The sequence below is a fragment of the Bubalus kerabau genome, chromosome X, assembly GCF_029407905.1.
Source record: "Bubalus kerabau isolate K-KA32 ecotype Philippines breed swamp buffalo chromosome X, PCC_UOA_SB_1v2, whole genome shotgun sequence".
NCBI lineage: Eukaryota > Metazoa > Chordata > Mammalia > Artiodactyla > Bovidae > Bubalus > Bubalus kerabau.
The window spans coordinates 121,246,576-121,534,933 of record NC_073647.1 but is presented as its reverse complement, the minus strand read 5'-3'; the positions used below and the strand labels follow the sequence as shown (position 1 = coordinate 121,534,933).

The 288,358-nt window shown below is 41.5% G+C and overlaps 2 protein-coding genes, 1 long non-coding RNA gene, 1 other non-coding gene and 2 pseudogenes across 8 annotated transcripts; 1 reads left to right on the top strand and 5 right to left on the bottom strand.

Annotated features, from left to right (window-relative positions):
- Positions 1 to 26,903: 26,903 nt before the first annotated feature.
- Positions 26,904 to 28,367, bottom strand: LOC129639772 (ferritin light chain-like). Its single transcript, XM_055565008.1, has one exon. It carries the CDS (start codon positions 28,365 to 28,367, stop codon positions 27,831 to 27,833), a length of 537 nt encoding a protein of 178 aa, XP_055420983.1. The 3' UTR covers positions 26,904 to 27,830.
- A 64,233-nt stretch (positions 28,368 to 92,600) lies between these two features.
- Positions 92,601 to 98,570, bottom strand: LOC129639771 (prostaglandin E synthase 3-like; annotated as a pseudogene).
- A 111-nt stretch (positions 98,571 to 98,681) lies between these two features.
- On the bottom strand, positions 98,682 to 101,474 carry LOC129639775 (uncharacterized). Its single transcript, XR_008708595.1, has 3 exons — positions 101,336 to 101,474; positions 100,378 to 100,488; positions 98,682 to 100,021 (listed from the first exon to the last, which is right to left on the bottom strand). It is a non-coding gene; the product is annotated as an uncharacterized LOC129639775 (long non-coding RNA).
- On the top strand, positions 100,296 to 229,926 carry TSPAN7 (tetraspanin 7). 5 transcript variants are annotated; one of them, XM_055565006.1, is made up of 8 exons: positions 100,296 to 100,430; positions 205,806 to 205,994; positions 210,202 to 210,276; positions 213,063 to 213,158; positions 215,066 to 215,221; positions 220,602 to 220,685; positions 228,488 to 228,560; positions 228,811 to 229,764. In XM_055565006.1, the coding sequence occupies exons 1-7, from the start codon at positions 100,350 to 100,352 to the stop codon at positions 228,554 to 228,556; spliced, it is 750 nt and encodes a 249-aa protein (XP_055420981.1). In that variant the 5' UTR covers positions 100,296 to 100,349; the 3' UTR covers positions 228,557 to 228,560; positions 228,811 to 229,764. The 5 variants fall into 5 exon arrangements, with proteins under 5 accessions (XP_055420981.1, XP_055420978.1, XP_055420977.1 ...); XM_055565003.1 differs by lacking the exons at positions 100,296 to 100,430; positions 228,811 to 229,764 and adding exons at positions 107,785 to 107,892; positions 229,836 to 229,926; XM_055565002.1 differs by lacking the exon at positions 100,296 to 100,430 and adding an exon at positions 107,785 to 107,892.
- Positions 172,055 to 172,127, bottom strand: TRNAG-UCC (transfer RNA glycine (anticodon UCC)). The gene has a single exon. It is a non-coding gene; the product is annotated as a tRNA-Gly (tRNA).
- Positions 229,927 to 260,436: 30,510 nt separating the features above from the next.
- Positions 260,437 to 266,579, bottom strand: LOC129640160 (transcription factor AP-2 gamma-like; annotated as a pseudogene).
- Between the last annotated feature and the right edge of the window lie 21,779 nt (positions 266,580 to 288,358).

Sequence of the window (288,358 nt, the reverse complement as noted above, 5' to 3'; positions counted from 1 at the left end):
GAGTTATAGAAACAGTGTAAAATACATCTAAGAACTGTCCCCATTAGGGGGCAAGGGAGCTGGAATATTCCTTTTCTTCACTGTCAGTCGCTGGTTACAGGTTGCTCTCAGGGGATACAGATTCCCAGGCACTTGCAGATTTCCATGTCTCCAGGCAAATCAGGCTCTAGCTGCCTGAGGCTAGTCAGCCAACTAAGAGATGTAGGTGCTGGCTGTTGTGAATGAAAACCCACAGAGAGCTAAGAAGCATGGAAATGGTCAAGGGATTGGGTGGGAGGATTATGGGAGGAGCACCGGCAGCATCTGCTCTTCAATGAGTGACAACCATCTCACACGCATGGGAGGGGATGAGTACTGTCCAAAGGGACATTTACCAGGCATGATTTCAAAATCAACACCAGCGTCTATGATAAATGAGAGTGCATCACTGGCATTTTATTTACTTGATTTGACTTCAGAAATATTTTCTAATCACACATGGTAAAAGAAAATTATGGTGTATTTGCTATACCCAGTTTTCCCTAGTCACACTGTGTTGAGTCAGATGGCTCCTCTGAGGCTGACTCAGAACTTCCACAGATGCCTAAGCGAATCCCTCTGTGTGAAGTCAACACCTAGACCTGTGTTGGAATGAAAGCAGGATCCCCCTGACACTAGCATGAGGAATAAACAGAGTGTTGTTTTCTCAGCTAATGAGAGCAAACAGCTCTATCCCAAGTGACTTTCCTTAGAGGTTTTGCAACTATAAGATCATCACATGCAGGTCAGAGGTGCAGTTCAACAATCCTGAATGAGAAACTAGGAAAGGAATAGAACAAAAGGCCTTGCTTGAGACTGTGCTGTGCTGTGCTGTGCTTAGTTGTTCAGCTGCGTCCGACTCTTTGTGACCCCAAGGACTATAGCCCACCAGGCTCCTCTGTCCTTGGGATTCTCCAGACAAGAATACTGGAGTGGGTTGCCATGCCCTCCTCCAGGGGGGTCTTCCCAATCCAAGGACCGAACCCAGGTCTCCTGCATTGCAGGCATATTCTTTACCATCTCAGCCACCAGGATATGTGATTTAACCCTGTGGCCAAGCAGTACAGACAAAGCAAAAAGATTTTACCTTTTAGGCCTTTCACTCTGGACTCCATGTCTTGAGGACATAAAGGCTGTAAGAGCTCAGCATCTCAGAGAACAGAGAGCTGTTCCACATTCATTTTCTTAATGCTTAAAATTAGTGAGTGGAAACAGGCTATAAAAGGAGAGCTAACATTAGTAGACATCTGAATCTGTTTGCCAATGCAGGAGATTCGGGTGCGATCCCTAGGTTGGGAAGATCCCCTGGAGGAGGGAATGGCAACCCACTCCAGTATTCTTGCCTGGAGAATTCCGTGGACAGAGGAGTTTGGTGGGCTATAGTCCAGAGGGTTGCAAAAGAGTCAGACACAACCTAGAGACTAAAAAACAACCCAGAGTATAATTTTCTCACCTCCATATTTTTTTCTCTTCAATTCTAAAGTTGAAGTTTGGTGAATTTTAGAGTGACCAATTCATGTTGATTTGCTTGGGACTTGCTTGGCTTTAACACCAAAAGTCCTAAATCCAGGATAATTCTGCAGTCCAGGGAAAACTGAAATGCTTGGCCACCATAGCAGTATCTTGAGTAATTCTGTGCAACACTGATGGTGTAGGACAAGGCTTTTCAGGCTAAAGAGCATCCAAATTCTCTGACATTTTGTTAACATGCTGATTCTGATTCAGGAGGTCTGGGGTGGGGCCTGTGAGTCTGCATTTCTAGTTTCCAGGTGATGCTGATGTTGCTGGTACCCATGTATACCCAAGGGCAGGTATAATATCGATGCCATAGTTTTACTGCAAATCTCTGGAACTAAATTTTAGTTCATCTCTGCTTTTAACTTAAGGAAGGAAAAGTACTTGCGTGATAATATTCCCTTATGAATATTCACAATGAAAAGAAAGAGATTAATTTACTCACCAATAGTTTGTGTTTAGGAAAAACAGTTTAAAGGAAAGGTACTCAACTTACAATAAAGCAAATTTTAATTGATATAAAAATTACAGATGATGGTTATTGTTCTACTTTTTATACTGTACTCTTCACCCATTATTTAGTTTTGTTTTTTGGATTTTGAATAAATTTTGAACTTGATATTTTTAGATAATTTAAAAGTCATTAACATATCTGCACGGCCCATTTCTATCACAATTATATACAGGTAACATCTGTGTGTACAATAGGAGCTGTGTCTTTTTTAGCCTGATTTCCTTAATCTTACTTTACAGGAACATATTTATTTATAAATCTTATATATCCCATATATAAGATATGAAAGTACTTGATAAAGGTTCTTTGTAGATTTATTTCATCAATTTCTTATCTAAAACTTCATATATTTACTTTTCTTTGAGCATATTTCCCAATGACAAATCTCCTTTGAACAGCACACTTCATCAGCTCCATGAGACAGCTTTGATTTTAGGAAAGAAAAGCTGATTTTAAGTATTCTGAAATACCATAGCAAGGCTTATTTCTATTAATCTTCATTGCCACCATTAACATGATAAACTATCTAAAAACACACCATATTTTTCCAATGAATCTCTCGAAATATTTCTTGCCAGCTTTCTCAACTACAAGGTGTCCACTGTTAGCCATATTTGGTCAAGGTTCTATCTACTTTAGGAAAAATTTCATAGAAACAACAAATATTTCGCTTATTAGTCCTAACATAACTAAGGACTATTCTCTCAACTCCACCAACTTGATTGGATTTCTAAATCTCTTAATGGTTAGCAATTTTGTGTGTATGTGTATGTGTGTATAAACATATAAGTATAGTGAGGTGGAAACATACATTATTTTTGTCTACAATAAAAGAAATCCAAATACACTTATTTTGTTTTTTAAAAAAATTTATATTCTACCTTGTACTAGAAAGGATTTCACATAACTTGCATGAGTACATCTCAATATCAAGAAAAAATAATAGCAAGCATTAAAAATGGGGTGCAAAAATCAAATAAATCAGAGGATAAAGTAGAACTAAGACAAAAAAATAAAAGTAGATACAATAATATTTCCATCTAGAGTACAAGCTTCTAGAATTAGATATAATGTCCAAGAGATAAACTAGGTCAACTGATCTATATCTTGCACAGGACTAGTTCAACGTAATATTTCATCTAGTTCCAGCATCAGTGTCAAGAACAAACCGTTTATCCTAAGAAAATGAGACTCTTTAAATAAACTAAATTGCCATATTGTTTACCTACACTAAAATCAATTTAAGTGTATATTTTGATGAGCTTGGATAAATTTATAGACTTGTGTAACCATAACCACAATCAAGATGCAAAACATTTCCCAAACCTTGAAAGTTCCCTTGAACCCCATCCTAGTCAATCCTCCCTATCTCCAGCCCCAGGCAACCACTGATCTGCTTCCTGTTACTATAGATTAGATTCGCTTTTCTAAAAGTCACAGAGTATATGATCTTTTGTGTTGAGCATGATGTTGAGATTCAGCCATGTTTTTGTATCAAAAATCCATTTTTTATTATTGAATAATGTTCCCTTGTGTGGATATACCACAATTTGTCTATCCATATACCAACTGATGGGCTTCCCTGGTGGCTCAGTGGTAAAGAATCCACCTGCAATACAGGAGGCTTGGGTTCGATCCTTTACTTAGGAAGATCCCCTGGAGAAGGGAATGGCAACTCACTCCAGTATTCTTGCCTGGGAAATTCCATAGACAGAGGAGCCTGGCAGCAGTCCATGCGGTCTCAAAGAGTCAGACACGACTTAGCCACTAAACAACAACAGCAAGATACCAACTGATGGACAAATGGCTGTAAAAGAAGGAAATCAGAAACAAATAGAACTGTAAGTCACCTTGGCTTTATGAATAACAGAAGATATAAAGAGAGTGGGATTCTTGCAAAAATATTCTTTACCTCAACAACTGAATTTCTGCCTCCTTTTCTCTCTCTGGGCCTGTTGCTTTGCAAATAATTAGTAGTAATTTTATTACACAAACCTAAAATACTTTAGATTTATGTAAATTGTCAGTGGCAGAAATCAAAGGATGGCATAGTCATCACCTTTGGCTCACGTATCATCCCTGCGTGGCAGGCAGATGGCAGAACCAATTAGCCTCCCTCAAAGGAAAAGGAGACTTCTGGAAGGACACTAATATTTTGAGCTATAGCAGAAATCTTGGACTGAAATTGAGAACACAATATAGATTTCCTAAGCCCAAAGTTATTCCTCTACTCTCTTCTTGCTCCCTTATTCTGAAAGGGTACAGGTGAGGGGTAAGGACTAAACAGGCAAGCATGGCCTCCTTCCCCTCACCCCCACCCCAATCACCTCGTGTCACTTCAACCCAAGCAGCTGGTCTTCAGCTTGTTTTATCTACTGAATTTCCATCTAAGATTCCATTTGCTAAGATTGTTTTGAAGTTAAAAAAAATTGAAAACCTATGGAATCAAATCATCCCAAGAAAACAGACTCCCTCTATTGTAAAATGCAAACTTTCAGTGATATAATGATGCCTTCCACTTATATGACACTTTAACTTCTTTATAGAGCTTTCAAAGATATTTCATCTGGCCAGAAGAACAAACTTAATCAACAAAGGCAGTTAATTAAGACTATGCATTCACAAGTGTGTTAAGTTCAGTTAACATTTAATCATCCTTGTTAATGGGAAATGGACCCAGTATGTGTGTGCAAAATCCACACACCAACAGAAAACTTAATTTGAACAAGTCATTTCTAACTACTCTCCCATTAAACTTTGACAGAGGTCCTAAAAAGTATCCACAGTGGGGGAGAAAAATGCAGTGTATGTGGGTTTCCTTTCCTGTCTGTCTTGCAAGAAAGTAGTGATGCAGAAGTGATATAAGAACCTTGGGAAAGTAGATTGTTTTAAACACTCCCAAAACGACTTTCCAAAACCTGCCAAAATTTCACTGGATAAAAGCACATTTTGAAAAAGTGACTTACAAGTCTTCTAATGGGCAAATATTAAAACATCAACAACAGTATAGCTTAACTTTGGGCCATTACTGAGACCAAGAGGAGAGGCAGGCCACAGCTATAAGCAGAGTGGCAATTGGTCCCAGTTTGCCTAGACAGTTATAGTTAACAACTGTTGTCCTGGCATAATTGTTAATAGCTCCCTTATTTCACTTTCACAAATGTCCTGATTTGGATGATAAATTATATGGCTATCCTAGCTATCAGGAAACAGCAGTAAAGCACAAATGACCAAAATGAGAAAATTCTCTCCCTTTTTTTCTATTTCTCCTTCTCCTAGAGATGCTCAAACTGATATCTTTCACAATGTAAACTGTAGGTATAATGAGATTTCCACTCTCTTCTATTCATTTCAACCAATGATTTGCAACTCTGTGGGCTCATTAGAATCACTGAAAAGCTGAAAAACACTGGTTCCTGAGAAACATTTTGGAACAATTAAATCAGAGTCCCTGGAGGTGGGCCTTGTCATCGATACTGTGTCAAAGCCTCTAGGGTACTTCTAATGTGCAGTCAGGGTTGAGAACCACTGATTCTGACAGTAATCAAGTAATTATTTCTATTATAAGGCACCTGATATTCTGAGTAACATACATAACAATATCTCCTTGGGGAAGAAGGATATTCCTGTCCGCCACCCTTAACCAAGGACCATGGCATTTTCCCTTTTGCTCCATCCTCTGGGTGGCCAAAGGTCCTGCTCATTCTTGTTATCCTCTGTTCACACAAGGATAAATCATTCTACTTTTTCCTCTGAAAACTTCAATGCCTGTACTGATAATATAACAAAGCTTGAACTATAATAGTCCAAATGAAGAGCTCCTTTGTCCTGGGATAAAGGCACTTGAAGTGTTGAGTGATAAAGGCATTTGATGGGACCTTCAAGTTGCCCACTCATTATTTGATGGCAGCTCTGACGTTCTGAAAGCTTAGCAACTGAAGCTAGGTGGCAGTCCTGCTTAGGCAATTAAAGGAGACACCAGAAAGACAATTATGAAGAAGATCCACACAGAAGAAAACAAACAAAAATTACCGTTGATTTAATACAAGCATGGGAGCCACAGGGGAAAGCTAACTTGTTAGTATCATGCCTTTAAATATAGTCCTCCTTATCAAAGTTGGGGAATTCCTGTAAAATTATGGGCATGGCTTGAATTTTTGAATGCTTCTCAATATTTTCCATAGCTTCTTCATATTCCAGGTTTATAGCTATTGCCCCTGTTACCACTGTTCAGGTGACTGCCTGTAAATGGACACTGGCTAATCATTTTAATTCTATAAAATGAGAGAGTGTCAAGAGGTTATGGAGAATATTGATAAGCATCGGAAATGAAAATATGTGTTACAGATACCCAAAACAGTGACAATGTGATTCTTTCAAAAGGATAATATCTATATGTCTTAAAGGTTGTTTACCAACATATTAATAGCATTTATCTCTAAATCAGGGGATTTGTGGAGATTGTTATCTTTTCTGTTTTATGTAACTTGTTTTATAATAGACATAAGTCCCGTTATTTTAAAATTTCACTGCTTTTATGAGAGTCATAATGTCCTTCAGCTCACTAATGTCCATTAGTGACTAGACAATTAGCAGATCATGACTGTTTTCTGACATGTTTATTCTCAGCCCAAGGCCTGCTTTACTTTAATTGATGGCTCTCCTAATTAGAGCTGTTAATGGATGATGCCAGTGTGTGTTCATCCCAGACAATCAATAGAGTGTGCTTGTACATACTCTAATTTGGAAAGCTAACCAGAAGTTGATGTTTTGGTTTGTTTGCTATTATTTTGGGGGAATACCCAAGATGAGGCTAGGGTGTATTGAAATGTGTAAACTTCATGTATTCTAAAATGTTTGACAAACTATTCTTTAGAGTAGAAGTAATTTTGGAAATTATAAGGTAAATTACTATACCAGAACTAAGAATGCAGAGAGATACTACAATTCTTTTAAACATATATTCATTTAGTTAGATCTGAGTTAAACACAGTCCATTAAGAAGTTTAGTTGGGAATACAACTGACAGTAACAGTTGAGTAACCTAATAATCAAACCTTTCTCAAAAACAATGCTTTGATATGTAACCAGATGTTGAGTTGGTTTTCCTGTTGTCCTGGACTTACAGTTAAGGTCCAACACTGATAACAAAAGACTAATTACTCTAAATCTAAGTTCATCAAGCCATTTAGAGTTGGGGCTAGCCACCCCCCGGAACTGGAGAGAGGAAAAAAACGACAGTACCACCACCCACCCTAGTAGTAGCGTTAGTCACTAAGTCGTGTCCGACTCTTTGCAACCCCATGGACTATAGCCCGCTAGGCTACTCTGTCCATGGGATTCTCCAGTCAAGAATACTGGAGTGTGTTGCCATGCCCTTCTCCAGAGGATCTTCCGGACCCAGGGATCAAACATGGGTCTCCTGCATTGTAGGCAGAGTCTTTACTGTCTCAGCTATAGAGAAGTCCTTAGCACCCACCCTACTCCATCCTAGTTTTAAAGGAAGAACTAACAGAAAGCCCATGGCCCTTGTAAAGAGAGCAGTTTTAACCTGTCACCATTATCAAACATCCTTTCTCTGACTGGGTTGAAGGAGGATGCTCCCCTTTTACAAAGCCAAGATGGAGGTTTCAAGAGAATTACTCATAAAGTCATGGATGCCTACTAGTAAAGGAGATTGGACTTTCACTTTCTCATTGGATGTCTCCTTAGCCAGAGGCTTCCTGGACTGTTTCTTTACTATTGGAGGAGAGAAACAAAAATTGAAAAGAGATGACAGAGTGAGGGACTACTAAACAGAAAGGGTTCCAGAAACAAACCCCAATTAAGTTCACATTTCCTAAGAAGGACAGAAGATGAATCCCACATGAAGAGAGAGAAGATGCAACTGGGAGTCCCAATCCTACTGCACCACTGCACGGTGAGAAGAAACAGGCTTAGCCATCAGAAGAATATGTTGTAGCAGCAACAGGTGGGAGAATGAAAGGAACTTCCCTGAATGTAGCCCAGAGACAGGCGATAAAAACTATGAAGATTAAATGACCTGGAGGAAAGAAACTATTTCAAGAGATCATGAATGAGAATTTTCCAGAATAGTTGATATACACCAAATCTCATTATGAAGTCTTAAGGAATCCCAAACAGGATAACTAAAAAGAAATCCACACCTTCATAGATCCCAGTGAAATTCTGAATTAACAAAGAGAAAAAATATCAAAATTAGCCAGAGAGAAAAGACTAACAGTCAACTTATAAGGAATGGTTATTTAATCAATAGCCACAATTGAAGCCAGAAGGCCGTGGAATAGTATCTCTAATATTCTGAGATTCAACGACTGTTGGCTTAGAATTCTGTATCCTCAGAAACTACATTTCAAAAATGCAAATGAAATAAAAAACTTTTTCAGGGAAATGAAAATTAAAAGATCTCTATCAATAAATCCTTAGTAAAGTAAATTCTAAAGGATTATCATTCAAGCAGGAGAAAATAATCTCAGATGTAAGATCTGAAATGCAAGAAGGAAAGATAAAGGATAAAATCCAAATTGAGTATATAAAATAATAAAGCAAGTGAATATAAAGTCTAATATCTCAAATGAAAAATAAGATATAACTAAGATATTGGACAAACATGTAAGTATAAAGAGTGGCAATCACAGATAATATTAGGGTTCTTATATTGTTCAGGAGGAGGGTATCATCAAGATAATATAAAACTTCTAAATTTATATGTGCCAGTTCCAAAATCACCAAGGACAGTGACTGCAGCCATGAAATTAAAAGATGCTTTCTCCTTGGAAAGAAAGCTATGAGAAACCTAGACAGAGAGACATGTTGATATAGGGCAGAAACCCAAGCAATATTGTAAAGCAATTACCCTTCAATTAAAAAAAATAAATTTTAAAAAGCAGAAGCATCACTTTGCCAACAAAGGTCCATATAGTCAAAGCTATGGTTTTTTCCAATAGTTATGTACAGATGTGAGAGTTCGACCATAAAGAAGGCTGAGTGCTGAAGAATCAACGCTTTTGAACAGTGGTGCTGGAGAAGACTCTTGAGAGGGACTGTAAGGAGATCAAACCAGTCAATCCTAAAGGAAATCAACCCTGAATATTCAAGAGAAGGTCTGTTGCTGAAGCTCCAATACTCTGGCCGCCTCATAGGAAGAGCCAACTCATTGGAAAGGACCGTGATGCTGGGAAAGATTGAAGGCAGGAGGAGAAGGGGATGACAGAAGATGAAATGGTTAGATAGCATTAGTGACTCAATGGACATGAATTTAAACAAACTCTGGGAGATAGTGGAGGACAGAGGAGCCTGGTGTGCTATAGTCCATGGAGTTGCAAAGAATCAGATATGACTTACCAACTGAACAGCAACAATATATGTAAAAATATGAAACAAGGTGAAATAAATAAATCCACTACCTCAGTGGAGAAATATTAACACCTCTTTCTCAGGAATTAATAAATTAAGCAGAAAAATTAGTAAAGATATGGAAGATTTGAATATGATAATCAGTAAGCTTGGTCCAGTGGACATTTATCAAACACTACATGGCCAAACTGGAGAAAGCATATTTTTTTTCAAGAACATAGGGAATACTTAGAAAAGCTTATTATATGGTAGACCATAAGATAAGCAGAGAATACTTATCTGAGGGATAAGGATAAGAGGGGATACTCCTCAACTCATTGATGAGGCTAGCACAACCTTGACTTCAAACACAAATCAAAAATAGTATAAGAAAGGAAAGTTACAGTCTGTTCTCAATGAAGAATATAGATATAGGAACCACAATCACATACCAACAAACTGAATTTAGCAATATTTAAAAAGACTGTCATGTTTAGTTGACCCTGTAAACACAGGATTAATTTAATGTTAGAAAATTGATCAATGTAGTTTACCACATTGACAATTTAAAGGTGAAAAATCATATGGATACATAAAATCAATCTGATAACAAAGTCAATACATACTCATGATCATAACAGTCAGCAAATTAGAAATAAAAGGATCTTCTCTTACCTGATAAAAGACATCTATCACTCCTGATAGGAATTATTGCACTTAATGGTGATAAAACGAAAGGATTTCCATTAAGATCCGAAAGGTGAAGGGGCGGGGGAGACAAAGGGTCCTTCTATCAACACTTCTATTCAATTGTATGGGGCATCCTAGCTAGTACAATAAAACAAGGAAAAAAATTAATGTATGATAATCAAAAAAAAAAAAGGAAAATCTGTCATTAGAGCAGACAATGTGTTTATGTAGAAAATCTGACAAAATTTGTAATTTATGAGAGTTAAAAGTTTAGCATGTTTCCTGAATTTTAGAAAAATATCTTCTCTACTTCTTGAGTCTTATTAATAATTTTTTGGCTTATTGTCATATTTTATAACATTTGCAGTCTATCATTTTACTTGAGTGTTAGGCATATATTTAAGAGAAGTTAATGCCCATTGCCAGTGCCTATTGCCTAATGCCTATTGCCTGTTGCCAAATGTTTCCATCTTTTGAGAAAATGTTTTATTTTAGTTTCATCAAGAGTATTTCAAAGTAATATATTTCCTGAATTGTGTGTCTGAAAATATTTTTGTGTTGGCTTTATACTTGAACAACATTTTAGATAGTTATAATGTTTTAGGACTCTTTTTTTTCCCCTTAGAAGTTTATAAGCATTGGTGTATTTGCTATCTTCTAGGGTTGAATATTATTGTGTCAGAAGTCAACCTTGTTTTTTTCCTTGTAGGTAGTTTTGTCTTTGTTTTACTGCACACAGGACACTTTGTTTCTGAAGTCTGGGAACTTTACTAGAATATGTTTCCTTCTTGTTCCTTCTATCAGCCAGGGTCCTATCATTAAAACAGACATCCTGCTAGGTATTCCAACAGAGGAGATTTAATATAGGAAACTTCACATGGCTGTCAGAGGGCTGAAAGAACAAAAGGAGAACACTGAGGGAACCCAGAGTAATATCTGTGGCAAACAACTATCACTTCTAAGACTGGAAGAAATAAAGGGAAGAGGTGATCAGAACCTAGAAGTTTAGAGAGAGGGACTTCAGTTCCCGAGGATGGGGTGTTACCTGGCTGGTGTTGCTACCTTCAGAGCTTGAAGAGACCCTGCAGAATTGAAAAAACCTCAGACCTCTGAAGAGTAAGCATTTATGGCTGCTGCTGCTATCTCAAAGGGGCAGGACCAGTCAGTCATGGAAATACCAAAAGAAGCTGGAGACAGGAACTGATAAAGCACCTTTGCTGGTTCTGTGCTTATGGGGAGTATCATACAAAGAGAAGGAAGGATGTTCCCTCTGTCTGCCTTCCAATATTGGTAGAGCCGACACGACTGAGCGACTTCACTTTGACTTTTCACTTTCATGCATTGGAGAAGGAAATGACAACCCACTCCTGTGTTCTTGCCTGGAGAATCCCAGGGACGGGGGAGCCTGGTGGGCTGCCGTCTGTGGGGTCGCACAGAGTCGGACACGACTGAAGCGACTTAGCAGCAGCAGCAGCAGCAGCAAGAAACTGGGAAAGCTCCGGGAGTTGGTGATGGACAGGGAAGCCTGGTGTGCTGCAGCCCATGTGATTGCAAAGAGTCAGACACAAATGAGTGACTGAACTGAACTGAACTGCACAAGAAACCAGCTTGCAAGTGAAAAATGTAGTTTGCCCCAGAATCACCAAGTAGAATATAAAAGAAGGGTATGTTTGGAGATGAGAGATTAATAACTAGCATGTTCATTCAGTATCAAAATTTCCTAGGATATGTCAGGTCATTCCCATGTGCATATTCAAAGGTTTTTTTTTAATTTCAGCAATGTTTTCTTGATTTATGTATGTGAATTTTTTTCTTGTTGCATTGTTTCATTCTGAGGTTTTTTCCTTATGGGCTTCAGATTGGTGAAAAGAAACTGTCTCGTACACATACGATATGGCTAAATTAATTCCAAGTTTTTAACCATGGCACATATAAATTTAGCAGCAGGGAAGTAACTACAGAGTGCAGGATGGGTCTGCATGGTTTTCAGAGGTCACTAACACCACCTCTACCACTAAGCCCTTAAAAGAGGAACACAGCTGCTGCTGTCCCTGTCTGCACAAGGCAGTGCCTTGCTTCATCTCAGAAGCTTAATATCATGTTTGTAATTCAGAATGATACCGGAAAAATTGTAATAATGTCAGAGGGATAGCTTTACGTTCTTCATTCTCAGGATGACTTTAGAACCCCAAATCCCTTCTCCTAGGGTCTGAGAAAAGAAATGCAAACAACAACAAAAACATCTTGAAGATGAAAGTCATATAGTGACTGGTTTTGAGATCCTTTCAGTTTTGGTTCTATTTAGAGCCTTTGACTTGTCCCCAGATCCTTATCTTCAGTTACTGGCTACATGAAGTTCAATTGAAGGCTATTTTATCTGTGTGCTGGTGTAACCTTTAGTTAACACAGAAACCAAAAATGAGATGTGGAAATTGCATTTTGTTCTAGGGTAATTGCTCTCCTCCATAATGATGAGTGTGGTGGGTGGATTTGTGAGCTTTCCCTGCTAGTCATGCATCCGCTCTTCCTCACCCTCATATAGTCATCTTTTGTAAATTACCCTCTCAAATGGCAAGCTTCATCTGAAATTAGACACTTTACTAGAGACATGATTTGAGTAACAATTTGAAAGACTCAAAGTTTAAAGGGAATGAGATTGCGTGGGGTGGGGTGGGGGGTGAGATGACAAGCACATGAACCGCAGGAGCTGTAATGAGTTATTTATCCGAATACGCATATTCTCTTGACCTGTTTCATCTGGTGATACTTTGGATCTGACTCCATCGATCTATATTTTAACTGCTCTTGTTTTATTGTCCTTTCCCCTTGCTTACATTTTTAGCTTTATCTTGTATGAAAATGAATTAGACCCTATCTCCCACAAGCTACCAAACTCACAGCAATCAAACTTCTTGAAATAACTCTCATAACCTGTTCATTGCTTATCCCTTTGACATGTGGACTCCATTTGTGCTGCCCCACTGAGACCACTCACTAATGTTACAGATGAACTGCTAATCGTCAACCCCACTGCTGTCTCCTCCCTCTTCCTCTCCATCTCTCTCCATTTTTTCCATGTTCTTCTCTTTAAGCCTCTCTCTTCTGACTTTTATGGCACTGAAGTCTCTTTGTTCTACTTCAGACTGCTCCTTCTCTGTATTCTGCACTGATTTTCTTTATCCTCTTGTTCCTAAATGCTTTTCAAGACGGCCACTGGTCATTAGTTTTATCCCACTTTTGAACCCTGAGTTCATCAATGTCCATGCCTTCATCTGCCAAACCTGTATCTCTTAATTCAGTGACTTCCTCAAGTTCTATTCCTATGTTCACAGCTTCCTGTAGGACATCACTCCCTGCATAACCCAACAGTGTCTCAAACTCAACAGGCCCCAAGTTAAATTCATACATTCTCCCACAAATTATCACTTTTCTCAAAGGTTGGAAGCCTTTGTTCCTCATTTTATCCAATCAATTGCTAAATATGGAAGCTCTCACTTTGAGACATCTGCATCTGCCCTATTCCATTCTCACTACTCTACTCCGAATCCTTACAATCACTCATGTTGCTTTTGTAACAAGCTTCTAATTTCTCTCCCTCTACCCTTCCTTTCTTGTTCTAATCCATGACATTCAGTAAAGTCAAATTAATTTCCTAAAGCAGAGTGATGATAGCTTACTTGTCCAAAAATCTTTAATGACTCTTCACTTCCTTCTAAGTACAAATTTATTATCCCCACATTCAAGCTTCTTTGTGATCTATCCCCAACCCATTCCATGCTTGGCTTTCCCCCCCTTTATTCCTACTATACGCTATAAGACAATGGAATTACTTGCTCCTTAAATCTGTCCCCATATTCCCTATCTCCATGCCTTTGTTCATACCACCTCCCTCATCTCTGCTTGTTAAACTTTTGACCCATATTCAATATCATTTTGGATGGATGCCTTCTACCCTCTTTTGTAAACCTCTGGTTGAAAATTCTGCCAAGACCCTATCTGAAACTTCAATTATAGCAATGATTACATTAGGCATCTAATTACAGTTTTCTGTGAACTTGGTTTACCCCCCTGCTCAGACTGGAAGCTCCATTTTTCAATTGGGTGATAGGTTGGATGGTATCTGTGCTGTAACCAGATTCCTTTTGCCACTTGACTACTTAATCTGTGGCCTCCATCCACCAATGGCAGTGTTCCTGGAATTGCCAGGCCAGCACCTGTCTTTGGGCTTTTCTTTAGCGAGCTGCCCTCAGGCTACCAGAGTCGCTTTGTCCACAAGGCTAGAGGGCTACCACTCTACCCTAAAGTGGGTAGGTGTTGACCAGCGAGTATCAAGCATGAGCGTATGAAAACACAGCTACCTGACCTCAAGATGATACCACTTGGAAGGCTAACTCACACTGAGAGTTCCTCTGCAGGATCATGCTGAAGTTAACCTTTACAGGATTTTGGTTAAGGTATCACCCTGGCTTGACTGCCTCTCCTCCCCTGATCCCTAAACCCCTCGGCCTGCCTCTCAGGGTGCTGCTAGGAAACCCTAGCTAAGACAAGGAACATTTCAGAGTACCTACCTCATGCCAGGCACCATGCTAAACATGTATATAAGTGCATTATAATTAAATTTATTTATTTTTAATTGAATTATAATTGCTCTACGGTACTGTGTTGGTTTCTGCCAAACATCAACATGAATCAGCCATAGGTATACCTAGGTCATTTCATTCGAATTTAACCCTCAAAGCCACCCTGGGAGCTAAGTACTGTTATTATTCTGAATTAACAGATGGGGAAACTGAGGCTTAGAGAGTTTAAATAACTTTTTCAAGACCATATAGCTACTATATTGCAATGCCAGGAATCCAACCAAGGCTTCAGAGGCATTTCAGTCAACCAGTTTTGCTTTGCTATGCTAAATGGAAGCATCTACTCTAAGATGCTCCCCCTCCCCCACTCCACAATCACCATTTCTTAGTATTCACGCCCATCTGCTCTCCTAGAGTGTGAACTGAACCTAGTGATTCACCTCTAACAAACAGAATATGGTGATGAGATGATGCTTCCATGGTAGTTCCAAGATTTTGAATTCCTTCTTGTCAGCATACTCTCTTGCTTGTTTCAATGAAGCAACCTGCCATGTTGGTGAGATCGATGTGACAAGGGATTCCTGGTGGCTTCCAGTCAAGAGCCAGCGAACAATTGAGGCCCTCAGTCCAAACACTTGCAAGAAACTGAATCCTGCTAACAATCACATGGGTGAGCTTGGAAGTGAATCCTTCCACATTTTGACTGCAGTCTATGCGAGATCCTAAGCCAGAGGGCTCAGTTAAAAACTGTGCCTGAATTCCTGACTCACAGAAACTGGGAGATAATAAATGTGGTATTTGGGGGCTTCCCCGATGGCTCAGCGGTAAAGAATCCGCCTGTGATGCAGGAGACACAGGAGACCTGGGTTCAATCCCTAGGTCAGGAAGATCCCCTGGAGAAGGAAATGGCAACCCACTCCAGTATTCTTGCCTGGAGAATCCCACGGAGAGAGGAGCCTGGCGGGCTACAGTCCATGGGGTCACAAAGCGTTGGACACGACTGAGCACACAGCACATTAAAAAAAAAAAAAAAACAAACCCAAACCCAGCCCGACTTAAACGAAAACAACCACAACAAAAAATTGCTACCTTTAAAGCAGAGGTATACTTGTTATTCTGTGTAACACTTGCTACTTCTGGCTCAGTGACTTACCAATAAAAATTCTAACCAATAATCTATCATCTCTGGTGATTTTACAATCCAATAAACTTAGCTAGGATGGTGGCCATAAACCTCTAGAAAAGCATTAACTTTCCAGTGTGATCACTACTGGGTGCCCTTAGAACCAAGTAAACAACAAATAAATTAGGAGTGAGGATTGGGTAAGGATTTTTCTTTTTATTGCCTCTAAAATAAACTTTTGGTTTTGTGCTTATTTCAATCAATCAATCAGCCAATCAGTAAGGGACAATGCAAATCGGGTACCAGCTGGCTTATTGCACAATGATGAGTAAAGTTATGTCAGGCACCTCCCAGTCAATATCATGTTATTTAGCGTGTGCCTCTCCTGGCCCCAGTCTCCCCACCCACACGTAGCACAGTTGTCATGTAAATGGACATCAGCCAAGCATGATTTCTCCAGCACTCTATGCCTCTTGTTGCCATGGGATGACAGATTAAAACTCAGAGAAGATACAAGTAAAATTTAAAACCACGCAGCCTTTTAACTCCCACAGCAAGAAAAGGTAATAATAGAATGAATGACATTGAACCATAGTAATCCACTCTGATGGTAGGAGTAGAAAAAGTCCAGAAGACAAAAGCAATTGCATAATGAACCACAGGGAAAAGTGCACACCTTCTCCATCCTTTTCAAACAGCAGTTGGCAGCAACTGTCCTGAGTTGTCTGAGATTGTTCTCGTTTTAGCACTGAAAGTCCTGTGCCCAGGGAAACCGCTCAGTCCCTGGCAAACCAGAATGTTTGGTCACCCTAGCAACAACGATTAATTCCCAAAGGGCTCTGCTCCCATTGATGTTTGCTTTTTAATTGGAGGGTCAATAAAAAGTTATTTTCTTAAACTTTTCTTTTTGAAAGCTATAAATATCCTATTGGCAGAGCTTATTTTTCAAGGTAGCGTCATAAATTCTATTTCTTCCATTAAAAAGTGAAAAAGACATTGGAATGACTTTCCTAATCTTACTCAGATGATGTATTTAAGCTGAAAGGTGGGGGATGAAATAGGGGAGCAGTTTTGGAAGAACAAAGCTTTCAAAAATATGGACTAAAAGTACATTTAAATTTATCAGTATATTATTGATTGGGGGAATAATCATTTGGCTGAATATAAAGGTACGAGTTGGGCTTCCCTGGTGGCTCAGTGGTAAATAATCTGCCTGCCAACACAGGAGACGTGAGTTTGATCCCTGGATCGGGAAGATCCTCTGGAGAAGGCAATGGCTACTCACTCCAGTATTCTTGCCTGGAGAATTCCATGGACAGAGGACTGGCAGGCTACAGTCCATGGGGTCTCAAAGAGTCAGACACAACTTAGCGACTAAACAACAACAAATGTACAGTTAGTTATTTTTACCCCTAGCGATCTCGTCCTACAGTTTGCAAATCTTACAACCAAAAGATTACCTTGGAGGTAATCTAATTCAAACTCCTGCTCTTTAGATAGCATTCAAGGAAGCTTGAGCTTGTGTTTGCTGCCTACTACAGACCCCTGGTTTGGGGAGATCTTAATAAGTGTTATATAATAAAAGAATTTCTTAGTCACATGTTTTGGAACTATAAAGGTAAGTTTCTTAACTGAAGACATTTTCTAGGCATTTGATATGTTGACAGTGACTCTCACCCAAAAAGTACATTAGAATCACCTGGGGAACTTTTAGAACTTACAGATGACTGGGCCCCACCCAGATCTAGGGAATAAGAGAAAAATATCACTCTCTGGATAGTTCAGATATTCACTTGGTTGAGATCACTGGCTAATGTACACTGTGAATCTATAAGAGTAAGAAAAATCTGAAATATATTCCAACCTGACTTATCACATAAATGTTTTTCCTTCCCTCTCTCCCTCCTTCCTCGTCCTCATCCCTCCTTTCCTTCCCTTTTTACTCCTTCCTTCCTTCCTTCCTTTTCTTCTCTTTCTTTCCCTTTTGTTTCCTTTCCTTCTGGTTTTGGGAAATACTGATCGTATTTTTGAGGTTTAGTTTTTCTGGTCAACCATTATAAGGAGGAAAAATAAAAAAATTATAGCGATATCTGTAAATACAATTTATTTAAAAACAGGCTATTTTACACTTTCTTTATCTAACTATTTGACATGAAAATTTAGAAACATATAGGAAAGTAAGGAGAGGAGAGTAGTATGGTGAATCTCCTTACACCATCACCCAGTTCAACATATATCATCACACGGTCATCTTATTTCATCTATATCTTCAACCACTTCTCCCCTCTTTCCACCACTGGAGTTTTATGAAGCTAAACCCAGATAACCATATTATTTTATTAATAAATATTTCAAAATATATCAATAAAAGATAATTCTTTTTAATATAATTGCAATACCATTATCACATCCAAAAATAATAATTCTTTGGTATTATTCAATATTCAGTTAGAATGCAAACTAAGAAATTAAGGTGAATTGACATCTTACTAATAATACATTTTCCTAAATAGAATATGGTATGTTTTTATCCATTCATGTATATTTTTGTGTATCTCAGAAGTGTGTTACAGTTTCTCTCATATAGGTTTTGGAGTTTTTAAAAATAAGTTTCCTACTAGGTATTATATTTTACTTATTTTATTATTTGCTATTTTAAGTGGGGTCTTCCATTATATTTTCCAAATTGCTATTGCTTCTATATATAAAGTTTATTAATTTTAATCAACATTATGAAGGTATAATTTACATGCAGCAACATGTACTGTTTAATAAATGTACATATCCACTTAACCACCATCCCAATTATTGACTTTTATATGTATATACTGATTTTATAACCTACTAATTTATTAAATTCCATTTTAATACATACTTCCACAATTCTTACCAGCTTTTGGCTGTTCATTTGAAAATGTGTCACATTCCAATTTTTTTTGTTTGTTTTAGTTCTCTATCCCATCATGTCAAAAAGATTTTCCAGTCAATGCTGTTATAAGAATAGATGTATACCTGTGGCGGATTCATTTTGATATTTGGCAAAACTAATACAATTATGTAAAGTTTAAAAATAAAATAAAATTAAAAAAAAAAGAATAGATTCAATGTCAAAGACTGACTGCTCCTAGAGATTTAAATTGTTGTTACAGGCATAAAGAAAAGTGATCCTCTTTGCAACAGGTGTCATGCTAAATTCAAGTTTACTGATGCAAGCAGTTAATAATAATTGGAATGTGAGCTGACTCAAGAATAGACATCCGGCTCATTAATATTTGCTTCAGAGAAATAGGCTCAAATGTTCTTCTTGAGTCTCGGTGGGTCCATGACCTTGATGTTTAGATGAATACATTTATAGCTGATCCCAGTACTAAGGCTGTCATTACTCAGTGAATTCCAAATGACCACTCTCTGGAAAAATGTGTTTACTAAGCTCCAGCTGTTATCCTTATGAATATTTAGGAAGCTACAGTGACTGGCAATGATCTCAGTGCCCCCAAAATGTGATGGCTTTATCTGCTTTTCAGGCAGCAAATCACCTCTCTAGCAGATACCAGAATAAATGCAGCTTTGCATGGGAGTAGAAACTTGACAGACTGAATTTCCCGAGGAGCATCAACACTATGAAGATAGATTGCTAGGTATCTAGAGGCAAAGTAATGAGTGACATATGGAGCGAGGTTGTGGGGACAGAAGGGTAAGCCACACTGTTTGAAGGATACAGGGAGGACAGAATGGGTTCCTCTGGCAGTCCCAACGGCCAATAGAGACTGTAACACATAATTTAGTACTTCATCTTTGTCTTAGTTTGGGGTTCTGAAAAACCGGATCCTCAGAGTGAAGGAAGGAAGGAAAATGGATAAAATGTATATAAATGAAAGGGTTACTGTTGCAGGAAACTAGGGCTCAATCTCACTGGGCACTTTCTGAGACATTGTGTAAAATATGTTTCAGAATTGGCCTACTAAGAGCTGACAACACTAAGATGTTTATAGACTGATTTCCATTCCTTATCAGTTAAAGGTCACTGCAAGGAAGTGGCAAAAGTTAACACTCAGCACTTCTGAACTCTCCCACATGTAGACTGAACATGCTTCCCTGGCCAGAGAGCCCTCTGGCAAAGACTTGTATGGGAACTATTTATAAGCAATTTCCAGGGGGGAGGAAGAGGATGTGCGTACTATAATTCTATATTGCGTGTGTTACTCTCTGGTTGTCTCATGTGTGAGTTTCATTTCACTAACGGGAATGTAAACTTGTTGAATGCATGGGTCATAGCTTATAGTTTTTGTATTGTTTTCTCCATAAATTGTGGTGATCTCCTTGCTACTGGGAGATTAAATCCACTAAGCCCACCATGATCTGGGCCTTCCTGAGACTCACTTTCCAGAATTCTCTTTGCAGTCCACTCTCTCATTCCAAGCACTCTAGTCATTTGATTTAGAATGTCTAGAATACCTCTCTTCCCTTTGTCCAACTGGTCAATACTGATCATCTTTTGAGAATAGCTAAGTAATTTTTCTTTCATAAAAATGTTTCACGTCCCATCCAAGAAGAGTAATCCTGCCCTTCTGTGCAAGCTACTACCTGGCTCTTACTTCCACCACATAATTTACCTACTGTACTGAAGTTTATGTTTTTTTGTGTTAGTCTTGCCTACCAGGGTGTGTGCTCATTGAGAAAGCAAAATGTGTCATAAATATTTCTTCATCTGTTAGCACTTCGCTCAGTGCCTGGTATAGGGTAAATGCTTAATATTTTTTGAATGAATAAATGAACATGACCAATCAATACTTTCTGATTAGCTGAAACAAGGGGCTGAACATACCTATTCCGGGCATTTCTAATAAAACTATCAAGTATTTTTACATTGAATGGAGAATATTCCCCAGAATAGCATGCCCTTGCCCTTCAGTCAAAGACAACCTAGAACATACCTGTAGCTAAAAAAAGTTAGAATTTTACTCACTGCAGACAAAGAACACATATCATGAGGACTGTGGGGTGTCTCAGTGAGAGAATGCAGGAAGAAACTATTATAGGATTGGGGCTTTGGATAGATGATTTGGGGGAGGGACCAAGAGGCAGAGATTTGCTCTAGATTAGATGCTGTCAGATAGCAGGGACAATCCTATGACTGGATATTCTGTGAAAGGCACAGTGACTGACTTTGTCTGTGCTTAGAAAAAATTATGAACTGCCCTTGTTTTGCTTCATTTTATCATGGTCTCAGAGTAAATATGAGTTTGGTACTCTGTGAAATTGTTTAGGTCCAACAGAACAAGATGGCCTGGCTGTGAAAGTCTGACCAGCTTGTAATAATACTGAGGTCTAGTTGTGAACATCAGGTAAGTTTTAAACATCAGAGAATGTATTTTTTGAGATGATGAGCCCAAAAGAAAGGTTATAGTATGTATAAGTGCTGACAGTGTTCACAGGTATGGAGTGAGAGCTGAAAAGAATGGAATGAAAGTGAAAATCCTGCTCTATGACCTTTGCACGTTGACAGGAGTTTTAAATTCTGAAGCTCTGCATAGTATTAAAGGCATATTATGGCTGAGAGAATTTTTTTCACCATAAAAGCAAGTATTACAGATTATTCTTTGAAGATATCAACCATAAGGTCTGGAAAATTAAAATACTTAATCCAGCAGCAATATCACTTTTGTAGTGATCAAGTAATAGGATTTCCTTTTCCTTGCCTCCATGTTCTGGCTACTCTCTTTAAAAAAAAAAATATTGACATCCTTTTGGGGGATGAGGGCTAGATAAGAAACCTGAAAGTGTAGAATTTATGTTCAAGAGGGAAAAAAGAATTTGGAATTTTCTGGTAGTTAAATTGGTTATGAAGTCCTGTGACTAGAAACCTAAGTCCACAGGGCCATTGAAAGACATTACAATATTCATCCAATAAATTATTTCTGAACACTTAGTATAACTTAGTTGAAAGTCACTCAGTCATGTCCAACTCTTTGTGACCCCATGGACTGTAGCCCACCAGGCTCCTCTGTTCATGGAATTCTCCAGGCAAGAATACTGGAGTGGGTTGCCATGCCCTTTTCCGGTATAACTTAGGTACTATGCTAAATGCAGTAATTACAGGTCTAAACAATCTGGATTGACTTTGTGGGAAAACTTTTTATTTAAGCTATAAATTCAAACTTACAGGAACGTTGCCATCAATAGTTTACCCTTCTTTCAGATTCACCAGCTGTTTTTCCTAACCATTTTTGAGTAAGTTAGAGAAACTGTGCTCAGCTATACCTCTAAATGGGCTTCCCGGTGGCGCAGGGGCAAAGAATCTGCCTGCAATGCAGGAGACACAAGTTTGATCTTTGGGTAGGGAAGATCCCCTGGAGAAGGAAAGGTTACCCACTCAGTATTCTTGCCTGGGCAATCCCTTGGACAGAGGAGCCTGGCGGGTCCATGGGATCACAAAAGAGTTGGACACTACTTAGTGACTAAACACAACACAACACATACACTTAAGCACTCTGGTGTATGTTTTCTAAAACCAAGGACATTCTCCTACATATCATGAAATTATCCAAATCAGGAAATTGAACATTGATACAATACTATTATCTAATCTATCATCCATATTTAAACTTTATAAATTGTCTCAATGTCCTTTATAGATTTTTTCCCCTACACAGGTCCAATCTAAGATCATTCATTTAGTTGTCTTGTTTTTTAGTCTTTAACCTGGTATCCTTAGTGTTGCTTGTTTTTTTTTTTTTTTAAATTGAAGTATAGTTGATTTATATATAATGTTGTGTTAGTTTCAGGTGTACAGCAAAGTAAAATATATATATATATATATATATATACTCATTTATATATATTCTTTTTCTAAATCTTTATTATTATAGATATTGAATATAGTTCCCTGTGCTATACAGTTGCTACTTGTTTATCTGTTTTATACAAAGTATAAAAGTGTGTATCTGTTAATCCCAAGCTCTTGCCCTTCACACTTTTGAGAATTATAGGTTAGATATTTTGTAGAAAGTGAAAGTGAAGTTGCTCAGTCGTGTCATACTCTTTTCGACCCCATGGACTGTAGCCTACCAGGCTCCTCTGTCCATGGGATTTTCCAGGCAAGAATACTGGAGTGGGTTGCCATTTCCTTCTCCAGAGGATCTTCCGAATCCAGGGACTGAACCTGGGTCTCCCGCATTGTAGGTAGAGGCTTTACCATCTGAGCCACCAGGGAAGTCCCTGATATTTTGTAGAATGCTCTTTAATTTGGATCCATCTGATGTTTTCTCATTATTAGACTCAGGGTATGAATTTTTAGCAGGAATATATATTTGATTTAAACCCTAGAATGGCTGCCTCTACCCACATCTCCCACACTTTGACCTGACACACCTCATGCAGGTGAGGGCCCTTTGAGGTCTCCCAATGAAATCCAGGCTCTTCTCTGCTTCCTCTTATGATCCCTAATTTATCCATCAGAATTGCTAAAATCCTGAAGAGGATGTCTGCTTCCTGGGGTGTTTATATTCAGCTGAAACCTTATATTAATACAAAACTCTTTCCTAATGTGTGTCCTCTCCCACCTTCATGAATTAGCACTGGCTTCATTATTATCATGAAGAATAAATTATTCATCAAGGTGGATAAATTGCTTATGGAGATAAATAACATGACATAAATGTAGTAAAAATGCAGTCCTTTTCTAAATAAGTAGCATTTTACACCTAATCCTCTAAGACTGTACATCTTTCTGGAGAGAGTCAACCACATAGTACTCCAAAAGAGCTTTAAACAGGCTCTCCCAACAGGAAAGGAGAAGTTCAAGGCTTCAGTGATGCCTGGACTTTTGATTGTGCCTATTCAGTGCCTGTTCCCTCAAGCTGACACATCCCAGGCTACCAGAAAGTATAAGGAGGAGAATGTGTGGGTGGGAAGAGTGGGCAGAGAAGACTCCCAAGAATTGGGAACTATGTAGAGAGTAGCAGCTGGCAGCTAATTAGTTTCTGAAATGAACCCTTTGTGTGGCTTGTCCTTCCTGAGAGAGAGGTTAAGATGCTGTGATGCCTCCTTTTAGCAGTAATGGTAATTAAAACAAATAATCCCAGGTCCTAATTAAGGTGGCTCCATTCATTTGGCTAAGGAGAGCGGTCCTTCATTTTTTTCCCCTCCTGCATACTGAATGTCACATCTAAGAAATGAGCAAATTCCTACATTTCACTTCTACACATAGGGCCTGTTTAGAAGGAGGAGTGATCATTAAGGGCTTCCCTGGTGGCTTAGATGGTAAAGAATCTGCCTGTAATGCAGGAAACCTGGGTTCGATCCCCGGGTCAGGAAGATACTCTGGTGAAGGCAATGGCAATCCACTGCAGTATTCTTGCCTGGAGAATCCCATGGGCAGAGGAGCCAGACGGGCTACAGTCCATGGAGTCTCAAAGAGTCAGACACAACTGATTGACTTCCACTCTTTTCAATGATCATTAAGGGGGATTCTAGAATCGAAAGGTATCTAATTTCCTAAAACTTAGAAGCAAGCTTATTTTAAGATGTTACTATCATAGCTCTTTACTAAGCTCTACTGGGATAGACAATCAGGTGATTGAAACAGCCAACAATTATTGTGCATTTAGTATGTGCTGGGCCTTAGGGATCTTACATGGCTTATCCCATTTAGAAAGTGAAGTCACTGAGTCATGTCTGACTCTTTTGGGACCCCATGGACTGGAGCCTACCAAGTTCCTCCGTCCATGGAATTTTCCTGGCAAGAATATTGGAGTGGGTTGCCATTTCCTTCTCCAGGAGATCTTCCTGACCTAGGGATTGAACCCAGGTCTCCTGCACTGTAGGCAGACGCTTTACCATATGAGCCACCGCCCCCACCCTCCCCCCAAAAAAAGATTTGAGTTGGATAGTATCATCTTTATTTTGATCATGTCCAGATTTTCAGAGGAGGAAGATGGGACCAACAAAGGTAACAGACTAGACCAAGATGAGTTAGAGGCAGGATCTGAATACAGGCAGTCTGGGTCCAGAGCCTATTGCTCAACCATTATGCTTTCTGCCTTTCAGACTCCAACTTGCCTATAGTCTAGTGGGTACAATCAAGAGACAAAAAAGAGGAGAGGAATCTATGTCAGATGACTGGTTTGGGTTGGTCATGGAAATTTCACAGGAGGCAGACTGGAACTAGGCTGAAAAACAGACTGAGTTTGATTCAGTGAAGATGAGTATGAGGAGCTTTCCAGGTGAAGGGAACCACATGAAAATTGCTGGCATTGGGACGGCAAACTGAGCACTTCAGCTATGGCAGAGAGCTCCTGCAGTCATTTGCAGGATTCCTCAGCCTCACACTCTATAAAAAGAGGAAACTTCCACTTCAGTCTCTAACAGGGGGTTTACTAGAATGAAGGTGGAGAACTTAGAGAGCCTGGTGTTTTTTGGTGCATGCTAGCCATAGTACAGGTCACCGTAATAACAAAGCAATGGGCCTGCCACGTCCTCCCCACTTCCCTTGGGCCATCAGTACTGTCCTAGATTCCAGTCTCCATGGAGTTAGCAGAAAAAGCTGAGCCTGCCTCCAGCCAGTCCAGCCTGGTTTCTTTTCTGTTTCAGCTTCTGTTCCCAGAACTGGGTGGTTTGAGTTTAATTCAGGATGTGGCAATAGGAAGCCCTAACACAACTCCAATTTGGTTTTACCACCAATAAAGCCATCTTGATTTCCATCTGGCTTCCTGTGTCCTAATTAATTTGAACTTGGACAAAAGAAAGCAATTGGTACTCCCCAAACTTCCAATAATAGGGAAGTAGTGGAAAATTACATTTAAAAAATAGATTAGACATGGTAGAACAAGGAGAGCCTTGAAGGCTGGTATAAGGAATTTAGCCATAGCCTAAAAGAATCAGTTGTTATAATTCTGTGCAAGTACACTAACACACACACACTCACATATACATACAGTGGTTAGCAACAGAGAAAATCACTATGGGATTTGTTTCCAAGTTATCTCCATAAGTTTAATGTCATCAAATCCTCATTTTCTACAAATGTATTTTTTTTTAAGAAGCTTAAGATCATTTTTAAAAGCTAAACTAATATTTCATCCATCTGTCTTTGAATCATTTATTGTCTGACCAGCCACTTGTTTTTTAGTAATTGTTTGCCAAAGAATAATTCAGCCTATTTGGGAGACTTTAATAAAGCTTTCTCCTATAGCCCCATTCTTGATGTTAAAAGACACCCAGATAAGTAAAGGTGTGTCAAATATGCCATTATTTGGAAACAAAATTTTATATCTTTATTCCCAAATAATCTACCAAATATAGTCTTTCAATCAGTCTAATAGTTATTACGTGTTTTTTTTCTCATTCAGATTTATGAGTGAGAAGTGATTCAGTTTATGAATGAGGATGATGTTTCTCATTCAGTGGTTATATGAGTGCTAATTTGAAAATAATTTTAAATATATACTTTAAGTATGGAGATCCAAGTTTTAATCCAAAGCTGAAAATTATTAGCTGCTTCCTTATGCCTCTTAAAACTAACTAATCATCAGCAAATGGGCAAAACTCTTTTCTGTAGGAATGACTCTTCCAGTACATTCTTTTTTATCAAAAGATTTTGCACAAAAACAGGAAGATAAGGTTTTCTCCTTAACTGAGCAAAACAGCTGTCCCAATCTCTGTAAAATATTCTTTCTATGCCTCTGACCCTTCTAAGATAAAAGAAATGATAATATGCCTTTGGTCTTCCTGCTCTGGGAAGGAAAGTTGCTGTAGGAAAAGAACTGATTTTTTCCCCCCACTTCTGTGGTTTGAGAACAAGTTATAACTCCAGCATTTCAAAGTGCAAGGAAAATAATACACAATTATTAGATTGCTATTTGTGGGACACTAATGGTTTAGTAGAAAACAACTCCCCAGAAAAATAAAACACAGTTTTAAAAGAATGCTACATTTTACTGTTTCTCCTTCTCTTGGCTTCTGGAATGTGCTCCATCTGACCCATCTCCATTCTAATCATTTTGGCTCTCTTAGTGCTTCCTTAAAGCTATCTTCTCTTTTCACTAAAAACAAACACAGAGCCATTTTAAAATCTGCATTTTAACATTTACTTTATTTACCTGTTTATACATAACCTTCTTCCAGAAAGGGTTTAAGGTGGCTTGAAAGAAACCACAAAGTACACTAAGTAATTATAACAGAAGAATCAGAAATGAAACTATGCAAACTGCTTATACAGTTCTATTTGTTTGCTCTGGATGGACCACAAATTTTGGTCTAACCTTTTTAGCACGCAGTCAGAAAAGGAAACTTAATTAGTTACATCATTTAGTGTCTATAAAACAAAAACAAACCAATTACCCAAGGGAAGCACTGTTATTCCTACTATTAAGACCAGAAAGAAATTTCTCTTAAGAGGCTTCATGAAGAGGTCAGTGTATGATGTAATCAGCGTTCTCAGTAACAACCTAATGGGAGACACAAAGATGAATTTCACAGGGCTCCCTCTTCGACACAGGCATATGGCATCACAGCAACTTGAAAATCAGGAAAAACGATTTTATCACGAGTCTGGGGGTTGAGGGGGGAACACAATATAATACGGTCCAGGTACTCCATTCTTTCTGCTCGGCGAAGCCAGATACATTTTAGAACAAGAGAGTTGAACCCAGTCCCCCAGTGACTCCAGAGAAGTCCTGAAACCCCTAAAATTCTCTGCAACATTTCCAGAATAGCTGCTTCAACAATTTCTGAATCTTCTTGACAGAGAAAAACACAGGTTTTTATCAGATACTCAACGTACCCAGGTGATACACACAAGTTAGGAACCATTTCTTTAGATAATCTAGAGAATTAAGCAGACTACAAATTATACACAGCTATTCAAATACTTTTCTTACAACCTATTTCCCCGCCTCTGCAAAAAGAACCTTTTTTGTTGCCATTTGGTGCCTTGGCTCAGGTTGCGTCCGGGCTGGAGGAAGGGCTGGAGCGGAGATCTCAAGGCCAGGGGAGGCAGAGGGGTCCCACAGAGGCAGCCGGGCTTCGGAGGCTCCTAGTCGCACTGGAAGGAGAACTTTTCGAAGAGATACTCGGCCAGCCCGGCCTGCAGCCCAGCCTCAGGGCTGGTTATCTTGCGCAGGTTGGCCAGGTGGTCACCCATCTTCTTGAGGAGCATCATCTCGTCCTCCAGGAAGTGGCGCTCCAGGAACTCGCAGAGCTGGACATCAGCGCTCGCACGACCCAGGGCATGCAGATCCAGTAGCGCCTGGTTCAGGCTTTTCTCCAGGGCCACAGCGTACTCCATGGCGTCCACGCTGGCATTCCACTTCTCTGGGGACAACGTCTGTCCACTCTGGACCAGGGCGCCATTACCCCAGGACTTTCGCATCTTCAAGAGAAGCTGGGCGCCCTCCTGCTTCTTCTTAGCCAACACCCTGAAGAAGCGGCCCACACCATTCATAGCCATTCCACTGCCTTCAAAGTAAACGCTCAGGGAGACGTAGGTGGATGAGACCTCTAGGTGCAGTTTGATCAGGCGGCTGGCCGCTGCTTCCATCTCGGGAGAACTCTGCTGGATCTGGGTGCTCATGGTTAGCAGTGAGCAGGACTTCTCCACAAGCTGCTGTGAGGCTGGTCTCAGAAGTGGGGGATAAGTCCAGAAGATTGTGCCGGAAGCTGTGGTTGAAGGGGTGGGGCTAGAGGGTGGTGGGAGGCAGGAGGAGGGGGAGGCAGGAGGAGGGGGAGGCAAGGCCGGGTTGAGAGCACGCAGATTGTTCCATCCAAACGCTGGTGAAGCAAGAGACTGATCCAGGAGGCATCCAGGTTCATTGTCTCTCACTCTAGCTTTTAGGAAGAGTATCTTTCTTTCCTAGTTAGGAAAGAGTCTTTATCATTTTGACCCATTTCTTTCCATAATTCCAAGATGAGATAAGAACGTCCAAGGTAAAAACCTCAAAAAATTGATAGTGAACCTCTTCCAAATCTTCATTTGTGACTTAACACTCGTTTGTTGCTTATTTTAGAGCCTGTTTGAATAGATTTCCCCCTGCTCCTGATCCCTGATGGAGAGGGTACTTGGCCCAGAGCAGTCTTGCCGTCCTAATATAATTATTCATACTGCCCCCTAAATTAATTAATTAATTATTCAATTAAGAAATAGCATCCCCCCCTTTCATACTCAAAAGGGTCCTTGTTTGGAATATACATTACATAGCACCTTAGTGATCGAAAAGGACAAAATCCACACTATGGAATGTGAAATGGTAGCGTTTACAAGACACAGTACTAATTAATCAGACCAATAAGAATCCCATCATAAATTTTCTACTATTTAGCCTTCATTTTCATTTGTTGATCCTTTTATTCCTTCTACTAAAAGTTCTAAATACTGATTATGTGCCAGGTGTTTTTATAGGGTAAGGGCATTAGCGAGGTTCCGCAAAAGAGAGACCAGCACCTTACAGGAACAGATCACCTTTAATGAGGCGAGAAGGGGCAGCAGTCAGATTAGTGAGCTGCTCCCCTAACCCAAGAAAAGAGTATATATAGGCATATATGTGGAAATCTACTCTTAAGGGGGCCTGTTCTTCTCCAAGGTTGTTCAGAGTCGTTATCTCTTAAGGGGCTGGGGCAAGGAATACTGGAGATGGGCCAGAGGCTGTACCAGCTGGGAGCTGGGTGTAATCAACCTTAATGTCCATTTTTTTTTCCTTTGGGTGAGAGAGTTCTTTGTTTTGCATAGAATGGTGGGGAGGACTATAGGGCCGTTTTAACCCCAGGCTATTTTGAGCCCTGTAACTTTGTTTCAGTTTTCTTAGGTTCTGGTGGCTTCCTGTGATTACCCAGATATTCAACTATTAACCGAAACACGTCATGTAAATGGGCATTAAAGATGAAAATGTAGACGTATAAATTCTACCAAAATAGAAAAAAAAAATCCCATACAGGATGAGTTAGTCATTCTCAGAAGATGAGGGCAAAACTAGATGTTTTCATAAGGGCTTTTCCAGCTTTGTGATTCCATGCTTAGCATTTTATTTTCCGAAATACCACCTGCCTGGGGCTGTTGCACAATTAGAATGCTTTCCTGTGTTTTCTGTCAAACAGGAAGGCATATTCTATTCAGGGTATACAATATTTGAACCCCAGAGAAGTGAATTTTGCTCTAAACTCTGAATCTAGGTCTAAATGAAAATAAAAATCCACTGTTTTCCAGCTGCTTTCCAATTTTACTATCTCTGTTGTTGAAAACTGACATCTTAAAATTTCAAAAAGATATCTGCAGTCTCCCTTTACTGCTTAAGCTAAAATATGAATACATATCCTATATCTAAATAGAGGATATATCGTCCACTTTTTTTCATGAAATGCTGTCATCCCAAAGTGGTCTCATTGCATTTGAAATTTGCAAAAACAGTTACAATTCAAGAATAGCACATTTTTCAAACCTGGAGGGAATTCACTGGGTAAAACAGGAGTAGTTCTGCAGCCTTTCTGGCCAAAAAGAGGCTGGGGTGGAGAGGAGGGGAAAAAACAGAAATTCAAATCCAAGAACAATCCTAGCACATCCCCAAATAGGAGAGAAATTATACTAGATGCCATACCTTCCAAATAACTGCAAAGAAAATGATCATTACCTACCGTGTGCATAAACCATTAATCATCGTATTGACCTTGTAACAAGAAAATGCAAAGCCTGGAGAAAACCTCACCATATAACATACTTTATACATTGCAGGATGTCAGGCTCATTTAATATATTTCAGTTTCCCATACATTTACTTGGAAAAGAAAAATGTCTATATAAACCTTCTCAGATGGGATCATTTTCTGCCTTGTGCAAATGTTTATAAATCTTCCCCTCATCACTTCAGAGAGAGGAGAGCCAGTGTGGAAACTACTCTGGTGGATGGTTAAGCACATAGTTGTCAGAATCAGAGTAATGTGGGCTCCAATCCCAGCTTTGCCACTTGTTACAAGTATAACCCTAGGCAGGTAGCATAACCTCTCTGGGTGGGCCTCAGTTTTCTCGCCTATAAAATGTCAATGTTAACATTTCACAAGCATACCACAAGGGATCAATGACATAAAGAGATGAGAAAAAAAAAACAAAAAAACGCCCAAACAAGTAGAAAGCACCCCCAAAATAGTGCTGTGTCATCAATCAGATTTTGTAATAAGATTGTAGAGGCCCTGTCAAGCTCTATTGTATCAGAAGCATATCCCAATATGTTTTTGATCCACGTTTCCTCACTATCTTCCTCTGGTAGCTCAGTTGGTAAAGAATCTGCCTGCAGTGCAGGAGACCTGGGTTCAATCCCTGGATCAGGAAATGGCGAACTACTCCAGTGTCCTTGCCTGGAAAATCCCATGGACAGGGGAGCCCAATGGGCTGCAGTCCATGGGGTCGCAAAGAATCAGGCACAATTGAGAGACTAACACACAACACACTTTCCTCACTACAGACCTGTTTTGCTGAATCACTTGTCTTTCTGTGGCGATGTCCTTTCAATTACAAAAGCATAGAGGCACAGCTTTGGGTGTCAAGATCAAATTCATTTAAAGCATGAGCAAAGCCAGGTTCTCTGAATTCCCTGGGCTAAGTGAGATTCAGCAACACCTCCTGAGGTCCTTTGTGGCCCTGCCAGCTATGGATGCAGGGGAGCAGTGCATAGATGGTAGAGGTCTATTTCTGTTCAGTTCTCCAACTCAAGATGGTCACTACAGCAAGAAACATTTAAGGAATGCCTACTTTACAGTGTTGTAGGCATGCGTTCTGGGAAACAAACTCACTCAGAAGGACAGTGCAGATAGTAGAGTGCAGTTTATTACACCGGTGGGCCCAAGGCAGAGTCTCTTCTTAGCCAAGGCCCCCAACCAGCATTTGTGAAAATCTTTTATACCCCATGTGTACGTGTCCGAACCCACCACTCCAAATTCCTTGAGACTTACATAAACCAAGGAAAATACAATCCCAATAACCCCATCATTCACGTGCTATGTGCTCATGTGCTCAAATAGTCAAACAATTAGCCAATAATCAATAAACCCGAGGTTACACTCTGATAGATACAGAAAAATTTATGGCCTGTCTGGAGGAAGGGGTGATTAGTGTATGTTTTCTCTTAGGCAATGAGAAACCTAGATACGATCTTCAAGCTTCCTCTGTCTGGAGGGGGTCTTATCCTTCTGTTGTTGTTTTCATAGGCACTTAACACAGAGTTCAGAGTCCATTGGAAAGGTGGCCGAGCATGATCAGCATGAACAGGCCTAAGATGGAATCCAGGCCCTATGAATTCCTTCTTCAACAGGAGAGGTTAAGGTTACAGAACATCCCATGCAAATGGTAGAATTCAGCTTCTACCACTGAAATGTAGACTGTGGAATGCTTATGTCTTGGGTCAGATTCCTCAGATGCAGACCTTGAGATGAGAATTCCTATCCAAGAGATTTATTGGGAAAGTGCTCCCAGAGAGACCAAAAGACAGTGGTGCAGCAGGAAAGAGAAAGGAATCCAAGAAGCAAAGTTGCAATTTTAGGAAGTGCTCAGCTTCAGAATCATCCCACGGTGTAGCTTTGGAGCATAAATTATACCTAAAGTTTATTTCAACATGAGGCAAGGGAACTGGACTTTTATACTCCCATCCATTGGCTATGGGTGTCTCTAGGTGGATATAGATTCCAGGGTCTGTGTACAGGTTAGGCAACTTCAGTAGCCCAAAGAAACAGTGAAGAAGGTCACGGGTGCTAGTCAATAAGAGAAAAGCACACTGGGCTGAGTGTGGAGCACAGCTGAGAGGATTTGGGCAGGGATCAGACAGTATCCACCACCAACTTGTTTCCCCACTTGACCTTGGAAGGTATTGGAGTACAGCAGAAATGAGAAACCCCAACTAGTACCTTTAGCCAGGAATCCAGTGGATAAAATGAAGACTTTATCATAGTTTTTAACCCATATATATACCTCTTTGCTACTTCTATTTACAGGGAATACAGGGCTTTGGGCGCCTATACTGCAATCTCCTTTTCGTTGTTTGTTGTTTAATTGCTAGGTCATGTCCAACTCTTTTGCAACCTCACAGACTGTAGCCCGCCAGGCTCCTCTGTCCATGGGATTTTCCTGACAAGAATACTGGACCGCCATTTCCTTCTCCAGGGGATCTTTGCGACACAGGGATCAAACTTGTGTCTCCAATATATTGCACGCAGATCCTTTACCACTGAGCCACCAGGCAAGCCCAGATCTGAAAATCTGTGACACTCTTCAGGGGTCTCACTTGCATGTTTATATGTCCGGCCAAATCAGACCGAAAGCTCCAACTAAGAAAGCATTTGCATCTTTTATTGGACCCTCTACTCTCATGGACATCATTCCCCATATTGGAACTGCATATTGATTTTTTAAATAGCTGCACAAAACTACTTAAAAGTCAAAACAGCATGAGTAATCCAGACACTGAGAAGCTGTGAAATGGCTGCTTAAGGACCTGTCATCCAAAGTGAAGTCACCTGAAAACAGATGGTACACAAACAGCAAAACTGTCTTTGTGTGCTTGTCAATTTTTTAAAAAGGAATTGTAAACAGGTACAACAGTTCTGAGCTGTTCCTCTACTTTGGACAAGGGACACCTGCCACCAGGCACAGAAGGACTGGGTTCATCATTTTTCTCTCCCCAAATACACACACACACACACACACAGCCCACTTGTGCCATCTATTAAACTCTAGAGCTCACTGAGAAGTTTGGCAACAGCCTACCCTAACAGGTCTGCCTCGTAAGGCCTCTTCTCTCTGTGCTTCCTATGGACACTTCAGACAAGCAGGGGTTCTCAAGTGGATCTGAGTTTGTCTCCTAGATGACATTTGGCGATGCCTGGTGACATCTGTGGTTGTCATAACTAGGGGGAGGGTACTACTGGCGTCTAGTGGGCCAAGGATGCTGCTGAACATGCCACGGTGCACAGGAAGCACTGCTTCTCCCCCTAACAAAGAATTTTCTAGCCCCAAATGTTAGTAGTGCTCAAGTTGTGAAAGCCCATGCTAATGGGTAAATAATGTTGGTATCTTGGTTTGGGTTCCCACAAAAGCAGACCAGGAGATAAGCATTTGAGTATAACTGGCCTGAGTGATGGTCCCTGAAAGCAGCAGTAAGTGGGAGGGTAAATGAGACAAAGGGAATAAAATCAATAGAGCGTGTTAAAGGGCAAGTTCCTCCTACGGGCAACTAGGACTCAGGCCTCCCGGGGAACGCTAGGAGACTCGAGGAGGCGCACCTCAGAGTTGTTTCAAACAAGGACAAGGAAGCCCAAATATTTATCTTGCAAATCCCATCTGTTATTAGCTGAAGACTGCTCCCAAGCATGCAAAGTTTCTGGCACTTCCTGCCTACCTTTCAAGAACCAAAAGAAAGCCCCCTCAGGGGGAGAGTTTGGTGCTTGTCGCAGAATCCCATGGGCATGCATGGGAATGGTGAGTGCTGAGCACTGGGTAGGGTGCCAACAATACACGCTAGTGTTAGTCTTCCAAGCAAACGCTAACGGGATATATCCTAAGTGGCTTTCTCTGAGGAAGCTGCCCTAGTCAAAAAAGTAATTCTGATCATGACTATAGTAGATGTCCTAGAAGATAAGCAGTCATGATATATTTTAGTTCAAGAGGCCTCATTAGGAGAGGCAATTGGAAAGATTCTTAGAAATTGTGTGTTCCAGTTCTGTACCAATACATGGATCTCCTCTTAAGAATGTCTCTGACAAATGATCATCTAGTCTTTGCTTAAATCCACCCAGGTTACCAGGAACACACTAGCTCATAAGGGATACGCATTCCATTTTCAGAGTGTGATGTGGGAAAACAGAGCTGCTTGAGAACCAAATAGGTCAGAGTCGGAACCTGACTCACTTTGTGAGTGAGTGAAGTCGCTCAGTCGTGTTCGACTCTCTGCAACCCCGTGGACTGTAGCCCACCAGGCTCCTCCATCCATGGGATTCTCCAGGCAAGAGTACTGGAGTGGGTTGTCATTGCCTTCTCCAGGGGATCTTCCGGACCCAGGGATTGAACCCAGGTCTCCCACATTTCAGGCAGACGCTTTAACCTCTGAGCTACCGGGGCAGAAGTATTACTTAACCTCTCTGAATCTTACTCTCTTTAACTATAAAATACCACTAGTCATATTATCTACTTCTTAAGAATACTATAAAGATTAAATGAGATAATACAAGGAATTGAGCACAACTTCTGACATATAGTAGGTGCTAAATTAACATGAGCTGCCTTCACTGCTTTTCCTTCTCCATCCTCTCTAGTCTCATATGTCAGCTGCCTGCCTCACAATAGGCTTGATCCTTTCATTCTGATTCTAGCTTCCAGAAGAATATAAAGTAAGTCCAGCCCACCTTCCCACTGATAACAAGATTTCCCTTCTCCATCAAAACAGGCTGGCTGGCTTCCTTTACCACTGCTCTTACAGTCTGACTCTGTGGGCCTCTGTTCTCTAGTCACTCTCCAGAAGGGAGTTGAGTTCCCCCAAGGAGACAGTTTCAACTACCTCCTTACCTGGGACAACACATATCCTTTTAATTTTGATCCATGTGCATCAAAATGGGATCTGTATGGAATAGTGTTCTCTTTTAACCAAAAGAAAAATGTCGGCCTATATGGGAAAAGAATTTTAAAAAGAGTGGATGTATGTATAACTGACTCACTTTCTGTACACCCAAAACTAATGTAACATTGTAAATCAACTATACCGTAATAAAGAGAATCTGTGTAGTCAAGAAAGGAAGGCATAAAATGATTTTTTCTTTCCTTACCATGCTCCATTTTAACTCCTGCAAATGTTTCTTCCAACCTGCACTTGCCCCTTAGCCTTCCATGATGAGAAGTGCTTTCTGTTCATTTTTAAAGGGAAAAATGTAATGTTTCATAGAAAGAAACAAGATTCACATTCTGAATAGAGGTGGCCTCCTATTTCAGAAGTGCTGGCAAGCCGGCCCTTGGTGGTTGCCAAGAGATGGGTTGGACTGACACAGCTTGTGCTGGAAAGAACATCCAGCCTTGAAATTTGAAGTGGCAACTTTTGCAATGCCACTCTCCCTTTTCCTGCTTGAAGCCCCTGGATGTTCCTTCTGGTCACGCTGCCATCTTGCTGGCAAAGAGAATCACCCAGCAAGAGATGTTGCTTTTCATTGTCTGTAACATGATCTCATTTGTGTGTGTATGCATGTGTGTGTAGATGTAAAGACATATACCAAAATGTTAATGGTGGTCTGTATCTGCCTGTGACCAATTTGTTACTTTCTACCTTCCTATATTATCTAAATTACTTTGGCAATGAGCATGTATTTAAAATTACTGCCGACATGAAAATATGTTCAACATTGCTAATTATTAGAGAAATGCAAATCAGAACTACACTGAGGTACCACCTCACACCAGTCAGAATGCCCATCATTTAAAAGTCTGCAGATAACAAATGCTTGGAGAGGCTGTGGAGAAAAGGGAACCCTCTTATACTGTTGGTAGGAATGTAAGATGGTACAGCCACTATAGAGGTTCCTTAAAAAACTAAAGCTAGAATTACCTCCTGATCCAGTAATCCCACTTCTGGGAATATACCCAGACAAAACTAGAATTCAAAAAGACACATGCACCAGAATGTTCATAGGAGCACTGTTCACAATAGCCAAAACATGGAAACGACCTACATGTCCATCAACAGAGGAATGGATAAAGAAGATGTAGTGTATATATACAGTGGAATACTGCTGCTGCTGCTGCTAAGTCGCTTCAGTCATGACTGACTCTGTGCAACCCCATAGATGGCAGCCCACCAGGCTCCCCAGTCCCTGGGATTCTCCAGGCAAGAACACTGGAGTGGGTTGCCATTTCCTTCTCCAATGCATGAAAGTGAAAAGTGAAAGGGAAGTTGCTCAGTTGTGTCTGACTCTTTGCAACCCCATGGACTGCAGCCCACCAGGCTGCTCTGTCCATGGGACTTTCCAGGCAAGAGTACTGGAGAGGGGTGCCATTACTACTCAGTCATAAAAAGGATGAAATAATGCCATTTGCAGCAACGTGGATGCAACTAGAGATTATTAGACTAAGTGAAGTAAGTCAGAAAGAGAAATACCATATGAAATCATTTATAGGTGGAATCTAAAATATGGCACAAATGAACCTATCTACAAAAACAGAAGGAGACTCAAAGACATAGAGCAGAGACTTGTGGTTGCTGGTGGGGGGAGTGGGTGAGGATAGACTGAGAGTTTGGGATTGGTAGATGTAAACTATTATATTTTAAATGGATAAACAACAAGGTCCTAATCCAATCCCGTGATAAACCATAATGGAAAAAAATATAAAAAAGAATGTATATATGTGTATAACTGAGTTACTTTGCTGTACAGCAGAAATTAACACAACACCGTAAATCAACCACACTTCAGTTAAAAACATTTTTTTAAAGGTCTACAAATAACTAGCTCTGGAGAGGGTATGGAGAAAATGGAACCTTCTTATACTGTTGGTGGAAATGTAAATTGGTGTAGCACTCTGAAAAACAGTATGGAGGTTCCTCAAAAAACTAAAAAGAGAGTTGCCATATGATCCAGCAACCCCACTCCTGGGCATATACCCAGACAAAATCCTAATTCAAAAAGATAGCTGCACCCCTATGTTCATTGCAGCACTATTTACAATACTCAAGACCTGGAAACAATCTCAATGTCCATTGACAGATGAATAGATAAAGAAGATGTGGTATAAGCACAAACAATGGAATATTACTCAGCCATCAAAAGAGTAAAATCATGCCATTTGCAGCAACATAGATGGATCTAGAGATTATTATACTAAGTGAAGTAAGTCAGAAAGAGAAAGACAAATACCATATGATTTCACTTATATGTGGAATCTAAAATGTATACAAATCAATATATCTATGAAACAAAAAACAGACTCACAGATAGGGAGGACAGACTTGTGGTTGCCAAGGGGAAGGAGGGGTGAGCGAGGGAAGGATCGCGAGTTTGGGATTAGCAGAGGCAAACTACTATATACAGGATGAAAAACAACAAGGTCATACTGTATAGCACAAGGAACCATATTCAATATTCTGTGACAAAAGATAATGGAAAAGAATATGAAAAAGAACATAAACATGTATAACTGAGTCACTTTGTTGTACATAAAAAATCAACACAATGTTGTAAATCAACTCTACTTGAATAAAATTTTTTAAAAATTAAAAAAATTCCTTCCAAAAACTCAGGAATTAAAGACATGTTTCTATTTTCAAAGGAAAAAGGAAAATTTGTTCCCCCTCTTTCAAGTAGGTTATGTGCTTTTGGTCCACAACTCACTGTCCCCTGAAGCCAGAGCTGGCTTGATGAATGGCACCCTCCAGCCTTGTAAGTATCAAGCTATTGTACATTGCATTTGAGAAATTAAAATTCAAGAAAAATGAAAAATGAAGGATGTCTTTTTCCATGTCACTTCTCCTACTCCCTTGGGACTTCACTGGCAGTCCTTTTACCCCTTACTAGCCACCAGCAACCTGTGGTTCAGTCTAGGGACTGAGAAGAAAAGAGAATCCCCTCTGGGACTGAGGTGACTTGTATGGCAGGGTTGCTGCCTTATACTTCTTCCTTATTTCCTGTTGGGCCTGGCACTGTGATTGACACAAAGAGTCACACATTCTCAAGGGTAATGAAAACTCAAAGGCCACTTGATCCCAGTGTTTATCCCTATTGTCAATGCTTAGTCATTACTCCATGAACAGATTAAGTGTGACTATTGGTCACGTTGGCTGCTCAAAAAGTTTGAGCCACAGTCAGATGTCCCAGTTCACCTAGACACCATCCCCGGCCAGTCCCTTTTGCCAATGTCCAGATGAAAGGTTGTTGCTGAATGAAAAGATGGCCAGGATTCTTGGCCTCTGGAGGAGAAGAATTCAATCCGGGGCCAGAGACGAGGCTTGATCGCTCAGAGCTTTTGTGTAATAAAGTTTTATTAAAGTGTAAAGGAGACAGAGAAAGCTTCTGACATAGGCATCAGAAGGAGGCAGAAAGAGTACCCCCTTGCTAGTCTTCAGCTGGATATTATATAGTCACTCAGTTCAGTTCAGTTCAGTTCATTCGCTCAGTCGTGTCCGACTCTTTGAGACCCCATGAATCGCAGCACGCCAGGCCTCCCTGTCCATCCTAGCAGTGTGTTAATGAAAGAAAGGGATGTCTTAAAACTCAGAATGGCACCAGGCCCCTCACCCATAAGATGCATTTTGGGATAATCTTGGCACCAAATGGTTCATCCTGGGCCATAAAATGATTAACTTGAATCTTGTAGAAGGACAGATTACCATACAAAGTTTCGTTTACATAGATTAGGGGAACAATATCTGAGTATAACATACGCGTTTGTCAAGTAGGTTCTGAGCCATTAGGCGGAACAGACTTGAATACAGAGTTTGGGGTAAACGCATAGTATATTAACATAGCTTAAGACAAACATTTCCATAAGAAAAATGCATTGGTTAACTCAAGGTTTGAGAATAGTTAACTTCAGGTGAAACCAGGGGTCATTATGGCAACACAGTATTTTAAGAGAAACCTCCTTTTAAATTTGTATAGAGAAGGAGAAAAATATTGCTAGTTTGTTTCCTCCTGCCAGCTTAAGAGAGAGAAAAATGTCTGACACTTGCAGGCTATTTCCTCCATTTGTAGACCGCTGGCCTTCCTGTCTGTTACCCTCTCACAGGTATTCAAAGACATGATTCAGCATTTTATGTCTCTATGATTGAGGGAGCAGAAGAAGAGGCCACCAACACGCGATGGGACCAGCACCAACAACAGGTCCCTTTTACAGCTTCGGGGGCTGGGCATGATTGCCTGTCTGGCATGGGTACAAAGCTCCCCTCCCACATTCCCCCGGCCTCCCTCGTTGTGGTGCCTGGACATGGCTTCTGGCCAAGACACAGCACTATTCCCCAGTTCAAGATAAGGAAATATCTATCTGGGCCTGATGCTCTATATAAGCACCAGATGGCAATGATTAAAATTAAATTAAATTAATGTTTGACAGTCCATGAAGGGCATAAATTGCATGGTGTGCTGCTTGTCCAATCTGTCATCTTGTTTCCCTTGGCTCAGGTCAACAAACAACAGCCGAAAACTCGCTCTCTGGGTCAAACAGTAGCTTATTTCTCCGCTATGGAAATGGCTGCTCAGTTTATCAGGTTGAAGGCTCCTATGCTGCTCAAATCATAATTAAGATTCTTTAAAAGGGAGAGAATTGAATTCTATCTTCTTGCCACAACCTCCAGCAGCCATCACCCCAACACAGTATAACAGCAATTACTGGTTAGCATTCAGAAACTGGGAAATCGGAACCTGGCCTAGGAGCAAACCATTGCTAAAAATCACAAAGCAATTTCCAGCTCTAATGACAGCCTTCTTCATTCACATGGTTTCTAGAGCATGTGGGCAGTGCTGATGTGTTATCAAGTTGCAAAAGGATCCATGGTGCCGCATTTTTAAATCATCCATCTGCCAAGTACTCCCTTCCAGAGAACTGGCAGATTTAGGCTTTTGCTCTTTCCCTCTGTGTTATTTGGGAATCAGCATTCCAATATTTACATTGTCCTTGGAGCTACTTATATCCAAAGTAACATTTCAACCTTGGTGCTTTTGCACAGCAACTTCGATGAAATGTGCAAAATGTTTAGCATATATTCTTTGGTGATAAAGATCCATTTTTACAGGAGTTAAGCCAAACGGTAGGACAAGGAACTGAAGCACAAACAGGGTGATGTTAGCTGGGATGTGCCATCCAGATGGCGTGTGTACACATACGTGCGCTAGTCATGTCCGACTCTTTGCGATCCCATGGACTGGGATCTGTAGCCCTGCCAGGCTCCTCCATCCATGGGATTCTCCAGGCAAGAATACTGGAGTGGGTTGCCATTTCCTCCTCCAGGCGATCTTCCTGACCCAGGAATTGAACCCAAGTCTCCCACATCTCCTGCATTGCAAATAGATTCTTTACCACTGTGCCACCTGGGAAGCCCTTAAGGAATGAAACACTTATTCCCTGGGCTGCTGGGAATGCAGCTGGGAGGTGGCCTTCAACTGTCAGCCCACTTTGGGGATCGCCTCTGCTGAAGACCACTACCCTGCCCTGCCCCAGATCTCTCCTTCTGAAGATAGCCCACATCTCCCAACTCAGCACAGCTCTAAGGGGCAGGCTTTTCTCACTATTTTCTCTGCCTGGGCTTGTCTTCCAGATTACTACCTGACTCCTTCCCTGACACATCCAGGCCTCTGCTCAAATGTCACCTCATCAGAAAGGCTTTTCCTGAGTTCTTTTTCTAAAGTAGCACACACTTGCCCTTTCCCCACAGCCTACCTCCACAGCTTCCTGTGCCCTGATTCTGCTCTCATTATTTTCATAATTCTTATCACTACCTGACATGATTTAGGTATTTGTCTATCACTTAGTTGATTGAGTATCTCCCCACTAGAATATGAGTTCTGGGATAGCTGGAACATTAGCTATCTTGTTCATAGCTTTATCTCCACTACCTAGAAAAATGCCTAGCACACATATATAGAGGTACTCAGTAAATATCGGAGAAGGCGATGGCAACCCACTCCAGTACTCTTGCCTGGAAAATCCCATGGACGGAGGAGCCTGTTGGGCTGCAATCCATGGGGTCGCTAAGAGTCGGAGATGACTGAGCGACTTCACTTTCACTTTTCACTTTCATGCATTGGAGAAGGAAATGGCAACCCACTCCAGTGTTCTTGCCTGGAGAATCCCAGGGATGGGGGAGCCTGGTGGGCTGCCGTCTATGGGGTCACACACAGTCGGACACGACTGAAGTGACTTAGCAGCAGCAGCAGTAAATATCTGTGAATAAGTGAATGAATGGATGATTAGTTGCCTAATATCTTAGCTACTTCCTAGTACTTAGGCTGGTTAGGTCTCTCTCTCCATGTGCTGAGAATCTGCATCCTGCCAGGGTAGCATAATAGACATGGGCTTTGGAGTTAGGCTGAGTTATTCATTTAGTTCACGCACAACCACATAGCTCTTTAGCAATGCAATTGCTTGGTATTTTATTGACATTAATACATTTAATGCTTACAACAGCTGTAAGAGATGTTATTATTATTATTGTTCCCATTTTTAAAGATGATACTGAGCAACAGAGAGGTTAAGCAAGTTGCCCCAGGTCACATGTCTAGTAGGAGCCAGAATTCGAACCCAGGCAGTCTGTCTCCAGAATTTCTCCCACTTACCAGCCATGTGATTTTCAGTAAGTTCCTCTCTGAATTTGTTTCTTTGTCTATAAAAATGGAAATGGGGATGATAATGGCTGCAATACATTGTTGCAAGCTGGAAATGAGATGATGTACTATCAAGTGCTTAGCAGGGTCCTTGATCCACATAGTTCAGTTCAGTTCAGTTGTTCAGTTGTGTCCGATTCTTTGCAACCCCATGGACTGCAGCACACCAGGCCTCCCTGTCTATCGCCAACTCCCGGAGTTTACTCAAACTCATGTCCATTGAGTCAGTGATGCCATCCAGCCATCTCATCCTCTGTCATCCCCTTCTCCTCCTGCCTTCAATTTTCCCCAGCATCAGGGTCTTTTCAAATGAGTCAGTTCTTCGCATTAGGTGGCCAAAGGATTGGAGTTTCACCTTCAGCATCAGTCCTTCCAATGAACATTCAGCACTGATTTCCTTTAGGATGGACTGGTTGGATCTCCTTGCAGTCCAAGGGACTCTCAAGAGTCTTCTCAGTTCAAAAGCATCAGTTCTTTGGCTTTATAAAGCCACTGTTACCATTTTTGTCCCAGTGCATGACCTTCCAAGTGTTACACCCATCTGATTTTTGTTTCTTTTCTTCTTTCCTTCTTTTTAAAAAAAAATCTTTTGGCTGCACCATGTGGCACGTGGGATCTTAGTTCCCTGACCAGGGATTGAACCCAAGTCCCCTGTATTGGAAGTACTGAGTCTCAACCACTGGACCACCGGGGAAGTCCCTGTTTCATTTTGGATGTCCTATATTGATGGCTTGACTCCATTCTACCCTGTGACAGATCTTGGGCTGGATCCACAACTAATCACTTCTGCTCTTCCCTGTCAAATCTCAAAAGAAAACCATTCTTACAGGCAGAAGGAACCAAATTCAGGCTGCATGACTCGTCTTTGACAACTAGCCTTGCAGTCCTTCTGGGTTGCCATTAGCTTGGCAAATCACTCAGATAAGCCACAAGCCCAAATATGACCAGGTGTGGCGGCCACTTTCATGCACTGCCTGGTTCTTCCTTCAATGAAGTCCTTGTTGTCCCAGCTGCTAGGAGTCCTGGGGGTGACAACCCTGAGCTCTCTGCCTCTTCGGGGACTGCCTCAGGTGCAGAGAGCCACAAGACCCAAAGGCAGTGTCCCTGATGACTTTCTGAGGTGGTTCCTATCCAGGGCTCAGTGCACAAATATCCACTTCCAGCCGTTTGAGCCTAGCTGAGGACAACTCTGAAGGACCATTCCAGCTCCCAAGTTGCTTGTGGGTCAGCCGAAGCTGTTGCTGAGCCCACATCACAGCTCGGCTTCTTCTTCTGCCCATTCTTTCCCCCTTCCCCTCCTTTCCCCAGGAGTTGACCTCAAGAGCACAGCGCAAGAAGTATCCTGCCTCCATGCTCTGTCTCAGAGTCAGCTTTCCTAAAAGCCCAGCCTACAGTACACCAGGTCTAGGCAGATTCACTCACACTCTGTGTCATGATCTCCGGAGTCCTCCAGAAGCTATTAAACCCAAGACACAGAATGGCCTCCCAGAATTACAGCTCCCTGGATAACTTCCCAACTCATCCCCCATCATGTTTTACTTTTTCTCAGAGGGATAGCTAGAGAAGCTTGCCTGCTTACACAAGCATATAAATGAAGTCAGAAAAATGATCTTTCTTCCTGATGCCTACTAATCAATGTTCTGCCTACTGTACATTGCCTCAGCTTAGAGCTTTTGGTTCCTCAAGGAAGTGAGACAGATGATCACAGGGTGCATACAACACTGGTCCTTTCCTTTGACCTAATGAGTTCTAGGAGGATTTGTAAGCAAACAACCAGCTTGTGTGACTATACATCAGAAGCAGTCAGTCATTAAGGGAATATAAACGAGGTGCTTCATCCGTTTTGTAAAGCTGATGTATTTATAAGCATGCCCTAGGGCAAGGGTCAGCCTCAATGATACCTCCTTTGGGAATAACAGATCCCAAAATACGTATTTTTCATGACCATAAATGACATTTTGATCTGAGTTATCATTAAAATAGTTATACCTTTAATGGTCTGTAAAATCATAACATGCTTCCTTACATGCCAGATTTCCTAAACTACAATTGGGTAAACCTTCCATCTGGTCTTGAAGAATAGAAAAAAATAACTTCCCTATTTAAGTGTGCAGTACTGTGTGTCTGATAAGATAATGAAATCATAAAGGGTGAAAATGCAGTAGAGTATAACCGCTTATTTTCTTAAGATTTTCTGTGGAAAGATACATTATCTTATTAAGCAGATCTTTCTAATAAATCCTTTCCTCTTCCAGCATGCAGCCTAGTTCTTACAAAGGAATTAAAGGAACACTTGATAGTCTATTGGTTTCTCATATTAGTTTTTGTTGCATCATGGCCCTTTGGAAATATCATTTCATTTTTTTTTTCCTTGAAATTTTTTTTTAATTTATTTTTTTTTAATTTTATTTTTAAACTTTACATAACTGTATTAGCTTTGCCAAATATCAAAATGAATCCGCCACAGGTATACATGTGTTCCCCATAAGAGTTTGTCAAGATATCCAAAATGAAGCTGGTATTGTTAGGCAGGCTTAGGTACTGATCAGTATTCTGTCCTTTCTGTGAAAAATGCTGTAATTGATGCTGACCTGAATCTGTATGGACAATTACAACTGTAAAAACAGATGCTTCTCTCCCAGACCCATCCCAGCCATATGTTTTGATTCCTGGTGCTGGGCACTTGGCAGAGACGGGCATTTTGTGTCAGTCAGCCTCCGAGACTCCTGGACTGCCTGAAGATTATTTTTAAAACGTTATGATTCACTGCCGATGACGCTAGCTGCCTCTATTGCCTTCTAGGATTCCGTGACTCCTATGGTTCATGCTCTGAGATTGTTTTTGTGCCCTAGATAGGTATAACTACTTCATTTCAGGCTCTCATAAGGCGGTTACTGGGATCACTGGAACAGTGAATTGAAATGGCATTTAAAAAAACATCCAGTATAAAAACTATATATGGTTGTGAACATTGCTATAGGAAAAACTACTGAAGTTTAACATCTGCCCTTAGAAGCTTCAGATGTATTGAGGGAGACAAAATTAAGACAGAGTGATGTTTGCCATCATTGAAACAGGTTGGGTTGTATGACCGCTCAGAATCTCAGAGTGCATCACGAAGTTCCTTGTTAAGATGCAGTTCTCACAGATCTACTGAATACAAATATAGGCATTGGTGCTGGAATCTGCGTCTTTAACAAGCTCTCTAAGTGATTCTCATGCATGCTAAATGTTGATAACCATGGCCCTAGAGGCTGATTATTTCAGCCTGGGCATGGTTCCTGCAACGGCACCACTAGTTAGTGGTCCTCTATGTTTTGGAAAGAAATTGGGCATTCAGCAATGATCACCACCGAAATATATGATTAATCATTATAATAATGATGCTGACGCCCCCCCCAGAGCTCCTTTACCACTCTATCCCATCTCCCCAGAACCAAGATTGGCTCTATTTATTTTATGTTTAGCTGTGAGTGTTGGCTGCTAATGGCTTACAGCTGTACTCTTCTCTGGAGACGTGTTCTCTGCTGACAGAACCCACCACACTCAGAGATGCCTTGTTGTTTAGTCATTCAGTCGTGTCTGACTCTTTGTGACACCTATGGACCGTAGCTCACCAGGCTCTCTGTCCATGGGATTCTCCAGGCAAGAATACCGGAGTGGGTTGCCATGCCCTCCTCCGGGGGAATCTTCCCAACCCAGGGATCAAACCAGAATCTCTTGAGTCTCCTGCATTGGCAGGTGGATTCTTTACCACTGAGTCATCAGTGAAGCCTCAGAGATGCCTAAGAGGTCATATACCCACCAACACAGCCAATGAGTGACTGGTATTAAGGAGCACAGGGCCAGCCCCTTTGCCTCAAGGGAGACAACTCTGGTGCCATCTTGCTCTTGAGCTCTCTATGGAATCAAGGCTGATGCTAGACCTCTGCTGAAACCACTTCTTTGCTTAGCTTCTTTTCCAGCTTTTCCTGCTTCTTCCCCTTCCTTCCTTAAAGGTTTCTCCTGAGAACACTCCTTCAGTAAGAATCCTAGTCTCCTTATCTGCTTCTCCACTACCTAAGGCAATATTGCTATTCAGGAGTTGAGAGGATTTTCCAAAAAGAAAAAGTTGTAAAAATTACAAGAGAGATTCTATGAATATATAGAGAGACGTATTTGTGGCAAGATATAAAAGAAATAGGAGGTTCTGGTTTCAAGTAAAATGGGGTAACTTTGCCCTATCTCACTCAATGCAGCTGTAAAACCTGGACAGAATGCATAGGGCAGCTATTTGAGGACTCTGAAAAGTAAACTGCTTGCAGATTTGGGAAGAAGACATATCCGAATCCAAAGCACTACCAAACTGGTCCTGAGTTTATCATTTCTTTTTTCTCTGCTGCTGCTAAGTCACTTCAGTCGTGTCTGACTCTTTGCGACCCCATAGACGGCAGCCCACCAGGCTCCCCCGTCCCTGGGATTCTCCAGGCAAGAACACTGGAGTGAGTTGCCATTTCCTTCTCCAATGCAGGAAAGTGAAAAGTGAAAGTGAAGTCGCTCAGTCGTGTCCGACTCCTAGCGACCCCATGGACTTCAGCCTACCAGGCTCCTCCGTCCATGGGATTTTCCAGGCAAGAGTACTGGAGTGGGGTGCCATCGCCTTCTCCGTCTGTATAGCACAGGAAACTCTAAATACTCTGTAATAACCTATATGAAAAAAGAATCTGAGAAAGAATAGATGTACATATATGTATAACTAACTCACTTTGCTGTACACCTGAAACTAACCCAACACTGTAATCAACTATACTCCGGTATAGGATAAAAAGTAAGAATAGTTCTTTAGAAGAATAATTTTCTACCTTTTATATATCACAGCACACATAGAAAGTGATCATATTTGTAAGACATTTTGGGACACGAACAGGAGAGTGCTCCTGGCTAGAGGAGTTTTAGTTCCTCTAGGTTGCACTGAGCTAACCTGAAGGCCATGGGGAACCAATATATTTCCATACCTGTAACTCACTTGGAGAAGGAAATGGCAACCCACTCCAGTGTTCTTGCCTGGAGAATCTTCATCCCATCTTATTACCAGACCCTTATGACTTCAGTTTTCCCTTATATAATGGAGATAATATCACCTATGTGATATGGTTGTTGTGAATATTAAGACACCTTATGAAGATGCAAACTAGTACGTATAGGATGGATAAACAACAAGGTCCTACTGTATAGCAGAGGGAACTATATTCAATATCCAGTGATAAACCACAATGAAAAAGAACATATACGTATATAACTGAGTCACTTTGCTATACAGCAGAAATTAACACAACAGTGTAAATCAACTATACTTCAATTAAATTTTTAAAAAAGATACCTTATGAGATGTGCTTACCACAGTGCCTGGCCCATAGTGAGTACTCAATGAACATAGGTTGCTTCCTCTTCATTTTCATTCCCTAGAGTTATTTTTGCTAAAGAAATTGAGAGTAAGGAGATGTCATGTCAGCTTTGAAGTTCCAGGGAAGGCTTTATGGTGGGTATGTAATGATCTTGGCTTTGAGGGGAAGCCAAGACTTGACAGACAGTGAAAAAGAAGAAAGGCCTCCCAGGGCCTGGTAATAAAATGGGATGAAGATAATCTTTGAAGTCTCAGGCAACCAAAGGTAGGATTAATGAATAAAGAACACTAGATAAGGAGGAGAGATACTGATTTGAAACCTAGCCTTAAGGAAACACAATGAAAACATCTTGTGTTGGTGTGAGAGCTGACTTCAGGTTAGTCCACAACTACATGGTAAAGCAGGCAGAATTTTCCTTTGGTGATTTTCCAACATGGCATTTCTGCCACTCCTTCCCTTTCAGCATCACACCTTCCAAAGACTCCATTATACTACTTATGCTCACCTATTTGGGAAGAAAGTGGGTTACACAAGACCCAATTCATACTCAAGGGTTTTTGACCTAATGGTTTAATCCTCCTAGGTCATCATTAAAAGAGAGTCTTGGATTGACTTAGGATTAATCAAGAGAAAAGCTCTCCAGTGATTGAATTTCCAGCACTTTTCCTGAGTAGGGAAGATAGCTTTGATTACTGAGGCTACTCACTCAAATCATACCACAAAGATAACATCCCACTCCATCTATGGGTGATAAGGACCCTAATTAATAGACCTGTGCATGCACAGTCTAGACATAATCATGCTTTAATGTCAACATTTTAAATGAAGCTCTGGGAGAATTTCTCTGAATCACCCCCTATGTGAGTATCAGGGTTGAATAACAGGGAGAAGCACTGCAGGGATTCTGGGCCAAAGTAGCCCTTGGGTACAAAGAAATGGAGGCACAAGTAAGGGGGAAAAGGCCAAGACTCAAAGTAACAGTATTAAATCCAAGCTATGGCTCAGATGGTAAAGCGTCTGTCTGCAGTGCGGGAGACCTGGGTTCGATCCCTAGGTTGGGAAGATCCCCTGGAGAAGGAAATGGCAGCCCACTCCAGTACTCTTGCCTGGAAAATCCCATGGATGGAGGAGCCTGATAGTCTACAGTCCATGGGGTCACAAAGAGTTGGACACGACTGAGTGACTTCACTTCTATAAGGGTGTGAGAATCAGACCATCAAGAAAGCTGTGTGCCAAAGAATTGATGCTTTTGAACTGTGGTGCTGGAGAAGACTCTTGAGAGTCCTTTGGACTGCAGGGAGATCAAATTAGTCAATCCTAAAGGAAATCAACCCTGAATATTCATTGGAAGGACTGATGCTGAAGCTGAAGCGCCAATACTTTGGCCACCTGATGTGAAGAACTGACTCATTGGAAAAGACCCTGATGCTGGGAAAGATTGAGGGCAGGAGGAGAAGGGGGTGGCAGAGGATGAGATGGTTAGATAGCATCACTGACTCAATGGACATGAGTTTGAGCAAGCTCTGGGAAATAGTGGAGAACAGAGGAGCCTGGCATGCTGCAGTCCACAGGGTTGCAATAAGTCAAACTCGACTTAGCGACTGAACATCAACAGTTGAATCCAAAGGGCCGGATGCATGATTGCCAATTATCCTCCAAGTTTTGGGAGTTAGGGGAGGTGGGGTACAAAAATGGGAACTGGTCAGGAACAAATGTTAAGTCCAAGGGGATTGTGGTGACCAGTCCATCCATAACATCCATGGCTCACGTTTCTTATTCAATAGCTGCTAGCTGTGATTGGCCACTGGATGAGCTTAAAAGGTTAAAAGCATAATGAGTATAGAGGATGCAGCAATGGACTTGTGATGCTACGGGACAATTTTTAAATAAATATTAGAGAAGAATTAGTAGCTATTAAAATACAGAAGCTAGGAAGCTATCAGAATACAGAAGTTATGGCACATGCATCCAGAGAAGGTAGTAAAATCACTACTTAAAGACTCATTAGATGCCCATTTATTTTTAAGACAGGATTTAAGAAAAATAATGAGATCTATCTTCTGGTTGTGCTGAGATATGAGCTAAATGACCCACGAGAGGTTTCTTCAAACCCAAGAGATTCTTTTTAAACGTTAGAATCCATCTGCCAGAATGGAAATTAAATCCGATAAGCATTCTCCTCGGAAAAACATTGCTTTATATGAGCAGTGCTCTATTTGCTCTTCTCTTTCTTTCTTTTCATCCCTTCCAAATTAAAAACTGGCTCAAACCTATCTCAAAAGTAATTTTCTTGACATTAACCCCAAAGAACAGGATTCATAGCTTAATATACCAAGAATGGCAAATAGACTTCATCTTGAAAGAGGTTTCCTGAACTTTGTGTTGGGAAATATTCTGAAGCTGCATTCAGAGGGCTACATCTGATTAGCAATGCCTGCCCCATGCAGGAAGCAGGGATTAGAGCATGCTTTCCAAGTGTCTGCTACTCCTGCTTTATAACAACCCAAGCAATATTTATAATTAAAAGCAATAAAAAGGCAATATTTTAATATTCAAGGCATATACAATCTCACAGGTATCAGTGAGATTTAGTGCATGATATTAATATAATGGACCCCTTCCAAGAATATGGAAATAAGGGGCTAGTTATTGTTCAAGAGAAAAAGACCTGGCAGAAGAGGGAAAGATGGGTGCATTAAGAATAGGTAGGTAGTTTGCTTTTTTCAAATCCACTGGCCTAAGGTTTGAACCCTAAGGAAAATATTTAGGTGTGATTCAAAGGAGAGAGGAAACAGAACTGATATTGTTATGACCATAATGAACACATAGGTAATATTCTTCTAATATTGATTACAAAACCGATTTTATAAGCAAAGAGATGAACTACAAGTATCATTCACTTCCAGAGCCATCTTGTTAACCAGAACTATACTGCCTAAATCGTTGCTGCAACTCTGATCCCTAAATCAGTGGCCTGCTTCTATTTTTCTGGCTTGCTATATTTATTTTTACAAAGCCAGAAGACACTTTTCCCCCATATTCCACTCATTCATTCAAGTGTTCATTCATTTGATAAATCTTTGAGTTCCAACAATATATCAGGCAATATCCCCTCAAGTCCCCCTGTCCCAACACCCCTGTCCCATAACAATATCAACGCCTAAATCAGATGCTGCAACTCAGACAGCATCTGATGGTCATGCTTAATAACTTTTGTTTCTTTTGATAGCCAACCCTACTCAGCTGCGTAATAGCCTTTAGGGTCCAGCAGGCAAATCTTTCTGGTAAAATCACTTTTGATTTCCTGAAGAGTTCTTTCAAGGGATTCAACCCAGAATTTCACAGCCCTGGAGTCAATCCCCACTGTACCATTTTAAGTTGTGGCAATCTGTCATGTGGTCTGGTAGCTGGGGTAACATGGAAGATCCCAGCACAGTACATACATTCCTCCAGCCTTCTATCAGCTTTACCTAAAGTGAGTCAAAGGGATACATGTGTGGTAGTTGGGGGTGTTGGGACAGGGGGACTTGAGGGGATATTGCCTGATACATTGTTGAACTCAAAGATTTATCAAATGAATAAACACTTGAATAAATGAGTGGAATTTGGGGGAAAAGTGTCTTCTGGCTTTGTAAAAATAAATATAGCAAGCCAGAAAAATAGAAACAGGCCACTGTATCTAAGACCAGTGTTTTCTTATCCTGCTATCACCAAACATTCTCTTCCTAATAAAGGAAAACTAGAAATTTGCACTGAAGGCTTATCTGTCAGTGGGAGAATCCCAAGACAGGAGGTTAACCTTCCAATGAGCAAGGGGAGGTTTATGCGGGCATGATGAAATCTGGCAGCACTTAATCTTCGAGTTCTCTAGAAATAAAAGGGTCACACACAGGATCATTAAAGTGTACAGTTTGTTCTAATTTCAAATCTGGGCATGGATAAATAGACTTTTCCCTCTTTAACAATACACTGGCATGCTGGGAGATAAACAACATCTAGAAATCTGCACCCTTTAGCAACTCTATTGGTGGAAACAATTGTGCTTAGTTTTAGTAAGCAGAGATGAACTTGAAATAGTTTCTCAATAAAAACTTGATTTTTTTTTCAATTTCAATCTTTTCTGAATGCTTTATTTTGGATTTTAAGCCGTGCTTCTATTGTCACTTTTAAAGAGAGAGCGTTTGGTGATGTTTGACCATCTAAGAAAATTAGTGCATAAGGCTATAAGTTAGTGCATAGAGTTGTTTGAAATTGGTATGTTTAGGCTTCATTTTATAAATATACATATTCATATAATATATTTATTTAGTAATTAAGTGAACGTCACTCAGTCGTGTCCAACTCTTTGCAACCCCATGGACTATACAGTCCATGGAATTCTCCAAGCCAGAATACTGGAGTGGGTAGCCTTTCCCTTCTCCAGGGGATCTTTCCAACCCAGGAATCGAACCCAGGTCTCCCACATTGCAGGTGGATTCCTTACTAGCTGAGCCACAAGGGAAGCCCATAATATTTATTACATTATATATATCTATAGCACCTTTGCAGAGGATATACAGGACAATCTTGGTAAAACTGGTGCCTAGAATCCAAGTTTTATCTTGGCAAGAGCAAGTTTTGCTTTACAAGAACTTGGACAATGCTTCTACCTTTTACATTTCATTAGTTTCAGTTATTTACAAGCAAAATATTAATTATGGAGTTAAATATATAACTTAATCTCCATTTAGGTTTTCATACCATTCTAACTGAAATAACTAGCTACTTGGTGGGGGTGTATAGAAGAAAAATGCATTCTCAGCTCCAACTTACCCATTAGCATGAATTGTTGTCAATTGAGAAAACTACTTCATGCCCCCAGCTCTGTTCCACAAAGGCAACGTATTTTGAGCCTAATGCTCTCCTATATAACTTAGATTATATAGACTGCTTAATTCAATCCATTGCAACAGGTAGAAACATTTAATTTATTCTGCGCTCTTGGGCTCAAAATGGAACTGAGTTTTCTCACGAATATAGAAAACTGCTGCTGCTGCTGCTAAGTCGTTTCCGACTCTGTGCAACCCCATAGACGACAGCCCACCAGGCTCCCCCATCCCTGGGATTCTCCAGGCAAGAATACTGGAGTGGGTTGCCATTTCCTTCTCCAATGCATGAAAGTGAAAAGTGAAAGTGAAGTTGCTCAGTCGTGTCCGACTCTTAGTGACCCCATGGACTGCCACCTACCAGGCTCCTCCGTCCATGGGATTTTCCAGGCAAGAGTACTGGAGTGGGGTGCCATTGCCTTCTCCGAGTATGTACTTATGTCATTTGGAGCTGAGAATGAACTAGCACAGGATTCAGAACACTTGAATGTTCTGCAGGCAGGCTACAGGTGCTGGGAAATTAAAGTCCTCCAGGATCAGCCCCCATGCACTGACAGTGGGACTTGGTGGATAAGGATGCCAGCTCTCAAGCCTCTGAGGTGAGATACCTCGGAGGTGCTTTCTACATCATGGGTAGCAAACCACTTCTGTAAAGGGCCAGAGAGTAAACATTTTAGACTTTGCCAGCACATGATTTCTACTGCAACTATTTTTAAACATTTTTATGTATGTATTTCTGTTTATTTTTGGCTGTGCTGCATCTTCAGTGCTGCGTGGACTTTCCTCTAGTTGCAGAAAGTGGGGGACTACTCTCTAGTTGCAGCGTGCAGACTTCTTGTTGCAGCAGCTTCTCTTGCTGTGGACCACAGGCTCTAGAGTGTGCAGGCTTCAGCAGTTGTGGCTCCTGGGCTCTAGAGCACAGGCTCCATAGTTGTGGTGCATGGGCTTAGTTGTTCCATGGCATGTGGGACCTTCTGGATCAGGGATCGAACCCATGTCTCCTGCTTTGGCAGGCAGATTCTTTACCACTGAGCCACCAGGGAGGCCCCCTCTATGGTAGCTATTCAACTCTGCTCTTGTAGAGTGAAAGCAGTCATAAACAATTCGTAAATGAATGAGCATGGCTATGTTCCACTAAAACTTTATTTATGGACACAGAAATCTGAATTTCACATTATTTTATGTGTCTTCTTTTGATGCTTGTGACCATTAAAACATGTAAAAAGCCATTCGGAGATCATGGGCTGTATAAAACCAGGCTGGATTTGGCTCATGGGTTATAGAGTGCTAATCCCTGGTTCTATGGTTGTTGCAGTTTCCCTTGGGGATTCCATAGTGACATCTTTCTGGGAAATTCACCCTTTATTGCTTTCCTTATTTTCCCTGTCTCACTCCCCCATTCACTTAACAATCTTCCCAGGAATCATCTCCAAATGAGCTACTTGCATTTGGATACTTGATTTCAGGTTTGCTTCTGGGGGAAGCAAAACTAAGACAACCAGCTTGGCCGATTAATCACTGACTTGAACACTCACTGCTTTGACATCATGAAGATCCTGCAGAAAGACTCCTGGGATCCTAAGAGTAGAGTCAACAAAAGGCTCATTTCATTATATTCTCAGACTGACAGTGCAGTGGGTTAAATGTGTAAACTTTACCATTCCAGTCTTCTGACTTGCACCCGAGGTAAAATCAAGAGTGGTAACACCTGCAGTGAGTCCAAGGCAGCCATTCTGTCTCAGATCCATTGCTCTCAAACCCTCATGTATCTACAACGAGGATATCTAGACGCTTTACAGCAGCGTGTGCTGGTGAATCAGAGTCAACTGAGTAATATAACAGTGCACAGGAACCCAGAGGTGGGGGTGATGATGACCACTGAGCAATCTCTGTAGCCATGTGGATTTGTGAAATGGGTTTTATTCCCAACACTCATTGACAATAACCAAAGGACTGCATGATTTCTAGATCAAGAACAGTAGGTGGGTAGAGAGGGCGTTCGTTCTTTGGTCCCATCTTGCTCATTTTATGTAGTAATTTCTTTCTTTGCAAATTGAAAAAGCTTTCCTCACTCTGTTCCAAGCTGTCCCAGGTGGCTATACCCTCTCAACCTGGCAGGTGCCTGTATACTGGCAGTGAGGCTGTAAACTAAGTACAGCAATTTCTGATCTTCAGACACAAATGATGCAAAGTAGATTCTTTATTAATGACAAGCTTTTCTAATAGAAGGCTAGGCCCTGACATGTGGGCTACAAAGAAATTGTGTTTCCCTGTCTGGCTCCGATGTGCTAGAGTCTTATGCACTGTCTCAAAATTGATTAATAGACAGAGGGTTCTCCTAGCCCTACTTGGTATGCAACATGCAATAAAAACATAATTGTAAACGTAAAAGGGAAAAAAAAAAGCTGACATTCTAGAACTAGCTCTGGGATGTTTATAAGTTCTAACAAAATCCTTCAAAAATGTGTTTTAATTGGGTTCCTATTAGCAAGTCTGATCCATTGGGACTCCCTAATTACTAAGGTAAGTCTTAACTTGCTTTTATCATTATTTTCTTTCAGTCCAAAATAGAAAGGAAGACATTTTCTTTATTAACATGTGAATTTTAAATTGAACTTGAGTCCAGCAAAGTAAGCTATCACTGTTTTTTTCTGACCTAACCCTCTGGAGGGCTTCATTTTAAAATTCAAATACAGGGAGATTATTTATCACTGTGGTTTTTGCACTAACATAATTGCCCCTTGAAGAACACAAATTGGCTGACTTGCAAAAGAGGAAGTGATTTTTATTTATTTATTTATTTTGTACAGGAATTAAGTTCTGCAAACAAATACCTCTGGCTGCTGCTGCTGCTGCTGCTGCTAAGTTGCTCCAGTCATGTCCGACCCGGTGCGACGCCATAGACGGCAGCCCACTAGGCTCCGCCGTCCCTGGGATTCTCCAGGCAAGAACACTGGAGTGGGTTGCCATTTCCTTCTCCAATGCATGAAAGTGAAAAGTGAAAGTGAAGTCGCTCAGTCGTGTCCGACTCTTAGCGACCCCATGGACTGCAGCCCACCAGGCTCCTCCATCCCTGGGATTTTCCAGGCAAGAATACTGGAGTGAGGTGCCACTGCCTTCTCCGAAACATGTCCCTAGAGGCTGCCTTTACAGTAAATTAATGAAACAAATTAAAGAAGCACAGATATTCAAGGCATTATAATTTTAAATGGTTGTAGTAGCTGGATTTTAATAATTAAAGATTTCCCATCAGAAACCTTTCCTAAAAGATTTCAACAAAAATGAATCAATGTATCTAAAAACACTGAGCATCACACGTTCCTGAAGGGACACAGGAAGGCCTGTGTTTCTGTGATATAAGATGCAGCTAGGGTAGAGTAGAAGGAGAGCTATCTTCTTTCTGTCCATCACAGCCTCTCCATCCATATTCTGCAGGCTAAGCAGGAGGAGAGAGAGGAGCTATTTCTTACCATCCACCAGCTTCCCAGCTCTGGCCCTTTTTCATCAATTTGCATAACTGGGAACAGCAGGTATATTTCAGAAGCCTATGGACCACTGCCCCACTTCCCCATTGCACACATACCTTCACCTAGGTCTCCCTCCAGGCACACTCTATCATGTACACTCCCACCCGCTTTTTAATGCTGAAAAGTTCACAACTAGGGATCTATTCCTTGGATGTAAGGCCGTGTTTCTTAGCAATATGCATATAATCCTGGGATGTATCACTCCTTAACCCCTTAGTTTTGGAATTTAAACAAACCCAGATGCTCCTTGAAATAATCACAAAATTAAAATGAGTAAGGTCTATTAATTGCTTATATGTTACTGAATACACACACAGGGAGGATTAGGCAAAGAAGGAGACAAAAAGGGAGATTGTGTGATCTCCATCATGATCAGGTAAATGGAAATGAAAACTGCCATTGATCTATTCAACCCAACCTCTCACTGACATAAGAAAGAAGATTCTACATAGGTGTTCACTTTTTATACTTTCTAAGGTGTACTCTCTTCTGTGGATGAAATACATAATAAATATACATTAAAAAATAAAATTCTGCTCAAATCCCCTGTTTGGCAGCTAGAAATGAAATTCATTGGAAAAACTCTTCATGATTTGATTTTATCCATTTGGCCAATAGAGATATTGTTATATGGAATTTCTCCAACTCCCCAAGCTTATTTATATCACTGTGCTATCCTCATAACATCTGTGCTCTTAGGAGAGTAGGAATATACTTCCCTGAATACGTTTCTGTGTAGCTGGGAGAAGCAGCAGTAAAAATGTAGAAACCTCATAAACAGTTGGTGAGAGCATAAGTTGGAGGAGAAATCTGACCATTTCATCAAACCATCATGTGATATAATTTAATGTAGTGGTATATTTTCCAGAAAGTTATTGTATAGAAACACCCTAACAAACAAGTGAACCAAGGTATAAAATATATGTGAGAATAAGAAATATTCATTGTAACATTGTAAATGGGGCAAAGACTGCAAATATCCTGTTTGCTAGTAGGTTAAATAAACTATGGTTTATTCACATAATGGAATATTATGCAGCCAATAAAAAGTTAAGTTTATATGTACTGATATAGAAAGGTACCCAAAATATTTTAAAAGTAAACTGTACACACACACACACACACACACTCTTTGGCTACATGATGTGAAGAGCCGACTCATTGGAAAAGACCCTGATGCTGGGAAAGCTTGAAGGCAAAGGAAGAAGGGAGTGGCAAAGGATAAGATGGTTAGATAGCATCATTGACTCAATGGACATGAATTTGAGCAAACTCTGGGAGATAGTGGAGCACAGAGTAGCCTGGTGTGCTGCAGTCCGTGGGGTCACAAAAAGTCAGACATGACTTAGCAACTGAACAACAACATATATACACACACACACACACACACACACACACACACACACACACATATATACACACTATCATTATATATATGTATATATGTATACATGTATATGTGTATGTGTACATATATGTATGATTGTATATATGTATAATATATGTACATATATATATATGTACATATATATTTTAACAAGGGGAAATGGACAGACAGCTATTCATGTGATTACTTGTGAGGAGAAGGATGTTGGCAGGAGAAAATTTTACTTTACTTTTCATAGTCTTCTGAACTGTTTGCATTTCCTTTTTGAAAGTGCCCATTCATTACTTCTCTAAAACAATTACAACAATAGTGAAAATTAAAAAGGGGGGAAAAGATGAAGTGAATTGTCCTTCTGGAAGCCTATCTCAGTGTCATTTGAACCTACATTCTCTGTGTGACAGTGGCCATACTGGGGTAGAAGAGGTCAGAATTTACTTGCCATATGTAGCCTGAGTATCAGTGTTTCTACACAGGTTATAGATTTGTTACCATGAAAGAATACCTATCCTGTTTGAATAAATATAAATTGCTCATAGCACTGCTTGGGATTGACACGTTTCATAAACTCATCACTCCCACTTTACATTCCTATCATGGGTACAGAGGGGAGAGGCCTCTAAATTTAGTCCTTTGAATCTTCAAGAGCTGCTTAGAATAGGTTTGATGAATAAGTTGGTGTTCATCACTTCATGTCTCAGAAATGTATAGTTTTTGACTCTATCTCCCACTCCAGCTTGCCTTTCCAGGCAGAAGAGTAAGAAATATTTTCATTTGCCTTCAAATAGACCTTCTGTTTTTCTGGTCATTTTAGCTGTTGTTTTCTGGGCACTTTCTAGCTCCAGTATGAATTTTTTTGAGAGGTTTCAGAATCAGAATCGTAAATGGTTTACTCAGCAGGGTTGTTCAGGGATCTTTTCCAGTGTTCACTGTGTCGTTCCCACTGCTAGGGCAGCCTTCTGGAACAAGCCATCTAACTCCTTTTAGCCATTCTTCTCCCCCTGCAAGACCCCAGACCTCTAAAATGAAAATGGAAAACATTCAGATGTTTCTAAATCATAGAATCCCAGAATAGAACTCAAAGGGTCATTAGCTATAGTCTTGGCCACACCGCCCATTTCATAAATGGGGGAAACTGAGGGTCAGAGAGGTTAAGCAAGGACCCCACCTGAAATCTCCCAGTGTCGATGTCAGCCCCCTCTCCATTCCATCTGTGTGCATGAGAGATAGTAAAAAGATTTCATAGCTGTACATACTTCAGGCACCAGACTGAAAGCCCACCCAAGTGTTGGCATCGAGTCCTGAAGATGTCCTACTGTGGTGGGTGATAACCTTTTATTTGCTGCATCAATGAATGGTGTTTGGGGTTCTGGAGGGGTGGACAGAGGTGACTGGGGTGGCAGGTAGGGGGAGCTTGTGGAGCTCAGAACAGCATCTCTTCACCAACCAATATGGAAGGTTTTAAATATGTTAACAACTGGAACAGTCATCCAAGTGTGTCCCACTTGTGTAGCACTTGCATTTACACAGTTCTTTGGTCTAATTTAGATAAAACGTAGGTATAGTTCTTTTCTTTATTGGAATCCTCTGATGTGTGCAGACTCACGAGTCTCTGGCAAAGTGATATGCTTTAAATCTTTTCAAGTTTAGGCATCACGAAATGACTTCCAGGTATACTCATAATTAACCAAATTCTAGGGGTCTCACACCTCCAGTGGCATTACAGTACTTTTAATATCAGTCATAAAAATGAAATATTTAAATTGCAAAATAGATATATCGATACAGAAATGTGAGCTCTGTAAAAATGCATGAGCTGATGCTTATCCGTCTTCAAGGAAAAATGAGTCACTGTAATGTTTCCCTCTGTGCAACAGATTTTAAATTGTGATTTATGCAGTTGAAAAGCAGCTAAGTATACCTTGTCAGGAAGACTCTCACGAGGTTGTTTGATGGAGACCACTTTGTACAAATTACCTAATCAACTCAATTCCCCTTCCTAAGAGCAGAAGAGTAAAGAATATCCAACCCCAGGAATGGGTGAGGGGGGCTGTGTGTATGAAGAGGCTCTTTGTTCTCTTACTCTGTTTTTCTCCTTCGAGCTCCTCAGGAGGTAGTGCCTGAGACACAGCATACGTGAAAGCTAAACAACACAATGTACAGAAGTGTTCCTCCCCTGATCGCTAAGACCAAAACATCTCTCCTACAGCTTGAAATACCAACATTCCTTTTTGTCTTTAAGAGTCTCCAAATAAACGACATTATTGCTGATGAGCCATAAATACTTCTTTCTCTGGTAACCTTTTCCCCTACCAAAAAAAAAAAAATGGAGATCTGGGTTCTCACAAGAATTTATTTTCTCATCTATTTATTTAACAGGTCTTTCCAGAACGTCAAAAGTTTAATTATACTTAGTCATACTTTTTAAAAAATAGTCTTTGTTGAAAATAAAAAGATTAGATGAATAGAGGTGTAGAAGAGGCTCAACAGAATATCTGTTGAATGCTGGATGAGTGAAAAACTAATATGTTTGTCAATTACACCTCAATATACCATTTAAAGTTTCCCTGGTGGCCCAGATGGTAAAGAATACACCTGCAATGCAGGAGACCTGGGTTTGATCCCTGGGTTGGGAAAATCCCCTGCAGGAGGGCATGGCAAGCCACTCCAGTATTCTTGTCTGGAGAATTCCATGGACAGAGGAGCCTGGCAGGCTACAGTTCATGGGGTCGAAAAGAGTCAGACATGACCGAGTGACTAAGCACACACATACTGTTTAAAAGATCAATTCATAGGAACTTGCATGTTTGAACTGGAAACTTCTGATTTCAAATTCTGTATCATACAGGGTTCAATGAGAGAAGCAAAACCACTACACACACAAAAGGGATTTGTTACAGGGATCTGACCTTACACAATTGTGGAAGCTAGTTAAGCAGTCTCTGTAAGGATGTTGTCTTTGCTTCTGGTGCTGGAGCTTAAAGCCCACAGAGCAGGCAGTGGGGGTAGGGAAAGGGAAGATGGATATGAACTGAGGAAAAGCAAGAATGAGCTGGAACCCACAAGTACCAGCTGAAGAGCACAAGGATGGGTTGAAACTCGTTGCCTCTGACCTTGGTCGAGTGGTTGTCTTGTAGAAGCTTGGGACCCTTCATCACAGAGCTAAACCCCACACACCTAGCCAAGGAGTGGAAGCAGCTGGAGGAGGAGCTGGGGGAAGGTAGAGCAGTGGAAAACCCAGCTGCTGTCTCACTCCCATGAGGCAAGAGAACAAATGAGTGACAATATGTGTGAGCTACAAAATGGCTGCTGTTTTCTTCTCCCTCCAAGTCTCATATCAGAATCTCTCTTGTGGTCCACCATAATCAGACACGTAAAGGAAAGGAATATGCAGCTCAGCCTAGGCAAGGGGACACATTGCAAAGCCATCATTGTTGTTGTTTAGTTGCTCAGTCATGTCCAACTCTTTGTGACTCTACGGGCTGTAGTCTGCCAGGTTCCTCTGTCCATGAAGTTCTCCAGTCAAGAATCCTGGAGTGGGTTGCTACATGGAGAGGCCACCTGTAAGTGTCCAGGCCAACAACCCCTGCTGGAGATAGTTTGCTAAGAGGCTACAGGAAACTAATGACCTCAGTATGATCAACATTTGCAATCTCCATTCCTTCCATCATTTTTATCCTAGTGATTAGAAAAACAGACTAACTTAAGCTTTATCGCCATTACTTTTACTTACCTATTTTTTTGGCAAGCAGCTAATGAAAGTGTTTTTTTGAAAAAGTCAGCAAATTGCTTCAATCCCCAAAGGAGCCTCTCAAACCCAGGAAAGGGAATTAAGTGTACTCTTCATAGCAAAAACAGGTTAGAAAATCTTTGAGAACCTAAGAATTTGTATTTACTTGTTTATAAAGCTAATTATTATTATTATCATCATTACTTTAGAGATGCCAGAATACAATTTAATAAAATAGTTTGTCTTGGGCAAACTCTGTTTTTACTTGACTAATGTTCCTGAGTCTGTTGTTTTTGTTTAGTCACTAATTCGTGTCCAACTCTTTACAACTCCATGGAGTGTAGCCCTCCAGGCTCCTCTGTCCATGGCATTTCCCAGGCAAGAATACTGGAGCAGGTTGCTATTTCCTACTCCAGGGGATCTTCCCGACCCAGGGATCAAACCCACATCTCCTGCATTACAGGTGGATTCTTTATCAGTGGGCCACCTGGGAAGCCCTTAGTCTTCAAGCATGACCCCCCAAATTGATGCAGAAATGGAGCAGAGAGATGAATCTCACTCAAATTACAGATTTGAGGCAAAATAAATGTCATTATTTCAAGCCACCCATGATTGGGGGTAATTTGTTATACAGCCTTAGTGACTGAAATAGGCTCCATGCCAGACCAATAGGGGATATGATTACATTATTATATCCTAAATCCTTTTGCTAGAATATCAGATCCATCAGCTTGAAGCTAAGTTTTTAATCAGTGAAAAGTAAAAGTGTTAGTAGTTCAGTCATGTCCAACTCTTTGCAATCCCATGGACTGTAGCACACCAGACTCCTCTATGCATGGAATTCTTTAGGCAAGAATACTGGAGTGGGTAGCCATTCCCTTTCTCCAGGGGATCTTCGTGACCCAGGGATCAAACCCAGGTCTCCTGCATTGCAGGCAAACTCTTTACTATCTGAGCCACCAGAAAAGCCCCCTTTAATCAGTACTTTTGTATAAATAATGGCATGTTTTAAACTTTATCCTGAAGTAATTATAGATTTGCCTGCAATTTTAAGAAATAATACAGAGGGATCACAGATACTCTTCATCTAGTTTACCCCAATGGTGGTAACATTTTCCCTAACTAGAGTACAGTATCACAACCAGGAAATTGAGATTGATGCAACTGACTGATTTTCTTCAGGTTTCACCAGTTTTATACATAATGTGTGTATGTGTGTGTGTGTGTGTGTTTAGTTCCATGCAATTTTATCACATGTGTAGTTCCATGTGACACTCATTAGAGTCAAGATACAGAACAATTCCATCACAGAGGATCTTTTCTCCACCTTTCATAGCAACAACCACCTCCCTTCTACCCCACCACCCGACTCAGTCCCTGGCAACCATTAATCTGTTCTCCATTTCTATGATTTTTGTCATTTCAAGAATGTTATATAAATAAAATCATGTAGTATGTAAACTTTTGAGATTATCTTTTTTTCACTCAGCATAATTCCCTAGAAATCCATCCAGCTTGTTATGCATATCATTTGCTTGTTCCTTTTTGTAGCCAAGTTGTGTTTCATGGTATGGATGTCACTTTAAGTTCTTTAAGCATTCACACATTAAAGAACAATTGGGGAGATTATGTTTGGGGAGATTATAGTTCTTGAACATCCACATACAGTTTTTTTTTATGTGAACATACATTTTCATTGCTGTGGGATGAACGTACAAGAATGAAACTGGTGGGTTGTATGGTAAGCAAATGTTTAGTTTTGTAAGAGACTGTCAGATTCTTTTCTAGAGTGGCTCTATCATACATTTCCATCAGCAGTCTTTGAGTGATCCAGTTCCTTTGCATCCTCACTAGAATTTGGTGTTATCACTATTTTGAATTTTAGCTATTTAATAGATGTGATATAATGATATAACATATTTTATAATATGATCTGGCCAGATGTACATGAACTCTTGTCCTCTCCTGTTTATACCCATGTTATATGGTGGGAGAAGACTCTTTTTCTCACCACCACTTCTTCCCTCTTGATCATCCTCTCTGAAATGGACAGAACAATGAGTTACTTGGGATCTGTAGCTAATGGCTGGTTTTATTTTCTTAGAAGTCATCCAAAATACCAATGCAGAGGCAGAATTCATCACTTAAAATAAAAGATTTAAATAAACTTTCTATAACAAGATATTTTAAGTTGCTGAGGAAACTGAAAGTGAAGTCACTAAGTCACGTCTGACTCTTTTCGACCCCATGGACTGTAGCCTACCATGCTCCTCCATCCAGGGATTTTCCAGGCAAGAATACTGGAGTGGGTTGCCATTTCCTTCTCCAGGAGATCTTCCCAACCCAGGGATTGAACCTGGGTCTCCCGCATTGCAGGCAGATGCTTTACCATCTGAGCCACCAGGGAAGTTAAAGATAAAGAAAGATATGCTTGGGAAAAGATTAAATCTGGAATAAGGTTAAATATACAAAGTGCATAAGGTCTCTTGAAACTGAGTCACAGGTTTGTCTGTGCATTTACAGAGTTTAGAGGGAGATGCAGGAAGTGATCCAGTTCACAACACTCCAAAGGAATTAATAAACTGGTAGCTCAGAAGAGGTGAGCCTGGTTCTGAGACCAGGATCAAAATTCACCCATGCTTACAGAGGCCACATGGGTACTGTAAGTGAATGAAATAACTTGAGACTAAGATGAAAAGGGAGGATGATGCTGAGGCTGTGCTAAAGATGACAAGGGAGGATGGTGCTGAGGCTGTGTTAAACTGGAAAGCATGTGCTTCGTCTAAGAGGTCAGCTACTGCTCAGTTTTAGCTGATATTTGCCAAGAGGGTAAAATCCCAATGTATTCAGATTTTTCAATTTCTTAAGAGAGGCAATAAAGTCCGATTTTTCAGAGTTATCACCTCATAAAAAATTAGCAACTCTATCAGTGAAAATACTGGCTTAGCAAGCAGTTTTGCTCGTTAAAGTCAGCCCACCACTGTCAGTTGAAGACCTGTGGCCTTGATACGTAGGCAGGAGCATGTAATGTGAGATAATCTTTATAAATATGACTTTTCTTTATACCAAAGCTCAGCTTTGGCACTTTTGGGTAAACAGTGAATGTCACTGAGTTGATGGTTATGCTCTCTGACGTGGATATAGAATCACAGATTTTCTGTGTAGTCAGTCAAGTATGGTGTCACAGATTTTCATAGTCAGCCAACAACAATGACATGAACAAAAGACTTGAATAGGCGCTTCACAAAAGGTATCCAAATTGCCAACAAGCATTTGAAAAGGTTTTCAACATTATTAAACATTGGGGAAAGAGATAAAACTATATACCCTCTAGAATGGAAAAGATCAAAAATACCAAGTGTGGGTGAATATGTGGAACTGAAACTCTCAAACATTACTGAGAGAATGTAAACTTGTACATCCTAGTTTCTAATAAAATTTAGTATATTCCTTCCTCATGACCCAGCCATTCCACTTCTAAATATATATTTACTGTAAGAAAGGAATGCATACATCTATAGAAAGACTTGTACAAGAATGTTCAGAACACCTTTATTCAGACTAGCCATTAACAAAATATCCTGACAGGAAAATGAATCAGCAAAAAACTTCGTGGTATATTCATATAGTTAACAAGCAATAAAAGAATGAATTAGGATGGATCCAATAAAATGGATTAATCTCAAAAACATTAGGCTGAGTAAAAGGAGACTTAAACAAATAGCATAGATTCAAATTCTGGTTCCCCCAAGTACTACCTGGTGGTGACTCTTGCGACCTCATGGACTGTAGCCCTCCAGACCCCTCTGTTCTTGGGATTTTCTAGGCAAGAATACTGGCTGCTGCTGCTGCTAAGTCACTTCAGTCGTGTCCGACTCTGTGCGACCCCATAGACGGCCACCCACCAGGCTCCCCCGTCTCTGGGATCCTCCAGGCAAGAACACTGGAGTGGGTTGCCATTTCCTTCTCCAATGCATGAAAGTGAAAAGTCAAAGTGAAGTCGCTCAGTCGTGTCTGACTCTTAGCGACCCCATGGACTGCAGCCTACCAGGCTCCTCCATCCATGGGATTTTCCAGGCAAGAGTACTGGAGTGGTTGCCATTTCCTTCTCCAGGGGATCTTCCTGACCCAAGGATTGAACCCAGGTCTCCTGCACTGCAGGCAGATTCTTTACTGACTGAGCTACCAGGGAAGCCCAAATATTACCTATGCTATGCTATGCTAAGTCACTTCAGTCGTGTCCGACTCTGTGCGACCCCATAGACGGCAGCCCACCAGGCTCTGCCGTCCCTGGGATTCTCCAGGCAAGAACACTGGAGTGGGTTGCCATTTCCTTCTCCAATGCATGAAAGAGAAAAGTGAAAGTGAAGTCGCTCAGTTGCATCCGACTCTTAGCGACCCCGTGGACTGCAACCTACCAGGCTACTCTGTCCATGGATTTTCCAGGCAAGAGTACTGGAGTGGGGTGCCATTGCCCGTGACCTTAAATTCATTTACTGTTCTAAGCTTTCATTTCACATCTATAAAATAGGCATAATAATACCTTCTTGGAGGTGTTGTCATGGGGATTGTTTGTAAGGTGCTTACCTAGCACAATGATACACATATGGCAAAGTATTCAATAAACAGTAGCATTTCATTCTATAACTTATGGAAATCAAATGTCAGAACATCTATCCTTCAAGGCTTGTCTACTGCCTTCTCTGTAAAGATCCTTTCACCATTCTGAGTCTCTTAGGAAGAAGTAACACACTAACTCCTTAACACCTTCATGCAAATTACCTTTAGGAAGAAATGTCTTCCTCACAGACAGGCAGGGTGGGCAGGTTATAGAGTAATTCACTTGCAGTGGATTTAAGAAAAAGCATTGTTAAAGGAGGATGTGTCAGTCAGAGTTCTCTGCTGACCAGTAACCCACACAAACTCTGCTTAACTGAAGATAGAGGTTGGAAAGTCAGGTTTGGGGGTCTGTAGAAACCAGGGTTACTATAGACACAGGCCATGCATTCTATAGCCACTGACACAAAGCAAGAAGTGACTAATTTGAGTGCATGATCTCAAATTGTTTTTGTGCATCATTTGTTCAAGATTCAAGTTTAGGAGACAACATCATGTTAGCCAAGCTCAGGTCAACTTCTCTGTCCTAGCTGTTAAAGTAGGCAAGACAAGGAAGGACCGAATGCCTTTGGTTTCCAGTGAGGCAGAAACCTGGAATTATATTACACCAAGACCACCTTGGGCTTCTATGGTGGCTCAGTGCTAAATAATCCACCTGCCAGTGCAGGAGATGAGGGTTCAATTCCTGGTTTGGGAAGATCCCCTGAAGAAGGAAATGGCTACCATTCCAGAATTCTTGCCTGGGAATCACATGGACAGAGGAGCCTGGTAGGCTCGAGTCCATGGAGTCACCAAGAGTCGGACACAAGTTTAGTGGCTAAATAACAACAAAGACCACCTTAATGAGGGAGAGATATTCCCCAAAAGAAAACTGGGGAAGTCTTGCGAAGTGGCAGTGGATGCTGGGCGTTGAAAACAACAGATGTCTACCAGAGAGAACACAGGGCAGAGTAGTGAAGGGCCAGGAGAGGTCCCATTTCCCTTCTTGGCAAGTTCTTAATGACTGTATTTGGAGCTTAATGACCTTTTCAGTGATCCCATTGTTAAATTCATCTCAAGAACAGCTCTGAGCAACAGAGAGGGACCACTAATTTCTCTGATTACTGACCTGTTCAGTATCTCACTGTATTTGTTAAGAGTCTAAGTGCTTTCTGTGGAGATTAGCAAGATACCTAGAACAATGTTGAAGAGTGTCATTTTGTGGTACATATATTACACATATGAATGTTAAAAAATAGGGCAACCTCTTGCACAAATCACAGGAAAGCAACTGTACTAGTAAGACACACATTTTAGTCATCAGTAGAAAGAAATACAGAGAAATTTAATTTTCAGTTCACATACATGTCACGAATAAATGTTTTACTTCCATAGAAATATTACTTTGGTGTTGCCCACTACTTGAATGGTCTAGTGGTTATCCCTACTTTCTTCAATTTAAGTCTGAATTTGGCAGTAAGGAGTTCATGATCTGAGCCACAGTCAGCTCCCAGTCTTGTTTTTGCTGAGTGTATAGAGCTTCTCCATCTTTGGCTGCAAAGAATATAATCAATCTGATTTCGGTGTTGACCATCTGGTGATGTCCATGTGTATGTAGAGTCTTCTCTTGTGTTGTTGGAAGAGGGAGTTTGCTATGACCAGTGTGTTCTCTTGAAAAAACTATTAGCCTTTGCCCTGCTTCATTCTGTACTCCATGGCCAAATTTTCCTGTTACTCCAGGTGTTTCTTGACTTCCTACTTTTGCATTCCAGTCCCCTATAATGAAAAGGACATCTTTTGGGGGTGTTAGTTCTAGAAGGTCTTGTAGATCTTCACAGAACCATTCAACTTCAGCTTCTTCAGCATTACTGGTCAGGGCATAGACTTGGATTACTGTGATATTGAATGGCTTGCCTTGGAAACAAACAGATCATTCTGTCGTTTTTGAGATTGCATCTGAGTACTCCATTTCAGACACTTTTGTTGACTATGATGGCTACTCCATTTCTTCTAAGGGATTCTTGCCCACAGCAGTAGATATAATGGTCATCTGAGTTAAATTTACCCATTCCAGTCCATTTTAGTTCGCTGATTCCTAAAATGTCAACGTTCACTCTTGCCATCTCCTGTTTGACCACTTCCAGTTTGCCTTGATTCATGGACCTGACATTCCAGGTTCCCATGCAATATTGCTCTTTACAGCATCAGACTTTACCTCCATCACCAGTCACATCCACAGTTGGGTGTTGTTGTTGCTTTGGCTCCATCTCTTCATTCTTTCTGGAGTTATTTCTCCACTGATCTCCAGTAGCACACTGGGCACCTACCGACCTGTGAGTTCATCTTTCAGTGTTCCATCTTTTTGCCTTTTTATACTGTTCATGGGATTCTCAAGGCAAGAATACTGAAGTGGTTTGCCATTCCCTTCTTTAGTGGGCCACGTTTTGTCAACTCTCCACCATGATCCGTCCATCTTGGGTGGCCCTACATGGCATGGCTCATAGATTCATTGAGTTAGACAAGGCTGTGGTCCATGTGATTAGATTGTTTAGTTTTCTGCAATTGCTGTTTTCAGTCTGTCGGCCCTCTGATGGAGAAGAATAAGAGGCTTATGGAAGCTTCCTGATGGGAGAGATTGACTGAGGGGGAAACTGGGTCTTGTTCTAATGGGCAGGGCCATGCTCAGTAAATCTTTAATCCAATTTTCTGTTGATGGGCAGGGCTGTGTTCCCTCCCTGTTATTTCAGTTCAGTACAGTTCAGTTCAGTCACTCAGTTGTGTCCAACTCTTTGGGACCCCATGAATCACAGCATGCCAGGCCTTCCTGTCCATCACCAACTCCCGGAGTTCACTCAAACTCATGTCCATTGAGTCGGTGATGCCATCCAGCCATCTCATCCTCTGTTGTCCCCTTCTCCTCCTGCCCCCAATCCCTCCCAGCATCAGAGTCTTTTCCAATGAGTCAACTCTTCACATGAGGTGGCCAAAGTATTGGTGTTTCAGCTTCAGCATCAGTCTTTCCAATGAACACCCAGGACATCCATTCCTTTAGAATGGACTGGTTGGCTCTCCTTGCAGTCCAAGGGACTCTCAAGAGTCTTCTCCAACACCACAGTTCAAAAGCATCAATTTTTTGGTGCTCAGCTTTCTTCACAGTCCAACTCTCACATCCATACATGACCACAGGAAAAACCATAGCCTTGACTAGATGAACCTTTGTTGGCAAAGTAATGTCTTTGCTTTTGAATATGCTATCTAGGTTGGTCATAACTTTCCTTCCAAGGAGTAAGCGTCTTTTAATTTCATGGCTGCAATCACCATCTGCAGTGATTTTGGAGACCAGAAAAATAAAGTCTGACACTGTTTCCACTGTTTCCCCATCTATTTCCCATGAAGTGATGGGACCAGATGCCATGATCTTCGTTTTTTCAACGTTGAGCTTTAACCCAACTTTTTAACTCTCCACTTTCACTTTCAGCAAGAGGCTTCTTAGTTCCTCTTCACTTTCTGCCATAAGGGTGGTGTCATCTGCATATCTGAGGTTATTGATATTTCTCCCGGCAATCTTGATTCCAGCTTGTGCTTCTTCCAGCCCAGCGTTTCTCATGATGTACTCTGCACATAAGTTAAATAAGCAGGGTGACAATATACAGCCTCGACGTACTCCTTTTCCTATTTGGAACCAGTCTGTTGTTCCATGTCCAGTTCTAACTGTTGCTTCCTGACCTGCATATAGAGGCAGGTCAGGTGGTCTGGGATTCCCATCTCTTTCAGAATTTTCCACACTTTATTGTGATCCACACAGTTAAAGGCTTTGGCATAGTCAATAAAGCAGAAATAGATGTTTTTCTGGAACTCTCTTGCTTTTTTGATGATCCAGCGGATGTTGGCAATTTGATCTCTGGTTCCTCTGCCTTTTCTAAAACCAGCTTGAACATCTGAAAGTTCATAGTTCACTTATTGCTGAAGCCTGGCTTGGAGAATTTTGAGCATTGCTTTACTAGTGTGTGAGATGAGTGCAATTGTGTGGTAGTTTGAGCATTATTTGGCATTTCCTTTCTTTGGGATTGGAATGAAAACTGACCTTTTCCAGTTCTGTGGCCACTGCTGAGGTTTCCAAATTTGCTGGCATATTGAGTGCAGGACTCTCACAGCATCATCTTTCAGGATTTGAAAGAGCTCAACTGGAATTCCATCACCTCCACTAGCTTTGTTCATAGTGATGCTTTCTAAGACTTCACATTCCAGGATGTCTGGCTCTAGGTGAGTGATCACACCATCATGATTATCTGGGTTGTGAAGCTCTTTTTTGTACAGTTCTTCTGTGTATTCTTGCCACCTCTTCTTAATATCTCCTGCTTCTGTTAGGTCCATACCATTTCTGTCCTTTATCAAGCCCATCTTTGCATGAAATGTTCCCTTGGTATCTCTAATTTTCTTGAAGATATCTCTAGTCTTTCCCATTCTATTGTTTTCCTCTATTTCTTTGCATTGATCGCTGAGGAAGGCTTTCTTATCTCTCCTTGCTATTCTTTGGAACTCTGCATTCAGATGCTTATATCTTTCCTTTTCTCCATTGCTTTTTGCTTCTCTTCTTTTCACAGCTATTTGTAAGGCCTCCTCAGACAGCCATTTTGCTTTTTTGCATTTCTTTTCCATGGGGATGGTCTTGATCCCTGTCTCCTGTAGAATGTCACGAACCTCCGTCCATAGTTCATCAGGCACTCTATCAGATCTAGTCCCTTAAATCTATTTCTCACTTCCACTGTGTAATCATAAGGCTGAGAGGAGCGACCCCACGTCCAAGAAGCGGTGGCTGCGCGGGCGCCGGAGGGCTGAAAGGAGCTAATCCACCTTCAAGGTCGGGGGGTGGGGGGCGGCCGTGAGGAGGTGCCCGTCTTCCAAGGTAAGGAGCAGTGGCTGTGCTTTGTGGAGCAGCCGTGAAGAGATACCCCACGTCAGAAGTAAGAGAAACCCAAGTAAGACGGTAGGTGTTGCAAGAGGACATCAGAGGGCAAACGTACTGAAACCATAATCACAGAAAACTAGCCAATCTGATCACATGGACCACAGCCTTGTCTAACAATAAACTAAGCCATGCCGTGTGGGGCCACCCAAGACGGGAGGGTCATGGTGGAGAGGTCTGACAGTATGTGGTCCACTGGAGAAGGGAATGGCAAACCACTTCAGTATTCTTGCCTTGAAAACCCCATGAACAGTATGAAAAGGCAAAATGATAGGATACTGAAAGGGGAACTCCCTGGGCTGGTAGGTACCCAATATGCTACTGGAGGTCATTGGAGAAATAACTCCAGAAAGAATGAAGGGATGGAGCCAAAGCAAAAACAATACCCAGTTGTGGATATGACTGGTGATAGAAGCAAGGTCCGATGCTATAAAGAGCAATATTGCATAGGAACCTGGAATGTCAGGTCCATGAATCAAGGCAAATTGGAAGTGGTCAAACAGGAGATGGCAAGAGTGAACGTCGACATTCTAGGAATCAGTGAACTAAAATGGACCGGAATGGGCGAATTTAACTCAGATGAATATTATATCTACTACTGCGGGCCAGAATCCCTCAGAAGAAATGGAGTAGCCCTCATGGTCAACAAAAGAGTCCAAAATGCAGTGCTTGGATGCAATCTCAAAAACGACAGAATGATCTGTTTCTTTCCAAGGCAAGCCATTCAATATTACCGTAATCCAAGCCTATGCCCCAACCAGTAACGCTGAAGAAGCTGAAGTTGAATGGTTCTGTGAAGACCTACAAGACCTTCTAGAACTAACACCCAAAAAAGATGTCCTTTTCCTTATAGGGGACTGGAATGCAAAATTAGGAAGTCAAGAAACACCTGGAGTAACAGGCAAATTTGGCCATGGAGTACGGAATGAAGCAAGGCAAAGGCTAATAGAGTTTTGCCAAGAGAATGCACTGGTCATAGCAAACTCCCTCTTCCAACAACACAAGAGAAGGCTCTACACATGGACATCACCAGATGGTCAACACCAAAATCAGATTGATTATATTCTTTGCAGCCAAAGATGGAGAAGCTCTATACACTCAGCAAAAACAAGAGTGGGAGCTGACTGTGGCTCAGATCATGAACTCCTTACTGCCAAATTCAGACTTAAATTGAAGAAAGTGGAGAAACCCCTGTTATTTTCCTGGGGTCAAACTATAGTGGAGGTAATGAAGATAATGGTGACCTCCTTCAAATGATCCCATGCACATACTGCTACACACTCAGTGCCCCCAGCCCTGCAGCAGGCTACCGCCAACCCACGCCTCTGCTGGAGCAATGGAAACAGTGACAGACTTTATTTTGGGGGGCTCCAAAATCACTGCAGATTGTGACTGCAGCCATGAAATTAAAAGATGCATGCTTGCTCCTTGGAAGAAAAGTTATGACCATCTTAGACAGCATATTAAAAAGCAGAAACATTACTTTGTCAACAAAGGTCCATCTAGTCAAAGCTATGGTTTTTTCAGTAGTCATGTATGGATGTGAGAGTTGGACTATAAAGAAAGCTGAGCACCGAAGACTTGATGTTTTTGAACTGTGGTGTTGGAGAAGACTCTTGAGAGTCCCTTGGACTGCAAGGAGATCAAACCAGTCCATCCTAAAGGAAATCAGTCCTGAATATTCATTGGAAGGACTGATGCTGAAGCTGAAACTCCAATACTTCTGGCCACCTGATGTGAAGAATTGACTTATTGGAAAAGACCCTGATGCTGGGAAAGATTGAAGGTGGGAGGAGAAGGGGACGAGAGAGGATGAGATGGTTGGATGGCATCACCGACTCAATGGACGTGAGTTTGAGCAATCTCCAGCAGTTGGTGATGGACAAGGAGACCTGGCGTACTGTAGTCCATGGGGTCACAAAGAGTTGGACTCAACTGAGTGACTGAAATGAACTGTTGCCCACTACAACCTTCTAAGGAAAGAGGCCAAAATATCAGTTTGAAAATTGCAATATACCCAAAGTTTATTTTAATAAAATTTTACCAGTCTTTCCTATATGAATTTTCCTCAGTTTGAGAAAAACCATGTATAGCCATGCTAAAATATTTTTATATTCAGTATGAACTTAATTGCAATAGTTTTTTAGTTCAGTTAATGTGTGCATGTATAAAGCCATTGTGAATTTTGAAAACTGCCTTTGAAATTTTGAAGATTATAATATCATAGCTTTTTAGACTCAGTTTTGTGTCATTCGTGCATGTCAACCAATTCCAAGTACACTTCTGCTCCATCTTCACTTTGTAAAAATCTTTTTTCCATGACACTGAGCTTCACAAAGTGTTTTCATTCTGTATCATAAAAGAGAACTGTGTCATCAATGCTGAACTTTCTAACTGACTTTTCAATTGAATTAATAATAATGCCATATTTTCCCCTTTGACAGAATGAACTTCTAAAAACTTCACTTTGATTCCATGAACTGAGTAAAAATAAAATTCAACCATCATTGAGATTACCAGATTTTCCATTTGAAATTTCCAATATTACTGATATAAAACTGACCTCATTTAATTCTTTTTTGCAGTTCTTCTTTCTGCTAATGGTGTTAACAGAGTAGCATCTATCATTTCACTTTTAATATGTGCACATGAAAACTTGGAGTAGAAATGAATGGCATTAATTTAGTAAATGACTGATCTAAATTAAAAGTCATGCTTCACAGTGTGTATATAAATACACCTTCTGACATGATGTACATGTTAAACTGCTGACCTCAGGCTCAGGCTTCTTAAATAAATTACTAAGTTTCAAAACAAGTATCTATGTATTCCTCAGATTTATGTCTCAGGATGTTATATAATCGATTATATTATTTTGGCTCCCAGGGTGGATGGTAAATGTCACCAAATATTTTGTGCCATTTACATGTCCATGATCAACTTTCTTGAGAAGTGGAGATTCAATAGTTCATTTGCCATTAATAATCACATACTTTATTTTTTAAAGCTTATTATAACTGAAAGGATTTATTACAAAATAAAAAACATCACTAAACAAAAGAGCTGTCGATCAGCATCATAAAGAACAAAACAACTGTAGCAGTAATGTTTAGGCTATTCCTCTGCATCTGTGGACCAAATCCAGCTTACAACCTGTTTGTGAAATAAAGCTGTATTGCAACATAGACTTTCTCTTTCATTTATGAGTATCGTCTATGGTTGAAACAGAGACTATGTGATCCACAAAGCCTAAAATATTTACTACCTGGCCCACTAAAGAAAACGTTTGCCAATCTCTATGCATGATACCTGACCTGCCTCTTGAGAAACCTATATGCAGGTCAGGAAGCAACAGTTAGAACTGGACATGGAACAACAGACTTGTTCCAAATAGGAAAAGGAGTACGTCAAGGCTGTATATTGTCACCCTGTTTATTTAACTTATATGCAGAGTACCTCATGAGAAACGCTGGACTGGAAGAAACACAAGCTGGAATCAAGATTGCTGGGAGAAATATCAATAACCTCAGATATGCAGATGACACCACCCTTATGGCAGAAAGTGAAGAGGAACTAAAAAGCCTCTTGATGAAAGTGAAAGTGGAGAGTGAAAAAGTTGGCTTAAAGCTCAACATTCAGAAAACGAAGATCATGGCATCCGGTCCCATCACTTCATGGGAAATAGATGGGGAAACAGTGGAAACAGTGTCAGACTTTATTTTCCTGGGCTCCAAAATCACTGCAGATGGTGATTGCAGCCATGAAATTAAAAGACGCTTACTCCTTGGAAGGAAAGTTATGACCAACCTAGATAGCATATTCAAAAGCAGAGACATTACTTTGCCAACAAAGGTTCATCTAGTCAAGGCTATGGTTTTTCCTGTGGTCATGTATGGATGTGAGGGTTGGACTGTGAAGAAGGCTGAGTGCCGAAGAATTGATGCTTTTGAACTGTGGAGTTGGAGAAGACTCTTGAGAGTCCCTTGGACTGCAAAGAGATCCAACCAGTCCATTCTGAAGGAGATCAGCCCTGGGATTTCTTTGGAAGGAATGATGCTAAAGCTGAAACTCCAGTACTTTGGCCACCTCATGCCAAGAGTTGACTCCTTGGAAAAGACTCTGATGCTGGGAGGGATTGGGGGCAAGAGGAGAAGGGGACGACAGAGGATGAGATGGCTGGATGGCATCACTGACTCGATGGACGTGAGTCTGAGTGAACTCCGGGAGTTGGTGATGGACAGGGAGGCCTGGCGTGCTGCGATTCATGGGGTCCCAAAGAGTCGGACACAACTGAGCAACTGATCTGATCTGATCTGATAAATGACACAGCAGAGTCGGTCAGTTTCTATTTCCTGTACGTATTTTAAGTATTTGATGTTGTTTAGTCACTCAGTGGTGTCCAACTCTTTGTGATCCCTATGGACTGCAGCACGCCAGACTTCCGCCCTTCACCATCTCCTGGAGCTTGCTCAAACTCATGTCAATTGAGTCAGTGATGCCATCCAACCATTTCGTCCTCTGTCCCCTTCTCCTGCCTTCAATCTTTCCCAGCATCAGGGTATTTTCCAATGAGTCAGCTCTTCGCATCAGGTGGCCAAAGTATTGATGCTTCAGCTTCAGCATCAATCCTTCCAATGAATATTTAGGATTGATTTCCTTTAGGACTGACTGGTTTGATCTCTTTGCAGTCCAAGGGACTCTCAAGAGTCTTCTCCAACACCATAGTTCAAAAGCATTGGTGCTTTGGCACTCAGCCTTCTTTATGGTTCAACTCTCACATCCATACATGACTACTGGAAAAACCAAAGCTTTGACTGTATGGACTTTTTGTTGGCAAAGTAATGTCTCTGCTTTATATATATTCTAAGTATACCTAACCCCAAGTTTCTCAACCTTGAGACTATTGCTGTTTGTGGCTGGATGATACTTTGTTGGGGAAGTGGGGGTTGTCTTGTATGCTATGGGATATTTAGCTGCATCCTTGGTCTCCCAGGATGCCAGTAGCACCGTCCCATTTGCAGCAACCCAAAATATCTATAGACATTGCCAAATATCCTCTAGTGGGCAAAAATCACTGACCTAACCTATAATTTCCCACTGATTGGGACCTGCCAGTTTCCTGCACCTTGCAAGGTATGGCTTAACACATCCCACAACTGACTGGTACTCCTAGTGGCCACCAGGGGCAAAGCAGTTCCAAATACTTTTCCCACCACCTTCCAAGACCAGTGGGCATTAGCTGTCTACTCACTGATGAAGCACACTTCTTCAGTGTGTGAATTCTCTTATTGGAAAGGATGTGTTAGTTACTTTGTGTCTGAAAAGGGTCAGAAAAATGAGTCCTGGGTTATTGCTAATCATTTTTAAAATTTAACATTGAATGTTAAACCGAGAATATGGTGCACTCCTTATGTTTGTATGATTCAGTCCACTTCGCACACTACTGGAAGAAAATATGGCAGAAGTTCTAAGTGTAAAGTACCAAGAATGAGTGAATAGGTAATGTATAACCAATCCACTACAAAATTTCTACCTTTCTATCTTTGGATTCCTTCATCTGTAGCATACTAAGAAACTTTTAGCATCTCAGCTTCCTTTACTTGTGCGTGTGTGCTAAGTCACTTAAGTCATGTCTGACTCTTTGCGGCCCTATGGACTGCAGCCTGCCTGGCTCCTCTGTTCACGGGATTCTCCAGGCAAATACTCCAAGCACCTTAATTGAGTCCAGCTGAACAAATCACTGAATCCCCTTCCAGCATCTTAAGCTGCACAATGAAATCAGAATCTCCTCGTAAGTGCTTCTTAAATAATGAATTCAGCCTGATCTAGTGTTTGGTTCTGCTTTCCTTAGTATAGCACTCAGTGAACCTATTCCAATTTTTGCCAATATACATTAGTAAATTCGCAATTTGCCAACTGGAGCATGTCACGACTTGATTCCAGTTTAGGTGTGGCAACAGTCAGAAAGAGTGGGCTAAGATGTCAGTCAGAAGGAATTTTCTCTCCTTTTCAAACACTCTCCCAAGGCTGTTACAGACTCTTCAAGGAATGAACAGCCTCATCAACCAGGAGAGGAAAGAAAACTCTATGGAGTTTCAAGTACTGAGTTACCTGAGTCCCACCTGTTTCCATTCCAATTCTTTTTTAGATTTTTTTTTTTTAATGTGGACCATTTTTAAAGTCTTTATTGAATTTGTTACAATATTGCTTCTGTTTTATATTATGGTTTTTTGGCTTCGAGGCATATAGGATCTTAGCTCCCTGACCAGGTATTGAACTTTCACCCTCTGCATTGGAAGGCAAAATCCTAACCACGGGACTGCTAGGGAAGTCCCTCCATTCCCATTCTTGGGATCCCATTCTCTCTCAATGAAATCTACCTTTTATGTAAAATATCTGGTAAATCAATGTTTTTATACAACAGCCTGAGAATCAAAATTTGAGTTTTGTTTTAGCTATCTCAGCCCAGGGGCTACAAGTGATAAGAGATTCTTTGAATAAAATAATAGAAATTCCACAAATTTCTGCTTTTTCTTAGATATGAGCTCTCATCTTGTTTTAAACTGTGACGTTCAGGTAGAAGCAACTACCTTCCACCACAAATTTTGCATTTCTTAAGCTTTGCATATTATTCTATGACAACTGCCTCTGCATATCTTAGAACCTTACCCCAAATGAGTATGTTATCCCTAGTGAGAACAGGTAATAATTAGCTATTTGATTGATGCATGCCTTGGACTGACTCAGTTCCAGTCAAGTTTTCAGAGACATCAGCAACAACGAAAAGAGATAATCAACCTGATATTTCCCCCTACTTTCCTGAGGATCCTTTGCCTGTGACCATTTCTTGTACCATTTTCTTGATCAAGTTGATTATTAAGCAGAAAAGTCACTCATCCACAGTTCTCCCAGTTGCTTGGAGGGCTGCAGAATTGTCCAGGAAAAGAACTTTCAACTATACCTCAAAGCAGATTTGGTAAAGTACTGCCACGAATCCCTAGAGGAAGCCCTCATTACTGCTATCCTGATGCCAGATCTGTGGCAGGAACTCAATTTTGCAACCACCAAGAAACTACTGTCGTTGCCACCGCTAGAGGCTAGACACGTCTCCAGAAGAAATGGAAGCATCAGATTGCTCACTTCTAAACAGATGTCTCACATGGGTGCCTCTGACTGAGGGGGTTTAGGTCTTGTCTCTATATCCTAGATGCAAATAGGGCTGTAAACTTGAGTGTTTACTCCTATGTTGGAAAAGTTGGACTCAGATATGGTAATTTCCTCATTCTGGTTATGCCTGGGTATGTGTAAACAATCCAAAAATTCAGTGGTTTAAAGCAACAACATTTATTTTGCTCACAAATCTGCAATGTGGGTAAGGTCTGTTTGACTCAGTGTAACTGCAGGCTAGAATCATCCGATGGCTCACTCACTTACAAGTCTCTTGACTGATGATGGCTTTCAGGCTGTGACTTTACCTGGGGCACTGGCCAGACAGCTACACATCTCCTCTCCATAAAGAAACTATTTACCCCTACACAGCTTACTTTCTACATGCAACTGACTTTGCTGCTGCTGCTGCTAAGTCACTTCAGTCGTGTCTGACTCTGTGCGACCCCATAGATGGCAGCCCACCAGGCTCCCCCGTCCCTGGGATTCTCCAGGCAAGAATACTGGAGTGGGTTGCCATTTCCTTCTCCAATGCGTGAAAGTGAAAAGTGAAAGTGAAGTCACTCGGTCGTGTCTGACCATTAGTGACCCCATGGACTTCAGCCTTCCAGGCTCCTCCGTCCATGGGATTTTCCAGGCAAGAGTACTGGAGTGGGGTGCCATTGCCTTCTCCATAAACTGACTTTGCTATTCCATTGTAATTGTTAGCCTAACTTCCTGTTACCCAGGAAGATAAAAGTTGCAGACAAAATCACTGTTCTTTCTATAAAAAACTTCTTGAAAGACTTACCACTCTTCAGTGGAAGAGTTTACATGCCAAGAGTCTTTGAGCCTCTAACCTCAAAATACTCAGCTTGTGGCCACCAATCCTAAGATCCTTACCCAAACAGAATCAAGCCCCTGTATGGAAAGATCCAGTTTAAAGCCAACCTTCCAACTCTCAAGATAGCACCAGTTGTATTGTCGTCTTTCTCTGAGACTCTCTCAGACTCCATGAGATAGTGTTTTAAGCAAAATACTCAGTTTTCTCTTATCAATGTGATACATAGGAAGCTAGTATTTGATATGATGGAGCTTGGCCTTGGTTATAACATGATGATTAGGTTTCAGGTGTGAGCATCCCCAAAGAGCGAGTTATGTAGGAGTGATATAGCCTTTTATAATGTAGGTCCAAAATCACACAGCATCATTTCGGCCACATTCTAGTCATTGAGATAACTACAAATGCTCACCTAGGTTCAAGAATCAGGGGGGCAGACTCCATCTTTTGATGGGGGAGAGGAATCAAAAACTTTCAGGTAGGTTTTAAAATCATCATATTCTCCAGCTATAGAAAGACTATCCAGCCTGCATCCCTATGTTCACAGCAGCACTATTCGCAATAGCCAAGACATGGAAACAACCTAAATGTCCATCGACAGATGAATGGATAAAGAAGCTGTGGTACATACAATATATACAATAGAATACTACTTGGCCATGAAAAAGAATGAAATAATGCCATTTGCAGCAACATGGTTGGATCTAGAGATAATCATACTAAGTGAAATAAGTTGACAGAGAAAGACAAATATCATTTGGAAGTTGTACTTTGGTAGATCTTTTTTCTAAGGTTTGAAATTGAAAAGGCAGTTGTCCAATAGCTGGCAATAATTTACTTTAGAAACCTTGTAAATTACATCCTGACCACCAACTTGGATCAGGAGAAAAAGAAACAACATAAAGAGGACTAAATATATGCTGGAAAAAAACCAAATCAATACATTTAATACATGTCTTTGCCACTGGTTTAAATTCTGGTAGCATTGAATACCGGAGAAGGCGATGGCACCCCACTCCAGTACTCTTGCCTGGAAAATACCATGGACAGAGGAGCCTGGTGTGCTGCAGCCCATGGGGTTGCTGGGAGTCGGCTACGACTGAGCGACTTCACTTTCACTTTTCACTTTCATGCATTGGAGAAGGAAATGGCAACCCACTCCAGTGTTCTTGCCTGGAGAATCCCAAGGACGGGGAGCCTGGTGGGCTGCTGTCTATGGGTTTGCACAGAGTCGGACACGACTGAAGTGACTTAGCAGCAGCAGCATTGAATACTGTCTTACCTCAATTATCTAGGGATTGGCCATCAAAGTACAAGAGCATATTTTCCAAAATGATGGACAAAGGGTTTTATGAGACAAGCAATTCGTATTTCAAAGGAAGGTCATAGTTCTGGATTTTAATTTCACAACCAAAATGCAAGTCATTTTAACATTTTATCTGCATGTGGGTGATTTTATCAATGTAAAATAAAACAGGTGGCTTAATTCAGCAAACATTTACTGAGCATCTGTTAAATGAGGCCCTGTGCTAGGTGAGGCAGGGAATATAAGGACAAGAATAATTGTTCAATTGTGGTTTATTAAATAAGGTAACAGATAACCCAAGTGTTGAGACGTGCAGGAAAATTTTAGGAGTTACTACTGATAAGCTCAATTCTGTATTCTGCTAGTGAATAGTAAAATTGTATAAGAAGATATAAAAATGAAACTCTTTCTGCCTCAGTTTCGGCTGAGTCCCCAAAGGAGGAGAAAAACCAGTATATTCCAAATACTTTCCTGTGCCCAAGGACTTGCAAAGAGGATGGAACAAAAACAACATTTTTCGATCCTTAGCATATCATCTTTTTTGAAGACATATAAATACTTTGAGGGGCCCACTTGGCTTCACACTTGCCTCTGGGTTTGGGAGACTGATGTCTAACCCTCTTGGAGACAAGCTCAAATGCTGAGAAACCATTTTTTCAATTATTGGTACATTTCCTTATGCAAAGGGGAGGACTGAACATATGCATTTTATCTCTACTTTTGAGAAAGTGGGTATTCTGTTTGCTTGTTTATCCTACCAGTGTTTGAACATAAATATTAATATTTCTTCCCTTTTTACATAAAAATTAGCATATGTACTGCATTGCATCTTGACATTTGTACTTAATGATATATTTTAGAATTTGTAGCACATCAGCACATAAAAAGCGACCTCAGTCTTTTCATAATGGCATAGCATTTTACCATGTGGGTGTATCATAATTTCTTAAACCAATCCTAAATTGACAGACACTGGATGGCTTTCAAACTTTCATCTATTACCAAAATTTAAAAAATAAACACTGTAATGAACAACCTCGCATATAAATTTTCTTATATATGTGTGTGCACACATACGGTAAGTAAATGTTGACTTTGATGCCTGTAAAAATTTTCTAAGTCTCCCTAAGTCTGCTTAGAGATCCTGTATTATCTATATAATCTATTCAACTACAAAAGAAACACTTGACAGAATAAGTGACACACATGTGCACACATGTACATGCCCAGAAGAATTCCCGGGTCCAAACTGCATATGGAATTCTGATGAATACTGCCAAATTGCCTTTCATAAAAGATATACTGTTTTCCACAAGAAAGTACATGAGTGCTTATTTCTTTACAGAGAAGGCCAGAGTTTTCAATGAACTCAATTGTTTTTTTTAACTAAAAAAAATTAAAATAAAAACTAGTTTTACAGTCCCTTGGCCAGAATCAGGCTTTATTTTTTTCCCTATGTAGGCAAATTCATTCTTTTAATCTACAGAGAGGCTAACCCAAGTGAAAATAGGTTCTTTTCTAAATATAGGCTTCAAGTTATTATATTTTAAAACATCCTTTCTTCTGGTTTCTGCTAAAATTTCTGTTTACATGATCCATTTAACTGTTTCTCCTTAAAATTTTGAAATATTTGATCCATCAAGACAGAGTGGTAGCAGCTCCAAATGGAGATACAGACTCATGTTAATACAGACTATAAAGTCACTACACTTCTCTCCTCAAAGAAGAAATGTCCCTGGAGGCTAAATATCATCAAATTCTCCCTTACTGTCAGAAATATTACCAGATTGTGACATAAAATGAACTAAAACCCCTCACTTATTTATAATTTATCTTTTTATGTTTTTCCACATACCTAAAAATTATTTAAAATATTAAATCACTCATTTAGAAAAAGATCTTTTGATAATTTTCCCATAAGGCAAAATTGATTTTTTTCAGAGGAAAAAAATAAAAACAAGCTTGGTGATACTATTAATTTTAAAATAATGACATGAGGTTGATCAAAAATTCATAATGCTTTGATATATAACCCTATATGAATAAGCAGGTCCTAATAATAATATGGTCCTATTAATGTATAGTGCTAAAACAATAACCACAATGGCTCACATTTTTATGGTGCTTTATAGTTTACAAAGCACTTCCGTGTACACGACAGTAATTCCAGCTGCTGTTGATTATATGTGTGCTTATTTGCTCAGTCATGTCCGACTCTTTGTGACCGCATGGACTGTAGCTCGCCAGGCTCCTCTGTCCATGGGATTCTCCAAGCAAGAAAACTGGAGCGGGTTGCCATACCCTCCTTCAGGGGATCTTCCCAACCCAGGGATAGAAACCAGGTCTCCTGAGCTGCAGGTGGATTCTTTCCCATCTGAGCCACTAGCGAAGCCTGCTGTTGATTATATAAACCAGGTATTTTGATAAACTGTGCCCTAGAATGGGACCTCCCTAGCTTCCCAGGTGGCGCTAGAGGTAAAAAACCTGCCTGTCAATGCAGGATATGTAAGAGACGTGAGTTTGATCCCTGGGTTGGGAAGATCCCCTGGAGAAGGGCATGGCAACCAACTCTAGTATTCTTGCCTGAAGAATCCCATGGACAGAGGAGCCTGGATGGCTACAGTCCATAGCATCGCAAAGAATCAGACATGACTGAAGCGACTTAACACACACGTACACTAGAAAGTATTCTTTTCATTCAAGATGAGGGGAATGAAAATGCATTGTTTGCATTGTTTGCTCAAGGTCAAAAAGCCAATGAGTGGTAAATCTTAGAGATGGGAAGTAGAAGGGTGATTCCAAGGGGCTAGGTAGGGAGGGAGATGGGGAACTATTGTTTAATAGGCATAGAGTTTTATTTTTGCAAAGCTGTAGAGTTCTTTAGATGGATGGTGGTGATGGTTGCACAATATGAATGTGCCTAATACCACTGAGGGCTTCCCATGTGGCTCAGAAGTAAAGAATTCACCTGCCAAGGAAGGAGACGTGAATTCAATCCCTGGTTTGGAAGATCCCCTGGGAAAGGAAATGGCAACCCACTCTAGTATTCTCGCCTGGAAAATCCCATGGGCAGAGGAGCCTGGTGGCCTACAGTCCATGGGGTTGTAAAGAGTTGATCATGCCCACATGCTCATGAACTATACTTAAAATGGTTAAGGTGGTACATTGTTATGTGTATTTCATCACAATAAAAAAAAAAAAAACTGCAGGGAAAAAGCCAATGAATTGGGCTTCCCTGGTGGCTCAGAGGTTAAAGCATCTGCCTGGAATGAGGGAGAGCCAGGTTCAATCCCTGGGTCAGGAAGATCCCCTGGAGAAGGAAATGGCAACCCACTCCAGTACTCTTGCCTGGAGAATCCCATGGAGGGAGAAGCCTGGTAGGCTACAGTCCATGGGGTTGCAAAGAGTCAGACACGACTGAGCAACTTCACTTCACTTCACTTTTGTGAAGCCTGAATTTGATTTCATTTTGATCCAACCTTTTTTTACAACTCAGAGCTGTTATTACTTTCATGTTGCAGATCAGGGGACTAAAGCCCAGAAGGACTGAACTGTCTTATGTCACACAATTATCAAGTGGCAGAGTTGAAGTTCAATCCAATGGAAGTGATTTTATAGCCAGAGGGCTAAGCACAGGAATAAATAAAACTAAGGACTTATCTAACTGCTAAGGGTTGGATAATACTGGGTTAATGACTTTACCTGCTTGGGCTACAGTTTACTCAGTTGTAAAATGAAGGAATGGATATAGATCAAACTGAAAAAATTTCAACATTTTTGACTATGACTTACAGTAAGAAATGTTTTATATTGACCCATTCTGCAAACACACATATACCATGGTTTCCCAGAATCACACCTTGAGATAAGGATTTGAGTGTGAGTGATTAATCAAAGATGCTTTCGGGAGAAAGTGGTATGGGAATAGACGAGGCAGAGCAAGAAAGGTGCAGAAATCAACCAAGGGTCAGATTTCAGGTGAAGTCTCAGCCCCAGCCTAATCTCACGGGAAGCTCTGAAGCATAAAATACACCCAAGACTGACTCGCCCTGAGGCGAGAGAGCTGATTACAGGCCACCCCAGCAGGATGTAACCTCCCAGGAACTGAAGCTCATGGTACCTATGGTAGCCAGTCCTCAAAGATGGCCTCCAATGATCCCTGCCTTGTACAATTCACACCTTTGTGTAGTTTCCACCTATGCTGTCCCATGGCTGGTCACTGCAACCAATGAAATACAGCAGAAGTAATGGTATGTCACTTCTCAGATTAAAATATGAACGACTGTGGCCTCCATCTTGGACTCTCTCTTCCCTGTCTCTGGGGGAAGCAAGGTCTCATTTTATGAGCAATCCTATAAAGAGGCCCATGAGATGGACTCTTAATAACAAGGACCTCAGGCCTTTAACTGACAGCCAGCAAGGAACTGAGGCCTGCCAACAAGCACAAGAGTGAATCTGAAGGCAGATCCTGCAGCCCTAGCTATCAACTTAACTTAAATCTTATGAAACTCCCTGAGCCAGAATGACCTAGATAAGTTACGTCCGGATTCCTGACCCTCAGAGATCGTGTAACATAATGAATGCTGTCATTTTAAGTCACTAGGTTTTTGAAAAACTTGCTATGTGGCAACAGACAGACAATGCAAATACATTAGGCTATGGTATTTCCACAGGAAACAGCCTTGACTAGACGTAAGACTATGGTTTTTCCTGTGGTCATGTATGGATGTGAGAGTTGGACTGTAAAGAAGGCTGAGGGCCGAAGAATTGATGCTTTTGAACTGTGGTGTTGGAGAAGACTCTTGAGAGTCCCTTGGACTGCAAGGAGATCCAACCAGTCCATTCTGAAGGAGATCAGCCCTGGGATTTCTTTGGAAGGAATGATGCTAAAGCTGAAACTCCAGTACTTTGGCCACCTCATGCGAAGAGTTGACTCATTGGAAAAGACTCTGATGCTGGGAGGGATTGGGGGCAAGAGGAGAAGGGGACGACAGAGGATGAGATGGCTGGATGGCATCACTGACTCGATGGACGTGAGTCTGAGTGAACTCCGGGAGTTGGTGATGGACAGGGAGGCCTGGCGTGCTGCGATTCATGGGGTCGCAAAGAGTTGGACATGACTGAGCGACTGAACTGAACTGAACTGCTGGTGTTTCCAGTAGCTGAAGGGAAGTTTTATGAAAAACTACAGGGAAGATTCTTTAGGAGAGAAGCACAAAGACACTGGAGGATGGGCAGAACCAGCAAGAGACCTGAGGTGATGTGAGCAGGGGATCAATCATGTCTGCTCTCTCTCCAAAACAAATGTTTCATGAAACAATACTTACTACAGGCAATGCACTTTGATAATTTCTATTTGATTATACTCTTATTTGGTTTATGAAGTGCTGGAAGTGAGCCCTTAAATTGATTTCACAATTCACTAACAAGTTGTGACCTGCAGTTGAAAAATAGTGAACTTAATCATATTTGAGGTCCCTTTTAGATCAAAACTTTTGTAACTAGGAGACTGCACAGTGTTATTACAATGGCAACTAACATTTACTGAACACCCACTATGCCATAACTACTCCAAATAAGTTAGTAACTATTGATAGTCCCATTTCACAGATGTGAAGACTGGTAAGTGGCAGAGGCCAGGAGGAAACCCAGGCAGTCTGACTTCAAAACCAGTTGTCAAGAGTGCAGGCTCCTAAGTGAGACTGGGTTCAAATCCTGATGCCAGTGCTTGATCAATAATTACTTGTAATGATGATCACAATATACTGCAATCATTGGCAGCCATCAGCTCAGTGATGGGGGCAGTTCTAACAAAAGGAAGTTTAGGATCAAGGTCATGTATATTGACTGAATTTAGAAGTTAGTCATTGATAATCAGCTCAATATTCTGCTCTGTTTCAGCCATGCTGGCCCAGTCTTCATCTTAAATTTAGCCACTTATACCAGATGGGGCTCTGGCCTGGGTTATATAACATCTGCATGCTTGAATGTCTAGAGTTTATTTCCCTGTAATAGGAGGAATTTCAACATACTCATTTTTATGTATTGTTTTATTAAAGTACTCCTCTAATAAATGAATCTAACAAAAACACATTAGTTACCATTATGTAGAGGATACTCTTACTGAAGTCAGTGTACAGTAATCAATCTCTGGATGTTAAGAATAGGGTCATTAAACGTCATGATATAAATGACTAAAATGGTAAAAAAAAAAAAAAAAAAAAAAAAAAAAACTGCACAGAATCTGGATACCTAGAACTATTATCTTTTTGGCTGAATTCCTCTGAGCCATGTCTCCATCAATCATATCTTTCATGTCACAGGATAAATACAGCATTTATCACAGGTAGCGAAGTCAGTATAGAAGCGTAGCATCCTTTTAATAAAAGATTATCAGTGATCAAAGATTTATACACCTGCTGAGTGAATTATCTAGAGCTGGACACATGTAGAGGATACATGTCAGGAAGATATTTCAGCAGCTGCTTTGTTGTCAGATGACTTGAAGGATTTAAAAAGAAAGAAGAAAGAAAAATTGGTTTATGCTCCAATTCATATGCTACTGTGTGATGAGAAATTACAGGGCAATAACAGTGACTGCAACCTAGCTTGGGATACTGTTAGCAGATATAAAACACTGTTCTCCTGCCACCTATTTTTTTTAAAGTCATTTTGTATATATTGCTCAAGAGAGAGTTACATAAAACACCATGGTTCCCCCAAACCAAATATCAATCCAGATGTCCTTTAAATTAACAATTTAAGATTATTTCTGGACAGAAGACCTAAATAGATGTTTCTTCAAAGAAAACATACAGATAACCAACAGGCACATGAAAGGATGCTCAACATTGCTAATTATTAGAGAAATGCAAATCAAGTGCCATGAGGTATGACCTCACACCAGTCAGAATGGTCATCATTAAAAAATCTACAAATAAAAAATACTGGAGAGGGTGTGGAGAAAAAAGAACCCTCCTACACTGTTGGTGGGGTCACTGTGGAAAACAGTATGGAGGTATCTCAAAAAACTAAAAATACAGTTGCCATATGAACCAGCAATCCCAATCATGGGACTCTACCCAGACAAAACTACAATTTGAAAAGGTAAATGCACTCCAATGTTCATAGCAGGACTATTTACAACAGCCAAGACAAGGAAACAACCTAAATGTCCACTTACAGAGGAATGGATAAAGAAGATGTAGTCCTTATATATAATGGAATACTACTGAACCATCAAAAGAATGAAATAATGCCATTTGCGGCAACGTGGATGCAATTAGAGATTATCATACTAAGTGAAGTAAGTCAGAAAGAGGCAGATATCATATACTGTCATTTCTATGTGGAATCTAAAATATGGCACAAATGAATCTGTCTACAAAAACAGAAGGAGACCCACAGACATAGAGCGGAGACTTGTGGTTGCTGGTGCAGGGGGAGTGGGAGAGGGATGGACTGAGAGTTTGGGATTGGTAGATGCAAACTATTACATTTAGAATGGATAAACAACAAGGTCCTAATCCATAGCACAGGGAACTATATGGAGTATCCTGTGATAAATCATAATGGAAAAAATACAAAAAAGAATGTATATATGTGCGTAACTGAGTTACTTTGCTATACAGCAAATTAACACAACATTGTATATCGAGTATACTTCAATTAACATTTTTAAAAAATGTCTACAAATAACCAACACTGGCGAGGCTATGGAGAAAAGGGAACCCTCTCACACTCTTGGTAGCAATGTAAATTGGTGCAGCCACTGTGAAAACCAGTATGGAGGTTCCTCAAAAAACTAAAAATAGAGTTGCTTTTTATACTAAGCAAAGCAAGTCAGAAAGAGAAAGACAAATATCATATGATGTCACTTATATGTGGACTCTAAAATAGGACACAAAGGAATCTATTTATGAAACAGAAACAGTCTGACAAACATGGAGAACAGACTTGTGGTTGTCAAAGGGGTGGGGATGCAGTGGAGGTTTGGGATTAGCAGATGCAGACTAGTAGATTTAGATGCAGAAACAGCAAGGTCCTACTGTACAGCACAGGGAGCTATATTTAATACCCTGTGATAAACCATAATGGAAAAGAATAGGAAAAAGAACACACATATATATAACTGAATCACTTTGCTATACAGCAGAAATTAACACAACATTGTAAATCAACTATATTTCAATAATGGAAATTAAAATGAAATTTTTTTCTAATTATAAAGGAAACACACGCTTTTATAAAACATTTAGTAAATGCAGAAAATGTAAGAGTAAAGGGAAAGAAATCACAAAATGATCAGATATCAGATCACATGTAATAATTATCACTATTAATATGTGATATGTTATCTTTACATTAGCATACTATATGTACTTTTTATAATTTCATATTTTCACTTAAAAACATACTACAGGAATTTTCCTGTGTCAACATATTCTACTTGAACATTACTCTGATGACTGCACAGAATTCCATTCTATGGACATAGCATTTTAATAGTCAGTATCCAGCAGGCAAACAGAAACCACTCTATACATTTAATACAGAAACAGACTTAATGCTAATATTTTGCTATAAAGTTATAAAAAGTGCTGAAGAAAAAAGGAGAAAGGTGTGTCTTAGTGAGCTATCACTGTGTGACAAACCACTTCAAACTTACTTGTGTAAAACCAGAATTTAAGAAAAATTCTGTGGCTAACAATTTAGGCTGGGTTCATCTCAGCACTTCTGTAGTCTCAGTTGAGGGCTCTCATGCATCTATGGTTGGCTGTGGGCTGGCTTTGCTGATCTTGGCTGGGCTCCTTTGCATGTTTGGGGATTTCAGCCGGCACAAGGTGACTGGCGAGGCTCAGACCCACATGGTTTGTCATTCTCTGGCAGGCCAGCGTGGGCTTATTCCATGGCAGTCAAGGGGCTCCAAGAGAAAGAGCAGAAGCCAGAGGGTCCTTTTGGGGCCTAGGCTTGGGACTACCACAGTGCCTTTTTCTCTGCCATCTACTATTCTAAGGAACAAGGCCAACCCAGATTCAAAGAGTAGAGAAATAGATTCTGCTTTTTATGTGGAAAGTTGCAAAGTCGCATTGCACAAGGGCATGGAAACAGGGAGAGAAAGAGTTCTGGCTAGTTTTGCAAATGACTGATGACAGTGTGTCTTACCTAGGAAACCTGAAGGCTGCCACCTGAAACCTGAAACGCAGCCTGGGGCTGGAGCCCATACGTGGGTGATGGCACTTGTGGCACTTAATATTGATCTGTGAGAGGTACTGCTGCTGCCTCATCTGGAGGTACTGCCATCACTGAGTAGAAACCTAGGAGTCTAAAACCTTATGCATCTGTTAAAAGTGCCACAGATGTTTTGGGAACACATAGTTGCCTGTAATCATTGTTGCTGCCTCTAGAGGACCCCTTGAGACAGACTAAAAGGCTATTCTCTTTTCCACCTTATAGTCTCCCCACCAGTGCCTCCCAGTAGCAAGCCTAACGGGATGCAAGCTGAAAGGGACCCTGCAAAATGGAGTTTACTGGTCTAACCACCTGTGATACAGAGAAGAGCATCAAAAGTATAGCTGAGACTCAAGTGAAAAGTGACTGTACAATAATATCATTCATTTAACAAATCCCCCATTGCTGGATATTTAGATTATTTCTTTGGAAATACAACATAAACATGGAAAGCAAAGCCATCAATGGGATAGTTTTTGAACCCAATGGACAATGATATTTAATTTCTAAGAAAGGCATTTAAGAAGGGATGTATCCTCCTCGAGCTCAGCAATAAACAAATGATACATAAAACAGAATGGCTCAGAGTAGCTCTGCTCTGTCCCTCCAAGGGTCGATTTAGGTCTTCGAGACAGGATGAACACCAGAGTTCTGTCCATGTGGAGCTATCATCACATAGTTTACGTCCAAAATTACTTCCTTCACATTGCATTCCTATTTGGTTGAAGTGTAAAGGAAATATTCTGAAGTTATGATTATAATTTTTGTATCCAAAAAACACCATTGTATGCAAAAGCTTTAGCTGCATTTCCCTATGTCCAATAGCCACAGGGTAAACATAAAATCCCAATGGCAATGTTACAAACAGCATTTCTAAGGTTTAGCCTCTGTACGCAGTGTTTCATTTTACTAACTTATTTTTTTATTATAAATGTAATACTGCTTGTAAAAAAATCAAACAAGCGTTTTCAGGGGTGAAATTCCATCCTAATAGCATTCAAAGATTTATCATGTATATTTCATCTTGAGTTTTTCCTGTGAACTCTAATACATTTTATTATTATAGTCACAGGTTACAATTCTCTTCTATAACTTGCCTTTGTAAGTAAAAGATTAGATATTATGTATTATATTTTGATGAACCTTTTGTTTTAATACAGTTAAACATACATAATATATAAAAACCATATAATAGCATTCTATAGGATGGATATGCTAAAATTCATGTTATTGTTCATTTTCCTTAGTAGAGTACAAGCTCCCTGAGGACAGGAGCCTGGTTTGGTCACTGAATGTCTAATGCTTAGACAAGCACCTGGCAAATAACAGATGTTTCAAAATTGTGTAGAATGCATGACTAAACGGCAAAACACTACAGGTGAATATTCGTATTGTTCTCCATCTTTCACTATTCCAATAATGAATTTGGCAATTATCAATCTTATAAATATATGTTGAATGCATTGCCAAGACCAAAACAAACAAACACAAAAACTGAAGCACTTCAACCCCTCTCAAATTTATCCCAATATTTTCAGGAAGTTCCCAGTGAGAAGGGAGATGGCACTTGTATTTACAAATCTGGTCTTTCTAGCTATTACTTAGACCTGCCAGAACAGTTTCACAGATGTAGTCCTGTTACAAAGTAGCATGGGCCTTTTCCTTCTTTTTAGTGTGTGTTGCTTGGGGAAGTTGTCTGAGTCTCTTATGTTTCTACCCCATGTTTGAGACATCCGGCTGTCATTCTGTGGAAATGAGAACAGTACCCTTTGTCCTTGCAATTTTTTGTTAAGCAGGCTATACTGGCTGTAAAACTTTGTGCTCTCAATATCTCTATGAAAATTTTTTCTTATCTAGTTTTTATTTTTTTTTATTTTTGGAACATCTGCTTTCCCCCAAGGCTCAGGGGTAAATTCCCAATGAGGAAATATAAGGGCTTGCCTCATTCATCGGAGAAGGCAATGGCACCCCACTCCAGTACTCTTGCCTGGAAAATCCCATGGACAGAGGAGCCTAGTAGGCTGCAGTCCATGGGGTCACTAAGAGTCCGACACGAATGAGTGACTTCACTTTCACTTTTCACTTTCATGCATTGGAGAAGGAAATGGCAACCCACTCCAGTATTCTTGCCTGGAGAATCCCAGGGACGAGGGAGCCTGGTGGGCTGCCATCTATGGGGTCACACAGAGTCGGACACGACTGAAGTGACTTAGCAGCAGCAGCAGCCTCATTCATTCCATGTATAATATATATTGAGCTGTCCTCAGAACAACCCTCTGATGCTCACATTAAAGCTCCTTAGACTAAATTTACAAACCTTAGTTCTCTCCTCTCTTTGGTTGAGTGCTTTCCTGAGTGACTTTCGCAGACATACCTTTAGCAGATCCAGTCTCTGTCCTGTAGACGTTTCTGAATCCCAGGGTAAAAGTCATTTGTGGTGTTCAGGTGGGAACACCTGAAACACACAGATATATTAACAAATACAGAAATTTAGATGAATGGACAAATGCTCAACATTCACTTCAGCAAATTCTCAAAACAGTTAAGGTTTCCCCCCTCTAAGCCCTAAAATTTTTAATACTTTAACCTTTAATGTAGAGGGCTTCCTTTATAAAAATATCTTTTTATGATAATTGTTATATATGATCATTTAGAAATTTGAGGAAAAGAAGTAAATACAAAACATAGGACATAAAATCACCTATAACCCCCACCCCCAGAGCTACCAGTGTGAAAATTTTATACATATTTTCTTCCAATTTCTTGTTTATATGTTCTTACCTGGTTCAGATCATAGTACATACATATTTTTCTACTTTTATACTTTTCCTTAATATTATAACAAAAATGTCCCTTTGTGACTAAAAAAAGTTCATCTACATACCTGCTAACAACCATAAACAAGTCCCTTGTTTGGATGTACCATTTATTGAGATTATATGGTATTTTAAAAGCCGTCTTCCGAGTTTACTCACACTAGAAGTCAGTCATATTCAATTCCTCCTTTTCCTTCATTACCCAAACCACTTAGTCTTGACGGCCAACTATTCTATTTCTGAACAATTTCTTTTACCTGTCCCAGTGGTTTCAATCCCAGCTAGAACATATAGGGATTTTAATTTTTAATGTTTAATTTTTTAAACATTATTTAAAAAATAATGATTGCTGGGGCCCCACCAAAGACTGAGCTAATCAGAATCTCTGGGGGATGGAGACCAGGTATCCACAAGTCTAAAAGCTACCCAGTGAATTTTTAGAGGAGGACAACACATTTAGTTTTATTTCAATCAAATCACGTTTTCTTTTCCAACTGTTGCAAAGCGTATCTACAATTTTCTATTACAGATTCACTTTTAAAAGGTTTTCTGTGACATTACAGCAAGCTTTTCTTTTTCAGAGGAATATTCTCAAATTCTTCCTCAAGTAAAAATAAAAACTCCATTCTAGTAAATGGCAATACATGAAATTACAGTAAACCAGACACTTGAAAGGATAGCCAAGAAGTCTTCCAACAGTTTATTAGAAAGAATGTAGACATTAAAAAAAAAATTTCCCCACTGCCATGAACATATATTGAGGTTTTCAGCCCAGGTACAAGCTGAATCAAAAAAAAAAAAAAAAAAGAAAAAGGAATGAAAAAAATCCAGTAGTGCTTTAACATTTTTCCCACTCATTTGTCATAATGACAGTGCAAATACAAATTTGGTCTATTAAATGTACAGACTCTAAAGCAACAATGTACATCCTTTCTTCATCCTCTGTGCTAAGAAATGTAGAAGTTTAAGTATCAAGCAATACCAAACCACAGGCTTCAAAACCATCAAGTTACAGCATTCGCTAGTTTTAGCCAAGATACATCTGGAACACTGACAAATGATCACTTATGCACAATAATGTGAAGCAAATTTTTTGAAAAATAAAACTTTAGTGGAATAATTCTGAAAGATATACCAGAGGAACAACATGTTACTAGGTTAAAGTATCAACCAATTGTTTCAGCCACTTTGAGTCCATGTTCTAAAATCTAAAATTTAGTTCCTTTCCCTAAGCTAAGTGCTTCCTATCATGTCAGTATCTAGGTTGTGAAGTAAAGGAGACTTTGGTGAAACGTTTTTATTTATCACAACTGCTTTATCAATTGCCTAGGACCTCAACAGCATCATGAAAAAACTGGTGGTGGCGGTTTAGTCACTCAGTTGTGTCTGACTCTTTCGACCTCATGGACTGCTGCCAGGATCTTCTGTCCATGGGATTCTCCAGGCAAGAATACTGGAGTGGGTTCCCACATCCTCCTCCAGGGGATCTTCCTGATCCAGGGATCGAACCCCGGTCTCCTGCATTGCAGGCAGATGCTTCACCAACTGAGTCACCACGGATGCCCCAAAATTGCCCAGTACAATGTTACATATCAACCCTTAGTGAAGCCTTTAAAAAAGCAAACAGGTTGAAAAATGGGTTCTAGGAGGCAAATATAGTATCTGCCTTTAGAGCTATCAACACAGGAATTCTCTCAATTACAGAATCTTGCAGAGAAGTTATTTTTCTTTCTCAAAATCCAGTGATGACAACATTCCTTACTCCAGATCTGGCATTTTTTTTCATCACTGTCTTGTGAATCATCACCTGCTCCATCTACTTCTGGTAAATCTACATTCTCATCACCACCCATGTTGTTCATCATCTCAGAGAAACGATTAAAATTAGACATGTCTGCAACTGAATCACCTTCCCAGTCTTTTCAATTACTAAAGTTCACACTAAACCAATTAAGCTTTGCCCTCTCTTTTGTTAACCTTGGCCATGACTGGCCAGATTCTCCTTTTCATAAACAATATAAAATTGATCTGTCTGTTCTTTTATGCTTGGAATTATTTGGATCAATACAGTGAAGAAGATCAATTTCATTTAAATGTTTAAAATGATCAATTCCTCCAAGACAACTGAATGTAAGTTTGGAGTTCTCAAAATTTACATTAACATCTTGACTATCTTCAACACCAAATTCAGTGAAGACATAGTTCCTTTGATCGTACCACTTTGGAGAAGCAGGCTGTATCGTGAACAGGGCAGGGGCACTGACGAATGGGTGGGTGAGCCTCTCCAGCGGCCTGGAAGTGGAGGTTTTTTCCTCAGTGAATTTTAACACAGCCAGAGTTGAGATGCACTGCCCCAGCCCCTCCTCCAGCCCCATGCCACTTCCCAAGGCCCAGCCCTGATCAACTCCCAATCAGGTTATTGCAGTTACCTCCTAACTCTTTTCTTGTTTCTGTTTTGTACATAATTTTCTTTATTTATCTAGGCTGTGTGGGTCTTCATCGCTGTGCAGGCTTTTCTCTAGTTGTAGTGCGTGGGCCTCTCATTTCAGTGGCTTCTCTTGTTGAGGATCACAGGCCCTAGGGTGTGTGGACTCAGTAGTTGTGGCACATGGGGTCAATAGTTGAGGTTCCTGGGCTCTGTAGCATGGGCTCAGTTGTTCCATGGCATGTGAGAGATTCTTCCTGGACCAGGGATCGAACCCTTATCTCCTGCATTGGCAGACAGATTGTTTACCACCGAGCTACTAGGGAAGCCCCTCTCTTCCTGTTTCTAGTCTCTCTCTTCTGCAACCTCTGCTTCTGCATACTGCTTCCCAAATTTCTTTGGGAAATAACTGCTAAAACATGGGTCAGATCACGTCACTCCCATACTGCCTAAACAAGAGAGTCAAATTTGGCCTGAGCAAGATCCTCCTCCAACCAACATTTCTGCATCCTTTCCTCCTCTGGGTCTTCCACTGCTCAAAGACTACCACTATCCTCTTCTTTCTTCGACGTCTATTTCAATTACTACATCCTTCTTCTATCAGTCAACAATTGTCTATTCACTGGCTACTATGTACCACCCCTCTACTCAGTATGTTTTTTGAATTGCTACTGTATCTAGGTATTAGGGATATGGCAGTGAATAAGCTTATTTAACTTATATACAAAGTGCATCATGAGAAATGCTGGGCTGGAAGAAGCACAAGCTGGAATCAAGATTGCTGGGAGAAATATCAATCACCTCAGATACGCAGATGACACCACCCTTATGGCAGAAAATGAAGAGGAAGTAAAAAGCCTCTTGATGAAAGTGAAAGAGGAGAGTGAAAAAGTTGGCTTAAAGCTCAACATTCAGAAAACTAAGATCATGGCATCTGGTCCCATCACTTCATGGGAAGTAGATGGGGAAACAATGGAAACAGTGGCTGACTTTATTTTTCTGGACTCCAAAATCACTGCAGATGGTGACTGCAGCCATGAAATTAAAAGACACTTACTCCTTGGAAGGAAAGTTATGACCAACCTAGATAGCATATTAAAAAGCAGAGATATTACTTTGCCAACAAAGGTCCGTCTAGTCAAGGCTATGGTTTTTCCAGTAGTCATGTATGGATGTGAGAGTTGGACTGTGAAGAAAGCTGAGAGCCGAAGAATTGATGCTTTTCAATTGTGGTGTTGGAGAAGACTCTTGAGAGTCCCTTGGACTGCAAGGAGATCCAACCAGTCCATCCTAAAGGAGACCAGTCCTGGGTGTTCATTGGAAAGACTGATGCTGAAACTCCAATACTTTGGCCACCTCATGTGAAGAGTTGACTCATTGGAAAAGACCCTGATGCTGGGAGGGATTGGGGGCAGGAGGAGAAGGGGACGACAGAGGATGAGATGGCTGGATGGCATCACTGACTCGATGCACATGAGTTTGGGTGAACTCTGGGAGTTGGTGATGGACAGGGAAGCCTGGTGTGCTCACAAAGAGTCGGACACGACTGAATGACTGAACTGAACTGAAGACAGACAATATTACCTGCTTGGTGGAGCTTAGTGGGAGAGGCAGACAACAAAACAAGTGCACAAATAAGAAAATGTTAGGTAAGTGTGATGCAGAGAATTGGAACATATAGCGACTAGGTGGCTATTTTTGACTGGGTGGCTATTTCCACCTGAAATAGCCTCTCCAAGGAGGTGACATCTATACTGAGATCTAAATGACAGGAAGGGAGGGACCAGCTATTCAGAGTTTAAGGGGCAAAGCATTCTAAAGATAGGACCAGCCACTGTGAAGGCTTTCAGGCAAAATGAAGTCCGATTGAAGGGCCAGAAGAAGGCAGAGCAGCTGAAGCACAGGGGTAAAGGGTGAGCCGTGGGAGATGAAGTTGGAGTCAGCTCATATATGCTTTCTAAGTCAGGGTAAAGAGTCGGAATTTGATTCTTTGGGCAATGATGGGAAGCCACTGGAGGGCTTTAAGTGAGAGAGTGACATGATGTGCTTTATGTTGGAACAAGATCACTCTGGTTGCTGTGGGAACAACACATTGGGGGTGACAGTAGGAGCAGGGAGCAGGTAGGTGCTTTGGTGGCAGTCTGGTTTGCCTTGAAGTACTTGCTCCATTTAAGACAAATAACAAATCAAAAGCTCCTCTTGTTTTTAAGCAAAATATTAAAATTCTTATCATCATCTAACAGGACCTGAATGGGCTGACCTCTCTCTAGCCTCCTGTACACCATCTTTACCCCTGCTATTGAGCCTTGCTGACCTGTCAGTTCTTCAAATGTAGTAGGCCACAGGACCTTTGGACTTGCTGTGGTTATATGTTATTTGCATGTGTGACAAAATATACATAAAATTTACTATGTTAACCATTTAAAAGTATACAACTCAGTGGCATTATGGATATTCACAATGTTGTCATCATCACTCTCTAGCTCCAGAACTTTTTCATCATCTCAGGAGGAAACACTGGACTATTAAGCAATCACTTCCCATTCCCTCCTGCCCCAGCCCCTGGGAGACCATTAATCTGCTTTCTGTCTCTATGGATTTGCCTATTCTGGACAGTTCACAAAAATGAGTACAATATGTGGTATTGGTGTGGCTTCTTTCACTCAGTATAAAGTTTCCAAGATTCATTCATATGGTAGCATGTGTCAGTACTTCATTCCTTTTTATGACTGAATAATTTTCCACTGTATGGATTTATCACATTTTGTTTATCCATTCCTTAGTTGATGGACATTTGTTTAGGTTGTCTCCACCCTACAATTAATGTGACTAGTGCTGCTGTGAACACTCATGTACACGTTTTTGTTCGAATCCCTGCTTTCAATTCTTGGGGGTGTATACCTAACAGCGAACTGCTGTGTGATATGGTAGCTGTGGTCATATTTTGAGGAACGAGATCAGTGAATCTTTTGACATGGATTAATTTCCTTTGGCTGTGGTAACAAAGTACAATTAAAATAATTGCAGAAAACTTATTTTCTCCCAGTTCTGAAGGCCAGAAGTCTGAAATCAAAGTGTTAGGAGGGCCAGGCTTCCTCTGAGACCAGGTAGAATCCTTGTTTGCTTCTTCCTAGCTTCTAGTGGTAACAATCAATCCTTGGCACTTTTGGCTTGCAGCTACATCATTTCAATCAGTCTCATGGCCTTTACCCTGTGTGTGTCTGTGTCTTCACGTGGCCCTCTTCCTGGGTCTTTTCTTCTTTTAAGGACACCAGTCATATTGGACTAAGGGCCACCCTGCTCCAGTATGACCTCCTCTTAAATAATTACATCTGCAACAACACTATTTCCAAATAAAGTCACATTCTGAGGTAAAGGGGTGAGGACTTCACCATATCGTTTTGAGGGACACAATTCAATCCATGACAAACTTACAGACATTACTGTGCTTCTGAATCCCCTGGGGATCCTGTTAACACGAGCTTGGTGTGAGGCCTGAGGTTATGTGCTTTCAATCAGCTCTCCCAGATGATAGCCATGCTGCTGGTTCACCAATATGGTGGCCAACTAGTCTGGGTTTTACCAATAAAAATCCAGAGTTAAAGGAAACCCTTCAGTCCCGGGAAAACTGGAATGTTTGTCACCCTATTATATCACAGACCACATTTTGAGTAGCAAGGCTCTAGCTATGAACTAGGGTGATTTACCCATTAATTAATTACTGAATACTCTTATTTATCTTTACATTTAAATAAATTATTTTTTGCTAAAATAGCCCAAGATTTCAAGAATCCTGACCCCCAAAAAGCTTCAGACAAACTGTGAAATGGTGACTTAGTTGAGTTCATGGGTGCCATATGTGAATATTGTATTTATATTAACTCATGAAATTATCTATGATGCTCAGCGTTGTCCCAGTTGAATTGAAAACTGAGGTTTTCGACCCCTCTGCAGAGTAATTATGCACGGGAAAGATCTTTTTGGATAAGAATACTCACTGGGTTTGACGTCTTCAGTATCCTTTTTTGTGCCACCCAGGGACCGTGAAAGTGGAGGTGAAAGCGCCTTTCTGAGCGTGGGTTTGAGCATGTTGTGGTTTGAGCTCTTGATTCCCATTAAGACCACCTGGAAAACTTTGAAAACTGCCATGCCCTCACTCCAAATCAAATGATTCAGGCTACCTGGGATTGGGCACAGGCAGTCAAGGCTTTGTTGTTAGTGTTTAAGTTCTCCAGGTGATGCAAATAAGCAACCAGAGTAGAAAATCACTCTGCAAGATCTTCGTTTATAAGAGAAATATTGCCAATCTGTCCCTAATCTTTTTTTCCACCTGCACCCACACTCCTCTCCACTCCCCTCTAGGCCAATTAGCTCTCTGTCATGGTGGTCATTACCTTAAGCAAGTTCTCCTCTTCCTCATATTTGGGTCCTATTTACACGATGACCTCACTGACCTGGGACCATGTAGAACCCACTGGCGGTAATAATTACTCCTGCAACTGACCTTGGCAGGCTTTCTTCGAGCTTTATTGACTTTGTTTTTCATTCTTTCACAAAAGGCATCCTTAGCATCATCCACAATTAAGTTAGCCTATGAGAATGTTGCTGTTTTGACTGCAGAGTCTCTTAGGAATCCAGCAAAATCTCCCACAGAATCTGTACTGTGTGTTCCTCTGCAAACCAGCCACAGGAAATCTGGGTGGAGTGTACATTGCTTTTTTATTGGGATATAATTCATGTGCTATAAAATTCACCCTTTTAAAGTGTCCAGTTCAGTGGTTTTTAGTATATTCACAAAATTATGCAGCCATCACCACAATCTAATTCCAGAGCATTTTTGTCACTCCCCAAAGAAACCCCCTACTCATCAACAGTCACTCCTCATTCCTGTTGTCCCCCTGCAAACTAATCTATTTCTGTCTTTATGGATCTGTCTATTCTGGACATTGCCTATAAATGGAACATTCAGTATGTGGTCTTTTGTGTCTGGCTTCTTAGCATATTTTCAAGGCTCAAACATATTACAGCAAATATCAGTGCTTCATTGTTTTGTGTGTGTGTGTGTGTGTGTGACCAAATAATTTTCTATTGTATGGATGTGCTACGTTTATCTCTTCACAAGTGATGGACATTGGGGTGCTGTGAACATTCATGGGCAGGCTTTTGTGTGGACATGTTTTCATTTCTCTTGGGAGTGGAACCACTGGGTCATATGGTTAACTCTGTGTTTAACGTTTTGAGGAACTTCTGAATTGTTTTCCAACCTTATTTTTTGACCTTAAAACAGTTCTTTCCTGAGTGTGAGCTGGTCTGTACTTGTTAGGGTGGGGAATATAAGTCTCAGGGACTTTAAACACTTTTTTTTTCTGTTATACATTTTGTGTGAAGAATGAATGGTACTTTCACATAGAACCTTGTCATTCGGCTTCCAAAATGTCAAGAAAGCATGGAGCGCCCACGGTGGCAAGGACTGGGGGTGTCTGTCTGAGCTCCCGTGTTCCTAACCATCCCTCCAGCTATATCTCCGGCCACCTGTCACAGTCTGTTACTGGCACAGACAAGGCCAGCTTGTTCCAAGGACACGACTACTGGGCCACTTCCATCTCAGATGGCCTGGTGGGCCGTCCAAATGTAGAAATCCGATTGCTTTCCGGGGATGGCAATAAACCAGGTGCAGACAATCCTGCAAATGGAAAGCCCTACTGCGTACAAAGCAAAAACTCTTCTACTCACTCCCGGAGGCCCTGCCCCACTCCTCGGCTGGCTGGCCGGCTGAGCCTGTGCGGACTCGCGCGGGCGAACGGCCTCCTCCGCATGCGCAGTTTCCGCCGGTCGATTCCGTAAGTGGGCGCTCTGCCGGGTGCGCGCTCAAGCACGCGCGCAGTCTCGCGTGCACGCGCGCACGGGGCCTCTAGCCGCACGCGCCCCTGCCCCGCCCCGCCCCGCCCCCTCCCCCCTCCCGCGCGCCCGCCCGCCTCCAGCCGCCGCCGCCGCCGCCGGAGCTCTGTAGTATGGCATCGAGGAGAATGGAGACCAAACCTGTGATAACCTGTCTCAAAACCCTCCTCATCATCTACTCCTTCGTCTTCTGGGTGAGTGGCCACGCCGGACCGGCGGCTGCGCTGCCGTCCATCGGTCAGTGTAGTGATGCTCCGGGAAGGGATGGGGGAGGAAAAAAACCAAAGCAAAAATCAAATCTCGGTCCCCTCCTTACGGAGATAGGCGCAGGGCTGGGGCTGCAGGATGGCAGGGTGCAGCTTTGGGGCTGCTCGGACCCTGCACCCCGCCCGGTGTAGGTTGCAAGGGGCTGTGTGGTGGCGATGATTGCAGGTTGTCGACCTTTCCAAAATATTTTAATGCATTGACTTATTCTTTCAAGCTCGCGGGTTAGGGTCAGCCTCTGGGGAAAGTTGCGGTTTTATTCTGCTGTTTTCCTCTCTGGATCCCCCTCCCCATCCTCCCTTACCAGCCCGTTCGCGGCGCCTCTTGGAGCTAACCTGTGGCCGGCTGGGAGCAGGCGCGAGAGCGCAGGGTTTGATCCCAGATTCCCGGTTATTCCCGACCCCGCGGGGCTTCGAGAGGCAGGCGCCGGGAGCAGTGAGCTGCTTGGCTGGGCAAGGGAGATCAAAGGCCCCCCAAACGCACTGACGGGGTGGGCGCCGCCGCCGCGCCGAAACGCACGAAGGGAAGAGGGTCTTACATAAACCAGGGGCATCTTGGCGCTTTCTCGGAGACCCAGGTCTTAGGACCTTTTGCCCACTCGCCTGCACCCTTACACTCATCTTTCTGTCGTTGCGTGAACCCATTCTGCAGAGCCCCAGGGAAGGACCCCCACCACTTGATGACAGCAATAGCGCCCCAACTCTGCTCCTCGTCTTAACTGGTGCTGCTATCGGTCCTTGAACCTCAATGCAGAAGGGTGACGTCAGCCCCTCAGCAGAAGCCTCTGCGAGCTGGAGGAGGAGGGGGGGGGGCGGACTCCAGGCTTGTGCCTTACCTCATCCTGTTTGGCAATTCGTGGAATCAGTGCAGGGCTGACACTGCAGTGATTCATTTGAAGTAGGTGGTACCTAAAGACCATTCCCCGTTATTTCTCTTTCACTGTAGACTCCCTTCTCCCCAAGTTTTCCTTTCCCAAACCAAGCCACAGCCACCCTACAGGAGAATGAATGTCACTACCCACCCCCCCAATGATCTGGGTCACTTCAGTTTTCAAGGCAGTCATTTTGAAACCCGAGGCTCTGCAGAAAAAGCCAATCCCCGTTTTTGGTGGTTTTTCTCTTTGCCTTTCCCCCCGCCCCACAATTAGCCCTAATTTTGGATTGAAAGTGGGGCACAGTGCTTTATGAGGTGCTCAGACTTGGCCTGATGGTGAAACAGGCTGTTTGTAATGACCAAGGCAGGAACTGAGATTTATTAAAGATAAAAAAAAAAATCCTAATGCGCTCCCCGCCCCCCGCGGACATTCCTTGTCATTGGCGATTCTTCAGGTCAGGAATCTGTGGACTCTGGGGATCAGGTATACCAAGAACTCTGCAATGAGATAAGATAGATTAACTGGTATATCACACAGGCAACCACAGAAATGGAATTTATTTGGGCTGAAATTTCAGTAGTGGAATTGTGAGCTCTGCCCAGATCCTATATTATGTTCTTCTTGGTAAAAGCAAGAATGCATGCTGGTTGCTGAAACTTCCCAGTAAGCTTTCCTGGGAACTGGTTTAGCTTTTTTGTTTGTTTGTTTCATTATATCTCTTTGTGTTTGGCCCTTCCTATTTACTTGACTTCCTATTTGTTCCTGAAGTAAATCATATGGGTAATTATTTTTAGCTTCCTGAAAAATCTTCCAGCATCTCTGCTTGCTGGTAAAGAAGGGAGCCTTCTAGAGGAAGGCTTTTCTTGGGAGCTTTTAAACTCTTCTTGTTTACTCCCTCCCCTCCCCAACCTCCTGAATCCAATTACTTAATGCACCCTAATACATCTTAAGTACATTTCATGTCCTCTGAAGTTCCTTGATGCCTGCATTTTCATGTTTTTCCTTAAACTTTGAAGATTTCTGTAGTCTCTTAAATGTTTACCTGACAAATTTAATAGTTTAAATAGCATTTAATAATCACTCCATACTTCACAACCAACGAATGAGATCTCTCTAGATGCAAGGGTGTTTTTAAATTAGACATTTTTGTGAATAAACCATGGTACAAATGCTGTGTTTTCCATTATACCTTAAATGGCAAGGAAAAAAAACAGCTTTATTGAGATTTAATTCACATACTTCACCCCTTTTAAAGTGTACAAATTAGTGGTTTTTAGTATATTCACAGATATGTGTAACCATCACCTCAGTCAATTTTAGAACATTTTCATAACCTGAAAAAGAAACCCCATACCTTTTAGCTATCATTCTCTTTTCTGCTCTCAATAACCCTCACCACCCCACTGCTGCTGCTGCTAAGTCACTTCAGTCGTGTCCGACTCTCTGCGACCCCATCCCTGGGATTCTCCAGGCAAGAATACTGGAGTGGGTTGCCATTTCCTTCTCCAGTGCATCAAAGTGAACAGTGAAAGTGAAGTCACTCATTCGTGTCCAACTCCTAGCAACCCCATGGACTGCAGCCTACCAGGCTCCTCGATCCATGGGATTTTCCAGGCACGAGTACTGGAGTGGGGTGCCATTGCCTTCTCCGCTCACCACCCTAAGCAGTCACTAATCTACTTTTTGTATAGATTTCCCTTTTCTGGACATTTCATCTAAATGAAATCATAGAGTATGTGGTCTTTTGTGAATGGCTTCTTTTGCTTAGCATAATGTTCTCATTCATGTGCATTCCTTTTAATGGCCAAATAATACTCCACTGCAATCTTATACACTGTATCCCATTTTGTTCATTCATCTGTCCACTGATAGACATTTGGATTATTTCTATCTTGTGGCTATTATGAGTGTCAGTGCTATAAACATTTATGTGCAAGTTTTTGTGTGAACATATGTCTTCATTTCTCTTGGGTGTATACCTAGGAGTGGATTTGCTGGGTCATATGGTAACTCTGATTAATCATTTGAAGACCTGCCAGACTGTTTTGGAGAAGGCAATGGCACCCCCCTCCAGTACGCTTGCCTGGAAAATCCCATGGACTGAGGAGCCTGGTGGGCTACAGTCCATGGGGTCGCTACGAGTCAGACACGACTGAGCGACTTCACAGTAGCAGCAGCAGCAGCAGCCAGACTGTTTACCAAAGTGACTGCACCATTTTATATTACTGTGATTTAAAGTATTGCTCCACTTTCTTGCCAACATTTGTTATTATCTGACTTTTAAAATTCTAGCCATGCTAGTAGATATCTCATTGTGGTTTTGATTTGAATTTCCTTGATGAGCAGTGATACTCAGCATCTTTTTATGTGCTTATTGGTCATTTGTATATCTTCCTTTAAGAAATGTCGGTTCATGTCTTTTGCCCAACTTTTATTTCAGTTATTTTTTAAACATTGTTGTAGGTGTTGTATGTGTCCTTTATATATTCTTGATTTAAGTCTCTTATCAGATACATCATTTGCAAATATTTTCTCCTGTTGTTCATTTGCCCAGCCATGTCTGATTCTTTGTGACCCCATGGACTGCAGCACGCCAGGTCTCCCTGATTCTATGGGTTGTTTATTTACTTTCTTTGTGGTGTCCCTTGACGTACAAAGGGTTTTTTTTATTTTGATAAAGTCCAATCTACCTATTTTTTGTTGCTTGTGCTTTTAGTATCATATTTAAGAATTTTTCACCAAATGAGAGCTTATGAAGAAAATACTGTCTATAAGAGTGATTTGTCTATTCAGTAAATGTAGTTGATAAATGTATCTTTCTCTGGCATGTAGTAGGTACTCAAATATTTGTCAAAACTTCTGGGATTATGTTAGGTAATTTACAAGAAGGATGCTCTTGGTGTTCTTTTAAGTGGAAGATGGACAAAAGATTAGGCAGAATTGTTTCCTTCCTTTTTTCTTTGAATCATTTTAATGCGACTACTTCTCTTCCCATACGTCGGATTTAGGACTAGAAGACATTTGAGCTTAAAATGGTGGTAGACCAGTAGCATCAAGAGATTGATTTACCTACAGTTATGAGAGATCTTATATATGCGTTAATATACTGTATTGGTGTTTTTCTTTCTGGCTTACTTTAGAAAGTTGGTAACGATGACTCTATATGCGAGACAGCAAAAGAGACACAGATGTAAAGAATAGACTTTTGGACTCTGTGGGAGAAGACAAGTGTGGGATTATTGAGAGAATAGCATTGAAACATGTATATTATCATATGTGAAATAGATCGCCAGTCCAGGTTCGATGCATGAGACAGGGTGCTCAGGGCCGGTGTGCTGGGATGACCCAGAGGGATGGGGTGGGGAGGGAGGTGAGAGGGGGGTTCAGGATGGGGAACACATGTACACCCATGGCTGTTTCATGTCAATGTATGGCAAAAACCACCACAATATTGTAAATCAGCCTCCAATTAAAATAAATAAAAAAAAAAGAAAGTAAGAGAGATCTTGTTTTATCTGGCCTCTTCTATTTATAATTACTCTCCCTCTCTGAGATGTTCGTCTAAAGCAGTGGTTCTCAGCAGCAAACAATTTTGCGTCTCCCCTCCCCCAGTATTTGGCCATGTCTGCAGACATAATTTGGTCACAGCTGGGAGTGGGGTGCTACTGGCATCTCATTGGTAGAGGCCACAGGTGCTGCTAAGCATACTACAAGGCTCAGGACAACCCTTCACAAGAAAGAATTATCTGGCTCAGAATGTCAACAGTGCCCACAACCTCTGCACTAGTGGACTTTACATAGTAATAAGTTAATATGTAGAAAAAGAGAATCTTATGCAAAACTCCTATATTTACTATTGTTTGGAACCAGCATACCCAAGCACTCACAGCACAATTGCAAGTAAGAAGAGAAATATTCTCCTTTTTATTTGGAGATAAAGGTAGGTGGTTCTTTATGTAATTGTATTGAAATAGATGGGATGATCCTCCAGTTAAATAGTATCACCAGAACGTTAGGTAAGTGGCTCCATTATGGTCCTTGATTCCTATGTTTCATTTTCAGAGGAGGAAAAAACACGCCTAGTAGTTATCCTGAGCTTTAAGACTAGCAAACAGTGCCTGACACATAGAAGGTTTACTCTGGAAGTATTTAACAAATGAATAAATAAATGAAATTTTATTAACTACTCTTGGGCTCATGTATTTATTTCAACTTACCTCACTTGGGAGGGTTTTTAAAAGTGATCTTTTCTGTCTACCTGTGGTGGTTTAAACGTGTTCCTGACTGATGTGTGGAAAGGTGGAGTAGAGAACTTTGAGACTTGATCTTCTAATGATACTTCAGTTATTATATTTTTATGATCAGCTAGTTTGCCAGCCACTTTAATTATCTAAAATTTTAATTGGAATTTAATTTGTTAAGCTTGAATAAGAAAAGATACCTATCTTACTCTAAAACAACAACAAAAACTCCATGACAAATAGTTTTTTCAACAACAAACAGGAAAACTATAAATGTTATGCTTACAAGGTAAATTCTGTTTTGATTTAGAAAATTTTTTAATGTTTTTTAAACACTCATCTGAGTTATAAGCCAAGATTGAAATCCACTATGGTTACATCCACTAAATAATATGGTAAAGAGAAATATCCTTGCTTCATTCCAGTGTATATTGGATTTGGTTTCTTCTTTGATGATCCAAAGAGGGTATTAGCTTGATCAATGATGATAGCAAATTTTCTTATGGTGAAATATCAGTGTTGTTTTTTTTTTTTAAATTTTGGAAGCATCTCTAATCTTTTTAGGGAGAAGATTAAAAGAAATAATGGTCAGAATATTTCTTTTGTCATCCAGAAAGTTTAGGTACTTGGATTAAGTAGAGGGGAAAAGTCTTAAAGAACAGCCCCTAACGTTTTACAAAGTGTTTGAATTTGGGTGCACACTTAAGGCTACACTTACCCTGCGTATCTTTGGAATTCAACAAACATTCTTTGAATGTCTTGTATGCCAGGTATTTCAAATGAATGTTTACCAACTTTTACTAGCACTGCTTTTACCATGTTACCTTCGTTTCTAAATAAAGCAGTTAATCTATTACTTTTCAGTATTAGGTGTTATATATTGTTTTCCTACTATGGAAGATCACGATCTAGTTCTCTTACCCCTTTCTCCCTCCTTCACATCTTTCCTAAATTGGGTAGACCCCAATATATCTTTTATCAGGATCATATCAACTTGGTTAGAGCAGTAGTCAGTGATCATATTAATTAGGTAAGCTGATTCACAGCTGAACCTTGTAGTGTCTATTATGATTGCTTGCACAGCTTTTCCCCTTCAGTTAAAAGTTGCCTTGTTTTATCCTTCACTTGTTAATTTTCTTCATTCATCACTAAATTATCCGCGTATTCTCCCCCAAGAGCTGCATATCTTCACTTAGTGTATTGAAACACGTCGTGTATCCTGTCAGTTTCTTATTCTTAAAAAACAATCATTAATATTGTTAGAGATGTTTCTCCCAGAGTAGGCTAGTGTTCGCTGGGCCTTTGAAACAGCTGACATCATTATAATCTCCCTTTACCATTATCCTGGGGAATTTTGTCTCCTTTTATGTTGAGTCTTCAGTTTCCTAGATGTCCTGTCTTCTTCCTCTTTTTTGTTCATCCATTTTGGTGGAGCAAACCTTCTAGTAGCTGTCTGGAAAGGAGTTCATGAGAGGTTAATTTGTTGAGGCTTTGCAGGTATGAACATCTTATTATGCTCTTGCATATAATTTGATAGTTTGGCTGAGTATAGAATTCTAGTTCATACATCATTTACCCTCAGAATTTTTCTGTCACTTCCTCGTCTCCCCTAGGTCTCTTGCTCTTGTTGCTGTTGAGAAATCCAAATGAGTTTTATTATTATTATTAAATTCTGCTTTTCTTTGAAAGCATCTGGAATCTTTCTAGTTCCTAGTGCTCTGAAATTTCACAATATTACCTCTTGCCATATATTTATTTCTATCTTTCCTCTGTACCCTTTCAATGTGCAAACTCAGGTCCTTCCATTTGGGGAAACTTTCTTGAATTGTTTTGTTTTGCTTTATTTTAAATTTCCTTTCATTTTCTCTGTTGTATCTGTTTCAGTGTTGGACCTCTTAGATCCTCTAATTTTCCTCCCTTCTGTTTTCTAATTCTTCGTCTTTTTGTTCTGCCTTCTGGAAGATCTCTCCCAGTTTACCTTGCCTGCTATTGCATTTTCATGTGTTTTATATGTTGATTTCTAGGAGCTCCCTGTTGAGGTCTGAGCATTTCTTTTTCTAGCATCCCACCATAAATGTAATATTTTAAGATCTTCTGACAATATTAATGATTTTTTTTTGTAGCAATAATATATAAAGAACTCTTTTTTTTAATTTTATTTTATTTTTAAACTTTACATAACTGATGTTTTTTTTTTTTTTAAAGTCTGCTTCTTTCTGCAGTTTCCTCCCAGCTTCTGTGTTATCTGGAATACTACAGACTGACCTCAAATTTCTGGTAACCATTTGCTGTCTGTTCTGTATATGTTTAAGAGTGGAGCTCTAGAAACGCTGACTGGAACCTCTTAGCATGAAGTGAGAGTTTGTAAGTTGGGTAATTTAGCTGGGCCGTTGAGTTTTGGAACTGAGTCTTTTCCTTTGGTCTAATCAGATTTGCTATAGAAGAATCTTCCAGTCTTCTCTCTGGATGAACAAGGTTAGGGATATAGATGTCTCCACGTGCAGTATAAATAGACCTTTGTTTAAGCTCCTATTTCAAGTGTAGAATCCAGTGTCCACTGTGCTTTTCTTCTCTAGGTCATTCTCCCTAGATAGTAAATCTCTGAACCCATGATAGAATGGGGGAGAAGACGGAGACTGGAAGTTGGAGGGCATCTAATTGCTTTTCAAAAAGCTTTTCCCAGATTGTCCATATTTTAGCTCCATTTTGTGCCTGGTCCCAAGAGTGCATGGAATTGCCTTCTGGGGGTGCTTGTGTGCAAATATTTTATTCTTGGATTTGCTCACAGCTGCCATAAGATTTGGCTTTTTCTCAGCTTCCAAAATGTCATTGTGGTTGTCTCCTCTTCCATTCTCTTTGTTATTGTGGGTTTAAAAAAAAAATCCAGTCATTTCAGTGGACTTTTGGGAGCTAGCCAAGGTAAATGGATGTGTTCAATCCATCATCTTTAACTGGAAGTCCTTTATATCTGTATCTCTACCTTGCATGTAACTAATTAAATACGGAGTTGATTGTGAGTGATTGAATAGAGCATCTGAGATGGCAACAGTTGGGATCTTCTAATAGATATTGGTACCTACTTTTAAACTTTTAAAGAGCTTTTGGATGTTACGGAGGTTGTTCTAGGTTGGAACAGGCTTACTAAACCACATTCTCTTCAAGGTTATCTGGTCATCAGGGAATGGAGTTGGATAAATGGGAGCGAAGTTCTGAAGGTTGCTGCTGTTTTTTTCTGCTCATTGAATTTCTTCCCATCAAGTGGAGGCCCATGTGTCTTCTGATCTAATTCAGACCTTGCTGGATTAATTTAATGTGGAAGCAGCAGAGTTTCAAAGTATGGTGGGGAACTTGATGTTGCATGGGTCAGGGCTCTTCTATTTTTCTGTTACCACAATGATAACCCTCTGTGTTTATTATACAACTTGTGCATTATAATCTGAAGAGTTTTTTTTTTTCTTATTTAATTCACTTTACTTCCTGTATGTAACATACAGTTAGGCCACTTGCACTACCTTTTATAGCATTGTGGAACGTTAAGTTTTTTCTACTTCATGCTGCTGCTAAGTCTCTTCAGTCGTGTCCAACTCTGTGGGACCCCAGAGACGGCAGCCCACCAGGCTCCCCCGTCCCTGGGATTCTCCAGGCAAGAACACTGGAGTGGGTTGCCATTTCCTTCTCCAATGCATGAAAGTGAAAAGTGAAAGGGAAGTCGCTCAGTTGCTTAGAAACAAGCTGACTTTTTATCCAGATAGATTGAAATACTCTGCTCAATTTTAATTACAGCTAGAGTTCTTGATTTGACCCTACCGTGGGCTCCAGTCCTGATGATTCATTGACTGTTCAGCATTATGTACTGTTTTAAGGAAGCACTTAAGAAGGTGCTTTGAATGGAAAGTCATCTGTGACTGTGTTTCTGTTTAAACATGTTAAACCTTTGACATAGGTAACTAATGCACCGCTAAAGCAATTTGAAGTGCACTGTAAAAAATATATTATGTCTTTTTCTCCTTTGGACCCATTACAGCAGCTTCCAATTTGGCTTATCTCCACATGACAGGCAGATCGTTGGATTACTGCTCTTAAATTTCCTTTTTTGGCTGTTATCCTACTTGCCTTGACAGAATACTTTTCATTCCTGGCTGAACATTTTTATACCTTTTTATAGAGTATGGCAACCCACTCCAGTACTCTTGCCTGGAGAATCCCATGGAGGGAAGAGCCTGGTAGGCTACAGTCCATGGGGTCACAAAGAGTCAGACACGACTGAGTGACTTTCCTTTCCTTCCTATAGAGTCCCAGTATTCAGCAAGAAAATGACATAAAGGGGGGAAGATAGGAAAGAGCTTTTTTGTCTTGATTTCCCTTTGCTTATTTGATCACTTGAACTTATAAGCCTGTGAAAGAGTTTGGTGATAGAATTAAGGATCCCAGTTCTACTGTGGAAGATTTTCTTTGCTTTTTGTAAGATATGATAGGCTTTTTCATCATTTGTTGTAGGGGAAATTGCAGTTGCCTTGTACTAAAATAAAAGATGGGTTGGGTCAGGTGAGCAATCTACATTTATGGTTGTCAATCCTATTTGCCCATCAGGGTTGCCTAAGGAGCCCTAAAATACTATATGCTTAGACTTCATGGTAAGCGGTTCTGATTCATTTGGCCTGGAGGAGGGTGTCAGCTTTCATAGTTTTAAAATAATCTTCCAGGTGATTCAGCTGTGCAAATAGGATTGAGAGCCACTGATTCAGAGAGAACTGTGTAATAGCAGGCCTGGTTCATCTTGGATCTGGAGATAGCTAGGGAATATCTGGCTATTGAGTAGCTTGTTATTGTTTAGTTGCTAAGTCGTGTCCAACTCTTTTGCAACACCATGGACTGTAGCCTGCCAGGCTCCTTCTCCCCATGGGATTTCCCAGGCGAGAATACTGGAGTGAGTTGCCATTTCCTTCTCCAGGGGATCTTCCCAACTCAGGGATTGAACCCACATCTCCTGCTTAGCAAGCAGATTCTTTACCACTGAACCACCAGGGAAACCCTATTGAGTGTCTAGCATGGGACTGTTGATTTGGTCTGCTTTGCCCAAAAGTCTGAGGCTAGGTGTCCAGTATCTCTTAGTGAACCAAAATGGCCTTGTCACTCTTAGGAGACCTTGCTAATCATTCCTAACTAGAGTGCTCATCAGAATCACTAAGGGGCTTTGAAAACACAGTTGTTTGGTCCTATCTCATAAAGTTTCCATTTTAATTGATCTGCAGAGGGACCTGGGTATGTATTTTTTTAAACCATTCCTAAGGTGATTCTGATTTCTGGGATATGACTCTGGCCTGTGATAGTTTGTTATAAATAAATTATTAACATATGCTTTCCTGTGATCTGTAGTACCATGAGGCTAGTTTGAGGAGAAGGTTCCATAAGCAGCCAATCTAGTATTTTTCTCACCCACTGAATTGGTGTCTGCCACATGTCTGCAATTGAATGCTTGGAGTTTGGAGTAGTTTCCATTCCTTAGGGGGAATGTATTTGTTTATAGTTGCACTGAGAAGTTAGGAAGTCTTAGTTTTCCCTCTATCAAAAAATTAGATTGTTATTCAATATGTAAAACAAAACCCTGAATTTATTACTTAACAAAGTAAGAGAGCAGTACTAGTCAAGCAGAGTTTATGAGTGAAACAAATTGCTGTTCTTTTGGGGAAGCCTGGTGGTGGTTGATGGTTGCTTTGGTTACAGAAGGAGTGGTTGCCCTTGGCCTTAGAATCATGGCTATTTGGGTGAGACTGTTGTTGATTGCCTCTGGGACGCATAGTCGGCTGTGCTGCTGATTGGTTGACCTTGAATTGTGTGAGGCTGTCACTGTAATTAGCTTCTAGAAGTATATTCCCTGAAACAAGGTGAGTTGTCACTGATGATTAGACTAAGCTGAATTGCCACTGATCGAATTGGTTTAGAAGTGGGTGCTGGTAGTTACCATGCCTACTGAATTATCAATCTTCTTCCCCCCAGGAGTGTTGAGACTTTTATTCTTGCCTCAGATTACCAATGCTTATTTCTCAGTGAGATGAGTTTATCTCTTCACAGATGCAGTTGTTGTATCAGAAGAAACCTAATAGAGTCTAAAGATAAATTAATATGAGAATTTGGTAAAGTGGTTAGATGCAAGATAAAAATACAAAAATTAATTGCTTTTCATTATTTTACATAAGCCTTAGAAAAGGGAGGAAAAATTTCAGTCCCAGTAGCAACAGAAATCATAATGACTTCAGAATAGTTTAAAAAAAAGTAAGGCTCTTATATGAAGAAAACTTCAAAATCTTATTGAAGATTATAAGATCTGAACAGATTGAAGAACATTGTGTTCTTCAATGGGGAGATTTAGTACTATAAAATTATCAGTTTAAAATGTGTTTAATGTAATTCCAAATAGAGTCCCAATGGAATTTTTTGGGGGGAGGGAGTGGCACTTGATAAAAACAATGTTTATGTAGAAGAATAAATGCCTGAGAAGGCAAGAGACATATGGGACAGGGGGAAGGAAGTATATGCCTTACTGCTGTTATCAGAATATACTATTGTATATAAGATGGCCACCATCATCATCCTCATTTCTAGTATTCATGTTCTTGTGTAATCTCCTTCATTTGAGTTTGGGCAGGACCTGTGACTAGTTTCTAACTAGGAGAATATAACAAAGGTATTTCAATGTATGTGAATACATGTACATGATTTTATTAGATAAGACTGTAATGTCTTCCTGAGAGACTTTGTCCCTGACTGGCTTTGAAGAAACAAGTTTCTTTTGTTGTGATCTATCCTATGGAGAAGACCACGTGGCAGGAACTGAAGGCAGTCTTCTGCTGACAGTCAGAAAGAAACTGAGGCCCTCAGTTTGGCAGTGCACAAGGAACAAAATGATTCCATCAGTAAAGTGATCTTGGAAGCACATCCTTCCCCATTTTGGCTTCAAATGAGACTGCAACCACCCAACAACTTGATTGAAGCTTAGTGAGATCTTGAAACAGAAGACAGAGTAAAGTTGTGCCCAGACTCCTGACCCCACCGAAACTCTGAGGTAGTAACTGTGTGCTGTTTTAAGTCTCTACATTTATTATAATATTGTTACATAGCAATGCATAGTTAATAAAACTATGAAGTCCCTAGTTAATTCAGTATGATGTTGACTTATAAAGAGACAAATGGGTAAGTGGAATAATGGAGAATCCAGTAATAAATTCTAGTGTATATAATTTAATATATGAAAAGGGACATTCATTTTAGAGAAGGCTACATTTAAATTATTCTAATACTACTGTATATTTGGAAAAAATAAAATTGGAGCCCTTGAATTTTATGAAAAAGTCGAGTTGGCTTAAATGCTTAGATATGAACACAAAACAAAATTCTGTAAGAAAGTATAGAGATCATATATAAATACAGGAATCAGAGAAACTTCTTTTATCCAAGTTGGAGCCTCAGAAGCAATGAAGTTAAAAAATCGGACTTCCTGGTAGTCCCGTGACTAAGAATCTGCCTGCCAGTGCAGGCGACACAGGTTTGATCCTTAGTCTGGGAAGATCCCATATGCCATGGAGCAACTAAGCTTGTGTGCCACAACTACCTCGCCAGTGCTCTGGAACCCGTGAAGCGCAACTACTGATGTCTGTGCACCCTGGAGCCTGTGCACCACAACGAGAGGGTATCCCCTGCTCACTGCAACTAGAGAAAAGCCCAGGCACAGCAATGAAGACCCAGTGCAGCCCTAAATAAATAAATGTATTATTTAAAAAATCATTGTATTTGCCTATACAATTTTTAAAATTGTGTGACATAAGTACAATAAAATCAATTAAACAGTTATGGTGAGACTCAGACCCAGTGCCAGACTATTAGCTAATATACTGCTTTCTTCATTAAGAAAATCTTATAGAAAAAAAAAATCTACGTTCTGATGGAACCTCCTTCTCATTTGAGACTGATAATGGCTTGCTGACCAGCTCTGGCCTACTGACCACATTTTGTGAATTACTGCTCTGTGGAAGGAATCAGCAAACTGTTTCTGTAAAGGGCCTGATAGTAAATATTTTAGGTTTTGTGGGCCATATGGTCCCTGTTCTGTCTACTCAACTCTGCCATTGTCCTGTGAAAGCAACATCAGTTTAGTTCAGTTGCTCAGTTGTGTCCAACTCTTTGCAACCCCATGAATTGCAGCACGCCAGGCCTCCCTGTCCATCACTAACTCCCAGAGTTCACTCAAACTCACGTCCATTGAGTCGGTGATGCCATCCAGCCATCTCATCCTCTGTCGTCCCCTTCTCCTCCTGCCCCCAATCCCTCCCAGCATCAGGGTCTTTTCCAATGAGTCAACTCTTCACATGAGGTGGCCAAAGTATTGGAGTTTCAGCTTTAGCATCATTCCTTCCAAAGAACACCCAGGACCAATCTCCTTTAGAATGGACTGGTTGGATCTCCTTGCAGTCCAAGGGACTGTCAGTTTTCTCCAACACCACAGTTCAAAAGCATCAATTCTTCGGTGCTCAGCTTTCTGCACAGTCCAGCTCTCGCATCCATACATGACCACTGGAAAAACCATAGCCTTGAGTAGACGGATCTTTGTTGACAAAGTGATGTCTCTCCTTTTTAATATGCTATTTAGGTTGGTCATAACTTTCCTTCCAAGGAGTAAGCATCTTTTAATTTTATGGCTGAAGTTGCCATCTGTAGTGATTTTGGAGCCCAAGAAATTAAAGTCTGTCACTGTTTCCATTGTTTCCCCATCTATTTCCCATGAAGTGATGGGACCAGATGCCATGATCTTTGTTTTCTGAATGTTGAGCTTGAAGCCAACTTTTTCACTCTCCTCTTTCACTTTCATCAAGATGCTTTTTAGTTCCTCTTCACTTTCTGCCATAAGGGTGGTGTCATCTGCATATTTGAGGTTATTGATATTTTTCCTGGCAATCTTGATTCCAGCTTGTGCTTCTTCCAGCCCAGTGTTTCTCATGATGTACTCTGCATATAAGTTAAATAAGCAGGGTGACAATATACAGCCTTGACGTACTCCTTTTCCTATTTGGAACCAGTTTGTTGTTCCATGTCCACTTCTAACTGTTGTTTCCTGACCTGCATATAGGTTTTTCAAGACGCAGGTCAGGTGGTCTGGGATTCCCATCTCTTTCAGAATTTTCCACAGTTTATTGTGATCCACATAGTCAAAGGCTTTGGCATAGTCAATAAAGCAGAAATAGATGTTTTTCTGGAACTTGCTTGCAACATAGACAAATGTAAATGAATAAGCAAAGATATTAAAATAAAACTTTTATTTACAAAAAGAGGTGGCCAGCTAGATTTGACTCTTAGGCCTTAGTTTGCTGACTTCTGCTGTAGATGATACCAACGTAAGGAAGGTATAATAGCCTGAAAAACTAAAGTTTAGAAGACATCCTGATGGCCAACAGGCACATGAAAAGATGCTCAACATTTCTAATTATTAGAGAAATGCAAATCAAAGCTACATTGAAGTAGCATCTCACACCAGTCAGAATGGCCATCATGAGAAACTCTACAAATGACAAATGCTGGAGAGGGTGTAGAGAAAAGGGAAACCTCCTGCACTGTTGATGGGAATGTAAATTGGTACTGCCACTATGGAGAACAGCATGGAGGTTCCTTAAAAGACTACAAATAGAGCTACCATATGATCCAACAATCCCACTCCTGGGCATATACCCAGAAAAGATGAAAACTTTAATTTGAAAAGGTCCATGTGCCCTAGCATTCATAACCACACTGTTTACAGTAGCAAAGATATGGAAGCAACCTAAATATCTATCAACAGATGAATAGGTAAAGATGTGGGGTGTGTATATTGATATACATATATATACACACACACACACATATATACACACACACAGTGGGATATTACTCAGCCATAAAAAGAATGAAATAATGCCATTTGCAGCGACACAGATGAACCTAGAGATTATCATACTAAGTGAAGTAAGTTAAAGACAAATATCATATGATACCACATATGTGGAATCTAAAAAAAATGATACAAACGAACTTATTTACAGAACAGAAACAGACTGACAGACATAGAAAACAAATTTATGGTTACCAAAGGGGAAAGAGGAGGAGTGATAAATTAGAAGCTTGGGACTAAAAGAAAATTAAAGTTTAAAGTCTTAACATGGGCTTATGGAGTGGGAATGAAGGAAGCAACACCATCTTTAGCTCGAAAGAGCTGGTCATGCCTTATCCAAAAAGGCAGCCACTTGAGTACTTCCAATATGGCTAGTTCATGGAGATATGCTCTAAGTGTAAAATACATATCAGATTTTGAAGATATAATATGGAAACATACAAAGTATCTCGCTTTTTATATTGATTACATGTTGACATGGTAGTATTTTTGACATTGAGTTCAATATTATTAAATTTCATCTTTTCAATTTGAATGTAGCTACTAGAAAATTTAGACACATCTCTACTGGACAGCACTGGACTAGAAGTAATAGAAGTTTCAATTAAGTGCTATGGGACCAGGGAGAGAGCTCATTTTGCTGGGGAGTTTGAAAAGGCCATGTGCACAGAATTGACCTTGGAGAATGACAGGATTTTGGCAAGTGGTGCCCTAGGAGGGTAATAAATGCTATCAGATGGAGGAAGTGTTATAAAGAGAGGTCTGGAGACCACAGAATGGTTTGTGTGTTGGGACAGAAGTGAGTTTAGCTGTAGTAAGGGACAAAGCATGTGATGAGTCTGGGAAGTAGGCATAAGCCTTATTGTGGGTCGTCTGCATGGGTTAGCGTTTGGACCTATTTTGGCTGCCAGCAGGGGAGGGAAGGGGGATGAGATGACTAGACCATAGCTTTGAGCAGGGAGTGGTAACTTTGAAAGTTGTTTATAGATCTAATCTAAGAAAAAATAAAATGATTGGGTTGGAATAAGAAAGGCAATAAACAGTGAAACCAAGTTAACTAAGAAAGACCAAAGGTCTAATACAGGGTGAAATGGGAATGGAGAATAGAGGACAGTGGAAAGCCACTTTATATTGTGGCAAGGATATCTGTGAATGAGTGAGAACCCCAGTGTTATCGTGCTTGATGAACTGGATATTGGTAATGCCTTCATGGAAATGCAGACCTTAGAAGTTGGTTTGAGACTAATAAATGTTTTGCATGAGTTACCAGTAGCTTTAAAAGACCAGCCAGCTCTCAGAAGCTTGCTCTCTTTAGTCTTCTGCTGGCAAAAGTGGCCTGGGCAGTTCTTTAGATTTGGCTGTCTCTGTACTTTTGACCCTTCCCGCCATCCACCACGGTTGCAGTTAATTGATCAAGGAAAAGGATCTGAACTTGGCTATTTGCTTGTTGGCTGGTCAGTGGAACTTGAGATGATTAGACTTGTAAGATCCAAATGGAGCGGTTCTTTTTTAGGCATTTGAACTTGAGATACAAGAGAGACAGCTGGTGTAGGGACAAGAGAAAGAAACAGAGAGAAGTCATGGGGAAAAAGTTTAAAGTGTGTCACTGGGAGTGATGGAGGGGTGAGTGGGATCAGTGAACTCCTGGCCACTAGACTACATAGATTCCTGGACATATCTGCTGCATCCCATACTTTTCCTTTCCAGCCTGGAAGAAAGAGTGCCTTTTCTAGGTTCTGGTGAGGCATGGCCAAGTGGGCATGGTTCCTTTCCTCCTTATCCCCCCCTCCTTTTTCTTTTTCCTAACAGTAATGAGGGGCAGGAGGAGAAGGGGATGACAGAGGATGAGGTGGCTGGATGGCATCACTGACTCGATGCACATCGAATTTGGGTGAATTCCGGGAGCCGGTGATGGACAAGGAGGCCTGGTGTGCTGCGATTCATGTTGTTGCAAAGAGTCGGACATGACTGAGCGACTGAACAGTAATGTTCCATGGCCAAGCAAGAAGGGTGATTAGGTGGATGTTTGGAGTTGCTAGAAAGGCAGGTTTGGAATGAAAAGAGGAGGGTTTTGTGGAAATGCAAAGTTGAGAAAAGCTCAATTTGTTCATGTAAGAGGCATGAGATTATAAACAATATTCTTTCCAGCTTCCCTGGAGGCTCAGTGCAGTTGATGCTAAATTACTTGCTGATAAGAAGTGTAGTAGATGTAGCACAGCATTCAGCCAGCAGCCATTAACTCTGGCTTAATGGAACCCTGAGTTTCCAGTAAATCTTGTTCAAGGGATGAAGGTTCTGCTATAGGGTAGGCGCAAGTTATTGGAGCAAGTTACTTATTAATCTCCTTAACAACAGCTGCTCTGTTTGCAAAGTAAGGTTGGCAGTTGTTTTAGTTTTTATCCTTCAGAGATGTTTTCATGATCAACAAGCAATAGTTTTGTAGGTTGTATTTTTCATTAGATAGTCCTGGTCTACAGCAGTGGTAGCTAACCTGACACTTTTTATAAACAGCTTAGAATAAGCAGCTCTGAGTGGTGACTCAGTGAGGGCTTTGAGGAAGCTTCGATTTGGTCTAGATGACGAATGGAGGTGAAATGCACTTCTCCACTTGGCTGATAAGTCCGATCAAAGTCTTTTAAACTGTCAGGACTGAAGTCTGTGTATATAGCATGTGTACTACTTTGAGATAAAAATCCAGGAAAAGAGAGGTGCATCCATGAATATTCTAATAAAAAAGCTGTTCAAATAAGCTGTCTACAAAACAGAATGTATGTATGGTATGCCATTTTTGTAAGTAAAAAAATGCACATAACAAATCCTAGACAGCTACTCCCATCAGAATATTAATAGTTATGGTTGGGTGATAGGGTAATTCATGGGTAACATTTTTCTTTGTTTTTTTTTCCCCCAAAGTTTTTCTTCTCCTCTTACACATAGCACGAATTCTTTTATAATTAAGAAAACAGTGAATGCGGTTTTAAAAACAACTTTTTTTCTAGGTGTTTTAGAGTACGTAGTTTTCTTTCTCAGAGTGTTTGTTTTTACACCTGGACTCCTTTATAATGTAGCAGTTCTTTAGTCCTCCGTCTGTTTTAGCGATTGGATTAGATTAATGCAGAGCAAAACCACATTTAACTTGATTCTTAAGCCTTGTCTCCTCAAAATAAAGGGAAATGCCTGTTCTTACTAAACATTTAAAAATAAATTTTTGAGATTTTTTCAAATATAATCCTGAGACAGGGAATAATGTGATAATTAGCTGTCTCTCCCACCCAGCTTTATCAGGTCTTGGCATTATGCCTTATTTGCTTTGGAGTTGGATATTTGGATTTTAAAGAAATATAAAAAAAAAATTGCAGTTGATTCTCCTACATCTCTCTGTCATGAACTCAAGAGTTTATCAGTTGAGCCTGTTTTTATACATTTACTAATATGTACATATACACAAATATTAGGAAATAGTGCCTTCAGATATTTAAACTTTGAGTTAATGAATCATACCATGCATATTGTTTTGAAACTTGCATATTTGGCTCTACATTGCTTGACGTGTGTCTGTTTTGATGGATGTGGATCAAGTTCAGGGGTTAACAAACTGTGGCCTCTGGGCCAAGTCTAGCCAGCCACCTCTTTTTGTAAATAAACTTCATGTATTATCTACAACCGTTTCACACCAAGCAGCAGAGTTTGTGACAGAGGCTGTACTGCCTGGAAAGCCTAAAATATTTACTATCTGGCCCTTTGCAGAAAAAGTTTGCTGACCTCTTATCTAGTTGATTCTTTGTATGGATATATCATTATTTATCCATTTTCCTGCCTGTGGACACTTATTTCCTGTTTACTTGTAAGAAATGGTGTTTTGGTGAACAGTAGTATATATATTCGGAGAAGGCAATGGCAACCCACTCCAGTACTCTTGCCTGGCAAATTCCATGGATGGAGGAGCCTGGTGGGCTGCAGTCCATGGGGTCGCTAGGAGTTGGACACGACTGAGCGACTTCACTTTCACTTTTCACTTTCATGCATTGGAAAAGGAAATGGCAACCCACTCCAGTGTTCTTGCCTAGAGAATCCCAGCGATGGGGGAGCCTGGTGGGCTGCCATCTATGGGGTCGCACAGAGTCAGACACGACTGAAGCGACTTAGCAGCAGTATATATATTTATCTTCTTACCAAGTGACTTGAGAGAGTTTCTAGTGTGGCATATGGATCATGAAACAACCGAGCTTTTACTATATTTTGGTGTGTTTTTCATACTTAGCAAAACAAACGAACAATAATCCAAGGCAGATTGGATTACTAGCCCTGTAGCTGATAAGTATGTTATGTAGTGGTTTGAGATGGAAAAGATATTTTAATTCTTGATTTAAATGGTTTTCCTACAAGTGAATTTTTATTGCTGGAAGAGAGAAAAGCGCTGAGTGGTCCAGATGGAGCAAAGCAAGATTTACAAAATGGTCCTGGTAGCAACACGGCACTACCGACTGTATGCACTTAAGTGTATTCAGGTTTTGGTGATGTTGTTGTTATTGTTGGTACTATTAATAGTTGCTACATGATTATTGAGCATTTCTTAAAGGACAAGGATAAACACTTCACATGCATTATCTTATTTAATCCTCTTAACAGCCTGTTGAGGTAGTAATTGCCATGCCTCATTTTGAGAAGAGGCAGCTAAGATTCAGAGTTTAGCCCAAGGTCATGTTCACATGAGGCTTTGGTTTGGACCTTTCCACCTGCCCTGGCCTGATGCTCAATGTCCAGGGGCACAGTTCTCTGAGGTCGACCTTGGTAGATGGGTTAGAGGGTATTTTTTGAGAACCCACACTGCTGTGAAGTAAACTCCTCATTGGTTTCAGCCTTGGCTCCCACAGGCTGGTCAAGGCTTCATTCACAAAGGAGAAGTCTAGGTTTTCCAGAAAGGTCAAAATTTACAACTTCAGTGGGAGTAGTTATCCCACGTGATTCCTTTGTAGAAAATGGAAGCCAGGGCCATCTTGTCACATTTTTTCCTATCCTGCCACTTCAAAACTTCAGTTTCCCAAGTGAGATTTATACTCTTTTACAGATAGTGAATGCTCAAAACTGTCTAAGGGGTCCTAATGTCAGGCTCAGTGTTCCTCCTGAACAGCTGGGCAACTGCCCATTCACTTCCAAAGGTTTGAACCTGTAAATGTCTTTTCCCCTTTATAGTTTGTGGCTTGTGTGGTCAAGACATAAGAAATCCTGAGAGTCTTTCCACTCTCATTAAAAAAAAAAAAAATCATATGCCCGAAAGGCTCCAAATTATTGGCCCAAACTGCATGGTTATAATTTCTCCTGCTGCTGGTAAGAATGGTAAGGGTGTGAACTTGTCTTTTATGCTCCCAACCACTTTGAACAAGATGGAAGCCAAGGCGTTAAAAACTGATGGAGATGCAGTTTCTCTTTGCTTTAAGAAACAAAGCTGAAAGCAGTGGGTGTCATCAGGCATTTTCCTGTGGAGCTGACACCAGCCTAAATACAGTTATCTAATCTACAAATAGACACACAGATAAAGCTCACAGGCACCATTACCAAGTAAAAGTTTGTTAGCTAGAGTGATCTTGCTTCCTCCCTTGAACTTGCTTTCAGGAAGCAATCTGACCAGTCATTTTTACTCGCTATGGGTGGCAAAAGGAATTCTTGTCTATATGAGGGTAATTAGCTATCTTTGCTCCAATGAAAAGAATTTAAGACATTGGAGTGCACTGGAGAAGATCTAGTTTTAAAAAGAAAGTCCCTTCCAGGCTGCTAAAATCACATCCAGTAGATGGGCCTCCTTTTCTGCTTGTAAGATCAGTCAGTAAGTTCAGTCGCTCAGTCATTTCTGACTCTTTGCAACCCCATGAACCGCAGCACGCCAGGCCTCCCTGTCCATCACCAACTCCCGGAGTCCACCAAAACCCAAGTCCATTGAGTTGGTGATGCCATCCAACCATCTCATCCTCTGTCGTCCCCTTCTCCTCCTGCCCCCAATCTTTCCCAGCATCAGGGTCTTTTCCAACGAGTCAGCTTTTCGCATCAGGTGGCCAAAGTACTGGAGTTTCAGCTTCAGCATCAGTCCTTCCAATGAACACCCAGGACTGATCTCCTTTAGGATGGACTGGTTGGATCTCCTTGCAATCCAAGGGACTCTCAAGAGTCTTCTCCAACACTACAGTTCAAAAGCATCAATTCTTCGGTGCTCAGCTTTCTTTATAGTCCAACTCTCACATCCATGCATGACCACTGGAAAAACCATAGCCTTGACTAGACGGACCTTTGTTGGCAAAGTAATGTCTCTGCTTTTGAATATGCTATCTAGGTTGGTCATAACTTTCTTTCCAAGGACTAAGCGTCTCTTAATTCATGTCTACAATCACCATCTGCAGTGATTTTGGAGCCCAGAAAAATAAAGTCTGACACTGTTTCCCCATCTATTTGCCATGAAGTGATGGGACTGGATGCCATGATCTTAGTTTTCTGAATGTTGAGCTTGAAGCCAACTTTTTCACTCTCCACTTTCACTTTCATCAAGACGCTTTTGAGTTCCTCTTCACTTTCTGCCATAAGGGTGGTGTCATCTGCATATCTGAGGTTATTGATATTTCTCCCGGCAGTCTTGATTCCAGCTTGTGCTTCCTCCACCCCAGCATTTCTCATGATATACTCTGCATATAAGTTAAATAAGCAGGGTGACAATATACAGCCTTGACGAACTCTTTTTCCTATTTGGAACCGGTCTGTTGTTCCATGTCCACTTCTAACTGTTGTTTCCTGACCTGCATATAGGTTTCTCAAGAGGCAGGTCAGGTGGTCTGGTATTCCCATCTCTTGAAGAATTTTCCACAGTTTATTGTGACCCACACAGTCAAAGGCTTTGGCATAGTCAATAAAGCAGAAATAGATGTTTTTCTGGAACTCTCTTGCTTTTTCCATGATCCAGCAGATGTTGGCAATTTGATCTCCCATTCCTCTGCCTTTTCTAAAACCATAAGATCAACCATAGCAGACAGTGATAATAACCTGTCATACATTACAAAGATAATTAACAGAAATTAGCCTTTGAACTCTGTTAGTTAACGCACATGTGTTCTACTTCTACCATCATCCAAACTGGGATACTGTTCTCCCGTCCCAGATCACCATCCCAGATCAATCAGGTGGCAGAAGAAGTGATTTGGACCTTGGGGCCTGTTGACTTGGGGCCCAGCTTCAAGGGACCTCTCTTCAGTCTAGTGTTCTGTGTAACCATGGCAACATTTTCTGACCCTGCTCTGGGGCCCTCTCACTTCCCTCTGCATCAGGTCCCTACCATTGTAAGGTTTAATAAAGATTCTGGAAGACATTAAAAAAAATCTGTTTGTAGGTGGGGCCATTGATCAGAGAGACAGAAAAAGCTGCATTCAGGTTAAGTCCAGGTTGAGCAGCTTATGCCAAGTTATGTTGTCTTTTGTATGTGAGCCTCCCAACAACCCCCTCCAGCAATTAATGAATGGAGTTAGTCTTGTTTTCCCCCCTTTCATTCCTACTTCTCCCAAATCTTCTTTGCTTATATATGTATTTGTTATTTCCAGTTGGCTAAGTTATAAATGCTGGAGTTTTGCTTGGCCTCACCCTCACTCTTATCCTGTGAATCACTACGCTCTGATTCTCTAATAGCTTGTGTATCACTTTCCTTTTCTCCATCTTACTACCACTGTCTTACTACCACTCTTCTCTCACCTTTACAGCGTTTTCCTGTTTTCCCTATCTCCTCATTACATCCCATCTCTTACGTTGAGGCAATTGTTCTGAAATAAAACAATCTGCTGAAAACTGGTAGTTCTTTCATGTTACCTGCCTAAGTTAGATTTATCTGTCTCTCTGTGTGTGTTTGCTGATAGTACTCGTATGATAATCATTTACCTGCTTACCTGCCAGCCTTCCCTATTTATTCATTGCATTTGCTCAAGGAATTTTCTAGGAATACTGGGTGCCTGTTCTATGTCAGTTTCTGGGATTTAACAGAATGAACAAGATACTCTGTTAGGAAGGGAGGAAAATGGACAATAAAAAAGAAAGCAGAGATGACATTTTCAGTGATATGTTCTCTGAACAACAGTTCATGGGACAGTGGCATGGGGGCTTACTTGATACAGTGATCACAGAAAGCCTCCCTAAGCAGGTGACATTTGAACTGAGTCCCAAAGAAAAAGGAGGACCCAGAATTTTGCATTTGGATGATGCAGAATTCAGTGTGTTATTTGCTGTTTGCTGACCATTGTAATCTGATCAGTCCAGTTATCTGTGCTGAAGTAGGTAACTTAGCAAATTTATTCTTTTGGGTGGCTGCCACTGCCCCCCACCCCCAACTGCCAGCAGCACCAGATTTGTATTCCTAATTGTTCTTTTAGCATGAAAAAACACAAACCTGATTTTTAAATTTATTTTTAAGAGAGGTATATAAACCATGGAGTAGAAATGGAAAAGGACTGTCTTGGTTAATATACACCTGGGGAATTAAGAGATGGTAATCCCATGGACAGAGGAGCCTGGAGTCTACGGTCCATGGGGTCACATAAGAGTCAGACACCACTTAGCAACTAAACAACAACAAGCAACATGATATAAAGCACTGTGGTGTTAAATATAATTGTGATTGAAATGAGCGGATAAAATTAGGGTGAGCCTGCCTGCCATTTCCTGAAACTTCCGTTTTGATTTTCATTCAATGTGTAGTGTGGAAAAAAAATAAACACAGCAAACCAAACAAAATAAACTCTTTTTAAAAGTGGTTGTAAGTTGGGAATTCTAATTATTTTACATCTTCTCCAGCACTTGATCTTGTTAAACTCTTCAACATTTTTCCAATCTGCTGGATGTTTAATAGCATCACTGTGCTTTTAATTCATGTTCCCCTTGTTAATAATGAGCAAGTCTATATTCTCATATGTTTCTTGCTGATTCTTATATCAATTCTGGGGCCATATTTCATTTCCCTATAAAAAGGCATCTCATTTTTTTCCCTAACTCTGTAATCTGAAAGATTTTTTTGACTAACAAATTATACTTTGTTTTTATAGATCTAACTGTTCATGTTTATATACAATATATTATATAGTATTTGCATACAAATAATTTGTATGCAGTACAAAAATATGTAATGGCTAACCAGGTCATTTATCCATCTGACTGTGCTTCTTTGTTTTTCTGAATCTTGCAGCTTAGCACCACTACCTGGATGGTAGTGGAGCTACCACTTTAAAAAAAAAGTTGTGCAAATGGCCAGTAAGCCCTCTTTCGTACCTTCAGGTCCCCTCTGTGGTTTGGAGACCAGGCATTGGACTAGAAACTCAGGTTTCTTTCAACCATCGTCTATGTGTCTGATAAAATATTATGTCTATTGCTTTGTCTTAGTTTGCAGCACTGGGAGTTGTGCAATAATTGCTATCAGTAATGCTTTGAATGTTTGTGATCTAACTTCTTTTGGGGGTTTTTTCCTTGGAATATATTTCCAAACATGGAATTATTAAACAGTTTATTTCTTTTAACCTTGTTCTCTATTGTGTTAGGAGGTGGACAGTTCAAACTAGTTATTTACTTAGTGTGTCCCATATATGGCCTTATTTAATAGGGATTTTGTTAGTTTAATTTGTGGGCAGAGATGGTGTCAATTTTTTTTTCTTTTGTAAAATGCATTTAATTTTAATTGGAGGATAGTTGCTTTACAATATTGTGTTGGTTTCTGCCGTACAGCAACATGAATCAGCCATAGGTATACATATGTCCCCTCCCTCTGAACCTCCCTCCCACCCCATCCCACCCCTCTAGGCTGTCACAGATCACTGGTTTGAGCTCCCTGCATCATACAACAAATTTCTACTGGCTATCTAATTTTACATATGGTAATGTATATGTTTTAATGCTACTCTTTTAATTTGTTCTACCTTCTCTTTCCCCCACTGTGTCCACAAGTCTCTTCTTTATGTCTGTGTCTCCTTTGCTGCCCTATAGATAGGTTCATCAGAGAAGGCAATGGCACCCCACTCCAGTACTCTTGCCTGGAAAATCCCATGGACGGAGGAGCCTGGTGGGCTGCAGTCCATGGGGTCGCTGAGTCGGACACGACTGAGCGACTTCCCTTTCACTTTTCACTTTCATGCATTGGAGAAGGAAATGGCAACCCACTCCAGTGTTCTTGCCTGGAGAATCCCAGGGATGGGGGAGCCTGGTGGGCTGCCGTCTATGGGGTCGCACAGAGTCGGACACGACTGAAGCGACTTAGCAGCAGCAGATAGGTTCATCAGTACCATCTTTCTAGATTCAATATATATGCATTAATATACCTTGTCTTTCTTTTTCTGACTTACTTCACTCTGTATAACAAGCTCTGGGTTCATCCATTTCATTAGAACTGAGTCAAAGGTGTTCAATTTTTATGGCTGAGTTATGCACCACAACTTCTTTGTCCATTCATCTGTCAACGGACATCTAGGGCTTTGAATGTCACCAAATGTTGAATTTAAGGACTTGAGTTTTAAAATGTCATTTTCATTGAAAGTCTGGGGCTTATTTGCATTCTGTCCTCAGAGTGTGTAATCAGTTCTTTAATTCCTTTATGTTCCACCAGAACAAATGACCACTTTACAAAGTTATTGAGAGAGTTGCTCCATGGTGATGATGTATAGCTATGAAACCTTAACAACAAAAGGTAGAAAAATGGACTTGAAGTGTTTTCAGAGTTACCTGTCTTTAGCTATGGAGGAGGGCATTGATTGTATTCATTTCCTATATTTGAAAGTATCCTGTATAACTCCTAAGTCATCATCATTCACCATTTTTTTCTTTTTCTGTGATTGTTACCTCTAGCTTTAGCTGAATTTACATAATTACATAATAGATCTTGTAAAAAGGAGCTATGCAGAGTTCTCAACCAGGCAGTGGCTTTCCTCCCAGGGGACATTTGGCAATGTCTGGAAACATTTTCAGTTGTCACAATCAAAGGGGGAAAGATGCAACTGGTGTCCAGTGGGTGGAGGCCCCTGACGCTGTTAAACATCCTATAAGATTACTCCCCCACAACAAAGGAGCATCTGGCCCCAAATGTCAGTAATACTGGGGCTGAGAAGGCCCGAGGTAGTATATGTTAGTTTTTCTCTTTCCCTCTCAGTCACTGTTATATCCATATTTTATGAGTGAATTATCAGTTCACATTCACGTTCCGTGGAGCTCTAATATGATTCATATTGTTGGAGAGATTTTATACACACACACACACTTACACAATAAAATTTGCCAATTTTAATTGTAAGGTTTGGTGAATTTTGACAAATGTATGTGTTGTGGAACCACCGCTGCAATCATGGTTAATATGTTTAAATTTTAATTCTGTAGCTTCACATATATGTTTATTAAATGATACTATCTTCCAGGGCAGAAGGAAACTTAAAGTAATTCAAGTATTAATGAGTAGCTCATGGCTAATGGGTGGAATGTATATGGTAGTTTGTGAAGGATAATGCCCTTGAGCTGAGTTCTGAATTTCACTCTATTTTAATATGAATCTAGTAGGTGCTTTATTTTTACTGGGGGAGGACTCGCTTTCAGACCTCTGAAAGACTGGCTTAGATGATAGTTGCTTCAGTGTAAAACAGAAAACCTATATTAGCTTCTATCTTTAGTACTGAATTTTATGGTCTACAACTTTTTGGATTCCCTTTGCACTTTGTAGTGTTTTTTTGGTTCATGCAGGTTAAACTAAAACTGGTATTTGAAAGCAAATACAGAATATGCATTTTTCTCCTAGAGGCTAATTTCCAGAATGTTGGCTGTTTTGGTGGTTGACTTTAACCTCGGTAAGTAGTAGCAGTTGTCTGCGGTAAAGCGAATGGAAACCCTTGCTTATTTTGCTGAACCACATTCTCAGAGGGGGAGCTTTGCCTTGACCACTAATTGCTGTAATTGGAGTTTGGGAGATGGTTCGAGATGAGACTTGGAGTGATAAGTGAGTCTGAGTGCTTGGCTAGTGTTTTCACTTTTCCCCTTTAGTTTGCTTTCTAGTAAAGGTGGTATTCATATTTCAGGTTTCATGGGGAGTTTGTCCACATGTCTCAAAGAGAAAAATGGAAAAGTTAGGTAGAAAGGTGGTGTAAGCAGTTACTCTTGATTTATGGTCATATTGTGCTCTAATGAGAATATAACAATTGTTGTATAATAAAAAATGAGGTAAGGATTGGAGCATTGCAGCATTTAGGAGGTATTTAAGTTTGTTTTAACACTGTAGGCTAGGGCTTGGAACAACCATAGGAATCTTGCTGGTTTTATTTGTGTGGCAAACTATCAACAGCATTGAAATCATACTCTGTGAAAAGGAAAAAAATGTACACCCAAATTGAAAATGCTGTGTTTGCTGATTTTCCTTTCTTGGTCTTATGTGCCCATCAAGAATGGTTGGATAAAGTCATATTGAATAATTCTGCCAATTCCACCATGTAATCTTGGGATCATTTTTGTCATCCCTTATGGTAATCTTAGTATTTCAGAATACTCAGGATGAAAAGGCTTCTGACCTGAGAAAATCAGGACTCTTTGGAACAACATTTCAAACGCCAAGAAAAGATTTTTTTCTGTGGGAATGTTTGTCCTCAGTCCTTTATTCCTTGGCCTCTCAGCCCAAGGTGGTACCATCTTGGCAATTGAGTTCCAAGAGTGAATGTTTTGTCACTCTTGGAAATATGTGATATTCACTTGGAAGAAGTGATATTATATTTTGGAATGACCTTATCTTTGTTTGAAAGAGGGTGTTAATATTACAGAATGATCCCAGATTATTCTTGATAATGAACTAGAGTCTGGGCAAAAATCTCAGGCATTTGAATTTCCCATTTGCACCTATTTTTCTTCACTGCTTATTTCCTGTCCCTCTTGAAATGGAGGGTGTTTTGTTAATGGATCCGCGGTTATTTAACCCCCAGACTGACGCCAGGTTAGCATTAGAAGGATGGGTTGGATTTTCTGAGTTCAGAATTTTTGTTTGATGATGCTTTCAGGCTTTTAGTTGGTTAGCCATATGGTTGGCAGTAAGCCACTAAAAGATCATAATTTGATGAAAGTACTTAAAGAGCAGGGCAAAACTTTCAAAATCTGGAGGAGTGAGGGATTTGGAATCATACTGTTCTAAACAGATTTGTGTCCAGATATTTCTCATTCAATCAGAATTTTCCCATGTTTTAAAAAAATTTCTTTAAAAATAGCTTTAAATGGCCATGTATTTTTCCATCCTGAGGTTCATTTATTTAGAAGTTTCCCTGCTGTTGCATTTATAGGTTGTTTCTAGTTTTTTGCTAATAGAAAATTGTGATTAGTAACTTCGCAAATCTTTTGGTTTACATTTCATTACTTGCTTAAGCTAATTTATTTATGGTAGAATTAAATATAAATGTTTTTAAATATTAAAAACTTTGGCTTGAAGAGCTTTCAGGAAAGATGTTTGCCAGTATCCCTCTGCTAAATGTGGAAGAAAATGTCAATTATAGTACTCTTTTGCCATTGATAAATATTTCTAAAAATTTAGAATTCATAGATTAAAAATGGTAAATTATATATAAATATATTTAATTATAAAGTGATACTTTGAAAGTCTGTTTGTTTTTCATGAATTGTCTGTTCTTTTATCTGACTGTCTTTCTGTTACTGTATTATTTTATAAGAGTGTTTATAGAGTAAAGCTGTCAATCCATTTTGTTATTGTTGTTGCAGATTACCTAATTTGTCATTCCTTTCTGTTGTATGAGGTAGGAGCCATATAAATTATGAATTTGATAAAATAAAAAGTAAACTCATATATACCTATAATGCTGTATTGTATATTGGCATAAATGTCCATTTACTTCTTTGTGATCCAACTGGTCATAGTCCTAAGTCGTTATAGCTGAGCACTTCTGGTCTGGTCTGGATTCTCCTTTTCTCAAGCAATTTTATGCCTCTCTCACCCATTTTTTCCTAATTGTCTCATACCTCATGAGCTGGATTAAAATTTTACTCTATTTTATTAAAGTCATTACTTTTAATTGCATAAAGTTATTTATCTTTGCTACTTGAGTCATTGATTGAAGTTACCTAATAAATGCTGTCTTTTAATTTCTAAGAAAATTTCCCTTTAATTTTACAGTGTCATAGGCTTTGGAAATGGTTCATGTCTTTTAGCCTGGACATGAATGTCTAACATACTCATTGCTCTTAAAGGAGTTTATATTCCAATGGTGGGTGGCATGAAATAAACATGGAAATAAAACATAGGATTTTGTTTGATTGTTTTTAATGATATTATTGAGATATCACTGACATATAGTTAACTAAACATATTTAAAGAGTATAATCTAAATTTTGGGGTGTGTGTGTGTGTGTATACATACGTACATACATACATACCTGGGAATCATCACAGTTAAGAAAGTGGCATGATCATGCCACTCCCCATTCCCAGGCAACTACTGATCTGTTTTCCATTACTATAACTTACATTTCCCAGAATTTTATATACTTGGAACATGCAGTATGCTGGCTTTTTTCACTCAGCAAAATTATTTTGAGATTCATCTTGAGGCAATGTGTATTTATTTCATTTCTTTTTAAATTTCATTTCAAGTTTATTCATTTTTATTCCTGAGTAGTTTTTCATTAAAAGGTTGTATCTCATTTTGTTTATTCATTCGTTGATGGACAGACATTTGTGTTTTTTCCAATTTTTGGCAGTCAGCAATAAAGCTGCTATGTATATTTATGTACAAATGTTTCTCTGGACATATGCTTTCATTTTTGTTGGGTAAATACCAGGAGTGGAATCGCTGGATCATATGGTAGGTATCTGTTTAACTTTTCTGGAAACTGCCAAACTGGTCTCCAAAATGATTATAAGGTTTTATATTCACACCTAAAGTTCCAGTTTCTCCATATCCACACCAACACTTGGCATGGTAAGTTTTAAAATTTTTATATATTTTAAAGATGTGTAGTGATATCTCATTGTAGTTTTCCTTTGTATTTCCCTAATGGTTAATTATATTGAGCATTTTTCCATGTGCTTATTTGCATCTACATATATTCTTTGGTGAGATGTCTATTCAAATTTTTTTCCCGTTAGTTTTTGAAGGGTTGTTTTCTTAAAGTTGAGTGTTGAGAGTTTTTTATATTTTTTCCATACAAGTCCTTTGTTAGATATGTGAATTACAAATATTTTTCCCCAGTCTGTGGCTTATTTTTCATTCTCTTAACAGTGTCTTTGAAAGAGCTTGTGTTTTTGATCTTTATCAGTTTATCCCTCTAAGGATCATGTGTTTGGTTTCATATGTAAGAAATCTTTGCCTAACCCAAGGTCACTAAAGTTTTCTCCTGTGTTCTCTTCTAGCTGTTCTATACTTTTATGTTCTGTATTCAGTCGGGTCTATAATCAATTTTGGTTTGATTTTTTTGTATAGTACAAAGTGTGGATTCAAGTTTATTTATATATTTTTTGCATATGGGTATCCAGCTGTTGGAACACTGTTTGTTGAAAAGACTGTTTTTTTTTTCCCTACTAAATGGACTTTGCACCCTTGTTGATAATCGGTTCTCTATTTGTATAGGTCCGTGTCTATACTCTCTGTTGTGCTCCATCCATTTTTCTATACTTAGTCTACCCCCATACTGCCTTGATTACTGAAGCATTATAATAATGCTTAAAATCAAGCAGTGTTATAATCAACCTCCTGATTGCTCTTCCTTTTTATTCCATTTTCTGAAAGTGATCATACAAAATTGGTATTAATTCCTCCTTAAATATTTGATAGACTTCACCAGTGAAGCCATCTGGGCCTAGAGTTTTCTTTACGGGAAGGTATTAAACTATAAATTCAGTTTCTTTAAAAGGCATAAATCTATTCAGTTTATCTAATTTTTTTTTGAGTGAGCTGCGGTGGTTTGTATCTTTCAAGGAATTAGTCCATTTCATGTAGGTTATCCAATTTATCAGCATAATGCTTTTTAATAATAATCTCTGATTATGCTTTCAATATTTGTAGAATCTATAGTGATGTTTCCTTTTCTCATCTTTACATTGTAATTTTTATCTTTGTTCTCTTTTTCTACATCAATCTGCTAGAGGTTTATCAACTTTATTCCTCTTCTGAAAGAGCAAGTTTTTGTTTTATTGATTTTTCTCTATTTTTTTTAACTTTTTAAAATTTTATTGATTTGGCTCTGATCTTATTTCTTGTCTTCTACTGATGTTGGGTTCAATGTTTTTTCCCCAAGTTTCTTAAGGTAGAAGATGAAATTATGGATTTGAGATCTGAGATCTTTTTTCCTTTCTAATATAGGCATTGAATGCTGTAACTTTCCCCCTAAATACTGTTTTAGCTGCATTCCCAAATTTGTAATATCTTGTATTTTCATTCAGTTTGAAATTTTTTCTAATGTCTCTGATTTTTTTTCTTTAACTCATGGATGATTTAGAATTGTGTTACTTTGTTTCCAAATAGCTGGAATGTGTTTGATTTCTAAATTAATTTCTTTGTGAGAAAGACATACTTGATATGACTTGAAACCATTTTAAATTTATTGAAAGTCATTAAAACGCCCAGAATAAGGTCTTGGCAAATGTTTCATGTGTGCTAGAAAATAATATGTATTTTTCTCTTGTGTGGAATGTTCTATGTATGTCAACATTGATAATGGTCAAATTTATCCTTAACGAGTTTTTTCAATACTTGTTTTATCAATTGAAATATTCTTTTGAAATCTCCAACTATAATTCTGGATTTGTCTAATTCTCCTTAAAGTTCTATCAGTTGTGCTTCATGTATTTTGAAGCTCTGTTCTTAAGTGTCCTTGTGATAAATTGAGCACTTTTTCCATTATGAAATGGACATTTTTCATCCCTAGTAATGTTCTTTACTTTGAAATGTACTTTGATATTAATATAGCTATTCCAGTTCTCTTTTGACTGTGTTTGTATGATATATATTTTCTATTCTTTTACTTTTAACCTATTTGTGACTTTATATGTAAAGTATGTATCTTGTATTCAGCATATAGTTGGATACAAGATACACACTTTGCTTTTTTATCCAAATTGATAGTCTCTCCCTTTTTATTGGGATGTTTAAACTACTTGCATTTAATATGATTATTCATATGATTAGGTTTAAATCTAAATATTATATTGCAGTGTTTCCTATTTATCCCACCTTTTCTTTATCCCTTGATTCTGCCTTACTTTTGATTATTTCTTAATGATTCTGTTTTATCTCATCTGTTGGCTTATTAGCCAATATTTCTAGAAATCTTTTTTCTGTCCCCACCCTTTCTTGTTGCCTTTTATTGCAGAATGGTATTTAAAAGTTAGAGCCAGGGTTCTAGTGTCCATTTGTGGTGCTGGAATGTTATTGCTTCTAGGCCCTCCTAAGGGTTAAGACATAACTGAGGGATTGGGGGCAGGAGGAGAAGGGGACGACAGAGGATGAGATGGCTGGATGGCATCACTGACTCGATGGACGTGAGTCAGAGTGAACTCTGGGAGTTGGTGATGGACAGGGAGGCCTGACGTGCTGGGATTCATGGGGTAGCAAAGAGTTGGACACGACTGAGTGACTGAACTAACTAACCATGCAAACACATGTGTCTGTATCTGTCTTCTTTCATTCTTTTGTGTGTCTGTTCTATCTATTATCCAGTCATGAGCTCATATTTATACCTCTGATTCCAATCCATGGCTTATTCTAGCCTTCTTTCTCTGATGTGAGAAGTAAGACTCTCATTATCTACAATATATGTAAATATGTTTTCTAACTTCCTTAATCCCAGTATACAAAAGTGGTTTGAGAATTTCTAACCCAAACTCTTGTGGGAAACACATTTACTAGTTAGAGTGCAATTTTAGGCACAGTTTCTTTTTGGTCTTAACAGTTTCAAGTTAAGATTCTATTTCCAGTTACTAAGACTAATTCTTTTTTTCCCCTCATCCTCTTCAGTGTGGTTACATTATTCACTTGTGATACAGTTGAATTCTTAGTGTTTGCATTCCATTTTGCTCTCTTCCCCTAAAGCACACACATGCTGGTTGATTTTAATTATCTATATTTTTGGTATGTCAACATCACCATGGTTCTCAAAGTCAGAGTTATACAAAAGGGTGAACTCACAAGTGTCAGTCCCTCCTCATCCCTACTATTTCTTCCCATTCGCTCCCCTTTCCATCCCTTCCTGTCCATCTCACTAGATAACCAATTTCTTTAGTTTCTGGTTTAGCCTTATTGTATTTTTTTTTTTTTTTTGCACAAGTGAGCAGCAACATGAATGTTTTCTTATAGCCTCTTTTTTCTTACATGAAGTGTAGTATGCTGCTGCTGCTGCTAAGTCGCTTCAGTCGTGTCCAACTCTGTGTGACCCCATAGACGGCAGCCCACCAGGCTCCCCCGTCCCTGGGATTCTCCAGGCAAGAACACTGGAGTGGGTTGCCATTTCCTTCTCCAATGCATGAAAGTGAAAAGTGAAAGTGAAGTCGCTCAGTCGTGTCTGACTCTTTGCAACCCCATGGACTGCAGCCCACCACGTTCCTCCATCCATGAGATTTTCCAGGCAAGAGTACTGGAGTGGGGTGCCATTGCCTTCTCCGAAGTGTAGTATAACCATAGATATATTTTTTTGCATTTTGCCTTTTCACTTAATAGTCTGTCCTGCAAACCATTCCATATCAATTTATGGAGATCTTCCTTATTTTTTATGGTAGCAAAACACTGCTGTGTGGTTGTGTGTTTCATAGTTTAAGCACTCAACTGTGTATTGATGTTTAGGTTGTTTCTGATATTTTATAATTACAATGATTTTACAATGAGTAATCTTTGCCTAAGTATTTTTGTATTGGAGATGTCTCCTTAGTGTAGATTCCTAGAAGTGGGATTCATAGAACACAATATCCCTTTTTGTCCTTCTGTCTGCTTGAAGAACTTCTCATTAATATCAGAAAATAGTAGCCTGTCTTTGCATTTCCTTCCTCTCATGGTTTTGAGTGAAGCAAAAATAAATTTGTATAGGAGTGTAGATGAGGACTTTCTCTAATGTGTCTGGTATTTCAAATAGGGCTTCCTTAGTGCCTCAGTCAGTAAATAGTCTGCCTGCAATGCGGGAGAGCCAGTTTGGATCCCTGGATCAGGAAGATCCCCTGGAGAAGGAAATGGCAACCCACTCCAGTATTCTTGCCTGGAGAATCCCAGAGGAGCCTGGTGGGCTACATGCAGTCCATGGGGTCGCAAAGAGTCAGTATTTCAAATACACCCCTTGTAATTCCTAATCTTCATCCCTTGAGCATTAGATTCCTGTAGTCATTCCTCCCTCTTTCTTTAAATATCTGTTTTCCTAGAACTCTCTTATGTATGTTCTGAAATGTCCTTAATTCGTAGCCAAAGCTGGGATTGGCTCCTAGGAGTATAATTATCTGCATTTTGTCGAGTTTAAAAATACAACAAAACTGGGGTTACCATCATGATAGTCAATTGAAGATAGTAATTTTTTCTTCTTAGTTGCCTCTGGTGCCATGTGTGGTGAAAGTTGGTTTAAAGGGAAAAGACCACTATGGATAGTTTTCAAGTGGCATGGAAAATCAGACTTGCTTGCCTGATGGAGAACCCTAAGCTTGGTCTCAAATGGAACTTGGAATTTTTAAAATTGTAAACACAAAGTATCAAGTTGCAATCAGTAGCCTGGAAGGATCAGTCTTGAATAGCCCCAAAGGCAGTTCTTACTCTCTGCCTTCCGTTAATGTCTGCCCATCTGAAGCAGGCTTCCCTGATAGCTCAGCTGTTAAAGAATCTGCCTGCAATGAAGCAGACCCTGGTTCGATTCCTGGGTTGGGAAGATCCCCTGGAGAAGGGAAAAGTTACCCATTCCAGTATTCTAGCCTGGAGAATTCCATGGACTATAAAGTCCATGGGGTTGCTCGACACTACTGAGCAATTTTCACTCATTGAAGCACCAGTGAACCCACTCTTCTTTTTATCTGCTATGCTGTTATTTTTGCAGCTTTGCAAATCTTTGTGGGAGACTAATGTTCCTCTGAACTCTATCTTGGGAGCCAAATTTCCACTGGGGCTTTTGCATCCCACTGTTCTCCTCACAGGCTCCTTGGTGCCAGATTTCCTTCCTCAATGACAGGTCACCAGATATGCACTTCTGCTGTCCTTTATTTCACAAAGTCATCTTTGATTGATTGTATGTATCTGGGGGTAAGAGCTCAAAGGCAAGGAGAAGCAAATGCCTTTATCTGCAGATAACAGCTTCCTAATAATCCTAGCCCTTATCTGCATGTTAAAATGGTTAAGTGGTACTTTGCCCACTTATGTCAGCTGCTAGGAGATGAAGCATTCTGTACCTTTCAGATGACTGTTCCTTTACTTCCTTAATGCTGCTAATGGTCTGTTGGAAGAAGAGAAAAATACCCCCAAATCCGAGGTCTTATTTGGAAAGCAATATTGAGATTTTAATATGTTTGCTCAGTTGCATCCAACTCTTTGCGACCCTATGGACTATAGCCTGCCAGGCTCCTCTGTCCATGGGATTCTCCAAGGAAAGAATACTCGAGTGGGTTGCCATTCCCTTCTCCAGGAGAGTTTCCTGAGCCAGGGATCAAACCCGTGTCTCTTAGGTTTCCCAAATTAGCAGGTGGGTTCTTTACCCACCCGAGAAGCCCTTCAGAGATTCTAATACTCTGTTTTAATTTCCCTACAACACTGATAGACTTGGGTAGGAAATTGAATGCCATTGTTTAGACTATTTTACATATAGCACTGTTGATATTCTGAAAGCTTAGTTGCATTTTACTATGTAACAATCTTAAACTGAAGTGCTTGTTTTCATTTTTTGTTGAATATAGGTTCATGGTGGGGCTGATGAATTTCTTGAGTAGAAATAAATTTTGCTGCTCAAAGTATGTGCAACCTTGGCATCATCTGGGAGTTCTTAGAAATAAAGAATTCAGACCTCCTGAATCAAAATTTACATTATTTACAAGATTCCCAGGGAATTCATGAGCACAGTAAAGTTCAAGAAGCACTAACTTAGAAGATGAACAATTTGTTGAGGAATCAGGGCATCAAGAATTTCTTCTTGGTTCTTTTCCTGAGACAAGAACATCTTTCTTCTCCAAAGTTTTGCTTTTTCTAAGATTTAAAAAGTGATTTATAGGGACTTCCCTGGCAGTCCAGTGGTTATAACTCTTCACTTCCAATGCAGAGGGCATGGATTCTATCCCTGGTTGGGGAAATAAGATCCCACATGCCAAGCAATGTGGCCCAAAAAAAAAAAAAAAAAAAAAAAACTGATTTATAACTGGGTTTTTCCTAGCTCACAGAAGATGAACAAAAGGGTCCTTTTGATATAATGTCTAAAGAGACACATTTGAACTCATTGGGGGGAAGTACATGGCTAAAAATTTGGCATTGTGAAGGAAATTAAAAAAAAATCCAAAAAGCAAGGGATTATATATATATATATAGTTGATTCACTTTGCTGTACAGTAGAAACAAACACAACATTGTAAAGCAACTATAGTCCAATAAAAATTAAAGAAAATAAAATTACTTGGGAAATGGTGAAAAAAAATAAAGATTTCACATTGTTACTGAATCCCTGTTGATACCTTAAGGTTGAGAATGATCCCTTGGAGATGTAGTCAGCCCTCATTTTTCATGGATTCTGTATTTTCGAATTTGTGCTAAAACCCATTTGTGATCCCCAAATCAATACTCACCGTGCTTGTAGTCATTCATGGACGCACAGAGTTGCAAAAAGTTTGAGTCACCTGACACAGATACTCCCATTGGAGGCTGAAGGATGCAGTGCTTGGCCTTGTTTCAGCTCTCATATTTTAACTAAGTGTCCTCTTTGCAGTCTACTAAGCACCACTTTGTTCCCATTTTTGTGCTTTTTCTTGGTGATTTTACTTCTTAAAAATGGCCCCCAAGTATAGTGCTGAAGTGCTGACTAGTGTTCCCTCAGCATAAGAAGGCTGTGATGTGCCTTACAGAGAAAATGTGTGTGTTAGATAAGCTTCGTTCAGGCATGGGCCCTAGTGATTTTGGCCATGAGTTAATGTTAGTGAACCAACAGTATATTATAAAACAAATGTCTTTAAACAGAAACACAGAGTTTGGGATGGACATGTACACAGTGATATGTTTAAAATGGATAACCAACAAGGTTCTACTGTATAGCACAGGGAACTCTGCTCAATGTTATGTGGCAGCCTGGATGAGAGAGGAGTTTGGGGGAGAATGATTACATGTATGTGTATGGCTGAGTCCCTTTGCTGTTCACCTAAAACTATCATAACATTGTTAATTGGCTATACTCGAATAATTGCTATACTTCCTGGAGAAGGAAATGGCAACCCTCTCCAGTGTTCTTGCCTGGAAAATCCTATGGACAGAGGAGCCTGGTAGGCTACAGTCCATGGGGTCGCAAAGAGTCGGACAAGACTGAGCAACTTCACTCACTCACTCACTCATTCACTCACTCATATGGCCGAGTCCCTTTGCTGTTCACCTAAAACTATCATAACATTGTTAACTGGCTATACTCCAATACAAAATAAGATGTTACAAACCAGGAACACACATAAATCAAGGTTATATGTTGATTGGTTATTCAAATTGTTGTGACCCAAAGTTCTTAGGAAGCAAACTCTGTATTTCCATTAGAAGCAACAGGTCAGTATTTGTTACATTCAGTGTTTATGGCGACTTAATAGAACATAACTGCTGCAAATAATGGGCATCGAGTGTATGTTGAAAAATCAATTAGGCTAGGCTTCCAGCTGAGCATCATTTTCTCTTTTATGGATGGTGACAAGACTAACTTGTTATAATAAGAAACTTTTAATTGTTTTCTGGGAGTGCAATTTCAAGTAAAGACACCTGGTATTTGACAGAAAGCCACTCATCAGTATTTGGAGGGTTTCTTGGGACAGAAGCAATGTGATAAGCAGGCTTCCGTCTTCCTGTGTGGTTGCCTTCTTTGAGGCTTGTGAAGGCAATTGTACGACAGCTACTTTCAGACCTCCAATTTGTGTGTTAAGCTCATTTTCTTTTGGGTCTGTGTTGTCTTTCTCAAAATCCATAACTTTCTTCCTGCATCCATGATCTATGTGGCTGCCTCAGTCCAGATCCACATCTTTTATTGCCTGGAGCCTGATTTCCAAATGCGCTTACTTACAGTCCAGTTTCCAGTGCAGCCCACTTGCTACTATAGTCAATCGGATCCTTTCCCTTCTCCCTGTGAAATCTCTCAGTGACTCCCAGTTTCCTTGGGATAATGCTCAAGATTCTCTCAGAGATGACTTCTGTCTCTCTCCTTCCCTTTCTTCTTCATCTACCAGGAAGTTGCCTCTGAGTCTAAGATGCTGAAAAGTACCTCTCGTGTTGGGACTGTAGAAATAAAAAAAAAAAATTCTCTATTAGAGCCTTGATGGAAAGGAATGTTCAGCTAGGTGTCACTTTCCCTTTCATAAGAGTATCTGGCCATGAGGTCACAGTGTTGAATAAATGAGAATTTAGGAGTGAGTCTGATCTGATTAGTATCATAACAAACTAGTTTTGTATCAGCAGCTCATTTCTCATATCACTTACCTTCAAGGAAACCCAGCACAGAATAAATCCACAATGAGCATTCAATCCTGGTAAATAAAAAAAAAAGAGGGTGAAGAGATTAGTTATGAAGTACAATTAAAACAGTAGCAACTTGTTTTATGCGGTCAGTTGTTTTAAAACATGTGATGTTTAGTGTAGCAACTGTTCAAGAAGAACATAGAGTGAATTAATGTAACAGAGCATTGATACACTCTAGATTTTAATTCCTCCTTTCTCTGATTCACACAATGAGTAATATATGGCAGTCAAAAATGAATGAACTATTGCTATATAGAACACTATGGATGAATCTTATTAATGTAATAAATGAAAATAAGTTCCTCAAGATTACATGGTGTGTGTGTGTGTGTGTATCAATGTTCATTATAAGATGGCACATAGTGGTTACCTTGGGAGGAGGGAGGCGTAGGGAGGGAAGGGGGAAGAGATAAGTTAATGTCCATTCTAGTTTCTGTGTTAAGTAGTGGATTTGTGTGTGTGTGTATGTTAATATAATAAACACTAATAAACAAGGCCATGATGAGTGGTCGGGAACTAAAGACTTTGATTAATATGACTTATCTAATTCTCTTTACCTGAGTTCTACAGTGAAAAAAATCCCTGTTTGGAAATGTTAGGGAAGCTTCCACCGTTAACCCTATCTAGAAGGTGAATCAAGCACATACGTAAGAATTTTAAGTATTGCATATAGGGAAGAAGGTGAAGAAAATGATGATATAAAATAGAATATTAACAGTGAATTCCAAGACAATAAGCATTATTAAAATGAGTAAGTAAAGGAAACAGGGCACAAAGACCCTGTCTTATTTGAGTCAATCAAGTCCTGGAAACGTGGTGGTGAATTGCAATCAGCTTTAATGCCGTCCCTCATTTTGTGGCGTTCGTATTAGCTTGTCCTACATTTTCTTGGCAGCAGGAAGTAAGCAGAGGGCACTATTCAAAGAAGAACAACTGTGTGAGGCTTGTAACAAAAACACGCATCCTATCTTTTGCCCATTGCAGACCACAGAAAAAGAGCCTTGTCTTCCAATTTTCTGAGAAATGTCCTTCCTTTGAAAATGATTTGGTTTTACATTTCTCCCACCAGTACTTGCTCTCATGCTCAATTTCTCGTCACTCTTACATTCCCTTTTCTGCTACGATCCTTGAAATCTCTTTCTAGTAGCAGTTGGTACAAGACAATGCGCATTTATTTTGGTGGCAGCCTTTTCGAGTTTTCATGCCAGAATGTCTGCCTTCACAATGAGCTCATTTTAAGGCCCTTTAGATTTCAGCTGATTCCCAGGAGCTGATGCGAACAGACAAAATTCTATTTGAATTCTCTCTCTCTCTTTCAGCAGGAGCTTTCGTTAGTCCTCTTGGCGGAATCCAGAGAGAGGAACTGAGCGTTGCTTGGATTCCAAAGTCATTTTTAAAACTATATCATGAGGGTCTTCCTGTCTCCTTGGTGACTTGTGACCATTTTCCTCCTGGAATAGCTCGTCCATGTATTTTTAGTAACAGCAGGAGAGGATAGATATTTGGGTGAGCTGTGTACCCAGCTGGGAAGCCTAAGCAGACAAAGGGTCTTAAGTTTCCCTTGATCTTGTTTTTCTCCCCAACCCCCTACCTTCTTCTTCTTCTTCTTTTTTTTTTTTTTTTTTTTTTGTAAAGCACAGAAATGGAAGGCCCTCTTGTGAAAAGCACCTCAGCTTACTGGCTGCTGATCTCTTCTTTCGCCCTTTGTTCTGTTTCTTCCCTCTTGTAAGGGAAGCTCTTAAGCTCTGCCAGCTGTTTGTCACCTCCAGAGATATTATGCTGTTTCTGTCGTGCCTGTCCAGCCCAGCTAAAAGGGGAATCTTAACTGTTTGCCTCTCTATAAATAGGAGGCCTGAGAGAGTATAATTTAGCAATGGTTTTGTGTTTTCCAAGCCTCATTGCCCTTGTCTGGGCAGCCAGCAAGTGTCATAGACTTATTGCCTGATTGAATTTGGGTAATTTCTAACTTAAAGGGATTTTCCCCCCTAATTAGCAGGAAAACTGCTCTATGTTCTTTCTAATAACAATAGGCATTATCTCCTCATTCTCTCCTGTCCTCCAGGGAGCCAGCTTGAGCCTTTTCACATCTTAGCAGGAAAGTTCCTGGCAGTAACACACCAGCACTCTTCACCCCTGGATCTACCTTATGTTTACCCGAGTCCCACTCACCACAGCAAATCCCATCACCACACCCAGAGGCATTGTGGGAGAGAACCTTACACGGGGGCTTGGATAGGGGAGGTGTGACTGGTTGGGGGTGTGAATGTCATTATCTCCCACAGTGGACTTTGGGAAGGATTTTGAGCCAAATGCTTTCGGTGAAATGGAAGCAGATCTTCTCATTGCTGTGATGAAGGATGAGAGCTGAGGAGAGGAGAAGATGAAGTTTCTTGCGTGATGTGACACTCTGGCAAATGGATTTATTTGGAAAGTCTCTGAAATAGAAAACCAAATCCTTTGGCTTATTCTTGAAAATAAGGCCCCCAAAGCAGTGAATAAATGTAAAGACTCAGATTCTCTACATAAAAATGAAGAACTCTTACATGGCAAGCGCTGAGAATGAATAAGGAACATACAGCTGGGAAAATTATAGACAATAGACAAAGGGATAATAATCCTAAAAATTAACAAGACAGATAAATCTGTCCATAGAAAAAATCAGCAAAAGTCATGAAGATGATGTTTACAAAAGAAGAAATATAAATATACACATGACTGGCAGTAGACACATAAGAAAACTTTCATGTCAACCAGTAATCAAAGAAAGGCAAACAAATTTAAGGTTCTGACAAACAAATATCAATTCCTGAAGTCTTTTCACAGCACTTATTTAAAGGAGGGGTTCGATGCCTGGGTCGGGAAGATCCCCTGGAGAAGGAATTGGCAACCCACTCCAGTATTCTTGCCTGGAGAATCCCATGGACGGAGGAGCCTGGTGGGCTACAGTCCATGGGGTCGCAAAGAGTTGGACATCACTGAGCGACTTAACAACAACATATAAAGGAGGGGCAAGGGAATGGAGAGGTTGGGGTTCAGTTTAGTTCAGTCACTCAGTCGTGTCCGACTTTGTGACCCCATGAATCGCAGCATGCCAGGCTTCCCTGTCCATCACCATCTCCCAGAATTCACTCAAACTCATGTCCATCGAGTCGGTGATGCCATCCAGCCATCTCATCCTCTGTCGTCCCCTTCTCCTGCCCCCAATCCCTCCCAGCATCAGTCTTTTCCAATGAGTCCACTCTTCGCATGAGGTGGCCAAAGTACTGGAGTTTCAGCTTCAGCATCATTCCTTCCAAAGAACACCCAGGACTGATCTCCTTCAGAATGGACTGGTTGGATCTCCTTGCAGTCCAAGGGACTCTCAAGAGTCTTCTCCAACACCACAGTTCAAAACCATCAGTTCTTCGGCACGCATCTTTCTTCACAGTCCAACTCTCACATCCATACATGACCATTGGAAGAACCATAGCCTTGACTAGACGGACCTTTGTTGGCAAAGTAATGTCTCTGCTTTTGAGGTTGGGGTGGGGAGTTAGAATTCTAGGGCAGGCCTCTCTGAGTTGGTGCCATTGGAGCAGAGGCCTGAATGAAGTGAGGGCACAGCCCATGTGCTCTAGAAGCATTTCAAGCTGAGGTCAGAGCCCGATAAGGTCCTGAGCTAACACCAAGCAATGGGAAAGCCGGCTGTACAACTTGAGCTGGAAGATATTTTGATACTGGCTTGGCCAAAAAGTTCATTCAGTTTTAAATAAAAAGACATTTTCACCAAAAACTTTATTTAAATAATATCAGCTTTATGTAAATCTATTGTGATTAGATAGCTAAGTCCATGCATAACATTGTATGAGGAAATGTGTCCAGGTTTCAAATAACTGATTTAGAAACGATCTTTTGGGAACCCGGCTTTTTTGTGAGAGAACCTCCTACCGCACCAGCTCCTCTCTGAGGCTTGGTGTGGATCCAGAGGAGGACAGCCTGAGAAAATAAGATAAGGAGCTGCTGTTCTTCTGGTAGATTCATGCATCATCAAATTCCTGTTTTAGTGTTTGTTGGTCCAACGTTCTGGGAGCTAATGTAGAAGTAGGCTCTTTATCTTGTTAAATGTGATTTCCTTGCAGTCACCATCCACCAGCGATTTGTAAAAAGAGTTTGAATTAAATGCTTCTTCACACTCCAAAGACTGCATTGGACTGCTCTGTCTTGGTTACCTCAGTTTCTCTAAGAGTAGTGATGGAAAAGGGAAAAGATCGCTAGAATGTAAAGATAATCTAGAGACCCGTAGGTACAGTATTTGTGGATCTTGAAATGGGATTATAGCTTTATTTGGATGTCTCACTTAGAACAACTGCTTTTTCTCTCTTAGTTTTGTGAAGACAAACAATTATACCCTCACTGTGCTTCTGTTTCTTTCCCCTGTACATGCTCAGTCATGTCTGATTCTTTGTGACCCCATGGACTGTAGCCTACCAGGCTCCTCTGTCCTTGGGATTTCCCAGGCAAGAATATTGGAGTGGGTTGCCATGGCCTCCTCCAGGGGATCTTCCTGAGCCAGGGATTGAACCTGCATCTCCTGTACTGCAGATTCTTTACCTACTGAGCCAACTGGGAAGCCCCTTGGCCTTCGTTTTCCCCTAGATGATCCTTAAGCACATGGAGAGCTTGCAGACACCTGGACCCCCCACCTCAAAGTTTCTAGTTCAAAAGACCCGTGATGAGGCCCGCAAACTCATACCCAAGCAATGCTGCTGAACTCCCATGCTTTCGGTCACATTCACCTGTAAAATTGAGAAGGCCCAGTTCAGCTCTACAGTTCTGTAAGTTGATGTTTCAACATAGGAGGCATGAGCACTGCCTGATCATTTAATTGCTCAACCATCTTTAGGACTCACTTGCTGACCCTGCGGAAACCAAATCATGGCCATGCTTAGGGTCTACAGACAGACTGGTTTCCGGTCTTATTTTAGCCTTGAGAGAAAAACAGAGGACAAGCCAACTCTGACTTGGAATTAAGATTAACATGTGAGTCTTGAATGGCTTCAGTGTTCTATCTTTTTGCCTCCCAGGCATCCCCAAATTCTGGCATTACCCGAATCTTCCCTGACTTAAGCTCCTGGTCTTGGTAAGAAAGGATCCTGCCTATGGGAAAATATGGGAGAATTGGAGAAATAAAAGGGAAGATGAAGAGGGCAAAGAGTTTAATAAGTCAAAGTAAGTTGAGGACACTAAGCTTTTAGCTCCTTTAAGTATTTGTTTCTTATAGACAGTGCACACCCCTGGGAGAGTTCTTGAGATGCCATTTAAAGAAAAGAAAGCAAGGGTAACTGAACTGTTAGCATTTGTCACAGCTAAGGTCTTGAGAACTTGACATTCCAGAAAAACTTGGCTGCTAACCACCCCAGCAGCAAAATCCAGTGTGGAGAGCGCTCACTTTAGAAGATAGTGTTTGATTTGAAACGTTCATTCCAACTGTGTGTCTTTTCTGGCCATTTCTTGTGAATAAGAGTCATGTGATATTTTCCTTTCCTAGGTGTTATTCCTGAGGCTTATCATATAGAGCACTTGTGAAATGGGAGAAAAGTTACAAAGTAGTCTACTCTATTTTATTCACTGTCTATTGTTTAAAATGTTTCATATTCTATTCATTTACTTGAAAAGCCATACATAATAAAAGTCAGAAATTACTCCTCAAAAGAAAAATTCCCACAATCCTATTTATCAGAGGGAATTTACTGTAACATTTTGGTGTAAAGCCTTTCATACTTTTTTTGAAAAATTTTTTTAAGGTTTTATTCAAATATGGTTGACTCACAGCGTTGTGTTTATTTATTTCTGCTGTACAGCAAAGTGACTTTTCACATTCTTTTCCATTACGGTTTACCACAGGATATTGAATATAGTTCTCTGTGCTATACCGTAGGACCTTGTTATTCATTCATTCTATATACAGTAGTTTGTATCTGCTAACCCCAAACTCCCAATCCTTCTCTCTCTCATTCCTCTCCCCCTTGGCAACCACAAGTCGGTTCTCTGTCAAAGATAGGTTCATTTGTGTTCTATTTTATATTCCACATTTAAGTGATATATGATATTTGTCTTCCTCTTTCTGACTCACTTCACTTAGTATGATAATATATAGGTCCACCATGTTTTTTTCAATGACTTGTTGCCATATTTTCTACAAAATGAAGTTGCCATATTTTCTACAGAAATCGAGTTTGACTACTCAAATAATTTAACCACCTCATTTTGCTAAGTTTATTGCAGATATTTTTCTGTCTAGCTCAATACATGTCTGTGCCCCATGACTCTATTGTGAATATATCATTCTCTAGGTAACCAGTGCTCTATGATACTTTTGCACCCTTTTTTGCTATTAAGCAATGTGATAACCTTCCTGGAATGTGCATTTTTACATGTGTGTTCAGTTAGTTCCCAAGGATAAATCCTTAGAAGCTGAATCCTGGTTCATAGGATATACTGTCTTTCCATGCTTTTGATTCCCAGTGCCTAATTGCACTGTAGAGATGTTGGCTCCCTTTACACATACTCTCAGGAGTGTCTGGTTAGTAATCTGCGTGTTTCAAAATGAGTTTTTAAATTATTTTTAAGACGCTATTTCATGGAATTAGAGAATTTAAGTGATGGTTCTTGAATGAAAGCTTTAGCGAGCTGAACGCCTTTGAAGTATTGCTGGTGAATAACATTTGGAGCTTTCTGTTCACACAGTCTTTCTGCAGCATTTTTGCACTGCCTTGATGAAGCAGTCTTGATTAATTAGTAGAAGCCAGTGGGCAAGACTCTGAGATGTTTACTCATCAGGCTTCCTCTGTATTTAGGAGCTGCATGTATGAAAATATCTTTCCTCAAATACTATTTTATATTTATTTGTGAAGTTAAAAAGCTTGTGCAGCCCAATATCTGTTCACACATACATTTCAAGGCTATATTCAGTCTTGATCTCCTGTTTTAAATATATTTTTAGAATGAATGGTTTCCTGTGTGTGGTGCTTGGCATACAGCTTAAAAAAATTGAAGATAGAAAAAATTCAGGGACCTGTTTTCCTACAGCAGTGCAGAGAACCCTTTGGAAAAAATACTGCTTTATCTTTTGAGTGAGGCAGGGATGTATTCCTTTTGAAAAGACAAACTTGGAATTCTAAAGCCACTCTTGCCAAGTCCTGCAAATACAGACCTCAGATTTCACACCAGCTTATTAACAAAGACATGGATGTCTGAAACGATGAAGAGAAGGGTGGATATGGCAAGAGAGAATCTTGCCATGTTATGTTAAAGTTCCCTCTTGACCTCAGAAATGCCTCTTTCACCAGAGCTGAATAAAGTTCTTTATAAAAGTAAGAGGTAGTGGAGACAACTTTAGGAATTTTTGTCCCCTGAATGTGCAGTTGGCATCCCAAAGAAAGTTTTATCTGATTCTGAATTATTTCAGTTAACACAATTGCCAGTTTCTTTTTTAGTTTCTCTTGAGGAGGCCTTGACAGAAACCTGGCTTGATATTTTATTAAACAAGCATTTCTTTGTTATAGAAGGATCATTTTACTTTATTATTAGAGTATAGTTGGTTTACAATGTTGTGTTCATTTCTGCTGTACAGCAAAGTGAATCAGACATACATATACATATATACCTTCCCTCTTGAGCCTCCCTCGCACACCTCATCCCACCCTTCTAGGCCACCATAGGGCACTGAACTGAGCTCTCTGTGCTCTACCCCAGCCTTTTCTGTGTCATAACTAGCATTGTAAGTATTCTGTTAAAAAAAAAAAACCATCTAATTTATTGTGCTGGCCAAAAAGTTCATTCGGATTCATCCGTAAGATGGTATGGAAAATCCGAACGAACTTTTTGGCCAACCCAATACTACCCATCATCCTATGAGATCTGGGTACTAACATTAGTTCATTTCGCAAGTGAGGAAACTGAGGCACAGAGCAACCTAATAAATTGCCCAAGAATACTGAGTGATACAGCCAGTAGGCAAACCCAGGCAGCCTGACTCCTGATCCCTAGCTGTGCTGCCTGGCAGGTAGAGGGTTTTAGGAAATGTTTGCCTCTATTTTTGACGGGAAGAAACTGGTCACCATTATTCTCTAATAGACTAGTAGTTCTCACCTTTGGCTGCACACTTCCATCAGCTGGGGAGCTTTTCAAATTCAAGGAGCCCCCGGCCACACCTCTGACCCAGGAAATCAGTGGGACCCAGGTCTGGTAGTTTTTAAAGCTCGCCAGGTGATTCCAGTGTGCAGCCAAGGTTGAGAAGTCCAGGTCTAGGAGAAGATACATTACTGATGGCCATGACTTGTGCAAAACATCTCATGGAAGAAGCACTGCGGCCACGTCTTAATTTGCTCCAGAGGTGAGCTTATTCACAAAAGAGCAGTCTTGTTTCAAGCAGAGGCAGTTTGAGCGTGGGAAAGAATGATTCCTTTTGAAGATTCTGGTTCTGACACTATTTGAGACAAGTCTGGGGACGGGGCTGTGAATCCATCTGTGGTCATATAATTCAGCCAGCTGTTTCGCTTTATTACCTGGGTGAGTGGGATCGATGCCCTTACTTGAATCCGAGCCTAGTTGGTTTTGATCTGCTCCAGCTGAATCTCACAAGAAGGAGCAAAATCAGTGGCAGTCGGGAAGCAAGGCCAGGTCTCAGGCAGATGGCAGAACAGCAAGAGGCTCAGGCTGTGGCCTCTTCTGCTGTCTGTGAAAAGCTGGAGTACTCTATTTCTTTAACTGGCCAGAAAAGAGAAGGTGAGAATTCGGAAAGAAGTTTTCTGTTGGAGTGACATGGTGAAATTGAATAGCCTTTCAAGAATAATGCCTTCCAGCCATGGCGGGGTGAGCAGAGCATCTGTAGCATTTAAGGAAATCTACCAACTCTGGGTCAGTAGTTAATGGTCAACATGGCTGCTGTTCCATCCGAATCATGCTGGGAAAGTGAACCTGTGGGTCGGGGCATTTATTTTAGAATTGGCAGCCTGTTCAAACAAGACTAAAATCTGTCGAGTTAATGGTGAGCACAGTCATTTCTCCTGGACACTTGAGTTTGTCTCAGAAGTCCATCAGGCACGCAGGGAATCCCACTGGCAGAGGCGCACTGGGCATTTCTCGTTATGGCTGTACACAAAAGCTAATTACACGGGGTCCTTTTTCTCTTTGTTTCTGTTGTCAAAGTGTCTTCGAGAATTGCATTTGTGTGACGGCTGTCTCAGGGCATATAAAAGGGATGCTGGTGATCGGAATAGATGCTGTCTACCACTGTTTAGCAGAGACAAACAGTACAGATTCTGTGGGATTTGTAATATAATCTGTGACCTGAATCATTTCCCAAATGGCAAAGATTGGTGCATGTGAGCTCAGTTGTGTCTGACTCTTTTCGACCCCATGGACTGGAGCCCACCAGGCTCCTCTGTCCATGGGATTTCCCAGACAAGAATACTGGAGTGGGTTGCCATTTCCTCCTGTAGGGGATCTTCCCAACCTGGGGATCAAACCCACATCTCCTGCATTAAAGGCAGATTCTTTACCACTGAGCCACTGGCTGCTGCTGCTAAGTCACTTCAGTCGTGTCCGACTCTGTGCCACCCCATAGACGGCAGCCCACCAGGCTCCCCTGTCCCTGGGATTCTCCAGGCAAGAACACTGGAGTGGGTTGCCATTTCCTTCTCCAATGCATGAAAGTGAAAAGTGAAAGTGAAGTCGCTCAGTCGTATCTGACTCTTAGCGACCCTGTGGACTGCAGCCTATCAGACTCCTCCATCCATGGGATTTTCCAGGCAAGAGTACTGGAGTGGGGTGCCATTGCCTCCTCTGGAGCCACTGGGGAATTCCCTAAATGGCAAGCTATATGCTAAATACAGAAGATGATTTCGTAGCTGGAACTGGAGTATAGAGAAGAATAATCTGCCACGTGCCCACCCCCCAGTTTAAGAAATGGGACCCTAGCAGCTCCCTAGAGACCTCTCCCCTCCACCCTGCCGCAGCTGCATGGTACCCCCTTCCCTCCAGATATAACCATTGTCCTGCCTTGTGTTGCTCATTTTCTTATTTTTTAGTATCTGTGTGTGTGTGTGTGTCTCCCTACACACTGTATTGCTTTGAAAACCAAGTAGTGTGCAACACACCTAGCTGTGGAAGGAAAGGGAGACCACACTTCTTGTCGCTGAAGCTCCCAAGGTGGGGGTGGGGGTGGGGGTCAGTTGAGCCAGGCCTCCAGGAGAAGGTGGGCTTTAGGTTCCATGAAGTTATTCCGGGGAAGTTGATGGGCAAGGCCACGAATGAGTCTGAGGAATAATGGGGGCTTCTCCGTGTCAGGACCTCTGACGGTGCTGTGGTGTAGGGCCAGGTACTAGGTGCCCAGTAGGAAGTTGGGGGAGATGGGCACCTCAGCATTTTCTTCTTTTTAGCTCACTGGGACCTGTTCCCAGTGCATAGTAATAGGTCAAAGCAGAATGCTGCTGGGGAGTGCCTGATGGGGAGAGTGGGGCTGACATCAGCCAGTGGTCAGGAAGAGCAACACAGGATCTGAGGATCTGAGCTCTGCTGGGTCACTCTGTCCTCAGGTTTAATGGCAGCAAGGGTCTAGTGAGGACAGCCCTCAGTGTACCCATCTCTGCAGTCTCCTTGCTCCCATCTGGACTTCTTTCGATGCCTGGCTGTCATCCTGGGCGCCTCCTTCTCTCTCATCCTGGGTTCCCTTGACCTTTCCTGGGTTAGAGGTGCTTTCTTAAAAAAATCTGTTTATTTTTGTATTTTGGCCATGCTGCACAGCATGCAGGATGATTCAGTCCTATGAGTGATTGAACCTGGGCCTCCATACCAAAAGCGCCAAATCCTAACCATGAGGCCATTAGGAAGTCCCCTAGAGTTGCTTTTCCTTTGATCTTGTCTTCTTCTTATCCTGGTAATGCGCATCCTCCAGTAACTTTGTGAGGAAAGGTTCGTGGGAAGTAAATTTTTTGAAGCTCAACTGGCCTAAAAATGTCTGTTCTACCATCACGCTTGATTGGCAGTTTGGAAATAGAATTGCAAGTTTGAAATCCAAGTCCTGAAGGGAAATTAACACGTTGCTGTTTGTTCTCTCTTTCCACTGTTTCTGTTGCAAAGTTTGAAGTTCTTCTGATTTCTGATAGGCTACGTGTGACCTGATTTTTTTTTTCTCTCTGGAAGCTCGTAATGTCTTTTTTGTCCTCAAGGATCTGAAATGTCCCACTCATGGGCCAAGACATGGGTTTCTTTTCATTCGCTGTGCTGGATGGTCTCTGACATACTATGTGCCATTTCCCTCTGACACCTCAATTCCTTCAGTTTTGGGAATCTTTCTTGAATGTTCTTTTTGTTCTCCATGTTCTCTTCTCATCCTGCAGGTAGCATTCAGGAGCTGGACTCTCCATAGCCATTATTTGATTTTTCATTTTCTCCTCTTTTCAATCTCTTTATACTTGAATTTTTAGAAGATACCATCTAACACTTCTAGTTTTTAATTTCTCATAATATTCTTTAAATTCTGCGAATTTTTTGGTTTTTAATTTTCTGGATTTTGTTATTTATCACTTTTATTTTCATGGATACTCAATCTTCTCTATGAATATCATTAATACACATTTGCTGACATTTGCTTGAAGCTCGGGCTTTCTCCAGCTTGCTCCCTTCTTTTTGCTTGTTTTGATCTTTATCATCTTTGTAGAGGCTTTTGCCTGCAATGCGGGAGACCTGGGTTTGATCCCTGGGTTGGGAAGATCCCCTGGAGAAGGGAAAGGCTACCCACTCTAGTATTCTGACCTGGAGAATTCCATGGACTGTGTGGTCCAAGGGGTTGCAAAGAGTCTGACATGACTGAGTGACTTTCACTTTCAGAGGGTTTTCACAGGTGTTTGATAATCCTTGGTTGCTTGGGGTCTAGAAAGCTGTTGTGAAGTTCTGAGCAGGTGGGTGGACCTTGTCAAATTTATTTCCCCATAGAGTGATCCAGGTTGGGTATTTGGTGGAAAACCCCAATGTTGGTCTCTTTAGGCCTTCCTTCTTGGTCTGCTTAGATGTCCTAGAGAAACTTTCAGTCTCCTCCCAGGAGGGGTGGATCTGGAGTTCAGCCTGGCAGCTCCTGGGGGGAAGAGATCTGGGGTGGGCACTGTCTATGTTCAGGGTTCAGTGTGCATGTCTGCTCATGTGACACCCCTATTTTCACCAGACTACCCATGGCCTCGTGATGCCTCCCAGGCCAGATGGCCCTGTATTTTACCCTCTTCAGGAAATAAATCTCTCTGGATGTTTGCCTTGGTAGGGAAAGGGCAGTCACTCCATGGAATGGGATGAGAAGCTAGAAGTTAGCTTCTAAAACAGCTTTCTTTCCAGCCTTTTGCACTTTTCCTGTCCTCTGTTCCCCAGCTCTCGAGGAGCGGCATGCCCATTTTCAGCTTTCCTCCCTAATGGCTTGAGATCTTTTTTTTTCCCCTCACCTCCTGAATCGCTTAGCCCTCCCCTCTCTGCTTTGCAGATTCTGAAAATTTGTTGCTCCTTACTCCTCTTTTCTCCTAAACTTGTATTTTTAAAACAGCAGTTCCTTTATGTGGTCTTGATGGGGTTATAGGAGAGTGAAATTAGATGCATGTGTTTACCAATTTATCAACTTAAGCTGGAACTTCTTGTCGTTTTTTTTTTTTTTACGTCATTGGATCCAGTACACATCTTACTATCGGAAGCCAAAGGTCAAGTCCATTAACAAGGTTTCTGACCATTCAGCCAACACCTTTGTGCCAGGTGCCATCCAGCCCTTGCGATGTGTAGACATCCAAGTAGGAATGGCTGTCATCTTTAGTCTACAAAAGACAAAACTGACCTCCATTTCAGCCCATGCACCCAAGGTCACTGCTAAAAGAGTGGCAGAGCTGGGATCTGAATGTAGTCCAAGATTTGCTTTTTGAAACCCTGTGAAAGTTTTTAACAAGCCCAGGAATTTCCTTATCCTAAAAGCTGATATGAACAAATGCCTGTGAATTCTATGAGGAGCTCTGAGTTCATTGGACTTTGAAGGAGCAAAAGATTTTGACATGTATGGGGCTGATTAACCTAGCCTGGGCTTTTGATAAGTGAATGGGGGGGCACCCACAAAGCCTGAGAAGCATCTGCTTTCCCCAGCCGTAGCACCTCGTGCCTCCTGGCTAGCTGGGTGTGCAGCTGAAGGTCTGTCATGGGCACTGTTGTACCGTCTGTCTGTAGAACAAAGTATACATGATTTTCTGGCCCACCCAGGAGAAGCTGTGTCCTCTGGTGAGACTGTGTGGTGACCAAGGGCTTCTTTTCTGTCTAGCCGCAAGTCTGGGTAACTCTATTGTCCATTCAGCATCCTGAGCACCAGCATCTCATTTTCCTATTGACAGTTTTGCTTCTGCTCTGCAGCATTATGAAGGCATTGATTTGGAAAAGACATGCAACCAGAAATAGAAGCTTTAAAGTCTGTACAGATTTAATTATTTATTGTGGTTTTTTGCAACCTCTATTCCAACCAGGATTTTCAGACCAAATTATGTGTCCCAAAGAAGTATACTTCAGAGCTTAAGTGTTGCCTAAAGCTTTAAGGGGGACTTGATAGGTTTGCATATTAGAGTATTAGAAATATTGGTAAACAATGAGACTTTTCTCCCAAATGTGGAGAGTGTTGTCATTCTTGTGGCAGGTTTCAGCTTCAGTGAGCTTTCTAAACATGGCTGCTTGCTTGTTAAGAATACTTCTGTTTGTATTCTTTCCCATAACTAAAGGTAGTCCTTTGCCTAGAAGAATGTAATATAAAACACAAATGGTCGAAAATAGGTTTTTTAAAAAAAATACAAAGCACTATTAACCTGCCTCTGCCTATGAACCCTTGAAATTAGCTGGGGTTACATTTTAATACAGCATTTTGAGCCAAATTATTTTTATTCTCTGTGGAGAGAACCCTTTTCATTTAAAGGGATTAAAAGAGTGCTGGACCAATTTCAGCTGCTTTAAAATGCACATTTGGGGCCTTTTTTATGTTCTCTCAAGTTCTAAAGAAAAGAACATTTTAAGGGCACTCTGTAAACTGCTTTACAGTATTGGCTTTCAAATGTAACTACAGCTTTACCTAGGAGAGAAAATGATGGATAACATACACTTTGAGTATTTTCTTTGGGAGTAATAAAGTTTTACCTTTATATTTTAATTTCTTTTTTAAAACATTTTTCATCATGGGAATATCATCTCCTCTGTTCTTATTACCCAAAGGAAAAGATTAAGATGCCTCATATCAGAAACATATGCTATACCATAGCCAAACTTTGAATCAGAAGAGAAATTTAGAACATCTTGTCAGCATAGACCTGCAATCCTGAAGTCACCATCTCTTTAGACCTTGCAGGAGGGAGTTTCTACTAAAAAAAGCCTAGACTTCAGAATTCTAGGTTTCAATTCTGCCTATACCTTGCTTTCTGGGAAATGTCATTTGACCTCTCTGGGCTTGTTTCTGCAGCAGTAAAATGGAAATACATCTCAACTTGCATGGTTACTGTACAGTTTAGAGAGAATGCACATGGGGAGTCTACTGTAACAACCGGTGTATAACTGGGAGCTCTAGTCATAATGTAGCAGTAATTGACAGTGTTTACTGCCTACTAGTCTTTGTTCTAAGGGTTTTATGTGTGACTCGTTAAAGCCTCATGAAAACCTTCTAAGATGGATACTATATTAATATCCCCATTCTATGAGAAAACTGAGGCATACACATTAACATCCGCATTTTACAGATGAGAAAACTGAGGCCCGGAGAGTTGTGTGTGCTCTGGGTTATACAGCTAGTAAATGCGTGCTGTATGCAATGACAGTAGGTGCCCCATAAGTGCTGGCTGAATGAGTATGTGAAGGAATTTCCATAACTTCCTAAGATGGGAACTTTTTCTGGAGGTCCATGCTTCCTCTGCAAAATGTGTTTTCTTCAGAGCCCCGTACTCAATTTTCCTGTGCACCTCCTTTCGCCTTAGAGAGCTGGTGCCAAACGCTGCATCAGCATTTCTACTGAGTTTTCTGCAGCACAGCTGATCCCCATAGCCAACCGGAATGTCATTGCCTCGAAGGGACTATGAAAGATTCACTTGGTAAATACAGATCTTTGAAAGCAACAACCCTAGAGCAAGAGCTGGCACCGTGTTTCTATAAAGGACCAGAGAGTAAAGATTTTCAGTTTTGTAGACCATAGCGTCTCTGTCACAACTTCCCTGTTGTAGGTTGAAAGCAGCCACAGACAATAAATAAATGGATGGGCGCAGCCGTGTTCCAAGAAGACTTTATTTACAGAAAGAAGCTAGCTGGCCACATTTGACAAGAGAGCTGTCTTTTGTCAACCCTGCACAGCGCTTTTCCCTACTTTGCAGTGCCTAGGCGTACCTTTTTAGATAGAGATGCCTGGGTGCTACCCCAATAAAAGGCTGATACTCAGAAAAAAGTAAAATGATTTCTCTCACGCATTTGTGAAAATGAACACAGGTTAACGATTCTGTTTTACTTGGGTTAAGGAACTCGGCAGACACTCTAAGTAATTGAAAGGGAAAAAGTAAAAAACCAATACAATATTGTAAAGTTAAAAAATAAAATAAAAAAAAGATAAAAAAAAAAGCATATGCTTATATTGAGTGAAGGGATTGAATTGCATATGGCAGCAAATCTGATTTTTTTCCTGCAGGGTGGGGAGGGAAGTCACTCAAAACTGGACAATGACCATTGTAATGTCTACCAGTCACTATCATTTAAAGAGTTGTGTGTGTGGCATAGTGATAAACAGTCTGCATGCAATGCTGGACATGCAGGAGATTTGAGTTTGATTCCTGGGTCAGGAAGATCCACTGGAAAAGGAAATGGCAACCCACTCCAGTATTTTTGCCTGGGAAATCCCATGGACAGAGGAGCCTGGTGGGCTACAGTCCGTGGGGTTGCAAAAGAGTCAGACACGACTGAGCGACAGAGCGATTGAGCACTCACACACACCTAAAAGCTCAAGGGGAGTGAGAGCTTGAACATGATGATCTGGAGGGGTGTGCCATCTGTAGACAATGCAGAGCTCTCCTTTGAAACACATATTTCATACACCTCCAAGACACTGGTCCTGTAGGTTCTATGTTATGCTTAGAAATCTGCATACTCCAAGCGACGGTCCAGCAGGAAGGCTTCGTACCACACTAGGAGTAACATCATATGAAGGTTCATTGTTTGCCTGCTCTTTTTCCTTCTTTCTACTCCATGCTTCTCTCCTCTGATTTAGGGAAACCAACCCCATCTTGTGAGGTTCTCCCATACAGTTGACCAGACAGGTGACAAATAGTTTTTTTTGTTGTTGTCGGATGCAGTGGGGAGAGGGGAAGTTTGGATATTGAGCAACATTCATTCTCATCTTCTATCTTTACTGTTTGCTCACATCAGGGAGAGGGACTGAAAGGATGGAGGGGGAGACTTAACCTGAATTGATAATAAAAATAGTTTAGAGGAACTAAGGAAAGGATGCTTGCCACAGAGGATAAGTGAACCTTGAATGCTCTTGGTACAGTTGGAGGAAGGTAGAGAGAGACTGGGAGAATTAGGCCAGTGCTGGAAAAGGCTGTAGGGTGGACACAGACTGGGAAAGCAGGAAGCATGAGTTTGAAACAATCAGGAGTACAGAGACTTCAATAAACACATTAGGGAACTCAGAACTCATTAAGTTGGCCCTCATTTATATGTTTGCTTTCCCGCACATCTTTAACCACCAGCCCTGTCTTGGTCCATCAGATGCTGTTCCTCTTTGGCCAGACCAGCGAACCTGTCTTGTGAGTTTCCTGAGGATGGGGAAGTCCAGAAAAATCTGACTGTCAGCAAGCTGACTTCCTTTTGGCTAAGTTTTCTCTCTGTCTGAAAAAGCATAGGGGCGGATGGGTGGGTGTCCTTGATACAGAGTATCTGGAAATTATCGGCAAGTCAGGGTGGTTGAGATGGAATTTCCCTCTGACTTGCTTTCCAGTGGGAGCAGTCCTTTGTATCAGAGTGAAGGTGGGAGAGAGAAGAGTTCAGTGCCCCCTGCCCCTTTAAAGTCTTTCATTCAAACAGTTCAAGCTTCTCAGATTGGAGCCCTAGTCCCAGAGCGACCTTGGAAATGGTATCATTTCATGCTACTGGGAGAGCCTTCATGTGAATTCCTTAGCTTGGTGAGTTCAGCATTTAAAGGGCAGACATTTTTCCATCCCCTCATTCTCTGAAAGATGCTGGCAGGGGCTTTCAGGGAAAAGGGACACAGGGATACAAGGGAGCACAAGGGAAAACGGCTGTGTGGAGTTGGGAGTCGGTGGTGGTAGGTGGGAGGCATTCCTAGTGGCAGACACTGTGGACAAGGAGTTGGTGATACTGCAAGCTGAATGGCTTTACTTCCTGGTGTCTAAATGCTGGCTTTGAATACAGTATGCTCCTTCAACACCTGCATCTTACTGAGGGTTTCATCCCTATCTTGTCTTCTCCTTGAGAGTAAATCTCAGAACTTGCCTGTGTTGCTGGCAGTGTCGAGTTATATTCACTCTGAAGTCTAAGCCAAAGATATGAGTGTCAAGAACTTAAGTGATAAGAATGTCCTGCCAGTAGGCACTGCGGCCCCTGGGCTATCCCAGGTCTCCTGCTTGAGCAGGAGGCAGAGGTGGCAGCAGCCGTGGCAGCTGTCTGGGCCCTATTTCCACCAGGAATGTCTCACCAGGGCCTGCCCTGCCTGGGTCAGGGATGCCCATGTGTGCCCCGCAGGCTGCCACCCAGCATCTGCTATGTTCACTCTGCTCACAGTGCTTGGCGCCTCCTGAAAGAACCCGGCAAGTGTGCTGTTCCCTTTTCGCAGGAGTTATTCTGCCTGCCTTCGCCTTGTTTCCACTCCAGGGCACCTGGGATGGGAGGGTGATCAGTGTTCTTCAGCTAAGTAAGGCGTGCCCTCTACCTTGGATCCCTCTCAGGAAGTGAGAGGTCTTTGGGTTGTTTCTTAAATGATCCTTGGCCACTTAGTTTTAGAGTTAGCCACAGAAGCTGAGAAGGAGCTGATAGCTGTGTGAAAGGCAGGAGCCTGTTTCCAGGCAGGACAGATTGTCCTTTGAGATTTGGAACCCTTACTTCCTAGTTTGGACTGGAAATCCAAGCAGCTCTGTGACTTCCACCTTCTGTGTTGTTATTCTCTGTTCTGTATTCATGGACTGCTGGCTCAGCATACTGAGACTAAACTGCAAAATTGTATACAGTTGAATGGAATTTTAGGATTGTTTGGGGCTGTCCTGTATTATATACATCATCTTTTTATTGGGGGGTTGTAGATACCAATGGGCTTCCCTGGTGGCTCAGATGGTAAAGAATCTGCCTGCAGTACAGGAGACCTGGGTTCAATCCCTGGGTCAGGAAGATCTTCTGGAGAAGGGAATGGCAACCCACTCCAGTATTCTTGCCTGGAAAGTCCCATGGACATAGGAGCCCAGTGGGCTACAGTCCATGGGGTCTCAAAGATTCAGACATGCTCAACTTAGTGACTAAACAACAAACAGATGTAGTCCTCTGCTTCTAGATCTCTGAAGCGAGTCCTAAAATTTTCAGGCTGCCAGGCCTTGGCCAGTATATTGATTATCAGTCTTGAAATTAGTTTTTTAAAAACATTTGAAGTTTTTCCTGCTTACTTCTAGGATCTAAACTTTCTTTAATTTGCCTGGGACTGAAAGGCTACAAGTAACTGAATTTCCTTGACACTAAATAAAAAGCTGTAACTTTGGTTAAGACTCTGCTAGTACATGATATCTTGCTTTAGATCAGGATTGAGTCCTACTTGGAAAGGTAGAAGTGAAGTGTTAGTTGCTCAGTCATGTCTGACTCTTTGCGACCCCATGGACTGGGGCTCACCAGGCTTCTCTGTCCATGGAATTCTCCAGGCAAGAATACTGGAATGGGTAGCCATTCCCTTCTCCAGGAGATCTTCCTGACCCAGGGATCTACCCCACGTCTCCTGCATTGCAGGCAGAGTCTTTACCATGTGAGCCACCAGGGAAGCTCTGGAAAAGTAGAGGAAATGATGATCATGTTGGCAATTCACCTTCAGTGAAGTGTAATATAAGATGATGGTGAGACAAAGAAAAACAGCCATATTTCTTGCATCTTGCTTTCAATAAGTCATTCAGTTGAGGCTTGGTTCTTTTCTTTCTTTCTTTGGTAATGAGCACACGATAGCATGATCCACTAAACAGTGTGCAAATATAAGTTGTGTACTTCTCTGTTTCTGGGAGAAACTTGCCTACTGAGGTTTAGAAGAAGCTGTTTTTTTTCCTCATTTACACAGCAAGCAATATGATTTGGGAGGTGGAATCCAGAGATCTGAGGTCAGAGGAGTCAAATTCTCAACAAGCTTTTCTACAGTCTGAAATGGCTGACTTTGAACAAATTGCAATGGAGTTAGGTTTTTAAAGAAAAATTTCAATCTGCACATTTGCAGACAACCCCTTCTTATGTCACAGGGAGGTTCTAGGGTTCTACGGGGAGCCTGTGTGAGATAGCACTTTGTAAACATCGAAGTGTGATCCTGGTCATTCAAAATTTTTTAAAAATTTTATTTAATTCATTTTTCAATTGAAGTATACTTGAAGAAAGTGAAAGAGGAGAATGAAAAAGTTGGCTTAAAACTCAACATTTAAAAAACTAAGATCATAGCATCTGGTCCCATCACTTCATGGCAAATAGATGGGGAAACAATGGACACAGTGGCAGATTTTATTTCCTTGGGCTCCAAAATCACTGCAGATGGTGACTGTAGCCATGAAATTAAAAGACGCTTTCTCATTGGAAGAAAAGCGATGACAAACCTAGACAGCATATTAAAAAGCAGAGACATTACTGACAAAGGTCCATCTATTCAAAGCTATTGTTTTTCCAGTAGTCATGTATGGATGTGAGAGTTGGACCATAAAGAAAGATGAGCGCTGAAGAATTAATGCTTTTGAACTGTGGTGTTGGAGAAGACTCTTGAGAGTCCCTTGCACAGCAAGGAGATCAAATCAGTCAATCCTAAAGGAAATCAGTCCTGAATATTCATTGGAAGGACTGTTGCTGAAGCTGCAATACTTTGGCACCTGATGCGAAGAGCCGACTCGTTGAGAAAGCCCCTGATGCTGGGAAAGACGGAAGGCGAGAGAAGGGGATGACAGAGGATGAGATGATTGGATGGTATCGCTGACTCGGATGGACATGAGTTTTAGTAAGCTCCGGGATTTGGTGATGGACAGGGAAACCTGGAGTTCTGCAGTCCATGGGGTTTCAAAGAGTCGAACACGAATGAGCAACTGAACTGAACTGAACTGATAGTTGATGTACAATACTGTATAAGTTTCAGATGTACAAGACAGCGATTCACAGTTTTTAAAGGTTATATTCCACTTATAGTCATTATAGAATATTGGCTGAATTCCCTGTGTTGTACAAGATCATGGTCCGTTTTATTTATTTCCCTTCGTAAGTGTGACTGGCAGACCCCATGATTTCTGAGAAGCTTGGCTTTCACTGGAATGATGAGATAAGCTACTGGAGCGAAGGGCATGTGGTGAGTAAGATCAAAAGCCTTCCTGCAGCTCAACTTCCTTTCCCCCAATTAATCAAGAATAGGACTGAACTTCAATGGGTGAGAGTGTTAAAGCTTGCCATACATTTTAGGAATTTTTCTTAACCTGAAGCCTCATCAGGCTTCCAAAGCACCCTGTTCTCTGGCTTTCTCTTACTCACTGGTTTGCTCAGCCTCCTTTTGTAGCTCATCTTCTCCTCAATCTGTATGTAGCTGGGCCCCAGATCTCAGTGTGTGCTTCTTTTCTTGAAAGTAGTTCCCTCGGTGACCTTATTCTGTGTCACGACTTTTTAAATACTAAGTAAATCCGTGAAACTCCCAGACTTTCTCCTGAAATGCAAACTCCTGTCCCGCTGCCTTCTCTATTTCGATATCTCTGACTCAATGTGTCCCTAGTCTAAACTGATCCTCTTCTTTCAACAACAACAAATACCCACCAAGAACCAGTTCTACTTGCAGTTGTGCCCTTCCTTAAGCTCCCACTTCTTTCTCTCCCCAATTATTTTCTAGATATTTCTTCATGTTTTTCCCCCTCCTCACCAAGGGTGACATGAAGGAGAAATAAGTATCCCAGTTTTAGAGTTGAAACACGTTGTCATCCACTTATTTGAAGGCTGAGGCCACAAGTCCAGGGTCTCCCAGCCAGGTATCATGGATTCTTCTTTTCTCAGCAAACAGCTGTGTGAACTTTGGGGTGGTACCTTTCCCAGCCATCTCAGTGGAATTATTTATAAAGTCATAATAGCCCAGGCTGGCTCCAGGAAAGAGGTGCAACCAAATAATATATCAGCCATAATTTTCCATTCAGCATTTCCATTTTCTCTCCAGTCAACCACAATCCTCAGCCCTCAAGAGTGCTGTTATTTAAAACTGTGAATCATAAAGCTGTATCAAGCCTACCAGCCAGAGGAAATGTTGCCAGATGGTTTCTGACCAGGTACATCTCTTGAGACCCTGAAAACCAGCTTCACGATGTAAGGTGCTTTGGAAGGGCAAATTATTGTATTTATTTTCAGGTTATTAAATTATTTATGCATGCTAGCAGTGGAGATATTTCTCTGCTTTCCAACTAATAAATGTTGACTGCTCTTACTAGGGTCTCAATAGGACTGAGTAAGCTCACAGTAACCTGTGAGTTCTGAGTAACCTTAGAAGTAGGTTTCAGTATTAATGGCCTCTGAACTAAGAATCATTGCCTAGAAATATTTCCTAGACCCTAAAAGATTAAGGTGAGAAGAAACCAATCAAGGCAGAATCTGGCTTGATTATAAGTACTATATTTAATCTTTCTGTAGCTTGCTTACTCAAATTAAAAAGCAAAAATATAAGTGGCCAGTCATTGCAGGTGATGGTTCTCAACCTTGGCTGCACATTGGTGTCCCCAGGGTGCTTGAGGAACCCTGCTGCCTGGGTTCCACCCCCCAGAGAGTCTAATTGAATTGGTTTTGGGTGGGAACCAGGCATCAGGAGTTTTGAAAACTCCCCATGTGCTCAGATGCTCAGTCATGTCCCACTCTTTGTGACCACGTGGGTTGCAGCCCGCCAGGCTCGTCTATCCATGGGATTCTCTAGGCAAGAATACTGGAGTGGGTTGCCGTTTTCCTCCTCCAGGGGATCTTCCAGACCCTGGGATTGAACCTGCGTCTCTTAGATCACCTGCATTGGCCGGTGTATTCTTTACCACTAGCGCCACCTGGGGAGCCCTGTGTGATGCTAATGTGCAACCAAGGGTTGAGAATTCTTCTAACAGGGACTTAAAAATATTTTGTAGACATCTGTCCTAATTTTTTGTTTTCTAGAGGAGACCAGAGCCTCCTGGGGATTTTCCAGATCTTTTACTTACTTGTGGGAGATATGAAAACGAAAAACAGTTCCCCTTCGCCTGTAAACATGATACTTTTGTAGACTTTGGAGCACTAGCCACATGTCCATCACCAGTTCCATGGCATGGAGCAGATACATTTCATGCCCTGTTCATGTAAGGGGTTCTTATTAGCATCTCCCATAATGTTTGTAAGTCCTGAGACCAGCTCACGGTTACCTAGTTGGTAAGTGGCAGACTTGACATTTGAACCCTGATCCCGTATCATCCTCCATTGTTCCCCATCTGCTGGCTGCAAGAGAGGATGTCTTTGCTAAATAGCCACCATATAATTCCACATGAACAAGAAAAATAATGTTAAAGGAGACATTTGGCAGGGGGGTTAACTGTATGAGCAGCTAGGTCTACATGAAGGTAGCTACTGTGCATTGATGACTCAGTGAAAGACTGGAGATTAAGTGGATGGGAGAAAGAATGGAGTAGACAGCCTGGGACAGGGCACTCAGAGCATAGGTGGAAGTGTTAGTCTTGAATGGGTGGAAGGACACATCGTAGGGAAGGAGGAAGGAGCAGTGTGGTTACAAGAGCTTTTAGGGGTCTGGCAGGAAGTTAAGGTGAGCTTTATTTCTGATGACTTCCATTGTTCTTTGTGAAGTCCCCTACATAGGCATGAGTTCTATTCTGAGAGCATGTTTGGAAGTCCAATTTATAAGTCCAACAGAGTTAACGGAGGTACCCAAGTAACACAATCAGCTATATAGTACTGTACTGTAATAGGTTTATAATACTTGTCATAAAAAGCAAACAAAAAATAAATATTTTTAATCTTACAGTATGATATCTTGAAAAGTACAGAAATACTAGCTACACCACAGCTTTTACACTTGCTTCCAGACATCCTGGCCTTGAAATAAAGAAACTGTGCTACTGTACTCTATGGAGTCAGTTCAGTTCAGTTGCTCAGTCGTGTCCAACTCTTTGCGACCCCATGAATTGCAGCACACCAGGCCTCCCTATCCATTACCAATTCCCAGAGTTCACCCAAACTCATGTCCATCGAGTCGGTGATGCCATCCAACTGCTATCTCATCCTCTGTCAGCCCCTTCTCCTCCTGCCCCCAATCCCTCCAGCATCAGAGTCTTTTCCAATGAGTCAACTCTTTGCATGAGGTGGCAGTATTGGAGTTTCAGCTTTAGCATCAGTCCTTCCAATGAACACCCAGGACTGATCTCCTTTCGAATGGACTGGTTGGATCTCCTTGCAGTCCAAGGGGCTCTCAAGAGTCTTCTCCAACACCACAGTTCAAAAGCATCAATTCTTCGGCACTCAGTTTTCTTCACAGTCCAACTCTCACATCCATACATGACTACTGGAAAAACCATAGCCTTGACTAGACGGACCTTTGTTGGCAAAGTAATGTCTCTGCTTTTGAATATGCTATCTAGGTTGGTCATAACTTTCCTTCCAAGGAGTAAGTGTCTTTTAATTTCCTGGCTGCAGTCACCATCTGCAGTGATTTTGGAGCCCCAAAAAATAAAGTCTGCCACTGTTTCCACTGTTTCCCCATCTATTTCCCATCAAGTGGTGGGACCAGATGCCATGATCTTCATTTTCTGAATGTTAACCTTTAAGCCAACTTTTTCGCTCTCCTCTTTCCCTTTCAAGAGGCTTTTGAGTTCTTCTTCACTTTCTGCCATAAGGGTGGTGTCATCTGCATATCTGAGGTTATTGATATTTCTCCTGGCAATCTTGATTCCAGCTTGTGCTTCTTCCAGCCCAGCATTTCTCATGATGTACTCTGCATATAAGTTAAATAAGCAGGGTGACAATATACAGCCTTGACGTACTCCTTTCCCTATTTGGAACCAGTCTGTTGTTCCATGTCCAGTTCTAACTGTTGCTTCCTGACCTGCATATAGGTTTCTCAAGAGGCAGGTCAGGTGGTCTGGTATTCTCATCTCTTGAAGAATTTTCCACAGTTTATTGTGATCCACACAGTCAAAGGCTTTGGCATAGTCAATAAAGCAGAAATAGATGTTTTTCTGGAACTCTCTTGCTTTTTCCATGATCCAGCGGATGTTGGCAATTTGATCTCTGGTTCCTCTGCCTTTTCTAAAACCAGCTTGAACATCTGGAAGTTCACAGTTTTTTTTTTTTTTTTTTTTTTGAGCATTACTTTACTGGCGTGTGCGATGAGTGCAATTGTGTGGCAGTTTGAGCATTCTTTGGCACTGCCTTTCTTTGGGATTGGAATGAAAACTGACCTTTCCCAGTGATGGAGTACTGTACAGTAAAGTCCATAAAAGCACAACCACTTGTAGAGGATGCATGCACGTGACAATGTTCACCAGATACGTGAACTTATGTGACTAGACATGTGAACACACGTTTGCATCTTTGAAAGTTTGCAACTTGAAAATTCGTATATATGGGACTTTCCATATTAAGAAATAAGTTATCTGTGGGAACATCATGAGGTGGGGTGGGTGGTTTGAGGGGATGTTTGAAAACAACTCGTGTGAAGAGTGGGAAAGAGATACTAGGGAGATAATAGAGGTAGTGTCAGGAATTCGTGAAGGATGGAAATTATGTGAAAGTGTCACTGCACAGACTGTGTTTCTTGTTCACTGCTAGTTTTTCTTTCAGTGCTCAGCATGGTGCCTGGCAGATTTTGAATAAATGGCTGACTTATCGAAGAATAAATATAGTAACACTAAGGAAGTGAGAGATGGGAAAATGGGAGGGTATGGACACAGAGTGGGATTTTAATTTAGTCTCCTGGATGGTGAGTGTTTCCATGTGCTGACAAATTTTGGGTTGTGGCCACAGGAGTAGATGGCAGCAGTGGCATGGAGGTAAAGACCATTGCCATTGGGGGATACCTCAGGCCTGAGATGCTAAAAGTAAGAAGTCACCCTGGATGATAGGGAATGGGTGGGTGGGTATTAGTTGCTCAGTCGTGTCTGACTCTTTTGCAACCCATGAACTATAGCCTGTGTCCATGGGATTTCCCAGCCAAGAATACTGGAATATTCTTCTCTAGGGGATGTTCTTGACCCAGGGCTGGAACCTGGGTCTCCTTCATTGCAGGCGGATTCTTTACCATCTGAGCCACCAGGGAAGCCCCGTTAGGGCGTGGAGTGGAGAGTAAAACTGCCAACCACCTGTCAATCTTCAAAAACATACAGAGATTGGTACTTTATAGGAAGAGGTAGAGTGTGGTCTGAGCATCAGCTGTTTATAAGTGGAAGGACAATGGCCTGGAAGTGGCGTTGGGTTATAAGAAAGATTCTAAGAAGCTTCATGGCCATGAGTGTGTTGGGTATAGGAGCAGAGGCCACAGAAGACATGGTATCCTCAGAGGAGAGCTGGGTTCTGCAGAGGACAGGAGTTGAAAGGGACATTCCAGGGAGAGGAGCTTATTCCTCAACAAAGGAGCTGAGGTTCACTGAGAAGACTTTTTTTTTTCCCCCCAGGAGACCTGCAGTTGGAGTCATTAAAGCATTTGTATAAGTTTGAGACATCCAGACTTTACATGATAATTTGGCCCTGACATTCCTCGACATGGCTCTGAGAATCTTGGCTGGGTTTACTCACATGCAGGTGGTTAGCCGGTGATCTATGTACACCTATCCCCACAGCATAATTTCATCATTCACAAGATGTTTTCAACTGTATTACCTCATTGTGATTTTGACAATCTGAAAAATGTTAACATCTTCAAGATGCATAGATTAAGAACTCTGACCCAGTGTGCTTTCTTCTTCCTAAATTCTGTACCCCATTGCTAAATTCTGTCCCCACTTGGTTTTCTAGACCACCTGCCAAAGTGGCTTTCTTGGGTGCATGCATGCTAAGTCACTTCAGTCGTGTCCAACTCTTTGCAACCTCATGGACTGTAGCGCACCAGGCTTTTCTGTCCATGGGAGTTCTCCAGGCAAGAATACTGGATTGGGTCTCTGTGCCCTTCTCCAAGGGATCTTCCTGGACCAGAGATCAAACTCACATTTCTTACATCTCCTGCATTGGCAGGTTCTTTACCACTAGCACCATCTGGGAAGCCTAGCTTTCTTGGGAGACAGGAGTAACAGCAGGGGAGCGGGGTTATGAGAGCCTTACTGAGAGAGACCCAGAGCACCTCTGCCTGTGGCCAAATACAAATGAGAACCTCTGACCTAAGGAAATTAGTGGAATGAGGGATGTTTTGCATTTTTATAGCTGTTTTTGATGGCCATTCACTTTTAGGTCTTAGATAATCTTTGGCTTGGGCTAAGTAGCCTAAATACAGACAAGAACTATGCTGTGTATTTCAAATTTTCCTCTTTTATATTCTTATTAGGGTCTGGCTTCTAGCTTCTACAATATTGTACTATGGTAGGTTTAGGATTCTTGCGGTGGTGCTTGAGAAAAAGAATGAGGCATTTCCAAGCTTTGGATTGTTTGTTACAAAGGAGAAAAGAGCAAAAAGTGATCATTTTAGTTTAGCTAGTTTATGTCCAGTTACAATCCACAAGGGCTTCCCAGGTGGCGCTAGTGGTTAAGAACCTGCCTGGCCAATGCAGGAGACATAAGAGGCCCAGGTTTGATCCCTGGGTTGGAAAGATCCCCTGGAGGAGGGCATGCAGCCCATTCCAGTATTCTTGCCTGGAGAATCCCATGGGCGGAGGAGCCATGGGCTACAGACCATAGGGTCACAAAGCGTCGGACATGACTAAAGTGACTTAGCATGCTCACACACACAATCCACAATGTCCAAGTCAGTTTAGAAAATGATTGTGTCCTTCCTCTAGTCTAAAATGTGTTGCAATGCTCTGTTGCATTTGTGATTTTGATTTATGGCTGAACGTGTACTTGTTTCTAGGAGAAAATAGGTATCAGATACACCTCTCTGGTCTATAGCTATTTTATATTAATGATTTTAAAATATCAACAGACTATGGGTTTAAAGGGTGGTAAATGCACAGGCTTTCCTAAGAAATATTATTATAAATGGGTTTGGTGTTTTTGTTTTATATTTAGTTTGTGTTTCCATTTCCTGTGGTAGGACCACATTTACCCTCATTTAGACTCCCTGGTGGCTCAGAGGTTAAAGCATCTGAAGCGTCTGCCTGGAATGCGTGAGACCCGGGTTCGATCCCTGGGTCAGGAAGATCCCCTGGAGAAGGCAATGGCAACCCACTCCAGTACTCTTGCCTGGAGAATCCCATGGAGGGAGGAGCCTGGTAGGCTACAGTCCATGGGGTCGCAAAGAGTCGGACACAACTGAGCGACTTTCACTTTCACTTTCAGACTCAAAGTTGGGTTCAATAGTGAGGATTATGCCACAGTGGTATGCCTGGGTAAAGACTGTTTCTGGCTGTAGCAATATCCTTAACATAATGTGATTTAAAACCAAAACATACCTGGAGAAGGAAATGGCAACCCACTCCAGTATTGTTGCCTGGAAAAGTCCATGGACAGAGGAGCCTGGCTGGCTGCAGTCCATGGGGTTACATGACTGAGCATGTGTGCATGAGGGTGGAGGGTCACGGGTTGGTAGCAATAAACTGGTAGAACTAAAAAATAAATAAATAAATAAAAATAAAACCAAAACATGTCTTCAAATGGGAACTTGATATATATAGGGCAGTTTTTGTGCATAGCTCAACAGTTCTGATAAAATGATTATCTTATGGTTTATAATATACCTTTAGACCATTTAGGGGGCCAGAATTTCTGTCCTTCTAAATCCCCCTGATTTTTTTCCTTCTACTTTTTATAGTTTTTTTTTTTTTTTTTTTTTGTATGGTCTAGGATAGATTTCGGAGAAGGCAATGGCAACCCACTCCAGTACTCTTGCCTGGAGAATCCCAGGGACGGGGGAGCCTCATGGGCTGCCATCTATGGGGTCGCACAGAGTTGGACACGACTGAAGCGACTTAGCAGAAGCAGCAGCAGCAGGTAGATTTGGGCTTCTGTGGTGGCTCAGATGGTAAAGAATCTGCCTGCAATGTGGGACACCTGAGTTCAGTCTCTAGGTCAGGATGATCCCTTGGAGAAGGGAATGGCAACCCACTCCAATATTCGTGCCTGGAGAATCCCATGGACAGAGGAGCCTGGTAGGCCACAGTCCATGGGGTTGCAAAGAGTCAGGTATGACTGAGCAACTAACACACACACACACACAGAATAGATTCAGATGATCTATTCCTGAGTCACCTGGAGAAGACCACTATGATACTGCATCACTGTTGTGCAGAAATGTCCCGTCTGTGACAAGTGAGCACTGCTCCTGTCCATATGTACACAGTGCAAGAGCAGGAGAACCAAGAGCTGAATTCATCTTCATTTTTACCTTTCTTTGGGGCAAAGTGAGACAGCTAGACTCCCCCCACCCCAGCATTTTTGCTTCTGAATTTTATGACTTTTTTCCCCTTTAAATCAAGTAAGTGATCAGTTTGATAGATTCTTCATTAATCATAGGTGTAAGAACTTTTTAAAAACAAACTGCTTTAAATTTTCTTATTTTTTTAACCCACTGACCTTAAAAGTATCTTCCATCTGAGTCTTAAACATCAATTATGAGTTTATTTTTTATTCTAGCCTCCTAATGGTGGTGGTCTCAGGGCATTTTGTGGCAGGAAGCTTGGGGACAAATTAAAGGTGAGGATCAGCCTTTGAATTGCCTCAGTCCTTTTGGAAATTTCACTTCCCCACCTATTTGCATAGAGATCATTCAGTGAGCATTGTCTCATTCTTTGTTTGGAAGTTTCTCCAAAATGGAGAAGTTGCTATGGTTTTAAGACATCGCCTCTATTGCTCTCCTAACTTGGGAGATGCAGGTTCCAGAAAGAGCAGTTACTTCTTGGCTGTATGATCTATTTGTCATTGTTGTTTAGTCACTCAGTGTCTGACTCTTTGAGACCCTATGGACTGTAGCTTGCCAGGCTCCTCTGTCCATGGGATTTTCCAGGCAAGAATACTGGAGTGGGTTGCCATTTCCTTCTCCAGAGGATCTTCCCGCCTAGGGGGTTGAACCAGCTTCTCCTGCATTGGCAGGTAAATTCTTTACCACTGAGCCACCAGGGAAGCCCATGTGATCTGTTATACCTTAGGATAAAGTTGAATGTATTTGCTTAAACTCTCAGCTTTCATTGGTGTTATGACGTTACTTGTCCAGGACAGTGGTTCCAATACGTGTTAAACTTCCAAAGGCTTTTGCAGATCTAATAAATCTGTGCTGTATCTTAAGCAATGAAATCTGTAGTCTTAGGACTGTGTAGAAGACACATCAGTTAGAGAACATTCTCTAGTGAATTGGTTCTAAAATTATATCTACCTTAATTGGTGTAAACTGCTTGCCATCTAATTGAGCTAATACCATTAAGGTTTCATCAGTCTGGCATTCTGAAGTCACCCCAGACAATTGATCTTCATTTTGTACCTGTAGCAGTGATGATGCTAATTGGTAAAATTCCACAGCACGGAGTTGTAGGATTCCAGAATAGTGTTTCTTTGGTTGGTTTGTAGACTCTCCTTTTACATCCAAATCAGCGGCTATTAACCCTTTTTAGACCATTTTATTTCAGAGCAATGCTGCTACAAGATAATCTACAAAGTAGAATCATCAGAATATTAAGTTTGAGCTGGGGGCAAAGAAAATTGTGTTAACAAGCAGAGCCAGAGTTCATTTTAGCTATTAATTCTGTTGAGCTACTGTACTTTCCAGAGTTCACTTCCATTTGCCCGCTGGCAGCTAGAAAGGAAGGTTTGAAATGGTTGGCCTTCTGGCATTTAATTAATCTTGGAAAAGGTTGAAGTCCGGTTTGATTTCATGACTGAATGCCGTAATAGTCGCTGACTGTCTCAGTGTTACACGGTCAGGAAGCTATCTCTACCAAGTGTGACACGTGTGAATATCTACAAAATGGCTCTTATCAGGGAGGGGACACTTTGAAGATTTGAATACTGAGTGATTTCATTATTGTCATCACTATTAATGAGAAAAAATTTTGCTCTACTATTCAAGAATATAAACCAGATTGTTAACTGATAAAGAGGAAGAAAAATCATCTGTAGGAGGGCAAACCTCAGGGGGCTATTCAGCCATATAGGGAGAGAAGACTAGAGTCATTTGGTTTAGATTTTCTTTTTAACTGAAGAAGTCTTTCCCACTGTTTCCTGGATCAAGGAAAATCCAACCTCCAGAGATGGGGCACATATAACCCCATGAAGTAGTCTAAGGCAGTTTACTATAGGTTTATATACAAAGACATTTTATTGTTTTGTTCTTTTAAAAAGAATTTATTGACGTATAGTTGATTTATTATACAGTGTTTTGTTAATTTCTGCTGTACAGCAAAAATTTATTCTTTTTCATATTCTTTCCTATTATGGTTTGTCACAGAATATTGAATATAGTTCCCTCTGCTATATAGTAGGACCTTGTTGTTTATCCATCCTGTATATAATAGTTTGCAGCTGCTAATCCCAAACTCCCAATCCTTCCCTCCCCTGCCCTCCCCTTTGGCAACCACAAGTCTCTCCTCTGTCTGTGAGTCTGTTTCTGTCTCATAGATAGGTTCATCTGTGTTTTATTTTTAGATTCCACATATAAGTGATATCATATGATATTTGTCTTTCTCTTTCTGACTTGCTTCATTTAGTGTGATAATCTCTAGTTGCATCCATGTTGCTGCAAAGCATTATTTCATTCTTTTTTATGGCTGAGCAATATTCCACTGTATGTATATATGTATATGTGTGTGTGTATGTGTATACACACACATCTTTATCCATTTATCTGTCAATGGACATTTAGATTGTTTCCATGTCTTAGCTTTTGTAATTAGTGCTACTATGAACATAGGGGTGCATGTATCTTTTTGAATTAGAATTTTGCAAAGACATTTTCTTGAACGTGCCTTCTTAAAACATTTATCTTTTTGGTCTTTGTTTTGTTTTGGGGAGCAAAGCAGAATATGTTCACTTGTATTTGCATGTGATAAACACATTTTTAAGAGATCTTTAACAATTTCCTGATGCTAAAGCCAGCTCAGTTAACTGTTAAGGAGAAGATGCATTTTAGTTTTCTAAGAAGCAGGTCATCCTCATTCATTCAACCATCAGTCAGTTATTGAGTACATCCTTTGAATAAGACCTTACTACAAAGCTAGATAATACCTGAATTTGGCTTTAAGAGCCATAGTCCAATAATAGAAGCTATGTACACAAATTGTGGTTACAAAGTGGACCAGTACTCCTATAGATGGTAATAAATTTAAATTTTAAAAGTGCTTCTAATGTTTTTCAGTGAAGTAATTTTTACATCAGAAAACTTTTGTTAATTGGTTAGTATAGAATTGACAGTGTTGGCTGAGGTAGAGATTCAGTTACTTCTCCAAGTAAATCTAGATGGTGAATTTCATCATGAGAAATTTCTTCAACATACACATTCACAAAGAAAGTATATTCTCTGAATTTTTTTAAAAAAACTTTTTTCTTTTTATTCATTTGTTATGGAATTTGAAATTTGGATATTTTGTTCATGTCATTGTGAACTAATTATTGGGTCATATAGCTAATGGAGAAGGAAATGGCAACCCACTCCAGTATTCTTGCCTGGAGAATCCCAGGGACGGGGGAGCCTAGTGGGCTGCCGTCTATGGGGTCACACAGAGTCGGACATGACTGAAGTGACTTAGCAGCAGCAGCAGCAGCATAGCTAATGGAGCATTTCTTATTTATGAGTTAGTGCCATCCGGTCTCTTAGGTTTTGTTTTCCTTTTATATTTCCCAATACTTTCTCAATTTGGATAAAGTAGTCTTCCCTGGGAGCTCAGACAGTAAAGAATCTGCCTACAAGGCAGGAGACCTTGGTTCTATCCCTGGGTTAGGAAGACCCCCTGGAGAAGTGAATGGCAACCCACTCCAGTGTTCTTGCCTGGAATAATCTTCAGGACAGAGGAGCCTGGCAGGCTACAGTCCATGGGGTTGCCAAGAGTTGGACATGACTGAGAGACTAACACTTTCATGCAGACCATAGAAAACATATATTTAATAACTATAGTTTGTATTGCTGTTTCGTTTTTAAAATGCTTATCATTTTTAAGGATCTTTTATTCTGGGTTTTTAGATATCTACCTTTTTGCTAATATATATATATATATATATATATATATATTTTTTTAATTTTGTGACCTAACTCCTGCCTTCAAATTTTATTATATTAGAGATGACTTACAGATGCCTATGTCAGAACTAGTTTAGTCTGTATTAGGAAAAAATTGATGTTAGATAGCACTATTATCCTAGTTCATGGTGGTTAATACTTGGAAAGTATGCTAATCAAAATATTTAGAATGAGTCATTCTCACTTTTTCACTTTTATTTAAAATTATCTTTTGGCCATGCCTTGTGGCATGTGGGATCATAGTTCCCTGACCAGGTATCGAACCTGTGCCCCCTACATTGGAAGTGCAGAGTCTTAACCACTGGACCACCAGGGAAGTCCCTTGGCTGGCTTTTAGGAATGGGCAGGAGAGAGTCTCCATGATAGCAGCATTCCTGATTCCTCTCTCTGCTTAGGGACTTTATTCTCAGCATCGAGTTTTTGCCTTCTTGCCCCCTTTCCTTCATGAGGGGCCTCACATTTATTGACACAGCTGTTTACAGTATCCAGAGGGTCCTCATAAAACTTCTTTGCAGCCTCTTGGTGCCTTGTGAGATAGGCCAGGGACATCACAAAACTGAGACTCAGAGGTGTAAAAACTAGCACTTGAATCTCAGCTGTCTGATGCTGCTAACCCTCAACTGCCTGTTATATAAGCTGATAAGCTGTGATCAGGAGGTGTCTGGGAAATGAGCCCTTCTGCTCACTTGAACAAATGTGAGGACACTCAGCTCAGACAAAGGCCACAAGAGAAGCAGGGTGTGGTCCAGCAGGCAGGGCCATAGCCCTGGTTCTGACTCCACCATGAACATCCGGGCAGGGGTCACTGTCTGGTCCTGGAACTTTGATATCTGCTGACTGGATTCCGTGCAGCTTCTATTACTGCCCTCTCAGATCCTCCTGGTTTGATAGCAACCTTCCACAGAGGGTCCTTCTATGATTTCTGGGGCTTCCTTGATGGCTCAAGCATTAAAGAATCTGCCTGCAATGCAGGAGATGCAGGAGACTCAGGGTCGATCCCTGGGTCAGGAAGATCTCCTGAAGGAGGAAATGGCAACCTACTATGATTTATGATTTCCCACTACAAAAATAAAGGACATCTTTACCCTGAACCCCAAAGTTTGGAAAAAAGCTAATTAATCTAGTCAATGAAATCGATTTGAGGTTAATTTTATTTATTTTATTTTTACTTGGCCATGCCATGCAGCATGCGGGATCTTAGTTCCCTGACCAGGGATTGAACCTGTGCCCTCTTTATTGGATGTGCAGCATCTTAACCACTGGACCACTAGGGAAGTCCCAATTTTAGATTAATTTTAAAGGAAACATGCCCCAAGACCTAGTTTGAATTTTGTACTCAAACTTGAGTGGAGGAAGGATTTTCCAGGAGAGGCGCCTTTAAATAAAGTAAACTGTTGTGGACTATCTCTTCTGTTAAATTTTGTTGAATTTTGGCACGACTTTTGGGGGCAGAGGCAATGTCAGAAAAGGATGTTGCTTCTGAACTATTTCCATTTCCCTGGGAAAGATGGTGTAGGTCTCTGGTTAAATCACTTGTGAAACTGACACCACTTCCCATCCTTTATTGATGAAAATTAATGATATTTCACTTTTGGAAATGTCCTTGCCAGAAAGAGAAGAAAAATAAAGCAGGCTTTGAGAACCTTGAGAAAAGTGATACTTAATGTTTGTTGATACTTAATTAAGTGATACTTAATGTTTGTTGAAAACTTACTGTATGCTCCACACTGTGTCACCTCATTTAATCCTTTGCAGAACCTTGTATTATACTACCTTTTTAGATAGTAATTTAACAGATAAGGAAACTGAGGTAGAGAGAGTGTGGCTCCCCCATTGCAAACTCCAGAGAGGGGCAATACAGGCCTTCGATGGTGACTAGTACCCCCACAAATTTCACTGCAAGCTTCCAATTTCTGGTCAAGGATTCAGTTAGTCATTTCCAGATAAAACTTTGAAAATTCCTTACTGAAAGCTCCACTAATGTGTGTGTGTGTGTGCACGTGCGTGCGTGCGTGTGCATGTGCTTAGCCACTCAGTTGTGACCAACTCTTTGCAATTCCATGGACTATAGCCCGCCAGGCTCCTCTGTCCATGGGATTTCCCAGCAAGAATACTGGAGTGGGTTGCCGTTTCCTTCAGGGGATCTTCCTGACCCAGGGATCAAACCCGTGTCTCCTGCATAGGTAAGCAGATTCTTTACCACTGAGCCACCAGGGAAGCCCTACTATTGTGTACACACTTGCTAATTAGGAGGTTATTTTCCAAACTTCTACAGATTGTACTCTAGCCTCAGACAGGCCACATTTGAGCCAAATAGTGCAAAAGCCTCTTGCTGTTGATTAGAATAGCTAAGAATATCTGCCCTCTCCACACTTGAATAAGTCAAGCCACTTAGCCATAAGACAGAAGCCATTTCTTTTTTGTTTTCTTTTCCCCGTGCTCAAATTGTTTCATAACCAGTACTCTGACTTTGAGTGAATAGCTATTATTCACCCTTTCCTGGTAGAGAAACATTTAAAATTGCAGGTTAAGCTCTGTTCCAAAGAGCTGTTGCTGTTCCCAGTCAAATGTCTTAACACTTAGGATCAGTGAGACCACCAGGCAAATCTCCAAGGTTATGTTTGGATGAGAATTAACACAAAGACAGTAGAACAATGTGGAAAAAGTTGGAACTCTAGCCCCAAGGCCATTGATGACACCAATATTGAGGTCAGTGCTGAGGCACCTGCTGGAATGTGCCAGCCCAGGGGTCTCCCAGGCCCTGTACCCCCTTGTGACCAATAGTCAGGATGAGGGCCAGGCAGGGATTTTTTTTCCCCATTCCTTCTCTCATCAGACTATTGTCCTGTTGTAGAAACATCCCAGGGCACATTGCCAAGCTGTCACAAAGCGTGTGCCTGTAAGAAATTACCCCTTCATAACTCAACATCATTGTTGCATCGTGACTTTCTGAGAGGTTTTTCCTTAGCTGGCTACACTGGGAGTTCCTGTGTCCTGGCTGTGATCTCAGCTTACTGCTGCTTTATCCTGCAAACTGGCCTTTGGGTATCCTAATGGGCAGATTTCCTTCCTGTCAAATTCCAAAAGTGCTTGTAAGTCTCTTATATTTCAACTAAAACAAACAAACAAACAAAAAAACTCAAAGTGCAGTTTTTAATTCCTATGACCCATGAGTTCCTGTGAATCCACTTATTCTGATATGGCTTTAAACCTCATACACTATGACATGTATTTGCTTCTGCTAAGATTTCCCCAGTTGGCTTCCATTTTACATGTTCAAGGTGGTGTCTGTATCTAAGAGATATGTAATCTTGCGCCTTTGGTCCTAGGCTTAGGATCGTCGTGACGGGCATTGCTTCAATTCCATTCTGAGTCCCTAGGGTGGCCCAGTTCAGTAGAGCTTGTTTTCCTTCCCTCACTGCTTTATGATTGTTATGGTTGGGGACGCTGAACTCAGATTTTCCTTCCCGGTTGCCTCTTGAAACGCTGCCATCTTTCCCCACAGGAGAGCAAGCCCCTGCTGATAGGAAATCTCTCCATGTGCACATGGCTGCTTGCCAGCATCGATGGCTGCCAATGGTTTTGTCTAGTTGCAAGCAGTTGATTTTCCCTGGATGGTGGACTGGGCCACACAGGTGGCCCGTGGCACAGTAGGCTCTTCTCTGAGAGATGATTCTTTGTGGAGAAGTTCCTCTGGTGTGCTTAGGGTTCCCACACACATTTGTGACAGTTGAGTGATGCAAAAAAAAAAAAAATAGCTTTTCGTGTTGCTGTGGTTTGGGGCTTATTGTGAGGCAGAGGATATATCGAGATTAGGGTATGCTGCAGGCCCCTCAGGAGGTAATGGATTGCCCCAGCCCCAAGTGGGCCAGGTGGCTGTCACATTGGTGCCGGAGCCCCCCCAGGAAACCACTGCCCCCTCTCTCTAGAGCCTGTTGAAGAAAAGTATTAAGGATTCCGCACTGTGTGCCCTGACTTGGCTGGACATGGCGTGGGACCCTGGCTAATAACTCTGCAAAAACAGGGCAGCTCCCTAGAGCTGGGCACCTTTGGGAGCTGAACCTCTCTCCCCTCTCACTCTCCAATTCTGGAAAAATGCTGCAGCCTCTGATCTTCTATTTTTTAATTAAAATTGTATGGATTTTTGTCCTTAACTCTATGTGGTACACTCTCTAAAGCACAGAAGGCAGGAGGCCCTCTGAGGTACAAGGAGTGCTACTTATTAAAAAGTTTTTCAGTAGAGTAGAAAACACTAGGATACATGCTCAGAATGAGGGTAAGTATTGCTTTGAGAAACCCTCATTTACATTGTATATACAGGGTTTCGATATAAATCTTATTTCTTACATAGATTGATTGTGGTCAAGTCTGAAACCCTTGACTGTTAGATGAATCTCAAATTGTCTCCCATTCCCATAAACAGAATCCCTGGTGGCTCAGATAGTAAAGAATCTACCTGAAATGCAGGAGACCTGGGTTCGATCTCTGGGTTGGGAAGATCCCCTGGAGAAGGAATTCACAACCCACTCCAGTATTCTTGTCTGGAGAATTCCATGGACAGAGGAGTCTTGGTGGGCTATAGTCCATATCGTTGCAAAGAATTGGACATGACTGAAATGGCACCCCACTCCAGTGTTCTTGCCTGGAGAATCCCAGGGACAGGGGAGCCTGGTGGGCTGCCGTCTATGGGGTCTCACAGATTCAGACACGAATGAAGTGACTTAGCAGCAGCAACAGAGCAACTAACACTTGCACTCTCCCATCAGCTTGCTTTTCCAAGTGACCCAGCTTCTATCCTGCAAAACCTCCACTGTGCAGAACCAGTCTTAGTTATATAACCTGGGGCACTGCTAGGTCTTAAATCATCAGACAGATTAAATCACGGCCACACTGTACTCTCTGAGGTGAAGGATATACTCATGGACTTAAGATTTTTTTTTATGAGTTACAACACATTGGTTTTTCTATTAATTCTCAGTTAATAAGAAAACTGGGCCCCAACACAACACTGTAAGCACTTAGGTTCGTTGGCGCTTCTCCCTAGAACCCAGGAGGAGGGTAAAGTGGGCAGCAGGCCGGGACCTTCTCTGGGGAAAGGGCAGGCCTTGGTGCCTTTGGTGTTCATGCTGTGATAGGCGGGAGTGGTACAATACCTAGTGGGAGTGGTACAATACCCTGGGCCTCCGACCCAGAGCATAGGTAAGGAATTGTTCTAGCAAGCTCCTCTGAGCCACATCTAGAAAGTATCCTCAAAGACATATTTATTTAGTCTTTAGAAGGAGAATGAAATGAGAACAGTGGCAGTTGCGGTTGCTTGGGTGTTGATTGTTAAGCATGGGCCTAAGTGACTTAGTTCATATTATCTCATCTGATCCGCTTAACAGCCCTCCTAGGTGGCTGTCATCATCCCCCTTTGAGGAAAAAGAAAACTGGGTGTTAGAGAAATTACGTAACATCCAAGGTTGCACGCCTGAGTGCCAGCGCAGGAAGCCCAGCACATTAAGCCAGCACTCACATGCCATGGGGAGCAGGGTGGCCTCTTTATACTGATTGTATAGTCCCTCCTGTCTGGAATGTTCTCTCCTGCTTATCCCTTGCCATCAGAATCTATTCCATCTGGCAGGCACCAGCCTGCATGTTAACTGTCGTGAAGCGATTTCCTGTTCTCTGTACCCACAGGGCACGTGTTCGTCCTTCTTGTGGCGGCACATTCTGCTGCATGTTGACTTACTGCTGTCAGACGTAGTACCTGCTCTTCCAGTGCAGTTCTCAGTGGATGGCTCTATTGCTGCTTTGGTTTCAGTGAGGAAGTACCCACTCTCACCATCGTAAGTGAGAGTGGGTACTTTGGCAGTACCCACTGTGGGGTACTGCTTTGGCAGTGGGGCCTGCTTTGGCAATTTCAAGTTCAGGCTCCACTTTTCCTTCATCTCTGAGCAGTGATCCTTGTTCTTTTTTTTTTTTTTAATTTTCATTGGAGCATAGTTGCTTTACAATGTTAGTTTCTGCTATACAGAAAAATGAATCAGCCATAGGTATGCATATATCGCCTGTTTTTTGAATTCCCCTCCCATTTAGGTGACCACAGAGTGCTGAGTGGGGGTTCCTGTGCTATACAGTAGGTTCTCATTGTGCTTGTGTTCAGTCATGTCTGACCCTTTGTGACTCCATGGACTGTAGCCCACTAGGCTCCTCTGTCCGGGCAAGAAAACTGGAGTGGGTAGTCATTCTCTTCTCCTGGGGATCTTCTGGCCTAGGGATTGAACCCAGGTCTCCTGCATTGCAGGCAGATTCTTTACCATCTGAGCCACCAGAGAAGCCCCTCATGATCGCATTACTTATCTATTTTATACATGGTATCAATAGTATGTATATACTAATCCCAACCTCTCAATTCTTCCCACATGATTCTTGTTCTTGAGGGATGAGAATATTTCACCTCACAGGAATCACTGTGAAGTGATTTTATATGACAATCATTGATTTTCTGATTGTATTTGTCAGACCAATTCTTTTAGGAACTTCAGCTGTACTGGGATTTTTTTTAAATATATATACCCAAGCAAAAATGAACAGATCTGGTCCACTTTTTGCTGTTAACATACCTTCATGAGTTTTGAAAGGGAATGGGGAGGAAGGCAGGAAAAATCGAAGTAGGTTTAAATATGCCAGTATCAAAACTGGATTTTCTTTGCATTTTGAAAGTCTGAAAGGTAATTGAAAGGTAATTGAAACTCGGTTTACCAGGATTGGATGTCTAGAGAGCTTTCTTTGTAAGGTAAAGTGAAGTGAAGTCACTCAGTTGTGTCCGACTCTTTGCAACCCCATGGACTGTAGCCTACCAGGCTCCTCTGTTCATGGGATTTTCCAGGCAATAGTACTAGAGTGGATTGCCATTTCCTTCTCCAGGGGATCTTCCTGACCCAGGGATCGAACCCAGGTCTCCCGCATTGTAGACAGGCGCTTAACCGTCTGAGCACCAGGGAAGGAAAGCTGTAATTTCTTGAGCTCCTGCTCTGTGCTGGCTCCACATTCAATGTGCTCTGTTCCTTCCGGCTTCCCCCCATCCCCCTTTGAAAACTCATAAACAGCATTAAGAACAAAATATGGGAACAAATGGGCCATTCCCAAGATCACGTCTTATCAGTGTTTTTAGAGTGACGGAAGCTGGCTCTGTGAGGTGGTGCTCAAGGGTACATCGGCCCCAGTCTGATAAGGCTGGCTTGACTCCAGGCCCACCTTCCCCTGGGCTTCCCAGGTGGCTCAGCGGAAAAGAGTCTGCCTGCAATGCAGAAGACCCGGGTTCGATCCCTGGGTTGGGAAGATCCCCTGGAGAAGGGAATGGCTGCGCACTCCAGTATTCTTGTCTGGAGAATCCCATGGACAGAGGAGCCTAGCAGGCTACAGTCCATCAGGTCGCAAAGAGTCAGGCATGACTGAGCATCAAGCACACGTGCATACCACCTATCCCCAAAGCTCTTTGTCCACAGCATTTGTTGTTCAGGGAGAAGCCCTGGAATTTTCTGTGTGGAATAAGAGAGAGACTCTTTCAGTGAGTCTCTCCTGAACAAGCTCTCTCCACCCCCTTGCCAAGGCTGACTTGATCAGATCACTTGCACTTTGAGATGAATTGCTGTTTTATTGCCTGTTAAGGGTATTTTTTTCTCCCTTAATGCCAAAATTTAACTATGAAATATGCCTTTTAAAGTGACATTTCAGGGACTCTGACATTTGTCTGGAAAGGAAAGATTAGAGCAGGATCCCACCTCATGCTTCTCAAATTACATTAAGTAGAAGATCCGCCTGAGAGTTGTGGTGGACTCAGCTCTGGAGGTTAAGTCACAACAGTGAGCAGTGCATTTCTTGAGCATTGTCTAGCTTTTAGGTAGGATCCCAAGCCTGTGAGCCCCAGTTTCACGTAACCCTGACTATCCCTCCATGAGCTAAGTCTGTGATCCCCAACTGACACATGAGAGATGGGGGGCTTTGCCCAAGGTCACACATTAGGGTGTCACGTGCATGCATGTTAAGTTGCTTCAGATCAGATCAGTTGATCAGTTGTGTCTGACTCTTTGCGACCCCATGAATCACAGCACGCCAGGCCTCCCTGTCCATCACCAATGCCTGGAGTTCACTCAAACTCATGTCCATCGAGTCAGTGATGCCATCCAGCCATCTCATCCTCTGTCGTCCCCTTCTCCTCCTGCCCCCAATCCCTCCCAGCATCAGAGTCTTTTCCAGTGAGTCAACTCTTTGCATGAGGTGGCCAAAGTACTGGAGTTTCAGCTTTAGCATCATTCCTTCCAAAGAAATCCCAGGGCTGATCTCCTTTAGAATGGACTGGTTGGATCTCCTTGCAGTCCAAGGGACTCTCAAGAGTCTTTTCCAGCACCACAGTTCAAAAGCATCAATTCTTCGGCGCTCAGCCTTCTTCACAGTCCAACTCTCACATCCATACATGACCACAGGAAAAAACCATAGCCTTGACTAGACGAACCTTTGTTGGCAAAGTAATGTCTCTGCTTTTGAATATGCTATCTAGGTTGGTCATAACTTTCCTTCCAAGGAGTAAGTTGCTTCAGTCGTGTCCAACTCTTTGCAACCCCTTGGACCATAGCTCACCAGGCTCCTCTGTCCATGGGATTCTCTAGACAAGAATACTGGAGTAGGTTGCCATGCCCTCCTCCAGGGCATCTTCCCCACAGAGGGGTGGAACCCACCTCTCTTGCCTCTCCTAAATTGTCAGGCAGATTCTTTACCACTATCACAACCTGGGAAGTTACATTGTGACAGTTGAGTGATGCAAAAAAAAACCACTTTTCATGTTGCTGCAGTTTGAGTCTTATCATGAGGCAGAGAGCATGTCAGGATTGGGTATGCTGCAGGCCCCTCAAGAGGTAATGGATTGCCCCAGCCCCAAGTGGGCCAGCTGACTGTTATGTCAGTCCTGGGGCCCCCAGAAAACCACTCCTCCTACTCTCCAGGGCCTGTTGAAGAAAAATATTAAGGATTCCCCACTGTGTGCCCTGACTTGGTTGGACATGGTGTGCAGCCCTGGCTAATAACTCTGTGAAGGCAAAGACAGGGCAGCTCCCTAGAACTTAAATGTCAGATTTAAATGTAGGGGATTTAAACCCTAGGAGAAATTATGACCCAAGTTGGGCTTTAAAGGATGGCTAGAATATTGATAGGCAGGAAGGAGTGCTTTTCAGGTTGCAGGGAGTGTATGAGCCAAGGTATAGAGTTGAGGCTATTGGCTCAAACAAATACAAAAGAATATACAAAAAAGATCGCAAGCAGGGGTCATTTCCAGCCACGTGGTTGGTTGCTAAGTCTCAGGAGAAAGGACTTCATGCTAAAATGTGGAATTGAGATGTTCAGTTCAGTCGCTCAGTCATGTCTGACTCTTTGTGACATCTTTGGAATTGAGTGTAGCCTAAAATAAACTTGAGTTTCCCTGATTTTACTAAGGAAAGGAAAATTGTTGGGAAGGAGGCTGGGCGTGAGAGGAAAGAACTTGGTGACAAGAGGACAAAGCACAGGTTAAGGAGGGAAAATTGGGAATTTAAGCCGGTTTTGCTTTCCTGGTAATGAATGAAAGGTTAGAAGTAAGGGCAGAGAGGCTTGTTGGTATCTTTGCTGTAAAAGACCAATGAGGTAACTCGCCAGAGTTCACAGCATCCCAGGAATTCTCCACGCTTCTGTCACTCCAGTGGTATGAATTTTGCTCTCAGTGTAGGATGGATGCTTCCAGTGGGTGTGATAAAATGAGTGAAGCCCAGACTACACCCCGCTTCTTCTCAGACTGCGCTAACCTCAGTAAACTATGCACAGGAGAGAGACTTGGATTCATAGGGTGATACACAGGTTAAAATTATTCCGAGTCACCTGTTTAGGTGATCATTTTGCTGAGAAACTCTGATGCTTCTGACCTTGAGTTTAAGCAGCAGCAGCACTGTTATTCTGGTGGTGCTCTGTGATACATGGGCCTCCCTGGTGGCTCAGACGGTATAGAATCCACCTGCAATGCGGGAGACCTGGGTTCAGTCCCTGGGTTGGGAAGATCCCCTGGAGAAGGGATCTCCAGTATTCTTGCCTGGCAAATTCCATGGACAGAGGAGCCTGGCAGGCTACAGTCCATGGGTTGCAAAGAGTGGGATACGATATATAATGACTTGGATTCTGTGATATGTAGTCTCTTTTTTACAACCTTCTGTGACTGAAGGACAGTGATTGGGAATGGGGAGAAATCACACTGACATCAAAAGAAATCTTCATACAGTATGCCCATAGCTTGGTTTTCACTAATTCAATGTGTCTTTTTAAAAATTTATTAATTTAATTGGAAGATAATTACTTTACAATATTGTGATGGTCTCTGCTGTACATCAACATGAATCAGCCATAGGTATACATGTGACCCCTCCCACCTCCATCCCCACCCGATCCCTCCTGGTTGTCACAGGGCACCGGTTTTGGGTTCCTTGCATCATATATCTGGAGGAGGCAATGGCACCCCACTCCAGTACTCTAGCCTGGAAAATCCCATGGACGGAGGAGCCTGGTGGGCTGCAGTCCATGGGGTCGCTAAGAGTCGGACATGACTGAGCAACTTCACTTTCACTTTTTACTTTCATGCATTGGAGAAGGAAATGGCAACCCACTCCAGTGTTCTTGCCTGGAGAATCCCAGGGACGAGGGAGCCTGGTGGGCTGCAGTCTATGGGGTCGCACAGAGTCGGACATGACTGAAGTGACTTAGCAGCAGCAGCAGCAGCATCATATATCAAACTCCCACTGGCCACCTATTTACATATGGTAATCCTTTTAAAATTTGTGATGTTTTCAATTTTTTAATTTCAGAGTAAATTAAATAGTATCACTGTACACAGTCCTGATATTTTAATTTGTGACATTTGCAATTTCTTGATGATTTTTAAATTTCAGAGTAAATGAAATATTATCACTATACACAGTCCTGATAAATCGACTCATGTTCTCTAGAAACTCTCTTACACCCTCCTCTGTAAAAGAAACTGTTTAGAGGCCTTTAAAGGGACACTTTGAAGGTGTCCGGATGGATTGATGAATGACTTGGATTCTAGTCTTGGCTCTGTGTTTTGTTTTTTGGTGTCTGCCTCTAACTAGCTGTGTGATCTTGGGTAAACATTTTGGTTCTCTGGTCCTCAGTCTTCTCATTTATCAAATTTTGGGAGTGGGAGTAGGTGATGATGTTGATGAAGATAATGGCTCAAATTGATTGAAAGCTTCTGATGCAGCAGGTAAGTACATCGAATGCTTTATACATCTTAACTCAATCCTCCCATCAGCGCAGTCAAGGAGGTACTATCACCCCTCACCCCACAGGTAACTTGCCACACGTTTGGGTAACTTGAAACAAATCTCTCAGATGGTAAGTGGTGTAGACATGATTATTCTAACCCAGGAAAGCTGCCCCTGAGCCTGTTCTCATGGCCACCGCTGCCCCCAGCCTCTCACTCCTTCCCTGCTGATATAGGTGACTTCTAATGTGATATCTGGGGGGCAGAGGGCTAGGAAACGTCCTGACCTCAAGTGTTTGTACTGAAGCCACCCCACTCATCTGCACTCATCCTCTGACAATCCCAGGTTGAACCTGCTCTGGCGGCTCATTGCTCCCCTGATGTGTGGCATCTCCTGAGATGTTGGTTCTTTTAGGAACTTTTAGTCCTGCTGCCCTAGAAGCCCATTGCTGCCTGGCCGAGTCCAACCCCCCTTGACCAGGATCCCTGCAGAAGAATCCCAAGCAGACCTGCAGTGGAAGGAGCTGCCAGACCCTGTGCCTGTTCCAAGAGCTCAGGTTAAAACAACTTGTTAGCACAGATTTGAATATGAATGAAAACAAGCCTTTTCTCGAGAAGGCAGAAATTTGGCCATGCAGAAAATGAGGAGATGGGTATTCTCTAGCTGCAAAAACCATATTTTTTTTTTCTAAAAGCCAGAGCAGACTTCTAGATTCATAACTATCTAGATGCTTAACAGAATGAAAGACTCTTCCAAGAGGCAATTCGAAACATAAAAGGAGTCTAGGCAGTCCAGGTTCTTGGTAGCATTCATGGCTGTGGAAATACTTGAAAGAGTTAATAAGATCAATATTAATAAACTAACAATGGAATAGATGTGATTTTTGTTTAACATTTCCTGCTTATCAGGCATGAATGGCTGCTGAGTACATTAACCATATTGTCTGTTTCAACCACTCATCAACCTTCTGAAATAATAGAGCCATTGTACACGTGAAGAGCTCGGAAGTGTAGGGTTGTGTTTTTTGGTGTCTGCCCAATTTTTGTTCAACTTAGAGTACTGCGTGTCTGTCACCTGGCAAGAAGTTACTGAACTGACAAGTTTCAGACTTTTTATTGGCCAAATGGACTTAAAACTATGGACTTAAAAATTTTTTTAATTTAAATCTTTTTTGTAATGAAGTATAGTTGATTAACAATGTTGTGTTAGTTTCAGGTGTACAGTAAAGTGACTCAGTTATACGTATACATGTATCTATTCTTTTCAAATTCTTTTCCCATTTAGGTTGTTACATAACACTGAGCAGAGTTCCCTGTGCTATACAGTAGGTCCTTGTTGTTATCCATTTTAAATATAGCAGTGTGTACATGTCAATCCCAAACTCCCTAACTATCCTTTTCTCCCTGCCTGCCCCCCTCCCATAACCATAAGTTAGTTTTCTAAGCCTGTGAGTGTCTGTGTGTTTTGTAAATAAGTTCATTTGTATCATTTTAAAAAAATTCTGCATACAGGCAATATCATATGATATTTCTCTTTGACTTACTTCACTCAGTAGAACACTCTCTAAGTCCATCCATGTTGCTTCCAATGGCAGCATTTCATTCATTTAATGACTGAATAATATTTCATTGTGTTATGTGTACCACATCTTGGCAGAAAACTCTGACATAAATCATAACAATTATCTTTTTTGATCTGTCTCCCAGAGTAATGGAAGTAAAAACAAACAAATGAGACCTAATTAAACCCAAAACCTTTTGCACAGCAAAGGATACCATAAACAAAATGAAAAGACAGTCCACAGAATGGGAGAAAATATTTGCAAATGATATGACCAGTAAGGGATTGATTAGTCTCCAAAATTCATGAACAGCTCATGTAGTTTATAACTATTGGTCATTCATCTGGCCATTGGTGGTGCGTTTTCGAATGAAGCCTGTAAAGCTTTGGGGAAAGTCTTCAGGCCAAAAATACAGATACGGGACCATAGAGCTTTTGCTCTAATAGCATTTGTATTGCATGTTCACTAATGAAAGGAAAAGCCCCACAATTTTGTGGAGAATGGAATGTGGCTGTGGATCTTATTAGTAAATTTGGTGTGGCCAGTTGGCTCATAGAAATTAACATGTAGAGCTGTGTGGTTTTGTGAAGATGGCATTTGTTTTTGGGCTTCCCAGGTGTCACAGTTGGCAAGAATCCTCCTGCCAATGCAGGAGATGCAAGAGACGTGGGTTCAGTGCCTGAGTTAGGAAGATCCCCTGGAGGAGGAAATGGCAACCCATTCCAGTATTCTTGCCTGAGAAATCCCATGGACAGAGGATCCTGGTGGGCTGCAGTTCATGGGGTCACAGTCAGACATGACAGAGTGACTGAGCACGCATTTGTTTTTACTCTTTCCCTAAGGTGGCAGTGGCTTTGAGTGGAAGGATTGGGAACAGATGGGTGTGTGTAAAATGGGGGTCCTCAACCAGAGATGTCAGAAACCAGATGAGAGTGATGGGTGTAGCTGGAGAAAAGGAGTTCACACTTACATTGCTTGGAAGAGTTTTTGAAATTCCAGATTGTCTTAAAGAAGGGCGTGAGCTTTTTTGTGCTTGCCAAAAGGAGTATAATGTTAAAAGATCAGATGCTCCAGTGGCTTCACAGTTTAAGCACATAATGATGTGATTTATATGCTGTAATTATTTGCATTCCTATGAACTGAAATGTCTGTAAATTTTAAATATTGCATTCAAGTGCAATTTGAATGGGGTGTGACTCGATTTTAAAAATTTCACCTTTCAGAGAGACCAAGTGAGCTGGCACCATTGCAACATCCTTGCTCTCTTTACTTCCAGAATATTTGTTGCCAGAGATTGGTATGGGAGAGCAGGTTGTCGCAACTCAGAGTTCTTTACTAGGGTCACTTACATCCCTATGTGCTCCACTTAGAGCAAAACTGATGTGTGTCTTAAAGATAACTCAACCCCAAAGCCATCTGACCTTCAGAGAGAATTAAGATGCTCCAAGGAAAATATAGGCATTGAAGTTTGAAAAGGGCTGTCCTGACTAGAGCTTTTCTTCTGATGATGCTCAGCTAGAAATGCAAACATTTGAAAAATTATCCTCATTGCTGTTCTAACACAGAAGTTCTGACAGGTTGGTTTCACCAGCTATAGTCCTTTGGTTACACTCTGTCAATTATTCTCCCACTGGATTAAAGGGAGAGGACACACACAATTAACACACAAACCATCATAGTAAATTTGTCCTGAGTTTTACTGAAGTACATTTCTGTGATACAGAATTTTGTGTCATAGGATTGTTTTTAACACTGTTAATTTTGAAAAGATACCAAATCTATTGATAAAACAAGCATTTCTTCAGTGGGTACTGTAAGTAGGGTGCCATACTGGGGGCTACTGGAAATGTAAAACACAGTGGCTCAGTTCCTGACCACTACTGCTTGCATATGCTATTAAGATGACAAAGTGTTGGGATTGACATACACACACTGCTGCTGCTGCTAAGTCGCTTCAGTCGTGCCAGACTCTGTGTGACCCCATAGACAGCAGCCCATCAGGCTTCACCGTCCCTGGGATTCTCCAGGCAAGAACACTGGAGCAGGTTGCCATTTCCTTCTCCAATGCATGAAAGCTACTATATATCAAATGGATAACCAACAAGAACCTACCTTGCAGCACAGGAAAGTGTACTCAACATTTTGTAATAACCTATAAAGGAAAATAATCTGATAAGAAGCATATATGTATCTGTGTGTGTGTGTGTGTATACATACATATGTAAAACTGGCTTCCCTGGTTGCACAGTCGCTTAAGAATCTGCCTGCAATGCAGGAGACCCAGGTTTGATCCCTGGGTTGGGAAGATCCCCTGAAAAGGAAATGGCAACCCACTCCAGTATTCTTGCCTGGAAAATCCCATGGAGAGAGGAGCCTGCTGGCTACAGTCCATGGGTCACAAGAGTTGGACATGACTTAGCGACTAAACCACCACCATATGTAAAACTGAATCACTTTACACCTGAAATTAACATGATATTGTAAATCAATTATACTTCAATATAAAAAAAGAAAAGAGAAAAGAATAAAATTATATGGCATGACAAAAAAAATGACAAGATAGACACTTGGAAACTTTCAAGACAGATCAAAACTGCAGTTTATGAACTGACATGGTTGTAGCAGTGTTTATCGAATAGGTTTTATTTTAACTCTTTGCTTTGGAGTCTTTATTCTCAGGGTTTGACTACTCGAGAGCCCTAGACACTGGATTTCAGCACAGATGGAGTTCTGTAGTTGGCAGCAGGTTGTCAACCCTGATTGCTATACATTAGGGTGATGTTGTTAATAAACTCACTTCAGAGGAACTTCATGTTTGGAGAACCAACTCAGGCCCAAGTCAGATACACAAAATAAAATGAATTAAACTGTCAGGCAAGTTAGTTTATAAAAGTTACTAATATGGTATAATCAAAAGGACTTGGCCTCTGAACCAGGGCATTGGGTTTTGGTTCTGTCTTGGGGTCACAAAGAGTTGGCCATGACTGAGTAACTGAACTGGTCCCTTACAGAACGTGGGACTTTGGTGAACACTTAATTTTCTCTGCACCTGCTCCTTCATCTTGCAAATGGAAGTGTGAATTGTGTGTGCCTCATGGGGTTATTATGAGTATTCAGTGGAATTTTCTGAATGAAAATACTTTCGAGATGGCAAAGCACATTTCAGACATGAGCTGATATTTTAATGTTACTACTTACATAAGATCCAAGAGCCATTTTCTTCCTCCTGCGCTCTCTCATGATTCTATAACACCATTTCTTTCCCTACTCCTTTTCTCCTTGTGTTTTGCAATCCTTCCTTAAAACACATCTCAATCAAGATGAAGATCATCTCTATCACCCCTCCTGTTAGTCTCATCCCCTCTGTGGATAATCACTCTTATGATTGCTATCAATGTAGGTTAGTTTAGGCTCTTGCAATTTAAATGACTGAAGAATCAACAGATGCCAATGTTATGTTATCCCCGTAGTGTAATGGGGGCCCCTGGTGCAACTTCAGACTTGTTTGCCTTTTTTTTTTTTTTTTTACTGTATCATTTACTTAAATTTTAAAAAATTAATACCCTCTAGCATTTTGGAAGGTGCTTGTTTCACATGTACTTGGTCCTCAGGCTCTTGCATATTCCCAAATGGTTGTGTTAACAGATTGTGACATAGCGGGATGCCTTTTCCTATACAGTATTTTCCACAGCTACCCATTTCTCTCCCAGCAGCCAAGCTCTTATCCTCGTGTCGGTAGAGTCCCAGCTGCAGTAGTGGGAGCTACTGTCGGCTGAACTGGCAAGTCAGAAGAGGGTTGGGTTTTAACCCGATGTGGCGACAGGGGCAGTGTAGGCATGAAGGTGTCTGAAGGATCCCGCCAACCCCACTGGAAGATTTAATAGAGAATGGCTTTGGTCCATAGAGTGGAGTCTGTTCTGGAACCTACAGGTTATGTTAGGGTTGTGTCTTCATTTATTTGAGGTCCCTTGGCAGTGAGCTTCAGGTGTGGTCAAGGGCCCAAGCCACATTTTGAGGGAGGAGCTTAGGACAGGATCTGACCTCCTGGGAGTTGCCAACCGTGTACTTTCCCCACCAGGCACCTCAGCTAGAGGGTCAAGACTTAATGCTCACGTAAGCTGGTTCTGGCTGCCCTACTGAGGTTACCCCAGGGCCTCTTCTGGGCAAAGGCTTGTGCTGGTGATGGCACTCTCTCAAGAGGCAGTGACTTGGTTTTTCTTCCCCCAGAATGTCCTAGTGCTGCACACATTATAGAGTGTCTAAAGCGAGGCCAAGCAGGTAGACTGCGTTGCAGCCCCTCTCCTTTGTTCCCTGAGGGAAGGCCAAGCTGATCAGTATGTTGCCCAGCTCACAGGAGGTGCAGATTTGATTCCTGGTTGGGGAACTAAGATCCTGCATGCTTCGTGGTGTGGTCAAAAAAAAAAAAAAAAAAAAAAGAATAAATTAAGCAGCATTCAAAGGAGATAAGTACAGTGGAGAAAAATAAAGCAGGGAAAGAAGGAAGTGAGGAATGCTGGAGAACCAGGGTTCTCACTTTAAAGAGTCACTAGGGAAGGGCCCATGGAGGAGCAGAGACTTGAATGAATGACCTTAGAAGTCCAAGCAGAGGGAAAAGCAAGTTCAAAGTCTCAGATAAGATGAGGCATGGGGACATGATCTTGCCCCCATCACAGCCGGTTGTGCCAGAGGTCACCTGACCTGACTCTGGGCCCCTCACATTCTCTCCTCCACAGATTTGAAATCAGTGTCCTTCGATCTCTGTTGGATGTTTGCATTAGGTGGTGTTCTCAAGGGAGGCTTTTGTCACTGTATGGAGAGACCCAGTCTACGCACATGTAGAAGAATGTGGCAAATGTACAATGGAGGCACAAGCCAGAGTGCTTGCTTCTAGAGGAAGGAAAGGGTACATCCCTGGTACCTGTCCCCAGACCTGCCCCCTAGGGTGCCCAGGGCCCTCAACAAAACCCCCCCTCCTTTTGCTCCAGGTGGCTGGTAACACTTTTCCCTGCAACCTCGCAGTCCAGGGTTGTGATACTTTCTGGTTGAACAATGCAAGGTCAGATGAGTTGAAAGAAGAGTTTAGCAAAAATAACAATAGCCGTTGGTCTCAGAGGTCACAATATACCCATGGTGCCTGCTGGCCCACCTGGGCAGCAAGGCAATCACTCATAGTGTGTGCCAAGCCTTCAATGGCTCTTGACGTCGAGTGCCAACATAGAAGATCTGACAGCTTCCCCTGCGCCCAGGAAGGAATGTTGTTGGTCCTTAGCTCCTGTGGAGTAAGGGGGCCTCAGCTGATCTCGTCACTTACACGCTCCTTGTAGTCACTTTCAGCCAGTACTCTCTGTCAGTGGGAAAGAATCTCTGATTTTTGCTGGGAAGCCTTTAAAAAGTTTTTTTTTTTAATTTTTATTGGCATATGTACAGTGTTATGTTCATTTCAGGTGTATAGCAAAGTGAATCAGTTATACATATATCTACTCTTTTTAAAGAGTCTTTTCCCATATATGGGAAGTCTGTTTTTCAAAAGAAGGTAGATGGTGGCTGTCAGGGAAAGAGCGGACTTAGATTAGTGGCCCCTGAGTTTGGGGTGCCTGGTGACTTTTCGGAACGGCTCATTTGCCAGAGCCCACGGTAGTCGTGTTTGTTTCTAAGCACAGCATGGAGGCAAGCATTAACATTTGATGCGGGTACCACACGGTGTGTCTTCAGTCCTTTCTGTTTGTCCAGACCCCCACCCACCTCACCCATCCCAGGCCCTCTCAGCAACCTCAAGGGCTAAGGTCAGAGGTGCCTGTTGATTTGTCCTCCATGAGGCTTGTGCTATGAAAGCTCTCTCTCTGATCACATTTAGTCATCGAAAGCAAGTGCTCAATGTCATAGTTACTAACACACCAGGGGCACATCTGGGGTTGGGCTGGATATGGAGCAGTGACTTGGTTGCCAGCAGAATGTTCTGGTGCCACAAGGTCCACAGAGGGTTTAAAGTGAGGCTGACCAGGTAGCCTGCTCACAGCCCCTCCTCTCCAGTGGGAAGAGGTTCCCACTTTCAGTGGGAAGGTATTCACAGAAGCTTAGGGTGCAAGGTACTGGGTTGGCCAAAAAAATTGTTTGGTTTTTTCTTACCATGGTATAGAAAACCCAAACAAACTTTTCGGTCAACCCAGTGAAATGGCAGTCCTATGACATAGGTGATGAATCCTAATCGTGTTAAGGAAATGATTACTATCTTGGAGCATCAGGGAAGGCCTCTGGGTGGAAAGGGCAGTTTAGTTGTGTTTGAAGGGCCTGGAGGACCTGGCTGGGCAATGATGGGGCAGGAGGGTCGAGCACACAGAAGCAGCCTGTGCAGGCAGGGGTGAGCTTCGGGTAAATAGTGGAGCTGCATTTGTCCACACATAACCAAGTCCTAATCACACAGCTCTTCTAAGGAGCTGTGTACTTATTTTAGAGAGAAAAGATTTCTGATGCAATACACCATTACTAGCAGCATTTTATTGGATACCTTCTTTTTTTACTTTCAATGTCAGGTTTTTGAAAGAGTCTTTGCCTCTATGTGAAAAGAATGAGGATTGCCTCTGTAGCATTTGTACATTTATCTTTAACCAGCTTCACTGATGCTGAAAGCCAGCCAGGAATGCCTGGCTGAGAAATTGTGGAGTGTGTGCCTATTTGCCTGGGGAAGATGGCGGGATTAGAATAATCGAGCAAACCTTCCTTCAAGTGCCATTTCCCCTTTTTAAAGAATACAGCTCGTGTTAGTTGTGATGTCATTTCACTGAGCAGGTATTGCTCTTACTCTTCATGTGACAGAAGCATGTGGCCTAGCATTTATGCTTGCAGGTCAAAGGAAATGTTGAGGGACTTCCCTGGTGGTCCAGTGGTTAAGACTTCACCTTCCAATGCTGGGGGTGAGGGTTCGATCCCTGATTGGAGAACTGAGATCCCATGTACCTCGCAGTCAAGAAACCAAAACATTAAACAGAAGCAATATTGTAACCAATTCAATAAAGACTTTAAAAATGGTTGGGATGATCTCAGTTCATTTCCAAAGCAAACCATTCAACATCACAATAAATCCAAGTCCCTGCCCCAACCACTAATGCTGAAGAAGCTGAAGTTGAACAGTTCTGTGAAGACCTACAGGATCTTCTAGAACTAACACCGGGAAAAAAAAAAAAAAAAAAAAGAAAAGGTCCACACACACAAACGACTTCTTTAAAAAAAAAAAAAAAAGGGAAGGAAAGGTTGCTTGGAGTCTGGGAAAGTGGTTGCCCTGGTTCCTGTGTTGCTGCAGGTACTGTTCATTCATGTATGAAAATCTAGGGAGGTAATCAGCCAGGAAAAGCACAAGGTTTCCAGGGCACTAGGCAGGCTCAGAATGACTTTTCAGGCAATTCTGCATTTGCTGCTAGCTTCCCATCCGTAGGACTTCCTTGTGTGGAGACAACAGTCTGTTTCCCTCTAACTTTCCCCATTACTGGCTTAAATAGAGACCTTTGAGGACTGGCCTACAAACACAGGCACCAGGTGTAATACAGTTTCCAACAGAAAATGCATTCTGAGTTGCATACAAGTAGTGTATCAGTAATCTGGAATGCAACCCCATTCATCCATTGGAACATGCCCAGTAGGGGGCTTAGGGGAGGGAGGCCCAGGCCCTAAGAAAGGAGAAAGGGAAGACCATTGCTCCCAGGGGCAGTCTGTAAGTTCCATCTCTTCCCATCCCTGCCTTTCCCCATATTTCCTGCATGTTGAACGTTAGAAATTGCCTAAAGAGCTCATGGAAATTGATTCAGAAAGCTGGTTTTCTCATCATGCCCTCTTAAGGTGCACTGGGGCAGTGTAAAGAAAAACAGGCTTCTCTTTCCATCACTCACCCACCTAGAGAGGAGGACCAAGGACTGGGTAATATTGGGCCAAGAGGACCCCTGCTCTAGAAGGTGGCCCACACAGGAGGCAGAGATGGTGATGGTTGGGAAACTGCCTTGAGGTAGGACAGAGATGAATTTAACTCAGGCCTGTACCACTTAGCTTTGTGGCTTTGAGCACATTGCTGAGCCTTTCAGAGCCTCAGTTTTCACAGCCTGCTTTTTATCTGCAAAACAGATGAATAGTAAATGTGACAACCCTATATAGAGAGCACAGGGTGTGTGTGCTCAGTCCTGTCCGACTCTTTGCGACCCCATGGACTGTAGCCCTCCAGGCTCCTTTGTCCATGGGATTTCCCAGGCAAGGTTGCCATCTCCTCCTCCAGGGGATCTTCCACCCAGGGATCAAACCCATGCCTCCTGTGTTTCCTGCATTAGCAGGTAGATTTTCTACCACTGCACCACCTACTCAGCAAATGCCATTCATCACAGGCCTGTACACCCAGTTAAGTGTATTTCTGGACTGTGCCCTTAGTTCATGAAGGACTGATCGCATCTCCCTTCTGGGCTGTAGGGCAGTCAGATACCATACCGCTACCTCAGCTTTACTGATTCTTCAGATTGATCAGTATCTACATACTGTAGGTTTGTATCTGCCGTTTGTGATTATTAACCTATCTGGTTCATTCCCATATACACATCTGTTCCCCCCCCCCCCGCCCCGCCCCGCCTCCTGTTTTTTAAAGTATCAAGCTGTAGCTGGAACAGAACATGTTTCCATTTCTCTAGCTTTTCCTGCTTGAAATGGGAGAAATAATGGACAGCATTTTTTAGATAAATAAATTGGAAACCAGCCTGCGGATTTGAGTTTTTAATTGTGGCAGCCAAATTCTCAGGGTTGAGAATCCAACCTGGCCTCTGTGCCAGGATGCAGGATACTGGCTTGTGAGCTTTTCTTTGTTAAGTGTGGAGAGTTTGGGAGAAAGAAACTTAAGCAGGCCGCTTAAGAGGACGTACAGGGAAGGCAATGGTTGAGGGCCAGGACTGTGAGTACCTATTCTGCCACTTGGCGGTGACCACCTCAGGCTAGTTTCATAGAGTTATTAGGAGGATTGAGCTAGATAAAGCATTAAAGCACTTAGCCTCGTGCCCATGCCCAGCACATAGTAAGCGCTTGTCTCCCCCACCCCCTGCTGTAGTACATTTTTTTTTTTAAAGAGAAATCTTGCTGATATAAGCACTGCTTATTCTCTCAACTCCCAATCATCAATTATAGTCAAGGAGTTACAGGATGCTGGGCTTTGATTTATGTTTCCATTAGTGGTGATGGATTTAGGTGGGACTATGCTTTCTCACTTAGTCCCCCTTGTGGTCAAAAGCAGACATGGATGAAGCAATGTGCTGGATAAGAAGCCAATGGGCCAAAGAGTTGAATTGTATCTCAGGGCAACTGCCCGGGCCTTGTACGAGTCAAGTCCACCACATGGCTTCCTTAGTGCCGACCCATCTCATGGCCTCCAAAGCTCCCCCTTGCTCACCTGCCTGTCATCTTATATTCAATCACTTAACAACTATTTACTGAGCACCTACTATGAGTGGGCATTTGTTTTGGCTCTGGGGCTACATGAATAAAACAGGGCCCAATTCCCAGCCCTCACAGAGCTTGCATTCATTTTGGGGAGACAGATTAAGAAAGTAAATTAAGGGACTTCCTGGAGGTCCGGTGGTTAAGACTCCACACTTCACTGCAGGGGGTGCGGGTTTGACTCCTGATTGGGGAACTAAGATCCCGCATGCCATGCGGTGTGACCAAAAAAAAAAAAAAAAGAGTACATTCAGCAGTGTTCAAAGGAGATAAGTACAGTGGAGAAAAATAAAGCAGGGAAAGGAGGAAATGAGGAATGCTGGAAGGCCAGGGTTCTCGCTTTAAGAGGGCCCACGAGGAGCAGAGACTTGAATGAGAGATCTTGGAAGTCCAGGCAGAGGGAGGAGCAAGTTCAAAGTCTCAGAGGCAGGAACCGGGTCAGGAGTGGTGGGGGTCGCAAAGAAGCTTGTGGAGCTGAAGTGTGGTAAGCACGGGAGAGCCAGTGGAGGTCCTGTCAGAGGAGTATCAAGGGGTGCAGGTCAAGTAGGGCCTTGCAGGCTAGGCTGAGAACATTGGCTTTCGTTCTGAAACCTGGAATGTGTGGAAGAATGTTTTTGTTGTTGAATTTTTAAAAATTTTATTTTTAATTGGAAGGGGAGGAGTTTTGAGTAAAGGACTTCGGTTTGAACAGATCACCCCGACTGGGTTGAAAAGACAGCATGGGGGCAAAGCTGGAGGCAAGGAGAGACAGAAGAGATGGTGGCTTAGCCTAAGTAATACTGCTGGAGATGGCAAAGTGTCTTCTTTGTACTTTTCTGAGATGACTGAGGTTAATTCCCCTCCCCCACAATATTCTGCTCCACTTCTGAAGTTTTCCTGTGTGTCTTTTTAAAAACTATTTATTTATTTGGTTGCCTGTGTCTTCGTTGCGGCATGTGAACTCTTGGTTGCAGCATACAGCACTTAGTTACCTGGCCAGGGATCGAACCCCAGCCCCCTGTGTTGGGAGTGTGGAGTCTTAGTCACTGGACCACCAACGGAAGCCCCCTCTCTGTGTGTCTTATTTGGTGTGTGCAGTGTAGATATTTGATGTTGAAAGTTACTCAAATCACTAATAGAAGTGGGTTTTTTCTTCCCCCATAAATCATCTCAGGAGGAAGTTAGGACCACTAAAAGGACAACACCATCTCATCATTGATGTAAGAATCTTGTTATTGAATACCACACACACATTTCTGCCACAGATGATGTTTTTACTCATTTAATACTAGGTCCTCTGGCATGATGTCTTATCCAATTTCACCTGCAAAGAGGCATGAGTTCCCTCTAACACACCACCACCTCCACCCCCATCAACACTTAGAGCACAGGCTTTCAGGGATTTCTTCACCGACTGACTTCCAGCTTCTTCTGTTTCCTTTTTACCTGTATGTATAAGGCACATGGATAGGTGTAGATGTTTGAAAGATGATGATCCCATATAGAAATTATGCAAATAATGTTTTTACTTTTGGGAAAAAAAAAAAAAAACAACAAAAAAACAAACGGAACTCCCAGGAAGCTAAATCTGCTCAACAACATAATCCCGAGAGAGACGTGTGCTCTTGGGTCACAGATTGGCATTCTGGGTCGTGTTTAAGGAATCATCGTTAGGACTAGTTTAACTGGCTTCATTCTCATGCAGTGACTCCCAAGGCCTTGGGACAGAATGTCTGATTGACCTGTTGTCTGGGAAAATCAGGCGCAGGATGTGGGTGAGGCTTTGATGGAGACAAAGGAGGTAAAGGACCTTTTTTCCTCCCATAAGACTCTTCGAATCTTGATGGACAGACAGTTAACAATACAGGGCAATACAACAAGATACAAGGTAATACAGGACAATACAACAATACAAGATAAATGCGTGGTCAGCACCAATTGTCTGTCAACACACATCAATAATAGACTTGTAGCTTGCCAGGGACTGGGGAGCCTGGTGGGCTGCCGTCTATAGGGTCGCACAGAGTTGGACACGACTGAAGTGACTCAGCAGCAGCAGCAGCAGCTCTTGTTTATACACTTACCCTGATGTGAACTTCTTTTAAAATATCTTTTCTTATTAGCGTGCAATTTGATCCCTATTTTCAGAGCACTGATAAAGGGACGTGGTGTCTCCCCACAGCTCTTCCTTTGCTTGGTCGGCCCTTGCTAAGGAGGCTAAGGTTTGGGACTCCTGCCACTCTCCTGCCTTTCTGTGTGTGAACTGGCTCAGCAGATTTTAAATATGAGTGACATCAACTTGGGGGTTCCATGTGGGAGGCGTGGCATAAAGGGAGTCCCCCCAACATTGAGCTTCTGTCATTTTAGCCACTGCAGCTGGTCCTGATTTCTAAGCACATAAATCTTGTAAGTGCTGACCCCCATTCTTAACAGGCATTCATCTATATGCCATCTATTTAAATATCTGAGTCATCGGCAAAACCAGAGGTGTGAACTACATCCAGACAGTCTTAACCTCTGGTTTGCTCACTTCTTTTCACATGCTTCTGGCGACTGGAAGTCAGAGTAAGATGCTTCCTATTAGTGTAAATAAAAACCCTCAGTTTGTTTTAAACATTTGCAGAAACAGTAATGCTTACCAATAAAAAGCCACGCCAAGAGGCTCAGAAAAAGCTGCCTGATATAATGGAATGTTTCTCAGTGTGCTCATAAACATGGAGGATTTTCTTTTTTATTCTGGGGCCTTTCTTAAGAGATTTGTTTAAGAGGGTGGAGATCTAAAGTCCAGAATCTTTTAGAATAATATCCAGGAAATGTGAAACCAATTCAGGACTGCCATTCTTTATCATTTCCTAATGGGATATACAGAGTCCCTAATAACATGTTTGCAAATTTCCCATGACCCTTTGTTGAATAATGGAAGTAGGTATGAGGTGGAACTTCTTGGGCTGCATTCGAAGGGGGTGAGTTTTTCAGCTAGTAAAAGGCTGTATTTTGATAAAGTGGTCTTTATTATGATTTGAGCAGCAGCAGAGCCCTGATTTTCTGTAATAGGCCTATTTCAGGTGTCTCTAATGTGTTCAGACCCAGTTTTTAATTCAGAAATCACTGTGACCCTATTGATCCATTTCCACTACTTTCTGGGTCTCTAGGACATTAAAGAGAGGGTTCAGTCTCCAGCCAGCCAGCTGCATGAGACAGTCCCCGGCTGGACTCCCCCGGGCTGAGCACAAAGCCCAGCCACACCAGCCCCTGGTAAAAGCTATTGACCAGTGTGGTCTGCTTCCACTTCCTGAGATACACCCCTCCCTCACTGTCACTTCCAGCCTCAGCCCTCACCTGCATCTCGGACTCCCTCCCGAGCTCCAGTCCCACATCCACAGCTGCCTCCTGAACCTGTTACCCGCATGGCTTTTGGTCACCTCAAACGCCACAGAAAACAGGACCTGGACCATATGGTCTTCGGGTTTCCTGTTGATTTTCAAACTCAGTCTTAACAAGTCAGCATTTAAGAGCATCTCAATTCTCTATCTTCCCCTTCACAACTTCCCTAAATCTTTTTAATGATACCACTAACCTCCCTGCCATGGAACGTGTGTCCTCTTCTGTACATATACACATTCACCCATGCACATATAAACGTAAAAGTGACAGGTCAAAAGGGTTGAATTGGCTAATATACTTGCCTAGAAAGAAATTGTTGTTTGGTCACTAAGTCCGTGTGACCCCGTGGACTTAGCCCACCAGGCTCCTAAATAGCACAATGCATATATCTTATTGCTCTTAAGATGACAGTGTCATCTTCATATAAAAAGTAAAGCTTGTTGATATGCTGGTGACCTTACGTATTCTTGGATGTCTGGGTGTAACTACAGTGCATGACCCTCTTTCTCTTTCCCAGCAAGCACTTGTCACCTTGGAAAGCTGGCAGAACAGTCGACTGGCCTTGAATCCAGAAATGAGTTGACCTTCGTGTCCCCACAGCTGATGGTTTGTCAGTCACAGGGAGGAACTAATAAACTTCCTGGTGCTTATTTGCCCAGTGGCACATGTAAAAATGCATTTCAGAGAGAATAGGCATGTCAAGTTTGAAATTCGGACTTGTTGTATCAGAGTGTAGTTGTTGGAGGAAGCCCCGGCAATCAGGTTTTCCCACCTCCTGATCTTACTGAAGGGGGAACTGAGGCCCAGAAAGGTTAGGCAATCTGCCCAAAGTCACACAGCTTGTTAGTGACAAAACTGCCTCTGAAGTGCTAGTATTGTAACCCCAAGTCTAGAGCTCTTGCATTCGCCTGCCTTTTAAATATGTTGAATCTCTTTCTGCTGCTCATCTGATGTGAGTCCTCAAGCCCACTGAAAAACCCCAATAAATCCTGGTCCTTAGGCTATTTGAACATATTAAACATTTACACAAATAACTCATAATAATAGCTTAAGTTGTAAATATGAAAGCTTCACACGGTTACTTCTTCACACTTAAGAAGTAAACTTCCATCAGCTCATGGGTGGAAGCTGCTGGCTTCTCTGTCTTTCTGATTGCTTTATCCATCTTTCTGAAACCAGGTCAGCAAACTGCAAAGACTTGCTCTCCCCCGCCGTCCTCTCAGTGCGCGCGCGCACACACACACACACACACACACACACACACACGTAAGAATGAACTGAAAGCAGGGTTGGTTGGATACGTTTCCTTTTAAACTCTAACTTCCAAGGACCTGGGTTTGCATTATTGATGATGTATATGGAGTTTCTGTGTCAGGCATTTTTTCCTGAGTTACAGAATCATCTGGAATGGGGGGAGAACATTTCCCCATATCTGGGTGTCGTGTAGAATGAATTAACCTATAAACCTCTGGGATAATTGAATTGTGGCTTTCACTTAAAATGGCTACCTAGCTGAGATTTCTGCCCACAGTTTCTTCTGCCTGTTCTTTTCTGTTAGTTTTAGATCCTGTGTTTTCTATCCCATATAGCTTCTTAGGGAAGGCCGCATCTTCTAGATAGCTTGTGCTTCTATAGTGCAATTTTCTGTTCTTTTTCCCCTTAATTTCATAATACATGGCTCATGAGCCTCACCTTCTACATGAGCGTCTTCATATTATCCTAATGATGCCACGAACTCCTATTTAGTATATTGTGTAGTTAAAGAAAAAGAAAATATGTGGGTTTACTCTGTAAAACCCAAACGTAGCACAGCCTTTCAAAGGCACAAGAGGAGTGGCTACAGTTTAATCAGGAGGCCTGTGGTCTTCATGCAGAAAGGGAGTAGGCTCAAGAAAATGCCTCTTGATAAAGAAGATGTGGTATATACATACAATGGAATACTACTCAGCCATAAAAAGAACAAAATAATGCCATTTGTAGCAACATGGATGGACCTAGAGATGGTCATACTGAGTGAAGTAAGTCAGAGGAAAACAAATATATGATATCACTTACATGTGGAATTTTTTTTTTTCTATTGTGTGTATTTTATTTTTGTTGTATTTTTTTTTATTTTAATTGGAGGTTAATTACTTAACAATATGTGTGGAATCTAATAAAAGAGTACAAATGAACTTATCAAAAAAAACAGAAATAGAGTTACAGATGCAGAAAATAAACTTATGGTTACTGGGGGGGGGTAAGGGTAGAGGAGAGAGAAATTGGGAGATCATATACATGTGGGCATATAAATTGGGATTGACTTATACACAATCCTATATATAAAATAGATAATAAGGACCTACTGTATAGCACAGAGAACTCTACTCAATACTCTGTAATGACCTATATAGGAAAAGAAGCTAAAAAAAGAGTAGATATGTAGAAGAGACTCACTTCGTTGTACACCTGAAATTAACACAATATTGTAAATCAACTATGCCCCAATAAAAACTTTAAAAATAAAACAATTTAAAAAAACGCCTCTGGGTGTGTGAAATGGATGGCACTGCTATGTCCCTGTCCACTCTCCGAGGATGAGGATGCTGTGAGGAGACTTCCCAGTGTTTGCAGTGCTGACCTGTCAGAAGCAAGGGGGCTCATTCCTCTCTGCTACCTGTTCCCCCTCTGTATCCACTTCAAGATGAACATAAACCTCAGGAAGTCTCTTCCAGAGCATTTCAGACACCCCTTGGTACAGTGACAAACCCATCTATGGTTTTCTTTTAGTATAATTTTCAAGTAATGTGAATGATCACACCAAACCTTTTCTAGCTCTGATCTGCCTTCTCTGATGCTACCATTACAGTTTACTCAGTCTCCTCACCAAGCCTAAATTAGTAGTAGCAGGAGGTGCTCTGCTCCCCATACATTTTGAGCTGTGTTGCAGGCACGCAGAAAATATTGAGCCACCACGAGATGCTGGGAGTTAAAAAAGACCAAGATTCAGCCTGGCTGCTGCTGGTGGACACCAGGCCTGCCCTCATTGTTTGTGGTCGATGCAGGAGCGTGGAAGGTTAGGTAGGGCCTTCGCCAGGCTGTTCAGCGTGGTTTCGGCTCTAATCTGTCCCCTCCTTGGCTGCGCTATTGGCTTCTTACAAATTGATTCTTCTGAGAAGGAAGCAAAACTTCCATGAGAAAGCCAAGTCAGTGACATGCTGCTTGATTTCAGAATTTAACGTCTCTTAAGAGCTGAGACTCAAAATTGCATTGGTGAGCTTTGAACCCACTTATTCACTGCAGCCCAGTGCATAAGAGAGAGGTCAAGAGAACCTGTTCTTTACTTTGCACTCTGTGGGTGCTCATCAAGGCACATGTAGGGGTGAGTGTTGCTGTGTGTGTTAGCAGGATCCAAGGAAAGAACATCCTGGGACTTCCCTGGTGGTGCAGTGGTTAAGATGCCACACTTCCAATGCAGAGGGCGCAGGTTCAATCCTTGGTCGGGGAACTAAGATCCCACATGCCCTGTGGTATGGTCAAAAAAAAAAAAAAAAAGGAAAGAAAATCCTATAGTATGTTTCTTTTTCTTGCTAAGAAGCATTATTATAGTAGGAAAGATGTAAGTAAGTGCTCGTTTGCTGTATTTTATGGGGCTTCCCAGGTGGTGCAATGGTAAAGAATCCACCTGCCAATGCAGGAGACACAAGTTTGATCCCTGAATCAGGAAGATCCCATGAAGAAGGAAATGGCAGCCCACTCCAGTATTCTTGCCTGGGAAATCCCATGGACAGAGGCACCTAACAGGCTACAGTCCAAGGGGCCGCAAAGAGTCGGACATGACTGAACACACACACACACACACACACACTCACTCACTCACTCTCTCTCTCTCTCCCCCCCTCCCCCCCTCACATGCACATTGCCTCTTTAGCCCTTTGCTTGTGTTTTTTTCCCTTCAACTACCTGCCAGTTTCTTCCAAGGCTCATCCCAAGTCCACCACCACTATTTCTAGCAAATACAGTTTTACTCACTCCAGGGTCCATTTCGACCTAACCCCTTTCCTCCCTTGTCTGCTGCTGCTTTTCTTCTTTCTTCTTAACACTGTTGTGTTTGTTTGTGCCCAGTGGCAGTCTTTAAGAGGTACACTTGGAGGTCTGCAAAAATAGTCCTTTTGCCAAAAAATTAAAAAGAGGATTATTTGTATAATTTACGTTATATGACCATTCTAACAAGTTGATATTATATGAGGAGACATTTTATACTCAAAGCAATGGCTGCATTTGCAGAAATTATTTTTTGAAAGAAAAGGAATAAAAATGTTAATACTGTTTGCCTTAAAATCCGGATTTGTGTTAACTTTGACATACTGCATATAATCTTTGTTAGGTTGTTAAATGAACTTCATGAAATCACTGGCCATAGAAGTAAAAGATAATATCAAACTCTCATACTTGGTGAGTAGTATACACTTGTATTAAAGCCATCATGTTCCAATAATAACTGGCAATAATAATATATAGAATGCAGCTACTCAGTGTATGTATGAAGGGTAACTAAATCTTTGGGGGCAATCATATGAAATCACAGGTGTCTGGATGAGACGTATTCAGTCTAAACAATGCCTAATTTAATGGGATTTTTTGTTTTTTTTCATTACACTTACATTATTAATATTTACATCTTTAGGCAGTTAATGCCAAAGAGGGAATTAGGGGAGAAAGATTCTCTTTAGTTTCATTTCAAGTTACCTCTCAGTATTTACTTGATGGAAAAGTTTTGTAACTGTTTGGCATGTGAAAGACTCTTTTATAAAATAGAGGTCTAAGACCCAGAAAAATGAAATGTTTGTCAATGAATATTAAGCATTTATTCTGAGCCTGGCACTGTGCTAAGCGTTGAGTAATAAAAGATGGCACTGTCCTTACTACCTACTGTTCACTGCGATCTTACCCCTAAGGAGTAGAGTTGAATCTTCTATTTTGATTCTAGTGGACGAAAAGCATTCTGTTTCCCTTTGGATTAGAGTGGCAGAAAAGGTGTTCAAGGGAGGTACTTTCTTTAGCAACCACCAGGTGTCAGTAGAGGACTTGGAACTCTTGGCAACAAATGTGTTCTTGGTTTTCCTAACTCACTAAGGCCATCCCTCTTTTTTTTTTTTTTTTTTTTACCGTCTAAAGATTTTTGTCAATTGTAAATTTTTTTTTAATTTTATTTTATTTTTAAACTTTACATAACTGTATTAGTTTTGCCAAATATCAAAATGAATCCGCCACAGGTATACATGTGTTCCCCATCCTGAACCCTCCTCCCTCCTCCCTCCCCATTCCATCCCTCTGGGTCGTCCCAGTGCACCAGCCCCAAGCATCCAGTATCGTGCGTCGAACCTGGACTGGCAACTCATTTCATACATGATATTTTACATGTTTCAATGCCATTCTCCCAAATCTTCCCACCCTCTCCCTCTCCCACAGAGTCCATAAGACTGTTCTATACATCAGTGTCTCTTTTGCTGTCTCGTACACAGGGTTATTGTTACCATCTTTCTAAATTCCATATATATGCGTTAGTATACTGTATTGGTGTTTTTCTTTCTGGCTTACTTCACTCTGTATAATAGGCTCCAGTTTCCTCCACCTCATTAGAACTGATTCAAATGTATTCTTTTTAATGGCTGAATAATACTCCATTGTGTATATGTACCACAGCTTTCTTATCCATTCATCTGCTGATGGACATCTAGGTTGCTTCCATGTCCTGGCTATATAAACAGTGCTGCGATGAACATTGGGGTACTCGTGTCTCTTTCCCTTCTGGTTTCCTCAGTGTGTATGCCCAGCAGTGGGATTGCTGGATCATAAGGCATGTCTATTTCCAGTTTTTTAAGGAATCTCCACACTGTTCTCCATAGTGGCTGTACAAGTTTGCATTCCCACCAACAGTGCAAGAGGGTTCCCTTTTCTCCACACCCTCTCCAGCATTTATTACTTGTAGACTTTTGGATCGCAGCCATTCTGACTGGTGTGAAATGGTACCTCATAGTGGTTTTGATTTGCATTTCTCTGATAATGAGTGATGTCGAGCATCTTTTCATGTGTTTGTTAGCCATCTGTATGTCTTCTTTGGAGAAATGGCCATCCCTCTTTTGACTTTTCAAAGGCGGTAGACCTCCGTTGGGCCACTTTCTCCCAAATATTAGTTCAAACTCTTTCTCCTCAAAGTTGTATCACATTCCTTCACCTTATAAAATTAGCACAAATTCCTTGACCTTTTTCTACTTTAAAGATTTTATGTCTGTCTTTCATGGTGATGGTTCTCCAAAGTAGGGGTAGGGGAGATTCACCAAGCTCCTGTTATTTCCGCTGATCCCATTCCCCAAACTGCTGGAGCCCCCTGTTAGCTGATATGGCGAAAGGTGGAGGGTCTGTTCTTTTTCCTGCACAGAGAAACAATCTGATGGTGGAGCTTGATGGCTCTAAACTACAGAAGGAAGTGTCAAGAGAGAAAGTCCTGGAGATCCACTGGTCTAGATATTTGATTCCTCGTGTAGCCTGTGTTCACTTACAGACGTTAAGGAACGGTATGTTAATTGACAGGGGAAACCTTGGAGAGGCTGGTATTGATTTGTTTCATACAGATTTTCTTCAGTTTCTTATCTTGCCTCCTCACTCTATATTTATCTGTTTGTCTATCTATCTGCCTATCTGTGCTCGCTTGCCTGCTAAGTCATTTCAGTCATGTCCGACTCTTTGCGACCCCATGGACTGTAGCCCATCAGGCTCCTCTGTCCATGGGATTCTCCAGGCAAGAATACTGGAGTGGGTTGCCATTTCCTTCTCCAGGGGATCTTCCTGACCTGGGGATTGAACCCAGGTCTCCTGCATTGCAGGCAGATTTCTCTATCCGACTTACTTCACTCCATATAATCATCTCGACTTCCATCCATTAGTTCATTCTTTTTATTATTTTCCTCCTCACTTGACAAGTGGTAATAGATTTAGTAAAGTGAAGAATCTGTATGTTTCCATGCCCTCCTTCAGTCCCAACCCAGGGATTGAAGCCGCATCTCCTGGGGAGCACTTGGTGTGGGGCATCAGGGGATAGGGTGGGAGAAGGTGCAGAAGTGCTACCTTGGACACTCAGGCCTCTTTTCAAGCCTTATAAGATGTCAGAAGTGGTGGCAGTTGGAGGGTTGTCAGTTCAAATGAGCTGTTCAACTGTTGGTAAATTGAGGGAGAGATGGACTGGGAAGCTGGAGACACAAAGTCAGCAGCTGGCTTCAGTAGCTAAGGCTGCCAGGGTGCGTGACCTGCAGGGGTTGGAGAGTCAGACATGGTGTACAGCCCCAAGTCTGTGCCCTGAAGTAAGGGCCCGACTGATGGACGGTTCTGTGGTTTAGTACACTGTGGGGATTTCCTTCGGGCCAATCAGAACAGTTTGACAAATCATGTTATAGCTAACTCCAGTAACTATTCAGATTCTTCTGTTGTTTTATAGTGAATGAAGTATCACAAATAAGGCAGCACATCAATAGGGATTAAAAAATACTTTCAGTATTTTGCTTCTGTAGAGATTTTTGTCATGATAGTCAAAGAAGGTCACCTTGTTCTTGAAAACATCATGCAGGATATCCTTAAAATATTCCATAAACACATGTGCCAAAGAGGTCAGCTGATGTTCTTACTGCAGTCCTGCCAGCTCTGTGTCGGGCAGCAGCTCTCAGACCAGACCTGGGAAGGTGCTCAGACCTGTATTAGGATGTACTTTTAAACACATCATTGACCTGACCAAGAGATTTTTACAGAAGATAACACCTGTGGCATCAATAATGTGTTGTTGTTTTTCAGTCGCTCAGTTGTGTCCAACTCTTTGCAACCCCATGTACTGTAGTCCTCCAGGCTCCTCTTTTCTTAGGATTTCTCAGGCAAGAATACTGGAGTGGGTTGCCATTCCCTCCTCCAGGGGATCTTCCCAACCCAGGGATCGAACGCACACCACCTGCACTGGCAAGAGGATTCTTTACCACTGAGTTACCAGGGAAGTCCAATAGTGTGTTAAGCAGCTTTTTTTTTTTTTAAGTTCTTAAATGTTGGCTTGACTTCCAGTTAACATGGTACCTGCCTATGGGATTGTATAAGGAACAGATCTAATTGTCCACAATCAAAGTGTCTTTCCTGTATAATGGCTTTGGCTCATGGGCTCTGGCCTTTCCCAGTGCTTCAGGGACTCCTACAGCAAGTGTCTGCTTGTTCCCCGGAAACTGGAGTCGGCAGATTCTGGCCACGTTGCTTGGTGTCGATTCTCGTGTCTCTCAGCAGCAGTCTTACTGTCCCTTCTCCCTCCTGCCCTTTTCAGATCACCGGGGTGATCCTGCTGGCCGTTGGAGTCTGGGGCAAACTTACTCTGGGCACCTACATCTCCCTTATCGCCGAGAACTCCACAAATGCTCCCTATGTGCTCATCGGCACTGGCACCACCATCGTCGTGTTTGGCCTGTTTGGATGCTTTGCCACATGCCGTGGTAGCCCATGGATGCTGAAACTGGTGAGTAGGTCACAATGGAATACTGCTTTCGGATTCTGTTTTGTAAAAATGCAAATCACGTGAAAGCGAAGTGGCCCTTCTTGAAGCCACAGATGAGACCTTGATATTCATTGACTCTAATTTTAGTTCAGACTCTTACCTAACCTACCCTTTAGTCCCCTAGAGGGACAGACAAGCCCAGACACAGCCTGGCACAAAAAATCCAGTCCTGGTCCCTCGAGGTAGATGATGACAAAGCAGTGGCCAGCAGTTCCAATAAGCCCTTTATAGCCATTTATAGCAAGATGCCCTGTTCTAGTTTTGAATTCAGTCTTAGAAATCTCTTGAAGCATGTGATATGCAGCCTTGGTGGGTGAGGCAGTATCTTGAACATAAGCATCCTTTCATGCCCAAGTTCCCAGTGGAGAAATACTTTTCTGCCTCCTTGAGCTTGGCCGTGCTTGAATGCACGGGCATGCTTTCCTCTACATCTGCATCCCCTGGCTCCATGTGGTGGGAGCTGAACTAAGCCAGAGCTTCCCCACTCAATAGAGGGTTGATATGGGACCAAGTATTGGCTACCTGGACCTGGTAATAGGACAAAAACAGCAGTGATGTTTCCCAAAGAGTAAGGCAGGCTGTTGAAGATGGTTACTGCAAGTCTCAACTTTTTGGTAGACCAGTTGCCTAATTCTCTACTCTCTTACCCATTAATGTGGAAGATTTTCATAGATAAAAGTGATTTCCTGGTGGCTCCAATGGTGAAGAGTCTGCCTGCAATGTAGGAGACCCAGGTTCAGTCCCTGGATTGGGAAGATCCCCTGGAGGAGGGCATGGCAACCCACTCCAGTATTCTTGCCTGGAAAATCCCATGGACAGAGGAGCCTGGTGGGCTACAGTCCATGGGATTGCAGAGTTGGACACATCTGAGTGACTAACACTTTCAATACTTTTCATAGATAAAAGGCCGCAAGGGGCTCTCCTCAAAAGACAACTTTATTTAAAAGGATTTCTCTCAGACTTCTTGTTCTCTGAAAGGGGAGAGTGGAGATTCCATGAGTGCTGTGTCGCCTGCCCTTTCTTGTTTAGCCCTAGATTGTAGTAACCCATAATACCGTCTAGTGACAGATATGGGTGTGAAGATGATTCACTCCAAAGGACCCATCTTCCCGGTCTCTTTGTTGACAGCCTCATGGAGCTCGTGCTTGATTTGGCCACTTTCTGCCCTGCAGACCATGTGGGAAGCTGATACCCTGGCCACCACTGATCCTCCAGGTTGGTGGAAAAGCCGTAGTGAGACCATACTGAGGCACTTCTGCTGCTGTCGCCTCCACTAGGACCCTGAGTCAGCCTTCACTTCTTACAGGCACTAGTGTTTCCTTTGGTCTAGGGTTGGTAGTCTTCAACTTTGATCCATGTCTAAGTCACCTGGGCAGCTCTGCCAGGGACCCACCCCCAGCCAATGGAACCAGAATCTATGGTAGTGAGGGTCTGGCTGCATATTTTCTGAAAGCTCTCCAGGGGGCGCTATTGCACAGCCAGGGCTGAGACCCTCTTCCTGGGTACAGTGATTAGCAAGGAGAGAATTAACTCCAGAGGCAGAGACCTCTGCAAATCCACCTGTCCAGACAAGAAGGGAAGAGACTTGGAGACCTTGACAGGCCCTGACAGTAACTGGCTTAAGTCTTGACGGCAAAGATGTAACCTCTTTGGGCCTCTGTCCCCATTTATGAAAGAACACTGTGGGACTAAATCACCAAGGTTTCTTCCAGCCTAAAGACTATGACCAAAGCAGAAGAGGGCATGCAACAATGGAACAGTCATCTCTGGCCTCTTCTGAAGGTGGTTTCACACCACTTTTCCATTTTCTCCTAACACTTGTGAGCTTACTGACAAGCAAGCCTTTTGGGGAATCGAGAAGTTTGGGGCTGGGGGTTGGTTGGTTCCTGTTCCCTGCTTAGTGTTGTCCTGTGGGCGTACTGCGTTTTATTTATTCCTCTCCACCACCATGAAGTGCAGGTTGTATTTTCATATTATGTGATAAAGACTTGGAGGTGTGTGTGAACCTTGTGCAGATTCACACAACTCATGTGCACAGACCTGGGTTTGGAACCCAGAGAAGCTTCTTTCCAAAGCCAGGACTGTTTGTACTGCAGTATTTTCATTTGGAGAAAACTTGAACCCTACCACCTGAATGTAATGCAGGCTCTCCCCAGTAGGCCTTCTGAAGGAGCAACAGCTCTTCTCTGGAAGCTTCCAGAAGCAGAGAACCTCCCAGGGACGCGAAACTGCTGATCTAGCTGAGCAGAGCAGAAGTCACTTGATTAACTGTCTCTCTAGAATTTTACAGTCCTCATTTAACCTCATTAATTGCAAAACAACTAAAAATAACTGTTTTCACTTTATGGAGGCTCAGAGCGGTGGCCTGTTGCCTAACAGTTACTCTACAACATGGCCAGGACTCAAATCCAGGAGGATTTCTGACCACAGAGTCAAAAGTTCTTCCTCCCACCTGCCTCCTAACAATTACTGTCTCACAGTACTGTCTCGTGGAGTCTAGGCCTGGGGTGAGACTCTCCCTAGAGTAAAGGGTGTTTCTAATTGCGCATTGTACCAAGTTGAGAGAGGAAGTTGTATACATGGAGCCTTCATTTCATTACTATGTGTTTGGTAGTGCCTGTGCTTTCAATGTGCAGAGAGACTAACTGGCATTTTAAGGCTGTATTTCCTCCTTTGAATATAGATGCCCCTAGCAGAGAAAAATAATTTATGATCCTGTGCACAGATGTGTATTTTACAAGTAAGCAATATGGCCATGTGCAGGGTACCCAAATTCCAGGGCATCACCAAGGACCATTCCCAACATTCAGGACTGGTGTATTTCATTTCAGGATGAGAAGAAGCAGATTGTAAGACATATGCCTCGTAGGAAAGGAATCAATTCTCTTTCCTTTTATCTGCTTTTCAAAGTCACAAAAATGGAAAGCCTTAATGTCTCATAAGTACCGTGTAATATCCCTGAACTTGGGCACACATGCTCACGTGTGCGCACACACACACACACACAGACACACACACATACACACAATTGCCTTGGAAAGTACAAGAAGCATGAAATGTATAAGAAGCAGTGAGGGTTTTCAATGCTTGCAAACATTATTTGTCAGTAGCGTAGCCGATTTGCTTTTCAAAAGGCTATCGAGTCCGCAGAACACAGAGGTAAGAGGCCCATCGCTGCAGGGGCTGCATTCAGGCCGGAGCAAGGAGGTATGTCATGTCGCCTGTGCATATTCTGGCTCTTCTGACAAAGGAAGGGGGTTTGAAGCCACTTCATAGGAGATGTGCATAAGGAAATGGGAGGGGATGCCCGAAGGGAGAGAAGCAGCTGGGTCCATCCATGACTGGGTTCTCACACAAAGGGCTGTAGCATAGAAGAGAAGTTGGGCTGGTTCTGGTGTCTCCTAAAGGCAGATCCGACTCAAACCAGTGGAAGTTACAAGGAGGCCCACTGTGGCCAAGGGGAAGAAGGCTTTCTAGCAATCGAAACAGTTTAAAACCTGAATGAGCTGCCAGCAATGGGCAGGTGGTGGGAGTGTTCTCAACTTGCGGACTCCAAGTGACCTTGATGAAGAAAGTGGTATAAAGGGCTCACGCCCCCCCTCCCCCAGCACACTCTACCTCGAGGAGCCTAACATGAAGAATAGCAGATGAGAAAAGTGAAAGTGTTCGTCACTCAGTCATGTCTGACTCTATATGACCCCATTCACTGTAGCCCGCCAGGCTCCTCTGTCCATGGGATTCTCCAGGCAAGAAGACTGGAGTAGGTTGCCATTTCCTTCTCCGGGGAATCTTCCTGAACCCAGGGATTGAACCCAAGTCTCCTGCATTGCAGGCGGATTCTTTGCTATCTGAGCCACAGTAATGGATACTTAGTTGTAAAAAGCCCTTCCAGATTTCTCCTGCTGGAGCCAACCTGAGAGGCCTGATGTTAGTCCCTGGATGCACTGTCCTCGGCCCATGTGCCCCCAAATGCTTATATGTATTGAATAGACGCAAGCTAACATGGAGGGTCATGTGGGGACATCTGGAGAATGGGATTTTCCCACTTTTCCACCTAGGGAATAGAACAACTTGTCTAATTGCCTCTGACAAGAAGGAACTTAGTCCAAAGAGGGAGTGTCCTCCCTCCCCCTATGTCTGACGGTGTCCATGTCCACTTGCCTTGCAGTACGCCATGTTTCTGTCCCTGGTGTTTCTGGCTGAGCTCGTGGCTGGCATTTCAGGGTTCGTGTTTCGTCATGAGGTGAGTATACACCAAGTGGAGAACTCAGTTCAAGGGTCTCTGGGGGGAGACTTTTGAAACCTCTTGGAATGTGTAAAGGGTACAGAGAGGCTAGCTGGCATCTCCAGTGATATTTGCTAGTTTCCAAATGCCACCTACTGTGAGCTGAAGTGCCCAGAAAATTCTACATGCAGGAATTTTGCCAAATCTGAAACCTTACTTGTTGACCCTCACTGTTTCTTTATTTAGCTGCGACATAAAAGGATTCTCTGACTTGTTTTAAAACAGTGACCTTCCATATAGGTTAAATACCTTAAAAGCCTCTTCAGCGAGGCACAAGTGTGTGTCTGTATATCAGGATTTCTCAGAGGGCAAAGGCAAACCAGATGAGTCGTTTGCCAAAGACAAAGTGCTCCATTTCTCCAAAGCAGCCTGTGCTCTCCTGTCTGCTCCCCAGAATCCCTGTGTGGTGCCCCCTGCCCACCAGGGTAAAATCTACACCCCAGTGGTGAGGAGCCCTGTGGCTTTGCTTGGTGGTGTGGAGAAAAGGAGAGAAGACAGTCATGATTGAAAACCCCTACAGCTGCACTTTGTTTTCCATTTACATGTAAAATTTGAGACTTCTACAGCTGGTGGAAAATCATTTTGAATCCTGTTTTGTGATCATAACTGCTCGTTTCAAGGATACTGCCAGCTGTCCTGTGTCACGTGTGGCTATCTTTCCACGTACCATTGTTGAGGCTGCTGTAGACAATGTAGAGATGCTAATGCAGAGATGGGATGCTCTCATACGATCTGTAGCCACTGCAGTATCGCTTTTCAGATGTATATACTGATGAGAGGTCAGAAAGTGTATATGCTACAATAAATTCTGGTTCTAACCCCCCTCCCCAAATTCATTATTGTCCCTTCTAAACCAGCGGTCCCCATCATGTTTGGCACCGAGGACCGATTTTTTGGAAGACAATTCTTCCATGGACCGAGGGTAAGGGGGTGGTTTCAGGATGATTCAAGCACCTGACACCTATTGTGCAGTTTATTTCTCATCTCATGCTGCCACTGATCTGACCGGAGGCACTGGTCTGCAGCCCAGAGGTTGGGGACCCCTGCTGTAGATAACAGTAAAGATAGAAGCAGCTATACCTGTGTTAGGATGGAAAGAAATAGCAAGAGGGAGGTGAGAAAGACCGCGAGGTGGCATGTTACTGGGGCTTGTGAAGTCTGGCATCAGCTGCTCGCAGGCCCTGCCTTTGTGCTTGGCCGAGTGTGGTGAGCCTTCTTTAGGCACTGTCTGTGCCTTTCCCCTACAGCCCTGCTTTTGCCTTTACCAGATATGGCCTCTCAGATGCCAAGGCAGACTTCTAGAACCGTTCCAGGTGGGCGCTGCATCCAAAGTTAGACCACCCCCACCCAATTCTTATTCTCAGCTGAAGTAAAACCTGATGAAGTCACAGCCTTGACAGCCCAAGAGGTGCCCCCAGTGCCCGTGTGAATGCCAGGCCCAGCTCCCTCCCATGTGCTGTTGGGACTGGGTTCCATGTAGGGCTTTACCCCTTATGGTTCCTGATGTGTAGGACCTGAACCTCCTCAGCTGCCTAGACTCTTTTCACTGAAGGAAAAAAAAAAAAAACAGTGGAAAGGGGTGGCTGGGGGTTGCAACACCACTCTTTGGCCACCAGTAGTGGGCTTCAGTTTGGCAAACACATATAATGAATGTGAAATACACATGATGAACGCATAGGCAAACACATATGATGAGAATAGGTCGCAACCTGGCAGTGTTGACTGCGAAGGGTATAGTAAAGGAAATACAATGAGCAGGCAGGGCAGCAGTGGGTGGTTTCTTCATCAGGAGTCCTCAAAATGGCCCAGGCTCAAGCCTGTGTAGACATGCCCTTGCCTAAGAGACAATGCGCATGCAATAAAACAAGAGGACACAGCTGGATGTGGTGACCTCCTTGACTTAGGAACTCCCTGTGGAGTTTTTTATCTCTTGTAACTGTCCCACGGGCATAGTGTCCAGTATTTCAGCAAGGAACATGCCTTGTTAGAAGAGTCTCCGTGTTTAGCCCTAAACTTCCTGCCAGGTAATAATTGTCCTTTGCTCTCCTCCAGGCCTGAGTCATTTCACCAATCAGGGGGCAGTTTTTTACCATAAGCAGGGTTGCTTGGTAACACACTCTGATGCTCCGCCTTCAGTAGGTTTCCAGGGAAACAGAACATGAAAGTTAACCCAAGGTCAAATGTGTTCACAGAGGAGAAAGGGTTTGGTTAACCATTTATTAACAAGTAAAGTCCATGTCCTTTAGCCTTTATTTTTTATTTCAGTAAAGACAGGTAAGCAGAAGCTGGTTTTGCCTCACTCCTGTATGGTAGACCAGGGGTCTGATTTGAGTCAAAACATCAGTCTCTGCCTCCCCTTAACCCCTGTCCCACCAATGGCTTGTTCTTTGTCATTCTTCTGAGAAAGGGCAGAAAAAGTCTTAGAAAGAAGGATAGTCATTAACCAATTCAAAGAAAATAACTAAAAAACCATCAGAGCCCTTCTGAATCTGACCACTTTCAGTGGCTCATTTAACTAGGCAGGGTTCCTCTGAATTGGGGGTAATGGAAACAATTTGTTTAAACTCCTGAGCTAATAAACCTCTTGGTGAATTTTCTGAGCTCTTCTGTCTCAGAAAACAGGGCATCCCCTCCCTGGCCTACATTTATTCAGAAGAGGCTATTTTGGGGGTGTAAGTTGGTATAAATCTGTGTCCACCTGGGCCGTAGTAGACTGGAACCCCATCCCTCATTGTCTTCCTTAGATCAAGGACACCTTCCTGAGGACTTACACAGACGCCATGCAGAATTACAATGGCAACGACGAGAGGAGCCGGGCAGTGGACCACGTGCAGCTCAGCGTAAGTTCCAGCTAGGAGGTGGGGCTTGCAACTGCCTGCGAGGTTGGGGGACTTGTGGGCTGCCGGTGACAGGTGACACTGGACCAGCAGTGTTTGCGGTTGATCCCCACTCCCCACCTCTTGGTTCACTTCCCTTTCCAAGAGTGGACATACAGTACTTGTTCAGCGTCCAGTAATCCAGGTAATTAGTGTCAAGGAGCACTCCTGTCTGGTTTGCTTTTCATGCATAAGGATGTGAGCATCCCAAGGACAGCAGAGCTAGTTTGCCCTTAAAATTGCTATATGTAAAATAGATAACCAATGGGAATTTGCTGTATGACTCAGGGAACTCAAACAGGGGGTCTGAAGTAACCTAGAGGGTGTGATAAGATGGGACGTGGGAGGGACGTTCAAGAGGGAGGGGACATATGTAAACCTATGGCTGATTCAAGTTGATGTTTAGCAGAAACCAATACAATTCTGTAAAGCAATTGTTGTTCAGTCGCTCAGTTGTGTCCGACTCTTTGCGACCCCATGGACTGCAGCACGCCAAGCATCCCTGTCCATCACCAACTCCCAGAGCCTGTCCAAACTCATGTCCATTGAGTCAGTAATGCCATCCAAACATCTTATCCTCTCTCATCCCTTCTCCTCCTGCCCTCAGTCTTTCCTAGCATCAGGGTCGTTTCTAATCAGTCAGCTCTTCACATCAGGTGGCCAAAGTATTGGCGCTTCAGCATCAGTAAAGCAATTATCCTTCAATTAAAAAATAAATTAAAAAAAAAACAAACATCTTAAGCCTTGGAAAGGAGGTAGGCAGTGAGTGTAGGACAACCTTACTTTGAGTTGCCTCCCTAAGACCAGCCTTCTGGAAATGGTGTCTTGAGGCTGGGCAGAGAATTCAGTTGAGCTGCATTCGTGGGCTTGAGGGCTACAGTGGGCATGGGGGTGGGGAGATCTCAGAGAAACTGGGGATCTTGCACGCATGTGAATGGTTTAGGCTGCATGGTGATCTTTACAGAGGATACGAGGAAAGTAGGTGTTTCTTATCTGGAAACAAACCTGGCTTGTTTCAAGCCTGACTGCCCATCAGGATCACCTAGAGACATTCTTATTTTTTATGTTTCTGGTTATTTATTTTGGTAGGATTTCAAATCTACCCAGAAAAATTGCAAGGATAGTACAAGCAGCTGAACACCTTTTCCCCAGATTCACCAACTGATGATATGTTTTGCCCCGTGTGCTTCCCTATCTTCTGTGTCAGCAGTTGGCACATCTTTGCTGTAAAGGGTCAAGCAAGAATTATTTTAGGCTTTGAAAGCCATGCAGCCCATCACAGTCACTCAGTTCTGCTTTTGGAGCACAAAAGCCTCCCCAGACAACATGTAACACATAGGCACGTCTGTGTCCCAGTAAAACTTGATTTACAATACCAGGTGGCTGGGGGGCTGTGGTTTACCCACACCAGCTCTCTTCCTCCATGTGCGTCTTTTTCTGCTCTAAACCACTTATGTACCTGTTAGTGCAGATCCTGGGTAGAGCTTTGTAAAAGATTTTTGTCTCAGCTCCCCATCAACCATCTCAATTCAGTTGATCTCTATATCAGTCTCTTTAGCAGCACCCAGTCACACGCTAGCTCATTTTGGTGCTTAGCCAGGCCAGAGAGCAGCTCTTTGGCTTTGTGGAGATGCTAAGGAAACCAACACGACATATCATCTAGAACTCACTTCCTTTGCTGAGTTCACACGGGCTGGTCAGTAAGTAGAATTGTTAGCAGTGCCTCAGCACATCTTGGCTCACCAAAGCTGTGCCTGTCACCTTAGGGCCTGGGCCCATGTTTTTCTTTTAAAAGCTGCAAGGCGCTAAGTGCGGAGACCACAGTGCCTTTGATGTGCCACCCTTAATTCTTTCCCTTTCCCTGTTAACAGCTGAGCTGCTGTGGCGTGCAGAACTATACCAACTGGAGCACCAGCCCCTACTTCCTGGAGCACGGCGTCCCCTCGAGCTGCTGCATGAATGACACCTATTGCAACCCCCAGGATCTGCACAACCTGACTGTTGCCGCCACTAAAGTGAACCAGAAGGTACTCGCTCCCTCTCGACCACTTGGAACTCAGTGGTGAATATCTGCAGAGGGCTTTTTTGTCTCTGTGAAATGATGACAAATAGGTTAGAAATGGTCATCTTGGAGAGAGTCAAGAATCTTCCTCTGTGGTTCTTTCTGGGCAGGGAGAGGCCCTGGGCGCCCCATTTCTGAAGGAGAAAGCTGTGCCTCCGCTTGCCTTGCATTCCTGTCCCTCAGCGAGACTCTCCGAGGCATAGTTAGGAAGGGTTTGCAAGTGGTTCCTGTTAACCCTGATGCTGATGTCAGGGAACACTGCCTTTCTTCTTTTTGGGTGTCTGTCTTCTGCTTAATATACCTTCAAAACATGAAATTGTTCCCAGCTGGGTGCCAGTCCTCAGCGGAAAGAGGGAGTCGAGTTGACAGACAGCATGTGGTTCTGCAAGGAGGTGGGGGGGGCTTGATTTTAGGGATGTCACTGCTATAGGAAAAGAAATCAACGACTTCAATTCAGCTCACTGTCAACATCCTGACTCCTAAAGAAATTAGAGAGAGGAAAAAGCTGTCCAAGAGAAATCTGAAAGTTAGTACATAGTAGAAATGAGGGAAATGAAATTTAGGTAGTCAGAGAAAAAGGAAAATCAATTCTGTATTCCACTCTGAGGACATTGCACAGCTGTGTGTGAGGGCTGTCTCTGTTTTCAAAGATCTAGAGAAATGCCATGTAGGAAATATGTTTTGGTGAAACAAAAGGGAGCAAAACCCTACTGTTGTGTTTACCTATGGTTGCCACCATCAGGTAAATTTTTTCTTTTCTGACTAAGGTCAAGTGAAGATCTTCAAAATCCTATGGGATCTGGGCCAACTCCTGAATGATTCACAGAAAATAGCCATCCTTTCAAGATTTGAATGTAGAAAGATGCTTTCTATATTTTACCCATGTAATGTCAATACTTGTAGCGGAAGTGCTACAAGGCATTGTTGCCATTCTAGAAGCTCAATTTGTCATTCTGGACTTAATATTTTCTGTCAATGTGGTGAGGTAAGATGTTCAGTACAGACAGTTGCTTGTCTGAGCCAAGCGGACATTTGTTCTGACTGGAATTTTTGAGGCCTCCTCCTTCACCTCTTGACAGTGAGGTGACTCCTGGTTTCTTCCTGGACGCCTCCACTAATCCCCTATCTGTCATTTTGCTGCCATTGTATGCAGTGCTGAGCTGACCTGGCCCTCAGTGGGTGCTCCAATGTATAAAAGGCAAGATGTGCTTTATGGCCATAAGATATTAGTACAGCAGAGCCTCAGGAGATCCTTTGCAGATACAGCAGTCATCACTCTTGAGAAAAGCCTTTTTTAAAAAAAATTTTTTTTTCACTCAAACTACTTCTTTTGTGAAAGTTGAGGACTTCGAAGTCAGGACCACAGGGTCTGGCATCAGACTGCAGTTAAGTTCTGGCTCAGCCACTTGTTGGTCGTGTGATCTTGATCAAGTTACTGCAGCCTCGCTTTTCTCATCTGTAAAATGGAGAGAAGAATTCTTGCCCCTTAGGATTGATAGGATTGAATGAGATAAAGTGTCTAAAGCACAGTGTATGGTAGAGAGTAAGGACAAGAACATTTTAGCCGTCATGTTAAATGGTAGCTGTGGTGTCAATGTCATGACAATGACAGCGACTTCTGTCTTGCACTCGACCACACTGTACCTTTCATTAGAAATGATGTAGCAGGTCCTTGGAGCCAGGGTCTTTTGTTTGTATTCAAAAGCAAGTTTAGAGGCAGCTTCTAGAGTGCATCTCTCTAATCCTGACAGTGATTTCCAGAAAGAAAGATTGGGGAGCATTTTTTTCACTCTACTGATAACCTACAAACTCACCTCGCTCTCGGCGCCATCCCCCCAATCCTACTTTACATTTTCCTGAACATCTCAGATACCTCGAAGAGGTACTTTTCCCTCACTTCCTGTTTACTCTCCTATCTGGCTCCCTCTCCGGAGAAAAAGTGAGTGACAACTGAAATTGGCCTAGTTTAAGTTTCATTAGGTATTCTCATTGAACGCCCACTCGAACTTTGAACTTCTCAGACAAATTACTTCCCAGGTCTGAGTCTCTTGACACCTTATCTATAAAAGGTAGGTGAGGGACCTCCCTGGTGGTCCAGTGGTTAAAAATTTGCCTTCCAATGCAGGACACAGGAGTTTGATCCCTGGTTGGGGAACTAAGAGGAACTAAGACCCCACATGCCATGGGGCATCTAAGCCTGCACACCACAACTAAAGACCATGTGCCCCAATGAAGCCAATGGTGCCAAATAAACATATAAATATTTTTTTTTAAAGGCAATGCATATGGGGTGGGATAGTCTTGTCCAAATCACTGGAAGAGAGCAGGCAAGAGGTAAGAACAGTTAAGCAGGATGTTTATTGTTTTGAGGACAGTTTTGGTCTCGCTATACACGATGATGAAATGTCCATAGATTCAGTTAGCTCATAGCACTGACCAAGCCCCTCCCACCTAGGAATTTCTTGCCAGTTTTTAAAGCCCCCAGGGCAAGAGGAAGACAGAAAGTTATTCTGAGATGCCTCCTCCCAGAGCCTGCTGCGGAGCAGCCGTCTACTCTTGCTACCAAAAAGCCTGCCACTTGCAGGTGTTTCCCATCAGAGACCCTGTTGATTTAGACTTGCTGAGAGGCTAAGCAAATTACCTGTGCTGTTTCTGGATGTTTCTTAGGACACTTAGCAGGTCTCTGTGGCTGGATCTCACACTAGACAGCCAGGCTTTCATCTTAGGACATGAAATGAGATCGATATGGGCAGATAAGATCGTGGTTTCCCGGAGAATTTAAGGTGGAAGGCAAACGTGCAGTGGGGTTGTGGGATCAAAGCAGCTTGGGCAGAGCTGGGCCAAGTCCTGGGGATGGGCTTGTGGGTCCACAGAGTGAATGACGAGGAAAACTGGAGACAGAAAGCATTTACTGCAAGCTGGATCTTGTATTGTTTAAAAAACAAAGAAGCTAATCACTTTCATCTTCTCATCTTAACTAACTCTCTTACTGCTATAATTTAATTGGTTCTTTCTTTGGAGTGAAAAGTAGTGGGGGAACTTAGAGAAGAGTGCTTCTCCAACTTTAATGGGCACGTGAAACATCTAGACGTATTGTTAACATTCATGAAAAGTTATTAAAAATGAGTGACCCCAGGATCTGATTCTGATTCAGTAGGTCTGGACTGAGGCCTCAGATCCTGCATCTAACAAAATCCCCAGGAATACTGCTGCTGCTCATAGAAAACTCCACTTTGAGGAGCCAGATTTAAAAGAAATGATTTTGCCACAGTTGTGCTAATGCAAAGCCCTTACTTCATTTTTCTGGTTTCTCTTACTGGTTGGAATGGACTTATCAAAAATAATGTGACTGACTGAATGGAGAAGAAATCATACTTTAGGAAAACATATTCACCTTATGTGTAGAACTGAAGTTCACAGCAACAAAACAAAACTCTATTCCAAAAACAAACCGATTCCAAACGATTTTGCAGAGTAAGAAAATAGACCACGTGACTTCTCTCTGGTTTCTATTATTGGGCTTGTGCTTCTGTATTTTGAGCTGATGTAACACTGGTGGTCTGAACTTCATCTCTCCACCTCCCCCACATCACTGTGGGGAAGAGATACCGCAGTGAACAATGACCAGCACAGAAACACACAATCTTAGCTGTTGCCATTTGAGAAAGTGCTATGAGTGCTATTATGAATAGAATATTGACCTCTCTTCTTATTTGACTTCTTAACCTGAACTGACCTCCTTTCTGATACCTGTTGGAAAAGAGTGTGATGTATAATTTCACTAGTAGAAATGAAATTAGTGAGCAAGCTTCTCCTATAAAGAGAGAGTCACAGTTCAAAACCTCCCATGAACAACAATACACTTCCTTTGCCCCCCCCCCGGCCCCTGCCCTGGCCTTCAAATTTGCACCAGGTAACCGAGGAGCATAGTTTATTCATTGCATTGAAAACATGTGTCAAAGCACTGCTGCTAAATGAATGCATCTTTCTTTGCAAACAGAATATGAATGCATAAAATATCACTTACTAGAAGATACAGCATTGATGGGATTTTCCTAGGCTCCATGAGAAATGTTAAATCATTACATTTTGAATTAAAAAATGGGAGACATGTTTTTCGTTGTTCTTGTTCTTCAGATGTTATTACAATTCAGTGGGCCTTTCTTGATAAACTACAATCCTCTTTACCCTGCTTTTGAAATGAATGTCTTGATTTTTCACGGGCTTCGTGCATTCAAGTTTGAAGCCCTTTTCCAGAAAACTGGAAAAAGACCATGTTTTCCAAAGCTGAATACATCACTTCAGAAGTCTTGGTTAATTTGGCCCAGTTCCAAAGAAAATCAAAATCAGATCATTTGTTTTAAAGAAATCGAATTTTATCCGTTTTAAACTAAACAATTGAAATTGGTAAAATTAGTGTTGGTTTTAATCACAACATGGGCTCTGCCTGCAATGCAGGAGACCCAAGTTCAATCCCTGGGTCAGGAAGAGCCCCTGGAGCAGGAAATGGCAACCCACTCCAGTACTCTTGCCTGGAGAATCCCATGGACAGAGGAGCCTGGCAGGCTACAGTCCATAGGGTTGCAAAAGAGTTGGACGCGACTTAGCACAGCACAGCTGGGGAATGCAGCAGCTTAATCACAACACGCAGAGATTTCACAGGATGGCAAAGGGACATTCACTTCATTTTACAAATGAGGTTATTGACAGGGAAAGTGACTTGTTCAAGGTCACACAGTAAATCTGTGGAAAAGTGACTCTCGAACATAGGATTTTCCCTAGTTAAAAAAAAAAAAAAGTAGCAGTCTTTGTATGAAGAACCCTAAAGTGCCATAAAGTTGGCAGGCATTCAACCACCTCCTTCTAACCAGATTTCACTTTATCTACGATTTTGTCATTTGTTGTGAAAATGCTAGTAACTGTGTTTATCATGCTGAGCTTTCCTGATCAAGGATGCGGGATGCTTTTTCATCTTTTCAAATCTGCCTCTGTATCCCTACAGCATTGGTCTCATGGATCTTACAGCCTTCTTGGTCAATTTCATCCTATGATGGAAACATTTGTGAACGAAAGCCTATATCTTGGATTTGCTTTTAGATACTCCAGCCAGGGGATGAGTGTTGAAGCAATTGAAGTGAAACAAGACTGACCATATGTTCATTGTGATGTTAGAGGCAGGGTCACTTGGGAGTTTGTTGTACCACCCTCTGTTCCTTTTGTTTGTTTGAAATTTTTCATTGTATTTGCGAAATGAAGATTGGGGTGTATGTGTGAGTGCGGTAAGATAACCCAGGCCCATTTGGCCTGGATAAAACATGTCTCTGAGACTGTGTCTCTGTTTTCAGGGTTGTTATGATCTGGTGACCAGTTTCATGGAGACCAACATGGGAATCATCGCTGGAGTGGCTTTTGGGATTGCATTCTCCCAGGTAATCCTGTGGTCTGGTCTAGCCTTTCCTCTGTCTCCTGCTCACTTTTCGTGGTCTGCAGATTCTCTGGCGGCCTCCCTGTGCCTGGGGAAAAGCTGATGGATGGGGTCAGAACTCCTTGCTCATTAGTCCTCAGGTCATCTGTTTATTGATTTTCCTTTTTCAACTTAAATGAAGTTTTGCCATCGAGGGAATATCGGTTACAGTTCAACTAATGACTAGCTCCAGAAAAACAACTCGTTTCTTCTGTAGGTCAAATGGAGGTTAGCTGAACAAAGTACTGCCTTAATTGGAGCATAAACAACTCCAAACATCAAATGGCTGATTTGGATTTGGGGGGAGAGGGAAGAGGCTCTTTTCCTGGTTGACCTACCTGTCCCTTTTTGATTTCTTAGTTCCTGGGAATTGTGCATGAGATCTCTTCCTTAAAAAAAAAATGTAGCCAACTTCATCTTGTGATCATTATTTTGATCTGAAGGTCTGAGTGTTGTTTCTTAAGAGGAAACTGAATTTGTGTATAGGAAATGTTATATCCCTTTATCTCCACTTGGCCTCCAGAAAAGAATGAGAGAAGCAATTATGCAAACTAAGCAGGCCACATATACTCAAGGATGGAACATGGTTAAGTGAAATCTAAAATTTTGCCCACCTCCACCAGGCAGCATGTTGTCCCATGGGCTTCTGATCTCCCGGTCAGATGATAGAGCATATATACCTAACAACAACAACAAAAAACATAATGCACAATTTTTTCAGATGAACTGATCATTTTTTCCAACAAAGCCCAATTAATGTCACCTCAATCATGTTGCCATGGCTCTGGTTTTACCTGCCTGAATTCTACATCAGCCCTCCCAGACTATAATTACTATCCCCCTGCCCCCGCAGCCCCCAGACCTCTTTCCTTCTTGCTGAACCAATACAGATACACTTTAATCCTAAATTTGTTCCTAAAACTTCACCATTGAAATATGGCATGTACAGAAAAGTGCAGACATTATAAGTATACAGCTTAATAAGTTATCATAAGATGAGCCTATCTGTGTACTTACCATCAACGAATAGCACATTAGCCTGGCAGTTTTTGCATATGGAGGGCCTAGCCTAAGGTAAGTCGAAAAGTTTTTCTGTGCTGCCTAGGAGAAGCCCTTGATGCGGGGCTCACTGAGTTGGCTCTGTGTCCCTGTGGGCAGTGAGAGAGGGAAGCCCCAAGGAAGCCTGAAACAGACTCTCTCCACAGAGACTTTAGGTCTCATCAAGGTACTCCAGAGTTGTTGGGATAAGAAAACAAAACCCAAAACCCAGGAGCATCACAGAGGCAGTACCATTCACCCATGTGGCTGGTCAAGTGCAGAGATTTGAGATCTGCCGTGTTCACCTTGGGGCAGGGAGAAGAATGGCCATGGGTGGCTCTTGGTAGTCAGATGCACTGGGAGCTGCAGCTTTGAATGGTGCCAGGAGCCTCAGGGAACCTGGAAGATGAAGCGGGCTTCCAGATGCCAGTAGATCCAGGGCCTCTCTGGGACCATGGTGGCCACTTAGCAGAAGCGTGTTCAAGAAGAACCAGCCCTGCTGATCCTGGTCACTGACCTTGCACCAAAGCTTCAGCCACATGTGTTCATAAATCTTAGGACAAATGTCAGAGTGACACTTAGCAAATAAATGTTGGCTAAATCAATCATATTGGCCTATGTCTTGAGCTTCCAGTAATAAAGCGAGCTTTGCTGAGGAGAGGCCACAGGGAGATCAAAGTAGGTAGAAAAGAATAGAGCCCCCACCCCCCAACTCCTCACTTGCCCCCACCTTCTGCTTACCCTTCTCCTCAGCTGCTCTCATGACATCCATGCTGTCCTTGGTTGGAACAAACCGGTCTTGCACACCTGTTGTCTTAGAAATTAAACATAAGTGTGGTATAATGTACCTAAATGTGGTATAGTGGACAAGGAAAACTAAGCTGAAGTCTAACCTTTTAATAGACTTGTGAGTGCTCCGTCCCCTATTAACTAACTTAGCTAAAGACCTTGAGTGCTGGTTTTGGACAGTAGGGGTTTGGCAGGCATTAAATACTTCTCTCCACAAATTCCCAGGTGCCTTTACCCTCTCAAGGCAAAGCCTGTTTGTCCAGACTTGATGGGCAGGTCCTGCTGCCCTTTTAATTTATAGCAGGTAGTTGAGTGTGTTTTGATAGGGTACCTCCTCCCTTGCATCTTTGGCAGCTACTCTTTTATTCGAGGGGGCTTGGGGATGGACACACACATACACACACACAGTCATCGCCTCCCTCACGCCTAACATGAACTGGAAGCCAAGCATCCAAGTCCAGACACTGATATTACTTTGTGATACTGCATTGGAACTTGGTTGGCCTTCTGCTATGGGGTCTCTGTGTTTAGCACTTCCGTCTCTGATGTAATCAGCTTCACTAGACTTGGAAACTGTTAGGCTGGATTAATCCCCCCAAAGCACAGAATGTTATAGTCCTGAGTAAGGATGGGAGAACTGTTTTCCAGAAGGGAGAGTTGAGTGGCTTGCTTGATGTTGGGTGACTAGTGTAGATCCACTACAGTTCAGATGATCTCATCTGGTCCGCGGCATTCAACATTTAGGCCAAATATAACCCTTGTTCTTGACTCACGTAGCACCTAAATGGAAGTCAGTTTGTGCCTTTATAATGAAAGTGTTTGAGTCTATGAAATTGCAAGGAGAAAGGTACTCATCAAAAAATACCCATCCCTGTCCTGCCCAACCCTTTCCTCTGCAGGGCCTCCTCCAGGGCCCACAGGCTGCTGCCATGATTTGTTATGGACCAAGGGTTCTTTTCCAGGACTTGTTTATCTTTTCTGTATTGAGGACAAGACAAAGCTGTCAGTAGCCTCGATGAGACATGGCTAAATAAGGCTAACAGAATCTTTACCTATTCCCCTACTGTTTTCAGGCTCTGAAACAGTCCCTAAAAGTATTTATATGGTTTTGTTTTAAATTGGATTCCTTGGCATGTTCCTAAAGATGTGGAAGTTTTATTTACTTTCCCAGTTAGGCCATCAACATAAAATCTCTACAGGCATTATGAAAAGTGAAAGTGTTAGCTGCTCAGTTGTGTCCAACTCTTTGGGACCCCATGGACTATAGCCCACCAGGCTCCTCTGTCCATGGAATTTCCCAGGCAAGAACACTGGAGTGATCCCATTCCCTTCTCCAGGAGATCTTTCCGACACAGGGATCGAACCCCAGTCTCCTGCATTGCGGGCAGATTCTTTACTATTTGAGCCACCAGGGGAGGCATTGAGAAGATTGAAATTTTAGACCTATTGTTAAGCAAGTTGTCTTTTATAGCTTTGTTACCTGGCCTCTCTTTGCCCCTCAGGGATCAGGGACTGGCCCGTTTGGTGGCCACGGTGATTGCAGGGGAAGATACCCCTGCCCCATTGCCTCTGACAGCCCTGGTCTTGGTTGATCTAGACTCCACCCTCTCTCAGCCCCTCTCCCCCACCCCTTGGCTCCCACCCTGTTCCTGGGGATCTGCAGAGCCCCATTGACACAATCCCTGTTACTGGAGCTCTCTTTGTGGGGAAGCTTTGAGAAAGCTAGAGTTGGCCTTCTGTAAGTCGAGGGCCTTTTTTCTCTCCTTCCCTCTGTGGCTTCTCAGTTCGTGAAGGTCCTCCCTGAGGCTTTCGTGACCCAAAAAAAAGCAGAATATAGTACAGACAAGGCTGAGTGGTAGAAATAAAATGTTACTTCCAACAATTAGATGAAGGCTAATTACAAAGTCTTAGATGACCAAATACCAGGAATCTGATCTCAAACTCCCTAGGCTGTATGGGATTTGGCATTTCACCGGCCACGAGGAGAGGGAGAGGTGGCTCTGGGATCTCTGTCCTGAGGCTTTATAGCATAAGAGGCAAGTTCTCCTCCTCTTGTCTCTCTCTCTCTGGGGGTTAAAGCAGAAGTTTGTCCCTGTGCCCACATCGGATCAGATCAGATCAGATCAGTCGCTCAGTCGTGTCCGACTCTTTGTGACCCCATGAATCGCAGCATGCCAGGCCTCCCTGTCCATCACCAACTCCCAGAGTTCACTGAGACTCATGTCCATCGAGTCAATGATGCCATCCAGCCATCTCATCCTCTGTCGTCCCCTTCTCCTCTTGCCCCCAATCCCTCCCAGCATCAGAGTCTTTTCCAATGAGTCAACTCTTCGCATGAGGTGGCCAAAGTACTGGAGTTCAGCTTTAGCATCATTCCTTCCAAAGAAATCCCAGGGCTGATCTCCTTCAGAATGGACTGGTTGGATCTCCTTGCAGTCCAAGGGACTCTCAAGAGTCTTCTCCAACACCACAGTTCAAAAGCATCAATACTTCAGTGCTCAGCCTTCTTCACAGTCCAACTCTCACATCCATACATGAGCACAGGAAAAACCATAGCCTTGACTAGACGAACCTTTGTTGGCAAAGTAATGTCTCTGCTTTTGAATATGCTATCTAGGTTGGTCATAACTTTCCTTCCAAGGAGTAAGCATCTTTTACTTTCATGGCTGCAGTCACCATCTGCAGTGATTTTGGAGCCCACATACTCCCACCTTAACACATCAGCCCCAGAACATACCTCTGTTCTTGAGGAATTTACATATATTTAACCTAAAGAAAGGTTTCATCTAAATAAGGATGGATTTTTCTATCTATAGAATAATTGGGTCTAGTGGCAAGTGAGCATTTGGTCCTGATTCAGACTGAGGAAGAGCCTGTGTCTTTACCTTTAATAGGCTTTCAGTTATGTACCTAGAAATAATCTGTTAACAAATGGTATTAAGTATAGCATGTTCCCCCCTCCCCACTTTCCTTTAACTTGGGGATAAGGGAAACGAGAGATCAAAGTTCTCTCTCAAATATGATGAAACACTATAGCAAATGTGAAATCAGTAACCCTGCAAATAATTCAGAACACCCACCATATCCCAGAGTCTAGTTTTTCTTGCACCAGAATTAACTAGAATAAAAGCCAATATATGTAAACTACTGTTTTCACAAAGCTTGTATATACCCCAGCTCAGGACTTTTTTAAGGAACAATTTCTTAGTAGATGTTAAAAAATAATTTTAAAAAATCTGTCTTCTCCCATGAACATACAGAAGAAGGTATGTTCTTGCCCTAGAAATACAAAATACAGTTTGAAAGCAAATAGCTTTTATTTTCTACTTATATTTTTAAAGTTATTATTTCTGTGAGAAAGTACGTCTAGTGCTTTAAAAATGATACTGTTTCTGTTTGGGGGTAAAAAGGTGGAGGAACACACTATATTGCCTTGAAAATAGGCATTTTAGATACAAGAAATACTGATGCATACTACAGAATGTTTGGGCTGTGTGGCTTGTGAACTGGCATGGGGGCCGAGAGCACTGCAGACCACTGAATACAGGAGCATTGCAAACTGTGAGGTGGCATGCTAACTACTGTAAGTGCTGAAACATACAGGAGGTCAGTGAAAAAAACCTGAAGTGCTAATAAGCTTTACAAAGAACAGAGTGTCTAGGAACTTGAGATCAAATAAAGCGATGCCCACTGAAAGCCCTCTCCCTGAAGTTTGCAATGTAAGGCAGGAAGGGAGCCCTGGTGGTGAGAGGCAAAGGAGTTTTTTTGGAGAGGAAAGGGTCTAGGCTGGAAAGGGGGCTCTTCTTGGTTAGAAGAGAGGCTGGAGCCATAAACTCTGTGTGGGCTTCCTGTATGGTTTGAGGGGGGTTCTTTAACCTCTCCTGAACCCATTTACTTATCTGGAAAATTGGGATGGTAGTACTGCCCAGGTATGTACTAGGGATTAAATAACTCGGTATTCCCAAGTGTTCAGTGTGCCTCTGGTTTTTGGCTGGCATCTGATTTTTGAGAGTATCTAAAGTGTGATCTGGTGTATGTTGGTCCTGAAAAATAGCAGTTGTAATGAAAAGAGACAAACTATAAGGCTCAAAATCCTTATAGGGGATTTTATTTTCTCATTTGGCACAATATTCTGGTAGCTCAGAGGGTAAGGAATCTTTCTGCAATGCAGGAGACCTGGGTTTGATCCCTGGGTCAGGAAGATCCCCTGGAGAAGGAAATGGCAATCCACTCCAGTATTCTTACCTAGAGAATCCCCATGGACTGAGGAGCCTGGCTGGCTACAGTCCATGTGGTCGCGAAGAGTCAGACACGACTGACAACTAACACTTTTCTGGAGGTTACAGCCATGGTTACTTTGGCCACTTGGTATAGGCATAATACTGTGTATTTTGTGGCACAAAATGATGGCCAGAGTCTTGGTAGGAAATGAGTCCAATAAGGTGGTGACTTTTCCTTACCTGACAGAGGTTATAATCTGCATGTTTCATAGCACAATTTCCATTTCATAAAGGAAGAGAAGAATCTGGGATTTGACCAAGAGAGGGAATCAGGTGGGCTGCAGCCTGCAAGGTTGAGCAGAGAGGAAGGAGAACAGAGTTTGGGTGTTGCCTTGATCAATAGTAGGACCCAGTGTGTAATCTGTAAGATAAGGGTGACCAGAGAGACTGGGTGAGTGGTTCTGTCACCTAGAAGTCTGGTTAAAACATCAGTTTCTGGGCCCCACTCCTAGATGATGCTGATTTGGGTGGTCCTGGGGCCACAGAAGTGTATGAAAGTCACTAAGTTGTGTCCAACTCTTTGCGACCCCATGGACTATATAGTCCCTTGAATTCTCCAGGCCATAATACTGGAATGGGTAGCCGTTCCCTTCTCCAGGGGATCTTCCCAACCCAGGGATTGAACCCAGGTCTCCTGAATTGCAAGCGGATTCTTTACCAGCTGAGCCACCAGGGAAGCTGACATTATACTAGACTGTCTCTCAAGGTCATTGCCACCTCTGAACCAATAACACACGGCCAATTGCTTAAGAAGAAGCGACCCTCACTTGGCCAAGAGAAGCTGCAGACAGTCAGACTCAAGTACACAGTCAGGGTCCTGTCCAAAAAGTGCTGATCTTCCTGAGTCAGGAATGAGAACTGTGGTCTCCAGTGAGCAGAACAGATACAGTGAAGTAACAGCTTTTTATCAGATTCACTTGTGTTAGAAGTTAAGTCAAAGCACAAAGTAGGTAGAAGATTGGGAAGGTGGAAGTACTCTGATATTGGTTGTGCTGAAAAACCAGGGGGTAGACATTGGGTGTAGATGGGCCCATTTAGGCCTACAATATCTACATGGTTTAGAGATAAAGAGAAGTTTAAACCTGCCCCACCCCCTCAACCTCACAAACCATGACTGACTTCATGACTTACTGACTTGGCAAACTCTCCAAGAATAGCATCCCATTGTCTCAGGGAAAGAACTATTATCTTGTCAGCCAGGTATGGCTGGGGTATCAGCCTGTGCTGAGATAGCTTCCCAGTGCATGTGGTTATGGTTCTAAATTCAACCCTGGCATTCAATTCTACCATACTAATGCCAGGTAGTTACTACTACCTTGCTGTAGTAACTTAATTTTTTTCATCACTCTCAGAACATAGGAACACATTTTAATATTACTTACATGTCAAAAGTCATTTTTCAATGGCCAAAGTGAGCTAGAACTGTAACCTTATGGCCAGTTCGAGACTTTCTAGCTGTCCTCCACCGGCACCTAGACTTCCTAAGTCTTTGCTCCCACTACTGAAATGAGGCTTGACTGTTTTCCCTAGTGCCCTTTCCCCACTCATGTTCAAAAGCCCTCAGTCGTTAAAAATTATATCTGGGTGGAGGGGGGCGGGTCAAAGAAATGTGTTACCTCAGTTTCTTGAGAGAGTGTTGTCTTTTTCCTTCTGCCAACAGCTGATTGGCATGCTGCTGGCCTGCTGTTTGTCCCGGTTCATCACAGCCAACCAGTATGAGATGGTGTAAGGAGGTGAGTGGCAGTGGGGAGGGCTCTCCCTTTGGGGCCCGGATTCCCCCTTCAAAGGGATAAGGGTACTGCTTGGCCACTTCACTCCTTGTTCTCAGTGGCACTTGGCCATGTGCCAAAGCCTCATTTCTCTGGTGCTGGGCAAGAGATGTGATTACTGCTATCGTGAAAAACATCAAAATGCTCTCTTTAGCTTGTTACCTTAAGTCCTAATTAATGGTGAGTCATTTACATGTTTTAATTTCTCTCTTAGTCTTTCAAGAATGACAGAATAAGAGACCTGTTTTCAAAAGGAACTGCGGCAATCTTTGAAAGACTTCCAAAGAATGTTAGAGCACAGTACATAATACACCTGTCCTAACCCCCACCCCACCCCGCGTGCAACTGCAACTGACGCTCCCACACAGCCTCTGCTCCACCTTTCAGCCTGCGTCATGCGTAGCGTTCCATTTCGTGAAGCCCTGTTGTGCCAGAGTGTAGCCAGGTTCCCTGTATCTAGTCCTAGGGGACCCCACCCAAGGCCCTGTGCGTGCCAGCTCCTCCATCTGTACTTGGTCCAACTGCAGCTCATTGTAGGTGACTGATTCTCCACACCATCACTGGCCCTGCTGGGCCCTGCATGTAGTGTGGGAGGCTCCTGTTAGCCCTTGATCATGATTGATAAACGCTGCATACCCCCTAGATATAGATAAGCAGATAGCTATCTGTTCTTTTGGCTTAATCTCCTTTGGTTGGGTTTTCCCTTTTACTAAGGCTCTTTCCTACCTTCTTCAGGCTGCCTAGGCATGTAATACTTTGCAATTGTCCTTGAGGAGAAAAGGGCATGTGTCATGCACGAAGGAGATTATTGAGCTTTGGGTGGCCTCCTTGCTCCTTGTTGTTACATGCCTGGGAACGTATAGAGGGTTTAGTGCACCTGTATAACCCTGTTACAAAGCTGTATTGTTGCTTCCTGTGAAGGAAATAATTACTTCTGTTTTTCCCCAATTAATTGCTATTGTGTTATTTTACTTCTTTCTATATTTTTTCTTTGCATTGACATTACAGACATCGAGGACCTCATCAAAATCAATTTAAAAATGAGTGTGAAGGGGGAACAAAAGTCAAGATATTTTTAAAAGATCTTTAAAAATGCCTCTGTCTCGCATGCCAACAAGAATGCATTGATATTGTGAACATTTGTGATACATGTATTAATAAATAGTCATTACAAATTACTGTGTTCTGGTCTTGTTCTTAAAGTTTTAAAACACATTTCTATTCCATTTTGTTCCATAGGACAGGGGTCCCCAACCCTCAGGATCTGATGCCTGATGATCTGATGTGGAGCTGATGTAATGATAATAGAAATAAAGTATGCAATAAATGTAATGCGTTTGAATCATCCCCAAACCATCCTCCCCTTCCCCCCGGTCTGTGGAAAAACTGTCTTCCATGAAATTGGTCCCTGGTGCCAAAAAGGTTGGGGACCACTGCCATAGGGGATTGGAGGCGGGCCACCTTACACACTGACACATCCCCCTTACAAGCTCCAGCTCCACTAAATAGCACTGAACAGTATAAAAATTGAAGGGATAGATTTGTTTTAATGGACATTCCAGGAACTTGAATCATTTATCATAAACAGGATGTATTGTTGGCTGCAAAAATAGAATCTTCATATTTCAGGCTAGAGGCAGAAAGATTTCAGAGTTTTTAAGTCTGAATGTCACTTTAAAAAAGGAAATGAACATCTACTTTCCCCTTTATTGTTCCTAACGATCATGAACTCTTCCCTTCCTTCATTCTTCTCTGGATTGAATAAACTCAATCTAGAAAAGAGATGACATCATACCATTCAGTTGTCCCAATGCCATGGCTTATATTAATACTAAAGTATGAACTCCTTATACTTGATTTAAAGAGCATTTTAGCAATAGGTACAGTATATATTATCTGCAGTCTATTTTTTTCCTTCTTAATATGTGTGCGTGTGTATTAGTCACTCAGTCATGTCTGACTCTTTGTGACCCCATGGACTATATAGCTCTCCAGGCTTCTCTGTCCATGGAATTCTCCAGGCAAGAATGCTGGAGTGTGTTGCCATTCCCTTCTCCATTCCTTCTTAATGGATCATCCTTAAAAACTAGTAGAAGCATTTATTGATCTTTTCCCAAATAAGAGGATCTTCTCTGATGGAGATGGTGTTCTAACTATATCCACATATTAGTCTGAACTCTATAGGAAGTAAACCCTAAATGGGTTACAGTATCTGACCCACACCCTCAGATAGTCCCTCTTCAAAAGGTCAGCATTTTTAGAGAATTAGAGATCTCTTCTCTATAGCCCAAAACTTTTCAAAGTTTCATTTACATTTCTCTTTTGTTATATAATAAAATGAGGCTTTTCTGTAAAATTCTAAATAGAGCCCCATCCATGGTTCACCTTTTTGCAAACTATGCATTCACTAGTATACTAATACTGTTATACTTTGGTAAACAAGAAATCTATACACTTTCTAAATTGAATTTGGATCTCACCATTATGTAATTTCAGTGTGAAACGTTTAACAAAGATTTATTTGACTTTAAAACTATAAAGTATTTATGTTTCAACCTTGCTCAGAAATAAGGTATATTTAGCTTTAAAAGGTATTGCCTAACCTTATTCCAACGGAGAAGGCAATGGCACCCCACTCCAGTACTCTTGCCTGGAAAATCCCATGGACGGAGGAGCCTGGTAGGTAGGCTGCAGTCCATGGAGTCGCTAAGAGTCGGACACAACTGAGTGACTTCACTTTCACTTTTCACTTTCATGCATTGGAGAAGGAAATGGCAACCCACTCCAGTGTTCTTGCCTGGAGAATCCCAGGGATGGGGGAGCCTGGTGGGCTGCCGTCTATGGGGTCGCACAGAGTTGGACACGACTGAAGTGACTTAGCATAGCATAGCATAGCAACCTTATTCCAAAGTCATTATGCTAATTCATACTCCCACCACAGAGTAGTTAGTAAAGTTCCAGTTTGTTCACATCCTCATCAACACTTGTTATTCTCAGCCTTAGTTTTTTTTGCCATTCTGAATGTGTGGTGGTATCTCAGTTTGACTTCACATTATAATTAGTAATACTGAACATTCACTTTGTCATTGACTACTTTGATATCTTTATTTTTTGGCCACACTATGTGGCATGTGGAATCTTAGTTCCCTGGCCAGGGATCAAATCTGTGCCCCCTGCAGTGGAAGCATGGAGTCTTAACCACTGGACTGCCAGGGAATTCCTGATATCTTCTTTTATGAGGTATTCAAGTCTTGTGTGTTTTTTTTTCAGTTATCTTAATTGATTTGTAGGAATTCTTTATGTATTCTGGATGCAAATCCTTACTTGGATGTATCAGTATTTATTGCAAATATTTTCTCTCAGCCTATCATTTGACTTTTCACATATAGTCAAGTAGTTTTTTCCAGATTTATGGGCTTCCCAATGGCTCAAGTGGTAAAGAATTTTCCTGTAGTGCAAGAGACACGGGTTTAATTCCTGGGTTGGGAAGATGCCCTGAAGGAGGAAATGCAACCCCTCCAGTATTCTTGCCTGGGAAGTCCCATGGACAAAGGAACCTGGTGGGCTACAAATGGTCAGACATGACTGAGCATGCATACACTACTGAGATGTATTTGATATTGTATAGGCTTGAAGTGTACAAGTTGATGACTTAATCCACTGATGTATTGTTAATTGAGACTAAACAACTAATGGATCACTGAAGGAATCAAACAGTAGATCAAAAATACCTAGAGACAAATGAAAATGAGAGCACAAGTATCCAAAACCTATGGGACACAGCAAAAGCTGTTTTAAGAGGGAAGTTTATAGTGATGAAAGCTTACCTCAGCAAATAAGAAAAATCTCAAATAAACAACCAACCTTATGCCTAAAGCAACTAGAGAAAGAAAATCAAGCTAGAGAAAGAAAGTCAAATTCCAAAGTTAGTAGGAAATAACTCATAAAGATCAGAGCAGGAATAAATGCAATAGACTAAAAAAATAGAAAAGATCAATGAAACTAAAAGATGGGTTCTTTAAAAGGATAAAATTGATAAACCTTTTGCCAGACATGAAAAAAAGGGAGAAGGCCCAAATCAATAAAATCAGAAATGAAATGATATTTGGCAAAACTAATACAATTATGTAAAGTTTAAAAATTAAAAAAAAAAAAGAAAAAGAAGTTACAACTGACACCACAGAAATAAAGGATCTTAGATTACTACTAACAACTATATACCAATAAAATGAAAATGTAGAAGAAATACACAAATTCTTAGAAAGGTACAATCTCCAAGACTGAACCAGGAAGAAATAGAAAATATGAATAGGCCAATTACCAGTACTGAAATTGAAAACTGTGATTTAACAACTCCCAACAATAAAAAGTCCAGAACCATATGGCTTCACAGGAGAATTCTATCAAACATTTAACATTTAACATTTAACATCTAGAGAACAGTTAACATCTATCCTCCTGAAACTATTCCAAAATATTGCAGAGGAAGGGACACTCCCAAACTCATTTTATGAGGACACCATTACCCTGATGCCAAAACCAGACAAAGATACCACAAATTAAAAAAATTATAGGCCAATATCACTGATGAACATAGATGCAAAATTTCTCAACAAAAGACTAGCAAACTAGATCCAACAATATATTACAAGGATCATTCACTGTGATCAAGTGGGATTTATTCCAGAGATGCAAGGATTTTTTCAATATTCACAAATCAATCAGTGTGATACACCACATTAACAAAATGAATTAAAACCATATGATCATCTCAATAGATGCAGAAAATGCTTTTGATAAAATTCAACATCTATTTATGATTAAAAATACCTCTCCCGAAAGTGAGCATAGAAGGAACATACGTCAATATAATAAAGGCCATATATGACAGACCCACAGCTAATATACTCAACAGTGAAAAGCTGAAAGCTTTTCCTCTAAGATGAGAAACAGGACAAGGATGTCCACTCTTGCCACTTTTATTCAACAGAGTTTTGGAAGTCCTAGCCATGGCAATCAGAGAAGAAAAACCAAAAGGAATTCAAATTGGAAAAGAAGTAAAACTGTCACCTTGCTGATGACAGGTTACTATACATAGAAGATCCTAAAGATGCTACCAGAAAACTACAAGAGCTCATCAATGAATTTGGTAAAGTTGAAGGATCCCAAAGTAATACACAGAAATCTGTTGCATTTCTATACACTAACAATGAAAGACCAGAAAGAGAAATGAAGAAAACAATCCCATTTACCATTACATCAAAAAGAAGAAAACACCTAGGAATAAACCTACGTAAAGAGGCAAAAGGTCTGTAATCTGAAAACTATTAAGATGGTGATGAAAGAAATCGAAGATGACACAAACACATGGAAAGATACAGTATGTTTTTGCACTGGAAGTATCAATATTGTCAAAATGACTCTACTATCCAAGGCAATCTATAGAATCAATGCAATCCCTATCAAATTACTAATGGAATTTCACAGAACTAGAACAAAAAAATATCTTACGATTTTTATGGAGACACAAAAGAACCTGAATTGACAAAACAATCTTGAGAAATAAAAATGGAACTGGGGGAATCAGGCTCCCTGACTTCAGACTATATTGCAAAGCTACAGTCATCAAAGCAATATGATACTGGCAGAAAATCAGAAATACAGATCAATGGAACAGGATAGAAAGCCCAGAAATAAACCCACGCACATATGGTCAATTAATCTATGACAAAGGAGGCAAGACTATACAATGGAGAAAAGACAGTCTCCTAAATAAATGGTGCTGGAAAAACCGGACAGCTATATGTAAAAAACATGAAATTAGAACATTCTTTAACACCATCCAGTCCATTCAGTTCAGTTGCTCAGTCATGTCTGACTCTGTGACCCCATGGACTGCAGGATGCCAGGCCTCCCTGTCCATCACCAACTCCCAGAGTTTACTTAAACTCATGCCCATTGAGTTGGTGATGCCATCCAACCATCTCATCCTCTGTCGTCCCCTTCTCCTCCTGCCCTCAATCTTTTCCAGCATCCGGGTCTTTTCAAATGAGGCAGTTCTTCACATCAGGTGGGCAAAGTATTGGAGTTTCAGCTTCAGCATCAGTCCTTCCAATGAATATTCAGGACTGATTTCCTTTTGGATGGACTGGTTGGATCTCCTTGCACTCTAAGGGACTCTCAAGAGTCTTCTCCAACACCATAGTTCAAAAGCATCAATTCTTGGGTGCTTTCTTTATAGTCCAACTCTCACATCCATACATGACTCCTGGGAAAACCATAACTTTGACTAGATGGACCTTTGTTGGCAAAGTAATGTCTCTGCTTTTTAATATGCTGTCTAGGTTGGTCATAACTTTTCTTCCAAGGAGCAAGTGTCTTTTACTTTCATGGTTGCAGTCACCATCTGCAGTGATTTTGGAGCCCAGAAAAATAAAGTTTGTTTCCACTGTTTACCCATCTATTTGCCATGAAGTGATGGGACCAGATGCCATGATCTTAGTTTTCTGAATGTTGAGTTTTAAGCCAACTTTTTAACTCTCCTTTTTCACTTTCATCAAGAAGCTCTTTAGTTCTTCTTCACTTTCTGCTGTAAATGTGGTGTCATCTGCATATCTGAGGTTAACACCATACACAGACATAAACTGAGAATGGATTAAAGATCTAAATGTAAGACCTCGTACTATATAACTTTTAGAGGAAAACAGAGGCAGAACACTGACATATATTGCCACAAGATCCTTTTTGATACATATCCTAGACTAATGGAAATAAAAACAAAAATAAACAAATGGTATCTAATTAAACTCAAAAGCTTTTGCATAGCAAAAGAAACCATAAACAAAAGGACAACCCACAGAATGGGGAAAAATATTTGCAAATAATGTGACTGACAAGGGATTAATCTCCAGAATTTACACGCAGCTCGTATGGCTCAATATCAAATAAACAACCCAATCAAAAGTGGCAGAAGACCTAAATACACATTTCTCCAAAGAAGACATACATATTGCCAAGAGGCATATAAAAAGATGCTTCACATCATTAATTAGAGAAATGCAAATCAAAACTACAATAGGACCTCACCTAGTTAGAATGGCCATTATCAAAAAGTGTACAAACAAATGCTAGAGAGGGTGTGGCGAAAAGAGAACCCTCTTACACTGTTGGTGTGAATGGAAACTGGCACAGCCACTATGGAGAACAATGCAGAGTTTCTTTAAGTAACTAAAAATAGAAATACCATGTGATCCAGCAATCACACTACTGGGTATATCCAGAGAAAACCATGGTTCAAAATGATACATGCACCCCAGTGTACATTGCAGTGCTATTTACAATAGCCAAGACATGGAAGCAACCTGAATGTCCATTAATAGATGAATGGATAAAGATGATGTGGTATATATATATAATGGAATATTACTCAGCCATTAAAAAGAATGAAATAAATAGCCAAGACATGGAAGCAACCTAAATGTGCATTAATAGATGAATGGATAAAGATGATGTGGTACATATATATATATATATATATATATATATATAGTGGAATATTACTCAGCCATTAGAAAGAATGAAATAATGCCATTTGCAACAACACAGATGTACCTGGAGATTATCAAACTAAGTCAGAGAGAGAAAGACAAATATCACATGATATCACTTACATGCAGAATCTACAAACAATGATGTAAATAAACTTATTTACAAAACAGAAACAGACTCACAGACTTAGAGAATGAACTTATGGTTACCAGTAGGGAGAGGGAAGATGGGAGGGGAAAGACAGAGGTAGGGGATTCAGAGGTACAAACAACTATGTATAAAATAAATAGGCTACAATGGTATATTGCACAACACAGGGAATATAGCCAATATTTTATAATAACTATAAAGGAAGTACAACCTTTAAAACTGTGAAGCACTATATTGTGTACTTGAACCTTATATTTACAACTATACCTCAAAAAAAATATGGTAATCAAAATAGTGTGGAACTGACAGACCAATGGAACAGAATAGAGAGCCAAGAAATAAACTCAGACACTTACGGTCAACTAATACTTGACAAAGGTGCCAAGTGTATAAAATGGGGATAGAATAGTCTCTTCAATAAATGGTGCTGAGCAAACTGTGTATCTACATGCAAAGGTATGAAACTGGACTGTTATACTTTACTCAAAAGTCAAATAAAAAGTGGATTAAAGACTTACATATAAGACCTAAAACAGTAAAATTCCTAGAAGAAAACAGAAAAAAGCTTCTTGACATTGGCTTTAGCAATAATTTCTTGAATACGATACCAATATTACAAGCAACAAAAGCAAAAATAGACAAGTGGGAGTACATCAAAACAACAAGAAAAGGCAGTCTATGAAATGGGAGAAAATGCCTGCAACCCATAAATCTGTTAAGGGGTTAATATCCAAATATATGGATATATAAGCACATCTACAACTCAATGGCAAAAAACAAAATACTTGATTTAAAAATTGACAGAGGAACCCAATAGAAATTTTTCCAATGAAGACATGACCAACAGGTATATGAAAAGGTGTTCAATATCACTAATCACCCAAGAAATGCAAATCAAAACCACAATGAGAGATCATCTCAGCTATTAGGATGGCTATTATTTTCAAAGAAGTAATTTTTGCCAGGGGTGTGGAGAAAAATGAACCCTCACCTACTATTGGTAGCAAGGTAAACTGGTACAGTCACTATGGGAAAAAGTACAAATGTTCCTAAAACACTTAAAAATAGAACTACCATGACCCAGCAGTCCTACTTCTAGGTTTGTATTGAAAGGGATTGAAATCAGGATCTCAATGAGCTATCTGTACTTCCATGTTCATTGCAGCATTACTCGCAATAGCCAATTAGTGGAAACAACCCAAATGTCTATCATTGGATGCCTGGGTTTTAAAATGTGATGTACACAAACAGTGTAATATTATTTAGCCTTAAGAAAGAAATTCTGCCATTTGCAACAACATGGATGAACCTGGAGGACAATATACTAAGTGAAATAAGCCAGATACAGAAGGACAAATATTCCATGATACCACCGCTATTGTGAATTTAAAATAGTCAAAATCACAGAAGCAGAGTAGAATGGTGGTTGCCAGGGTCTAGGGGAAGGAGGAAACAAGGAGGGATTAGTCAAAAGATAAAAAGTTTCAGTTAGACGAGATGAATAACTCCTAGAATAACAGCATAGAGACTACAGTTAATAATACTGCATAGTTTACTTAAAATTTTGTTAAGGGTAGATCTTATTTTAAATGTTCTTATCACAGAAATTAAGTAGGTAAATAAGTCAGTTAGTAAATTAATAATAGAGTGCAGGAGGGAAAAATGTATCTTCCCACAAAGAAAACTCCAGGTCCAGATGACTTCACTGGTGAATTTTGCAAAACTTTTAAGAAAGAGATAATACTAGTTCTACACAAAATATTCCATAAAACTGAAAAAAAAGGTAGGGGGGCATAATTCCCAAATCATTCTGCAAGGACAATATTACTCTTATACCAAAACCTAAACAAGATATTAAAGAAAACTACAGATCAATATCCCAATGAACATGGAAAAAAATTCTAAACAAAACAGTAGCAAATCGAATCTAACAATATATAAAATCTAACAATATATAAAATTATATAACAATATATAAAACAATATATATGTTTTAACTCATAGTGCTTTATCCCAGGAATTAGCACTTCTTTTCTACCTTGTTCAGAAAGTTCTAGCCAGAACAATCACACAAGAAATGTGTCTGCAACGTGGCTGAATCTCAAAATCATTACACTAAGAAACCAGTCAGAAAAGATCATATGTTGTATGATTCTCTTTATATAAATGTAATTAACAGGCATATTTCCAGAGACAGAAAGTAGATTAGTGGTTGCTGAAGCGACTTAGCAGCAGCAGCAGCAGCATGGGTGGATGGACGAGGGCGTGGATGTTGGGGAGAAACTGAAAGTGTTAAAAGATACAGGGTTTCTTTTTGAGGTGATGAAAATGTTCTACAATTGATTGTGGCGATGGTTGCACAACTCTGAATATACGAAAATAACTGAATTGTACACTTTAAATAGGCAAAATTTATCATAAGTGCTTGTGTGTTATTTTTAAAAAGGTATATTTTGTGTCACTGAGTTCTTCTGAGTCTTCCCCTAAGTATGGGTGGCTGGAAAAGTGAATAAAATCCTTGTATAGATTAGCAAGAATTCTTTCTCCATTTCCTTGTGTCACATTTTCTTAAGTTTCTTCTGGCTATAACATTATACAAAGATTTTTTTTAATTCTTTGAATTCTGAGCTTACCTGCTTTGCCAAACAGTCATTTCTATTTGACTGAATAGTCATTTCTGCTGTATATGTTAGTATTTTAAAGCCCTGTTTCCATAAGCAATTGTTTGCTTTGCCTGGCTATGAGATTGCAAGCTTAAGTCTCTGAAGGGAGTATCCTTGTTTTAAACTCTTCATAGAAGTGTAAGACACAAACAGGAAGTACTCCTATCATAAACATGTTTTTGATGATTTTTGACTAAGTAAACACACTCATATCACTGGCACCAAGATCAAGACATAGAACTTTCCCAGCTCCTTGGAAAATCACTCTTGTTCAGAAGAGATTTTTTTTTTTATTAACTGTGGTAGAAAACCACATCAAAATTATCATCTTAACTATTAAGTGTACATTTTATTAGTGTTAAGTATATTTTCCCTGTAGTGCAATCAATCTGCAGAAATTTTCATCTTGTAAATCTGAAATGCTATATGCATTAAATAAATCTTTTCATTTTTCTCTTCCCCCCACATTCTACTTTCTGTTTCTATAAATTTGATTATTTTAGATATTTCATGTAAGTGGATTCATGCAGTATTTGTCTTTTTGTGACTGGCTTCCCTTAGCATGAGCTTACCTGGTGGCTCAGACGGTAAAGTGTCTGCCTGCAATGTGGGAGACCCGGGTTCAATCCCTGGGTTGGGAAGATCCCCTGGAGAAGGAAATGGCAACCCACTCCAGTACTCTTGCCTGGAGAATCCCATGGATGGAGGAGCCTGGAAGGCTACAGTCCATGGAGTTGCAAAGAGTCGGACATGACTGAGCAAGTGCTTTGCCTTTTTGCCTTCCCTTAGCATGATGTCTTCAATGTTCATCCATCTTGTAGCATGAAACAGGATTTCCCTCCTTTATGAGGCTGAATAATATTCCATTGTATGGGTAGACCACATTTTGTTTATCCATTTGTCTTGTGATGGACATCTGGATCACGTCCACTTTTTGGCTATTGTGAATAGTGCTTCAGTGAACATAGGCATGCAAAAGGAGAATGTCTTTTAGTACTAAAAATATCTAATGTTGATTGATGACATTCATCTCAAGAACTGTTCTAAAGGGTTTATCCCATTTAATTTTCACAGCAACAATATGAATTAGAAAGCACTCTCATTATCTCCATTTTACAGATTAATAAACTAGCAATGAGAAGGTTAAGCAGCTTTCCCAAGGTCACCCAGCAGAACTGGGACTCTCACTCAATCAATCTGGAACCAGTACCACACACTTAGCCACCATGCTATGCTGCCTCTTGCTTATTTTCTATAATGATGCTCTAAAGCAGTGGTCTCCAACCTTTTCGGCACCAGGGACCAGTTTCGTGGAAGACCATTTTTCCATGGACTGGGGAGGGGATGGTGGCTTCAGGATGCTTCAAGCACATTATGTTTGTGCACTTTATTTCTATTTTCGTTACATCAGCTCTACCTCAGATCATCAGGCATTAGATCCCTGAGGTTGGGGACCCCTGCAGTAAGTATATCCTATGAAGCTTTGCTCATGTGTGTGCTCATAAAATGTTCAAGTCTCCGTATTACATGCCCCTTTGATTCAAAACACGAGCATTCCCTCTTGAAGCCCCAAATTTCTTTCAATTTGGGCTCATTTACAAATCGCAGTATCATAAAGCATATTTATTAAGTACTCGACCTTCTAGAGCTTCTTTTCCTATTCTGGCCAAGCATTTCAGATATGCTGCACATTGAAAAGAAGTAATCGAAATTAGCTTCATGTACTCCATTCTATTAAAAGTTATTAGCAATTAATACAGATTTAAGGGAGAGGGGACTTATTAGCCCTCTTGACCTGAAAATTAATGCGTCCTTTTCATTATACTCCTAAGGGGTATTTTACCCAATAACATTCCATTTCAGATTAATATAAAATGAAAACTACATTATTTGAGAATGCTGGCTACAAAACGATTACAAACCACAAATCTCACAAAGATTAACAGGGAAGGAAGATCAAGCAGAACAATGAACTATTAATAATCTAGACAAGATGAAGGTAATAAAATCAATGTGTCAATCATTCTACAAGAATCAAGAAGCCACAATATTTTTTGAGGGCATGGCCAGGCTTATGTAAAGTAAGGGTTGATAATGTTTGTTTTATAGGTTAAACTAGGCTTTCAGGAGTGGGTGATTTCTGGACAGTTACAAAAGAAATATACTCTATAAATTCTAATTTTAAAAATGCTAGGGTCTATATACAGAGATACTGTTTTCTTCATTTCTAGGCAAAACTGTCTTCCCTTTCCTGCACAAGGGGCCCCAAACTGCTCAAGGTTAAGCGTGTCAACAACTCCAAATGAACCACTAGGGGGCAGAAGGAGACAGAAGCTGACCAACAGGTTCCCCTGAGAGCACATTCACACTTGGAGTGACTTGAAAGACTGCTGATAATTGCGTCCTATATGTTAAGCTGAATCTGAGAATTTATCATATTTCCTTACTAAGAACCTGAAACCAAGATAAAATTGCCTAATTCTTTCTTTTCTATTCTGATGCTAGAGTTACCATTTGATAAGAAATACTGACCCAGGAGCCCTGATAGCAGCCACATGAATACAAGGCACTACTGTTTTGCTTTCTTTTCCTCTCCATTGCCAGTTTTATAGTCCTCTTTATCCTGACAGCCACTTGATTTATTCTGGCTTATGCTTGTGGTTACCCCCTCAACATTTGGCAGCTTGCTCTTATCCCAGAAGCAACATCCAGACAAATTTGATTATATAAGCAACGTATTGCCACACACATTTAACCTATACCACGGTCATTTCACAACAGGCACAGAGTTCACACTTCCCACTCTGTCATGATGTGTTGTTGTTTAGCCAGAAAAAGTTGCACGGGAACAAACGAGTACCCAATATACGTAATAAAACATGGCATTGACATCAATTCTAAAATCTTTATCCCACATAAACTCACAGACATATGTTCTGTAAGGCAGTAGAAGGTGGATTTATAAAGCACCATAAACAATTTCATCCATATATCACTCATGGCAATTGTTTATATCCTGAGGAGGAATAAACACTGTTGTTTTTTCGTTCAGCAGACTTAATGTGTGTCAGACTAAAGATACATAAAATACAAACCCTGTCCTCAGGAGCTCACAATCAAGTGGGAAGCCAGATACAGAAAGAGAAAGATCGCGTGAATAAACAGAAAGTTGCATTTCATGCGAAAGCACAGTGATTTGGCTGGGGTACTGCTTAGCTGGGAGTAGGGGGCTGAAACACAAGGGATCAGATATAAACAAATGCTGCACTTCCTGAAGAAGAGTGCCCAGAGACCAGTGCTAAAGGACAAACAGAGCTGACCAGGTCAAGAGGAAGTGGAAGAAGGTTGGCGCCAAGGCAGGCATTTGGAGCAAGAGGCGAGCTAAGAATAGCATGGGTGTGGTGTGGGTGAGCAGATAGCATCAGCTGTGTGTGCAATGGGAGTCCTGAGGGACAGAGCTCTCTGGGGCTTATACAACTGGCTGAGAATAGAGGACTTCACCTTGTAGGCAACAGAGAGCTGGGGAACTGTTTTGAATGGGGGAAATTTGATCATTCTGGAAGACATTGAGAAGTAGGAGATTAAAGTCAGGCTGGTTAAGAGGCTACAATTCTCCAGAGCTAAGGCGCTGAGAGTTGGGGTGGGAAGGGGTGACACTAGGGGATTCAAATGGGCAGGGTTTGATATGTGAGCAAGAATCATGGATGACACTTAGATTTCTAGCTTGGATGACTAGGAGGGCAGTGGGGCCACCGGCAGAGATAGGGAATACACAAACAGGGCTGGGAGACAGCAAGGAGTCTGGTTTCAGATAGGCTGAGTTGGAGGCACCTCAGCACTGTCCACCTGCAGATGTCTGATGAACACGTGACTAGGCCAGGTGAGCCTGAGTTGAACTCCAGAGGTTGGCTAGGCCTCTTGTCACTGCTGGCAGAAAATATGGAGTCAATGAGATTTTTCCTGAGGATGAGTAGACCAGAAGAGTGAGGACTGAATGGTCAGAGAACCCCAAGGTTGAAGAGATAGGTGGAGGACATGGGTCACCAGGCTGAAGCAGAGAAGAAATGGTCAGAAGAAACCATCTATGGTAGGAAGGTCTGACAAGGACCTCAGATTACAGGCTAAAAGCACCCAAGTTCCTACTCATATCCAGTCAAAAATTATTTGAAAGCTCGGCAGTGTTTCAGGCCCCATTCAGGAGGGGGCCACTAAGAAATTGACCACGGGATTCTTGACTTCAGGAGCCTCATAATCTAGTTGGGAAATGAAACACACTTCCTAAAAGAGGTGAAGTTGAAAGCCTAAGGAAGAGGCAAACAGCTGTGAAGGGCAAGATCTAGAGGGACCCTGTGGGAGTGAGGGAACCAAGATTTCTAAAAGAAGCAAGACCTGGCTGACCTTGGGGGCCAGGGTGGAGATTCTCCTAAGAATGGAAACTTGACCACAAAGGCCAAGAAGACAACAAAGTAATGTCTACTGTGGACGGAGCACCCACTTCACATTCAAGAAGAGAGTCAGATCCTGTTGGAAATGTGGCTCAAACCAGGGCTGAAAGATGCCTGAATGCCCACCTGGGCCATGAAGATTGTGTATAGGGAAAATGAAAGTTCAGAGCAGGAAAACATTGCCTTCATTAAGCCGCAGCTACCAAGTATGCATTCTCCAAAGAGGAGAAAGAAGAAATGTTTCCAACCCTCATAGAGAAAGGAAAGCAGTGTTTTTATGAAATTAATACAATACTGATGTGTCTCTCCTTTTCTACTTTTGAATAGTCTGACAAATCAAATTCTTATTTTCAGAAGGTCTCAGTTCAGTCGCTCAGTGTCTGACTCTTTGAGACCCCCATGGACTGCAGCACGCCAGGCTTCCCTGTCCATCACCAACTCCTGCAGACTGCTCAAACTCATATCCATTGAGTCCGTGATGCCATCCAACCATCTCATCCTCTGTCGTCCCCTTCTCCTCCTGCCTTCAATCATTCCCAGCATCAGGGTCTTTTCAAATGAGTCAGTTCTTTGCATCAGATGGCCAAAGTATTGAAGTTTCAGCTTCAGCATCAGTCCTTCCAATGAATATTCAGGACTGATTTCCTTTAGGATGGACTGGTTGGATCTCCTTGCAGTCCAAGGGACTCTCAAGAGTCTTCTCCAACACCACAGTTCAAAGGCATCAATTCTTTGGCACTCAGCTTTCTTTATAGTCTAACTCTCACATCCATACATGACTACTGGAAAAACCATAGCTTTGACTAGACGGACTTTTGTTGGCAAAGTAATGTCTCTGCTTTTTAATATGCTGTCTAGGATGGTCATAACTTTTCTTCCAAGGAGCAAGCGTCTTTTAATTTCATGGCTGCAGTCACCATCTACAGTGATTTTGGAGCCCCCCAAAATAAAGTCTCTCAGTTTCCATTGTTTCCCTGTGTCTATTTGCCAGAAGATATAGTTCCTAATTCTTTTGGTTATCAAGTTCCCTGGTTACTGTTATTTTCTGTCTAAACATCAGACTTGAAGAAAAAAAAGAAAAGAATTGTATTTCAGTGAGCTTGAGCCTGTGAGATTTTATAAACGGCATGCTTTTAATAGTAGTTTTTCTCCATCAGAGAGCCTCAGAGAAAGCTATGCTCAGAATCTTCAGAAATCACTAAATATGTGTACTTTATCATTCACCTGACTAAACTGTGATAATGGGGTGCTTTACAGCCAAAGAACTTTCTAAAATATGATTGTATTTTAATCCTTAAGCCTCACAATTCAATAAAGGCTAACAAGTTAATGAAAAAGTGGGGTAAGGGCATGACAAGGCAATTCAAAGAAAACAATTGCAAATAGCCATAAGCACATGAAAGATACTTCTCATTCATTCTTATACTTCACTAACATTTAAAGAAATGCATATAAAAACAGATACTTTCATATCTGAAAGTATTTGCTATCATCCTCTTATCAATGTTAATGGCAGTTTAAGATTGTTGCATCTTCTGGGAAGGACAACTTGGCATTGGCTTTCACATTGTAAATGCGTACACTCTTTGACCCAGCAATTCTATTCCCAAATGTCTCCTAAAGATATTCTTGCTCAAGGGTTTTAGTATGTGTGTAAAAGGTTCTCTGTTGCAGCATTTTTTGTAGACTTTTTTTAAAAATAAAATCTAGATCATCTAGTAAGGGGGGTTGGTTAGGGACTTCCCTGGCAGTCCAGTGGTTAAGATTTAACCTTCCAATGCAGGGGTTACAGGTTTGATCCCTGGTAGGGGAGCTAAGATCCCATCTGCCTTGCGGCCAAAAAACCAAAACATAAAACAGAAGCAATATTGTAACAAACTCAGTAGACTTTTTTTTCCTTAAAAAGGTCCATATTAAAAAAAATCTTAAAAGAGGGGGCTGGTTCGAGTCACTATGCTATCTGCAGACACTGTGCTGTGCTTAGTCACTCAGTCGTGTCTGACTCTTTGTGGCCCCATGGACTGTAGCTCGCCAGGCTCCTCTGTCCATGGGGATTCTCCAGGCAAGAATACTAGAGTGGGTTGCCATGCCCTCCTCCAGGCGATGTCCCCAATGCAGGGATTGAACCTAGGCCTCCTGCATTGCATGCAGATTCTTTACTATCTGAGGCACCAGGAAAGTCCAAGAATACTGGAGTGGGTAACCTATCCTTTTTCCGGGGGATCTTCCCAACCCAGGAATCGAACCAGGGTCTCCTGCATTGCAGGTGGATTCTTCACCAGCTGAGCTACCAGGGATGCCCTGGAGAGTCATAAACCAAACTGTACAGATCAGGGCATGCTGTTGTGGCCTTGGCTGTGATCTACAGTCCTGGAGACCCATCACATCCTCCCTCCTAGACTATGATTTGTTCCTGAAAGCCTGGTCACTAAGTGAAGAGCTGTTTCATGAAAGAGTATCTAGGTTAATTGTACTGGGGTAAACTGTGTTGTGCTCTAATCTAACTTTAAATACCCCCAAACGTTTTGTGAATTAAAAGAAGAAATCAATGGAACTATGAAAACAAGTTTCTGGAAAGAATACACATCCTTTTGCAAGTGTGCACATAATTAAGGTTCATCATTCTTACCCATAGTGGATGGTGGGTGGTGGAGGGGTCACAAGGAAGCTGTTCCTATTAAAAATTCTGCTTTCTGTGCCATTTTCTTCACTTTTCTGTGGCTCAGTTACCTTGCCCTGTGTCTGTTCTTAAAAATAAAGTCATAGCACAAAAAAAACATAGAGCGAACTAAAGGCTAAAACACAGAGTGCTTGGATCACATGGAAATAGACCACGTGAACTCCAAACTGAAGATGTGCGGGAGGTGCCACTGCTTCATCCCTTTCTCTGGGTCCCCATACACAAAACAAGATGCTTTTGGCTTCATCAAAACACAGTACACAGTTTAAAGTAGTTCATTTCCAACTAGAAACTGCTGTTATTCAAGTCAATTGGTGAGTATGTCTTTGAAACCACAGTGTCAAAATTCTCATTATATTGCATTTATTTAATATGTTTTGTGGAGGAAAATCATTATTTTATACCAATTGTAAAAAGGTAGTGTTCCCTCAATTGATGTGGCTTTTCAAGGGCAGTTATAGAAAAGACTAGTAATTAAGAAGAAGAAAAAACAAATTGCAGTATGATATAATAGAATCTCCTTTTAAAAAGGACATATACTCATAATGTTTACATGTTTCTGGAAAGAAAACTGAGAAAATACATACAAGAAATTGCAGCAGTGGTCTTTTTGGAAGAGAGGAGTGTGGCAAGAAAGAGTTATGGGCACTATTTTTAGTATGAAAGTAAGATTTTTTAATAGCTACTGCTGCTAAGTCACTTCAGTCGTGTCCGATTCTGTGCGACCCCATAGACGGCAGCCCACCAGGCTCCTCTGTCCATGGGATTCTCTAGGCAAGAATACTGGAGTGGGTTGCCATTTCCTTCTCCATTTTTAACAGCAAAACAGCAAAATAACAAATCCTTCAGTGATTTTCCACAGACTAAAGAAAGGAGTTAGATTTTGGGTCCAGGCATTGACATAGAGGACCCTGCAGGATCTATCTGGCCACATAGGCCTCACCCATGCCCCCATATATCTCCTTACTGCTCCACCAAATTACTTGCCACTCCCGGAATGCACTAGGCAGTCCTGAACTTCTGTGTTTTTGTGTCGTTGTCTAGCTAGTTGTGGAACATTCACTCACAAATGTCAAGGCATCTCTCCCAGCTTTCACTCAGAGCCAGAAAACTGCTATCTGAACCCTTTCCCTTAAGACTGTTAGACCTGAAGCCAGGGCCTTATTGGCTTAATCCATTCTAGGACCAGGGAAGATGGTACTCTGACCACCATGGGTTCACCTATGCTATTTTTATTTGGTAAGACAAGTTAATTATTCATAACAAACTTCCTTGGGGATATGTTAGCCAATGCAAACTTAACCTTAGATTCAAAAGAAAACTCCCCATCAAAACATTCAGCCTCAGTTTTTTTTTTTTTTAAATCAAGGAGAGAAAAAGAATCTATATAAAGAAGTTTCTATGACATATGCAGAAGTTTGCTTCATTCTTCATGTCCTCACACCCAAGGTTAAATGATCACAAACAAAACTATAAGAAACACTCACTTAAAAATAAGCAAGAGTAGCCAGTGGAATTCTGAAAGAGAAAGACCATACAAGGACACTGACCCTATCAGAATTAAAACATACTGGGATGTCTCAGCAACTTAAAAAGTGCTTTCAGAGTTCCCTAGTGGTCCGGTGGGTAAGACTCCATGTTCCCAATGCAGAGGGCCTGGGTTCAATCCCTGGGCAGAGAACTAGATCCCTCATGTCTCAACTTAAAGATCCGGCACACGGCAATGAAGATCTTGCATGCCACAAGTAAGATGCAGCACAGCCAAATAAGAAAAAAAAAAAGTGCTTGAATAAAGAATGAGACCAATGGAAGAGAATTAGGAAGTCCAGAGATTAAACCATGTACATGATGTTCAGTTTAGTTCAGTTGCTCAGTTCAGTTCAGTCACTCAGTAGTGTCCGATTCTTTGCAACCCCATGAATCACAGCACGCCAGGCCTCCCTGTCCATCACCAACTCCCGGAGTTCACTCAAACTCATGTCCATCGAGTCGGTGATGCCATCCAGCCATCTCATCCTCTGTCGTCCCCTTCTCCTCCTGCCCCCAATCCCTCCCAGCATCAGAGTCTTTTCCAATGAGTCCACTCTTCGCATGAGGTGGCCAAAGTACTGGAGTTTCAGCTTTAGCATCAGTCCTTCCAATGAACACCCAGGACTGATCTCCTTTAGAATGGACTGGTTGGATCTCCTTACAGTCCAAGGGACTCTCAAGAGTCTTCTCCAACACCACAGTTCAAAAGCATCAATTCTTCAGTGCTCAGCTTTCTTCACAGTCCAACTCTCACATCCATACATGACCACTGGAAAACCCATAGCCTGGACTAGACGAACCTTTGTTGGCAAAGTAATGTCTCTGTTTTTGAATATGCTGTCTAGGTTGGTCATAACTTTCCTTCCAAGGAGTAAGCGTCTTTTAATTTCATGGCTGCAATCACCAGTGCAGTGATTTTGAAGCCCAAAAAAATAGAGTCTGACACTGTTTCCACTGTTTCCCCATCTATTTCCCATGAAGTGATGGGACCAGATGCCATGATCTTAGTTTTCTAAATGTTGAGCTTTAAGCCAACCTTTTCACTCTCCTCTTTCATTTTCATCAAGAGACTCTAGCTCCTCTTCACTTTCTGCCATAAGGGTGGTGTCATCTGCATATCTGAGGTTATTGATATTTCTCCCAGCAATCTTGATTCCAGCTTGTGCTTCCTCCAGCCCAGCATTTCTCATGATGTACTCTGCATATAAGTTAAATAAGCAGGGTGACAATACACAGCCTTGACGTACATGATGTTAGCATTTGCTAAAGATGTCATTTCTAGTAGGTAGACTTATAAAGAACTTTATACTACTTGGTTGTGAACTGAAAAAAAAGTACAAAGTTGTATCTATACTTCAAACTGTACAACTGAACAAGTTTCAAATGAATTGAACATTTAAATGTAAGCAAGAAACAAGAAAACCATAAAAGCATGTCAATAAACATGGTAAATAGACAAAGAATAGACATAGTTAACACATACCAAACAAAAAAAAACAATATAAATGGCCCTTAGAACATGTAAAAATATGCTGAACATCAGTCATCATTTTAGAAATGCAAGTTAAAATTACACTGAGGTGTTATTGCTCACCTGTCAGGTCGACAAAACTATAAACATTTGACAACACATTCTACAGGTAAAGTTGTGGGGCAGCAGATATGCCCACACAGTACATGTAGAAATATAAATGTTGTAACCTGAATCGAGGGCAAATTGACAATATCACAAGTACCAACATATTTACCTTTTGCACCTATTACACAGATGCAATTGCCCATGTAAGAAATGATACATTTTCATGATTATTCATTGCAGCACTGTTCGTAATTGCAAAAGATTGAACACAACACAATTGTCCAATAATAGGGTATTGGTTAAATAAACTTTGCCACAGCCACACAATGGAATACTATGCCATTGCTCAAATTGAATGAAAGTATTATTTTCTATGTACCAATATGGAAAAAAATTTCTAGGTTATATTGTGAAAAAAGAGAGGCAGAACAACATCTAGAGTATGCTTCCTTTTGTAGAAGAAATGGGGACTATAGGAATAATTACTCATATTTGCTTGTGATTGCATAAAGCACTGCAACACAATTAAGTGGGATGACTGATTGCCTAAAAGGGACTAGTGAGAAAGAAGTAGATGGAGACAGCAGAAGGGATATGCTTTAATATATGTCTTTCCATATTACTTTAACTTTTGGCTACTGTGAATACATTTCCTTTTCAAAAATAGAAATAACATTTAAAAACATACTCTGCAGAAAATTTTTGCCAAAGTCAGAACTAAATAACACAAAGGCGGAGTAGATTTCTTCTAAAGTATAAGCTCCAAGTAAAATGTGTTTCATTGTTTTTATTAACTTTGCTTCCTTATTAAGATCTATTGTGATCCTTTGCTTGGTGTGATGGTTCTGACATATGTCAAACGATGATGTCAATATTGGCTGGACAAGTGTGAGGAATACTATAGTACATTACTAGGTCCAAGATTATAAAAAGCTACCTATAAAATGTATAGCATAGATTTCCATCAATTATTCATTGAGAATTTATATGGCATAGGTCGGCTGAGTACTTTGTGGGTGAATAAAAATGTGATTCTTGGCTTCAAGAAAGTGACATTTGATGGTCAAAAAGCAATTAATCATTTCCAAATGTGAGCTTAAAACCAGGATTTCCTCACTAAGATTAAGCCACTAAACATCATGATTGTTAGGGAAACATACTTTGAAATCTTTTTCAGGCTATGTGGCCCTGAGGCTGATTTTATCCTCCACTGTACCAACCCAGGTTTTACAATGGTGTTTTGGATCAAAGGGGTATCATAAGTCAAGCTTTCCTTTTCACATCTCTATTAACATCTTTTTCTTCATTTTCAGCAATGGGGCTTGCTCGGTCCTCACTGTTTTTTGCCAGCATGTCTCTGTCTCCCGCTGTCTTTGACGTTGTTCAGTCACCTAGAAAGATGTGCAGTGGCATTCACAGGCAATGATTGGCATCAGATTTCCCTCATTATTCTGCCATAGAGTCAGCACTGAAATCGATGGGAAACCAAGTGCAATCACATAAAGTTGATTGCCATTTGGGTCCTATTGATTATCCTGCCAAATCTATGACAAGAAGAATAGCTGCACTGGATGGCAAAAAGGTAGTGACTACACATGCTTCAGCTGCCATTTGAGGTTGGCTAACATAGTATCTGCCCATTGATCTAGATCAGAAAGTAAGAAAGAGATGCCCTTACAGAAAAGTAGGCTAGTGGAGGGAAAATGCTTATTCTCGTCCACTAATGATGACCTCTTAAATTTACCTTCAAGGACAATCATTCAACAATTCTCCTTTTATCTAACCTCAAAATTTGTTGGAGAACTGAGGACCTCTGGGGACCATCTTGGACTGAGTTACTATAGATTACCCTCTCACTACAGACACACAGAGATGCTGGATAGGATAAATGAACAATAACTTGCAAATATGTAGCTTAGTTCAAAATAAAGGAAAGCAAATCCTTACAATGCAAAACTAAGGAAATCGAAAACAAGGCTCCACGGGTTTGGGCTGGGGATAGGGTGCAGCGTCCGATCCAACTAAAGTTCCTTAGGCCAAGTACTGGGATTTAATAGCCATACAGGGACAGAAGGCAATGGCAAGCCACTCCAGTACTCTTGCCTAGAAAATCCCGTGGATGGAGGAGCCTGGTAGGCTGCAGTCCATGGGGTCGCTATGAGTCGGATGCGACTGAGCGACTTCACTTTCACTTTTCACTTTCACACAATGGAGAAGGCAATGGCAGCCCACTCCAGTGTTCTTGCCTGGAGAATCCCAGGGACAGCAGAGCCTGGTGGGCTGCTGTCTATGGGGTCGCACAGAGTTGGACACGACTGAAGCGACTTAGCAATAGCGACAGAAGATATGGCCTTGGGTCAATGAAAGATGAGATGGAATGTCTTTTGTTTTATAAAACCAGATTTCCAAAAGAGTGGTCCCTTCACTGAGGGTCAGATCAGATCAGATCAGATCAGTCGCTCAGTCATGTCTGACTCTTTGTGACCCCATGAATGGCAGCACGCCAGGCCTCCCTGTCCATCACCAACTCCCGGAGTTCACTCAGACTCACGTCCATCGAGTCACTGATGCCATCCAGCCATCTCATCCTCTGTCGTCCCCTTCTCCTCCTGCCCCCAATCCCTCCCAGCATCGGAGTCTTTTCCAATGAGTCAGCTCTTCGCATGAGGTGGCCAAAGTACTGGAGTTTCAGCTTTAGCATCATTCCTTCCAAAGAAATCCCAGGGCTGATCTCCTTCAGAATGGACTGGTTGGATCTCCTTACAGTCCAAGGGACTCTCAAGAGTCTTCTCCAACACCAAGTTCAAAAGCATCAATTCTTCGGTGCTCAGCCTTCTTCACAGTCCAACTCTCACATCCATACATGACCACAGGAAAAACCATAGCCTTGACTAGACGAACCTTTGTTGGCAAAGTAATGTCTCTGTTTTTGAATATGCTATCTAGGTTGGTCATAACTTTGCTTCCAAGGAGTAAGTGTCTTTTAATTTCATGGCTGCAGTTACCATCTGTAGTGATTTTGGAGCTCAGAAAAATAAAGTCTGGCACTGTTTCCACTGTTTCCCCATCTATTTCCCATGAAGTGGTGGGTCCAGATGCCATGATCTTCGTTTTCTGAATGTTGAGCTGTAAGCCAACTTTTTCACTCTCCACTTTCACTTTCATCAAGAGGCTTTTTAGTTCCTCTTCACTTTCTGCCATAAGGGTGGTGTCATCTGCATATCTGAGGTTATTGATATTTCTCCCGGAAATCTTGATTCCAGTTTGTGTTTCTTCCAGCCCAGAGTTTCTCATGATGTACTCTGCATATAAGTTAAATGAACAGGGTGACAATAGAACTCTTTTTCCTATTTGGAACCAGTCTGTCGTTCCATGTCCAGTTCTAACTGTTGCTTCCTGACCTGCATACAAATTTCTCAAGAGGCAGATCAGGTGGTCTGGTATGCCCATCTCTTTCAGAATTTTCCACAGTTTATTGTGATCCACACAGTCCAAGGCTTTGGCATAGTCAATAAAGCAGAAATAGATGTTTTTCTGGAACTCTCTTCCTTTTTCCATGATCCAGCAGATGTTGGCAATTTGATCTCTGGTTCCTCTGCCTTTTCTAAAACCAGCTTGAACATCTGGAGGTTCATGGTTCACATATTGCTGAAGCCTGGCTTGGAGAATTTTGAGCATTACTTTACTAGCGTGTGAGTTGACTGCAATTGTGCAGTAGTTTAAGCATTCTTTGGCATTGCCTTTCTTTGGGATTGGAATGAAAACTGACCTTTTCCAGTCCTGTGGCCACTGCTGAGTTTTCCAAATTTGCTGGCATATTGAGTGCAGCACTTTCACAGCATCATCTTTCAGGATTTGAAATAGCTCAACTGGAAATCCATCACCTCCACTAGCTTTGTTCGTAGTGGTGCTTTCTAAGGCCCACTTGACTTCACATTCCAGGATGTCTGGCTCTAGGTCAGTGATCACACCATCGTGATTATCTGGGTCTTGAAGATCTTTTTTGTACAGTTCTTCTGTGTATTCTTGCCATCTCTTCTTAATATCTTCTGCTTCTGTTAGGTCCATACCATTTCTGTCCTTTATCAAGCTCATCTTTGCATGAAATTTTCCTTTGGTATCTCCGATTTTCTTGAAGAGATCCCTAGTCTTTCCCATTCTGTTGTTTTCCTCCATTTCTTTGCATTGATCGCTGAAGAAGGCTTTCTTATTTCTTCTTGCTATTCTTTGGAACTCTGCATTCAGATGTTTATATCTTTCCTTTTCTCCTTTGCTTTCTGCTTATCTTCTTTTCACAGCTATTTGTAAGGCCTCCCCAGACAGCCATTTTGCTTTTTTGCATTTCTTTTCCCTGGGGATGGTCTTGATCCCTGTCTCCTGTACAATGTCACGAACCTCATTCCATAGTTTATCAGGCACTCTATCTATCAGATCTAGGCCCTTAAATCTATTTCTCACTTCCACTGTATAATCATAAGGGATTTGATTTAGGTCATACCTGAATGGTCTAGTGGTTTTCCCTACTTTCTTCAATTTAAGTCTGAATTTGGCAATAAGGAGTTTGTGGTCTGAGCCACAGTCAGCTCCTGGTCTTGTTTTTGCTGACAGTATAGAGCTTCTCCATCTTTGGCTGTAAAGAATATAATCAATCTGATTTCAGTGTTGACCATCTGGTAATGTCCATGTGTAGAGTCTTCTCTTGTGTTGTTGGAAGAGGGTGTTTGTTATGACCAGTGCATTTTCTTGGCAAAACTCTATTAGTCTTTGCCCTGCTTCATTCCGTATTCCAAGGCCAAATTTGCCTGTTACTCCAGGTGTTTCTTGACTTCCTACTTTTGCATTCCAGTCCCCTCTAATGAAAAGGACATCTTTTTTGGGTGTTAGTTCTAAAAGGTCTTGTAGGTCTTCATAGAACCGTTCAACTTCAGCTTCTTCAGCGTTACTGGTTGGGGCATAGACTTGGATTACTGTGATATTGAATGGTTTGCCTTGGAAACGAGCAGAGATCATTCTGTCGTTTTTGAGATTGCATCCAAGTACTGCATTTCAGACTCTTTTGTTGACTATGATGGCCACTGCATTTCTTCTGAGGGATTCCTGCCCGCAGTAGTAGATATAATGGTCATCTGAGTTAAATTCACCCATTCCAGTCCATTTCAGTTTGCTGATTCCTAGAATGTCGACATTCACTCTTGCCATCTCTTGTGTTTGACCACTTCCAATTTGCCTTGGTTCATGGACCTGACATTCCAGGTTCCTATGCAATATTGCTTTTTACAGCATCGGACCTTGCTTCTATCACCAGTCACATCCACAGCTGGGTATTCTTTTTGCTTTGGCTCTATCCCTTCATTCTTTCTGGAGTTATTTCTCCACTGATCTCCAGTAGCATATTGGGTACCTACTGACCTGGGGAGTTTCTCTTTCAGTATCCTATCATTTTGCCTTTTCATACTGTTCATGGGGTTCTCAAGGCAAGAATACTGAAGTGGTTTGCCATTCCCTTCTCCAGTGGACCACATTCTGTCAAATCTCTCCACCATGACCCACCCGTCTTGGGTTGCCCCAAGGGCATGGCTTAGTTTCATTGAGTTAGACAAGGCTGTGGTCCTAGTGTGATTAGATTGACTAGTGTTCTGTGAGTATGGTTTCAGTGTGTTTGCCCTCTGATGCCCTCTTGCAACACCTACTGTCTTACTTGGGTTTCTCTTACCTTGGGCGTGGGAAGAACCCTGATCAGCTCAAGGATTTAACAAGGAGGTGGTCTCCACCCACAACTTTAAATGGATTTAGTTTCTAAGAATAAGAATTGATGCTTTTGAACTGTGGTGTTGGAGAAGACTCTTGAGAGTCCCTTGGACTGCAAGGAGATCCAACCAGTCCATTCTGAAGGAGATCAGCCCTGGGATTTCTTTGGAAGGAATGATGCTAAAGCTGAAACTCCAGTACTTTGGCCACCTCATGCGAAGAGTTGACTCATTGGAAAAGACTCTGATGCTGGGAGGGATTGCAGGCAGGAGGAGAAGGGGATGACAGAGGATGAGATGGCTGGATGGCATCACTGACTCAATGGACGTGAGTCTGAGTGAACTCCGGGAGTTGGTGATGGACAAGGAGGCCTGGAGTGCTGCGATTCATGGGGTCGCAAAGAGTCGGACACGACTGAGCGACTGAACTGAACTGAACTGAAGAATATGAAGTCACAGGTTTCTGCTAGATGTGTAATATGAATTTTCTACTTAAATGGTATGAGAATCCCTAAGCTGAAAAATCAATATTGGTTTCAGACCAATAAAATCTGAGCCACCTGGCTAAAAGAAATGGAAACACATCCTGTAGAGATCCTTCTACAATCCAGGACACATGGGACTTCAGAAATGTGATGGCTTGAAAAATATTGGTCAAAATATTCTTGATATTCCACTTAATTCTGGGCAGGCTCATGACTGCATTGACCAGAGTACAGCTGAAGTGATGCTACATTATTTTTTTTCATTCTTAAAAAAAATTTATTTTATACTGGAGTATAGTTGATTTACAATGTTGTGTTATTTTCAGGTATTCAGTTAAGTGATTCAGTTATACATATACAAGTGTCTATTCTTTTTCAAATTCTTTCCCCATTTACGTTATTACAGAATATCGAGCAGAGTTCCCTGTGCTATACAGCAGGTCATCATTGCTTATCTATTTTAAATATAAGCAGTGTGTACATGTCAGTCCCAAACTCCTAGTCTATCCTTCCCTCCCCCCATCCTTTCCCCCAGTAACCATAAATTCATTTTCTGTGTTTTTGTTTTTATAAATAAGTTCATTTATATAATTTTTTTATATTATACCTATGAGGTATTTGTCTTTCTCTGACTTACTTCACTCAGTATGACAATCTCTAGGCCCATTCATGTTGCTGCAAATGGCGTTATTTCATTCTTTCTTATGGCTGAGTAATATTTTATTGTGTATGTGTATGTGTGTGTGTATGTGTGTGTGTGTGTGTGTGTGTGTGTATACAAGGCTTCCCTGGTGGCTCAGCGGTAAAGAATCCACCTCCATCTGTTTGTGTCATCTTTGATTTCTTTCATTAGTGTTTTATAGTTTTCTGCATACAGGTCTTTTGTCTCTTTAGGTAGAGTTATTCCTAGGTATTTTTTTCTTTTCATTGCAATGGTGAGTGGGATTGTTTCCTTAATTTCTATAATTTTTTATTAGTAGTGTATAGGAATGCTAGGGATTTCTGTGTATTAATTTTATATCCTGTGACTTTACTATATTGATTAGTTCTAGTAATTTTCTGGTGGTATCCTTAGGGTTTTCTGTGTATAGCATCGGGTCATCTACAAACAGTGAGAGTTTTACTTCTTTTCCAATCTGGATTCCTTTTATTTCTTTTCCTTCTCTGATTGCTGTGGCTAGGTGGGATGGGGTGGGAGGTGGAAGGGAGGTTCAAGAGGGAGGGGACATATGTAAATCTATGGCTGATTCATGTGGATGTATGGCAGAAACCAACACAATTTTGTAAAGTAATTATCCTCCAATTAAAAATAAATAAATAACAAAAAGAGGTCTTGAACCTACCACCTTGTTTGCTGAACCGCTTATGCTAGAGCCCTAAACCTCCATGTAAAGAAGTACATTCTGAGACTGCCATGTTGGAGAGTTCACATGTAGGTGCCCCCCCCCCCCCCACATATCAGCTGAGCTGTTAACTGATAGCCAGAATCCAGAACCAACTGCCAGCTATGAATGTAAGCCATCTTGGATGTTTAACCCAGTAAAGCCTTCAGATGACTCTAGGCTCAGTTGGCATCTAACGGCCAAACCATGAAAAAACTCAAGTAAGAGCTACTCAGTCAAGTCTCCTGAATTTCTGACTTACAAAAACATGAGCAACATAGTCATTTATTTTAAACCACTATGCTCTGGAGTAATTTGTTTGTAGCAATAGATAATCAGAAAAGGTAGGGGAAGAAAATCTGAGGAAGAGATGCTCACTAACACAAAGTATGAACATGAGAAGAAAGGATCCTTACTGAGGGAGAAGTTCACAAATAATATTCAGGAAGATACTAAGAACTAGAGACATTCTAATAATCTAAAAAAGATAATGTGATGTATGTTAAAATGATTACAGATGAGCTCAGACATTCAGGGTGGTAAAGAATATATATGTATAACTGAATCACTTTGCTATACACCTGAAACTAACACAACATTATTAAATCAACTATGATATAAAATTTAAAAATGTTTAATTATTAAAGAAATTTGACACACACTCTGCTAGTGATATGGCTTCTCTGGTGGCTCAGACAGTAAAGAATCTGCCTGTAATGTGGGAGACCTGGGTTTAATTCGTGCATCAGGAATATCCCCTTGAGAAGGGAATAGGAACCCACTCCAGTATTCTAGCCTAGGGAATCCCATGGACAGAGGAGCCTGGTGGGCTACAGTCCATGGTGTTGCAAAGAGTCGGACACAACTGAGGGATTAACACTTTCATTACTAGTGATACTGTGGAGAATCAGGAAGGCACTTAGATGATTTTTGGTGGGGCACAAGATGTTCTAACCAGTATGAAGAACAATTGAGTTATATCTATTAAAATTACATTATAGTTATGCTTTGACCCAGCAATCCCACTCTGTGACTCTATCCCATATAGTTGAGTGCTCTTAAAATGACATTCACTACAGTTTTATCTTTAAGTGTTAAAAAAACCAACAACAACAAAAAACTAGAAACAATCCAAGTGTAAGGTATTGGTTAAATTAACCATGATATATCCACACAATGGAATGCTACGTAAAGGCATAAAGGAATAAGGTCATGTTTTTACATACAAAAAGCAAAACAGACCAATGTTAATATAGTATATAAAGTTGCCTTATGGTAAACAAGGGAGAAAAATCAATACACATTTAAAAATCCTTATATTTGTATAAAGAAACACTAGAAGGATACATAGCAAACTACTTAATGAAGTTATTATTGAGGGAGTAATGCATTGACTTTTAAGCTATATATAAAAGGAGACTTTAAAGTGAGACGTTTTAAAATAGGAGTTAAAACAATAATGAAAAACATGAAAAAATAGTATCTGAAGAGAGTTATTTGAAAAAGAATAATCAAAATTGAAATTTAATGTCTATGTTAAAGACAGCTGAAAACAAACCTGTGAAAATTACTTGTAGTCCAGCAAAAAGAAATGAAGAGTTGGAAAATATAGCCAAAAAACCCCTAAGAAACATGGAGGCAAGAATAAGAAGGTACAATACACATTTAATAAGATTCCAATAGGAGAGATTAGAGAGAATGGGGTAGAGGTCAACACAGTGAAACTGCAAAATACCAAAAATATGGTAAAACAGGAAAAAAGACCAAAGAACAAAAATTAGACTGAGACTTAACAATAATGTCAAAAGATAACTGAATACTATCTTCAACTGTTAACTTCAATTCTATTGTCAGAGTTCATTCAAGACTGAGTCAAAACAAAGATAATTTTAGAAAAACAAAGAATGAGAGAGTTGACATGCATAGAACTTTGCTGAAAAAACTCTAAAGGATATATTTCAATAAGAAGGAAACTGAACCCAAGATAAAGAACTGGGATGTAAGAGTAATATGAGTTGTCATTGCTCAACATGGAGTTCAAATCTAAAGAAATATTAACTATAAAACAATAACAATGGAGGTTAAGAAACAAGGGGCAGCTAAATACTAGACAACAAAAACATGGAAGATAGGAGGATTCTGCTTAGAGTTTGTGTTCCCAGATCTTCTCTTGTTCAGGTAGAGGGTAAAGACACTAACTTTTTAGGTCATGTATGCATGTTAAGCATTTAAAGGTTTGCATTAAAAGAAAGAAATGGAACGATAACTTACAAATGAGAAAAAAAAAGAAATTTTAAAAAATCAGTGAAAAATAGAAACCATGAGAAGGCATGATACACAGAAAATGAAAAAGATGTTAGAAATAAAGATATTAGTAATCACAAATATATGTAGTTATTCAACTCAGCTATAGTTTCTCACCTCAGATTTTTTCTATTGAGAATACTTTTTATTACACAGGTTTCATATATTCAACAATTATTTAGGGAACACTGAGAGGCAAGGAGTTCAATTCTAAAACTCCTTGTTCACCCACACACACATTTTTGGGTTCAGCCCAACAGAAATGAGACAAAGTTATTGCTTTGTGAACCAAAAGCTTCAATTAAATAGGTCTTCCAGAGTCAAGAACAAAGCTCAAGATCCTCTTAACCCTTAATAGGAATATACACACAAATAAAACCTAAAGATGTACCTTAGATTACCCTGTCACCTTTAAAAATTAATATTAAAATCAAATCCCATTTCTCAAAACATCATGAGAAGTGCACCCGTATTTACAGACCCCATTAAATTATGCATAAATAAAATCTGTACATTCAATGCAGTTTCTTAAAACACAGAGCCTCCTCTGGGACTTGGGCATGACAGACAGCAAAAAAACAATGCTTCATGCCTCCCTTTTCAAGTTTCTTAGAAACACCAAGATGTGAAATAAATATGCAGAATAAAGCTTCTGTACCTTAAAAAAAATGTCATTTCAAAGAGTCTCCTATTTGAAGAGTTAACTTTCAAAGTTTTTTTTTTAAGGAAAACATAAAATCATCAGTAGGCTTTGTTTCTACAAGTTTCATAAAACCCAAAGGGCTCTTTTGAACAAGGGGTTTAAAGTGTGTCAAATACCACCTATTAACCACTTGTTATGTGGGGATAGGATCCTTGCCTTCTATGGTATGTAAGATGAGACTGAAGAAGCTATATACTTTTACCTTAACACTGAAAGTTATTGTTGATCTGAATCATATCATTTGATATTTCAACAGCTGAGTGTGTGTGGGTTTTTGCTAGCCTGGGGAATTTATTTAAAAGGTTCTAAAACTTGTACCACCACTTTCAGAGAAAGGAAGAATGGAGTTCCACAAAAACAAAACATAAGCTTAACGGGCAAAGAACCAGCACTTATCACCTTCTGACATCTCATCCACAGAGTTATGGAGACACTTCAGCACTCCTTAATTACTAAGGAATCCAGGTGGGCATGTGAAGACCTGGAAATCAACTGAGGCCTTTTTCATAGGAAGGTGGGTAACAACTCTGTCCCCCAGGCAAGCAAGGTGCCAGTCTGCCCTGGTAGAGATGGTTTGGGAGTCCTTTTCCTTCTAGACTCTTTGGCCCTTGGTTCACCACCATTTTACTTCTTGTACTTCTCCATCTTCTCTAGGGTTTTGCTAGAATTGGCTGGACTGTGGTCTCCAGGATGGTCCATGACTCTCAGGGCTTCTTTTATGTAGTTCTGCAGGGTAGACACAGCAGCACAGATGGCCTGGTTGCCAAGTCCATGGGTAATCAGGCTGAAATGAGACAAGCAGCTCTGGATGTTGGTCTCTAGGAATGGAGTGGGCTGGTTGTTCCCATTGGGAGTTCAGTCTTGATTGAGAAGGTCTGTGAATCCTTTGCACACTTGATATGCAGCCAGCAGCATATTCTTCCTAGCTGCCATCACATGTTGTCTTACGAGATGCTGCTGCTGCTAAGTCGCTTCAGTCGTGTCCGACTCTGTGCGACCCCATAGACGGCAGCCCACCAGGCTCCCCTGTCCCTGGGATTCTCCAGGCAAGAACACTGGAGTGGGTTGCCATTTCCTTCTCCAATGCATGAAAGTGAAAAGTGAAAGTGAAGTCGCTCAGTCATGTCCGACTCCTAGCAATCCCATGGACTGCAGCCTACCAGGCTCCTCTGTCCATGGGATCTTCCAGGCAAGAGTACTAGAGTGGGGTGCCATTGCCTTCTCCAGTCCTCCGAGATGAGGTCTGGCTAAATACTCAGCCACGTATTTACTAGGAAATTCTGCTTTGCAGACACAGGCAAAGTCCTAGGCCAAACGAACAGCCTCACCTTCTACTAAAGATGCCAGGAGGGTGACATGAGGGGTGATATGAGTAGTTTTCTGTCCCTTGGCTGGAAGATTCAACTCATTTTGTCCAACTTCTCCTGCAAGGACTGGCCAACATTTTTACACTTGGCTTTTCTAAGAATACCAACTGGGGCTTCCCAGGTGGCGCTAGTGGTAAAGAACCTACCCACTAAAGCATAAGACTTAAGAGATGCAGGTTAGATCCTTGGGTGGGGAAGATCTCCTGGAGAAGGAAATGACAACCCACTCCAGTATTCTTGCTTGGAGAAATCCATGCACAGAGGAGCTTGGAGAGCTACAGTCCATAGGGTCACAAAGAGCTGGACACAACAGAAGTGACTTCACACACACATGCAGGAATACCTACTAGTAATGATGCATCAAAGTACTCAGGTGGGGACAGTCACTCAGGACTTCAGCAACTGTCACTATTTATTTCCATGCAGAGCTGCAGATGGACAATCTTCCAGGGACCAAGCAGAAGACCTTACTGAGATTCATCAGAGCCCCCACCAGCTCCTCCTGACAAGGCAGAGTCAAGGGGCTCTTGGTCACTGAAACAGGACCTTTGCTGAGTAATTGTCTGATCATGCGGAAATAGATGCTGGTCGTGGACATCCTGCAGCTGTCAACATCCTGCATCTCCTCCACCTGGGGCCCTGGTTCTCAGCCAAGCCCATGGTGTCCAGGGTGTGCATCACCTTAGATTTTTTTTAATCAATAAAAATTCTTTAAATATGATGACAAAAGAGAAGAAGAAAATAGGCCAACTCAAGAACAGAAAGAAATGAGATATCCACAATATGCATGTCAAATGAAATAATCCTCAAGTCAAAAAGGCATTATTTGGGATAAAGTAACTTGTTACATAGTATTAAAAAGGAAATACATATATATATATAAAACAGTCATGAATCGGAATGCATCTAACAGATCTTTCAAATATATAAAGCAAAAAAAAAAAAGCCAATACTGCATAGATAATTTTAAAAGTATTTTTTAAATTTAAAAAATTCTAAAACTATTCAATTAGTGGGGAATTTTAACACACCTCATTCAGAGAAATATAGGTTAAGAAGAGGAAAACTTAAGTGTATGGAAGAGTCAAACAACACAATTAACAAGCTTGAGCTAATGGATTTTGTAGAACCAAACGCGACAGTTTGTGAATAGATATTTTTCTCAAACACTGGAGACTGCTTACAAAAATTGACTACATACTTAATTATAAAAAATCTCTCTAAAGTATTTTTAAAAGGTCTCAGAAATGTCAAATAGGACTTTCCATGGTGGTCCAGTGGTTGAGAACCTGCCTGCCAGTGCAGGAGACAGGAGGTTTGATCCCTGCTCTAGGAAGATTCCACATGCTGCAGAGCAAGTAAGTCCATGCCCCACAACTACTGAGCCCACGTGCCAGAACTCCTGAAGCCTGAGCACCCTAGAGCCCATGCTTCACAACAAGATAAGCCACCACAATGAGAAGCCCATGCACCACAATGACGGGTAGCCCCCATTCGCCACACCTAGAGAAAGACCACAAGCAGCAGGGAAGACCCAGTGTAACCAAAAAATAAATATAATAAATAAATTAATATGTCAAATAGTATCTCACTACCAGGCAAAAATTGATATAGCAATCATTACACTATCTTACATCATCTACCATTTGACTTATTTAGTGTTTGTTCACACATGCGTGTGTACATACACAAAATGCACATGTCTTTGGAGAACAGATGGAAAGCTTTCTAAAAAGAAAGGTTATTTTTTCCTGTTTGCTCGAGATACTGTCTCGTATGATTCACCATCCATGTGTTGCTATTTTCATTGTGTTTTTCAGCTGTTCATCAGAAGGGTAGTGTTGGAAACATTTGTTCTACATATCTATGAATGAAATTTGTGAGCTCTCAGTTTGACCTTAACTGAAAGTTTTGGTAGCAGGATGAAATGGAGGATAGAAGACAAAAATAAGAGTTCTTAAAAATATTTTTTCTTTCTTGTCAACATATTTAAACAGCCTCATTAGCTTTGTAGTCTAAGAAGAAAATAGCTGGAAAAGAGAAACTGATTCCTTTATTAAATACTCTCTTGATATTAGACCTGTTAAATTGATGGCCTAAGAGAACCCGTATTGGCAGAATGATGACAAGCAAATAATGAATTGAATTTGACCTCTTTCTTTATCATAGGATGAGTTGCTGTACTGATATGGTAGAAAGACGCTTCTGTTCCTTTTTACATCAAACTCAGAACAAAATTCTACAGTTCTGAAGCCTATAATTACTGCTTTGCATGTATGACAAGTTTAAGAATTAGGACCATGTTTTTTAAAAAGTTTCAGATGTTACAATTTTCAAACAATATTCTAATGGTACGTGATGGGGGCTTGGGAGGAAAGATCTCGTCTATGTGACAGGAAGCTAAAGACATTCTCTAGATCTCTCCCATAACTATAGAAACTTTGGGGGCCCTAACACAATTTTAGAACATCAACGCAAAGCTTGTATAATAGTATCAATTAATACACAATGTTGAGACTTGAAAACCTATTATATTGAGCTGAATTGAGAACATAAAAAGAATGCAAACCTGTAATTGTACACAAAATACATATAAAGACATGAGGCAGATTGAGTGATGCTCATTAACTTCTCTAACACCACCTAGTTGGTAAATGACATCTCAGCATTTGATTCTAGGTGCCCCTTCTTCCCAGAGAAGGAAATGGTACCCCACTCCAGTACTCTTGCCTGGAAAATCCCATGGACAGAGGAGCCTGGTAGGCTGCAGTCCATGGGATCGCTAGGAGTCGGACACAACTGAGTGACTTCACTTTCACTTTTCACTTTCATGCATTGGGGAAGAAAATGGCAACCCACTCCAGTGTTCTTGCCTGGAGAATCCCAGGGACGGGGGAGCCTGGTGGGCTGCTGTCTATGGGGTCGCACAGAGTCAGACACGACTGAAGCGACTTAGCAGCAGCAGCAGCCCCTTCTTCCAAGGCTTATATTCTTCCTACTTCACAATTTTGCTATATGCTCTACAAGCTGTATATTCTGAGGTAGGAATTTAACTCACTTGAAGGTACATTTTTTATCAGTACCAGAATCCTTATGTACCTTGCAAAAGAAAACCACTGTGGGCCAATATCATTGTATCATTTAAATCTCAGAAGCAATTCCACTCTCCCACATTTGGAAATATGTGGGAACAATTTAATCAAATTTTAGGTAGCAAACTAAACTTAATTGAACATAAACAAACCTTACTTTTTAGTTTGCAGCAATTGAACTCTCTAACTTCATTTACTCACTTATTTCTTCCCTTTTTAACAAGTACTTATTAGATGTCCATTGTGTGCCCAGTATCCCATTCTATATTAGAGAAGATAGAAGTTATATCTTCAATTGTCTTTTCTTGTGGAAATGCTTATAGTTCAGCTGGAGAAAAGCAATATACAAATAAACACTCAAAACAACTGTAGACTGGTTCTACAATCATATATAGACAAGTGAAACTGTGTGTTGTGGACTTCAGAATTCAAAGAAAGGGCAATGTCACTATAAAATGGTGTTGAGGAGGTAAGGCTTAACTAGTAAGTAGAATCACTAAGACTTGATGAAGAGAGTGATTTAGTTCAGCTTGGAGGGCAGCTTGAGTTTAGAAAATAGGAGGAACCAAAGTCAGAGTGTGGACCCGAGCCCTCTCTGACCTCCCAAACTAATACAGCTTTCCTTCTTTTGGTCCCTGATTGAGCAACAGACTGGTTCCAAATTGGGAAAGGAGTACATCAAGGCTGTATATTGTCACCCTGCTTATTTAACTTACATGCAGAGTAAATTATGCGAAATGTCGGGCTGGATGAAGCACAAGCTGGAATCAAGATTGCCAGGAGAAATATCAATAACCTCAGATACACAGGTGCCACTACCCTTATGGCAGAAAGCAAAGAACTAAAGAGCCTCTTCATGAAAGTGAAAGAGGAGAGTGAAAAAGTTGGCTTAAAACTCAACATTCAGAAAACTAAAATCCAGTCTCATCCCTGCATGGCAAATAGATGGGGAAACAGTGGAAACAGTGAGAAACTTTATTTTTGAGGGCTCCAAAATCACTGCAGATGGTGACTGCAGCCATGAAATTAAAAGACGCTTGCTTCTTGGAAGAAAAGCTATGACCAACCTAGACAGCATATTAAAAAGCAGAGACGTTACTTTACCAACAAAGGTCCATCTAGTCAAAGCTATGGTTTTTCCAGCAGTCATGTACAGATGTGAGAGTTGGACTATAAACAAAGCTGAGTGCCGGAGAATTGATGCTTTTGAATTGTGGTGTTGGAGAAGACTCTTGAGAGTCTTTTGAACTGCAAGGAGATCCAACCAGTCCATTCAAAAGGAAATCATCGCAGCACTGTTTATAATAGCCAGGACATGGAAGCAACCTAGATGTCCATCAGCAGATGAATGGATAAGAAAGCTGTGGTACATATACACAAAGGAGTATTACTCAGCCATTAAAAAGAATACATTTGAATCAGTTCTAATGAGGTGGATGAAACTGGAGCCTATTATACAGAGTGAAGTAAGCCAGAAAGAAAAACACCAATACAGTATACTAACACATATATATGGAATTTAGAAAGATGGTAACAATAACCCTGTGTACAAGACAGCAAAAGAGACACTGATGTATAGAACAGTCTTATGGACTCTGTGGGAGAGGGAGAGGGCAGGAAGATTTGGGAGAATGGCATTGAAACATGTAAAATATCATGTATGAAATGAGTTGCCAGTCCAGGTTCAGTGCATGATACTGGATGCTTGGGGCTGGTGCACTGGGACGACCCAGAGGGATGGAATGGGGAGGGAGGAGGGAGGAGGGTTCAGGATGGGGAACACATGTATACCTGTGGCGGATTCATTTTGATGTTTGGCAAAACTAATACAATTATGTAAAGTTTAAAAATAAAATAAAATTAAAAAAACAAACAAAAAAAAAGAAAAATAAAGATATCCAGACTGAAAAGGGAAAAAAAAAAAAAGGAAATCAGTCCTGAATATTCATTGGAAGGACTGAGGTTGAAGCTGACAATATTTTGGCCACCTGATGCAAAGAACCAACTCATTTGAAAAGAGGCTGATGCTGGGAAAGATTGAAGGTGGGAGGAGAAGGGGACAACAGAGGATGAGATGGTTGGATGGCATCACTGATGCGATGGACATGACTTTGAGTAGGCTCCGAGAGTTGGTAATGGACAAGGAAGCCTGGCATGCTGCAGTCCATGGGGTCACAAAGAGTCGGACACAACTGAGCGACTGAACTGAACAAAGCATCAATCACATTTTCTGAGCACTTACCAGACTACCTGCCTGGTTTCTAATAAGCAGGGGCTCTGTCTTCTTATCTAAGCATCTCTGGCACATGGTACATTTCACATTTATCAGTGAATGAATAAATGGCAGTTCAATTTTGGTTGAAGAAGGACTCTGTTGGGATATCATGTATTCTGATTTTAAATACTTCTATCAAGTACCTATTTATAGTCCTACTCTGCTAAAATATCATTGCATATACTAAGTGAAAATTTCGTATTACTGCCTCATTTTGTTTGTGATATAATTTTTAAAAAACAGTGCTGTGTCCTGCTGGGCACGTTTCTGGAGAAAACCATAATTTGAAAAGATACATGCACCTCATGTTCATTACAGCACTGTTTACAATAGCTGAGATATGGAAACAACCAAAATGCCCATTGACAGATGAATGGATAAATATGATATGGTACATACACACACTGGAATACTACTCAGCCATAAAAAAGAATGAAATAATGCCATTTGAAGCTATATGGATGGACCTAGAGATTATCACTAAGTGAAGATAGGCAGAGAAAGACAAACATCATATGATATTGCTTATATGTGGAATCTAAAAGAAAAAACACAAATGAATTTATTTCTAAAACACAAAGTGACTCACAGATACAGAACACAAACTTGTGGTTACCAAAGGGGAAAGGGGTGTGGAGAGAGGTATGTTAGTAGGCTGGGATTAATAGATACTAATATGATAACCAACAAGGTCCTACTGTATAGCACTGGAAACTATACTCAATATTATAACCTATAAGGGATAAGAATCTGAAAGTGTGTGTGTCTGTATATATGGGTTGTGCTTAGTCGCTCAGTCATGTCTGACTCTTTGTGATGCCATGGACTGTAGTCTGCCAGGCTCCTCTGTCCATGAGGATTCTCTAGGCAAGAATACTGGAATGGGTTGCCATGCCCTCCTACAGGGGATCTTCCCTACACAGGGACTGAACCCAGGTCTCCCACATTGCAGCATTGCAGGCAGATTCTTTTCTGTCTGAGCCACCAGGGAAGCCCATGTATGTATGTGTGTATATATGTATGTATGTATGTATGTGTGTGTGTATTGAATTGCTGTACTGTGCACCTGAAACTTACATGATATTATAAATCAACTATATGTCAATTAAAAAATTAAAACAATGGTGTGTCTTTTTCTAGGTGTTGATTGGGTGACTTTTATCTGCTTTAGTTACCCCAGGGTTTACTACTTTGCCAGATCTGGAGAATGTAATGGACATATTTATGTTCTCAGCTAACAAGACCCATAAATGGAAGCTTTAATGAAGGTTTTTATTTTTTAAACCAAATTTTAAAATTGTAATGTTCAGTATATAAATGAGAGCACATGTGCCCTGCCAGTTACAATAACACTACTTTTCCTATTGTTTACTTCAGTCTCTTAGATAATATATGCCTGGATAAAGACAGTTCGAGAAAGCAGTCCTTGGAAATTTGGTGTTCAGTTCAGTTCAGTCGCTCAGTTGTGTCTGACTCTATGCGACCCCATGAATTGCAGCACGCCAGGGCTCCCTGTCCATCACCAACTCCCAGAGTTCACTCAAACTCACGTCCATCGAGTCGGTGATGCCATCCAGCCATCTCATCCTCTGTCATCCCCTTCTCCTCCTGCCTGCAATCCCTCCCAGCATCAGAGTCTTTTCCAATGAGTCAACTCTTCGCATGAGATGGCCAAAGTACTGGAGTTTCAGCTTTAGCATCATTCCTTCCAAAGAAATCCCAGGGCTGATCTCCTTACAGTCCAAGGGACTCTCAAGAGTCTTCTCCAACACCACTTTTCCTATTGTTTACTTCAGCCTCTTAGATAATATATGCCTGGATAAAGACAGTTCGAGAAAACAGTCCTTGGAAATTTGGTGTAGTACTTACCTAATGCTTAATGATCCTGTAATAAATACATCAAACTGAAACATTCTTGTCAAAGCTTCTAGTTGGGGGCAAGATCATGATGGCAATATAGTTTTTTAATCTCTCCAAGTCACCTCATAGCAACTAGGATAGCAAAAGAAACAGTCCACAGGCAACATCTTCAAGGAAAGCAAGTGACTGGTACGCCCATGAGTTCCAGAATACGGGTGAGTGAGTCCAAACTCTGACATCAGCAGGATCCCTATGGGTTTAATAGCTGTGCGAGTTTAATAGAGGGAGGATAAAGTGGCGTTCTGATTATCTTAGCAGACCCAGGAAACAGAAATTGTCAACAAATCCTTCCAAAAGAAGTACTCCACTTTGAGTGGAATGTTCAGTAGGCAAATCTGAGAACAACTGAGAAACATCATAGTTTCCATTTGCAAGTAAGTCCAGAAAGAACTACAAGAACCCACTAAGGGATGTCATAGGGTACTAAGGTAAATTAAACCAACAAGAACTTCAAAAATACACAATAACATCTCCCTTCCAGAAGAACTGAGACTCTCTCTGCAAAAGAAGCTTGTTGGGAGTGGAATCTGAATTGAGCAAGCCAGAAACACTGATGGGAGACAGAAAGTTTTCACACACTGGCCAGGTTCTGAACTGGGCAGGTGGCTACAGAAAGGCCATGGTTTTTAACAATCCGTGGCAGGATCAGTTATGTAATTTACAGAGTACAGTGCAAAGTGAAAAGCCAGAGCTCCTTGTTCACAAGTGATTAAAAATTTCAAGATGGTAACAGGAGAACATGATACCTGGAGCAGGACCCTGTGTGGCTACACAGGCCATGTACCCATGAAGCCAGCCCTGCTTTGGAGCCAAAGCAGAAAGGGAACCCTCGAGCAGGGAAGCTAGAAAAGCAGCTCTGGTTTGCCTCTTCCCTATTTAGCACCCATCTCCTAAACATACAGGAAAACCCATCTACTTCAACATGACCAGTGATTATGATCAAACCTTTTCCAATAATATAATAAGGAAAAAGAGGCAAATTTCCCTGGTGGTCCAGTGAATGAGAGTCCATCTGCCAAGGCAGGGGACAGGGGTTTGATCCCTGGTGCAGGAAATTTGCACATGCTGCAGGGACTGATCCCGCAACTCAACTACTGAGCCAGCATGCCCTTGAGTCTGTGCTCCACGACAAAAGAAGCCATCACAATGAGAAGCCCGCACACGCGACCAGAGAGGAGCCCGGCCCCGTTGCACAACTAGAGAAAGCCTGTGTGCAGCAACAAAGACCCAGTGCAGTCAAAATAATAATAATAATTTTTTAAAAAGAAACAAAGGAAAAAAGAAGAATCAAATAACATGCCAACAGATAATGAAGGCACAGCAGAAAATTATGATACAAAACCTTTCAGGTAATAATACAAAATGAGGTTAAAAGAAAGTGATAAAGCTATGGAAAAGTGTTACTGAATGGAAGTTCTTGTGCCCTTCGCCCCGTGAGGCCAAACAAACCAAAATGTCAGAATTTGGAGCAGGAGACTGAGTGGTTTGTGCTCAAAAAACCTGCAACTTCCAGAAGGTTTCAGCTAAGCATTTTCAAAGGTCAGGTGACGGTGGGGCGTCCCAGGGTAGTGATTAGTTGGTGCACAATTCTCTGATTGGTTGATGGCGATCACTTAGGTGCCAGAAGGCCTGGGTGCCAGCGGCTCAGGATCGTCAACTGGTCAATTAGTTTCACTTGGTGGTGGTATTAGCCTCTGAAAAACTCAGGAAATATGCATCAGATACTATTACCCAGGTACTTCAGAGAGGAGCTACAGAAGAAGATGTGTGTGTGTGTGTGTGTGTTGGGGGTGGGGGATCTGTCCTAGGAAGGGCCTGTAGGGTTCTGCTCAGTTATAATTCCTCCCTTTACTTTGTACCCCTCAATCTTGAGGAGAACAGGTGTTGGACAAGAAAGGGAGTAATGTGAGAATTCCCTGGTGGTCCAGTGATTAAGATTCTGCCTTGTAATGTAGGGGACACAGGTTCAATGCTTCGGGGGTAACTAAGCCTGTGCGCCACAACAAAAGATCCTGCATGATTCAGTGAAGATTCAGTGAAGTGCTGCAACTAAGTCCCGATGCAGCCAATGACATAAATAAGTAAATATATATATAAAGAAAGGGAATAATATTTTGGATAGAGGTTCATTGTAAACTCGGCTGAGAAACTCAGTTTCAATCTCCAATCCTGTTTCATCCTTCCCCAAATCTTTCAGGGGATGGGGAGAGAACTCCTCTGGCTACTCCCTGCTCAAATGGGGTGTAGTCCTGTCTCAACTTGGGGAACGGATGTAACCAAGCAGAACCCTATGGGGCCTTCCCCAACAGACCCCTCCCCTACATTCTCTGTTTTTAGCTCCTATCTGAGGTACCTAGATAATAGTATCTGATGCATATTTCCTGAGTTTTTCAGATGCTAAAACCACCACCAAATGGAAGAAATTAACTGCTTGATGATCTGAGCAATAGCCCCCAGACCTTCTGGAACCTAAGGATAGATCACCATCAACCAATCAGAGAATTGTGCATGAGTTGATCACATACCATGGGACACCCCTCCTCACCTGGCCTTTAAAAATGTTTTGCTGAAACCCTCTGGGGAATTTGGGGGTTTAGAGGGCCAGCCGCTTGTCTCCTAGTATTGGCGCCTTTACAATAAATGCTCCTTTTTCTTCACCACAACCTGGTATCAATAGATCGGCTTCACTGCATGGAGGTGAGTGGACCCAAGTTTGGTGCAGTAACATGGAGACAGAATTGGAAACATTTCCAAGTTTCAGGTCCTAGATCCAAGTCTTATATAATTAAAATCTCAGTCCCTTAGTCCACACTTTTGGAGCCAGCCGACCCAATTAGAAGTAGCTGGAGGAGGGACAACTGAAACTTAATAGACAAGTGTTGGGCTGCATCCCACAGGCCTACAAATCCTGTACTTGCCCAGTTTTAAGACCGAAGAAAGGGCCTGGAGACAGCACCAGAGACATCAGTGGGTTAATGGGTGGGGGAGCTCACATGTCTGAGGCAAGATCCTGGAGCAACACCCCACCATGTGAAGCAGATGGTGGGCAGGGCATGGTGGCAGTTTTTGCTCCCAGGGGGAAGGGTAAATTACCAGTTATAGGGTAATTGACTTCAGGTGGGCTCATCGGTTACCAGGAAAACCAGTATAAGAACAGTCAGTAGTTGGGGTCTGGGACAGGTATGTGGGAACGTCAGTCGTGTGGGTCTAGTATAGGTGAAGCAGGCACTGGTTGGGCACGGGTTGGACAGAGAGCAAGACAGTAGCCATTTTGAGTAGCCTGACCTTACACCAAGATAGATATCATTTCCTGAAGACTTCAGGAGAATAAGTCTGAAAACCAGTCTGGACCTGGCAGTTTGGGGGAGACTTGTAGCTGGGGAGCCAGTTGTCTACTTTTATCTAAGCTGATTTTAACTTCTGATGTGGTATTAACATATACATAACAGGAGCTGATTGTCACTACACGTCTCCTTTTTTCTGCTAACATCTGATCTGAAGCAATTTTATTGTCTAAAAATTTAAGAGTTACAAGAGAAGACTTTGAGGTTATAAGCTTGCAGCTGCCATCTGCCATCAGACACTGCTTTGAGAATGGCTGGTGGGGTCCTAAGTATGACACAACTCAGAAAATTCGAGTTCTCAACAATACAGGAACATACCAGAAATCATGTCCTTAATGGCAACCTAGTTTTACCTTGGATGTCTGAACCACAGCTACTCCATTTTGATTTTCAAATGCATTCCCCATCTCAAGACCCAAAAGCAGATGTACAGTGCATGTTCAAAAGGCTATAAAACAGGCTACTTTGATCAGTAAAGTTTAAGTTAAACCAGGTATAAGCCAGAATTACTTCCCCACACCTCAAAATGTATGGATTTTCCCATCATTTTCCCTTTTGATTGCAAGTCCCCGAAGGGTTTCAGCAAAACATTTTTAAAGGCAAGGTGCTCACGATCATTAAGTAGTTAATTTCTTCCATTTGGTGGTAGTTTTAGCAGCTGAAAAATCAGGGAATAAGCGTCAGATACTAATGAATCAGGCTGCCAAGGTGACTCCGTGGTAAAGAATACCCCTGTCAACACAGAGCCATGGGTTGGATCCGATCCCTGGGTTGGGAAGACCCCCTGGGGGAGGAAATGTCAGCTCACTCCAGTATTCTTGCCTGGAAAATCCCATGGACAGAGGAGCCTGGTAGGATATAGTCCATGGGGTCGAAAAAGAGTTGGACATGACTTAGTGACTAAGCAACACAGCAATAACTAATGTATTATCTGAGTACTTCAGAGAGGAGCTAAAGCAGAGGATATAGGGGAGAGGTCTGTCCCAGGAAGACCCCCATTGAGTCCTGCTCAGTTACAAAAGCAGTGTGAATCAGAAATGACAAAGCTCTGAAATGCTATGGCTAACCAAAAGGAGGGTCTGAAAAGAGCTTTCAGGACTTAGGGGCGAATGAGCAGATAAAGAAAAAATAAATTTCAGAAACAAAAACTCAGAGTAACACAAGAGTAAATAGACTCCATGTGAAGTACAGTAAGAGAAATAGGGGATAATAAAAGAAAATGAAACAGAAATAAAATCCTTCTGTGAAAAGCAAATTTCACACCCTCAAACCACTTGAATCCTACTTGACAAAAAACATGAAGTTTGTTTTTTCTCCTTTATTTGTTGAAGTTTGATTAATCTTACCCAAAGAGGTTATAGTTAATTAATTTTTTAAAAATCCGTTTCAAGGAGATATTTCAGCAACCAATTCTGCATCCATATTCTTTGTAATTCATTAGATAATTTGAAAACATTAACAAAAACATTTTTAATCTGCTTTTCAAAGGGAACATCTGTGTGTTATTGTTTGTGACAGTAGCTTTGTTATAGCAAGTGAAACATCTGGAGAGCCTTGATTACTTGTTGACAGAAACTCCAATGCAAAATGTAGGTAAACGGCAGTGTATTCTCTCTCACTGGCTCAAATAAATAAGCCCAGCCAATGGGACTGTCCTAAGCTAATATATTTTGGAACATGGGAGTACTTGGGATCTTTATCTCTGAGCCATTTCTTGTAGTGAGTCTAGATCTGTGGCCAACATTGCTTCAGACCCAATTTAAAAGAATTAGAATTAAGACCTTTTAGCTTGTGACTTTTATTCTGGATGTTAGCAGTGGCTTGTTCAGTCTCTTTAGCTTAACTCCCTGCTAGAAACAAAGAAAATCCAAGTCTTAACAATCCAGGTTGTTTGAACCCATGTTAATGGAATTTTTTTAGTCTTTCTTTTTAATACTGATTTTTAATTCACTTGATTATTAGAATAGGCTGGGTAGTATTCTCATTTGCCAATGAACAGCTCAGGGGTTCAGAGATAAACAGATGAACAAGTGGCCTCTAAGACCCCAACAGGTAATTTATTGACCATTCTAACTTGATTACAGCTTAATTAGGTAAGTAATGTAAGATGCCTAGCAGTGTGTGAAGCCTGGGCTAAGACCTCAGTAAAAGTTGAATCTAAGTGTAGAATAACATTGCTGATTATCAGCACAAAGGCCATTTCCTCCTCCTTTCTTGATGGCAGAGAACCTCTCATCCCAGAGACTGAAAATGCCAGCTTCTCACTTTACAGCCTCCCTTGCAGCTAAGACAGGGACATGTGACTCAATTCTGGCCAATGATAACTGAGGAAGGGGGCTTCTGGGGAAGGCTTCCTCCCTAATAAGAAATACTTCATGAGTAGAAACATCTCTTTTCTTCAGTTTTGCATTATTATGTTTGCACTCAATGCTTGGGACCATGACAGCCACTTTGCAACCATGGGGGGACATGCCTAGTTACCCCGAGGGGGACAGAGCAGAAAGATGGAGGGAGTCTGAGTTCTTGGTGCCATTGTAGAGCCATTGAACTGACTCTGATCCCACCCACCTCTGGATTTTTTGTGTGTATTAAATAAGTCAAAGCTATAGTTCTTCCAGTAGGCATGTATGGATGTGAGAGTTGGACTATAAAGAAAGCTGAGCACCGAAGAATTGATGCTTTTGAACTGTGGTGTTGGAGAAGACTCTTGCGAGTCCCTTGGACTGCAAGGAGATCCAACCAATCCATCCAAGAGGAAATCAGTCCTGAATATTCATAGGAAGGACTGATGCTGAAGCTGAAACTCCAATACTTTGGCCATCTGATGTGAAGAACTGACTCATTGGAAAAGACCCTAATGCTGGGAAAGATTGAAGGTGGGAGGAGAAGGGGACGACAGAGGATGAGATGGTTGGATAGCATCACCGACTCAATGGACATGAGTTTGAGTAAACTCCAGGAGTTGGTGATGGACAGGGCATGGGGTTGCAAAGAGTCAGACACGACTGAGCGATTGAACTGAACCGAACTGATTAAATAAGAAGTATCCTGGTGGTGAAGCAATTTTAGTTGGGTATATGATTATCTACAGCCAAAAGCTTAGCTAATACATATTAAAGGAGCTCTTTCCTTTTCAAGTATCTCAATAGAACCTAAATCCAATTTTACTTTAATGTGCTGGTCAAAATGTGCAGAAGTTGCCACTGAAGGGAACAGACCCTTTCCAAACCCCCACCCATTTCCACATTCACCACTGTGTGTCCTCAAGTCTTCTTCATCCACAAAATTGAGATGGTTCCTGTTTCTCAACTCATTAAGTGTTTATGATGATTGGTAACCTAATTGATTTTTGCCCCCTCCACCAGTTAAAGGCATTAGAAAAGACTTTTTTAAAGGGTAGTTTTCCATATGAGCTCTGCGCATGCTGTGTTGTAATTTATGGATGTACTAACAGGGGAAAGGACAAAGTGATCTGTAATTCACTGGCAGAGCCCTGAGAGGCTGTATAATGTCCGTTCCTCCCCATCATCACACGAGTAATAACCATCAAGCCCACTGGTGGGCACTGAGGGACTTCCTTGCTTGTGAGCTTGTATCCTGCTTTGGATCTAAGCCCCCTGCCCAACAGCCTTCGGTGATGACATCCCGAAGAAATCAGCACAGTGTCTCACTGAATCCAGCCCAGATTGAAAAGTAATGAACAATTACAGGATACCAAATTAATATTTAATGAAGATGTAAATTATTAGAGTCAATACTGAATTGCTCAGTGAAATCTATTCCAGCCAGAGAGAGCAGCAGTGGTCTGTAGAGGCAGGAACTGTCTTTCTTATGAGCCATTGTTGTCTAACTTCTCCCCAGCTCTAGCTGAGGCCTTGGCTCAGATTCCCCTAACAGCTGATAGTTGCAGCTAGATTGAAATCAATCTTAGAATTCTCCTAGCCATTTTATTCCTAATTTCCTTCTTTGTCCACTCTTTTTCTCTGTGCTCTCTGTGCACTCCGAAACAAACTCCATGTAGGGTTTCTGACATTAGACTTGCCAACTGCCAACACTCTGTCCCTGTGCTACCTGGGTGTCTGCCCCGTTGAGAGGGACATGATGACTCCAGGGCAATTCCAGACCTTTGCAGAGTGGGAAGAGTGGCTGAGCCTGCTGTGTCAAAAGAACCTGCCAATTCCTCAGTCAGAGCTGGGGGTGGGTGTAAAGGTGCTGGCCCATGAAACTACATGGGACACAGGGCGAAGAGGCAGGGGAGAGAGAATCCCGGGCTGCAGGGTGTATGGAGAATGACAGCTGGCTGTGCAGGACACTGAGCCCCTGAAGGGCCAAAATATGCCCAGGGCTGTGTCTGTTGCTCAGTTTACTCTCAAGCCCCCATTCAGAAGACGTGATAACAGCACTAGGGGCTGGAAGCAAAAATAATCTCCCAGGAAAACAGTTTCCCAGCCAAGAGCCCCTGCACTCAACCAAGCTAGGGACTGAGAGATGAGGAAGTTAGCCCAAAGGCTTCTCTGCTGTTTTCCCGGTTGGTCTGGCAAAAAGCCGCTTCTTTGTCCACTAGGGATAAAGAAGACAGCACCTTTCCCAGGGCACAAGTTCTCCAGCAGTTTGGAGAAACTGTTTCAACACGTTGCAGGCTGAACTCCATCCCCAGGGCAGCTGGGCCACGTGTAAGCAGTATGGAGCCCACAGTGAAGCCATCTAAGTCCCAGAGGAGGTGGGCTCTGCTTCCTAGGATCATGAATGATTGTGTCCACAGCTGTGAGACTGCCTCTTGCCCTACTGGAGCCTCAGGGAGCCTCGGCAAAGGGGAATCCCCAGGATAGCTGCAGCCACTGGGGAATACATGCTCCGGCTCACACACCCTCTCTCCCCGGCCGAGAATGCTCACTGCAGACTGGAATGTGAGAAGGGCTGCTCTGCCACTCTGTCTTCACCTTTCAGAGCTGTTACTGTGCTATCTGGTAGCTCAGCAGGTGGCTTTCTGTCTTAACCTATTTTGTTCATGAAGACTGATTCTAGACCTACAAGGCTCTCAGTCCCACACTAATTTCTTTCTCTCTCTAAACAGCCTTGTGAAGGCTCAAGTGAGCCTGCGTGTCACAGAAGATGAAATGTTTCCCCCTGCAATGCTAGAAACCACTCTAGGTATTTCAAACAGAGAGGGGTTAACACCAGTAGCTGATTGTGTGGGTCACAAAAGAGTAAGAAGCCAAAGAGTGGTCCATCAAGCAACACAGAGATTGTTGTTGTTGTTTAGTTGTTAAGTTGTTTCCAACTCTTTGCAACCCTGTGGACTGTCGCCTGCCAGGCTACCCTGTCCATGGCATTCTCCAGGCAGGAATACTGGAGTGGGTTGCCATTTCCTTCTCCAGGGGATCTTTCCAACCCAGGGGTCAAAACTGCCTCTCCTGCATTGGCAACACTTTAGCCATATTCTGTTTGTAAGAAGGGGGTCATTAGGTATAGCCCACACTCAAGAAAAAGGGATCACCCAGGGCATGAATGGCAGGAGGCAAGATCTTAGAGGCTGTCCATCACAGGATTGTAGCCACAGAGGCACAGGCAGCTTTTGGTTTGGGGGTCCACAGCTTATGCAATCTGGGGAGCCCTTGAAATACAAAGCATTAAAAATTACAAATAAAAATTCACGGTCCGGTTCAGTAACTGGTGAAAGAATAAACAAATTGGGAAGAGCCATAATATAGAATACTATTTGGCAATGAAAAGGAATGAAGTATTGATTCATACTACACCATGGATGAACCCCAAAAACATTCAGTGAAGGAAACCAGTCACAAAAGACCACATACTATTTGACTCCATTTATATGTATGAAAATGTCCAGAATAGGCAAATCCGGAGAGACAGAAAGTAGATTAGTGGTTTCCAGGGCCTGGGAGCCAGAATTCACTGAAAAGTTACAAGGGAAATTGGGGATGGACTGTGGTGACAGTTGCAGAACTCACTAAATTTACTAAAAACCATTGAAATGTACACTGACAGTGGGTGATTTTCATGGTTTCTAAATGATATTTCAATAAAGCTGTTTAAAAATTATACACACAGGGCATTAGAGAAGGCGATGGCACCCCACTCCAGTGCTCTTGCCTGGAGAATCCCATGGACAGAGGAGCCTGGTAGGCTGCAGTCCATGGGGTCGCGAAGAGTTGGACACGACTGAGTGACTTCACTTTCACTTTTCACTTTCATGCATTGGAGAAGGAAATGGCAACCCACTCCAGTGTTCTTGCCTGGAGAATCCCAGGGACGGGGGAGCCTGGTGGGCTGCCGTCTATGGGGTCGCATAGAGTCAGACACGACTGAAGCGACTTAGCAGCAGCAGCAGCAGTGCAAGGGAGAGGCCCTGGAGCTTAGGCTTCCTTAACTTTTTAGAAAATGTATCTCTGTGGAGGAGATAGAGCTATTGCAGAGACACTGCCTGAGGTGGTAAGGGGAGGAGGCGATCACTGGGCTTCTTCCTTCCTTTCTCCCTGCAGTCTCCTGCCTAGGCCTCCTATTGCCCCGACCTGCCTAGAAGCCAGGAAGTGGGGCGCTTCATGACACTGAGTGGAGATATCAAGGGCTGGGAGGAGAGCTGAGAGCAAAGAGGCAAATGACAGATTCGTGGGCCCCATCCTGCAAGGCTGCCTCCACACCCCAATGCCAAGGCAACTTGGTCCAACTGTATCTTTTGACGTTGAGACATGTCTCAAGAGGAAACCCATAGGAGGCCCATGTTTCCAAATGAAGACCTAAGCTGTTGATTATTTATTATCAAACAGTATAGACAGCTGGGTTGGTTGGTTCGTTTGAGCTAAAGGTTCAAAATCATTTATTCATGCATATATATGTATGGAAGGATGGAGAGCAGGCTTTGGGTGGGAAAGAGGAAGGGAACAAGGAGATAAGTCATGGAAGAAGAATATTGGATGTGTTAAATACCCAGCATTGGAGGTATTGTCCTGCTTTTCTCATTTAGTGATTGCAGGCAATGGGTAATAGAGCAGGGCTGTGGGAGCAGTCAGCCCCAGATGCAGGCCAGAAGAGAATCCATTGTTTGTGAAGAACTTAAAAAAAATAATAAAACCTACTAAAAGTTGGTGTCTTTTATTATCAACATGTCCAAGTAATTCTAAACAATGTAAGTCATAATATTCCTCCCCTCATATCCCAAATACCTTATTAAAGTTCTAAAATTGCTGAAGTTACTGTTGAACTTTACATAATAATATATAAGCTTCAGATGAGCACATTTTCATTACTTATCCTGTAAGAAACATTGTTTTCTGCATGGGAGGTGATGCAGAGAGCCCCAATTATATAGTAGGTGATGGACACAGTGATCTCAGCTACACACACACTTGATTCTAGAGTAAGATCGTGTTGGTTTGAAATTGTATGGGCTTACCTGGGCTGGTTTGTGTCTCCAGTCCTGGTGGTACTACAGATTCCTTCATTCAAATGGGGGATTCAGAAACACAGTGACAGCACGGTGACTGTGAACACGGAGAAACAGAAGCTGAGTTGCTTCAATTGTCATTCTAGGGGCGGTGACTCTGAACCACGAGGGACTTACTCTGTTGGACTTGTTTTTTCATGTGGTTTCCCCCTCCTTCAAAAAGACATTAATGTATGACAACCTATATGAGAAAGGAATCTGAAAAAGAATGAATATATGTGTATGTCTAACTGAATGACTTTGCTGTACACCTGAAACTAACATAGTGTTGTAGGTCAACTATACTCCAATAAAAATTTTAAAAATACATTAACATAAATAAAATATTAATCCACTTCAGTTTCTTTTTCCTTTTGGCACTATTTCTTTTTATTTTACTTGTATCTTTATTCATTTAATAATTTATTTTTTATTTTTATTCAATTTGCTATTTCTACTAGAAGGAAAGTTCAACAAAAGATAGATTTTTCACTCTTTGTGTTTCTTTCTTGGCCATTATAATCATTTGTTTTATTCCATAATTATTACTGAAAAAAGATTTCATCATATAGAGGAAGTGTGTGCTCAGTTGCTTCAGTCGTATCTGACTCTTTGTGACCCTATGGGCCATAGGGCACCAGGCTCCTCTGTCTATGGGATTTCCCAGGCAAGAATACTGGAGTGGGTTGCCATGCCCTCCTTCAGGGGATCTTCCTGACCCAGGGATCAAACCCACATCTCCTTTGTCTCCTGCATTGGCAAGCAGGTTCTTTACCACTAGCACCAGCTGGGAAACCTGCAGAGGAAGGGAGATTTAAAAATAATGTGCTCTGGGTGTCAGGTATTGATAGGTATGTGATGCATAGAACCGAAAGGTATCCTCCCCATAAATAAGGAAACTCAGGCTCAAAGAGGTGAAGAAATTTGCTGAAATCCACAAAAGTAGCAAATAAGAGACCAAAGATTCAAACAAGATTATATAGTCAGCAGGAAACATGTATTCTTTACAAGTATGAACTCATTTCATACTAACCACAACCAGTATCATTGTTCCCAATTGACAGATGAGTGACAAATGACCTTCCCAAAGGCCCATAGCTAGTAAAAGGCAGAACAAGGATTTGAACCCTGGTAGCACTGCAGACTCAATGGACAGGAATCTGAGCAAATTCCAGGAGATAATGGAGGACAGGGGAACCTGGCTTGCTACAGTCCATGAGGTCACTAAGGGTTGGACACAACTTAGCGACTGAACAACAGCAACAAAGCATTGCCAGGAAGCAACCTGTGTAAACCCTTGCTCTGGGCATCCTCATCAACCAAGGCTCCCTGCCAAAGCCATGCTCATTTCCCGTGGCTGCTGCACTGTCCTCTCCACCATCTACTCCCATCAAGAAGGAAATCTAGCAGACGCATGTGGGTGATTTCTAAGGACACAACTGCCATCTGGTCTGAAGTTAGCTCAGCCTGGCTGTTCACTTGGTTTACTTTGAGAAGGGAAGGATGAGAAAGAAGACTGACTTTTTAGACATCGATACTTGGGGGTTCTAAGACATATTTGACTCCTACAGACTCAGACGTCTTGGCAAGCTTTCATAAAGGCTGAAGCAAAGTGCATGGTGCTTCCATCACAGGTAATACTGACCTGCAACACTAGATGGCAAAATGGTGCTATGTTACTGTGTTGGCATCTGAAAAAGCTTGGTATAAAAGTGATCCCCCAAATCCAAATCCATTGAACTGTCCTTTGAAAAGACAATGTTTATTTTTGGAAAATAAAGTTCTATGTGGAGTTAATATCTTATTTTTAAAAAATCATTGTTTAGAAATGCCCTATTTTGGACAGTCTCAGTCGCCTAGGCTCTATCAAGTAGGTAAATATATGTCTCTTTGCCTAATGGCCAGCTGGTCAAAAGCTACCTCCTAATTGATCAGATAAAAACGGGAGGATAACAGAAGATAATGGAGATAGTACAAAATGTACTTTCAAAAGCTGCATGTTAACATAAATGTGACATAAATGTGACAAATGTATAAGGCACAGATGTCATCTGTCATGGCCTCTTTTGTTGAAATAAACATAGAAGCCAATAACAAATTGGACACACTGCTCTTTCTCATTTCATTCATTCAAGAATAAGCACTTCTTATGTACAAGGCAGTTGTAGGCAGCACAGAATACAAAGAGATTTTTCTTCTGGCATTTAAGAAATCTGTGTTCTAGAGGGAGACAAAAGACAAATGTGCCACTACTGTCAACCATCAGACCCTGAATCATTCATTCTCTGGAGCCTTACAGGTAGAGCTGCTAGTCCCTTCTTCCTCCCTCATCCCCTGCAAGCTGTGGGACCACCCAGGGTCCTGACCTGGGCAGGCAGCTCATCAGCGTATCAAGACTGGCTCCATCCGGGGGCTCTGGGTTGAGTTGGTATTGCTCTGTGATTTGCCTGGGCAGATCAAATCTAGCCGAGTCCCTGTTGTCAGAAATGAAGAATAACTATCAGTAGGATGGAGGGAGGAATCAAGGTGTTCAGCTGTTGAGGAGAATTGGTCCAGGAAGTTTTCTAGAACATTGCCATGGGCAATGAAGAGAAGATGAAACTGTTGTTTAGTCGCTAAGCTGTGTCTGACTCTTTGTGACCCTATGGACTGTAGCCTGCCAGTCTCCTCTGTCCATGGGATTCTTCAGGCAAGAATACTAGGGTGGGTTGCCATTTCCTCCTCCAGGGGATCTGCCCGACCCAGGGATTGAATCTGTGCCTCCTGCATTGCAGGCAGATTCTTTACCACTGAGCCACCTAGGAAGCCCCTGAAGGTGGAATTACAGGCCCAGAATATTATCCACACAGAGGCAGAGAGCTCTGTCTCGGTCAGGGGAACCTACAGGGATTAAAGCAATGGTCCTTAAAAGTATGGTACAGTCACAAGCCTTAGCATCTCTAGGAAATTGTTAGAAATGTATATTCTCAGGCTCTACCCTAGATCTACTGACTGAGAAACTTTGGGGGTAGGGCTGAGCTGTCCCTGTGTTAACAAGTCCTTCCTGCCATGTGATTCTGATGCATGCTTAAGGTCCAGATCCACTGGGTTAGAGGATGGCCCCTGCCAGGGAGGGGTGATAGATGAGAGAAGCTAAGCAGGGATTAGACCATGAAGCGCTTTGTGCTAAGGAGATATTTTTTTCTATTTGTTTTATCTTGTAGGCCACATGGGAGCCACCAAGGGTTTCTAAGGAAGGAAGTGGTCAGAACAAATCTGTGCTTCCAATCCATCATTCTCAGGATGGTGTGGAGGAGGATGTGGAGAGACGGGAGATACCTTCCCACCACCACCACCTTCAGAGCATCACTAGTTTCTCTTCTGCCTTCACCACAAAGCCCCACCCCTGGCTCTCTTTGCTTCTTCTGTAGCCTTGCCTCCCAATGATCTCACCAGCTCTCCTGGTGTCAGCCATCCCCTCAGCAGGTGACAACCAAACCCACTTCTTTAGTCCGTATCTTGCACCAGGCTGACTGGTTCGACTTCGTGAATGTCCATCTCACACTCAGCACAGCTGAACCTGAACTCACCATCCACAAACTACAGCTTCTTCTCCTGCCTTCTCCACTTCTGTTTGTGGCATGGCTGTCTATACTGCCATTTAGTCAACAGCTGCCCTGGGGGATCATCCCCCAAACTTCTTCAAACCCAGGCTGACAATCACAGCCTATTCAGCATTCTAGGCATCCTCAGCACATACTTTTATTCCAACACATTGACCCGAGTGTTGGGGTCTGAGGGTGAGCACCTTAAAGTTAAACAAGGCTCATTTGCACATGCATCAAGGTGGCACGCAGCAGAGAAGCTGGACGGGGTAGAACTAGGATTTTTAGTGAACAAAGGAGTGAATTCCACCCCTTAAAGCTGAGGGTAGAGACAGACCAGAGAACAGTAGGGAGATGCATGTGACGCCAATTCGTATGGTGACTGCAAACCCATAAGGGTCCCTGGTAAGCCCTGAAAGAATGCACAGCTCAGAGGCATGAGGAAAGATTGGTTATGAGGAAGTGGGAGGAAGTTACAAGAAACGACAGAGGGAGTGGGTATGGAAGCAGAGGCAGCAGTTATAGATGGAACTTTCTAGAAGACTGGGGAGGAAAGAAAGGGAGATGGGCTAGCATTTCATAGGAGAAGGAAGAGAAAGGGAACGGTGTTTGGGCAGGGTCTTGTTTCAAAAGGTAGGGGAAACTTTGAATATGCAATTCAACAAAAAGCAAAAACAAAAAATCAGTGGAGTAGGAAAGACTTAAGATGACAGACAGGATTGAGGGAGGGCTCAAAACTCACAACAACCAGGGTAGATGACATCATGGACACAGAGGGAGGGGCTGGTCTTGGAGCAGAGGATACCTCTCCATGGTGGAGAGCAGGCGGGCTGAGTTGATGCTTTCTGAACATGTCATCTCTGAGGTTGGTGAGGAGAGGTGGAAAAAGATCCGGAGATGTTGAAGTGGTGAGAAAGACAAGTCAGCAAGTTCACAGAGCTGTCTTGTGATGCTGGGGAGAGAAAAATGGAGGCAGGAAGAGGTGGGTGGTCTTTGAAAGAATAGAAAATGTTTAGAACTTGCAGAATTTGATTGGCAGTCAGTAAGAGGCCCCAGATACAAGCTTCCCAGCATCATCTACACTGGGCCCACACCCTGAACTGCCTCCGCTTCTCCCCTGCCTGTTGGAAGCCTTCTCCTCTTCAAGCCCCGGCACAAAAGTCACTGTGGTTCTGAAATCATCTTTAGGAGCCCATCCCCAGGCACAGCTGTTCTCGATAATAATGTTTATGTAGTGCTTTACAGCTTAAAAGCAATTACGCATACCTTTTCTTACATACATTATCTTAATTAACTACTCTTTCTGTAGTTATATAGCACTCTGTTCCTTACAGGAATGTTAACACTTTATCAGTTCATATGCCCCCAAAACTAGACGTTTTGTCTACTAGTGAGTTTATTAAAAGGCAGCTCTGCACCTGACTTACCTTTGTAACCCTGTGTCTAACATAGCACCTGGTCCTGATTAGCAACACAAAGGCATGGGTTGAACTAAGTGAATGAATCTCTACTGAAAATATATGTTTACAACAATCCTATGGATTCTTCAAGACCTAGTTCGATGACAATTTATTCTTATATCCCATTAGTAGTATCTTCTTCAGAGTAAATAAACATGCATGTATGCATGCTCAGTTGCTAAGTTGTGTCTGACTCTTTATGACCCCATGGATCATAGTCCACCAGGCCCTTCTGTCCATGGGATTTCCCAGGCAGGAATATTGATTGAAGTGGGCTGCCATGCCCTCCTTCAAGGGATCTTGCCAACCCAGGGATCAAACCTGTGTCTCCTGCATTATAGGCATATTCTTTGCTGCTGAGACACCTGGGAAGCCCTAAATAAACATAATTCCTTCTATTTTCTTCTCAGAAACTATATTTTCATTCTTTAGGTTTCACAGTGATTTTATTCAGACTTCTTGAAATTACTCTAAAACCTTTAGTGTTAAGGAATCAGGAAAGACCTCAGCGAGTTCTGAACCATCAACGCTTCATTACTCCTGAATGAAGTTTGGCACAGGCTTGGGGTCAGCTTTGGGTAACTTTTCCTACTGGTTACTAAAAGATATTAACAGGCACAATGAGGTTCTTGTCCCTAAATTCAGTTAGCATTACTCTTCATTGTTAAGTAGTAAGGGCTTTTGCCTTGAAAGACAGAGTAGAAAACCACCCTGGTTCTTGAGATGAACCAGAGTCGATTCTAAACATGCGGTTCAGTTTTAAGACATCCTGGTGATTTTGGTCTGTAGGCAACTCAAAACCTTCTAATTAACCTATGGTATCCAAGTGGAAATAAAAGAGAATGGCCTCTCGAAAGTCTAAAAAAATACAAGGGCAGGTTGCCCCAATCCAAACTTCACCTACAGCTCCCTAGAGTTTGTGGGATTCCTAGCAGGAAGAAGGTGGTGGAAGCCATATTTTACCACTGTAAGTACAACTCCATTGATGGCTGCCATGTTCTGGAAGCCATTCCTAGCTTCCCTTCTCACTGTTGAGATCTGCTGGGAGACGGGGATTGTGGTGAACAGATGTAGTGTTTCCCAAACTGGGTTACACATGAGGATCACTTATATGTGTTAAAAATATGGATTTATTGCAACTGACTTCCCTGAGATATGAATGCAGTTGATTTGAGGTTAAACCAGAGAATATATATATATATATATATATTTTTTTTTAATTGTCTAAGGTTGGATTCTCTTAGAATCACACCTTGAGATAAATGGGAGAGCAAAGAGTTTTTCTGAGCAAGAATTCCAGGGCGGGTAATAATAGGCAAGTGAGGGAGGGGAGACGTCCAATAAGACATGCGTGACTGAGCAGTCATCTTTGTTGATGGTTGTTGTCAAAGGATGGAGTGTGGTCAGCAAGATCATGGAAAACAAGTGGTTAATAAAAACGATTGAGTAGTCATATAAAATCCTAGTGAGGTTTCCCACATCTGGTCTCTTGTGAGCCTTGGCTGTATCCAAAACACCAGGATGCTTGTTGCAGCTGACACTTTTAGTGCCCACCTGTATCCCTTGGGCATTCAACATTCCTGTGCAAGCCAATCAGATGGCCTTCAACTGATCACATCTGCAACACTTTGCCTTTGGGCAAGGGAGCCAGAGCCTCCTTGGTTCACCTGTCAGTCAGGCTGGCAGTGCCAGGAAGTCAACAATGGAAACTGACTAATACCCCAGCTTATACCTACCTTGGGTGGAATATTTCTAAGATGTGATCCATGATCTCCCACAAAGATGACTCCAATCTTTTACACTGAAATGGACTTCAATCCACCTGAAATTTTAACAAGACTACTTTATTACCAAACGACTCAGGTGAACAACACACAGCTGACAAGAAATGGATTAGACAAAGGGAAAGATGAAAGTGCAGTGTCTCATCTATTCCTGACGAGGAGGGAAAGAAGGGTCCCAGTCCACATCGAGGTGTCTCAATTGTCTCAGCAGCTATGAAGCCAAGGACGCTGACATTTTCTATGCATCAAGACTGCCTGGGATGCCTTCCAGCTGCAGCATTGGGACCTTAATAAACGAGCCATATTATGTTTATACTTTACTGTTTAAGTAATGCTATTTCACTCTGTGTAAAGCCACTTAAAACACCAGTGGAAACACATGCATGGACCATGAAACAACTTTAAATGGATAATCAATTTTTATCACATATTGAGGGTTAGACTGCTATATCTGAGTGAATTATGAAAGTATGTGCTCTGGCTAGGCGTGTTTGCATACCAAATCTTCTTCTTTGTCACAGAACCAATCTATTGTAAGCACACCGGGAGTTTTGCAACTCTAACACTGAAAAACTTCCATTCTGAAAGAATTTTTCAGAACTCTGAAACCGTGGATGTATTTTATTTGGGCTTAGCTGTGAAACATTGTCTTAGAACATCTTAATTCCCTTGTACAATTCTCCACTAAAACAGAGGGAATAGGATCAACACGTAAAACATCAAGAAAATATGGCCAGCATGAAGATGGGCTTACTGATGGAAGTATAGACTGTACAATGTACCCTAAAGCTTATGGGATATGGTTTCAGAACAAACATGGAGAATTTGTTTAGGCAGTGACAAGTAAACACATGGAATTCATTACATCTGCAAAGCAGGGCAGGATGAGAAGGTAAATGTGGTCAAGGAGAATTTGGACCAATTCATGGATAACAGACCTTTAACAGTTCACTAAGGGGAAATTAGGGAAGTTCAAGTTACATCCTTAGCCCCTGAGGTTGATGTCATGGATGCAAATTGCCGTTTTCTTACAAAGGAGTGGTATCACCTTCAGATAGAGAACACAAGATTGGTGGACCACTGATCTGACATGTTGTGACATTTCTTATGTGAACTAGAGGATGTTGAAAATGTCATAAAATCTGAGAGCCCTGAACCACCAAGAAGCTGTCAGCTCTTTGATCTCTCAAGTTCCCTGAAGCACTTGCTGCTCCTTTTCTGATCCCCAAAGTGAATGGGATGGTCATGATTACCCTTCCCACACACCTGATACAATACACACCAACTGTCAACTTCATAAAGCACTCTCAAAATTGATGATCTCCTCTATTTATAAATAAGGATGCAGAATTGTGAAGGGTAATAGGCCAATCTTAATTTTAAAAAAATGATCCATACCTCAGACAAACATTAGTTCATTTATTTAGCACATTTGACCATATTCTAAGTACTAAAATAGAATCAAGATCAATACTCCAGCCAAGATAGCCTCATCACCAGTTGGCTTCACTTTTTAAAAAAAAAATCTTTTGGCCACATTGTGAAGCATGTGGGATCTTAGTTCCCTAAACAGGGATCAAACCTATGCCCCCTGCATTAGCAGTGTGGAATCTTAACCACTAGACTGCCAGGGAAGCCCCCCAGTTTCAGTTTTAAAAAAAAATTTTATTGAAGTACAATTGATTTACAATGTCATGTTAATTTCTGCTGTCCAGCAGTGACTCAGTTATAAATGTATATATTCTTTCTCATATTCTTTTCCATTACAGTTTATCACAGGGTACTGAATATAGTTCTCAGTACTATACATAGGACCTTGATGTTTATCCATCCTATATATACTAGGTTGCTAATCCCAAACTCCCCATCTATCCCTTTCCCAATCCCCTCCCCCTTGGCTGACTCTACATTTAAAACCAGTGTTACATTAAGTTTGACTATGTGACAAATCAAGTGAGACCATTTCAATCAAGTCCCCATTTGATATGTGACCATGTGACATGTTCACACACTTAGGGACAACCACAGGGGCTACACATGTTCCTCAGATCTGAACTGTCACATCATGATAGGTTTACATCAAAAACTCTCATGTTAGAAGATATAATTTTGTGCATGTGATCATTTTAACTTGTATTAATTGATTGTATTAAATCATAGAATATTTTTTTAACCACAGTCTGACCTGTGTGCTGAGATGAATAAACATGTGTCTTAATGTAAAACATTCTTACGCGAGAAAGAACATTCTGGTTTTGTTTTAGGTCATTGTTCAT

What these genes read in the sequence shown, in the direction of transcription:
- LOC129639772 (XM_055565008.1), bottom strand. Translation starts at nt 28,367, where the DNA reads ATGAGCACCCAGATCCAGCAGAGTTCTCCCGAGATGGAAGCAGCGGCC.
- TSPAN7 (XM_055565003.1), top strand. Translation starts at nt 107,800, where the DNA reads ATGTTTTTTTTTTTTTTAAAGTCTGCTTCTTTCTGCAGTTTCCTCCCA. An exon ending in GGTTCGTGTTTCGTCATGAG is followed by an intron (nt 210,277 to 213,062) that starts GTGAGTATACAC and finishes TGTCTTCCTTAG; the next exon opens with ATCAAGGACACCTTCCTGAG. An exon ending in TTGGGATTGCATTCTCCCAG is followed by an intron (nt 220,686 to 228,487) that starts GTAATCCTGTGG and finishes TTCTGCCAACAG; the next exon opens with CTGATTGGCATGCTGCTGGC.